The 216255-nt window shown below is 50.1% G+C and overlaps 1 protein-coding gene and 31 non-coding genes across 32 annotated transcripts; 19 read left to right on the top strand and 13 right to left on the bottom strand.

Moving 5' to 3' along the window:
• The first annotated feature begins 106 nt into the window (after positions 1–106).
• On the top strand, positions 107–180 carry TRNAN-GUU. The gene has a single exon. It is a non-coding gene; the product is annotated as a tRNA-Asn (tRNA).
• Positions 181–1000: 820 nt separating this feature from the next.
• Positions 1001–1072, bottom strand: TRNAM-CAU. The gene has a single exon. It is a non-coding gene; the product is annotated as a tRNA-Met (tRNA).
• A 1316-nt stretch (positions 1073–2388) lies between these two features.
• On the top strand, positions 2389–2463 carry TRNAN-GUU. The gene has a single exon. It is a non-coding gene; the product is annotated as a tRNA-Asn (tRNA).
• Positions 2464–15747: 13284 nt separating this feature from the next.
• TRNAK-CUU lies at positions 15748–15820 on the top strand. Its single transcript has one exon. It is a non-coding gene; the product is annotated as a tRNA-Lys (tRNA).
• A 650-nt stretch (positions 15821–16470) lies between these two features.
• On the top strand, positions 16471–16542 carry TRNAE-UUC. The gene has a single exon. It is a non-coding gene; the product is annotated as a tRNA-Glu (tRNA).
• A 5021-nt stretch (positions 16543–21563) lies between these two features.
• LOC123360184 lies at positions 21564–21727 on the bottom strand. The gene has a single exon (XR_006575982.1). It is a non-coding gene; the product is annotated as a U1 spliceosomal RNA (small nuclear RNA).
• Positions 21728–23924: 2197 nt separating this feature from the next.
• On the top strand, positions 23925–24040 carry LOC123360180. The gene has a single exon (XR_006575979.1). It is a non-coding gene; the product is annotated as a U5 spliceosomal RNA (small nuclear RNA).
• Positions 24041–25134: 1094 nt separating this feature from the next.
• LOC123360177 lies at positions 25135–25351 on the top strand. Its single transcript, XR_006575976.1, has one exon. It is a non-coding gene; the product is annotated as a small nucleolar RNA U3 (small nucleolar RNA).
• Positions 25352–28636: 3285 nt separating this feature from the next.
• LOC123360185 lies at positions 28637–28853 on the top strand. Its single transcript, XR_006575983.1, has one exon. It is a non-coding gene; the product is annotated as a small nucleolar RNA U3 (small nucleolar RNA).
• A 1382-nt stretch (positions 28854–30235) lies between these two features.
• Positions 30236–30309, bottom strand: TRNAT-UGU. The gene has a single exon. It is a non-coding gene; the product is annotated as a tRNA-Thr (tRNA).
• Positions 30310–55564: 25255 nt separating this feature from the next.
• TRNAT-AGU lies at positions 55565–55638 on the top strand. Its single transcript has one exon. It is a non-coding gene; the product is annotated as a tRNA-Thr (tRNA).
• A 1882-nt stretch (positions 55639–57520) lies between these two features.
• On the bottom strand, positions 57521–57602 carry TRNAS-GCU. Its single transcript has one exon. It is a non-coding gene; the product is annotated as a tRNA-Ser (tRNA).
• A 3753-nt stretch (positions 57603–61355) lies between these two features.
• On the top strand, positions 61356–61428 carry TRNAF-GAA. The gene has a single exon. It is a non-coding gene; the product is annotated as a tRNA-Phe (tRNA).
• An 8586-nt stretch (positions 61429–70014) lies between these two features.
• TRNAS-GCU lies at positions 70015–70096 on the top strand. Its single transcript has one exon. It is a non-coding gene; the product is annotated as a tRNA-Ser (tRNA).
• A 1768-nt stretch (positions 70097–71864) lies between these two features.
• On the top strand, positions 71865–71938 carry TRNAT-UGU. The gene has a single exon. It is a non-coding gene; the product is annotated as a tRNA-Thr (tRNA).
• Positions 71939–73998: 2060 nt separating this feature from the next.
• On the bottom strand, positions 73999–74071 carry TRNAK-UUU. Its single transcript has one exon. It is a non-coding gene; the product is annotated as a tRNA-Lys (tRNA).
• A 7079-nt stretch (positions 74072–81150) lies between these two features.
• TRNAM-CAU lies at positions 81151–81223 on the bottom strand. Its single transcript has one exon. It is a non-coding gene; the product is annotated as a tRNA-Met (tRNA).
• A 4028-nt stretch (positions 81224–85251) lies between these two features.
• On the bottom strand, positions 85252–85323 carry TRNAE-UUC. The gene has a single exon. It is a non-coding gene; the product is annotated as a tRNA-Glu (tRNA).
• Positions 85324–99142: 13819 nt separating this feature from the next.
• TRNAK-CUU lies at positions 99143–99215 on the bottom strand. Its single transcript has one exon. It is a non-coding gene; the product is annotated as a tRNA-Lys (tRNA).
• Positions 99216–100323: 1108 nt separating this feature from the next.
• Positions 100324–100395, bottom strand: TRNAQ-CUG. Its single transcript has one exon. It is a non-coding gene; the product is annotated as a tRNA-Gln (tRNA).
• A 2324-nt stretch (positions 100396–102719) lies between these two features.
• Positions 102720–102792, bottom strand: TRNAR-CCU. Its single transcript has one exon. It is a non-coding gene; the product is annotated as a tRNA-Arg (tRNA).
• Positions 102793–106428: 3636 nt separating this feature from the next.
• TRNAQ-UUG lies at positions 106429–106500 on the top strand. The gene has a single exon. It is a non-coding gene; the product is annotated as a tRNA-Gln (tRNA).
• Positions 106501–107295: 795 nt separating this feature from the next.
• TRNAI-UAU lies at positions 107296–107389 on the top strand. The gene is made up of 2 exons: positions 107296–107333; positions 107354–107389. It is a non-coding gene; the product is annotated as a tRNA-Ile (tRNA).
• Positions 107390–109163: 1774 nt separating this feature from the next.
• Positions 109164–109245, bottom strand: TRNAS-AGA. Its single transcript has one exon. It is a non-coding gene; the product is annotated as a tRNA-Ser (tRNA).
• Positions 109246–115071: 5826 nt separating this feature from the next.
• TRNAR-CCU lies at positions 115072–115144 on the top strand. Its single transcript has one exon. It is a non-coding gene; the product is annotated as a tRNA-Arg (tRNA).
• Positions 115145–118712: 3568 nt separating this feature from the next.
• Positions 118713–118794, top strand: TRNAS-UGA. The gene has a single exon. It is a non-coding gene; the product is annotated as a tRNA-Ser (tRNA).
• Positions 118795–128701: 9907 nt separating this feature from the next.
• LOC123360182 lies at positions 128702–128865 on the top strand. The gene has a single exon (XR_006575981.1). It is a non-coding gene; the product is annotated as a U1 spliceosomal RNA (small nuclear RNA).
• Positions 128866–138268: 9403 nt separating this feature from the next.
• LOC123360179 lies at positions 138269–138384 on the top strand. Its single transcript, XR_006575978.1, has one exon. It is a non-coding gene; the product is annotated as a U5 spliceosomal RNA (small nuclear RNA).
• Positions 138385–140322: 1938 nt separating this feature from the next.
• On the bottom strand, positions 140323–140486 carry LOC123360181. Its single transcript, XR_006575980.1, has one exon. It is a non-coding gene; the product is annotated as a U1 spliceosomal RNA (small nuclear RNA).
• Positions 140487–144068: 3582 nt separating this feature from the next.
• LOC123360178 lies at positions 144069–144184 on the top strand. Its single transcript, XR_006575977.1, has one exon. It is a non-coding gene; the product is annotated as a U5 spliceosomal RNA (small nuclear RNA).
• Positions 144185–146124: 1940 nt separating this feature from the next.
• Positions 146125–146288, bottom strand: LOC123360176. Its single transcript, XR_006575975.1, has one exon. It is a non-coding gene; the product is annotated as a U1 spliceosomal RNA (small nuclear RNA).
• A 23512-nt stretch (positions 146289–169800) lies between these two features.
• On the top strand, positions 169801–215082 carry LOC123360174 (teneurin-3-like; the record flags this gene model as incomplete). Its single annotated transcript, XM_045001184.1, has 7 exons — positions 169801–169844; positions 171537–171614; positions 184267–184442; positions 198503–198717; positions 210695–210905; positions 212213–212407; positions 214882–215082. Coding segments are annotated over exons 3-7 (931 nt in total), but the record flags the coding sequence as incomplete, so codon positions are not given.
• Between the last annotated feature and the right edge of the window lie 1173 nt (positions 215083–216255).

Raw genomic sequence — 216255 nt, 5'->3', positions numbered from 1 at the left:
CAGTCCAGTTCCTTGCTGTTGCTTGGCTAACCACTGCATGCATGTGCTATACCGTACCCTGAGCTGATTCCCGGCTTTTGTGCTCAATACAGTCTTGCCCCTCCACGTCTCTGTGGCGCAATGGGTCAGCGCGTTCGGCTGTTAACCGAAAGGATGGTGGTTCGAGCCCACCCAGGGACGACGCTAAGCCCGTGCTACTTCCTTGCTTCCCCGAGGCCTGTGGGGGGAGCCTCAAAGATCCCATTTTGCTGCCTCTTGGCCTCAGTGCTTTCAGCTGGTGGTCCAAAGAGCGGGCTGGATGCCATTCAGAAACCCATCTGCCAGCAGCCGTGCCGGAGGCTCAGGCTTAATCCTCAAAGCCGAGCACCCAAAAACTTTCAGCCGGGAACATTTCGCTCCCTTCCCGCCTCCGCCCAAAGCGGCAAGGGAGAAGCGGAGGAGACAGTCCGGCTCAAAGACACCTCCCTCCCACTTCCCTTTACGCTGTGCCAAAGCTCTTGCGCCTGCCTCATGCCTCGTCAGGAAAGCACAGCCATGCGGGCCCAAGTTCTGAGTCACGTCCGCGGCCTGGCCCGCCCCGCCCCGGCTGACGGCGCGCAGAAAGCCACGCGAGTCAATGGCAGGTCGAGTCGGGAGCATCGGCTCTTTCCCCCTGACAGCCACACACACAGCGCTGCCTAGCGCCCCCAGAGGCCTCCCTCGTGTTCTCCCGCAGCATCCGCCTGACGCTGTGGGTGGGAAAAGGGGCCACCTGGAAGCACTGCTGCCTCATTCCAGGATGGAGGCCCTCACCACGCCCAGGCCGTGCCTCTTGCCCTCAGCCCAGGCAAGCCAGATGAGCTCCCTGGCAGGCCGCCCTGCTATCGCCTCAGCCTACATCCAAACCCGACAACCCCCACCCCACCTCTTGCCTCATGGCCTAGGCTCTTGGGGCTCTGCTGGTCACCATCAATGGCTCGCTAGAAGGCCCAGAGGGAAAAAGAGGAACAAGCGCACAGCATAGCAGAGGACGGTTTCGATCCATCAACCTCTGGGTTATGGGCCCAGCACGCTCCCGCTGCGCCACTCTGCTGCTTCTTCACACACTCCCCCTGCTGCCATATTAGCAGACTAAAACGCGGAGCGAACGCACACGCCTTGCAAAGGAAGAGGAGCCGGGATCTCAAACAAAAGTCAGCATTTTATTAAGATGAGGTTCAAAGAAAAAAAAAGTGTACGGTACAGAGTTTTCGGCATAGAAGTTTCTGGTGCTGAGGGAACAACGTACAGCTTACCCAAGGGGTGCAAAGTTCGGTTTAAAATGGGGTGGCATAAGGAATACATAATCTGCAATAGCCCTGACTGGGGGTAAAAGGTTAACGTACAGACACTGAGTTAGGAAGGTATGTTGTCCATATGAGGGCTACGTTCGGGTGTGGAGTATAACGAGCGGTTACGACGATGAGGACGGATTGACCCGCGTTAGGTGAGTTTTAACGTTCGGTGTTTTGGAATCTTTGCCACAATCTAGTTGAAGCAGGGTCAGTATGTAGTCTACCCTGCCATCTGTTGGTGATCTGTCGTCAAGGCCTTTTGGGGCTGATGTCATTTGCATGGTTACACCCACCCCGGATTGCATGATGGGAGTGCTTGTCCAAACGGTCATTTCAGCTGCTGCGGGATCCCCAGTCTCTTTGTTATTGGGGCAGGAGTAACCCAGTGTATTTTCCTGTTGATTTTGGTTCAAGGACAGAGTAACTGTACCTGGCATTTGAGGCCTGAGAGCGTCACCCTCGCCTGAAAAGTACTCACCATTAAGGGGTATGGGTTCCTAACAGCAGCGTGTGGAGGGAGGTAGAAATGGATGTTTGTTGGTCTCTTGCAGATGCTGCTGATGTCCTTTCTGCTGTCCCTGGTGTGGAGAGGCAGAGGCAGAGGCAGAGGCGGTTTTGAATCTCTTCAAATTGTTGTGAGTGCTGCAGTTGCTCACCCTAAGCTTATGCCGTTAGATCTCTTTCACGGTGTGTTTTGGTCCTGAGAGGTAAAAGGTGTGTTGTTAGGGAGTGAGGTAGCAAACATTAGTTGCAGAGGTGGTGCATGTGCCACAGAAGTCGTATGCTCCCCCGCTCCCGTCCAAGAGTCGAGTATTTTGCATAAACCCACCCACTGACCTGAAGACCTAACAATCTCGCTCTGCTAAACTCTTCCAGCAAAACAGGCCAAAGAAAGTGTATTGCGAGTGCTGTACCACAGCCCCCGTGCTCTTTTCGGTTCCTTCCCACAGAAACTTTCCTTCCATAGCAGTCCAGTTCCTTGCTGTTGCTTGGCTAACCACTGCATGCATGTGCTATACCGTACCCCTGAGCTGATTCCCGGCTTTTGTGCTCAATACAGCCTTGCTCCCTCCACGTCTCTGTGGCGCAATGGGTCAGCGTGTTCGGCTGTTAACCGAAAGGATGGTGGTTTGAGCCCACCCAGGGGATGGACGCTAAGCCCGTGCTACTTCCTTGCTTCCCTGAGGCTTGTGGGGGGAGCCTTCAAAGATCCCGTTTTTGCTGCCTCTTGGCCTCAGTGCTTTCAGCTGGTGGTCCAAAGAGCAGGCTGGATGCCATTCAGAAAGCCCATCTGCCAGCAGTCGTGCCGGAGGCTCAGGCTTAATCCTCAAAGCCGAGCACAAAAACTTTCAGCCGGGAACATTTCGCTCCCTTCCCGCCTCCGCCCAAGCGGCAAGGGAGAAGCGGAGGAGGACACGCCGGACTCAAAGACGCCTCCCTCCCACTTCCCTGTACGCTGTGCAAAGCTCTTGGCCTGCCTCATGCCTCGTCAGGAAAGCACGGCCATGCGGCCCCAAGCCTGAGTCACGTCCGTGGCCTGGCCCGCCCCGGCTGACGGCGCGCAGAGCCACGCGAGTCAATGGCAGGTCGAGTCGGGAGCTTCGGCTCTTTCCCTGACAGCCACACACACAGTGCTGCCTAGCGCCCCCAGAGCCTCCCTCGTGTTCTCCCGCAGCAGCCGCCTGCCGGTGTGGGTGGGAAAAGGGGACCAGGAAGCCACTGCAGCCTCAGTCCAGGACAGGAGGCCCTCGCCACGCCCAGGCCTGCCTCTTGCCTTCAGCCCAGGCAGCCAGAGAGCTCCCTGGCAGGCCGCCGCTTCGCCTCAGCCACCTCTTGCCTCATGGCCTAGGCTCTTGGGGCTCTGCTGGTCACCGGCTCGCTTTGAAGGCCCAGAGGGAAAAGGAACAAGCGCAACGCGTAGCAGAGGATGGTTTCGATCCATTGACCTCTGGGTTATGGGCCCAGCACGGCTCCCGCTGCCGCCACTCTGCTGCTTCTTCACACTCTCCCCCTGCCACCTAGCTACCACTATCCGGATTAGTGCCTTACACGCCCTCACTCTGGCAGGCAGGATGCGCAGGCTGCTAGGCAGCTGCCCTGGTCACAGGATTTTACAGCTAGCTTCTACAGGGTAAAAAGGATCTATTTGGGGTTTGGACCCCATTGGGAGCTGGGTAGCTGAGTGCCGGAGACGGGAGCACTTCTTAAACTGTTTTCAGTTACGCTTCTGGGGGACGAGGTTCAGCCTTGGATCCGTGTCTGCAGCAGGCAAGCACCTCTGGCTCAATCGCCCCCCGCCATATTAGCAGACTAAAACACGGAGCGAACGCACACGCCTTGCAAAGGAAGAGGAGCCGGGATCTCGAACAAAAGTCAGCATTTTATTAAGATGAGGTTCAAAGAAAAAAAAAGTGTACGGTACAGAGTTTCGGCATAGAAGTTTCTGGTGCTCAGGGAACAACGTACAGCTTACCCAAGGGGTGCAAAGTTCGGTTTAAAATGGGGTGGCATAAGGAATACATAATCTGCAATAGCCCTGACTGGGGGTAAAAGGTTAACGTACAGACACTGAGTTAGGAAGGTATGTTGTCCATATGAGGGCTACGTTCGGGTGTGGAGTATAACGAGCGGTTACGACGATGAGGACGGATTGACCCGCATTAGGTGAGTTTTAACGTTCGGTGTTTTGGAATCTTTGCCACAATCTAGTTGAAGCAGGGTCAGTATGAAGTCTACCCTGCCATCTGTTGGTGATCTGTCGTCAAGGCCTTTTGGGGCTGATGTCATTTGCATGGTTACACCCACCCCGGATTGCATGATGGGAGTGCTTGTCCAAACGGTCATTTCAGCTGCTGCGGGATCCCCAGTCTCTTTGTTATTGGGGCAGGAGTAACCCAGTGTATTTTCCTGTTGATTTTGGTTCAAGGACAGAGTAACTGTACCTGGCATTTGAGGCCTGAGAGCGTCACCCTCGCCTGAAAAGTACTCACCATTAAGGGGTATGGGTTCCTAACGGCAGCGCATGGGGGCAGGTAGAAATGGATGTTTGTTGGTCTCTCGCAGGTGCTGCTGATGTCCTTTCTGCTGTCCCTGGTGTGGAAAGACAGAGACAGAGGCAGAGGCGGTTTTGAATCTCTTCAAATTGTTGTGAGTGCTGCAGTTGCTCACCCTAAGCTTATGCCATTAGATCTCTTTCACGGTGTATTTTGGTCCTGAGAGGTAAAAGGTGTGTTGTTAGGGAGTGAGGTAGCAAAGGTTAGTTGCAGAGGTGGTGCGTGTGCCACAGAAGTCGTGTGCCCCCCGGTCCAAGAGTCCAGTATTTGCATAAACCCACCCACTGACCTGTGACTAACAATCTCGCTCTGCTAACACTACCAGCAAAACTTTTCTGCTAGGTTCTCTTTCCGAACTATATTCCTACAAATTTAAGCTTTTAAGTAGCATCAGTGTTCTACCTCCTTCAGTATAACTCAATTTTTTACTTATCTGTCTAACATTTTAAGTGTATGCTTTAACAGCATTATTTGTATTGGGATAATAATTAATTCTATTTTTCAACTAAAGAGAGAAGAAAACCATAAAATGTGCATTTAGAGAGTTCAGAAGAATCTCCTGAAGTTAAACACATATATTTATTTTCAATCTCTCTTAAATTGCTATTCTTTGGAACCAATGTCCCTTGTCTAAACGATTTTTATGTAGGTTCGGGTGAGTCCCGAAATCATGAACTGCTAATTACCGTTCTACTGTTTTTGATTCATATGACTAGGATTACTACACTTTATTACTCCTGCTCTATTAAGAAAGAGTTTGGGGAACGCACAGCAGCCAAAATCACCATTTGGACAAGCACCCCCATCATGCAATGCGGGGTGGGTGTGACCATGCACATCAGCAACAAAAGGCCTTTACAACACATCACCAACAGATGGCAGGGTAGAGTTCATTCTGACCCTGCTTACATCCTCCCCCCAGCCAAGAATTGGTGATCCTGATAAATCACACTCCCTATTATACCAGCTCACTGGTATTGAATGCTGATGTTATTGCTAGCAAAAGTAGCCACCCATCTCTGCCCTGTAGCATCCAGCTTAGCCCTTGTTAACACAGAAGTCAGTGGATTGTTCTCTGTCCATACCTGAAACTGAGCACCAGACAAGTAGTCTGGATATTTCTCAGTGATGGCCCATTTCAAGGCCAAGAACTGCAGCTGGTGGATGGGATAGCGAGTTTTGCTATCGGACAGTCCTCAGCTGGCACAGGCCACAGATTTACATTTGCCTTCCACTTCCTGGTAGGAGACTGCTCCCAGACCCTCCAAACTGGCATCAGCATGCAGGATAAACAGTCTGTTGGGTCAGCAAGGACTAGGACTGGCACATGAATCAGGCAAATAATGATTTCCCGTAAAGCCCTGTCACATCTCTCATCCCGCCATGTCCCCAATGGAGAGGAGAGGAGCCCCTCCCCTGTCCCAGAACAGGCACACCCGATTTTTGGGGGGAGGTGTCTATGTCCCAGCCTAGGCGTGCTGGAGCTGCTGGGGAGAGAAGTTCCTTCCTCAGCCCAAGCCCACCAGAGTTGATGTTGCAGTGGGGGAGAGGTATCTCTCACCTGGTTTTTAGATGCTCTGATGAGAGGGAGCAGGAGGAAGATTTTTTCTTCTCCTTGCATTTCAAACCCTTCACCCTGCCCCCAACCATTTTCTGCTCTAGCCTGATCTCTCTCTCATGTCTCCAGGTCCGATCTTAGCCATAGGCAGCCACGTAGGGCACCACTAGGTCTGGGGGCACAGCTCTGCTGGGAGCCCGGACAGATGGGAAGCAGTGGAGCATGTAAGAGCAGGCTGCTGGGTCCTAGAGAGAGCCGAATGTAGCACAGTCTGAGGGAGGGGATTGGCTGCTGGGGTCTCTGGGAAGGGGGGGGGGGCGGGGTTGGGGAGGGAGCTCACCTGTGAGTGTGACTCTTCCCCCCCGGCTGAGGTGAGGTGAGGCAGGCTCTGCGGCTCTGGAACCAGTATCCTTTGTTGTCCCCCATAACATCCATTCTTCTCCCCCCCTGCCCCATGGAGCACCCCTCCTTTCTCCCTCCTTCCCAGGAGCATCCCTCTCTCTCTCTCTCCTCCCTCCCCTCTGTCAGGGCTGGGTTGGGTGAGGTGCTGGGGGGTAGGTGGGGGGAGGCTGGCTACCTGCTGAGGAATGAAAGTGAAAGTAACTCACTTCCTCCGCCAGGATTGGAATGTCACACAGGGCTGGGCTGGGGTTAGCCAGATGTGTGAAAAATCAGGACAGGGGGTTGGGGTAGGGTGAGCAGATATCCCTATTTTATAGGGCCAGGCCCAATTTTGGGGTCTTTTTCTTATATAGGCTCCTTTTACCCCCCACCCCCACCCCCTGTCTTGATTTTTCACACTTGCTGTCTGGTCACTCTAGGTGGGGGTAATTGGTGCCTATCTAAGACAAAGCCCCAAATATCGGGACTGGCCCTATAAAATCAGGACATCTGGATCTGGTCAACCTAGCTGGGGAGCGCCTCTCCCCCGGGCTGGCAGCTGCCAGCGATCCATCTCATCCGGGGGGAGCTGCACAGGGCAGGATGAGCTGCTGTGGCTCCATGGGTGACCTGTCCCTGAGATCAGATGTTGTGCTAACTTCACCATGGTCCGTAAGGCTGGTGGTGGTGCCCATTGGCGTGTGATTGGACCTGAGGGTTTGCTGCTGCTGTTGCCACTCTGCACCCCAAGAGGTGGATTTTGGGGTCTACTGCAGCTGTTGGACCAGCAGGCTTGGGGGTGAGCCAAGCATGAAAGCAGTACTGTGTTGCCATTTAGATTGTCATTTAACAACTTTGTTTGCCAAAAATTCTTGCTAACAATCCTGAATCCAATTTCAATATTTAAAGAAAAAAAATCAATATCTTAGCCAAAAACAGAAAATTAAGTTGTTGGCAATTATTAGTGACAGGTTTGGTTTGAGGCAGGGAGTGGGCCAGTTTTCATCAGCGAAACAAAAAATGTTGACTGACTTTCCTATAGCCTGTTACTCCTGATAAGAGCCCTCCAACAACTGTAATATGCTCATCTCCTTACTAGAGTATAAAGCAGGGGTCGGCAACCTACGGCACACGCGCCAAAGGTGGCAGGTGAGATGATTTTTGATGGTTCGCAGCGGCAGGCTGAGTGGCTCAGCCCATCACTGCTCTGGGGTCCTGGCTGCTGCCCTATTGCCAGCTGGGATACCGGCCGCCGACCCCACTCAGCACCTGCTGCTGGCCTGGGGACCCCCAAGGAACCCCAGGCTGGCAGCGGGGCTGAGCAGGCCGGCTGAACCACTCAACCTGCTGTCAGCCTGGGGTTCCATTCACTCAGCCGGCAGCGGGCTGAGTGGGCTGGTGGCGGGCTGAGCAGGGCCGGTGGGGGGTTGAGTGGCTCAGTCTGCTGCCAGTCTGGGGTGCCAGCTGCACTCAGCCTACTGCTACTCCGGGGTTCCAGCTGCCGGCCCCTTGCCAGTCAGGAGCCCAGCCGCCGGCCCCACTCTGCCTCCTGCCAGCCTGGGTGAGCAGAATCCCAGGCTGGTAGCGGGCTGAGGGGGGTTGGCGGCCGGGATCCTGGCTGGCAGGAGTCGGTGGTCAGAACCCCAGACCAGCAGCGGGCTGAGCGGGTCTGGGGTTTCATTTACTCAGCTGGCAGTGGCCTGAGCAGGACTGGTGGCCGGGACCTCAGATAATAACAATAGTTTATTTATATAATATAGAGATAGAGAGAGACCTTCTACAAACGTTAAAATGTATTACCGCACGAGAAACCTTAAATTACAGTGAACTTGGCACACCACTTCTGAAAGGTTGCCGACTCCTGGTATAGACTGACCATATGTTGTAGTAAGATTCTCCTGCATTTTTTTTTCCTGTGAGTCAGTATAGCTTTTGCCAGCCCAGAAGTTGGGCAGCCAATGTTTTACGTTTTCACAATGTTTTCTCCAACTTTCATAAAGTAAATACATAGTTAATATGAGTTAAAAAGGCCAGGGACACTTCCTTGTGAAGAATCTGTACAGCAGATCATGCTAGAGCTGTGAAAATGTCAGTTTTTGATGGAACTTTAAAGGCAGTGATTTATCATGTATTTTATCATGTGAATGTGCTGCTATTGCTAATGTCTTTCCAAACAAAATAAGGCACAATAGGACTTCTGTAACATTTCTATGCTACCTTAATCTAGATGAGATGATTCTGTGCTGACTTCATTTTGGTCACTTTGTGCTTTACCTAGCAGTAAAACTAGGGTTATATTTTCCCACTGTTTGGAAACCCAGCTTATTAAACTGATTTTGCAGCCAAAAAAGCCAGAAAGATTGCTTTTAATTAAAAACAAATCTTTGTTTCAATACCTCTTCATATAAATTTCCAATAAAATTTTGACAAATTAAAAAAATTATATTATTTGCATCATTCTGTCAAATCAGAATTTTTTCTATAGTGCTACTTCTTTAGTGCTAGTGCATCAGCATTACAGTGTGCTTAATTAAGTTAAACTGGTTTTAATAACATGAATGTGGCAAGTTTTCCAATACTGTATGCTTATATTTGTGTTGCTAAGAGCAGATCAGGCACAGGGGCACCAGTTTCATAATCTCGCCTAGGGCACCATAAATCCTAAGGATGGCCCTGCATGCCTCAATTCTCTTTTTCCTGGCCTTGTTCCAGAGCCCTCACAGCCCAATTCTCTGCCCTAACGTTGAGCCCTCTACTGCACCCTGAACCTCTCATTCCAACCCCACCGCAAAGCCTGCACCCCCTAGCCAGTGCTCTCATCCCCCTGCACTCCAACTCTTTGTCCCATGCAGTCTGATTTAGGGTGTACTAATAATGTTAATTTGGAAAATATGATGAAAATTTAATTTATTAGCTTAGATTTTATTTAATTTAATTGAGTTATAAAGTTACAGTTGCATTACTGCTATTCAAAAGATACATATGGCATTATATGCAACAAAGTTTTGGTTAATGTACTCACACCCTTCCTTGATAACCTGGTGGTAAGAGACACAAGACCAGCTTTGCAGTTCAGGTTTCTCAATTCTTGAGTGAAAGATGCAGTGTTTTGAAAAAGCTAGTCTTACTTAGGGTTCATTTGACTATGTTAAACTTAAAATCAAAACCTAATAAACAAAGAATAAAAACTTAGGGAAACCAAGCTTAGCCTAGTTCCCTTGAAACTTAAAGTTTAAGAACAAGTATAGCCTACTGATAGTAGATAGAGAGAGAGTGGAGGAAGTAATTCAGAATGATAGAGCGACGTGCTCGAGCGAGGTGGGTTACCTCTTTTATAGGGCACAAGCGCCGGAAATCTTTCCTCCTATGCCCAAATTTCATTCCTTACCAACAAAACATTAGGGTATGCTTACTTCATAGGCTAGTATGTTTGTGCGTGTTGATGACATGTACATATGCACATAAGTTCCCTTGTGGTGTACCTGTTAATTCTGTGGGTACAACACTGAAAAACCCCTTATGCCATTCTCCATTGTCGATTGGTCTAAGTAAAGGTCTTAAACAGGCGTGGGTACTTCTCTATTTGAGTAACAAGATAAAGGTCAATTTTCCTTTCTGAGTAAAAGGTCACAATATAGATATGCTAACTTTGCCTTAGCTTAACATACAGGATATGGCCTGTAGGTCCTCTTAAGTCATGTGCCCCAGCCCCCTAATCATTTTTATTGCCCTCTGCTGCACTTTCTCCAGTTTGTCCACATCCCTTCTTCATGTGGGTCCCAACCCCAAAAGTACTCACATTTCACCCCAATGGCTCCAAAATGTACATAGGGTGCTGCCATGGTCAAGTCACTCTTGAGCCTGCTGGCAGAGAACAAGGTGAAAATTAGCCAGGACGTCGATCAGGCAATTCCCCTCTACTCCCAGCAGGTGGTTTCGGAAAGCTCCAAGATGGCTCACTTCCCTTTCTTTCATCAGCTTCAGGCCCCAGGGTTACAAATGCACAAACCAGTTGGGAGTCTCCCCTGGGCTCAGGGTGGGGCTGCTCTGAGGGGATAGACTTGCACACTTGAGATATTAGTACAAAGATACAATTTCAGTTTCTCATAGAGAAATCTGAGGGCAATTATATTTGGTTAAAAATCTTTTTAGTGAAAGGAAAGCAGCAGTGACAGCCTGGTTACTGGGGTGCAAAACACTTTCCTCCTGGGAGAAACAAGAAGTTAGAATTAGAAATTTACATCATTTGTTCCAATGTTGGCACAGGTTTAATTTTGCTTCTGTGTAGGTTTGTTTCAGGCTGTGACTGTTTTGGTTTATTGGGTTGTTTTGTTTTTTAAGTTGGAATGGAGATTTAATTGACATTTGCTGGATTAGAATGGCTGACCTACAACACCAGTTTTGACATTGTTCTGCATATTTTATACAGATTTGGCCAGTATTCAAGGATTCGATTCCTTTATAGGAGGTTTTAGTGGTCAGACTTATTTATTTTATGTTATTTTTATCATCCTGCTGTAGCACACCTTTTTGATCAAATGTTGAAATTATTAATTTATGGTATTTGTTAGTTTTTATTTTTAAAAACAAAGTTTTTGTTAGTGTTTGGGTTTTAAATTAAAACATTGTTTTTGGTTTCAATTTTTTATTTTGGCTTTGGTTTATTGATGGGATCTTTAAGAACTTTGGATTTAATACTAAAATTTGGACAGCAAACCCTATTTACTATTTTATTTTAATAAAGGTTGTATTGCGGTAACCCCTGGCCGGGGGGAGAGGAGATGAGCCTGGCCTTTAAGTGAGAAGAAGCAGAGGCATGGGAGGCATGGCCCCCATGAAGGGTGGGGCCAGGTGATGGGGGCACAGCCCCTCCAATTTTTTTTGTCTAGCCCACCTCAGTCCCCCACCAAACGAGAAGAGTCTGATGCCACACCTGGTGGTCACCGTGTGTCACTGGTGCTCCATGGGAAATATGCTCTTTGCATTACCCAGATTGGTGGGAAACACACTCTGTGCCTTACCGTGACTGGTCCGTGGGAGTCACTGCTCCTAGAAGGCAGACACATGCTGTGCATTACGCCACCTGGCCACTGGGTGTCACTGCTGCTCCATGGGAAATATGCTCTATGCATTACCCAGATTGGTGGGAAACACACTCTGTGCCTTACCGTGACTGGCCCGTGGGAGTCACTGCTCCTAGAAGGCAGACACACGCTGTGCATTATGCCACCTGGCCACTGGGTGTCACTGCTGTACCAAGGGAAACACCTTCTGTGCATTACCCTGAATGACCACGAGGTGTCACTGCTGCTCCAAGGAAACATGCTCTGTGTGTTACCCTGATTGGCCACTGGGTGTCACTGCTGCGCCAAGGAAAATACCTTCTGTGCATTACTCTGACTGCCCACTGGGTGTCACTGCTGCGCCAAGGGAGACATAAGAACGGCCAGTCTGGCTCAGACGCAAAGTCCATCTAGCCCAGTATCCTCCTGTCTTCTGACAGCGGCCAGTGCCAGGTGCCCCAGAGGGAATGAACAAAGCAGGGAATCATCAAGTGATCCATCCCCTGCCGCCCATTCCCAGCTTCTGGCAAACAGAGGCTACAGGCACCATCCCTGCCATAGGCGGCAGGTTTGTATAATTTTTGGTGGGGCCCAAAATGGTGGTGCCCCCGCTCCTGCCCTGTAAGCCGATATAAAATGAAGCTACAACGCGTCAGTGCCACAAGATTACAAGGGTCAATTAAAAGTGGAAAGTCAGAAGCAGCACTTGCCTACTTCAATATACAGTATTATATTTTGTTGCACATGTTGTGATGAAGTGGGAATGTTCTTAATATTTTCTCTGAATACTGTGTGGGTGCCTCAGTTTCCCCTGCAAGATGCCAACTGAAGGTGTTGGGGACAAAGAGATCAGGTGGCCTCCTTGTCCGGAAGAGACACAGAGGCCAGAGGAGGGAGTGTCATTTTGGAGCTGGCTGGGGAAATGGGGAGAGACCCAGAACTTGGTTCTGGGCTCCCCACCCCCGAAGATGGACCTGACAGAGGGGTTCTGTTTTCTGTACCAACAAGCTCTGTTTAAACTGTGTTTCCCATCATCTAATAAACCTTCTGTTTTACTGTCTGGCTGAGAGTCACATCTGACTGCAGAGTTGGGGTGCAGGGACCTCTGGCTGCCCCAGGACCTGCCTGGGCAGACTCACTGCGGAAAGCGCACGGTGTGGAAGGGCTGAATGCTCCGAGGTCAGACCCAGGAAGGTGTAAACTTCTTGCCCTGGAGACAGTACGCTCCGAGAGAGGAGGCTCCCCCAGAGTCCTGACTGGCTTTGTATGGAGTTGTTCCAAAGCATCCCAGCATCCCCTTCTACCCCATGCACTTCCCAGAAGTCCACACAGGCACTGACACTCCCTCCTCTGGCCTTTGTCTCTTTTCCAGGCATTAGGAGGCCACCTGATCTCTTTGTTCTCCAACACCTTCAGTTGGCACCTTGCAGGAGAGTGGCCCAGGCCATCAATTACCAGGAGACAGGGTTGCAGCCATTCTCCGTGCAGACAGCTCACACTGTCCCTCTAGGGCTCTGCAACAATCACACCCCCTTATCCCACCATCTAAAGAACATTCCCACTTTGTAACACCTGTATACGACTAGTTATATACTTTAAAAGGGTGTAAAATAGTCAAGTATCATGCTAAACAAAATGATACTCCAAACTGACCACCAAATTTAAGTTGCACGTTTTTCCCCTCAGGTGAGGGCTCTGGGGTTGGGCTGTGGATGAGGGGTTCACAGTGCAGGAGGGTGCTCAGGGCTGGGGTGCTGGGGGTGCAGGGACTGGGGTGGGGCAGGGCTGGGGATAAGGAACTTGGGATGCAGACAGGCTGCCCCAGGGCTATGGCCAGAGAGGACTCCTGCCCCACCCCCGTTACCGGCAGCCACAAGCTCCAGGGGAGGGACCCCTCCTCCCCCCGCTCCCCGCAGCACACTCACTCTGCACCACAGTCACTGCACATGCTCCTAGGGTCTCTCTCAGGTCCAGAAAGCCCACTCGCCTCCCCTGTGGTGGGTACCGGGTGTCACGGAGTCCCTGGGCGCTGCTCTGGAACTGCTCCCCACCAAGCCAGGCAGGACTTTGGGGAGCCTCCTCTCCCTCGGAGCAGACTGTCTGCAGGGCAAACACTCAGAGAAGCCCCAGCAGCTGCTAAGGTGAGTGATGTCCGTCTCCTGGCCGGAAGTCCCCTTTGTGTCTCCTCCAGGTAGCGGGAGGGGAGGGCTGCCAAAAACGGCAGGGTCCCCTCCCCTCCTGAGGTGCTACAGCAGCTAGCACTGCTCTTCTGCTGTAGCCCTTAGGCGGCGGCAGCAGCAGCAGCAAGGGAGAGAGACGCGCGCTGCGCACTCTTTATGTTCAGGCAGGGAAGCTCCGGGGTGGAGGGGGGGAAGCTCCATCCCTGGCGGCGGCGGCGGGGGGGTGGTGAGAGGCGGGGGCGGGGAGCTCCAAGCAGGGGAGAAACCTAGCTCCAAATATTGGTGGAGCAGAGCCCCTGACTGTGAATATTCCTGGGGCTAAAGCCCCAGGAGCCCATATAAGTTGGCGCCCATGTGGAGGTCCTCACCTAACCATCTCTCTCTCTCTCTCCCCCACTCCTAGTTGGTGGAGGACAGGGCCCAACAGCTCGGCTTCCTCCATGCTGTCCCACGTCTGCGCTTCTTGGCACAGCAGCAGGGGCTGGACACTCTGGAGCCCCAGGTCTCCAAAGCAGCCCTCGTGGAGAGCATTGCGGTGAGTAGGACCCCGTGTCTGGCCCCTGGGTCGAGGAACCCAGAAATGGGAGGAAAAGTTGGTGGGGCCAGAGGGGGAAGCAGGGGACAGTGGTTCCTGGGGCTGAGGGCTGGGGAGCAGGAAAGGGAGAGCTTCTGACACCGATCGGGAGCTGGCAGTGGGGGAGTTGTAAGGCCGTGTCTGCATCAGTCTATGAGCATTGGTATTTTCTTGCAATTTGTCAGACCAACCTAACTAACACCTAACCCACATTTGAACCTCTTTTCACACTCTTGCTCATTCTCAAGGTCTGTTTGCCTCCAGACAGATCCGTTGTCTTTCAGAACAACCTTGCTCTTTCTGTCTGTTTCACTCACTGAGGTGTCGGAGTAAACACTCACCTTCACTCTATTCTCAGACAAACACTAATATTAACTGTTTGCTACTGATTTGTGGAGTGGAAGATGCCATTTCTGGGGGATTGTTCCCAAGCTGCAATACTTTGTGTTCAAACATCTCCCAGCTTCCTTGGTGAAAAATAACACCAGGTTTCTTTGCAATATACAAGAAAGAAGGAGTTCTTCTTCGAGTGATTGCTCGTACGCATTCCAGTTAGGTGTGCGCACGCCGTGTGCACATTCGTTGGAAGATTTTTACCCTAGCAACACTCGGTGCGTCGGCTGGGCGCCCCCTGGAGTGGTGCCGCTATAGCGCCAGATATATACCCCGGCTGACCCACCCACCCCTCAGTTCCTTCTTACTGCCCGTGTCGGTCGTTGGAACAGTGGAGCGCGGCTTAGCTGACCTCCACTTCCCTAGCTACTCGTAGTTTCTCTCGTTAATTCTTGTATATATAGTTCAGGTTTATATAGTTGTAGTTAACTTTATTCGTTTGTAGTATAGTTAGTGAATATAGTTCATACTATATATATGAATGGGTCACAACCTTAGCCCAACCGAAGGCACTGAAACAAACTCAAATGATGCTTCAGCTTCCTCCCTCAGCATCACAAGACCAACACAAAGAAAACTCCCGAGGAACGGGGCTCTGAGCATTGCCAGGTTGTGAGTTCCGTGCCCTTGGGAAGCAGCCAAAATGCTCGAACCCCCACCCGCTTCTCTTGGACCGCTGGCAACATGGTGTTTGCACAGGAGCCGCAAGCCCGTCTTTCCTGTCTTTGTCTATCCCGGCCCCTTCCCCCCAAATGCTTTCATCGGACGCTGGAGGGACCTAAGGACCTGCAGGTTCCCGCACCCACCTCCTAATGCAAACAGTCCTTCCCTTCTCTGACATTCCTGGAGCCGCACATCCTTGGAGGAGTTTTACCCCAGGGGGTTCTGATTCCCTGCGAAAAGATGTGTCTGGCGGCCGGCGGGGAACTGTCTTCTCTGCCCCCTCTTTGGGTGCTGAGAAGCTTTTTCTGAGAAACAGCACCTCCTCCTGGTGGGAGAATCCTAAATTCCACCCTCCCACCCAGGTTTCTCTGAGCAGCTGCTAGATGAACCCCACTTCTCTGGTCTAGACACCAGCATCTAACTAGCCTTGGAACGGGCCCTGTTTGCTAGCTGGAGAGCGAAGGAACCAGGAAAGAAGGCAAATGTCAGGAAACGAATCTCAGCACGCAAAGAAACTTCCTTCACTCTTCTTTTGCACTGTCTGTGCCTTTGCGACCCCTTGAGGCCTAGCCTGACTAGCTCAGTCAGTAAAGCATGAGACTCTTAATCTCAGGGTCGTGGGTTCAAGCCCCACGTTGGGCGTTCAATCTTGCACTCTTCGACGTCACTCTCTCCCTTAGAGTCTCAGAGCATAACAGAATCCACTCTTTGTCCTCTCAACCAGCTGAGGCGGTCTTGGACCTTTAGTACATCATGAAGACAAGACACATTGACAAATCCATGGTCCTAAGAGAGTTGAGTCTCTTCTAGCCCAGGCAAGAGAGGGAAAAAATAATCTTTCAGAAGCTGATTGCCCCCCACCCCCTGAGCAGCCATCTAGAGCTTCTCTACTTATTTCTATATCTTCGCCAGCGCTCAGTAGTTGAGATAACTGCTTCTTTCTCAAATCCTCCACCAGCCCTCTTCATTGGGATGGAGATTGCTTAAGGCTGACGATTCCAACCACATCTTATTCATCCCTCGTACATTTCTGTAAGCCCATGGAGAGTAAAACAAGATAGCAATAAAACTGTTTAAAAAAAAAAAAGACGTGGCCTCAATGTATAACAATACTGGAAATTGTTTTAATATGTTTTCTGTTTCTTTTTCATATCAGTGCTAAAAATAGGAAGGGAACCGTAAGGAAACGAAGTGCTCAGAGCTTGTGTTAACCTCCTTTGAAGACGAACAAATGGCCTCAGTTGGACAGAAAGTAGGCCTAGAAAGTCAAGCCCAACCCCCCAAATGCAATTTCCCTGGTGGTCTAGTGGTTAGGATTTGGTGCTTTCACCGCCATGGCCCGGGTTCGATTCCCGGTCAGGGAGTTACTCTTTTCAACAAAAGTCTACCTTGCTTGGAGTTCAACTGGCAGAATGCAACTTCCTGGCCTCCTTCAGAATGCTTGGAAACTCTTTGGAGGCCATGGGGAAAGCAAAGCTTCCAACTACTACAATATGGCTATCTGCCCCTTAAAGCCCAGCCTCTGCACCCTTTTACACAAATACACTTGTGCAAACAATTTAGTTTTTCCTTCTTACCTAGCCTAACCTAAATTAGAACAACATTGCACTTTGACCCAAGATCTTTTTTTTTTGCTTTTCACTTTTCTTGGTGAAACCAAACCAAACAATCATTTTGGGTCCACCAAAATATTTCACTAAATATAATATTCATCCAAAAACCTTTCACCCAGCGCTATATACAAGTCTTTGGAAGTAACCACCCCGGAGAAAGATCATTAAGCTTTTCCATTCCTAAGATCTAGCCGCTGAAGACTTCTGAGCATGGGCTATGGGCCTTTCACCTCTAGGCCAGTGGTTACCCTCTTGCTCAGGTGGCTACTGATGAAAGGCAACGTGGTTTAGTGGCAGATCCATTTCAGCCTCCCTCTTCCAATGTCTACAGGAGGGTGTTTGTTTCGCATTGCATCTAAGAATCAAATCAATTCTCTTGAAACCTCAACCTGGAATCAAGGTGATTGTAGGTCAAGGAAGGAAGGTTTTGTTCATCCTGTTCTCGTAAATGCTCAAAGTTGCGATGCTTCTTGGAGCTTCCAGACACATTGGCCAGAATTTTCAGAAGGTCTCACACCCACCGCTAGGGCCAGATTTTCAGAAGAACTAGGCTCCCAGTTAGGCGCTAAAATCTTTAGCCAGATTGTCAAAAAGGCTCAACCTATTTTTCCAAAAGATGAGTTATTTTGGAAAAAAGCTTGTAAAGATTGTGGGTGCTGGTTACTTGTCTATGTGGCCCACACTGCTGGAGTTGGAGGTTCACCATTGTTTTCTCAGAATGCGGTGTCAGTAGTCTGCCTCAGTTCTGGTGTCCATCTTTTATTCTCCTAATAAATCAGCAGGGAGACTAAAACAACATCGGACTCACAGGGCTCCCGGAAACCTGCCAATTTGGCTCACGGTGAAGGTGTATACAAATCATCTGTGCTGTAGAAGGGCTCTGGGAGTTGAAAGAGTTGTGAATTTAACCCTCTAGGTTTCGGGCCTAATCTGAAACTGTTTCAAAACCAATTTCTTAAATAGACCATAGTTTGAAGCATCAGCAATAGGCATCTTAACTGAATATATCCAGAGCTTTCCCAGCCAATTTGGCAACCAAAGTTGTCATCTTCCCTTTCCCGAATAAGCACTTTGTCTGTCCTCCGGGCAACACGCTTAAAAATCACTACCAGTGTCTCAAAGCAATCAGCTGTGCACATATCCTGCTCGACTACGCCACTGTGATGGGTTCGGTCACAGAGATCCCCTTGGGACTGAAATTACTTCCGAGCCCATTTTCCCTGCCAGTGCAACATCACCGGGTGCCCTACCTACCCTGCTTTCGCTGCTTCCTGATGGCACAGTATTGACAACAAAAGAGCCAGGCTAGGAGGCTTCTAAAACCGAAAGAGCTGTTCTATCGCGTCCACATCCTCTCAGGAGGTGTCAAACCCCCTCTTTCCATTTCCATCCCCCAAATCCTATCAGCTCAATGAGTTTTGTCCCTGGAAGAGCCTCGAGGGAGGCAGAAGAAGCGGAGAGGATTGCGTTGGGGGTAAATAAAACAGAGACGAGTTGTTCCTCTTGGGATTTTGGTGTGTTTCCCTGGTGATCCTGAGGGAGAAACGGGACGCATAATTCCATTTTTTTCAATGCCTCAGATTGGGTTCAGCTGGTGAACTCTCTGCTCTTGTTCTCACAGGGGAATGGAGACTGGACCGGTTTCCCAATTTGGACAGAAAGTGGCTTGCCAAAGCCGAGGAGAGCCTGCTTCCTGCCTGCACCGAGTTGACAAACTGGGGAAGCCAAAGCTGAGAGACCCCGTAGACGAAGTCAGAATGCTATCCGCTCACATGGAGGGGGAGCACAAGCCCTCCCTGGGTTTCTCTGCCCAAATTATAATCAGTTGAGTGATTTTCCTGGACGAGCCTTTAGGTAGGCAGAAGAAGAAGTGAAGAGGGTTGCGATGGGGTAAATGAAAGCCGAGGACTCTTCCTCTTGAGATGTCTTTGTCTTGCTCTTGTGATTCTGATGGATGAACCTAAAGCGTCATTTAAGCGTGTTTCAGTGCTTTTCCTCGGGCTCAGGTTGTGATGCTGAGCACAGGGGTTCCTTCACTCGCTCTGCTTGGACCCTCTGTAATGGGGAACGGACCAGCTTTCGAAACAGCCTAGTGGAGCTGAACGAAAACAGCAATAAACATCCAGGTTCACCCTAGATTAATCTTTTTCCCCCAATTTTCTTGGGGAAACAAAACAAAAACATGGTTTTCTTAAGAACTCAACACCCATTCAGGCTCCAAACTCTTTTGCAAGATTTCCAGAAGGGCTCAACACCCTGAGTGCTGAGCTAGTTTGGGAAAAAAACCCAAACAAGGCCGGTACCGATTGTGAGTGCTGGCTGCTTGACTCTGTGGCCCACCGTGCGGGAGTTTGAGGTTCTCGTTAAGCTAAGTGTCTCTATTCTGCCTCTGTCCTAGTGTCCATCTAATAAGTGAGGGGGGAGATTAGAACACCTCAGAAGGCACAGGGTTGTAGGAAACCTGAAACTTTAGATGAGGGTGATGGTGTCTAAAAACCAGATGTGATGTAGGTGTTGAAAGAGAGATGGCCCTCTTCTGCTTCCCAAAGGCTTTGGCCGCAGCAACAGCCGTGGGAAAAGCCCTGGCCCTCCTCACCTGCCCTTGCCCAGCACGACGCCTTTTCGGGCCTACACAGCTCCTCACACAACACCCGCCTGAGACCTTGCCCTCACCTACCAGCTCAGCAGCACCTTTTTTCCTCTCAAAACCTCCTCTTGCCACCCTCCCCCTTCCACACTTCACACTCACCTCATCACAAACTCACCCATGGCCCCTTTGGCTTCTCAAGCGCCTCTGGAGGGACGCAGCTTCCCAGGCACGCAGATCCTTCCCTTCAACGCGCACTGGACGGACATTCCAAACACAGCCCTTTCCAGGGGGGAATGCGCCGCTTTTGGACCCTGGCGCCCAGCAAGAAGTCCTGGGACTCTTTTTCTGACGGATGGACCCCACTGACTTGCCTTTACCAAGCAGAAACTAAGGACCGGCTGATGGCTCTCTTTGCAAACGGACGCCATCAGACTGAGCACGAGGCGTGCTGCAGGATAGCCCCTCCCCACCAAAAAGCAATGCCGTGACCCGGATTCGAGCCGAGGCTGCTGTGGCCACAGCGCAGAGTACTAACCACTATACGATCACGGCCAGGCGCTGGGGATACAGAAAACAGCCCACTGGAAAATGCTCAGCTCTGTGCTCTTGGGGTGGCCACCTACCTCGCCGGCGTCACAGGTATTTCTCAAGTCTCCCCATTACAGTCACAGGTAAAATGCTGAGCAAAGGAAAAAAGACAGGAAGCCAATCCCATGCCTGTCCCTTTTTCTGTCTTCCTCCACCCCTGGACCAAGTCCCTCCCCGTTTGTCTGGGCCATTGTCCTCATACCCCTGGCCAGCCTATTTCCCTTTGCATTTTTCCGTGGAGAGGAATGTTTATGAGTTTGTACCCAATTTTTTAAGGCTTTGCTTTGGCAAGGCTGTTGCCTGCTGTGAGAAAAACAGAAGGGGGCTACCTGAACTGGTGTCACTGGCTGAAGCTTTTCTATAGTATATGAAAAAAGCTCAGAGCTCTGAAAATGGTTTTTTTTCTTTAAGATTCTCATGTTAGTGAGATGGTTTCCTAGCTAGCAGGGGACTGTTTTGTGATGTGCATTCTGCTGGCTCAATATCTATCCATGGTACGCCCACATCTTGAATACTGCGTGCTGATGCGGTCGCCCCAATCTCAAAAAAGATATATGGGAATGGAAAAGATTCAGAAACGGACAACAAAGATGATGAGGGGATATGGACCAGCTTCCATCTAAGAAGAGATTCATAAGATTGGGATTTTTCATCTTGGAAAAGAGATGACTAAAGGGGGATATGCGGGAGATCTATAAAACCATGACCGCGTGGAGAAAGTAAATAAGGAAGAGTTATTTACTCCTTCTCATAACACACGAACTAGGGGTCACCAAATGAAATTAATAGTCAGCAGCTTTAAAACAAACAAAAGGAAGTCTTTCTTCATGCACCACACAGTCAACCTGTGGAACTCTTTTCCAGAGGATGTTGCGAAGGCCAAGACTATAACAGGGTTCAAAAAAGCACTAGATAAATTCATGGAGGATAGCTCCATCTATGGCGCTTCGCCAGCGGTATCCCTAGCTAGGTATCCCTGTTTGCCAGAAGCGGGGCATGGGCCTAAAGCGACCGAAAGCCCTCCTCCATCACGGGGTTGTGACAGCCTAGTCTCCGTAGCACAGACAGGGTGGCCACCAAGAGACAGGAACAGACAGCGAAAGCCAAAGCGGCCCCAGGGCAGGGGGCGAGGCTGCCTGTTGGACGAGGGGACCAGGTGGGACTGGCGTTTTGGACAGGCCGTCCTCCCGTCAAAGGAGGAAGAGCCCGAGAAGGAGGGCCGGGCAAGAAGCTACAAGCAGGGAAAGAAGCAGAGCAGGCAGGCAGCTCCCCTTAGAGCCAAAGGCAGCACCGGTCCAAGCCCCCCCAAAAGCAGACTAGAGAGCAGATCAGCTGCAAAAGACCAGGAAAAGCCAAGAACACAGAGAGCCTTATAAGACACGAGTAAAGTTTTAGAGCTGAGCTTTGCTTTTTCTCTGTTTGCCCCATCACGAGGAAAAGAAAGAACAACAACTAAGGTGCTCAAGAGTACAGGGCTTGCAGAAAAGAGCACTTCCAAAGGCACAGAAAAAAAATTGCATCCCTTAGAGTCTGCTTTGCAGCGCACTAAGCGTAAGCAACCCACTTTTGGTTTTCTGTTGTTCCAACCAATCGCCAGGGGAGAATACAAATGCAGTCCCCCACTATCACAAATTATGCAGTCAAGTTTCCCGCATTTGGGGAAATTGCAGGGGTCAGCACACCCACAGTGCAATGGATAAACCTCATTCTGGGAAAACCACCTTCGTGATCATGATATCTTCTCTGCCAGGTAAGTATGAATTCCTGCTGCCTGGCCGCCGCCCGCCCTCGCTCACCCCGCACTTACAACACACGGGGCGGACCGCCGCCCCCCCGACCGCCGGCCTCACCCACACCGGCCCCCACTGCCGACAGCTGCCCTGACGCGTCCCCGAGAGCCCCTCCCTTCTCCACGCCGAGCTCCCGGTGCCAAAGTCGGGCCCTGCCTGGCAGCCTGCGTCCGCTCCCACAATGCTCTGCTCGCACACAGATCTGCATACCCGCTCCCGCGGCTCCGCCCCTCCGCTCGGGCCCCTCCCCCTGCCCGCCCGGGCCGCCGCTCTTGCCTGCCCTGTAGTGGTAGCCGAGTCCCGTCCCGGGCAGCCAGGCCAGCAGAGAGCGACGTGGCCCACCTGCTGCTGGGGAAAGAGCGCAGCTTGCGTTTCGCTTCTCTCTCTCTCCCTCTCCCCCCACCGGAAGTTGGTCCCATACAAGAATGACCTCCCCTGCCTTGTCGTACGTCAGTTTCTCCTCAGGGCAGAAGGTCGGGTGTTGTCAGCCACTCTCCAGAAACTGGACGGACACTCGATCCCTTTTGTTACCTGCCAAGTGAGGCTGAGTGCACTGGCAGGCAGCGCCGTTTGAAGAAGTGGAAGATTGGACAAATGACCAAGGAGGAGTATAAAAATATTGCTCAGGCACGCAGGAGTGAAATCGGGAACGGCAACTCACGTTTGGAGTTGCAGCTAGCAAGAGATGTTAAGAGTAACAACAAGAAGGGTTTCTTCAGGGATGTTAGCAACAGGAAGAAAGTCAAGGAAAGTGTGGGCCCCTTACTGAATGAAGGAGGCGACCTAGTGACAGAGGATGTGGAAAAAGCTAATGTAGTCCTGCACGTAGGACGGAAGAATCCCATTCACTGTTACAGACTAGGGACCGAATGGCTAGGCAGCAGTTCTGCAGAAAAGGACCTAGGGGTTACAGTGGACGAGAAGCTGGATATGAGTCGACAGCGTGCCCTTGTTGCCAAGAAGGCGAACGACATTTTGGACTGTATACGTAGGGGCATTGCCAGCAGATCGAGGGACGTGGTCGTTCCCTTCTCTTCGACGTTGGTGAGGCCCCATCTGGAGTACCGTGTCCAGTTTTGGGCCCCACACTGCAAGAAGGATGTGGAAAAACTGAAAAGAGTCCAGCACAGGGCAACAAAAATGATTAGGGGGCTGGAAGATATGACTTATGAGGAGAGGCTGAGGGAACTGGGATTGTTTAGTCTGCAGAAGAGAAGAATGAGGGGGGAGTTGATCGCTGCTTTCAACTACCTGAAAGGGGGTTCCAAAGAGGATGGATCTAGACTGTTCTCAGTGGCACCAGATGACAGAACAAGGAGCAATGGTCCCAAGTTGCGGTGGGGAAGGTTTAGGCTGGATCTTAGGAAAATCCTTTTTCACTAGGAGGGTGGTGAAGCACTGGAATTAGAGCATCTAATTCCAGTGCTCGGGAGGTGGTGGAATCTCCTTCCTGAGAGGTTTTTAAGGTCAGCCTTGACAAAGCCCTGGCTGGGATGATTTAGTTGGGGATTGGGTTGGACTAGATGACCTCCTGAGGTCCCTTCCAACCCTGATATTCCATGATCTGAAGCTGTTCCCGTGTATCAAGGTGAGCTGCAGCTCAGCGAACCCCAAGGATCTGAGCGAGGCGAGCTACTTTGCAGCAGAGGCAGACCAAGCGGCAGGTACAACGCGGGGTGGCACCCCGGCGGGCAGATAGAATCTCATGTCCGAGATCCCGGCACCCATAACTTTGCAAAGTGTGTGCGTTTGCTCCGGGTTTTAGCTGTGGGCCAAGTGCCCTCTGGCTTCTTGTCCGGGCTCCGTCCTCCATGCTCCTGGGCATCAGCGGGACTGTCTCAGGAGAGCAGCTGCCGCATCCCAATCTCCGCCCAGCCGGGGAAGGAGCAGAGGCAGCCCAGAGAAAAGACTCCTTTGAGCGCCGGAGACGGCCGGAGCATCTTATTTGCATAGCCACAGTGCATTGCGGGCAGCGAAGCCAGTCCCTGGTCAAGGGGCTAATTTTGCTCCCTGTGTCCCCGGTTCCGATGATCCAACTCGGGCTGTCAATCGGTTCAATTCCATTTCCTCTGAAAGCTAGCGGTGTAGCGGGCTGTGAGAGTAGTCACCCTGACTTTTGGGAGCATAGGCGGTTGCCCCGGCAGCGCCTCTGCCACGTGTTCTACATACTCTGCTTTTTCTTCAGTTTGTATAAATCTTTCGTCTTTTACTAAAGATTTCCATGGAGAGGAATGTTTATGAGTTTGTACCCAATTTTTTAAGGCTTTGGTTTGGTAAAGCTATTGCCTGCTGTGAGAAAAAACAGAAAGGAACTAGCTAAAGTGGTGTCACTGGCTGAAGCTTTTTTATAGTATGAAAAAAGCTCAGAGCTCTGACAATGATTTTTCCACCTTTTTTTTTCCTTTAAGTTTCTCGTGTTAGTGAGATGGTTTCCTAGCTAGCAGGGGACTGTTTTGTGATGTGTATTCCGCTGGCTCTTGGGTTTTGTATGTTTTTGGCAGAAACGGTGGAGGAGAGTATCACTGTTGAAAAGCAGCAAAGAAATGCGTTGTTGTTTGTGTTAACGTTTGGTTTGTCCTAAGAGTGTCTGGTTTGGAGTCATTTGTAACTCTTCGGTTAGTTATTGGTAGCGGCTTCTTATTGGGCCCCTGAGTTGAAAAGCTGCTCTTGCAGATTTTAGTTTGTCATTGTTGGAAGGTCAGTTCAAGAGCTGCTTTCTTAGTCTAGTCCGTGAGGGTTCTTCCGCCGCCCTCCTTAATATACCTTCCAGAAGGTGATTGCATGGTTTCCCTCATCTTCCCACAGAAGAGAAATTGTCCATCCCTTTCCTGTTGGGAAAACACCAGTGTTTTAACTTAGGAAACGGTCAACGTTTTGCCCAGATGAGGGCTGGTTCATAGGAGCAGAAGAAGAGGAAGGTTGTGGCCCTTTGAGTCAGATTCCTGGCATTTCAGGCCAGAAGGAACCAGCCAATCACCTCAGAGGGACTAAGGGGCACCAATGCCCCAAATGGCGAGGAATTGCTTTGATGCAATTGACTGTCTGTTTGAGCTAGTTCTGTGGGAAGGAGCAGAAAAGAGCCTTGGGGCTGCGGAATAGCGCTTGCGTAGGCTTTCTTTGCCCTGTTTTGCTGTAAGAGCTAACCGTGAGAGATTGGTAGTCCAGGTCAGTGGGTGGGTTTATGGGAATTAGGAGTATTAGAGGGGAAACCAGGGAGAGGAAGGCATCTGCAAGACTTGTCTGTCTTTGAATAGAATTGTGTGTTAAGGGTTCTTGCTTTGAAGTCTTCCACTGGAGTCATTTCACCCACGAAAGCTCATGCTGCAAAACATCTCTTAGTCTGTAAGGTGCCACAGGACTCTTTGCTGCTTTTACAGATCCAGACTAACACGGCTACCCCTCTGATACTTGTAATTTGGGAAGTGTGGCTTCAAGTGTCTGATCTCGCTAACCAACAGCAGGAATTGCAGGGTTTCTTCTGAGCGTGAAACAAGTGGGCAGTGTTGCTTTAATGCAGCTGTTGTTTGCTGTTGATGATCGTTCCTGCTTTCCTTTTGGAGAGTAGCGAGGGGGAGAACACGGACTGAGTGGTTAGACCTTACAAAGCAACTTTAGAAATGTGTTTTGGGGTTTTTCTGTTTCATGAATCTGTTTATAGTTTTTGTTGATAGTCTGTTTAATTGCAAAACTTAATTTGTTTTGATAGGATTTGGAAGAGAAGTAAATCTTGTGTGAAAAGGGTGTTTTAAAGTTTTCTAATTCAGTACTTACTAAAAAAATTTTAATATTCCTTTATGCTGCTATATCTTTTTCTCTTGTAATCTATGTCAGAATTTAGGTGGGGTCCTGTGTCTGCACTTTCTCTTCTTTTTCTACTTTCTGCTCTGCTTTACTTTTCTTCCCTTTCCATTTTTCTGGAAGCCCCTAGTTTTACTCCTACTGCTCTGGCAGGGGGTGTGCAGTTTTCTCTTGGCCCCAAGCCCATCAGACAATCCACACAGGATCTGAGAGTTGCTATTGCCTGGCCCTATAGTGAGTAGAGGGTGGAATGGGGAGAAAAGCGGCTCACACAGAGCCCCTGCCATTGGGGAGAATGGAGGACCTTGCTATGGGTGGAATCAAACACACAGAACCCCTGCCATGGAGAAAGACTTGGGAACACTGCAATGGGTGGAGGGGTTTACATGAGGGATTTGCATATGTCAACATCTCCCATGCCCCACTGGGTGTTTTCCTTCCCATCTTGTTTCTTCTCTTTTCTGTTACTCTTTTTTTCTGTCTGAGGTAAATGAAAAATCCACACCCCTGAGCTGACCTAAACCCTCCTACAGTAACTCCTCACTTAAAGTCATCCTGGTTAACCTTTTGTTATGTTGCTGATCAATTAGGGAAAATGCTTATTTAAAGTTGTGTAATGCTCCCTTCTAATGTTGTTTGGCAGCCGCCTGCTTTGTCTCCTGCTTGCAGGAAGAGCAGCCCGTTGCAGCTAGCTGGTGGGGGCTTGGAACCAGGATGGATCGGGCAACCCCCTATCAGCTCCCCACTCCCCTAAGTTCCTTGTGCAGCAGCTGCCTGCAGTTCAGCTGTGTCCCCCTGCCATGTGCTGCTCCTGCCCTCTGCCTTGGAGCTGCTCCCCGAGACTCCTGCTTGCTGTGCCGGGGGGAGTGAAGGAAGGGGGGACTAATCTCAGGGTGTCCCCCTACCCCCTGCTCCTGCTAATCTCAGGGTGTCCCCCTACCCCCATCTTCCATAGAGCAGGGCTCAGGAGGGAGAGAGCTTGCAGCAGCTGGGATCACAGCAAGCTGATCTAATTAACAAGGCAGTGTACTTAAGGGAAATGTGCATATCTCCCTCCATTCCTGCTGCCTTGCAGAGTGGGAGAGTTAACCCTTGAGGGCTCAGCCAATTGCTAGTTCATCATTTAGCAGTAAGGGAAATATCCCACCCTCTGACTCCTCTACCTCAACCAAGCTTCACAATCATCATCACTGTGTACCAGTATTAAATTGTTTGTTTAAAACTTATACTGTGTGTGTATATATATATATATATATATACACACACACAGTCTTTTGTCTGGTGAAAAAAATTTCCCTGGAACCTAACCCCCTCATTTACATTAATTCTTATGGGGAAATTGGATTAGTTTAACATCGTTTTGCTTAAAGTGGCATTTTTCAGGAACATGACTACAAGGTTAAGTGAGGAGTTACTGTATAGACTGCTAGTTGTAAAAGTGAGAGGGGAGAGCACAGACTGAGTGGTTAGGCTTTGTATACTGAATAAAAGGAGTTTTTTCAGTGAACCAGAAATCTAGTTATGAGGAAGGTTAGATATAATAGCTTTATTTAGAAACTTGTATAGCGCTTAGGTGCAGATAGTCTGGTTTTCTTTTTGCTGGGCTGGGTTTTGAGTAAATCATGAGTCTGCTTGGATTCTTTCATAATCTGAAGTGGATTGAGCTTCTAAATCCTTCTACTCCTCCCCCTTCCTCCCCAAATGTGAAGGGGAACAACCTCAACCTTTTGTCTTATTCTGCTTTGTAGGAGAAAGATGCTCTATGTAAATAGTCATGATCCATTTAGGTTAATTCTTATGCTGAATGGCGGGTAGGAGCGGGTATAAATCATTTGAGACTCTTGTGCCACTCCCTGTGTGGCCTGTGTTTTTCTTTGTTTTAAAATGAGACTGTCTAGTTTTTATGTAAATATATTTGGGGGGTTTCACTCATATTTATATTGCTATGAATTTCATGTGCTCTTGTCTCACAGCAGACAGGGGGGAAAAAGCCTGTGGCAATGGACTTTGTAAAATTATAGACTAGTGATTCTCAACCTGTGGCCCAATCAGCAGCTGCGGCCGATGTGGCATCCTCAGGGCCATACAGGTAGTATATAGTGTGTGGATTCTGCTCAAATAACACAGAGAAAGTTGCCTATGCAGCTCATAATGGTAAATAGAGTCAGACCAGAAGATATCTTCTTTCCAAGTGGGAATTGTGCAGGGACGAACAACAGACCTAGTGCAGCTGTGTTGCCACTGTCTACTAGCACTGAAATGGTTCAGAATGCCTTGGTTCAAGTGGCACCAGTTCTAAAAGCAAGGGTGATTTAGTGCTGTGGTTCTCAAACAGAGGTATCCAATGGTCTTCCAGGGGGTACATCAACTCATCTAGATATTTGCCTAGTTTTACAACAGGCTACATAGAAAGCACTAGCAAATTCGTAACAAATTAAAATTCATACATTGATTTGTTTATACTGTTCTCTATACTATATACTGAAATGTAACTACAATACTTATATTCAAGTGATTTATTTTTATAAATATTGCATCTGATTATGTAAGCCAGTAGTTTTTAAGTGAGGTAAAACTTGGGGGTATGCAAAAGAAATCAGACTCCTGAAAGGGGTACAGGTGTCTCTAAAGGTTGAGAGCCACTGATTTAGTGCAGGTACGACCGGTAACATAGAACCCTGCAAAAACTTCTAGTGCAGATGAATTTGAGAGCAAGCCAGAGAGAAACAGCTGCGGAGCATGCTAGAAAGGGCTGACCTGTCTGCATTGTCTGTGCCTGACAGGCTGTCATGTGGTATGGAGGAGCCTGTGAGAGGTATGGCAAAGCAAGAGGGTTTGATTGGTCGGTAGGAGCTCCACATGCTAATCAGGAGGTGTGTTTCTGTAAATAGCGACATAAACGTCTTCTAATGGACAGTGTTCTAAAGCTGTCTCAATTGTGCTTTAATGAAATGGGAACCTGGTTTTAGATTTTTGGTCTTTAATTCGCTGGGGGTGAAACCTGTTGTATGAAAACATTCACCGTGGGAAGAAAGCTTGTGCACATTAGCCTGGGTGTGTAGCCAAGCACAGCTTTGTTAAGACTATACTTTCAGAGATCATTTCTATATTTTGTCACTAGAGATGTGTGGTTGAAAGTGTCTGATCTTGCTAACCATGATGAGGAGTTAAAGTGTTTTTTTCTGAGTATGAAGTGAGTAGACAGTGGTGCTTTAATGCATCTGCTGTTTGCTATTGATGAGTGTTCTTGCTTTCCTTTTGGGAAGCTGAAAGGAAGAGAACACAGACTGAGTGGTTAGTCCTTATAAAACAAGTTTAAAAGTAAATGTTTTGGTTTTCTTTTCTATTATCTGAATTTGTTTAAAGCAAAGCTTTTATGCAGTTCTGTTTAGTAGCAAGTCTTATTTTGATTTGGTAGAATTTGGAAGAAAAATAAAGGTAGTGTGAAAATGTTGTTTTAAATGTTTCTATTCAGTACTTACTGAAAGATTTTTTAAATTTCTTTATGCTGCTCTCTCTTTTTTTTCTTGTAATCTATTTAAGAATTTAGGTAGGGTCCTGTGTCTGCACGTTCTCTTCCTTTTCCACTTGCTTCTCCATTTCTCTCTTCTTCCCTTCCCATTTTTCAGGAAGCCCCTATTTTTTACTTCTCCTGCTCTGGCAGGGCATACGCAGTTTGCTCTTGGCCCCAAGCCCATCAGACAATCCACACAGGATCTGAGAGTTGCTGTCTCTTGGCCGTATAGTGGGTAGAGGGTTCTAAAGCTGTCTCAGGGTATGTCTACACTATGGGATTATTCCCATTTTACAGAAACCGGTATTTGGAAACAGATTATATAAAGTCAAGTGAACGCGGCCACACTAAGCACATTAATTTGGCGGTGTGCGCCCATGTACCGAGGCTAGTATCGATTTCCAGAGCGTTGCACTGTGGGTAGCTATCCCATAGCTATCCCATATTTCCTGCAGTCTCCCCACCCATTGGAATTCTGGGTTGAGATACCAGTGCATGATGGGGCAAAAACAGTGCCGTGGGTGTTTCTGAGTAAATGTCATCAGTCAATCCTCCCTCCGTGAAAGCAACGGCAGACAATCATTTTGCACCCTTTTCCCTGGATTGCCCGGGCAGACGCCATAGCACGGCAATCATGGAGCCCGTTCAGCCTTTTTTTCACTGTCACTGTATGTCTACTGGATGGTGCTGACAGACATGTTACTGCAGTGCTACACAGTAGCATCCCCTTGCCTTGTGCAAATTAGCAAAGATAGTTGCCAGCTGCACTGTACTGTCTGCTGCTTTGCAAATTGACAATGACAGTTACAAGTTATACTGTACTATCAGCTGCTGTCATGGGTGCTCTTAGCCAGCCTCGGTGAGGTCAGCTGGACTCAACCCTCCGTGCAAACTAAATGAGCTGCCCACAGATTCTGGCAGCCACAATGAGCATTTGGTGTGAGAGCTCAGACCTGTCCCTGTCCCAGAGGGAGGGGGGTCATCTGTGAGGGGACTGGACCACTGACCTATCAGCTCTTAACTCCCAAACTTTCAGTAATTCTGTTATCAATAACTGTGAGTATAATTTAAACAGCCATACTAGGCTGGGCCAAAGGCCCATCTAGCTCTGTGTTTTATCCTCTGACAGAAGCCAATACCAGGTGCCCCAAAAGTTAATCAACAAGGCACCACTGGGAGTTGAACCCAGGATCTCCTGTTTACAAGACAGGTGCTTTAGCCAACTAAGCCATGGTGCCTGCCTGTAACCAAAACACAGTGTCTGCCCACACCTGACTCCCTGCCATCCCCACTGGAGCCTGAAAAACTTTGCTTGTGTTTGAATTCTGCAAAGCAGAGGAGCAGGTGAGGTTTTCCTTGCAAGCTCTGTGTGTGTGTGTGTGTGTGAGAGAGAGAGAGAGCGAGAGAGAATCTTTGGCCAGGTCTGCACTACAAAGTTATTTCAGCATCATTATATTGCTCAGGTGTGTGAAGAACACACAAACACACAACACTCCCTCGGTTGTCAGCTTGTGGCTGGTGCACACACTGCAATGCCAAAATTGCCCTGTTTTGGTGACAAAATAAAACCTCCTCGACGAGAGGCCTAGAGCTTTGTGCAGCAAACTTAAAGTGACAAATTGTCAGTGTAGATGCTGCTGGTCATTATATCACCATAACTGGTCTCCACCAGTATCCCACCCTGTCTGCCGTGAACTCACCTGCCCTGCATTCCTGCTACTGATGCTGGGCCCCTCCCCTTTCATAGCACCGGGAAGTTCTGATGAGCCCCTATCTGCACCAGGATTAGGTTGATATAACTGCATTGTCAGCCTAAGTAATGTAATTACACCAACCTAATTTTGTAGTGTAGAGGTGTCCAAAGAATCACACACACACCTTGGGAGCAAAACTTTCACCTGCTCCTCTGCTTTACAGAATCCAAACACGAGCAACACTTGTCAAGGCCCAGTGGGGATTGGCAGAAAGTCAGGTGTGCACAAACACAAAGCTTTTAATAACAGCCGGTGTCATGGCTGAGCTTGTTAAAGCGCCAGTTTTGTAAACAGAAGATCCTGGGTTCAACTCCCAGTGGTACTTTGAGAGATGGCTTTTGGGGCACCTGGTATTGGCTACTGTCAGAAGACAAGATTCAGAGCTAGATGGACCTATGGTTTAAATTACACTCGCAGGCACTGATAATAGAGTTACTGAAAGTTTGGGTGTTAAGAGCTGATAGGTCAATGGTCCACTCCCCTCAATGAGGTTTTACCATTTCCAGTTGCTAAACTCCCTCCCAACCTTTATAAAATTACAGTGCAGACATATGGGCTTGAGCCCAACCTCTGAGGCCCCATGAGGGGTGATGGTTTCTGAACCCAGGCTTCAGCGTGAACACAAATATCTGCACCACAGTTTTTAGCCTCTCAGCTTTACGTCCATGAGCCCAAGTCAGATGACCCAGGCCAGCCCTGCTGCCATCTTTGTCCCAGGAGAGATGGACTCTAAGGGTACGTCTCCATTGCAATGTCAGCCCAGGTGTGGCACGCTGTGCTCAAAGCAGCATCCTGCAAGCCCCATATTCACCACTCTCATATAACGATGAGATGGTTTATACAAAGTCTGCCTGGTGAGGTATCATTTCAAAAGTCTTGATCTGTTGAACATTAATATCTTGTTGGATTGTGTGTGCTCACATTGGCTGGGAAGTTATGACGTTTTGCTCCGTGTGTGTTACTGAGATATGTTATGAGGTTGGAAAATGCCCCCCACCAGCCTTTCAGGTGTAATAGTGGAGCAGCCAGACTCACTGCTGGCCCATTGAAGGTATCCACACTCCCAAGGACTATCCCAGGAACCGTGTACAATGCAGGCTTCTCCGATATAGCACAGCGACAACGGACACTGCTTGACTCACATCGTAACAAAGGAGCTTCCTAGCAAGTTGGAAGAAACTATGAAAGAGGGAAAGAGACATCATGAGTTGGCCTCTCTCCCCCACAACTCAGCAGCTGGAAACACACCTGGAGGACAAAGACTGAACTGAACTGACTCAGAAATCAGAAGAGAATAATAACAATAGTACTTGCAAACCAAAGTCCCCAAACAGACTAATATTGGGTTCTTGGTAGAAAATTTTCAGTTTGGGGAATTTTGTTTTCTCAGTCAGACCTTGCCAAGGGAAGCAGGGAGAAAATGTTTGAGTTGCCTCCTTCAGAACAGCTTGGCGTAGACACTAGCTCTGGTTCACTGCTCTGGCCTTGCTTGGGTTGAGGGTATTTTAATAATTTGGGCAGGTCCCAGGGTGTTTGGGGGAGATGATGAGGATATTCCCTTTTGAGATAAAAACTAAGAAATACAGCACTAGAGATTTTTTTTTTTTAGAAATCTGGGATTTAGACATTTTATTCAAAGCAAGGGAGTTTTGTGTTTCTGAGAAGGTTTTTGTTTGCAAGAAGCAACATTGTTTGAACTGTCATTTGTACCAAAGGGGGACATGGCTGTCTACAAAGGAGCGGTGAAGACTAAATGCATCTGATAAGTATGGGATCTGAATCCATGCAGACAGAGCACAATGGATTAGCAGTCCACCACCTTAACCACTCGGCCACCTCATCTGAGCTGTCAGGAAAAAGACAGGAGGCAAAATCTAAGGCCAGCAGAGATAGGGACAATAAGGAGTTTTAAAATACTAAGCGGAAGCAGGGGCTGAATGAGCTCCCCCCTCACATCTAGTGAGGAGCTGGGGGAAAGACTTCAGGAACAGACCGTGTTTGCACAGACACGCCTACTCTGCCTAGCTATGCAGCATGATGGGGCCACTTCCCCAAAATGACCAGTTTTGGCTGGTGGTGGGTTACAAATCACTTTAGGATTGAGTGGAATGAAATGTTATTATCCTTCCTGCATGAGTGAAGGGCAGCAGAACATACCTAGTCTGTCCTGATGGAGGGGTGGGTGGGTGGGTGAGGAATTGCTTTTATTGGACTTTGTAGAAGTGATTGAGAATGTCACCCTAAACCAGTGATTCCCCAAACATTTCACTCTGTGCCCTCTTAGCCATGGCTGTGGCCCCTCGGAAGCTGCAGTCAAGAACCGGGGCTGGGAGTGGGGCTGTTGCTTGCTGGGGAGAGGGGTGCAGACAGGGGTAAGGGGGTCGAGGCTGAGCTGGGAGCCAGGGCCCCAGGCTGAGGGTGGGGTTGGGGAAGAGCTGGGGCAGAGTGGGGCTGAGTGCTGCTCCCTCCATGGGGGCTGGCTCAGGCGCTGAGGTGCCCCCATGAATGTTCCTCCTCCCCCTAGGAGTCATGCCCCACATTTTGGGGACCACTGAACCCTACTCACTAAGCAGGGGCTAGTGATGCCAAATCCCAGGGAAAGGGAGAACAAGTGCGGGGCCCCCAGCACTGGAGCCATGTGAAGGGGCTGCAGGAGAGGGGCAATGGCTGGTGGCACTGGGAGTTAAGGCCAAAGGGGGCACAGGAGGGGGCAGGAGTTAGGGGTGAAGGAGGTGCAAGGGTTGGGAGTGCAGGAACTAGCGGTAAAGGGGGAGTGGGGATCGTCCAGGGGCAATGGGGAAGTGACAAAGTACAAGCTTTGCCCAGGGCACCATTTTCCCTAATGCTGGTCTGAGCAAACCATTGGAAATGACCCTTCAGTGAGACCAGAACCATAGTGTAGAAAAGCCCCTTTGTTAAGTGGTGGTGGCTGAGGGCTGAGGGAGATGGGTTAAAAAGCAGCAGGCATTTGTCTGTGGAGGTTGGATTCTTGCCTGCTAGGCAAGGCTGGTGTGTGGTGTCTCCATGGCTGCACGATCAGTGTCTGATCATCCACCGTGCCACAAGGAGCCAAGTCTAGACATATTCAGAGGCTCTATGCCAGGGTTTCTCAAACTTCCTTTCACTGCAAACCCCTTGTGCCAAAAAAAACCTTACTACATGGTCCTGGAAAGATGCACCAAGCCCCTCCACACTGAGCACAAGCAGAGGAGACAGAGCCTGAGGCCTGCCCTGGTTAGGGGAGGGCAAAACCACCAGAGCTTGTGGGATTCAGCCCTGAGTGGTGGGGCTCAGACTTTCGGCTTCAGCCCCAGGCACCAAGAAGTCTAATGCCAGCCCTGGCAATCCCATTAAAACAGGGTCACATCTTTGCGGGTCCTGACACACAGCTTGAGAACCACTGCTCTATGCTGAGGGGAGAGAGTTTTCCTGTGGGTGTAATTAATCCACTTCCCCAAGAGGTGGCAGCGATGTCAGTGGGAGAAGCTATATCGGTGGGTGTGCAAGCTGTGGTGTTTACCACATTTAAGAAGTTTAATCAAACCCCATTTTTAAAACCACCTGTAGTCTGGGAATGGCAAAGTACCTTGATAAAGCAGGGTCTGTCCTTCAAAGTCCTGGAGATCATGAGTCCATTCTCCTGTGGTCATGGAGGCATAGCTTAGTGGTAGAGTGCTTGATGGTAGATCAAGTGGTCTTTGATTCAAGCCCCCGTGTTCTCTTAAAACCATCCCTTTCTTTTTTTAAAAAAAGGAAAACATTTTCATTTCCATTCTCCATTATGTTCAGGAGCTCCACTGTATGGGGGTGCTTGATATGAATGTAAACACTCAACATTTCACTGTCCAAATGCATAAAAACCTAGCAAAGCTGTCCATCAACTGAAATCAGTTGCAATCCTCTAAGTGTCAATTTATGTTTTCATCAATTAAACAAAGGGATCATACGAATGTACATTTGCAGATCCCTCTTCTCCAGGAGCTGTGCTGTGCAGAAGAACAAGAACCACATCCAGCTGCAGTTCAGGAATCTGATGACCAAAGAGCCAATAAATGTTCTGAAGGCTGAAGAAAAATGCCTTCTAGTGAGCTATTGAATGAGCTCAACCTGTTTAGCTTATCAAAAGAAGATTGAAAGGTGACTTCATTGAAGTGTTGAAAGGCCTTAATGGAGAGAAAAGATTGGGTATTAAAGGGCTCTTTAATCCAGCAGAGAAAGGCATAACAAAACCCAGTGGCTGGAAGGTGAAAAAAGACAAATTCATATTACAAATAAGATGCAAATATTCAACAGCGAGGATGATTCACCACAGGAACAATCTACCAAGGAAAGTGGTGGATTCACCATCTCTTGATGTCATTTAATGAAGACTAGATGGCTTTCTGGAATGTGTTTGCCCCAAAAGTAGCTCTTGTGTCATACAGGAGGCCTGTGATATGCAGGAGGTCAGATTAGATGCTCTAATGGTCTCTTCTGGCCATCAAGTCGAATAATTTCTGAAAAACTGAGTGTAGCATTGGGAGCAGCGTCTGATGTTTTCCTGTCTAGCCGGCTTGCTTCCTAGAACGAATGCTCCTTGAGTGGGGTGATCCACAGGGAGTAGCTCAAACCTCCAAAGTGCCTGGCCAGGGGCAGGACATTAGCACAGCAAGGGAGGGTTGTGGCAGTGACATCACAAAGGCCTTTAACAGGACCTCAGACTATTGGTCAAAGGTGGTGGGGAGGTGGTGACCTCACAGAGGGATGCTGACATCAGGCAGGCAGGACAGGGGCGAGGGGCCAGGGAAACCTCAGAGACCCCTGTGGCTTTGCTTCAGCAAGTCTCCTTCTCGAGGTCTCTCTTTGAGGACTGAGAGAGTATTCGGGTTCACGTACGTGAGCGCCAGGAGGAACCTCTTTTGAGTTTTCTCCTTCCCTTTAGTGATTTTACTAGAAAACAGAAGTCCCTGTTTAGAAGGTAAGAGCCTCCTCGAGGGAAGGGGTGTCATGGGCGTGTCACAGTTCGGATGCCAGTGGCCCCCCTACAGGAAGTTCACACCACCCTGCTCTGTGTTCGCAGTGCGGGAGAGAGCAGCATCCATAGCAGTGATTTTCTCCTGGCTGCCGGAGCAGAGCAGCAGGCTCAGCTGTCAGAACTTCCCAGAGCTATGAAAGGGGAGGGGCCCATGGCTCTGTAGCAGGAATGCAGGGCAGGCGAGTTCACGGCGGGCATTGTGGGATACTGGGGAAGGCCAGTTATGGTGATATAATGAACAGCAGCATTTACTCTGTTACTTTAAGTTTGCTGCAAAAAGCTCTAGCCCTCTCATTGAAGTCGTTTTATTTTGTCAGCAAAACAGGGCACTTTTGTCGCCAGACAGGGCATTGCAGTGTGTACACCAGCCACAAGCTACCGACCTAGAGAAAGTTGTGTGTTTTTCACATACCTGAGCAATATAATTCTGCTGAAACAACTTTGTAGTGCAGACCTGGCCAAAGATTCACTCACACACAGCTTGCAAGGAAAACTTCACCTGCTCCTCTGCTTTGCAGAATCCAAACACAAGCAAAGCTTGTCAGGCCCTGTTGGCGATGGCAGAGAGTCAGGTGTGGGCAGACAGTGTGTTATAGCTACCTACAGGCACCATGGCTTAGCTGGTTAAAACCTCTGTTTTGTAAACAGGAGATCCCAGGTTCAACTCCCAGTGGTGCCTTGTTGACTGATTGTTGGGGCAGCTGGTATTGGCTACTGTCAGAAGACAAGATGCAGAGCTAGATGGCCTTTTGGTCTAGCCCAGTGTGGTTTTTCTTATGGTTTAAATAACACTCACAGGCACTGATAACAGAGTTACTGAACGTTTGGAAGTTAGGAGCGGGTAGGTCAGTGGGCCAGTCCCCACACGGATGACCTCCTCCCTCTGGGACGGGCAGGTCTGAGCTCTCACCCAAATGCTCATTGTGGCTGCCAGAATCTGTGAGCAGCTTGTTTAGTTTACAGCAAAGGTTGAGTCCTGCTTTGTGCACCGTGTGTGAGAATGAAAATCCTAAACCACCCTTTGAAATAACGAATGCAGCAGGACGTGTTACTGTCCCTGCCCCAAAGCAGACAGACCAATGGAGAAATGCCGTCGAGTCCAAGGTAATACTCCCCTGCCATTTTACCTTTTTTGCTGGCTAAACTCCTTCTTATCTGCCCGGCCCAGGCTGTCCTCTGCCTCAGCTGCTGCTCCCGGCCTGCTCTAGAGTCAAACACGCAGGGCCCCCAGGGGAACAGAGGCTGGGACAGGGCAGCAGCCTGGGTTGGGCTGGGAAGATGCTGGGAGTTCTCATTCCCTGAGAACTGGCCCGGCTCCCTTCTCAACAGCAAACAAGCCAATTCCACATCCTCTCCCCAGAAAAACCAGCCTGGAGCCAAGGGCAGCAGGGGACGATTCCCTGCAATTCCCACCGAGGCAGGAGAGAAGCTAGGGCATTTCTAGCAGAGCTTATGGAACTGACGTGGTGAAACCAGCCTTTACTAACAGGCAGTTCCAGTTTAAGCTAATTGTTTTTAACAATTTTTACAACATTAAATAACCCTTCAATCGTAGTGTCACCATCCATAAAATTCCTTCAGCCTTATAGGTTCCCAAGTGCACAACTAAACATCTCTTCAAATCCAAGGGAGTGGAGATCAGTCAGTGTTCAGAGTCATCCCACATAGAAGAACCATGTTGTGGTACATACTGGCCCCATCATGTGTCCATCGCCTTTCCCTCCTCTCTGTTAAAAGTTTTAGTATTTTGCACAGAAACTTTCTTCCCTCAGGAGAGACCTGGGCACCAGGGCTGCCAGCCAGACAAACACCCTTAAGAGGAGGTGTAACCTGTCAAAAAGTGATCTCCCTCCTTCAGTTCAGTGACACCCTGAAATGTTACTTATCCCAGCAGAGCCAGAGGATTGAAAGCAGCTATATCAAACCCCTGTGTAGCTAACAGGAATGAAGACAAATACTCCCTTGTATCTGAAGTGATGTTTAGTTTTACCCTTTGTTAACTGCAAGACTAAAGGAAAAGGCAGTGGTGGTGCCAGATATTAAGAGTGAAACACGAAACAATCATCATAGTTATGCCCATAGTGACTGCAAAATCTTTCTATATACTTCTTATTATCATCAGTGTATTATTTTGGCCTCAGAGCAGGGAATGTGTCCCTCATGCTGCTTTTAGGCCACTAGGTGCTCTGGAAACAGGAGGGCTCTGAGTGTAACCTATAGCACACATGGCCCATCTGGGGACGTAGCTCAGTGGTAGAGCACATGCTTTGCATGTATGAGGCCCTGGGTTGTATCTCCAGCTTCACTTTTTCACCCTGCTGCTTTGCTCATGCCCAGAGGGGATGTGGCCCAGCAGTCTCCCTGCAGGAGTTTTAATCCTGCTCAGTGAGGGGCAAGTGCTAATTGCATGGAAGGTCTGGGGGGTTTTCTGCTCCTAAGTCTTCTCTGTACATTTAAGATTCCCACCCGCTGTGCTGCTTGGGACAAGGGTAGATGAGAAGGGCGAATCCTCCAGCACTGGAGGGAAAGGTCCCATCTGCAAAGACTGAGAGGCAAAGACTAGACTTATTTCTAGTCTGGGCCCAATCTTTTCACCTGGTATAGCCCTTGTTCCAGCTCAGGTGGTAGCTAGGGGATGTCTCATGACTGCAGCCATGTTTGTTCAGTTCCACCCCCTTATACAGCTTTGGTACAAGGCAGGAATTTTTTGTCTCTCCTGAGGAAGAGCCCCAGGTTTAAGGTGGATTCCTGTACCAGGTGACATGGTCACATGTCCTGTGAGACCCCCAAGCCTTCATTCTTCCTGGCCTGACTCACAGATGGTGTAGGACAGAGCCATCTACAGTCTATTGTCCTGGTTAATGGGAGCCATCAAGAGTCCAAACCACTGTTAATGGCCCACACTTTGCATCATTACAACAGGACCTCAGAGTTATAGTTCATATTTCTAATTTCAGATCCAAGAATGATCGGTTCATACAAATAGGATGAATACACACAATAGATTATAAGCTTTGTAATGATACCTTACAAGAGACCTTTTGCATGAAGCATAGTCCAGTCACTTTATATTCACACTCATTAGCATATTTTCATAAAATCCTATGGAGTACAACGTCACAGCAGGGAAAGGGTTTTACTGCAGCACCTGGGAGCAGTTGAGTTTCATGTTCAGGTTGTGGTATGAGTTCCTCCAGGTTTCTCGTAAGCACACAAGGACCTTAGCGGGTGCTCTTGATACAGGAATTGCCCAGACATGATAAAGTGATGGGGATTGCATTTTCCTTTTTTATTTCTGTATTTCCAATGACATTTCTGTTTGTGATTTCATTTTGCTTTGTATAACTGTGTTTTCTCCTGGATTTGATATTTAACGAAAAAAAGAATACAGCCTCAGGGCTCCAGGTGGAGGAGCAGGCTGGGGCTAGGACTGCTAAGAGAGCGAGAGTAGCAGGTTTTCTGTATTGTTTCCTGCCCTCATTTTTCTTGACTAGTTTCTCTTCTGCATGAAATTTGCCTCTTTAAAATGTGAGCTTGGCTAGCTCAGTTGGCAGAGCATCAGACTTTTAATCTGAGGGTCCAGGGTTCAAGTCCCTAGTCAGGTAAAGAAACACTATCCCCCAGGACTTTCCTTTACTTTAGTTTTTCCTTTTCAGGACATGGCCTTTCCTAGGAAGGGCCCTTTACTGACTGGGACTGAAGGTGTTACTGCCTCACCTGTCCACTGGCCTCATAGTCTGGAGGAAGAAAGGCCTCTGGGCCTGCAGCAAAGTGCTGGGTGCTGACTTTTTGAGCAAATGCAGGGCTGGTCACAGAGGCATGTTCCCACTGAGTCCTCCCTGCCTGAAAAAATTGTCCCCACAGACAGGGGCGGCTCCAGGCCCCAGCACGCACGTGCTTGGGACAGCAAGCTGCAGCGGGTGCTCTGCCGGTCGCCCCGAGGGCGGCAGGCAGGCTGCCTTCGGCGGCATGCCTGCGAAGGGTCTGCTGGTCCTGCAACTTCGGCGGACCTCCCGCAGGCAAGCCGCCGAAGGCAACCTGCCTGCCGTGCTTGGGGCGGCAAAATGCCTAGAGCCGCCCCTGCCCACAGAGTCCTCCCTGCTGGAAGTCTACAGTAATCAACAGGTGCTCTGCTGGTCCCATGGTGTAAGGACTTTGAATCCTGCAATTTGAGTTGAAGTCTCAGTGGAATCTGAGAACAATTCCTGTGCCACAAACCCTGCGGGGCCTTCCAAGGCTCTGTCTTGCTTTCTCAAAGGCCATGAAAGCCACTACAAAATTTCCAGAGTGTTGCATTGTGGGTAGCTATCCCATAGCTATCCCATAGCTATCCCATAGTTCCCGCAGTCTCCCCCGCCCATTGGAATTCCGGGTTGAGATCCCAATGCCTGATGGGCCAAAAACAGTGTCATGGTTGATTCTGGGTAAATGTCGTCACTCAATCCTCCCTCCGTGAAAGAAACAGCAGACAATCATTTCGCGCCCTTTTCCCTGGATTGCCCGGGCAGACGCCATAGCACGGCAACCATGGAGCCCGTTCAGCCTTTTTTCACTGTCACCGTATGTCTACTGGATGGTGCTGACAGACGCGGTACTGCAGCGCTACACAGCAGCATCCCCTTGCCTTTTGCAAGTGAGCAAAGATAGTTACTAGCCATACCGTCCCGTCTGCTGCTTTGCAAGTTGACAATGACAGTGACCAGTCATAATGTACTGTGTGCTGCTGTCATTGGTGCTCCTGGCCGGCCTCGGTGAGGTCGGCCGGGGACGCATGGACAAAAATGGGAATGACTCCCCCGGTCATTCCCTTTTTTACGTTTTGTCTAAAGGTAGAGTCAGTCCTGTCTAGACTATCAGGCAAGCCTACTAAAGAACCAAAGAGGCAAACAGCCGCTCCGGGTCAGAGCCCCAGACATCCCGCAGAAATGATGAGCTGCATGCCATTCTAGGGGGTGCCCCTGCAACAACCCCACCCATTGCTTCCCTCCTCCCCCACCCCTCCTGGGCTACCGTGGCAGTTATCCCCCCATTTGTGTGATGAAGTAATAAAGAATGCAGGAATTTGAAACAACACTGACTTTATTGCCTCTGCAAGTAGAGCTCAAAGGGGGAGGGGGGGCAGCCTCCAGCTGCTATGATATTGCAGGCAGGACTGAATCTCCATTAGACAAAGCTTAAAGAAGAGAATGACCTGGGAGTCATTCCCATTTTTGCCCAGGTGCCCCTGGGCGACCTCACCAAGGCCAGCCAGGAGCACTCATGGGACGACGATGACGCATACCAGTCCTACTGTACCGTCTGCCATCTGGAAGGGAAGGGAAGGGAAGGGGATGCTGCTGTGTAGCGCTGCAGCACAACATGTGCCAGCAGTATCCAGTAGACATACGGTGACATTGAAAAAAGGCGAGAAATGATTTTTTTCCCTTTGCTTTCACGGGGGAGGGGGGGCAACGACATATACCCTGAACCACCCGTGACAATGTTTTTGACCCTTCAGGCTTTGGAAACTCAGCCAAGAATTCAAATGGTTTTTGGAGAGTGCGGGAACTGTGGGATAGCTACAGTCATCAGCCGCCCCTCCCTCCGTGAGTGTCCATTTCATTCTTTGGCTTTCTGGTATGCTTATCTCAGCTCCTTAAGTTTCAGCACTGTGTTGAGTCCCTGTTGTGGCCTCTGTCCATCATAGCCTGGGAGATTTTTTTCAAATGTTTTGGCATTTCATCTTTTGGAACGGAGTTCTGATAGAACAGATTCATCTCCCCATACAGAGATCAGCTTCAGTATCTCCCCTACAGTCAGTGCTGGAGCTCTTTTTTGATTCTGGGACTGCATGGTCACCTGTGTTGATCGGCGCTCCACACTGGGCAAACAGGAAATGAAATTCAAAAGTTCATGGGGCTTTTTCTGTTTACCTGGCCAGTGCATCCGAGTTCAGATTGCTGTCCAGAGCGGTCACAATGGTGCACTGTGGGATAGCACCCGGAGGCCAATACCATCGAATTGTGGCCACATTAACCCTAATCCAACATGGCAATGCCGATTTCAGCGCTACTCCCCTCGTCGGGGAGGAGTACAGATACCGGTATTAAGAGACCTTTATATCGATATAAAGGGCTTCGTTGTGTGGATGGGTGCAGGGTTAATGCGATTTAATGCTGCTAAATTCGATATAAACTCGTAGTGTTGACCAGGCCAGAGAGAGCAGCAGGTTTCCCATATTGTTTCCCGCTCTTGTTTTCTTGACTAGTTTCTCCTCTGCACCAACTTGATGTTTTTCTTTGTGAGCCTGGCTAGCTCAGCTGGCAGAGCATCAGACTTTTAATCTGAGGGTCCAGGGTTCAAGTCCTTGGTCAGGTGATAAACTACTCCCCAAGATCTTATGCTGTCTTGCTGGAGTCCTCTTTGATGTTACTTTTTCACTTTAGGATTTTCCCTTTCCTCAGAAGGGCCTTTTTGTGTGTGGTTTGAAGGGGCAACTTCCTGACAGCCCCTCTGTCCTTGCAGCCTGGAGGAATAAAGGCCTCTGGGCATAGAGCATGTTCCTCCCCTGCACACACACACACATACAAACAAACAGAATATCCCTAAGGAATTAGAATCACCTGCTGCCTTCCCCAGTTCTTATTTTCCCTCCTTTTCCACCCAGGATGGCAGGTGAACTCTACAGAGGCACCTCTGGGCTTGCACTGACTAAGGACAACAGCTGTGAGTGGGGCAAAGAGAGGGGAGGGCTCATGTTAAAGGACTTTTGGTTGCTGGACTTACGAACCGTAGGGAGAAGGACACTGCCCAGCTTATCTGGGGGGGGGGGGTTTCCCTCGTGGTTTATGTTTATGTGTTGGGGCTGCTGACATGACTTCTGCTAACCCTGGGCTTACATTGCAGTGTAGACATACCCTGAGAGGGCATCTATACTGTGATAAAATCCCGCTGGCCTGGCTGGCCTGGATGATCTGATTTGGGCTCCTGGGGCTCAGACTGGAGCCCAGGCTCGGAGACCCTCACCCCTCGTGGGGTCTCGGAGGCTGGGCTCAAGCCCAAGTGTCTACACTGTAATTTTATAACCCTGCAGCACAAGCCCCACAAGCCTGAATCAACTGACCCAGGGTTTGAGAATAGTGACTTGGGTGTGTTAATGGCAGTGTAGACATAATGCTAGGCTATGTCCGCACTGCAATGAAACACCCACGGTTGTCCCGTGCCAGTGCAGGCTCCCAGGCTAGGGCCGTGGGGTGGTAAATTTGCACTGTAGACATCTCGGCTCAGGCTCAATACCAGGCTCTGGGACCCCACAAGGTTGGGAAGGAGTTTAGCAAGCGAAAAAGGTAAAATGGCAGTGGAGTATTACCCTGGACTCAACGGCATTTCTCCATTGGTCTGTCTGCTAATCCAGGATTCTGTCTGGGGGGCAGAAGTAACCGGACAGCTGGGCGGGGGAAGGGGACACCGAAACATCCGGGATCTTACCTGGGAGGACAGCGGCGCCTGCAGCTCGACATGAGATGGGGGCGGGGGAAGCAGGAGCATTTCCCAGTTCCAGGCTGTCCCCGTCTGGCCAAGGCACAGAGCTCACAAGCAGAGTTTAAAGCTCCAGCTGCCAAATTGCAAAACAAGCCGGGCCCTGTGGCTGGTACCTGTGATCCCAGCTCCTGGGGAGGCTGAGGGTGGCAGATCACTTGAGCTCAGGAGTTCTGGGCTGCAGCGGGCTGTGCCGATCAGGTGTCCGCACTAAGTTCAGCATCAATATGGTGATCCCGGGGAAGCTTGGGGTCTCCAAGTTGCCTAAGGAGGGGTGAACTGGCCCAGGTCAGGAAACGGAGCAGGTCAAAACTCCCATGCTGATCAGTAGTGGGATCGCACCTGTGAATAGCCCCTGCAGTGTAGCCTGGGCAAGACAGTGAGACACAGTCTCTTTTTATACAGACACCCCCTGCAGAGCCTGGATGGGGGGATGGGAGCACCCACATGCTGGGGATTCTGATTTGGGGGGAGGGATGCACCCAAGCAACACGGATCTTGAAAAGGGGAACAGAGACACCCACAGATCCCGGATGGGGGCAGGCAGGGGAAACCACACACGGGAGCTAGTTCATGGGGTGGGGGACAGAGACACCCACCGGGGATCCTGGATGGGAGCACCCACATGATGGGGATCTTGAACTGGGAAGAGGGAAGCACCATGTACCAGAGGTTCTGAATGGGGAACAGGGACACCCACACACCAGGTGTCTTGCAGCAAGAGCTGCGGTCTTCATTTACACAGGGCAGAGATGGGGAATTAACCATGTCCCTTACGGAGCTTGTTCCACTAGATAATTAGCCTCACGGTTAAAAAATGGTAATTTCCAGTTGGCATTTTGTGACATTGACTGCAAACCAATGGGGTCATGTTCAACCTTTATCTGGTGAATTAAAGAACCCTTTAAAATCAGATATTCCCCCCTCTGGGAATTTTTAAAACTGTGTATTTAAAAACAGTGATTAAATCCCCTCTTAACCTCCAGTCAATGAAATCTATTGCGCTTCTTCAATCTCTCGCTGTAGACAGAAGAGAACAATGCACATTTTCCTTGTTTTTAAAGGCAAAAATCCTGATCTTTCCAAGGGGATCTTCTGCTTCAACTGTCAGTTTGGGGAAGGATTTGGCTTCCTGGGTTATAATCTGCCTGCTGGGTTATAATCTGCAGTCTGTCAGCTAAGCCATAGTACCTGCTATTATTTAAAGTATTATGTTTGCCCACACCTGACTCCCTGCCATCCCCACTGGGGCCTGAACACGCTTTGCTTGTGTTTGGATTCTGCAAAGCAGAGGAGCAGGTGACATTTTCCTTGCAAGCTGTGTTTGTGTGTGTGTGTGTGTGAATATTTGGCCAGGTCTGCACTACAAAGTTATTTCAGCATCAGTATATTGCTCAGGTGTGTGAAGAACACACAACGCTCCCTCGGTCAGCAGCTTTTGGCTGGTGCACACACTGCAATGCCACGTCTGGCGACAAAACTGCCCTGTTTTGGTGACAAAATAAAACCACCTCGACGAGAGGCCTAGAGCTTTTTGCAGCAAACTTAAAGTGACAAATTGTCAGTGTAAATGCTGCTGGTCATTATATCACCATAACTGGTCTCCACCAGTATCCCACAATGCCTGCCGTGAACTCGCCTGCCCTGCATTCCTGCTACAGAGTCTGGGCCCCTCCCCTTTCATAGCTCCAGAAAGTTCTGACTGCTGAGCTGTTATCTACACTGGGATTACGTTTATATAACGGCATTGCCAGCCTAGATAATGTAATTACTCCAACCTAATTTTGTAGTGTAGACCTGTCCAAAGAATCACACACACACCTTGGGAGCAAAACGTCATCTGCTCCTCTGCTTTACAGAATCCAAACATGAGCAACACTTGTCAGGGCCCAGTGGGGATTGGCAGAAAGTCAGGTGTGGGCAAACATGATACTTTAAATAATAGCAGGTACTATAGCTTAGCTGGTTAAAACCTTTGTTTTGTAAGCAGGAGATCCTCGGTTGAACTCCCAGTAGTACCTTGAGGAGTGGCTTTTGTGGCACCTGGTATTGGCTACTGTCAGAAGACAAGATTCAGAGCTAGATGGATCTATGGTTTAAATTACACTCACAGGCATTGATAATAGAGTTACTGAAAGTTTGGATGTTAAGAGCTGATAGGTCAGTGATCCAGTCCCCTCAATGTGGTTTTACCGTTTCCACTTGCTAAACTCCCTCCCAACCTCTATAAAATTACAGTGCAGACATATGGGCTTGAGCCCAACCTCTGAGGCCCCATGAGGGGTGAGGGTTTCTGAACCCAGGCTTCAGCGTGAACACAAATATCTGCACCACAGTTTTTAGCCCCTCAGCTTTACGTCCATGAGCCCAAGTCAGATGACCCAGGCCAGCCCTGCTGCCATCTTTATCCCAGGAGAGATGGACTCTAAGGGTACGTCTCCATTGCAATGTAAGCCCAGGTGTGGCACGCTCTGCTCAAAGCAGCACCTGGAAGCCCCATATTCACCACTCTCATATAATGATAATATGGTTGGTACAAAGTGTGCCTGGTGAGGTATCATTTCAAAAGTCTTGATCTGTTGAACATTAATATCTTGTTGGATTGTGTGTGCTCACATTGGTTGAGAAGTTATGAAGTTTTGCTCTGTGTGCGTTACTGAGATATGTTATGAGGTTGGGAAATGCCCCACACCAGCCTTTCAGGTGCGACAATGGAGGAGCCAGACTCGCTGCTGGCCCATTGAGGGGATCCACAGTCCCAAGGACTATCCCAGGAACCGTGTACAATGCAGGCTTCTCTGAGATAGCACAGCAAAAATGGACATTGCTTGACTCACATGGTAGCAAAGGAGATTCCTAGCAAGTTGGAAGAAACTATGAAAGAGGGGAAGAGACATCATGACTTGGCCTCTCTCCCCCACAACTCAGCAGCTGGAAACACACCTGGAGGACAAAGACTGAACTGATTCAGAAATCAGAAGAGAATAATAACAATAATACTTGCAAACCAAAGTCCCCAAACAGACTAGTATTGGTTTTTCAGCAGAAAATTTTCAGTTTGGGGAATTTTGTTTTCTCAGTCAGACCTTGCCAAGGGAAGCAGGGAGAAAATGTTTGAGTTGACTCCTTCAGAACAGCTCAGCCTAGACACTAGCTCTGGTTCACTGCTCTGGCCTTGCTCGGGTTGAGGGTATTTTAATAATTTGGGGCCGTCCCAGGGTGTTTGGGGGATGATGAGGATGTTCCCTTTTGAGATAAAAACTAAGAAATACAGGACTAGAGAATTTTTTTTTTAATCTGGGATTTAGACATTTTATTTAAAGCAAGGGAGTTCTGAGTTTCTGAGAAGGTTTTTGTTTGCAAGAAGTAACATTGTTTGATCTGTCATTGTACCAAAGGGGGAGATGGTTGTCTACAAAGGAGGGGTGAAAACTAAAAGCATTCCAGGAAGATGGGATTCAAACCCATGTGTGCAGAACACAATGAATTAGCAGCCCATCATCTTAACCACTTGGCCACCTCATCTGAGCTGTCAAGAAAAAGATAGAAGGAGAAATCTAAGGTCAGCAGAGCTAGGGATAATAAGGAGTTTTTAAATATTAAGCGGAAGCAGGGGCTGAATGAGCTCCCCCCTCACATCTAGTGAGGAGCTGGGGGAAAGACTTCAGGAACAGACCGTGTTTGCACAGACACACCTACTCTGCCTAGGTATGCAGCATGATGGGGCCGCTTTCCCAAAATGACCAGTTTTGGCTGGTGGTGGGTTACAAATCACTTTAGGATTGAGTGGCATTAAATGTTATTATCCTTCCTGCATGAGTGAAGGGCAGCAGAACATACTTAGTCAGTCCTGATGGAGGGGTGAGTGAGGAATAGCTTTTATTTGACTGCATAGAAGTGATGGAGAACATCATCCTAAACCAGTGGTCCCCAAACATTTCACACTGTGCCCTCGTATCCATGGCTGTGGCACCCTTGAAAACCATGGTTGAGAACCGGGGCTGGGAGTGGAGCTGTTGCTTGCTGGGGAGAGAGGGGTGCGGACAGGGTTGAGGGGGTCGAGGCTGGGCTGGGAGTCAGGGGCCCAGGCTGAGGGTGGGGTTGGGGAAGAGCTGGGGCAGAGTGGGGCTGAATGGTGCTCCCTCCATGGGGGCTGAGTGCTGCTGCCCCCATGAATTTGCCTCTGTGTCCCCCTAGGAGTCATGCCCCACATTTTGGGGACCACTGAACCCTACTCGCTAAGCAGGGGCTAGTGATGCTAAAGCCCAGGGAAGGGAGAACAAGTGCGGGAGCCCCAGAACTGGAACCATAACCCCCCACTTCTGTCTGTGGCTCCGCCCCCTTCTACCCACGGCCCCATCCACTGTCATCTCTGTTTCACCACTGGCCCCACCCTGTCACTCCTTTACCCCTGCCCCGCTGCGGCCCCGAGACCAGAGACGCTCTGTGCCCCTGCTGCAGCCCCCGGGCCGTAGCAGGGAGTGGGAGCTCCTCCAGCCCTGGGGCCGACATGGGGGAGACTTTTCCAGGGGGGCCCAATTTGGCCAGGGCACCTAGTTATTGGCCTCACTGTCTCCTTGGCGATGCAAGGTTTGGGGAGGCTGAGCAACCCCTCCCCCCCGAGCCTCCATTATGAGCCGCCCAGGCTACCACTGCTCAGTGTGGGGCCAGTCTCCCTGTGTCTCTGCTGTTCATGCTGGGGAGCCTGGCCGGCCTTAGTGGTGGGGCCCCGGCAGCCGCCCAGGGCTCCAGGGGGTCAAAGGGCACCGTGTGCCGGTGCAAAGATGCTCACTGCTCTCCCTGCCCCAATGCTCCTCCGTGGCCCCATAGAGGGCTGGGGGGAGTGAGGAGCAACACTATGTGCCCCATGCGTCCTGGTCACTGTCCCCACCTGGGCTGTGCTGGGAGGGGAGCATCAGAAGCTGCTGCTCTCTGCCCTCCCCTGATACAGCCCAGCTGAGGAAAGTGACCTGGATGCAGGGAGCGCAGACGATGTCACTTCTCGCCCTGCCCCTGCAGCCCCTTGGGGTGCCCGGAGGAGCAGCATCCCAGGGAGGAGCAGGCAGCAATGCCAGCTGCTCCATGCACACAGGTCAGTGTCCCCACGTGGGTGCAGGAGGGAGTGCAGGGGTTAGGGGTGAAGGGGGTGCAGGAGCAGGGCAGTGGCTGGTGGCACAGGAGGGGAGTGCAGGAGTTAAGGGCAAAGGGGACACAGTGTAGCGGTTAGGGCACAGGAGGGAGCAGGAGTTAGGGGTGAAGGAGGCACAAGGGTTGGGAGTGCAGGAGCTAGCACTAAAGGGGGAGGGGGATTGCCCAGGGGTGATGGGGAAGTGCTAAAGTACAAGTTTTGCCCCGGGCACCAGTTCCCCTAACGCTGGTCCTTGGTAACATTTCTTGCTGGGAGAGGGAGGGGAGAGAGAAGAGGCGTTTTCTCTCTGTTTCTTTCCTCTCCATTTTCTGCTCCTTCCTTCAATTCCAGAAACCTCCCTTGTGTTTCAGACTGTGCAGTGACGCCCTCCACATGCCAGGACTCTGGTGCCTTTGGAGCAGAAAGATCCCAGGAGCTGAGGGTGAATCCAGGGGTGAGTAGCTGGCAGGAAGGAGCCCTAGCAGCTCTTCTGGGAGCGCAGGGGAGGAATGACTCCCCCTTCTCTAGATTCTCCCCGTGGGGCTCTGGGGAGCAGGGAGGGTTGTGTGATAAATTCCATCCAACTCCCCCTTTGATCCAAGCCGAGGGACGTCTCAGCTCTGCACGATCCCCTTGGCAGCACCAAACAAGGGATGTTTTTCACTGGCGAGGAGACCCCAGCCAGGGACTAAAGGCAGCCCCAGACTTTCCCTCTCTTCCTTCTGGGAAATCAAGTTCAAGTTTTACAAGCAGCTAAAGAAGCCTCAACCCCGCATCTGAATTAATGTCACATTTCTCACTACCTGACAGAAACAAATGTCATTTCAATCCCACGTGAGTCCACTTCAGTCATTCCTCAGCTCTAGTCCTTCCCCCTCCTGCCTTAGCTTAGGGCATTGTGCCACCCGGTGGGCATTTCATTTCCCTCCTCAGTTTCACACAGAGACACAATTTCCTTTGCACAGATCCATGAACAGCAAAACCTCCCTGTATCTCTTGTCTGAGCCAGGGCATTCGATTCCATTGAAACCTTCTCTCCTGCAATGGCGATGGTCAGACAGAGAGGACGTGACCACCTTCAGCCCTGACAGTGAGATATTCACTCTTCTCTTTCTTCAAGCTGCTGCTATTATTCCATAAAACATGAACCACAGAATAAAAAGCTGAGTTTACTCCAGGGTGAGGAAAGAAAGGAGCCACCAACTCTCTGAAAAATCTCAGTGCCCCAGAGAAAACCTGCCCGTTATTGGAATTACTGATGTGCTGGAGATATGTTGGGAAAAGGGACTGTCTGAATTGCAGGAAATGAACAATCTACAGCAACATCATTAACCACAGACACACTCTAGCCATGCTCCAGCCACTGGGGAAATGGGCAGGAATTCTTGCTGCTCAGCCATGGCCACACGTACAGAGCTGCACAGCAGTGAGTGCGCTGGGGAAGCTGGTCTGAGCAAACCATTGGAAATGACCCTTCAGTGAGAACAGAACCAGAGTGTAGAAAGGCCCCTGTGTTAAGTGATTGTGGCTGAGGGCTTAGGGAGCTGGGCTAGGAAACCAGAGGTGCCTTTCTGTGGAGGCTTGATTCTTGCCAGCTAGGCTGTGTGGTGTCTCCATGGCTGTACTTTCAGTGTCTGATCACCCAGGGTGCCACAGGGAGCCAAGTCTAGATGTGTTCAGAGGCTAAAGACACGTCAACATTTCAAACTCCCCCGCAACATTGCTGCTGCAGCTCAGTAATGGAGATGCTCTATGCCAGGTTTTCTCAAACTTCTTTTCACTGCAACCACCTTCTGCCAAAAAAACTTACTGCATGGCCCTGGAAAGAGGGACCAAGCCCCTCCCACACAGGGCAGGGGGGAGCCAAAGCCTGAGCTCCGCCCAAGTGGGGGAAGGGCAAAACCAGAGCTTGAGGGATTCAGCCCTGGGTGGTGGGGCTCAGACTTTTGACTTCAGCCTCAGGCCCCAACAAGTCTAATGCCAGCAGGTTTCCCTACCCCATTGCCCAATGGGCATCCTACTAGATTGCCAGCTGCCTTTCAACTGCAGTGTGGAGACTGTGTGTGTGTGGGGGGAGAGATAACGTGTATGTTGGGGAAGAGTGAGTGTGTTGAGGTAGGTAGGAGTGGATCATTATTATCCCAATTTGAAAGAGGGAGCAGCTAAGGCTGAGAAAGGAGAATTTACTTGTTTTAGGTCACACAGGCAGGCAGTGGCAGAGTTGGGAATAGGACCCAAGAGCCCTGATTTTCAAACTAACCATCGGATCTTGAATTTCCTACATTGAATGACCTGAGTAAAGTGCTCTCAGATGAGCTCCACACCAACAACAGTGCACAGTAATTATTCAGCAAGTATTTGAGGAGAACTGCAATGTTAGAGAGAATCATGAACTGCTCAGAGACCATTAATGCAGTGAAGCAGCAAAATTCATCAAACATAGAACTGGTTCTGACTTATTTCCTTGGTCTTCAAAGAGAACAACAAGGACCTGAGTCTCCTCCCTGTCAATAACCCCCTGCTCAGAGGGTAGAGACTGAGGACGAGAAGCTGAGGGTTCTCACCAGAGAGCCCAAAGGATGGCCCAGGTCACCGGTGAGGATCACTGCCCGAGCACTATTTCAGACCCACATTTTTGGGTGGATCTCCCACAGTGGGAGCTGCAGAGCACTCCCCCGCAACACACACACACACACACACACACACACACAGCTCCTGGTGTTGGGAGGGGAACAGGTGAAAGGACAAAAGAAGCAAGAGACAAAGAGAAAGGAGGGAGGGAGGAAAAGGTGAAACAAAAAGGACAAACCCTAATGACCACAGTGATTCTAAGGGACAAAATCCCAGGTGCAGAATAAAATTCTGCCTCCTTAAGCTCGTGTTTTCCATGCCTAGAATTCAACGGTCACCAGATGGATCAGACTGAACAGGTTTCAAACCTCAAGGAGGTTCTTACCTTCTAAACAGGGATGGTTGTTTTCTAGTAAAATCAGGAAAAGGGAAGGAGAAAACTCAAAAGAGGTTCCTCCTGGCGCTCACATATGTGAAACCGAATACTCTCAGTCCTCAAAGAGAGACCTGGAAAAGGAGACTTGCTGAAGCAAAGCCACAGGGGTCTCTGAGGTTTCCCTGGCCCCTCACCCCTGTCCTGCCTGGCTGATGTCAGCATCTCTCTGTGAGGTCACCACCTCCCCACCACTTTTGACCAATAGTCTGAGGTCCTGCAAAAAGCCTTTGTGATGTCACTGCCACACCCCTCCCTTGCTGTGCTAATGTCCTGCCCCTGCCCAGGGACTTTGGAGGTTTGAGCTACTCCCTGTGGATCACCCCACTCAAGGAGTGTTCGTTCTAGGAAGCAAGCCGGCTAGACAGTAAAACATCAGCCGCTGCTCCCAATACTACACTCAGTTTTTCAGAAATTTGTCGACTTTATGGCCAGAAGAGACCATTAGAGCATCTAATCTGACCCCCTGCATATCACAGGCCTCCTGTATGACACAATAGCTACTTTTTGGGTAAACACATTCCAGAAAGGCATCTAGTCTTCATTAAATGACATCAGAAGATTGTGAATCCACCACTTTCCTTGGTAGCTTGTTCCTGTGGTGAATCATCTTTGCTGTTGAATATTTGTGCCTTAGTTGTAATATGAATTTGTCTCTTTTCACCGTCCAGCCATTGGGGCTTGTTATGCTTTTCTCTGCTACATTAAAGAGCCCTTTAATAGCCAATCTTTTCTCTCCAGTAAGGCCCTTCAACACTTCAATGAAATCACCTTTCAATCTTCTTTTGATAAGCTAAACAGGTTGAGCTTGTTCAATAGCTCCCTAGAAGGCATTTTTCTCCAGCCCTCACAACATTTGGTGGCTCTTTGCTGACCCAGCTCCAATTTCACAACATCTTTTTCAAATGAGGACACCAAAACTGGAGGCAGTATTCCAGTATCAGTCTCACTGATGCCGTGTCATCTCCTGTGATGTTATTGACATAATCTGTAACTGTATAGCTCACCGTTGCGACCACTGTTCTATATTTGCAGCCAATATTATAGAAAGGTTGTCGTGTAAGGGGTCTATTGAGAGGTTATGATTGGCTGATTAGAATTATGCTATCTCTGGATGTGTATCATTTTTGTAGTTGACGTTATGAATATTGGCTCTATGCTGCCCGTATTTCAAACTTGTGCTCTGCTTCCGGGGAATACTCCAGCCAGACAAATTGGTGTCAATTCTGCCTAGCCTGCTTGATGGCTCATTAAGGACCATCAGCTATACAACTGGCCCACTGAGAGAAGTCAGATATGCTTTGTGACTCAGCAAGGTATGCAGGGATCTGCCCTATGGACAGAACTTTAAAATTTTTCTATGCCACGTGCTGGATAGAGTGTCCTTGGGACAAAGAAAGCAAAAACCACATGGCAAGAGACTATAAAAGGCTGATGCCTCATCTCCATCTTGTCTTCAATCCTGCTTCATACCTCTGAAGGGACTTTGCTGCAAACTGAAGCTCTGTACAAAGGACTGAATGACCCATCCCAGCTGTGGATGGACTCCAGAGACTTGATTTCAACCTGCAGTTTATTCCATCACTGCTACAAGCCGGAACCAAGGACTTTGCCATTACTGGATGTGAAGGGTTCAAATCCATGTGCAGTTTATATAACAACCTGATCTATGGATTGTGCCAGCTCTTTTCCAGAGCCAAAGTCCAGAGTATGGTCAAGGGACCAGAGGCCTAGCAAATAGTGATCAGCTAAGAGAAAGCTGGGGTAAACAGAAAGCCTTGCTTGCTAAGATAGGCCTGGTCAGCAAATTGCCAGGTGTTGGAGCTAAGAAGTAAATAATTGTGTCTTATTCAGAGTTGCAAATTGAGCAAAGAATCCCTTTTCCTTTTCTGTTAATCTCTTCTGTAGAGAGACGTTCTTCCCACAGATCCAATCTTGAGTTTATGAGAAGTAGGCACATGTCAGTATAAGATATGGCATCTTTCCACTTCCCTCCCAAGAGACCAATGCCTTGCCTTTAGACACACAGAAAACAATGTTTATTGCCATATGCTTTCACTGGTTCTTTGCTTTAACCCCTAGGAATGTACCTGTTGGACAATCAAAAGAGTTGCTCCTTTCCTATGGACCTCAAATCAGAATTCAACATAGATATTTTATACTACTCACATTTTATCAAATTATTCATTAAATGTTAACTTGCTAACTTGAGACCATAGGTGGAGACATTATGTAACCTGTTAACCATTGGCTACTGTGCTATCTTGTCTTGGTGCAGAACCTATCCTGGGGTGTGGAACTGCCTACCCCGTCACTTTACCCTGCCCATGGAAAATCTATATATTCTATTGTAATCAATTGACTGACAGTGTCTATGAGCCTAATACGCAAGGTGACACTCCGCCAGCGCTGTGTGTAATAAACTCCTATTCTTGACCTCTACACTGTGTAGATTATGTCCTTCACAGATACCTGCTGAATAAAGAGGAGATTCAGCATGCAGCACCCAGTGGTGCCTGGCTGAATGCGTCTCCTCTCCCCGCAGCTTGGTGATCTTTTGAGGAAATGGAGAAGATTGCCTCTGCCTAGCTGTACATTGCTTGCAAAAGAAACAGGTCTTTTTGGTGACAAGTGTTGAAAGGAGCCATTAGACGAATGTGGAGACAAGAAAACATCCCCTAACTGAGCTTGCATCTGTGGATGCTGAAGCCACAACACAGAGTGCTAAACGCTATATGACCATGGCTGGTGTCAGAAGAGTCTCTACCAAAGCCTTTTCCCACCAGCAGGGGCCTCTCTGTGCACAGAACTCCTGGTAGTGTGATGGCTGCAGGCAGTGGAGAACTCTATTTTGGCATCTCTTTGTCGATGAACATCTGCAGTGGCTGTTAAAAGGCCTCTGGATAGTGGTCTTTGGGAAGAGCTGGCTGAAGAGCCTTCCTAGTAACCAGGAAATCCTGGCTCGGCCTGACAGTTCTTCCTTGCTGAACCTAATGTCTCTGTTGGCTCCTTTTTTGTATCTCTTTTCATAAAAAGAAAAGACCTGTCAGCAGAATCCTTCTAAGTAGTGGTTCAAGACAGAGAGAGCCTTCCTTGTGGCTAAGTCTTGGTGCCATGGGGCATGCCTCACTGCAGTGCCTCCTGTTGGCTGTCCTGGCAATTAGCTCTGGTCCCCTGGTGCGCCTTCATCTAGTGGCGTCTGGCTGCCATCTGTTCTATCATTAGGACCCATGTCGTTCTCAGGACTTCAATGTCCTCTTATGGACACAGCCCTCTGGCTGTGCCCCACTCAGGTCTCTCCCCTCTTCCAGGGGGCAGCCGTCCTCTACCCAGACACTTGCCTCAGTGGCCAGCTGCAGTCCAGGGTGTAGCCACCTGTGTCAGCAGCGACTGAGGCAAAAGGGGTGCACCTCCAACCCCCACCATCTGTTTCTCTGGACCACTTCCCCACAGACCTAGCACCTTCCTCCGCCGTTGTATCAGGGCCTCAGTCTGGCAGTAGTCGGCCAGGAGGTCACTCATGCTCCCCTTACCCACCCAGCACTACTCTGATAATGGTGCCCTTCCTTCAGGGCAGCCAATCCTCCTTCCTCAAATTCCAAGGAGTGACTGACTCTTGCTGTGCTGAGCAGCCCTTTATATATGGGCTGCTCCAGCAAGCCTTCTCCTGATTGGCTCTCCCAATAAGCCCTTTCCTGATACGCTGGGTTCTGCACAGCCTCTGCAAGGCTGCCTTAATCTTTCTTCTGCTTGTTTGGGGCAGCCACCCCACCACACTTGGAAAGCGGCAAATGAGAAATCTAGAGCTGAAGGAAAGATTACCATGACTCAGAACTGAGCCGAGGTTGCTGCGACTGAAACACAGATCACTAACCACTATATGATCACAGTGGCTGGTGGGAGAAGCACATGTTAGAAGCCCTCTGTCAACTCAGCTGTGGCTTGCTGTGCATGGAGAGCCAGACACCTCAAGGTCTGCAAGTCTTGAGGGAAATGGGGAACGTCTGTACTTTGGAATTTGCAGGTGTTATCCTGAACCATCAAATGGAACAGTTGTAAACCCTTTTGCAAGGCAGGCACCATGGCTTAGCTGGCTAAAGCACCTGTCTAGTAAACAGGAGATCCTGGGTTCAACTCCCAGTGGTGCCTTGTTGCATGGCTTTTGTCTCCTCTGCTCACATTTTCCTGTGTCTTTCTAGGAAACAGAAGAGACCTCCCTTGGTATCCAAGTAATTGCTTGCTAAGGAAAAGGCTTCTTTGGAGAGAAGCATTGGAAAGAATCAAATCACAAGCCTGGAGTTGATGAAAAGGCTGCTGTGACTGGCATTGGCATGGCGGTTGCTTCGACTGCAATTGCTGCAACACGAGAGCCTGTGCCACACGTCCTTGTGATTTGCTGGGGATGTCCACACACAGAGGTCATGTCACCTTCCTTTTGATTGTCAGTGATGAGAAATGGAGCAGCTGGGAGAAAAGTCCCAGAGAGCAGCACTGTGGCTAAGCTGGGCCAGGCACCTGCCAGGTAAAGTGGAGGTTAGGGATGCAGCACCCAGTGGTGCCTTGCCAAATGTGTCTGCTCTTCCCACCTTTTGGTCAATCTTTTGAGGAAGCAGAGAAGATGCCTTTGCCTTGCAGTGCAGATGCTTCCAAAAGAAACCAGTCATTTTTTCTGAAAGTGTCGGAAGGAGGCACCTAAGAAACATGGAGACAAGGAAAAGGTCATCGTAACTCAACTTGCATCCATGGCTCTTGAGGCCACAACACAGAGCACTGAGCACTGTACGACCACAGCTGGTGACAGAAGGGGCTTTTCCAAAGGCATTTTCCACTAGCAGGGTCCTCTCTGTGTGCAGAATTCCTCATCGTTTGATGTCTGCAGGCCCTGGAGATCACCCAGGCTTCAGTGTGAACACAAATATCTGCACCACAGTTTTTAGCCCCTCAGCTTTAGCTCCATGAGCCCAAGTCAGATGACCCAGGCCAGCCTTGCTGCCATATTTATCCCAGGAGAGATGGACTCTAAGGGTATGTCTCCATTGCAATGGAAGCCCAGGTGTGGCACACTCTACTCAAAGCAGCGCCTTGGAAGCCCCATATTCACCACTCTCATATAATGATGACACGGTTTGTACAAAGTCTGCCTTGTGAGGTATCATTTCAAAAATCTTGATCTGTTGTACATTAATATCGTGTTGGATTGTGTGTGCTCGCATTGGTTGGGAAGTTATGAAGTTTTGCTTGGTGTGTGTTACTGAGATATGTTATGAGGCGGGGAAATGCCCCCTACCAGACTTTCAGGTGCGACAAGGGAGGAGCCGGACTTGCTGCTGGCCCATTGAAGGGATTCACACTCCCAAGGACCGTGTACAATGCAGACTTCTCTGAGATAGCACAGCGACAATGGACACTGCTTGACTCACATCGCAGCAAAGGAGCTTCCTAGCAAGTTGGAAGACACTATGAAAGGGGGGTAGAGACATTATGAATTGGCCTCTCTCCCCCACAACTCAATATCTGTAAACACATCCGGAGGACAAACACTGAACTGAGATAAATCAGAAGAGAATAATAATAATAATACATTCATATCAAAGTCCCCAACCAGACTAGTATTGGTGTTTCAGCAGAAAATTTTCAGTTTGGGGAATTTTGTTTTCTTAGTCAGACCTTGCCAAGGGAAGCAGGGAGAAAATGTTTGAGTTGCCTCCTTCAGAACAGCTTGGCCTAGACACTAGCTCTGGTTCACTGTTCTGGCCTTGCTCAGGATGGGGGTATTTTAATTATTTCGGCAGGTCCCAGGGTGTTTGGGGGAGATGATGAGGATGTTACCTTTTGAGATAAAAACTAAGAAATACAGGACTAGAGAATTCTTTTTTTTAAGAAATCTGGGATTTAGACATTTAATTTAAAGCAAGGGAGTTCTGAGTTCCTGAGAAGGTTTTTGTTTGCAAGAAGCAACATTGTTGGGTCTGTTATTGTACCAATGGGGGAGATGGCTGTCTATAAAGGAGGAATGAAGACTAAATGTGTCCGATGAGGATGGGATTCGAACCCATGCATGCAGAGCACAATGGATTAGCAGTCAATCACCTTAACCACTCGGCCACCTCATCAGAACTGCTGAAAGATGAACAGGAGGAGAAATCTAAGGCCAGCAGAGATAGGGACAATAAGGAGTTTTGAAACACTAAGTGGACTCAGGGGCTGAATGAGCTCCCCCCTCACATCTAGTGAGGAGCTGGGGGAAAGACTTCAGGAACAGACCGTGTTTGCATAGACACACCTACTCTGTCTAGCTATGCAGCATGATGGGGCCACTTTCCCAAAATGACCAGTTTTGGCTGGTGGCGGGCTACAAATCACTTTAGGATTGAGTGGAATGAAATGTTATTATCCTTCCTGCATGAGTGAAGGGCAGCAGAACATACCTAGTCCGTCCTGATGGGGGGTGGGTTGGTGACGAATAGCTTTTATTGGACTGCATAGAAGCAATTGAGGACCGACTTTTCACAAACTTTTCACACTGTGCCCTCTTAGCCATGGCCAAGGCCCCCCAGAAGCTGCGGTCGAGAACCAGGGCTGGGAGTGGGGCTGTGGCTTGCAGGGGAGAGGGGTGCAGACACAGGTAAGGGGGTCGCGGCTGGGCCAGGGGCTCAGGCTCAGGCTGAGGGTAGGGTGGGCGAAGAGCTGGGACAGAGTGGGGCTGAGTGGGGCTCCCTCCGTGCCCTCCATGGGGGCTGGCTCAACCCTGAGGTGCCCCCATGAACATTCCTCTGTGCCCCCCTAGGAGGCATGCCCCACATTTTGGGAATCACTCCCCTAAACTGACCCCTAGTCACCAAGCAGGGGCTAGTGGTGCCAAAGCCCAGGGACAGGGAGCTTTGCCAGAGTGGAGCCTGCAGGTCACATGCTGGGGCCTGACCCAGGCTCAGTGCTCTGGAACAGCTCTGAACCAAACCCAGGCAGAGCCCTCATCAGTGTGACACCGCCCAGGGGACGCTGTCACTGCGGGAAACCTCCTTGCCTTCAGCACCTCCTGGGACTGACCTTGGAGCTTTCAGCACCCCTGTTCCATGCCAGGAGCTTCCTGTAGTGAGTCACCTTAGCAGGACACCTGGGAAAGCCTCACACCCCCCCCCCCGCAAAGGAGTCCTGCACCCCCAACTTCCGCAATCACCAGTGACTCTCAGCCAGCGTTGTAAAACAGAAGGTTTATTAGTGGTCTGGAATCCAGACTGGGAAAGTTCTGTGTTCGCACAGGAAGCAGGAAGATTCAGCAACGTCCATCTTGGGGGAGACCCCGAACTCAGAGCCTGGGCTCTCCCGTCGAGTCCCCAACCCAGCAGACTCCTTGCTTCCAACAGCCCAACTCAGCCAGGCCCTTTCCCCTCTTCTGTCCTTTGTTCTGTTTCCCCGGTAACCTGCTCACCTGGCCTCTACCTCGTTCTTTGTTCTCCAACTCATCCCAGCCAGCTGGTGTCTTGCAGCAGGTGCGCCCCGGCCAGCAGTTGCTAGGAGACAGAATTTGTGGCCATTGTCTGGGCCCAGGCAGCTGGACAGCAGCCACACCTGCCCTTTGGGGGTCTCCGCAGAGTAAACACCCTTGTCCCAGCACCGAGATCAGTGGTCCCAAAACTTTTTGAGGGTCAGGCCCCCCCTTACCCTTGTCCGTGCCCCCATGAGCCACACCTGGGAATGGGGCCACAGCTGTGGGGGAAGGGACGCAGACAGGTGTCAGGGGGCTGAGGCAGGGGCCAGAGCTGGGGGTGGGGGCAGAGACCGGTAGCAGAGCCACAGGTGTAGGGCTGGGAGTGGAGCCCTGGGAGCCAGGCCAGCAGCCAGGGCCAGCAGCTGGGGCTACAGCCAGGAGTGGATCTGGATGGTGCTCCCTCCCCACACACTCTGGGGGCTGGCCTGGGCCCCAGGTCCATTCCCCTGAGTGTTACTTCATTCCACCTGGTGGGATGCACCCTGCGTTTTGGACCTCTGATCTAGATAATCATGCAACAACTAGGGGAAACTGAGGCATGCACAATATGCAAAACATTCTGAAAATTCCCACTTCGTCACAGGGGTGTCAGTGGGGTCTGAGCTGGGCAGCAGCACAGGGAGAGTGGGGAGGTTTCCCTTTGGAAAAATTAAACTGCAAAACATCCCCCTGTGTTCCCGCAAAAGTGTCTCATTCATCCCTTAACCCCCTCCCCATGAAAATCTCCACCCCTGCCCTGGCCCTCAGAGACCCCCTCACTCCAATGCAGATGTTTAACTTTTCTTATTTTTCCTTGGCCTTGTGCAAACATTGTTCCCATCAAAATGATCCAGGGCTTTTACAATGAGAAAGAGAAAACAAACTAAATCAAACCCAAAGAAACCGCTATCGACCTCCCCGCCACAGACAGTTTGGGTCTGAATTTTTCTACTGAAACGTTGAGACAATAAGACTCTCACTGCTCTTGTCCAGAAACAAACCTAAACCCCCCATGCAGTACCTGGGACATCTGTGTCTGACCCATCAAGGCTTCAGCTCCTTTGGTGAGATTTCCAGCTGCCCAATCCTGCTGCTATTCCAGGGGAGCAAATCCTGGCTCCTGTCAGCATTTATCTCAGCCCCGTTCTGTGCATCACAGGTTTCTCCGGGAAAGGGCAGTGAATGGTTCTAGGGTCCAGTGATTCTCATCCAAATCACGCTAGAACCTGAGACTCCTTCCCCTTCCCCAGGCTGTGGGCGGGGAGGCATTTCACAGAGCTCTTGGCGCTATAGCACGTGGCTAAGGAGAGAGAAAAAGCCTCATACCCCCTCTGCTCTGGGTGCTGGGTTTAGTCCTGCAGCCTCTGCCCCCCACCTAGTGCCCTATGGCTCATCCCTGCTCCTTGCTGCTGCTCCTTGCTATAGACTGTGAGAGGAGCGGAGGCAGCGCAGGAGCCTTCTGGGGACGCAGATCTGAGGCTTTGGGGAGACACATTGTCTGAAGAAGTGGGTATTTGCATCCGAAGTGGGTATTCAACCACGAAAGCTCATGCTACAAAATGTCTGTTAGTCTATAAGGTGCCACAGGATTCTTTGCTGCTTTTACAGAACCAGACTAACACGGCTACCCCTCTGATACTTGACATTGTCTGAGACATCAGAGTGCTGCAAACCCTGCAGCCACCCCCTCAATCCGGGGTCTGTTCCAGCCCTGAGTCTGGGCTGCCGCGAACCCGTCCCCAGAGCAGGGTGCCCACAGATAACAGCCTGGAAATAGGCGTGTGAGACTAACTCCTGCTCTCCCTGACAGGGCCTCCCCTAGACCAAGTGGCGTCCCAGGCAAGAAGTGTCTTCGGTGCCCCCCACCCCTGCTCCATATGTTAAACCATTGAATACCTTATTTTTTATTGCATTTGTAGCTCATTGCATGATTTTGATGCACAGTTTGGATACATGATTTTCTCTGTCATATAAAATACATTTTCATGCTAGGATGTGTAAACCTGTATTTATTCATGCCATATATAAGCAAATAAAAAATCATTTCCTTTAAGCATATAGAAACTTTTAATTTTAACAGTAACTGAACTGTGCTAACACCTAGCAATGGAACTGTCACCAGCACAGGGTGGGCCGCTATTAAATAGTGTTACAGTCGGAGACAGACAGCGTTAGGATGTTAACCCCAGGCCTTTTGTTCAAAGGTCGCTTCTCTCACCTTTCCCCCATGAACTGAAGCACAGCATTCGGGAGATCCAAAGACTAGTTAATGACATTTCCAAGTGCTAAAATAGCAAGTGATGTCCGTCTTGCATTGGCCATTATTGACTGGAGTGATGGTTTATTGAGAATAAGCTTCAAGGTGAGAAGCAGCAGCCCAAAAAGGCCCCCTGCAGGTGCTGAAGTAGCTCAGTTGGGAGAGCGTTAGACTGAAGATCTAAAGGTCCCTGGTTCAATCCCAGGCTTTAGCAGACTCTTTCATCCCTCTTTCTGCAGCAGTGGGCTGTTTCCTGGAAACACAGCAGTTCCTTTACCGAATGCAAGTCCCTCATTTCAGGCTTAGCTGCAGGAAAAGGCAGTATTGGCTTCTGCACCCAGTTGGCCCACCTGACCGTTCTTTCTTCTCTTGCTCTTTCTCAGCAAGGGGAAGGAAAAGAAGCTCTCCCTTCAAGCTGGAGTCACAAGGGTGATGTAAGGACGACTTCCTGAGTCCCGGCTCCAGTCCTCTGCTCTTCCAGCTGACCCATTGAAGAGCTGCGGCCATGTTCTCCGGGTTCGCCCCTCGGTATGTGCCAGGGTGAGCACCACCAAAGTGCATGGAATTTGAGGGGCGGGGCAGGGCAGCGCACGGTGATGGAGTTTCTGTAGTGTAGTGGTTCTCACGGTAACCTGACATGCAGAAGGGCCTCAGCCCAAAACCAGGCAGCAACATGCTGGCTTCCTTTTCCCAGCTCCCCATGCTGTCCAGCAAGGTGCTCCTCCTTCTGCCACTGGCCTGTCCCTGGGATAACCCCAACCCCCGCACGATGGAGGGTGGTGACATCAGTGGACAAAGTACCTTGGCGTCAGCCTGGGGAAACTCGAGGAATTAGGCCAGTCGCCTTTTGAATGCTTGTGGCTTGGCCTCCTCTGCCCTGGGAGGTTGGCCTACGTGTGGCTAAGTGGGGTTAGTAGTAGCCACCATTTGTTCTGCAAAGCCTGGGGAGATGCGGTTGGTGCTGGGAGGTAGAATCCTGTGCCTGCCTCTTGGCATCCCAGGGGTGGCTACTTGCAGCCCAGGAGAAGAAGTGGGGTTCTGGGTGGAAGGAAAAGAAGCAATGGTGAGTCCTCGTGGGCGGCTTTCTGGCAAGATGGTTTTCCGGTTTAGGCTTGGGAGGTGCCTGCGAGCTGTGGGTGGAGTTGTTCCAGTGAGAACCGCTGCTCTTGTCTCCCAGACCTGGGGGCACCAGTGACAGCTTGAGGGGGCAGGTGCTGGCTTGAGTGACTGGGATATAGGAAACCCCAGCCTGCCCCTCGGGGCCAAGTCCACTGCTTGTCTCCTGCGTTGTGACATCCAGATTTAAATCTTCCCAGCATGTGCTGCGGCTCGTGTATTAAGCCTTCCTGGTTGGCCCGGTCATTTCCAAAGTAGCTCAGCTGGGAGTGCATTAGAGTGAAGATATGAAGGTTTCTGGTTTGATGCCAGGCTTAAGCACCCCCTTCACCCTGGGCGTGTCGTGCTGGGCTTTCTTCTGGGTGTGCAGCTGTGCCTTCAACTCAGCAGTTTTCCTAATTTCAGAGGCAACACTTGCAGAGGGCGTGTGGGGTCATGTGCCCCACCTGGGTTAGCTATCGCCTACTACATCATCTGGTGCTGCCAGGCTTTACATCCCGCTAGGGGCCTCCAGGATCCTGACATCCCAGCACTTTACACACCTTCCTAGAGCCTCCCAACCCCCCTGGGCTGTCGGGACTGCGACCCCAATCCCGCTGATGAGAAACAGGCCTGGGGAGGGGAAGCGACTGGCTCAGGGTCACACCAAGTGTCAGAAGGATGGATGGGACCCAGCAGTCCTTCTTTCTAGGCCCCTTCACTAACCCCTGCTGCACACTCCCTCCCACAGCTGGCAATTACAAGCCAGGCCCTCATGTCCGCTCCCCCCCCGCCTTTGAGAGGGAGTGTGCTCCGCTGGAGTGACTGGGCCAGGGGATTGGGAGTCAGGACTCCTGAGTTCCATTGCTGGGTCTCCTATTGGTTCCACTGCTGGTTGTTTTCCTTTTCCTGTGGGACTTTGGGCACGTTGCTCCCCCCTCTAGGGCTCTGTCCCCAGCAGTCAAATGGGGATTTCATACTTTCCTGCTAGTGGAAAGTGCTGGGAGAATCCCCCAGCCAAAGCTGCTCTGACAGTGCTAAGCAGCATCTGACCATTCAAGGGTGGAGCGCACTGCCCAGGAGGGGGAGGGTTTGGCTCTGGGGTTTCACTTCAGACCAGTCTAGAGAGAGGAGCCCAGCCATGGAGTTTGGCTCAAGAAGACCAAGTCTCCAGTTTGTTAAGGGCGTTTTGAATTCCAATCCTGTGCAACAAAGTGCTTGGTGTCAGTTGCCAATTTTAGAAGTATGCTCTCCACTCCATTTTCCAAATCATTCATGAAAATATTGAATAGTACCGGACCCCGGACTGATCCCTGCCGGACCCACTAGGTGCACCCTCTCCGTTGGACAGCCAGACATGGAGAAGGGCTCTTGGAGTCTGGGCTTTCAACCAGCTCTGCGTCCACATGACACTGATTGCATCTAGACTGCATTTCCCTCCTTTGCTTGTGAGAATGTCTTACGGGACTGTGTCAAAAGCCTTAGTAACACTGAGATAGATCCCATCTACTGTTTACCCACCTCCACTAGGCCCGGAACCCTGCCAAAGAAGGCAAGAGGATTGGTTTGGAATGATTTGTTCTTGACAAATCCATGCTCAATAGTCCTAAGAACCAAAGTATTCTGAGGTGCTCCTGACAAACTGAGTGTTTAAGAATGTATTCCAGTATCTCCCCAGCTGTGGAAGTGAGGCTAGCTAGTCTGTAAGTCCCAGGGGTCTCTTTGTTCCCCTTTTAAAGATAGGTCCTGTCTTGTTCATGGATGGGAGGATGTTTTTTTACCAGGGATCTCAGACGAGAACTCGGGCACAACACCTGGTTTGTTAAGGCCACAAAAACAGAGGCAGGAACCTCTTCTCTCCTGCTGGCAAAGAACCCCAGCTACCTAAAAGACAGGGACTCACATCCCTGAAGGGGCTTTTAAAAAGGCAGTGGTTAAAAGGTTTGGCCCCGACCATTTCTTGTTTCTGCAGACTAGACATTTTAGCAAACTTTAGAATTCCTTGGTGCTAAACTCTGTGAAACTCCCCTTTCTCCTTCACAAAGGGCTTTAATGCCCCTTATCTCACTCAGGCTCAAAACTGCCCAGAGTTCGAGAATTGTCCCTGTTCCCATTGGGCAGACGAGGAGGAGCCTGAGGTACAGAGAAGGGAAGTGACCTACCCAGCAAGGTGGTGACAGAGCCAGAAAGAGAAGCCACCGGTCCTGACTCCTGTTCTAACAGACAAACACCCCACCACCACCCCGAGGCAGGGATAGAGCCCAGGAATAGAGATGGTGGGGAAATTTCATTGAAACCGTTTCTGTCAGAAAAGCCTATTCAGACTAAACCAGTTTGTTTCTCAAAATCATAACAAGTGGGATGAAAGTTCTTTGCAAAAATATGTTGTTGCAAAACAAAAGCATCTCCTGTTTGTCACAGTGTGTTAAATTGTCTCCTCACACACAAAGAGACACCTAGATCTCAAACATTAGATAATATGCTTCAGTCTGAGCTAAGTAGTTGCTGCTCTTCACAATTTCAAAATAAAAGAATACAAATGAAATAGACTATTTCAGCTATTCTATTATGTGTTAATCTGCTCTGAGTAAATGTGATAGGACACCTCATATTATGCACTACTCCTAGTGACGCTCTCCAATGGATCTGCATCCTCCACCCACCGTGAGGTAGGTAGGAGCAGATCATTATTATCCTTACTTGAAAGAGGGAGAAGCTAAGGCTGAGAAAGGAGAATTGACTTGTCTTAGGTCACACAGCCAGTCAGTGGCAGAGTTGGGAATAGGACCCAAGAGCCCTGATTTTCAAAGTAACCATCAGATCTTGAATTTCAGACACTGAAGGAACTGAATAAAGTGCTCTCAGATGAGCTCCAGACCAACAACAGTGCACAGTAATTATTCAGCAAGTATTTGAGAACTACAATTTTAGAGAGAATCATGAACTGCTCAGAGACCATTAATGCAGAAAGCAGCAAAATTTGTCAAACATATGACAGGTTATGACTTATTTCCTTGGTCTGAAAAGAGAAGAACAAGGACCTGAGTCTCCTCCCTGTCAATAACCCCCTGCTCAGCCAATCAGGGTAGAGACTGAGGACGGGAGGCTGAGGGTTCTCACCAGAGAGCCCAAAGGATGGCCCAGGTCACCGGTGGGGATCACTGCCCCAGCACTATTTCAGCCCCACATTTTTGGGTGGACCACCCACAGTGGGAGCTGCCTGTAGATTGCCACGGACTCGCAGGGGCGAAAGAAAATGCAGGCCTGTTATTTACCAGGCTGTACGTGGCAACAGACTATATTGGTAAGGGATGCAAGGAGAGTATGGGTCACGATGCAAACTGCAGACACACACACACACTAAAATTAATCAATTTAAAGTTTTATTGGGGATAATTACAAGGGGTAAGGGAGGAGCGTATGATTAGCTAATAGAGTTAATGAAACTTAAAACACACAATGACTAAAATATCCACTAACAATATTTATAAACAAAGGTGCAGCATTTAATAATAACTGATACTTACAAATACAAACCAACACATAACGACTGGCAAACGTAGAAGTTCTGTTTGAAACACGTGAGCTGAGAGAGAGGCGTCGAGGTGACCAGGCTCGGTTACGGGTGTACACAGGATTCGTTTTTCTTTCTCCTCTCCCTGCCTGCACATGGCAGGCAGGCCTAAAGTACTAACTATGACATCATAGAAGCAGGGGCGGCTCTAGAAAATACAGCGCCCCAAGCAGGGCGCCGTGCTGCGCCGCCCTTCCCTGGTCCCGCGGCCGGGGCAGAAGTGTCTGCGGCGGGTGTGGTGGTCCCGCGGCTCCGGTGGAGCATCCGCAGGCATGCCTGCGGGATCTCCCTCTGAGCCGCGGGACCAGCGCACCCGCCGCAGTCATGCCTGCGGGAGCTCAAGCGGAGCCGCAGGAAGAGGGGACCCACCGCAGTCATGCCTGCGGCAGGTCCGCTCGTCCCGGGCTCCGGTGGACCTCCCACAGGCATGACTGCGGAAGGTCCGCCGGAGTCAAATGCCGCCCTGCCCCGACAACGCTGCCCCACGCGCCTGCTTGGCGCGCTGGGCTCTGGAGCCGGCCCTGCATAGAAGTGTCATAGGGGACGGTGCCCAAAACCTGTTTGTGTCCGTTTCTGATTGGCACAAGCAAAGTTTACACCAAGTAGGGGAGCAGGTGCCTTAAAGTCTGGCTTCGCCCCCAAAAGGTGAGGAAATGCATATTGTCTTAGAATGCGTTAAACACTGAATGACAAAAGAAGAGGCCAGGGCAATACCGGTATGGGCAAGTTTTACAGGATGCAGACAGGAACTCATCTCAACACTGCCGAGCACTCCCCCGCAAAACACACACACACCGCTCCTGCTGTTGGGAGCGGAACAGGAGAAAGGACAAAAGAAGCAAGAGACAAAGAGAAAGGAGGGAGGGACGGATGAAGGAAAAGATGAAACAAAAAGGACAAACCCTAATATCCCCAGTGATTCTAAGGGACAAAATCCCAGGTGTAGAATAAAATTTGACCCCCTTAAACTCGTGTTTTCCATGCGTAGCATTCAACTGTCACCAGATGGATCACACTGAACAGGTTTCAAACCTCAAGGAGGCTCTTACCTTCTAAACAGGGACAGTTCTTTTCTAGTAAAATCAGGAAAAGGGAAGGGGAAAACTCGAAAAAGTTTCCTCCTGGCACTCACGTACCTGAACCCAAATACTCTCTCAGTCCTCAAAGAGAGACCTGGAGAAGAAGACTTGCTGAAGCAAAGCCACAGGGGTCTCTGAGGTTTCCCTGGCCCCTCGCCCCTGTACTGCCTGGCTGATGTCACCATGTCTCTGTGAGGTCCCCACCTCCCCACCACCTTTGACCAATAGTCTGAGGTCCTGCAAAAAGTCTTTGTGATGTCACTGCCGCACCCCTCCCTTGCTGTGCTAATGTCCTGCCCCTGGCCAGGAACTTTGGAGGTTTGAGCTACTCCCTGTGGATCACCCCACTCAAGGAGCATTCGTTCTAGGAAGCGAGCCGGCTAGACAGGAAAACATCAGACACTGCTCCCAATGCTACACTCAGTTTTTCAGAAATTAGTCAACTTTATGGCCAGAAGAGACCATTAGAGCATCTAATCTGACCCCCTGCATATCACAGGCCTCCTGTATGACACAATAGCTACTTTTGGGGCAAATACATTCCAGAAAGGCATCTAGTCTTCATTAAATGACATCAGGAGATGGCAAATCCATCACTTTCCTTGGTAGCTTGTTCCTGTGGTGAATCATCCTTGCTGTTGAATATTTGTGCCTTAGTTGTAATATGAATTTGTCTTTTTTCACCTTCCAGCCATTGGGTCTTGTTATGCCTTTCTCTGCTAGATTAAAGAGCCCTTTCATATCCAATATTTTCTCTCCATTAAGGCCCTTCAACACTTCAATGAAGTCACCTTTCAATCTTCTTTTGATAAGCGAAACAGGTTGAGCTCGTTCAATAGCTCACGAGAAGGCATTTTTCTCCAGCCCTCAGAACATTTGTTGGTTCTTTGGTCATCAGACTCCTGAACTGCAGCTGGATGTGGTTCTTGTTCTTCTGCACAGCACAGCCCCTGGAGAAGAGGGATCTGCAAATGTACATTCATATGATCCCTTTGTTTAATTAGTGAAAACATACACTAGACACTTAGAGGATTGGACTGATTTCAGCTGATGGACAACTTTGCTAGGGTTTTATGCATTTGGACAGCAAAATGTTGAGTGTTTAAATTCATATTAAGCATCCACATATAGTGGAGCTCCTGAACATAATGGAGAATGGAAATGAAAATGTTTTCCTTTTTTTAAACAAAAGTACTGTGGTTTGAACCAAGTACCACTTGATCAATAGTAAAGTACTCTACCACTGAGCTATACCCCCATCACATCAGTAAAGTGGAATTGTGATCTCCAGGAATTTGAAGGACAGACCCTGCTTCATCGAGCACCTTTGCCATTCCCAGAACACAGGTGGTTTTAAAAATGGGGTTTGATTAAACTTCTTAAATGTGGTAAACACCACAGCTTGCACACCCACCGATACAGCTTCTCCCACTGACATAGCTGCCACCTCTTGGGGAAGTGGATTAACTGCACCCACAGGAAAACTCTCTCCCATCAGCATAGAGCAGTGGTTCTCAAGCTCTAAGTCAGGACCCCAAAGTGGGTCATAACCCTGTTTTAATGGGGTCACCAGGGCTGGCATTAGACTTGTTGGTGCCTGGGGCTGAAGCCAAAAGTCTGAGCCCCACCAGCCAGAGCTGAATCCTTCAAGCTCTGGTTTTGTCCTCCCCTAACTGGGGCAGGGCTCAGGCTTTGTCTCCCCTGCCTCTGCCCAGTGTGGAGGGGCTTGGTCCCTCTTTCCAGGGCCATGTAGTAAGTATTTTTTTGGCAGAAGGGGTTTGCGGTGAAAGGAAGTTTGAGAAACCCTGGCATAGAGCCTCTGAATATGTCTAGACTTGGGTCCCTGTGGCACTGTGGGTGATCAGACACTGAAAATACAGCCGTGGAGACACCACACACCAGCCTTGCCTAGCAGGCAAGAATCAAACCTCCACAGAAAGACACCCAGTTGCTTTTCCTAAGCACTCAGCCACCACCACTTAACCAAAAGGCTTTTCTACACTATGGTTCTGTTCTAACTGAAGGGTCATTTCCAATTGTTTGCTCAGACCAGCATTAGGGAAAATGGTGCCCTTGGCAACTTGTACTTTGGCACTTCCCCATTGCCCCTGGACGATCCCCACTCCCCCTTTACCGCTAGCTCCTGCACTCCCAGCCCTTGCACCTCCTTCACCCCTAACTCCTGCCCCTCCTGTGCCCCCTTTGCCCTTAACTCCCTGGGCCACCAGCCATTGCCCCTCTCCTGCAGCCCCTTCACATGGCTCCAGTGCTGGGGGCCCCGCACTTGTTCTCCTTTTCCCTGGGCTTTGGCATCACTAGCTGCTGATTAGTGAGTAGGGTTCAGTGGTCCCCAAAAAGTGGGGCATGACTCCTAGGGGGACACAGAGGAACATTCATGGGGGCACCTCAGGGCCTGAGCCAGCCCCCATGGAGGGAGCAGCACTCAGCCCCACTCTGCCCCAGCTCTTCCCCAACCCCACCCTCAGCCTGGGCCTCTGGCTCCCAGCTCAGCCTCGACCCCCTTACCCCTGTCTGCACCCCTCTCCCCAGCAAGCAACAGCCCCACTCCCAGCCTCGGTTCTTGACTGTGGCTTCCGAGGGGCCACAGCCATGGATATGAGGGCACAGTGTGAAATGTTTGGGGAATCACTGGTTTAGGGTGATGTTCTCAATCATTTCTATGCAGTCCAATAAAAGCTATTCCTCACCCACCTACCCCTCCATCAGGATGGACTAGGTATGTTCTGCTGCCCTTCACTCACGCAGGAAGGATAATAACATTTCATTCCACTCAATCCTAAAGTGATTTGTAACCCACCACCAGCCAAAACTGGTCATTTTGGAGAAGTGGCCCCATCATGCTGCATAGCTAGGCAGAGTAGGTGTGTCTGTGCAAACATGGTCTGTTCCTGAAGTCTTTCCCCCAGCTCCTCACTAGATGTGAAGGGGGAGCTCATTCAGCCCCTGCTTCCGCTTAGTATTTAAAAACTCCTTAGTGTCCCTAGCTCTGCTGGCCTTAGATTTCTCCTCCTGTCTGTTACTTGACAGCTCAGATGAGGTGGCCGAGTGGTTAAGGTGATGGACTGCTAATCCATTGTGCTCTGCACACATGGGTTCAAATCCCATTCTCATCCGATGCGTTTAGTCATCATCCCTCCTTTGTAGACAACCATGTCCCCTTTTGGTACAGTGACAGATCAAACAATGTTGCTTCTTGCAAACAGAAACTCAGAACTCCCTTGCTTTAAATAAAATGTCTAAATCCCAGATTTCTTTAAAAAAAAATTCTCTAGTGCTGTATTTCTTAGTTTTTTTCTCCAAAGGGAACATCCTCATCATCTCCCCCAAACACCCTGGGACCTGCCCAAATTATTAAAATACCCTCAACCCATGCAAGGCCAGAGCAGTGAACCAGAGCTAGTGTCCAGGCCAAGCTGTTCTGAAGGAGGCAACTCAAGCGTTTTCTCCCTGCTTCCCTTGGCAAGGTCTGACTGAGAAAACAAAATTCCCCAAACTGAAAATTTTCTGCTGAAAAACCAATACTAGTCTGGTTGGGGACTTTGGTTTGAAAGTATTATTGTTATTATTCTCTTCTGATTTCTGAATCAGTTCAGTTCAGTCTTTGTCCTCCAGGTGTGTTTCCAGCTGCTGAGTTGTGGGGGAGAGAGGCCAAGTCATGATGTCTCTTCCCCTCTTTCATAGTTTCTTCTAACTTGCTAGGAAGCTCCTTTGCTACCATGTGAGTCAAGCAGTGTCCATTGTCGCTGTGCTATCTCGGAGAAGTCTGCATTGTAAACGGTTCCTGGGCTAGTCCTTGGGAGTGTGGATATCTTCAGTGGGCCAGCAGCGAGTCTGGTGCCTCCATTGTCATATCTGAAAGGCTGGTGTGGGGCATTTCCCAACCTCATAACATATCTCAGTAACACACACAGACCAAACTTCATAACTTCCCAACCAATGCTACACACACAATCCAACACGATATTAATGTTCAACAGATCAAGACTTTTGAAATAACACCTCACCAGGCAGACTTTGTACAAACCATGTCATCATTATATGAGAGTGGTGAATATGGGGCTTCCAGGTGCTGCTTTGAGCACAGCGTGCCACACCTGGGCTTACATTGCAATGGACACGTACCCTTAGAGTCTATCTCTCCTGGGATAAAGATGGCCCACACCTGACTCTCTGCCAATCCCCACTGGGCCCTGACAAGTGTTGTTCGTGTTTGTATTCTATAAAGCAGAGGAGCAGATGAAGTTTTGCTCCCAAGGTGTGTGTGTGAATCTTTGGACAGGTCTACACTATAAAGTTAGGTTGGTGTAATTACATGACTTAGGCTGGCAATGCAGTTCTATCAAGCTAATCCCGGTATAGATAGTGGCTCAGCTGTCAGAACTTTCTGGAGCTATGAAAGGGGAGGGGCCCAGCCTCTGTAGCAAGAATGCAGGGCAGGCGAGTTCACGGCAGATGTGGTGGGATACTGGTGGAGGCCAGTTATGGTGATATAATGACCAGCAGCATTTACACTGACAATTTGTCACTTTAAGTTTGCTGCAAAAAGCACTAGGCCTCTCATCGAGGTGGTTTTATTTTGTCACCAAAACAGGGCAATTTTGTCACCAGACGTGGTATTGCAGTGTGTGCACCAGCCAAAAACTGCTGACCGAGGTAGCATTGTGTGTTTTTCACACATCTGAGCAATATAATGATGCTGAAGTAACCTTGTAGTGCAGACCTGGCCAAAGATTCACACACACAAACACACACACAGCTTGCAAGGAAAACCTCACCTGCTCCTCTGCTTTGCAGAATCCAAACACAAGCAAAGCTTTTCAGGCCCCAGTGGGGATGGCAGGGAGTCAGGTGTGGGCAGACGCTGTGTTGCTTTCACAGGCAGGCACCATGGCTTAGCTGGCTAAAGCACCTGTCTTGTAAACAGGAGATCCTGGGTTCAATTCCCAGTGGTGCCTTGTTGACTAACTCCTGGGCAACCTGGTATTGGCTACTGCAGGAGGGCAAAACACAGTGCTCTTTGGTCCAGCCCAGTATAGTTGTTTAAATTATACTCACAGGCACTGATAACAGACTTACTGAAAGTTTGGGAGTTAAGAGCTGATAGGTCAGTGTTCCAGCCTGTCACAGATGATCCTGCTCCCTCTGGGACAGGGGCAGGTCTGGGCTCTCATGCTGAATGGCTCATTGTGGCTGCCAGAACCTGTGGGCAGCTTGTTTAGTTTACACCGAGGGTTGAGTCCTGCTTTGTGCACCGTGTGTGAGAATGAAAATCCTAAACTGCCCTTTGAAATAACGAAAGCAGCAGGACGTGTTATTGTCCCTGCCCCAAAGCAGACAGACCAAGGGAGAAATGCCATTGAGTCCAGGGTAATACCCCACTGCTGTTCTACCTTGTTTGCTTGCTAAACTCCCTCCCAACCTTGAGGGCTCCCAGAGCCCGGTATTGAGCCTGAGCCGAGATGTCTATGCTGCAAATTTACCACCCCACGGCCCTAGCCTGGGAGCCTGCACTGGCACGGGACAGCCGTGGGTGTTTCATTGCAGTGTGGACATAGCCTAGCATTATGTCTACACTGCCATTAACACACTGAAGTCACTATTCTCAAACCCTGGGTCAGTTGATTCAGGCTTGAGAGGCTTTTGCTGCAGGGTTATAAAATTACAGCATAGACACTTGGGCTTGAGCCCAGCCTCCGAGACCCCACGAGGGGTGAGGGTCTCCGAGCCTGGGCTCCAGTCTGAGCCCAGATGTCTACGCTGTAGTTTTTAGCTCCACAACCTGAGCCCCAGGAGCCCAAATCAGACCATCCAGGCCAGCGGGATTTTGTCACAGTATAGATGCCCTCTCAGGATATGTCTACACTGCAATGTAAGCCCAGGGTTAGCAGAAGTCATGTCAGCAGCCCCAACACATAAACATAAACCACGAGGGAAAGACCCACCCCCCAAATAAGCTGGGCAATGTCCTTCTCCCTACGATTTGTAAGTCCAGCAACCAAAAGTCCTTTAACATGAGCCATCCCCTGTCTGCACCCCACTCACAGCTGTTGTCCTTAGTCAGTGCAAGCCCAGAGGTGCCTCTGTAGAGTTCACCTGCCATCCTGGGTGGAAAAGGGGGAAAATAAGAAGGCCCCGTACTCACTATGGTGTCTAGGGACTCACTCATCTCTCCACAGCCACCCTGTCCTAACGTTGGTCTAACACCGACATTTTAGTGTTGGGACCCAGACCCCAGCCCACTTAGCTTTGGAACCCATGTCCCCTGCCTAGCAAGTGCTATTGAATTGAGGGTGAGTCCCTCAATCAGGGTCTGCCAAGCACAGTTGTGCTGCCCTTGATTCACACAACAAGGATAACAACCCTTTATTTCTCCTGCCCCTGTAACATGGAGACTGGGAATCCAACACCAGCCACAAGTGATCATTTCGGCAAGCAACCCAACCTATTTCCAACATACTGTAAAATCCACATGCAGACTCATACACGAAACCTTGCAAGAAAATCTTCCTGAGGGGTCTGAAGCACCTGCTGCTGGAGGGAAGGAGGGAGCCGTGGGTTGGGATTGAGGGGCACTGGGAATAGGAGGGGGCTGTGGGTTGGGACAGAGGAGAAGTGTGAAGAGGAGCAGGCTCTGGTTGGGAGTGAGGAGCAGTGAGCACAGGAGGGGCTGTGGGTTGGGTCTGAGGGGCACTGGGAAAAGAGGGGACCTGGGTTTAGGCTGAAGAGCATCTTCATTTGGGGATCCAGCAGGACAGGGGAAGGCAGCAGGTGATTCTAATTCCTTAGGGATATTCTGTGTGTGTGTGTGTGTGTGTGTGTGTGCAGGGAAGGAACATGCTCTATGCCCAGAGGCCTTTATTCCTCCAGGCTGCAAGGACAGAGGGGCTGTCAGGAAGTTGCCCCTTCAAACCCAACACAAAAAGACCCTTCTGAGGAAAGGGAAAATCCTACAGAGAAAAAGTAACATCAAAGAGGACTCCAGCAAGACAGTGTAAGATCTTGGCGAGTAGTTTATCACCTGACTCGGGATTTGAACCCTAGACCCTCAGATTAAAAGTCTGATGCTCTGCCAACTGAGCTAGCCAGGCACACAAAGCAGAAGAGCAAGTTGGTGCAGAGGAGAAAGTAGTCAAGAAAACAAGAGCGGGAAACAATAGGGGAAACCTGCTGCTCTCTCTGGCCTGGTCAGGGGGCTGTGCCGATCGGGTTTCCACAGTAAGTTTGACATCAATATGGTGATCCATGGGAAGCTTGGGGTCCCCAGGTTGTCTAAGGAGGGGTGAACCAGCCCAGGTTGGAAACGGAGCAGGTCAAAACTCCCCTGCTGATCAGTAGTGGGGTCGCGCCTGTGAATAGCCCCTGCAGCGTAGCCTGGGAAAGACAGTGAGACACGGTCTCTTTTTATACACCCCCTACCCCCGCAGAGACTGTATGGGGGGATGGGAGCTCCCATTGTGGGGATCCTGAACTGGTGGGAGGGAGGCACCATGTACCAGGGATCCCGAAACGCGGAACAGGGACACCCACACACCAGGTGTCTTGCAGCAAGAGCTGCGGTCTTGATTTACAAACTGCAAGTGATGGGGAATTTACCACCTCCCTTGCGGAGCTTGTTCCAGTAGATAATTAGCCTCACGGTTAAAAAACGGTCATTTCCAGTTGGGATTTTCTGACATCGACTGCAAACCAATGGGGCCTTGTTCAATCTTTGTCTGGTGAATTAAAGAACCCTTTAAATCACATAAAGTATTTAAACCAGTGATTAAATCGCTTCTTAACCTCCAATCAGTGAAATCAATTGAGCTTCTTCAGTCTCTCGCTGTAGACATTTTCCTTGTTTTTAAAGGCAAAAATCCTGATCTTTCCAACGGGAGCTGCTGCTTCAATGTTCAGTTTGGGGAGGGATTTGGCTGCACTCAGAGATCTGCCCGCGGGTTAGAATCTGCGATCCGAAGGGTCAAACGCAAACAGCGTTTTGATGGGACCATTAGTGCCGCCCCCATGTGGCCAAAGCTTAGAACTGACCAGCAGAGTTTACAGCTGGAGCCTGGGACGCTCCTGAACAAACTGGGCACGAAGCCTCTCGCGTGGGATCCTCGCTGTGCAGCAGGAGGCGGAGGGAAGCTGATTGTCAGGGTTCAGGGCAGCTCCCTGCCAGGCTGAGCCGGTGTCTGTGCTAAGCTCGGCATCAATCAGGTGATTCTGGGAAGTTCGGGGTCCCAGGCTCCCAAAGGAGGGTGAAGCAGGTCACCCCTGGAGCAGGGTAAAGCTGCAGGGTGACAGTGGGGTTGCTGCCCCTGTGAACAGCTGCTGTAGCACCGCCTGGGCAGGACAGGGAGAGCCAGTTATACCCCCCCCCCCACAGCCTGTATCGGGGGATGGGAGCACTCAGACCCTGGGGATGCACCCACCAGAGATCTGCTGGGGGGGAGAGTGGCACCCACACTCCCAGGATCTTGTAGAGGGGGACAAGGGCATCCACACTCCGGGATCCTCTGCAGAGGGACGGACACCCACACACCCAGGATTCTGTCTGGGGGGCAGAGGTACCCGGACACCTGGGCAGGGGATGGGGGGCACCAAAACATCCGGGATCTTACCTGGCAGGACAGCGGCGCCTGCAGCTCGACATGAGATGGGGGCTGGGGAAGCAGGAGCATTTCCAAGTTCCAGGCTGTCCCCGTCTGGCCAAGGCACAGAGCTCACAAGCAGAGTTTAAAGCTCCAGCTGCCAGGCTGTAAAATAAGCCGGGCCCCATGGCTGATGCCTGTGATCCCAGCGCCTGGGGAGGCTGAGGCTGGTGGATCGCTTGAGCTCAGGAGTTCTGGACTGCAGGGGGCTGTGCCGATCAGGTGTCCGCACTAAGCTCGGCATCAATATGGTGATTCCCGGGGAAGCTTGGGGTCCCCAGGTTGCCTCAGGAGGGGTGAACCGGCCCAGGTCGGAAATGGAGCAGGTAAAAACTCCCATGCTGATCAATAGTGGGATCGCACCTGTGAATGGCCCCTGCAGTGTAGCCTGGGTGAGACACGGTCTCTTTTTATACAGACACCGCCCGCAGAGCCTGGAGGGGGGGCATGGGAGCACCCACACGCTGGGGATTCTGACTGGGGGGGAGGGACGCCCACCTGCAACACGGATCTTGAAAAGGGGAACAGAGACACCCACAGATCCTGGCTGGGGGCAGGCAGGGGAAACCACACACTGGAGCTAGTTCATGGGGTGGGGGACAGAGACACCCACCCGAGATCCTGGATGGGAGCACCCACACGATGGGGATCTTGAACTGGGAGGAGGGAAGCACCATGTACCAGAGGTTCTGAAGGGGGAACAGGGACACCCACACACCAGGTATCTTGCAGCAAGAGCTGCGGTCTTCATTTACACAGGGCAGTGATGGGGAATTAACCACGTCCCTTACAGAGCTTGTTCCACTAGATGATTAGCCTCATTGTCAGGGCCGGCTTCAGGAAGTGCGGGGCCCAATTCGAACAGTTTCGATGGGGCCCCGGCAGGGACGACTAAAACAAAAAAACCCTTAAAAAAAACCCTTTCATTTCTTCCATGTATTATTTACTTTCCATGACTATATAAATAATAACAAAATTATCTATTACATACATTGCATCATATATTAATTAGCTGATTTGCACTTTCATGTTAGGAAAATAATTTGTTTTGATAGTTGTACAACTGATGTTCTTCACTGTTTATTTTATTACAATTTATAAAATATTTCCTTATTAATATAAAATTGCCCCCATCCTTCCCCCCCCAGCGCCGCCCGGCCCCGTGGAAACAAACCCTCCTTCCCCAGCTCCGCCCCATTGAAACAAGGTTCAGGGGCGGAGGGAGGAAGAAACGGCACACATGGGGTGACCAGATCACAGCAGTAAAATAGGACCTGTCCCCTCCCTGCTCAGTCCCACAATCACACCCCTCTTCACCCCCTAGCCCCCCGCTGGCTTGCTGCATCCCTCCTAGTCAGTTCCCATCCACCACTCGCCTCCTTTCACCTTCTCCCTCCCCTGCCAGAAACCCCCATGCCCGCCCCTAGAGCCCCTGCTGGCTCAGTGCTCGCCTCTTTGCCCACCCGCCACTTACCCTCTCACCCTCCCCGTCCCCCCCAGTATAAAGCCTCATTCAAAGCCCCAGGGTCACTATATCACTGCACACAGAAGTCAATCAATGCAGTTGTAGATAAATCTCTGCATTGTGCATTTTTGTATAACTTGTATATCACTTTGTATTGAACCTTGGTAATATGTTATAGCAGGCCCTAAAGGTAGTGTAATTAAGGTAAAAGAAAAATGTCTTTTTGCTTGGAGTAGAATAAGATCTTCCCACCACTTTGTAATCAATTGCCCTGTTGAATGGATGAGGTGGGACTGAGGAAGGTGTGGAAGGCAGCACCTCCAGACACCTGCAACCCTTGGAGAGGGGCTGGGAGCCAGACCAAGGAGCTTGCCCAGCCTGAGTGGGACGGAGTTTGGGTGCTGGGTGCAGGCTCTGGGCTGGGGCACGGGGTGGGGTGCAGGAAGGGTGGAGGGGTGCAGGCTCTGGGAGGGAGTGCAGAGGGCTGGGTGCAGGCTGTGGGCTGGGGCACGGGGTGGGGTGGGAGGGAGTGTGGAGGGCTGGGTGCAGGCTCTGGGACAGAGTTTGGGGGCCGGAGAGGGGGTGCTGGGTGCTTGGGGGGGAGGGGAGGGGAGGGGACTGCCATCACATGTGGCTTCCTTCCTCCTCTGCTGCCCCTCACCATAGCCTCAGCGGGGGATGGAGCTGCCCCTTGCCCAGTGTTTGCAGGAGTGGTGGCTGGGGGGAAACCCAGTCAAACTCTGGTTTTACTCTTTCGTTGATGGGTCACTTTAACCCATTACACACCCTTTCCCGCCTCTCTCACCCCGCTTTTCTACTGGGCTTGTTTGCTCTTTTCGGTGGAGCCAGATGAAAACCACAAACCTCAGTGAGAGCAACAGGCTGGAAGACTAGACTGAACCCACCACCCAGCCTAGTCCATCCCAGAGCCCAGGACTGAGGGCAAATGTCCCCCCACCCCCAGGCCACCTGTTTCCACTCCTGGCCTCTCCCAGCACTGCCAGCGATTCTGTATGGCTGCATGAGGCGGGATTTCAACCGGACCCCCCTCCGCTAAATTCACCCCTGTTTTGCAACCACTCTGCACCAAGAGCACCTTCCTTCCCTGCCCTAGCTGCTGGATGGCTAGAAAGCTGAGCTGGGCATTTGATTGATCTGGAATATTATCATGCCCCCCCTCAAAAAAACCTTAATATCCCCACAGCTTTGGGGGAGGGGAATAGCCCCCCCCCCTGAAAGCTGGTCTAATTTATTGTTGTAGGGCAAACGAAGGAGCCATAGTTTAATGGAAATATTCAGCCCCTACAGAGATCTTGCAGCAGGGAAAGCAGAGTTGATGGGAAGGGAACTGGTCTGGATAGGAGCCTCCGTCCTCTTTCTTTGCAAAATAATTTGGAGAGGGGAATCAGATCATGTCGTGCCTCAGTTTCCCCTCTTGCCAGGAAGGGTGGGGGGGGAGAGAAGTCTCAGCCTGCCATGTTGCAGACCTTTCCCATTCTCCCCTCTTGATGTATTTGGTTTCCTCCTCCAAACCTCCCTCTCTCTCTCACCTGGAGTTCACAGCACTAAGTACCGGCTCGGGGCTTTTTTCCTGGGTTACATGATCCCGACTTTAGTTTTGAACCAGACACAGGCAGGCACCAACTCACCCTCAAACAGCAACACCACGAAAACCACAACACCAGCCCAACATTACAATCCTCCCGGGAATCACAGGGTCAGACACTCACAGCTGGAAGCCCCAGCAGCTGCTCAGGTGAGTGAGGTGCACGGCAGAGATTCCTGTCTCCTACCGGACCGGAAGCTCCCTCGGCGTCTCCTCCAGGTCAGTGCTGGGGGTGGGGGAGGGGAAGGAAGGCTGCAAAGCACATGTGCCTTCCCCCCCCTCCCCCCTCCTGACCTGCAACACCCAGGCGGCTGCCTCTGCCTCAGCCGGCCAGGGTCTCTCGTTGCCTAGCAACAACAGCTGCTGCTTCCGGGAGACGCTGCCAGCGCGGGGCCCTCTCAGGCGCGGGGCCCAATTCGGGGGAATTGGGCAAATCGGCCTAAAGCCGGCCCTGCTTGCAGCCCTTCTCTTCCGCCCTGACTGATAGGGGGAGTATTGAGCCTCCCTCCCTTAGGCCCGTCAGCATCCCTGGGGAACACCAACGCCGCCCGAGTGACTTTGGGCCAGTAGGTCAACCAATAGGGCTGCCTCCTAGGCCAGGCTGCAGCCCAGCTTCAGGACTCAGAGGAAATGGAGCTCGCATCCCTACCTACAGGACTCCAGGCATGGCCAGGCTTCTGGATCAAACATCCCCCCTTGTGCTCAAGTCACAACAGCTAGCGGGCAAAAGACAGGCTTTCATGGCCTTTGAGAAAGCAAGACAGAGCCTTGGAAGACCCAGCAGGGTTTGTGGCACAGGAATTGCCCTCAGATCCTACCGAGACTTCAGCTCAGATTGCAGGATTCAAAGTCCCGAGTGCTGCCCTTACACCATGGGACCAATAGGGAACCCCCAGACCTCTGCTGAGCTCTGGTGTGTATGACCCTGTGCGGGCAGCTCTGCATTTGCTCACCAAGTTGTCATGCAGCAGTTTGCTGCAGCTCCCAGAGGCCTTTCTTAATCCAGCCTGAGAGGCCAGTGGTCATGTGAGGAAGTTGCCCCTTCAGTCCCAGGCAGTACATGGCCCTTCCTAGGAAAGAACAAGTCCTGGGGAAAAAGGTCAAATAACATCTTGGAGAGATGCCTTCTTTCCTTTTGTGGGGAACTGTTCCCTTTACCTGACCAAGGACTTGAACCCTGGACCCTCAGATTAAAAGTCTGATACTCCACCAACTGAGCTAGCCAGGCTTACACATGAAAAAAGCAAATTTCATGCAGAAGAGAAACTAGTCATGAAAATGAGGGCAGGAAACAATACAGAAAACCTGCTACTCTCGCTCTCTTAGCAGTCCTAGCCCCAGCCTGCTCCTCCATCCGGCGCCCTGAGGCCTTATTCTTTTTTCAGTTAAATATCAAATCCCTGAGAAAACAGTTATACAAAGCAAAACGAAATCACAAACAGAAATGTCATTGGAAATACAGAAATAAAAAAGGAAAATGCAATCCCCATCACTTTATCGTGTCGGGGCCATTCCTGTATCGAGAGCACCCGCTAAGGTCCCTGTGTGCTCACGAGAAACCTGGAGGAACTCATACCACAGCCTGAACATGAAACTCAACTGCTGCCAGGTGCTGCAGTAAAACCCTTTCCCTGCTGTGACGTTGCACTCCATAGGTTTTTATGAAAAGGTGCTAATAAGTGTGAATATAATGTAACTGGAACATTCTTCATGCAAAAGGTCTCTTGTAAGGTATCATTACAAAGCTTATAATCTACTATGTGTGTTCATCCTATTTGTATGAACCGATCATTCCTGTATCTGAAACTAGAAATATGAACTATAACTCTGAGGTCCTGTTGTAATGATGCAAAGTGTGGGCCATTAATAGTGGTTTGGACTCTTGATGGCTCCCATTAACCAGGACAATTGACTGGAGATGGCTCTGTCCTGCACCATTTGTGAGTCAGGCCAGGAAGAATGAAAGCTTGGGGGTCTCACAGGACATGTGACCATGTCACCTGGTACAGGAATCCATCTTAAACCTGGGGCTCTTCCCCAAGAGAGAGACAAAGAATTCCTTCCTTGTACCAAAGCTGTATAAGGGGGTGGAACTGAACAAACATGGCTGCAGTCATGAGACATCCCCTAGCTACCACCTGAGCTGGAACATGGACTATACGAGGTGAAAAGATTGGGCCCAGACAAGAAATAAGTCTAGTCTGCAAACTAAGCTTATTGAAAGATCTCTGAGGGTGAGATTTGATCTGTATTGAGTTTCATACTGTATTAGGCTTGGACTTGCATGTTTTTGTTTTATTCTGCTCTGTGAAAAATACAAGGTCCATAGAGAAGGAAAAGAAAATGCCCTAGAAAAGTCTGTGTGTGTGTGTTTGAGATGGGTGGGAGGGTGTCTAGAAACTACTCTCCTCTAGTTTCTTTTCTCTGATTTCCTGTAGAAAATCTGAAGCAGGGAGCAAAAACCATTGCCTTCTTTGAGGCTTGAACTCAGGACCTTCAGATTATGAGACTGACACGCTACCAACTGCGCTAAGAAGGCTTGGAAAAGTTTTAGGCTCAGTGTATATAGGCCCCTCCTACAGCAGTGACTGGGGCAGGGAAGGAGCCAGGGATGTGCTGGAAGAAGCAGGGAGCTCTGGTGACCAGAGACTTTTCGTGGCAGCTTTCACAGCAGCAAAGAAATCAATTCAGGCTGCCAGTGAACAATCTACTGGAACTAATGGCAGCACAGGGGGGATGTTTCCAAGCTATGCACCTACTTCCACATTTTAGAACTTACTCTCCTTTTCCTAGTAGGGCACTTTCCATGGGAATTAAGCAAAGCAAGTTGGGGAAACTACACAGGTAATAAAAACCAGTGCTCCAAATAACGCTTGAATTCATAATCCCAGCAGTAGCCCCCTCTGCGCTAACCAGTTGCACCAGTGCAGGTGCTTCTCAGGCCTTGGCTACACTTGCAAATTTGCAGCGCTGCAGCAGGGTGTGAAAACACACCCTCTCCAGCGCTGCAAATTGCGGCGCTGCAAAGCGCCAGTGTGGTCAAAGCCCCAGCGCTGGGAGCGCGGCTCCCAGCGTTGTACGTTATTCCCCACAGGGAGGTGGAGTACGGACAGCGCTGGGAGAGCTCTCTCCCAGCGCTGGCGCTTTGACTACACTTAGCGCTTCAAAGCGCTGCCGCGGCAGCGCTTTGAAGTGCAAATGTAGCCAAAGCCTTAGGCAAAGCTGGGAAGCAGGCAGTTATCAGTCTCTGTGATTCACACCTTTGCCTGGTAATTGAAAGGCTGATGCATCAAACCTAACTCAAGATGCGGCTTTTCAGCCATGAGACTCCAGGATATTTTGACAGAAAGAAAATCTCTGTTTTGGTTTAGCCCCATTTGACTCCTTCTGCCCGTCTTCTCCCCCTCCCTCCAGTCTCTTTCCTTCCCCACTGGGGCCGTGCAGAGAGGAGCCCCAGTCAGTCTCTGTCACAGAGTCTGTATCCCATAAAGGGAGGGAGGGGTTGCTCCAAAACATTGATAATGAGGGGGAGGGGTGGGCATGGTTAGGGGGAGAAAGGATGGAGAATTAACAGTGGGGCCCAGAGAAATTCCCCCAGATTGGGGAGATCCCCTGCTGCCCCCCATCAGCCAGCTGTGGGAAGAACAACTTGGGATTGCTTGGGGAAGCCACCTTTAAAAACACAAGTGTAACATGCTAGTTACATTTTAATAAGACCAAAGCCTCCTCAGTCCCAGGGTCACAATAACTGGAATGATTTTGCCTTGATATTTTACCAGCCGCAGACACAAAGCGAGTCAAATTACAGTTTCCATTCGGAGTCAGTGCACACACAAGAATCCGGAGGCTTTTAATTCCTTAGGTTCTGCTGCCATTTCATTTCTGTCCTGTTCCAAGATTTATCATTGTGCAAAGCAATGTTAGGCCCTTGGGAGTGTCCCCCTCAGTGCTGCCTGCCACCCTTGGGCAATTTAAAAGGGCCCGGAGACCCCCGCCACCACCACCAGCAGCACAAGGGGACTAAGTCAGTTTCCTGCCCGCCCTCACTCCATGTGGCACGCCACTCCCGGGAGCAGCTGGCACGTCCCTGGTGTGGGGGAGGTCTCCGTGCGCTGCCCCGCCCTGAGTGCCAACTCTGCCAACTGTGGCAATGGGAGCTGCAAGGGTGAAGTCTGCGGGCAGCCATGCACAGAGACACCCCTGGCCCTCCCGCTTAGGGGCTGCTGCCAGAGGAGGGTGCAGGTTGCTTTTGGGAGATGCCCGAGGTAAATGCTGCACCCCTCACCCTCTCCTGCACCCCCAACCCCAACCCAGACCCCACACCTGCACCCAAACTCCCTCCAAGAGCTTGCCCCCTGCACACCCTCCTGCAGCACAACCCCCTGACTGAGCCCAGACCCTGCACCCAAACTCTCTCCAAGAGCCCAGCCCCTCTCCCTCCCACACCCAAACTCCCTCCCAGAGCCTTAGGCAGGTGTGTGTGTGGGGGGGGCAGGACTTGGTCCCATTCTGGGCACCACCAAAAATTGTACAAACCTGCCGCCCCTGTCCAGCCCAACCTTCTGCTGATGCACCTCAGCCCACACCCGTGCAGGGTTTGAAGCTTCCATTGCTTAAACTCCAGGACACTGAGGGATTTCAGCTCCCCTTTGCCCAGAGGGAACCTTCACCCCACTCCCAGCCAGGTTCTTGTCCATGGGATCACTGTAGGGGGGCTGGGTCCCTCGGTGTCTTTTCTCTCTCTGTGACAGGCCAGGGTGCAATAACTGGGGCATCTGAGCACCCAGGACCTTCTGTGGGGCTGCCATTCCCCTTCCCCTTCTGTGGTCTCATCTGTCATTGACTCCAGCCTTTTCTATCCATCGTCAGCACCATCCCAAGCCAGCTGCACTCACCTCAAAAAGACAGTGTCCCCTGGTGGGTGTGAATCACTGACCTCTCTCCTCTCTGAGCACTGACTGCCCCTGTGTTTCCTTGCCTCTCAGTCTGTGCAGATGGGACCTTTCCCTCCAGTGCTGGAGGATTCGCCCTTCTCATCTACCCTTGTCCCAAGCAGCACAGCGGGTGGGAATCTTAAATGTACCAAGGTGACTTAGGAGCAGAACACCCACCTTCCATGCAATTGGCACTTGCCCCTTACTGAGCAGGACTGAAAGTGGTGCAGGGAGACTGGTGAGCCACATCCCAGCTGGGCATGAGCAAAGCACCAGGGTGAAAAAGTGAACTTGGAGATGCCAGGGATTGAACCCAGGGCTTCATATATGCAAAGCATGTGCTCTACCACTGAGCTACATTCCCACAGGGGTTAGGTGGGCTATGGATTACACTCAGAGCCCTCCTGTTTCCACTGCATCCAGTGACCTATAAGCCGCACGAGAAGCCCATTCCACTCTCTGAGGGCCAGTCCTGCTCTCCTGGAGGTTAATTGTTCATAGGGGTCACTTTGCAGCAGGGCCAGATTCTATGTGTGGGGCAGAGAGAGTTTGTGCCCTGGACTCAAGGTGCAGAGATACACTCAGCCCTCTCCCCTGCATTGGGTGGGGGGTGCTGCCACCCCGTGCTGCAAGATCATGGTGGGGGACGCTGTGAGCAGCTCAACACCTCACCCTGGCGGCAGAAGTGGGGTGGGGAGCTCCAGGTGTTTCCACCTGCCTGTGAAGTCCAGTTTTCCCCAGCACATTCACTGCGGTGCAATTGGGTCACTGTTTCCATGGCTGAACAGCAAAGAATCACTCCCAGTTTCCCTTCTATCAGCAGCAGGATTAGCCTGTGTCACTGATTAATGAGGTGGATATTGTGGTAGATTGTTATTCATTCCCCACCTTGACAATTCACACAGTCCCTTTCCTACTCAAATCCCCAGCACCTCGGTGATCCTGGTAGCAGGGGTTGGGTCCTGAGACTTTCAGGGTCCTTTTTCCCCTCCACCTGGAGTGAACTCAGCTTTTCCCCCATCCCAGCCAATCCATGAAATAACAACAGGGGCATAAAGGAAGGGGGGAGGGAACATCTCATGGCCAGGGCTGGATGTGCCCAGGGCCCCCTGCTTGTCCATTGTTTCCATGGAATTTGGCCCCCTGCTTTGCACAAGGGACAGAGAAAGATCTTGCTGTTCCTGTGTCTGTGCAAGGAAAATTGTGCTTCCCTAGGAAAGAGAGGCAGGAAATGGACCCATGAGGGGACAATATCCTCAGGATTAAGACCTAAGGACTCAGGCTGAGAACTGATAGAACTCCACTCATCTGGGATTTAACAAATTGTCTTCCATGGAGCAGGGCCAGTTCCAGTGTTTTTGCCACTCCAAACAGAAAAAAAATAAAAAAGCTGAAAGCAGCAGCAGCTCTACCTCTGCCGCTTTTGGCTGCAAGTCCTTCCCTCTGACAGGGACTGAGAGGGCCGAATTGCTGCTGAAGCCTCCCCTTTCCATTGGCTGCCCCAGGCACCTGCTTGCTGCACTGGTGCCTGGAGCCAGCCCTGCCATGGAGACACTGGGAAGATGGGGGAATCAGGAAAATAAAATGGATTTATTTACATTGCAACTAAAGATTTCTTGGTTTAAAGTCACTCTTCCCTGACTGGGGATTGAACCCAGGCCTTGGCAGTGAAAGTGCCAAATCCTAACCACTAGACCACCAGGGAGCTGATAAAATTGGCTTTCTTCTCACTTATGATACATGTTCTTAGGCTACTTTCTAGCCACTTTCTGAAACTGCTCCATTGTCCATTCCCTGAGGGGCTAGGAGCAGAGTGCAGGAACCCCTGTGCTCAGGGTCACAACCTCAGCCCAGCCCAAGTCACTGAAACAAACTCAAATCATGCTTCCTCCAGCAGGATCACAGAGACACACAAAAAAAAACCCATGAGGAACAATCCTCCTCTGCCTTCATTTACCCCATCACAACCCTCTCAGCAACCCGCTCTTGCGGGAAGGACTGAGCTGATAGGAGCTCTGGCATAGAGACCAAGGGAGGGGTGTTGCTACCCCTGGGTGTGAGCTGATCACATTCTGACTCCGTGTAACAGGGCTCTGAGCTTTGCCATCTTGTGAGTTCTGACTGCTGAGCCCCCCGGACCCTTCTGCTGGGAGCATGGGGATTGCACAACAGCTGCAAAGCCTTTTCCCGTCTCCTTGTCCTCCTCGGCTTCCCCAGACCTTCCCCACAAATGGTTCTATCAGGCGCTGGAGGGATCTAAGGACCTGCAGGTTTCCCTCACCCACCTCTTAAGGCAAACAGTGATTCCCTTCTCTGACACTCCTGGGCCTGGGCTTCTTTTGAGTTTTTCCTCTGGGGACCTGATTCCCTGTGAAAATGTGTGTGTGGGGAACTGGCTTGTCTGCCCCCTCTCTGGGAGCTGAGAAGCTTTTTCAGACTTTCCCCCACTAGATGAGTCCAACAGCACCTCCCACTGGTGGGAGAATCCTAAATTCCACCCTCCCACCCTGGTTACTCTGACCAGCTGATGGCGACAGCATGTAAATCAATCCCAGCTCTCTGGACTAGAAAGCAGCATCTAACCAGCCTTGTGACAGCTCCGGTTTGCTCGCTGGACACATAACAAACCAGGAAAAAAGGCAAATGTCAGACAGGGAACCTCAGCTCACAAATAAACACCCTCAAGCTCCTTCTACACTGCGACTGGGCACTTGACTGACTTTAAATCTAGCTAGCTCAGTTGGTAGAGCATGATGGTCTTTCAGGGTGTGAAAAACCCCAAGACCAGTATAATTAAGCTGACCTAAGCCGTGGTTAGATAGTGCTAAATGAAAGGAAAGATTGTTCTCTCAATGCAGCTATTACAGGGATGGAAAACCCCTCCAGTCACTGTAGCAGCTGTCTACTCCACAGTGCTAGAGCAGTGTCACAGCAGCATTTTAAGTATAGCCAGCCTCACAGTGAGACCAGATCTGGCTCTGTGGACACTCAGGCACTAGCAACATACTAATGCCTCCATAGTTGGCAGGATTCAAAGCTGTGTGGGGAGACCCCAATGGATTTCTAGTCTATCACGTTAACCACTCAGCCACAAGTACTTAACGTACAGTTACTTCACTACACCATGATTCTGTTCTCACAGAATTGTCACTTCAAATGGCTCAGACCAGCTCCCCCAGCAGACTCATGGCTGCTTTAGTGTAAGTGTGTCCATGGCTGAACAGCAAGAGTTCCTGCCCATTTCCCTTCCAGCTGGAGCAGGATGAGAGTGTGTTTGTGGTTAATGACATTGCTATAGGTTGTTGTTCATTCCCCACACTGACAATTCAGACAGTCCCTTTCCTATTCGAATCTCCACCATATCATTCCAACAGCCGGGGTCAGGATTTCTCTGGGGCACTGAAATGTTTCAGGGGGTTGAACTCAGCCTTGCATTCCATCCCTGATGTTTCATGGACTAACAGCAGCAGCAGAAAGAAATAGCTGAGCCAATATCTCACTGTCAGAGGTGAAGGTGGCCACGTCCCCTCTGTCTGACCATCGCCATTGCAGGAGAGAAGGTTTCAATGGAATCGAATGCCCTGGCTCAGACCAGAGACACAGGGAGGTTTTGCTGTTCATGGATCTGTGCAAAGGAAATTGTGTCTCTGTGTGAAATTGAGGAGGGAAATGAAATGTTCACATGGTGGCCCAATGCCCTAACAAATGTGGGTGAAGGAGTCGGGCTGGAAAATGATTTTACAGGAGTTCGTATCAATTTATTGCCCTGATTAAAATCTATGGCTAAAAGGCAGCCACTGTTGTTAGTACTTGAACCTGTGTAGGGACACCCCAGTGGGTATCAAGTCCATTGCCTTAACCAGGGATAGTCAATTATTTTATTAAGATCTAAATTTCTTGGTCAAGATATAGTCAATGTCTAGACAGCAGAGAAAATAATACACTGATGATAATAAGAAGAATTTAGAAATAATTTGCACTATGGGCATAACTATGATGATTGTCTCGTGTTTCACTCTTCATATTTGGCACGACTGCCTTTCCCTTTAGTTTTGTAGTTTACCAAGAATAAAACTAAACATCTCTTCAGATACCAGGGAGTGTTTGTGTTCATTCCAGTTAGCTACACAGGGGTTTGATGTAGCTGCTTTCAATCTTCTGGCTCTGCCCTGATAAGTAACTTTTCAGGGTGTCACTGAACTGAATGAGGGAGATCATTTTTTGACAGATGACGCCGCCTCTTAAAGGTGTTTGTCTGGCTGGCAGCCCTGGTTCCCAGGTCTCTCCTGAGGGAAGAAAGTTTCTGTGCAAAATACTAAAACTTTTAACAGAGAGGAGGGAAAGGCCATGGCCACATGATGGGGCCAGTATGTATGACAACCTGGTTCTTTTATGTGGGATGACTCTGAACACTGACTGATCTCCACTCCCTTGGATTTGAAGAGATGTTTAGTTTTCATTTAGGAACCTATAAGGCTGAAGCAATGTTATGGATGGTGACACTATGATTGAAGGGTTATTTAATGTTGTAGAAATTGTTAAAAACACTTAGTTTAAACTGGAACTGCCTGTTGGTAAAGGCTGGTTTCCCCACATCAGTTCCATAAGCTCTGCTAGAAACACCCTGTGTTCTCTCCTGCCTCGGTGGGAACTGGAGGGAATCGTCCCCTGCTGCCCTTGGCTCCAGGCTGGTTTTTCTGGGGAGGGGACGTGGAATTGATTTGTTTGCTGTTGAGAAGGGAGCCGGGCCCGGGCCAGTTCTCAGGGAACGAGAACTCCCAGCATCTTCCCAGCCCAGCCCAGGCTGCTGCCCTGTCCCAGCCTCTGTTCCCCTGGGGGCCCCGCGTGTTTGACTCTAGAGCAGGCCGGGAGCAGCAGCTGAGGTAGAGGACAGTCTGGGCCGGGCAGATAAGAAGGAGTTTAGCAAGCAAAAAAGCTAAAATGGCAGTGGAGTATCACCTTGGACTCGACGGCATTTCTCCATTGGTCTGCCTGCTTTGGGGCAGGGACTATAACACGTCCTGCTGCATTCGTTATTTCAAAGGGCGGTTTATGATTTTCATTCTCACACACGGTGCACGAAGCAGGACTCAACCTTTGGCGTAAACTAAACAAGCTGCTCACAGATTCTGGCAGCCACAATGAGCATTTGGGTGAGAGCTCAGTCCTGCCCCTGTCCCAGAGGGAGGGGGTCATCTGTGTGGGGACTGGACCACTGACCTACCCGCTCTTAACTCCCAAACTTTCAGTAACTCTGTTATCAGTGCCTGTGAGTGTTATTTAAACCATAAGAAAAACCACACTGGGCCAGACCAAAGGCCCATCTAGCTCTGAATCTTGTCTTCTGACAGTAGCCAATACCAGGTGCCCCAACAACCAGTCAACAAGGCACCACTGGGAGTTGAACCCAGGATCTCCTGTTTACAAAACAGATGCCTTAGCCAGCTAAGACATGGTGTTTGTGGATAGTTATAAGACACTGTCTGCCCACACCTGACTCCCCGCCATCGCCACCAGGGCCTGAGAAGCTTTGATTGTTTTTGGATTCTGCAAAGCAGAGGAGCAGGTGAGGTTTTCCTTGCAAGCTGTATGTGAGTGAATCTTTGGCCAGGTCTGCACTACAAAGTTGTTTCAGCAGAATTATATTGCTCAGGTGTGTGGAAAACACACAATGCTCTCTCGGTCGGCAGCTTGTGGCTGGTGTACACACTGCAGTGCCATGTCTGGCGACAAAACTGCCCTGTTTTGCTGACAAAATAAAATGACTTCAATGAGAGGGCTAGAGCTTTTTGCAGCAAATTAAAGTAACAGAGTAAACGCTGCTGTTCATTATATCACCATAACTGGCCTTCCCCAGTATCCCAAAATGCCCTCCGTGAACTCACCTGCCCTGCATTCCTGCTACAGAGCCATGGGTCCCTCCCCTTTAATCGCTCTGGGAAGTTCTGACAGCTGAGCCTGCTGCTCTGCTCCGGCAGCCAGGAGCAAACCACTGCCGTGGATGCTGCTCTCTTCCGCACTGCGAACACAGCACAGGGTGGTGGGAACTTCCTTACATGGGTGGGGCACCGGCATCTGAATGTGACACCCCCATGACACCCTTCCCTCGAGGAGGCTCTTACCTTCTAAACAGGGACGGCTGTTTTCTAGTAAAATCACTAAAAGGGAAGGAGAAAACTCAAAAGAGGTTCCTCCTGGCGCTCATGTCCATGAACCCGAATACTCCTTCTGTCTTCAAAGAGAGACCTGGAGAAGGAGACTTGCTGAAGCAAAGCCACAGGGGTCTCTGAGGTTTCCCTGGCCCCTCACCCCTGTCCTGCCTGGCTGATGTCAGCATCTCTCTGTGAGGTCACCACCTCCCCACCACCTTTGACCAATAGTCTGAGGTCCTGAAAAAAGGCCTTTGTGATGTCACTGCCACACCCCTCCCTTGCTGTGCTAATGTCCTGCCCCTGGCCAGGCACTGTGGAGGTTTGAGCTACTCCCTGTGGATCACCCCACTCAAGGAGCATTCGTTCTAGGAAGCAAGCCGAGTAGACAGGAAAACATCAGATGCTGCTCCCAATGCTACACTCAGTTTTTCAGAAATTAGTTGACTTTATGGCCAGAAGAGACCATTAGAGCATCTAATCTGACCCACTGCATATCACAGGCCTCCTGTATGACACAATAGCTACTTTTGGGCAAACACATTCCGGAAAGGCATCTAGTCTTCATTAAATGATATCAAGAGATGGAGAATCCACCACTTTCCCTAGAAGACATTTTTCTCCAGCCCTCAGAACATTTGGTGGCTCTTTGCTATTGAACGAGCTCAACCTGTTTAGCTTATCAAAAGAAGATTGAAAGGTGATTTCACTGAAGTGTTGAAGGGCCTTAATGGAGAGAAAATATTGGGTATGAAAGGGCTCTTTAATCGAGCAGAGAAAGGCATAACAAGACCCAATGGCTGGAAAAGAGACAAATTCATATTACAACTAAGGCACAAATATTCAAGAGCGAGGATGATTCACGACAGGAACAAGCTCCCAAGGAAAGTGGTGGATTCTAATTCTAATTCCTTATGAATATTCTGTGCGTTTGTGTCTGCAGGGGAGGAACATGCTCTATGCCCAGAGGACTTTATTCCTCCAGCCTGCAAGGACAGAGGGGATGTCAAGGAGTTGCTCCTTCAATCCTCCCCAAAGAAAGGCCCTTCTTAGGAAAGGCAAAATCCTGGAGAGAAAGAGTAACACTGAACAAGACTCCAGAAAGACAGATTTTTATAATCACAGTGGGAAGTTTTTCACCTGACCAGGGACTTGAACCCTGGACCCTCAGATTAAAAGTCGGATGCTCTGCCAACTGAGCTAACCAGGCTCACATATGAAAAACACAAGTTGGTGCAGAGGTGAAGCTAGTCAAGAAAAAGCGAGATGGCCACAATAGGGAAAACCTGCTGCTCTCTCTCTCTTCCCAGCCCTGGCCTGGCCTGGTATTAGTGCTGGTTAAAAAGACGGGAAAATATCGGCATCTACCAGCCATTCATAGCTGTACAAGACTCAGGCACAATACAGAGGTGCCCATCTGCAAGTGCCGAATGGTTGGATTGGCTAATGCAGCCTGTAGACGTCCAGGGCACTCTGGGATATAGAGCCAAGTGTCCATCACCATCATCATTTCAAAGGGATAATGATAATGGTAGCAAGGTTCACAACTGACTCAGCAGTTGCATACAAAGGTGCACGTTTGGCAGTTACGTTGGCTCAGGTTGGCCACCCCAGTCTAGATGTAGAAGTTACAACATTTAAACTTGAAAGAGGGGCCAATTTCCCCATCATTTCTCACCTTTACATCCAAACACGATGAAGGTAGCAGATAGAGCCAGAGCAGGTTGTCTATGGGACCAAGTATATGCAGAGTATCCTCGACAGAGGTTTGTTCATTCTGTTCTTAAAAACCTCTGAGGACAGAGACACCACATACGCCTTTGGGAGCCTGTTCCAGAGCTTAACTGCACTCGGAGTCTGACATTGGTGAAGTAGGAGGCTGAGAAAAATAACACTGGCTGTCAGAAAAAAACAGCCCTCCCTGGTGCTTTAAGCAGTAAGTTCTGGTGTTTTAACAGCCATGGCCTGGGTTCAATTCCCCCTAAAAACCAGAAGTTTTTCAATGAAAATCTCCATTCATTTCGCATTTGAAATGGAAAGGAAAAGAGGGCTTTTTGTCCTTATCAACAAGACAAAGAATGGCTTTTTGCTCAGTAAATATTTTTAAAAGGCGCTGACTCGACCTGAAGATCTCATTTCATTTGTATTTACAATGGAATGATTCTCTCTAGGATAGACAGAAATTCTTCAGCTAGACTCGGATTCCCCGGGAATACGAGAAGCGATTGTGTCTAACACCTGCCTTTTTTTGGACAACAGTGATGTCCAAGTTTTCCATGGACATTTCCCTTTCAGCACCTCAGGCCCCATCCAACAATACAAGAAACTGAAATGCACAGAAAGTTTCTCACCATAGGATTCACTGACCAGGCCGGGGGAAAAGTTTTGCCATTTGAAGATGTTTGAATTCCCTCCAACTTCTCTCCTGCAAATGCTAAATAGTTGGTGGTGTAATGTTACAGGAGAGGTTGAAATTAGGCTATTTCGTCAGATAGAAGACAGTGATTGTGTCAGGAGTGGGATGTGAATGTGCACGTACATATGGAGCCTAGAGCAACAAATGACAGTGTTAGGGGGCTTATTCCTTCACCCTCTCACTTCCCTGGTCCTTCTCGCATGAACAGAGAGCAACAATACCCAAAGTCCAAAGGCGCAAACAATTCGATGTTTATTGGGGTGAACGTCCAGCAAGCAATGATTCCAGTTTCCTTCCTTACTGTCCCCTTCCCAGCTCTGACACCACAGAGCCTTGCCTGTGTCCCTGTTTCTGTTCCCATCCCCTGTTCCCATTTCCCGCTGTAGCAAAACATGATCCCAATTCCCCCATCCCCAGTCCCTGATCCCATTTCCCCCCTCCCCCAAACCGTCCTGCCTGACTGCAGACTATATAGTAAAACCTGAGTTTTGCTTAGCTATTCCTTAACCAATCATTTTACTGAAATTTAACTAACCAATCCTAATATACTGTAACGTGATTATCTAACCAATTATATTCCACCACCTTCATTGGTTTACACCCAACAAAATTAATTATACAGCAGACAGAAACAATCACAGAACCAGACAGAGACCATGCAAATAAACATACAAAACAATACAGAAGGGAGGATTTCACAACTACATCTATACAGACATAAGGGTTTTCCAGCTGTGTCTATTGATAAGTGAGTTCTTGCCAGACAGGATGCTACCAAACTAAGTTTCCCTTTCTCTGGAGGTGATAGGAATATCAGGACAGGATTGTATTCCTAACAGCCCAATCGCACCTTATTTCAATGTGACTAGTTGGGAATGTGAGGATGTGACCATACACTTCCCAGCTTATGGCTGCCTTTGCTGCTTAGCTGAAGAACCAGGCCTCAGACTGTCACAGTGTTGGTGCCACTAGGCCTGAGTAAACCAAAGTTGTGACTTTGGGCCTATGTGACCCAAAGTACCTTTATGTAAAGTGCTTTTGTTAGCCTTACTAAACTTTTGTAACCTTTTGTGTTATGTGCTAATTACTGCAGTGGTAAGGTTGCTTGATACTAGATGTAGCCAATATTAAATAAGATAGGCGGAAAGCAGGTGCTGTAATTAAAGTTATATGCATGAGAACGTAGCCCCCACGGTGGGAAAGTACAGATAACTGATCACAGAAAAGTTGCTAACGAGCTAAGGTGTTTTTTTGCCAAGTATGACTTAACTGCTTCATGTGATTGCTATTGCAAAGTGTATTTGCTGCATGGGAATGAAAGGTGGGGGGAGAGGAGGAGTGTGGGGGTAATGGGAATGCGTAGCTGAAGTTCTGTATAAAGAGAGGAAAACCGCTTGTATCGGGGTGCAGGATTTGAGAATGCTTTTCTCCCTGGCACCTATTTGGGCTTAAATAAACCTGGTTTTGCTTCTCCACCCTGGTGTGATAATTAGTGCGACGCACACCGGGCAACGAACCCTGCTGTTGCTCCGCCTCGGGCTCTTTGAGTCAGCAACAGTTTTGGCGTCCCTGGGTGGGCTCGAGGCAAAATTGTGCCTTGCCCGGACTCCTCCAACGGCCGGTGGACGATGGTCAGAGCCAACGCCTAGCGCGCACCGGTGCCTTTACCAGGGGCCTCGGCAGAGACGCGTCAGGCTGACCTTGGAGGACACAACGGTGCAACGCGCTCAGATAGTGGAGAAGCAGCTGCGGGCGACGGTGGGGAACCGGTCTCGTGAATAAGGTAGGAACAGTCCAGTGCTGTTAACCTTTTGTTTGCCTGTTAAGACCTGGGGACGCCCAGTGTCTTCCCATAGGTATGGGACAGGAACAGAGTACAGGCAGGGTATGGTGTACACCCTTAGAATGCATTCTGATGAATTTGAGACTGTTTGAATCAGATCCATTGACTAAGAGTAAACTGAAAAGGTTCTGTACAGTAGACTGGCCTCAGTATCAGCTAGAGAGCCAGGAAAGGTGGCCACCGGAAGGATCACTTAATTACAACACGATCCTTCAATTACTCCTGTTTTGTCAGCGAACAGGTAGCTTCTGAAGCTGTTTGTATGTAGAGCTCTTGTAAAAATCCCTCATCATATGCCCCAGAGCTGCACTGGGAGGAGAACTGTCCGTGGGAATGTCTGTCTCTGCTGGGCTCATGCCATTTGAATTTATTGACTGTGCAGCAAGATAAAATGCATCGTGGTAATAGGAAATAATGGTCTTGGTGTATGTGTGTGTGTGTGTGTATACCAGTGTGAGTGTCTCTCCTGTGTAAGTGCCCTGTAGGGAAAGATCCATAGTTTATGTGCTGCTAGCGGGGACAGGGCACCCTCTGTGTGTGAGTAAGTGGAAAATGGGGGAGGGACAGTCTAAACATTTTTACCTCACCCCCTAAGGGTACCCCAGTATGTTACATGTACGTACATTATGGTCCTGAAACCTGCAGGTATTTAGAGAATTGGAATCTTTACACGCGTGAAAATCTATCTAAACAATGCCCATTAGAAGGTATCTTCAATCTAAATAAGATCATATATCTCAGAGGAGCTTTTAATCACAAAGAAAAGCCTCTGACACAGTGTGAGCAATTTGTCTAGGAACGGGTTAATTTGAAACTCGGCTAACCCCAGAGATAAGGAGAAAGCTGCTCTGTGTACAAGGTCAAAAATCAGTACAGACTATGTTAAGCACAGAGAAAAAAAAAAAAAAAAAGGATCGGGCCCAGGCGGCCAGGCAACAGACAGAGAGCTTGGAGAACAGGTTGGAAACTTTTAGGGTGTAGTGAAAAAAAACAAAAACAAAAACAGAGTAAGTAAGTATACGTATGTGGGTTCAAATACTCAGAAGAATATTTGGAATGGTGATCTGAGTTGGTAAGTGGTTGTTGAAAGGACAAGCAAGTGATTTAAGGCACAGTGAAAAGTTAACTCTATAGTTGCTGGAGGGAACAGCAGTTGAATTTTGTAAATGTACTAAAGTAAAAAGTTCTTGGTGTCTTTGAAATGTTTGTAAATAAATTCAGGCAAAGAAATTATTAGATTGCAATCATTTGGCTATGAACAATTTTGTTAAATTAGCTGAAGAATGTATCCACTGCTATGTAATTAAAATTGTATTAGGCTCTAAGAGCACTGTGAGTGATGATGTTTTCTTTCAGTGTTTACAAGCAGGAGTTACAAGTAAAAGGTGAGCCAGCAAGCATCTGTATTAATGCAAATTATCTAACTAATAAGATAGGAGCCACTAAAACAGGGGCTGCCTATAAAACACATACAAGACAATATGGGGTAATTCCCTTGTTTTGCCTAAAATCAACAAGAGTATTTGTATAAATTTAGTAATGATTGCCTGCCCAGAAGGGGTAGACTTTTGTTTCTGTCTTTCAGATAATCAAAGAGAAAACTAATGCCAGTTGAACAGCATTCAACATATCATGCATTTACTGACAGAGTAACAATTATGTTTTGTGTTCTATGTTCTGTCTTGTGGTGTTTGTCTCAAGTGGCCAGAATTGTTGTGATTAATATTTTTTATGGGATGGTCTAATTTAAAATCAAGTGGCAGTGTTAAATTGAAATGCAGATACTTGTTTTGTTTTATTTAAAATACAAAGTGTTTGAATATATCAGAAAAATGTGATATACTAAAGTCTAATACATTTTCTTAAGTAAAAGAAAGAAACTTTATTAGCCAAATCTTTTAATTTAGAGTGGTTATTAAAATTTGCATACTAACAGTCTTTGAAAGCAAGGACATGGAAAGTTAACCCACTCCCCATATTGGACATGGGATCCTTCTGGCTACCTCAGACTTCTAGCCAGAGGGCTGGGGATGGTGGAAAGCTATTGGACTAGAGGTTGTATTGAGTGAACTCATCAAAGTGGGTGTGCTTGTCCTGGCCTGTTGTTCTAAAGCTCTGTAATAAGGTTATTTTAGTGAAAGGGTATATGTGGCATACATTAAATAAGACTAATGTACTGTGTATGTATTTATTGTTAACAAAAGGTGTATAAGTAAAAGTTTCCTTTGTAGGTTAAAAAAAGAAGCCAAAAAGGAAAAAAAAAATGAGTTAACTGAGAAAGTAAATAGTTAACATACTCAGTTTCAAAATAAGACACTGACTCCGTTCAAGGACACAGCCAAGTTTTAGCTGTGAGCAAACAACCAAGAAAAGGGGGGGCTTGAATATACCGAAGCAGATGTAAAATCTGCAAAGACACTAATGCAATGTGTTAGGTTTTTTTTCTCACAGGTAAAGAAGAAACAACCCAAAGATCCTAGCAGCCCTACCACTCCTAGGAACCAGAAGACTGGGTCTACATAAAGATCCATCAACAAAAGACTGCCTTGGCTCCACGCTGGAAAGGCCCTTTCCAAGTCCTGCTGTCTACCAACACTGCTGTGAAGTGCCAAAGAGTGACTGCTTGGACCCAGGATTCTCACTGCAAAAAGACCCCTCCACATCAGAAGAATTTTCCTATTGATGATTAGCCTATTCTTTCTTCTAGTTCTACTGTACTTCTGGACAGCAGGGAAAAAGCTCCCTTGTCCACTGATAGACCAACTGTGCCTTTAGACTTTTCTAGAAAAAGCACAGCTATTACAGGGTGATATGTGCTGGAAACCTCTCCCCTGTAGGATGCTAAACCACAATTGTTTTGGGAAAGAAGAAGAAACACTCACTCCACTGACATTGCCAAAGTCCAGGAATTCCTGACCAGAAAGGACATTGAGAACTGACCCTGGTGAAGAAACAAAGAATTACACACTGGCAGGAAGAAACTTGTGGGACCCATGTTTGGGAATGTGGTATTAATTGGATTTTGGGGTTTATTCTACAGGCTGCGCCCTGTGTTTTGGATAAATCCTTCAGTATGTATTGCCCTCCCTAATTGGATTTTAAATGACATTGCCTTTATTCAGTTTTCAGATCACTTTTACATACCCAGATTGCTCACAAGGGGCTGCCATTAGATTAGCACAACAAAGAGCCTGGGTTATTTCCTCTGGAAAAAGAGGAAATTGGGCAGATCCCTGTGGGCTGGGGCTAACAGTGTAACAGCCATTTGGAATATTCTTAAAGGCCAAAAACATGATAAGAAATTGGGCCGACCAGAAAGGGCCACTAGCCTTATTTCTGAAGTTCAGCTAACCCAAGTATAGGCTGAAGTTGGTGAGTTACATGTCATTTCCACCCTTAGTTCTATAACCCAGAAGTTACTGACAGAGATGGTATTGAATATCACTGAGGCTGGGAAGGTATTGCAGTGGGATCTAGTATGTTTAGAAATTCAGGATTTCCTGAATGACCAGCTGATGGCCATTCAGAGTGATCTTGAGCACCAGATTTGACCCACTGCCCTTACAGACACATCAGGAGTACCATCTGATCTGTGGTCATGGAGACATACTTGGACACTTTCTGAATGGAAGTGTGGACATTCACAGTGCTCCTTCCAAGCATATGGACCGGTTAGGGTGGGTGTGGCTTCCACATACCGAATCCTGCTGGATCCATGGGGAGGATGCATATGGGACTGAATTATTCACCGAGACATCTGGGAAATTAAACCACTTGGTATACCTACCTGATTTATAGTCAGTGCCCCAATCCCTTAGTTGTTAAATGAACATTCCACTCTTTTGTCCATGCATTCATTCCTGGGTTGGGGGTAACTAAGCTCAAAAGAGCAGTTGTACATATATCTGTAAAGCTTCATTGTTTTTTGTTTTTAAAGTTTGAGAAAACTCGCCAAAAGTTTGTTGAGTATTCTCAAAGGGGGGAATTGTTGGTGCCACTAGGCCTGAGTAAACCAAAGTTGTGACTTTGGGCCTATGTGACCCAAAGTACCTTTATGTAAAGTGCTTTTGTTAGCCTTACTAAACTTTTGTAACCTTTTGTGTTATGTGCTAATTACTGCAGTGGTAAGGTTGCTTGATACTAGATGTAGCCAATATTAAATAAGATAGGCGGAAAGCAGGTGCTGTAATTAAAGTTATATGCATGAGAACGTAGCCCCCACGGTGGGAAAGTACAGATAACTGATCACAGAAAAGTTGCTAACGAGCTAAGGTGTTTTTTTTGCCAAGTATGACTTAACTGCTTCATGTGATTGCTATTGCAAAGTGTATTTGCTGCATGGGAATGAAAGGTGGGGGGAGAGGAGGAGTGTGGGGGTAATGGGAATGCGTAGCTGAAGTTCTGTATAAAGAGAGGAAAACCGCTTGTATCGGGGTGCAGGATTTGAGAATGCTTTTCTCCCTGGCACCTATTTGGGCTTAAATAAACCTGGTTTTGCTTCTCCACCCTGGTGTGATAATTAGTGCGACGCACACCGGGCAACGAACCCTGCTGTTGCTCCGCCTCGGGCTCTTTGAGTCAGCAACAACAGTAAGAGAAGGCCATTACACAGACAGACAGTGATTTTTTATTCTTTCTTTTATATCTTTATAACTAGCTAAGTGATAAAAATACACCTAAATTCTTAAAGTACAGGCCTTTGCAGACAGGCCTGAATATCTGTATCCTAACAGTCCTCGAGGTCAGGCAGCCTCTGGGTAAGGGGGTGGGGACTCAGATCCTTCCCCTGGCCAATTCCACCAGGGTCCTGTATAAACCAGGCAAGTTCCCCACAATAGCCAGACCAGATGCCCCCTGTACACTTGTGCTCTGTCCTCATTGCTTCTCTCTCTCCCTTCCCCCATCTCTGCTGCTCCCCCTCTGGGCTTTCTCAGCACCTGACCCCACAGCACTTCCTGGCAGCCAGAGACTGCACTTTCTACACCTGCTCCTGTGGCCTTTCTCCTGATTGCTAAGGAAAGGAACCTTTCCAGGAAATGGCCACAGCTTCTGGGAATCCCTGTGTGGCTGTGAACAGAGTTTGGCTCCTGGCACACCAGGCAACTTAAAAGCTGAGCACCTAGACAGGGGCTTGAACCCTGGACCCTCAGATTAAGAGCCTGATGCTCTACCAACTGAGCTACCTGGACTTGTTAGGAAACATCTTCACCATTCACCACAAGAGTGAGCAGGCAGGCAAAAGAGAGGCAAAAAAAGTCCCAGGAACCCCTCCTCTTTTTCTGCCTGTCAGAAGGATTCCTCCTCCTCCTCAGGGAGACCAAATCTCTGTGCTTAGACAGCCGGTCCATCTGCTGCACCTCAATCCCCCATGCCCGAGCCTCCCTGCCAAAGCCCTGCACCTGGCCCCATACAATTAAGTCTCACGTGTCGCTGGGAACTTAACTTCTTGTGCCCAGAGCGTCTCGGCCCCCTCAGCAGATGACCTGAGAAACACAGTGTCCGGCTTTTCCAAAGAAGAGCTTAGACCCCCTCATCATGTGGCCTAAAGGATAAGGCATCTCCCTGTGGATCGGATGATTCAGGATTTGAGTCCCCTCGTGGTTGTGCTCACTTTGTGCTGCAAGTCCTGCTTTCTTCACAGCTGGAACCTCTTCTTGGTCACTCAGGCCAGTGCTCTGGCTTCAGCTAGAGCCCCAGGAAGGAGTTGGGGGTTGGGTGTCACAAAGGCTGGGGCATGAGCCCCAGGGGCTTCCAGTCTCACCTTTGCCCTTCCTGACTTGCCAAAGAAAATGGGCGGCTCCACTGCCAAAGTGAGCACCATGAGTGGGAACAGTCAGAGGCCCCACCAGGGGGGCTGGCCCTGCTTTCCTACCCTCTTCTGATGTTGGCCACAGAGCATCAGCAGCTGCCCTGCATGCTGGCCTTCAGTGGGGTTCAGCACAGCAGGGAGCAGGCTGGCCCTGTGGCTGTCTGCTGGCCACACATAGGCATGGTCCTCTCCTCCCCTTGCCCTGACCTCCGCTGCTTTTAAGCCTTCCCTTGGAGCTGTCAGCACCAGCCGCCTCTGCTCTAGGTGCCCAGAGGAGGAGAGGTGCTGAGCTCCCACCTGCCCAGCCCTGCTTCCTTCAAGCACAGTGGCAAGTGCCAGACTTGTGGGCACCAGGTGAAGCCGTGAGAATCCCAACCCTCAGGTGTCAGTTCTAGAGCCCTGACCCATCCAGCAGGAGGGGGAAAAATTGCTCTTGCAGAGCTGGAGACAGGGAAGTAGAGCAGTGTGAGCGCCAGGGCTTTACCACAAGGTCCCACTGAGATTTGAACTCAGATTGCAGGATTCAGAGTCCTGAGTGCTGCCCATTACACCATGGGACCAGCTCATGCTCCCTTCTCTGGCCATCAGTGACCCTCATGGGGCCAGCTCGAGTAAAGGACTGTTGGCCCCTTACTAAAGCTTAGTGGGAGTTTTGGTTGGCTAGTTCCCAGTCCCAATAGAAGGGGGAAGGGCCAATGGGAAATCAGGACCGTGAGACTGACAGTCCCTGGGGCAATGGGGAGAGGCCAAAGCTCCAAGTTAGCCGCACTGACAAGCCAGGCAGTGTAATGAGGGAGTCACCAGGCCAGGGGGTCCCATCCTCCGTGGGAGCTGGAACTGCCTGGGCCAGAGTGGGGCAGAGCTAAGGAGAGAGCAGGAGCCCAAGAAGAGCCGGGGAGCAGAGCTGCACAGCTGTAGTGCCAGAAACTGCTCCCTGTAGGACTTCGCTACCTGTAGCAGTTACTGAGACCTGAGGTTGTTCTTATTTGCTGACTTGTCCTAATTGGTTAAAACTTGACAGTGGTGGGGGATGGAAGCGTAAAGGCTTCGTCCTCCAAACAACCCTGCCTGGTGTCCATCTGTATCTATTACCTCTTAACACCGGATTGTAAAAAATAGAGTGAGGTCATTTAAACATCATTTATTTTGCAGCTTCATTTACTGTGCTAACAATGTAGCATCCTGACACTGATACTTCTGCCCATGTGACCTGTGGGTTGGATTCATTATAGTGGGATGTGGGACATGTGGAGGATAATTTAAACTCTTAATTTCCTTATGGTTTCCCTGCAATATACTTTTCTGCTGGTGCAATTTCTGACCATTGCACGTCTATTATATTTATTACAATAGCACAAGTAAGTCACACAAGTGACATAGTCTAGGGGCTTGGCTACACTTGCAAGTTAGAGCCCATTAAAGCAGCCCCGGGTGCCCTAATTCCTGAGGTGTCCACACTGGCAAGGCACATGGAGCACCTGGGCTCTGCAGGTGGAGCGCTCCTGGTAATCCACCTCCATGAGAAGCATAAAGCTCGCTGAGCCCTGCTGAAATACCCGGGCATCAGTGTGGATGACGTGTTGCATCACTGCACTGTGTTTGGCCTCAGGAAATGTCCCATAATCCCCTGAAGTCAAGTGCCCACTCTGGTCATTGTTTTGAAATCGGCTGCAGGCATACGGATATCCCCTTTCAAAGCTCCGTTTCTGACAGCCGGCTGCTTATCTGCTCTGGGACAAAGCAACCATTAGTGTGGAATGCTGCTGTTGTGAGTGTGTATGGGGGGAGATGGGGGTCTGCTGCTGTCTGAACACACAAGACAGCATGCTGACACACTCTCAGCCCCTCACACACACTGTCACTCCCCCCACGTACACACAACACACTCCCTGTCACACTCCACCCCCGCCCCCCATTTGAAAAGCACGTTGCAGCCACTTGCACACTGGGATAGCTAACACACTGCACTGCTCTCTGTGGCATTGCCAGAGCTGCTAATGTGGCCACTCCCGTGCGCTTGCAGCTGTCAGTGTGAACACACGGCAGCGGTTTCCCTGCTGTGGTTTAACTCCCAGCGCTCTACCTCTGCAATTGTAGCCAAGCCCTAAATTTCCCAAACCGACCGAACTCAGTAACTGCCCTCCACCACCACATGCAGGGAGTAGGGGCACAGTGAAGCACACACCACACTTACTGGCTCAGCCTTGTGCATGCTGGGGTGGCCACCTCCCCATTGATGAGACCTGGCCCCACCATCTCCATGGAGCTCCAGTCTGCCCTGCTGCCATCCCTATCTATGTTGTCTTCTCTAGCAGTTGACTGGAAGGTGAGCACTGGACGCATGCCATGTAGCTGTGTTGTCTCGAAGTGCGAAAGCAGGAGGAATGGTGCCTTCATAGCCCACCCAATATTCCATAACATAGTTAAGGAAAATATTTCTCAATGAATTCTCAGTAAAAGATCAGTAGCAGCCAGTGTCCGCATCAGTCTACGAGCATTGGTATTTTCTTGAAATTTGTCAGACCAACCTATCTAACACCTAACACACATTTGAAGTTCTTCTTTTCACACTGTTGCTCATTCTCAGGGTCTGCTTTGTCTCCAGACAGATCCATTCTCTTTCAGGACGGCCTTGCTCTTTCTGTCTGTTTCACTCACTGAGGTGTCGGAGTAAACACTCCCCTTCCTTCTATTCTCAGACAATCACTAGTATTAAGTGTTTGCTACTGATGGGTCTAGAAAGGATTTGTCAAGTGGAAGATGCTGTTTCTGGGGGATTGCTCCCAAGATCCAGTAGTTTGGGTTCAAACGTTTCCCAGCTTCCTTGGGGAAAATAACACCAAGGCTTTGTTGCAATATACAAGAAGGAAGGAGGGAGTTTTGCCACCCCAGATGGGACTTGAACCCACAATCTCTGGCTTAGGAAGCCAATGCCTTATCCATTAGGCCACTGGGGCCCTGAAGAGCAATAAAAAGAAGGATGGAAATTGCCTCTCATGATTGCACATTCCTCACATTCACTCAGAAGCCAAATACCCATTTAATGGCCTTACAGAAACGTCTGCATCCCCTGACAGCGAGGCACCTGGGCAGGTCCCTGACAGAGCTGAGCACCACCTTTCTGCCAGCCATCTTTAGAGAAGAACCCCACCCTAGAGTCACCCCTCCCTCCTTCAGCACCTCCATGGCTGTGGCTCTGAGTGGCAGTAGGATGATTAGGGGGCGAATCAGGGGCTGGAAGGGGGGTGTTGTCAGAGCGGTACCGGTGTGGTGCTCTGCTTTTTTTAATGTTGATATTACTTAGCTGCGTGCGTGTGTTTCCTCTGTGTGCTGCCCCAGCTCTGCGCAGATAGCTGACCCAGCAGACCCGATGAGAACCCCCAATAACCACAAAGTTTAGTAAGGTACGAAGGCACGTCGGCCAGGTTTATTGTCGAAAAAAGTACAGCCTCCGGCTCCCCGGCAAATGTAGTCCAAGGTGCTGCTGCGATACAGCTAGCCAGTACATATGTACTTCCTGACAATGGACTTAGCTCAGTCAGTGGCGGGATTTCCACTGCCCCCTAGGCTGGACAAAGACACCGCCCCAGGGATGCATTCTTATACACAGATACAAACAAGTTACACATTACACCTGACGTATTGAGGGGCCACCCCTCTACGTAGCAAGGTTTAACCTTTTTATGTATTTAGGTGCCGCCTTTTACCTTGTACATGTTGGTTTGATCAAAACAACTTTATTTATTATTTTACCCTTTTGCCCCTGTCATTGGGATGGGCCAGCCTGTTTTTTGTTATTTGTGTGGAATGTGAAAGTGTGTGAATGTTCTGATCTCTGGTGTCCAGTACCTTTTAGGTACGTATCTTCTTGTAGCATCAGCTCTTTCCTTGCCAGCTCCTGTGAGCAGGGCCTGCCTCTGGCTTACAGCTTTACTTTGCTTTATGTTAGCAAAGTCTTGACCATTACTTTAGTTCAGGCCTCATACTGGGCCTTTATCAGGGCCTGCACTTACTACAGGGGGTAAGGTCGGCCTGTAAGGAGTAACCAGGTGGGGCAGACCCAGGGGGAGGCTGTGGGTTGCTGGTCGGTTGTTGGGATCCGAGCTCTAGATCAAAGCTGCACAGTGACCTGACACCCAGGGTTATCGGGCCGACATAGTGACCCCCTTACTGGCCTCGGTGACCCCCAAACCCTTGTTACTAAGGGCACTGAGGAGTCTCTGTCCCTTAATAACTTCTGGGAGCTCCCCAGCAGGCTGCGGGCGTCAGCCGCCTCCTGCCTCACAGGTTAGACTCTTGGCGCTGTGCCAGCCGCCCCCTCGGTTGGAGGCCCAGTGTAAGAAGCAGGAGGCCCGGTGCTAGCAGAAGAGGGTTTTGATTAATCGAGCTCTGTGTGATGGGCACAGGACGCTTCCACTCAGTAGCACAGCTGGGGGGGAGCAGGGGGAGCAGCTAAGGGTGTCGGGTTCCTCCGGTGGGGGTGTGGAGCAGACGTTCGTTTTCCTGTTCGCACTCCTCTGCGGTGTGAAAATCCGGGAGGGGAGGCAGAAGCCCCACTTCCCTCCCGAAGTGACGCCCAGTGGGGGAAGCCAGGACAACAGGGTGGGGCGGCAAGTGGTGGCCAGACTCTCACCACCAGGGTCTAGCCTAGCTCAGGGTCCAGCTCAACCTCCTCCCCGCGCCACTGGCCCCCAGTCCCCTTCCACCACCAGGTCAACCCGGGCACTAGGGCAGGAACAGGGTGAGGCAGCAAGTCAAGTCAAGCTGAGCAAGGCAGGCAAAAGCGAGTCTTGTCTTCATGGTCTGCTCACAATGACGTCCTTTTTGTGTGCAACTGCTGCAAAAACCTCCCGGCCAGAGAAGCAACAGGCCAAAGTATTGCTATACAGCTGCCAAAGTAGCTCAGTTGGGAGAGCGTTAGACTGAAGTGCTGAAGGTCACTGGTTCAATCCCAGGCTTTGGCAGGCCCTTTCATCCCTCTTTGCACAGTGGTGGCTTGTTTTCTGGGAGCAGAGTGGTCGTCCCTGAGCTTGGGCTCTGCAGTAGGAAAAGCTTTTGTGGGCTTCCGCCCCTAATTGGCTGGCCTGACCTTTAACAATGAGGGACAGGAGCTGTCTCTCCTAAGTGAGTTATTGGTGGACCCAATATGGCAGGAAGAGAGTGCTAGAGGGGGTGCTGGGCAGAGACAGGCAGGTATAGAGGATGAAAACTCTTCTGTGCTGCTGAGGGAGGGCAGTACCAGGGAAGGGGCATGTGTGAAAGTGGCCCTGTGGAAGGGAGTTGGGGGCCCAGGAGGAGGCACTTGATATTCAGTGTCTTGGAGCAGCTGGGCTTGGACATGGTGGGTGTTCAGGAAATGCACATTAACAACTCTAGGGTAGCTTGATGGGCAGAGGGTGATTGGGGGAAGGGCCCATCTCTCTGGTCCTCCAGGCCAGGGAAGAATGATGGGGTTGGAGTCTTGTTCTTCACATTCGCGGTGCGAGTACAGAAGGTGGTGGAGCTCCGACCAGGGAGGGCATTATTGGTGGCTTTGTGCTCCATGGCACTGGTTACTGCTATATTAGTGTGTATGGTCCCCAATTAAGGCATGAAAGGAAAGTTCTATGAAGGAACTGGCTCCCTTCTTCTAGACCACACGGTGTTTGGTGTCGGGGGGGATTTCAATTGTTGCACCAGCCTGAGGTCTGCTGGTCCTGTTTTCCCAACCGTCAGAGGAAACTCTGCTATGATGAGCACTACCTGGTGCAGGTCTATAGCGAGGTCGGCTTAGAGAACGTGTTTCTCCACAGTGAACCAGTGGAGGGTGGGCAGTAACCTCCTATTCCTCTGACCCGAGCTCACACCAGCCACAGTGGGGATACACCTTTCTGCGGGGACAGGCCAGGAGTCGCACTGACTGGATTTACGTGAAGGAGAGCACGTCGACAGCCCAGTGCAGGGTGGTGCCAATGGACAGTTCGGATCACGCAGCTCTCACCGTGTGCTCAATGTGGGCAATTCCCTGACCCAGGGCAGAGGATATTGGAAGCTGAACATCCAGAGCTTGCAAGATAAAGGAGCAGGGGGGCGAGGCCTGGCGGTGTTGGCAGAACGGGAAAGCATCAGAGGGTTCTGTGGCAACCAGGGGGATTGATGTGAGTCGGTGAGGGAGGAGTTGGCGGCTTTGTTCCGGCGGCTGGGGAAACACCACAACATTAAAGAAACCAACAGTGCCAAGTCCTGCAGCGTCGCCTGTGGGATTTCCACAAGAGCATCCAGGCAGGGGAGCCAGTCAGTGTGTGACTGTACGATCGGATCAAGCGACAGCTGCCTGAGTTCCAGGAGATGAGGCTGCAGCTGGCTGATATGAGCAGGAGCACCGAGTGAAGGGAGGAGCAGACTCCCCTGACATTTTTGCAGCCTGCATGGAACGGAAACAAAGCAGGGGGATGCAGGGACTCAGGGCAGGACCCACGGATCCGGTAGTGCAGGACCACAGTCACTGGAGGAGGAGAGAGAGACACGCGAGAGGAAGCTGATGGTGGGAAGCAGTAAGTGCAGAGTGCAAACCAGCCAAGAGTCACAGGGGTCTAGAAAATGAAACAGCAGCAGGTCCCATGGTGTAATGGGCAGCACTCAGGGCTTTGAATCCTGGAATCTGAGTTCAAATCTCAGTGGGACCTTGTGGAGATATGTTGCTTTGCTACAAAGCACTGGAGCTCAATGTGTTTGGCTACCTTCTCTCAGGTAGAGAGTGAGGTTTTTCCCTCCTGCTGGGTGACTGATGCCCACTGGAGATAGGTCTTTGGTCTGGCTGGTTCAATGGGCTGGATGCTATAGGTTGGGGTCCTACAACTTAACAGTCTGGCTAGAGATTCCTGTGGATTGACCATATGGTTGTTTCTTGCTGCTTCACCTGATGTCCACAACTTTGGTCCCTGCAGCTGCCACACTCTTCCTCTTGCTCACATGGCATTTAAAGGAAGGAGGGCCAGGGCCAGGCTTCACAGTCAGGGCTAGGCAGGAGGGAGGCAGAGTCCCAGGCGGGAGCCCAACACACCTCTCCTCCTCTGGGCACCTGGGGTGTTGTTCCCCCCTGTTCAGGCCCCCCTGGGGCCCTGCACTTCACACAGCTCTCCCTGATTTCAGCTGTTAGTGAGGGAGCCTCACTGCTAGTGCAGACTGGGCAGTTTCTTGCATGAGAGACACTGTCCCAAAGCAGGACTAATGCTTAGAGCTGGATATCAGTGATTTCAGGTCTGTTGGTCTGCAGCAAGACCCTCCATTGAGTCTTAACCAGCTCTGTTATTACACAGGGAAGAACAAAAGGGTCAAATGGTGCCTGGAAGCCTTAAGAAGAATCCACCCCACCGAGTACAACACTTGTCGCTACCTGCTCTCAGCCCCACTGAGAATGTTTTGGGGTCACCCATCGCCTGTATCAGCCTAGGGGTCTCAGAGAAGCATAATTAACAGGTGCTCCAGTGGCACAATTGGTTAGCGCACAGTACTTATAGGGCAGTGCTGAGAGGAGCTATGCTGAGGTTGTGAGTTCAAGCCTCACTTGGAGCTCTGGTTTTCATTAGCCAAATGGCTTCACACAGTTATTTGGCCCTGTGGAATGTAGAATTCCAGCCCTGGGGATCCTACAATCCTTTCTCCCCCACCCCCCAGCCCCTGTGCCAGGATCCCTCAAGCAGAGCCTGGAGTCCTGCCCGTGGCGTCTGTACTATTGACAAAGACTAAGTGACAGGGACAAAACACTCAAATCCCGCCTGCTGCGGGGAGCCAGGTTTGCTCTTCAAATTCTGTCATTGGTACATTTCCAGGTCTGGGAATGTCCCCCAACAGCATTGAATGGGAAGCTGCCTGCAGAACAGTTACACTGCACAGAGCTCCTGTGGAGGAGGGGTGGGAACTGGTAACATTTTGAGGATTGTTTGGGAAATGAGCCTTTGCTGACAAGGTTTGTCTCTGTTCATATTTCACCTCCAGGTGTTATGTTGAGGGATCTTTAGTGTATTTTTGTGAGGTTAATAACTATCTCCTCAACTTTATTTACTCAACTTAAAAATTGGTGTCACTTGATTTTTGCATCTCCCTGTGACAATGCAACTGACGTGTGGCTTTCTACAGGGGGTCATGATGTTAAAGTTGGGGAATTCAGTCTCTGGACTGCTGGGGTGGGGGGAGGTGTTGCTTTTTTACAGCTGCCTCACGGCCAGGCACACTGGGCTGTTAGCTGCATCCACTGTCCTTGCCAGGGGCCCCTGCTGAACCCTGGGGGTTGCACTGCCATGCTGGGGTGACTGCAGGTGGAGAAGCTGCTGTGGAGCAATGTAGAGCAGGTGCAGGAAGGAGACGGGGTCACTATTCTCATTCTGAACTGCACCGTTTTCCAAATTTGGGACTAGATTCATAGATTCATAGACTTAAGGTCAGAAGGGACCATTATGATCATCTAGTCTGACCTCCTGCACAATGCAGGCCACAGAATCTCACTCACCCACTCCTGTAACAAACCCCTAACCTATGTCTGAGTTATTGAAGTCCTCAAATTGTGGCTTAAAGACCTCAAGGTGCAGGGAATCCTCCAGCAAGTGACCCGAGCCCCATGCCACAGAGGAAGTCGAATGTCCGAGAACAATTCTAAGGGGAAGGTGAATGCAGAGTAATGACACTGGAGATGCCCAGACCTCCAATAGGGGCAGTGTGGCAATTACTAATGGGAAGATCATTTGTGAAATTAGTCGTCACTGACAAGATTTGTCTCTGTTCCTATTTCACGCTGTGGTGTTAGTTAGAGGAATCAGTACAGATTTTTACTATATTAATTAAACACTTAATTTTATTTAACCAAGCCAAAAACTTAGTATCACTTATTTTTTCTCTGTCCTAGCAAGAATGAATTGAATTTTGTGACTTTCTGGAAAGTGCAGCGAGATTAAATGTGGGGAATTCAGTCTCTGTGTTTGTGAGCTGATGTTTTCCTCTCACAGGTCAGTGCCTGCATTGAAATACCCAGAGGGATGTAAGGGCTGGTGTACACTGGGCACTGAACTGGCAAAGTGACGTCTCTCAGGGTGTGACACCCCCCCAAACCCATATAGTTAAGGTGACCTAATCCCGGGTTAGATAGTGCTAAAGAAAAGGAAGAATTGTTCTGTCCATGTAGCTATTACAGGGATGGGAAAATCCCTCCAGTCACTGTCTACTCCAAAGTGCTATAGCAGTGCCATGGCAGCGCTTTAAGTGTAGACAGAGTGAAACTAGATTTATCTCCAGTTGGCACTGTGGATGCTCAGGCACTAAGACTGCAATAATAACAACAGCAGCACAGCGCTTGCGTAGTTGGCAGGATTCGAACCTGCACAGGGAGACCCCAATGGATTTCTAGTCCATCGCCTTAACCACTCGGCCACAACTACTTAATATGCATCCATTTCACTGCATGATGATTTTGTTCTCACTGAATTGTCACTTCAAATTGTTTGCTCAGACCAGCTTCCCCAGCACACTCACGGCTGCGCATCAATGTAAGTGTGTCCTTGGCTGAACAGCGAGAATTCCTGCCCATTTCCCTTCCGGCTGGAGCAGCATGAGAGTGTGTTTGTGTGAACGACATTGCTGTAGATTGTTGTTCATTCGCCACTCTGACAATTCAGACAGTCCCTTTCCTAGTCAAATCTCCAGCACATCGTTCCAATCGCAGGGGGCAGGATTTCTCTGGGGCACTGAAATTTTTCAGAGGGCTGGTGCATGAACTCAGCCTTGCATTCCACCCTTGATGTTTCATGGACTAACAACAGCAGCAGAAAGAAAGAGCGGAGCCAATATCTCCCTGGCAGGGATGCAGGTGCCACAACCCCTCTGTCTGACCGTCGCCATTGCAGGAGAAAAAGGTTCACTGGCATCGAATGCCCTGGCTCAGACCAGAGACACAGGGAGGTTTTGCTGTTTATGGATCTGTGCAAAGGAAATTGTGTCTCTGTGAAATTGAGGTGGGAAATGAAACGTCCACATGGTGGCCCAATGCTCTAGGGAATGTGGGTGAAGGACTCGGGCTGAGAAATGATTTAACAGGGGTTTGTTTCAATTTATTGCCCTGATTAAAATCTATGGCTAAAAGGCAGCCACTGTTGTTAGTACTTGTACCTGTGTAGGGACACCCCAGTGGGTGTCAAGTCCATTGTCTTCACCAGGGGCAGTCGATTATTTTAGCAAAGTACAAATTTCTTGGTCAAGGCCTAGGCTCCGGAGAAAACAATACACTGCTGATAAGCAGAAGTACATCAAAAGACTTTGCAGCCACCGCGGGCATAACTATGATGTGTCGTGTTTCAGTCTTTATACCTGGCACCACCTCCTTTCCCTTTGGCCTTGTAGTTGACCAAGGACAAAGCTGAACATCTCCTCAGATACCAGGGAGTGTTTCTGTCCATTCCTGCGAGCTACACCGGGGTTTGATGTTGCTGCTTTCAGTCCTCTGGCTCTGCCGGGATAAGGAACAATTCAGGCTGTCACTGAACTGAAGGAGGAAGATCAGTTTTTGACAGGCAGAGGGACGCCTCCTCTTAAAGGTGTTTGTCTGGCTGGCAGTCCTGGTCCCCAGGTCTCGCCCGTGGGGCTCCAGCAGTTTTGGGACTGGCTCACTCCCTTGGCCCCACCTGCTGCCCCCAGGCGCTCCCCCCCACCAGGGGCCCTGTCAGTGCAGCGGAGCTGAGCAGCATCTGCCTGCTCGCTCCAGTGGCTGCCGGCCCCTCCCCATGGCAGGGCAGGGTGGGGCTGGGCCTCCGCGCGCTGCCCCCACCCCGAGCCCCTGCAGCCAATGGGACACTGTGGGGGTGATGCCTGGGGGCAGCAGCACACGGAGGCCCCCCAGCCTGCCCCACCTTGGAGCCCCAGGGAAGCGCCACACTCCTGACCCCCTCCCAGAGCCTGCACTCTCATCCCCTCCCCACATACCTCTTCCCACTCCCAAACTCCCTCCCAGAGCCTGCACCCCCTCCCCCTTCCCACATGTCCCCTCCCGCCTGCCCCCAAGCTCCCGCCCAGAGTCTGCAACCCCACCCCTCCTCCTGTTCCCGCTACCTCCTGCCCCAGCCCAGAGCCTGCACCCTGCACCCAAACTCCATCCCAGAGCCTGCACCCCAGAACCCCTCCCCCACCCAAACTCCCTCCGAGACCAGCCTCTCACCCCTTCTGCACCCAAACTCCCCCCAGAGCCTGCACCCCTCCTGCACCCCAATCCCCAGCCCAGGGCCTGCAGCCTAGATCTCCTCCCCCCACCCAAACTTCCTCCCAGAGCCTTAGGCAGGTGAGGGGCAGAGTTTTGGGGGATGGGTTCTGGGCAGTATGAGTGACATTATTGGCCCATGGGAGGATTAGAGGACTGGCACTGGCCCTGTTCTGGGCTATACAGGACACTCTTTGTTGAGAGTATAGATCAGCGGTTGAATGTTTCCCTGCATGATAATGGGTTCCTAATGCCCTCCCTGGTCAGAGCTCCAGCACCTTCTGTACTCGCACCATGAATGTGAAGAACAAGACTCCAGCCCCATCATTCTTCCCTGGCCGAGGACCAGAGAGATGGGCCCTTCCACCAATCACCCTCTGCCCATCATCCTATCCCAGTCCTGACCTCCAGACTCACAGCTCTGCTGGTGCCCCTCACTCCCGACCTGCAGCCGCCTGGGTTCCCCCCAGCTCTAGTGGTGCCCCTCACTCCCGATCCGCAGCCCCTGCTATCCCAGTCCTGACCTCCAGACTCACAGCTCTGCTGGTGCCCCTCACTCCCGACCTGCAGCCCCCTGGGTTCCCCCCAGCTCTAGCGGTGCCCCTCACTACCGACCCGCAGCCCCTGCTATCCCAGTCCTGACCTCCAGACTCTCAGCTCTGCTGGTGCCCCTCACTCCCGACCTGCAGCCCCCTGGGTTCCCCCCAGCTCTAGCGGTGCCCCTCACTACCGACCCACAGCCCCCTGGGCTCCCTGCTGAGCAACCCAGTCACTGCGCTGCCGGTGCCCCTCACTCCCAACCCGCAGCCCCTGCTATCCCACTCCTGACCTCCAGCCTCACAGCTCTGCTGGTGCCCCTCACTCCCGACCTGCAGCCCCTGCTATACCAGTCCTGACCTCCAGATTCATAGCTCTGCTGGTGCCCCTCACTCCCGACCCGCAGCCCCCTGGGCTTCCCATAGCTCTGCTGGCGCCCCTCACTCCCGACCCGCAGCCCCTGCTATCCCAGTCCTGACCTCCAGACTCACAGCTCTGCTGGCGCCCCTCACTCCCGACCCGCAGCGCCCTGGGCTTCCCCCAGCTCTGATGGTGCCCCTCACTCCCGACCCACAGCCCCCTGGGCTCCCACTGAGCTCTGCAGTCACTGCGCTACTGGTGCCCCTCACTCCCGACCCGCAGCCCCTGCTATCCCAGTCCTGACCTCCAGATTGACAGCTCTGCTGATGCCTCTCACTCCCGACCTGCAGCCCCTGTAAAACTGATGAATGAAATTGTTTTTAATTGTTCAGTTTATCCATGTAACTTCTGTTCACCATTCACTACCCTTGTCTATATTGTAACTTCTGTTCACTGTTTGCCATATTGTAATTCAAACCCCGTTTTAAAACACTCACTTCATTTTGTAATAGCTTCCTCCAACCTTCATTTTTGCAAACCCTGCTGTAATCTTATTGGTTAGTTTAGATGTGTGACTGAGGCATGTGTGGATGATGGAATCAACCTCCAGCCCCAGCCCGTCCTGATGAAACAGAGTTCAAACCCCACCGGCTGGAGATGCAGACAAGAGCCCTAACAAAGTAAGAAGAGGCCACCCTAAAAAGAAAAGGTCCAATAGAAGGAAGATCAATGCCAGGTCCCAGGCTGAAAGTCACGCCTGCAATTGACCGGTGATCAATCACCAAACCCAGAGGCAGTGACACAGCAAGACCTATAGACTCTGGATTCAAACTAAAGCCTACAAAAAGGATGGGTGAGATGGGAGACTTTGGAGGGTAACATTCTGTTGCCAACATGGAAGGACATCGGTGCAGGCCCAACAGAGACCCAGCTTGTCCTCGTGCCCGGCTTTCCTGGCCAGTTACCGCCACAAGCTACGAACCCAAGCTGCAAACTCAAGTCACAAACTCAAGCTGTCTTCAGGACTGGTAACTATGCAGCAGCTGCAGAACATCTGATGGGTGTTTGTGTGTGTGTGTGTAGGTATTAGGTATAATGTGTGTGTGTATAAGGATTAAAATATTAGTTACTGGCCATAAATCACACTGTTCTCATAATAATTGTGGCATCTTTGTCTTGCCCCCTGAAAAGATCCTGTGTTGTTTTGTCTGTCCAACACTTGTGGCTTGTCCGGGCAGGCTCCAAGCAGGGGACACCAGGTGCTGCAGGGCGGCTGCCCCCCAACACCACAGCAGAGCGGCCAAAAGCAGCAGCAGCAGCGGGGTCATAGGGGGCGGGGCGCTGCCATGCGGGGCCCGTGTCCCGCTCTCTGGGGCTCCACTCCCTCTGGGGCTCCCCTGCCCCGGCTCCTCAGCCTCCTGCCGGGACAGTCCCCCAGCTCTGCCCTCCCAGGTCCCAGCTGGTCCTGGAGGCGGGAGCCCTGGCTGGAGGGACCCTGGGCTGAGGCCCGGCCCGGGAGCCCCACTGCTTACCCCGACCCTGCCAGCGCCCGACCAGCTGGAGGTGAGGGGGGAGTGGGCAGAGTCAGCACTGGTAGGTGGGAGCCCAGGGCCGGGGCAGCAGGGGGTGTGAGTGCGGTGGGGTGGGGGGGGAGAGCCCAGCACTGGGGCAGCAGGGGGGGCCAGTGGTGGGGGGGGTGACAGCCCAGGGCTGGGGTGGGGGGCACCCAAAATTTTTTTTTGCTTGGGGCAGCAGAAAGCCTGGAGCCAGCCCTGCAGGTGGGCTGGAAGCCCCCACGCTGTTGTCCTGCTGGGGAGCTCAAAGCCAGGTACTTGCCTCAGGTAAAGGTGCTTCCAGAGGACAAGCTGCCCCCTGCACAGAGAGGGATGAAAGTACCTGACAAAGCCCACGATTGAACCAAGGACCTTTAGTTTTTCAAGCTAATGCTCACCCCACTGAGCTACTTTGGCAGCTGCATAGGGCTGCTGTGGTTTGATGCTTCTCTGCCCAGGAGGTTTTTGCAGCAGTTGCACACAAAAAGGACGTCATTGGGAGCAGCCCATGAAGACAAGACTCGCTTTTGCCTGCCTTGCTCAGCTTGACTTGCTGCCTCACCCCGTTCCTGCCCTAGTGCCTGGGTTGACCTGGTGGTGGAAGGGGACTGGGGGCCAGTGGCGTGGGGAGGAAGTTGACCTGGACCCTGAGCAAGACTAGACCCTGGCGGTGAGAGTCTGGCCACCACTTGCCGCCCCACCCTGTTGTCCTGGCGTCCCCCACTGGGCGTCATTTCGGGAGGGAAGTGGGGCTTCTGCCTCCCCTCCCCGATTTTCACACCGCAGAGGAGTGCGAACAGGAAAACGAACGGCTGCTCCACACCCCCACCGGAGGAACCCGACGCCCTTAGCTGCTCCCCTGCTCCCCACCAGCTGTGCTACTGAGTGGAAGCGTCCTGTGCCCATCACACAGAGGACGATTAATCAAAACCCTCTTCTGCCAGCACCAGGCCTCCTGCTTCTTACACTGGGCCTGCAAGCGAGGGGGCGGCTGGCACAGCACCAAGAGTCTAACCTGTGAGGCAGGAGGCGGCTGACGCCCGCAGCCTGCTGGGGAGCTCCCAGAAGTTATTAATGGACAGAGACTCCTCAATGCCCTTAGTAACAAGGGTTTGGGGGTCACCGAGGCCAGTAGGGGGGTCACTATATCGGCCCTATAACCCTGGGTGTCAGGTCACTGTGCAGCTTTGATCTAGAGCTCGGATCCCAACAACCAACCAGCAGCCCACAGCCTCCCCCTGGGTCTGCCCCACCTGGTTCCTCCTTACAGGCCGACCTTACCCCCCTTCCAGCCCCGGATTCACCCCCTAATCATCCTACTGCCGCTCAGAGCCACAGCCATGGAGGTGCTGAAGGAGGGAGGGGTGACTCTAGGGTGGGTTCTTCTCTAAAGATGGCTGGCAGAAAGGTGGTGCTCAGCTCTGTCAGGGACCTGCCCAGGTGCCTCGCTGCCAGGGGATGCAGACGTTTCTGTAAGGCCATTAAATGGGTATTTGGCTTCTGAGTGAATGTCAGGAATGTGCAATCCTGAGAGGGAATTTCCATCCTTCTTTTTACTGCTTTTCAGGGCCCCAGTGGCCTAATGGATAAGGCATTGGCTTCCTAAGCCAGAGATTGTGGGTTCAAGTCCCATCTGGGGTGAAAAACTCCTTCCTTCTTGTATATTGCAACAAAGCCTTGGTGTTATTTTCCCCAAGGAAGCTGGGAGACGTTTGAACCCAAAGTTCTGGATCTTGGGAGCAATCCCCCAGAAATGGCATCTTCTACTTGACAAATGCTTTCTAGACCCATCAGTAGCAAACACTTAATACTAGTGTTTGTCTGAGAATAGAAGGAAGGGGAGTGTTTACTCCGACACCTCAGTGAATGAAACAGACTGAAAGAGCAAGGCTGTCCTGAAAGAGAATGGATCTGTCTGGAGACAAAGCAGAACCTGAGAACGAGCAACAGTGTGAAAAGAAGAACTTCAAATGTGTGTTTGGTGTTAGATAGGTTGGTCTGACAAATTTCAAGAAAATACCAATGCTCGTAGACTGATGCGGACACTGGCTGCTTCTGATCTTTTACTGAGAGTTCATTGAGAAATATTTTCCTTAACTATGTTATGGAATATTGGGTGGGCTATGAAGGCACCATTCCTCCTGCTTTCGCCCTTCGAGACAACACGGCTACATGGCATGCGGCCAGTGCTCACCTTCCAGTCAACTGCTAGAGAAGACAACACAGACAGGGATGGCAGCAGGGCAGACTGGAGCTCCACGGAGACGGTGGGACCAGGTCTCATCAACGGGGAGGTGGCCACCCCAGAATGCACAAGGCTGAGCCAGCAAGTGTGGTGTGTGCTCCACGGTGCCCCTACTCACTGCACATGGTGGTGGAGGGCAGTTACTGAGTTCGGTTGGTCTGGCAAATTTAGGGCTTGGCTACACTTGCAGAGGTAGAGCGCTGGGAGTTAAACCACAGCAGGGAAACCGCTGCCGTGTGTTCACACTGACAGCTGCAAGCGCACTGGAGTGGCCACATTAGCAGCTCTGGCAATGCCACAGAGAGCAGTGCACTGGGGTAACTATCCCAGTGTGCAAGTGGCTGCAACGTGCTTTTCAAATGGGGGACGGGGGTGGAGTGTGACAGGGAGTGTGTTGTGTGTACGTGGGGGGAGCGACAGTGTGTTTGGGGGGCTGAGAGTGTGTCAGCATGCTGTCTTGTGTGTTCGGACAGCAGCAGACCCCCACCTCCCCTCATACACACTCAAAACAGCAGCAGCATTCCACACTAATGGTTGCTTTGTCCCAGAGCAGATAAGCAGCCGGCTGTCAGAAATGGAGCTTTGAAAGGGGATATCTGCATGCCTGCAGCCGATTTCAAAACAATGACCAGAGTGGGCACTTGACTTCAGGGGATTATGGGACATTTCCTGAGGCCAAACACAGTGCAGTGATGCAACACGTCATCCACACTGATGCCCGGGTATTTCAGCAGGGCTCAGCGAGCTTTATGTTTCTCATGGAGGTGGATTACCCGGAGCGCTCCACCTACAGAGCCCAGGTGCTCCATGTGCCTTGCGAGTGTGGACACTTCAGGAGTTAGGGCACCCGGGGCTGCTTTAATGGGCTCTAACTTGCAAGTGTAGCCAAGCCCTTAGACTATGTCACTTGTGTGACTTACTTGTGCTATTGTAATAAATACAATAGACGTGCAATGGTCAGAAATTGCACCAGCAGAGAAGTATATTAAAGGGAAACCCTAAGGAAATTAAGAGTTTAAATTATCCTCCACATGTCCTGTGTCCCACTAAAATGAATGCAACCCACAGGGCACGTGGGCAGAAGTATCGGTGTCAGGATGCTACATTGTTAGCACAGTAAATGAAGCTGCAAAATAAATGATGCTTAAATGACCTCACTCTATTTTTTACAATCCGGTGTTAAGAGGCAATAGATACAGATGGACACCAGGCAGGGTTGTTTGGAGGATGAAGCCTTTATGCTTCCATCCCCCACCACTGTCAAGTTTTAACCAATTAGGACAAGTCAGCAAATAAGAACAACCTCAGGTCTCAGTAACTGCTGCAGGGAGCAAAGTCCTACAGGGAGCAGTTTCTGGCACTACAGCTGTGCAGCTCTGCTCCCTGGCTCTTCTCGGGCTCCTGCTCTCTCCTTAGCTCTGCCCCACTCTGGCCCAGGCAGCTCCAGCTCCCACGGAGGATGGGACCCCCTGGCCTGGTGACTCCCTCATTACACTGCCTGGCCTGTCAGTCCAGCTAACTTGGAGCTTTGGCCTCTCCCCATTGCCCAGGGGCCTGTCAGTCTCAGGGTCCTGATTTCCCATTGGCCCTTCCCCCTTCTATTGGTGCTGGGAACTAGCCAACCAAAAACCCCACTAAGTTTTAGTAAGGGGCCTACAGTCCCTTACTTGAGCCGGCCCCGTGAGGGTCACTGATGCACAGAAACAGCCATATGAGCTGGTCCCATGGTGTAATGGGCAGCACTCAGGACTCTGAATCTTGCAATCTGAGTTCAAATCTCAGTGGGGCATTGTGCTAAAGTCCTGGAGTTCACAGGGCTCAATTTCCCTGTCTCCAGCTGTGCAAGAGCAAATCTTTCCCCTCCTGCTGGGTGACTCACCCACAAGGGCCAGGTTGTGATGGCCACAATGGGTTGAGGCTCTACAACTTGTTACCCTGGTTGCTGGGGATACCTGCAGTCATGTGGTTTGACCAGATGCTTGGGATTCTCACAGCTTCACCTGATGCCCACAAGTTTGGCCATTTTGCTTGCAGCCACATTACCTCTAGTCCACCTGGCACTTGAAGGAAAGAGTGCCAGCAGGGGCGGCTCTAGGAATCCTGCTGCCCCAAGCAGGACGTGCCTGCGGAGGTTCCGCTGGTTCCGCGGCTCCGGTGGAGCATCCGCAGGCATGACTGCGGAAGGTCCGCCGGAGCCGCCCTGCCGGCAAAAGGCCACCCCAAGCGCGCGCTTGGCGGGCTGGGGTCTGGAGCCGGCCCTGAGTGCCAGGGCCAGTCTTGATAGTCAGGGCTAGGCAGGATGGAGGAAGAGTCACAGGCTGGAGCCCAACACACCTTTCCTGCTCAGCGCACCTAGAGCAGAGGCGGCTGGTGCTGACAGCTACAAGGGAAGGCTTAAAAGCTACAGAGCAACTGAGGGCAGGGCCAGAGCAGGAGAGGACCATGGCCAGCAGGCAGCCACAAAGACACCCGGCCAGCCTGCTCCCTGCCCAGGGGCGGCAAAGGGATAGACAGGTGGGGTGCATGGATAGAAGAGGCAGCGAGCCTAAAATCTAAAAGGGGAGTGTGGGGTCTAGTGGTCAGAGCAGAGGAGGGGGGGTTGGTGGTCAGAATTCCTGGGTTCTATCTCCAGCCCTGGGAGGGGAGTGGGGGCCAGTGGTTAGAGTGTGTGTCGGGGGGAGAGCAAATATCAGGACAGTCCCGATAAAATCAGGACGTCTGGTCACCCTACGTCAGGCTTCAAGTTAAGAATCATTTCCCCTTCCCGCTCTGTGGGAGGGGAGACTTTTAAACGCGCTCTCTGTGCGACTGCACATGGTTAAGCAAAGAGAACAAACCCCCAATCCCCCCCTGTGCTTTGGGAGCCAGGTTTGCGGTGGGAATTCTGTAGTTCAGATGACTTCATGCCTGGGCATTGGGATTCTTTACCAGCTTCTCTAGCATTGGGGTAGCTTTGTGCTCACAGCTGTGATGGCCGAGTGGTTAAGGTGTTGGAGTTGAAATCCAATAGGGTTCCCCTGCGCAGGTTCAAATCCTGCTCACAGCGAGGCCTGTGTTTTAGCCAGTCTCTCCCGGGCAACACCTCTGTACAACCCCCTGAGACACTCTCAATTCTCTCCCCACCCCAAGTAAATCCTGATCTGCTCCTTTCATAGAGATCCCTGGGACACCACCTCACACTGTGTCCCTGAGGGGTCAGGCAAACTCTCAGCACCTGAAGCCTCTGCCACTCACCTGGTGCCCCATAGATCAGCCATAGCCCTGGTTCTGCTCCTCTCTCTAGAGTGCGAAAGGAGCTGAGTCAGTGACTCCATGGGAGCTACGGGGCTGCAGAACCAACAGAGAAAAAATAGGTGCTCAGCACCCACTGGCAGCCAGCTCCCCCCCACACACACTACAGGCCTTGCTGACAAGCTCCTCCTCTTCCCCTTCAGCCCCTCCCACCTGCCAGTGATCAGCTGTTCAGTGGGGTGCAGGAGGGGCTGGGTGGGGGAGGAGGAAGAGAAGGGACAGTAAGAGGTGGGGGAGGGAGAGTGCCCCTGTGGTGCTGGGGGGCTGGCGCTGCTGCTGGCAGGGGGGCTGATGTCTGCACAGACTCTCAGCTGCCAGGCCGGAGGGGGCACTTGGGACCTTACCAGACTGGCTCAGTGAAGACAGGGGGTTGACAGAGCAATACAGACGCTCTCCAGAGCACGGAGCAGCAGCCGCCCATGCAGCCAGGCAATGAGCATTTCCCACAGCCTGGAGCCGAGGGGGAGGCGGCAGCTGCTGCTCCAGCTCCTCGGGGACAGGTCCTGTCAGCCAACAGCCACTTCTTACTCCCCACAGCTAAGGGCGCCGGGTTCCTCCGGTGGGGGTGTGGAGCAGCCGTTCGTTTTCCTGTTCACGCTCCTCTGCGGTGTGAAAATCGGGGAGGGGAGGCAGAAGCCCCACTTCCCTCCAGAAATGACGCCCAGTGGGGGAAGCCAGGACAATGGGGGGGGGGACGGCAAGTGGTGGCCAGACTCTCACCGCCAGGGTCTAGTCTAGCTCAGGGTCCAGCTCAACCTCCTCCCCGCGCCACTGGCCCCCAGTCCCCTTCCACCACCAGGTCAACCCGGGCACTAGGGCAGGAACGGGGTGAGGCAGCAAGTCAAGCTGAGCAAGGCAGGCAAAAGCGAGTCTTGTCTTCATGGGCCGCTCCCAATGACGTCCTTTTTGTGTGCAACTGCTGCAAAAACCTCCTAGGCAGAGAAGCAACAGGCCAAAATACTGCTACACAGCTGCCAAAGTAGCTCAGTTGGGAGCATGTTAGACTGAAGATCTAAAGGTCCCTGGTTCACTCCCAGGCTTTGGCAGGCCCTTTCATCCCTCTTTGTGCAGTGGTGGCTTGTTCTCTGGGAGCACAGTGGTGTCTGCACCGAAGATGAGCAGGGCTGCCCTAGAAGATCCAGGGGGTCTGGAATAAAGCAATTTTGGGGGCCCCTTCTATTAAAAAAAGTTGCAATAATGTATTCTCGTGGGGCCCCTGTGGGGCCTGGGGCAAATTGCCCTGCTTGCCTCCCCTCTGGGTGGCACTGAAAGCGAGTCTCTTATCTTGGTCTCTGCAGTAGGAAAACATAGAATGGGCTTCTGCCCCTAGTTGGCCCACCTAACCTTTACCAAGGAGAGATGGGAGCTGTCTTTCCCAATATGGCAGGAAGAGAGAGAGGCAGGGTGACCCTCAGGAATGGTGCCAGAGGGCTGCTGGGCAGTGACAGGCAGGGATTGGGGATGGAAGCTCCTCTGTGCAGCTGAGCAAGGGCAGTACCAGGGAAGGGGCATCTGTAAAAGTGGCCGTGTGGAAGGTGGAAGGGATTTGGGGGCCCAGGAGGAGGCACTTGATGTTCAGTGCCTTGGAGCAGCTGGACTTGGCCATGGTGAGTGTTCAGGAAATGCACATTAACAACTCTAGGGTAGCTCAATAGGCAGAGGGTGATTGGAGGAAGGGCCTCCTGGCCAGGGAAGAATGATGGGGCTGGAGTCTTGTTTTTCACATTCATGGTGCAAGTACAGAAGGGGCTGGAGCTCTGACCATGGAGGGCATTACTGGTGGCTTTGTGCTCTGTGGCACTGGTTACTGCTATATTAGTGTGTATGGTCCCCAGTTAAGGCATGAGAGGGAAGATCAAAGGCTCCCTTCCTCTGGACTGCATGATGTTTGTTGTTGGGGGGGGGCGGATTTTAATTGTGTCAGCCTGCCTGAGCACCGCTGGTCCCGTTTTCCCAACTGTCAGAGGAAACATTTTTACAATGAGCACTACCTGGCGCAGGTCTGTAGTGAGGTCGGCTTAGAGGAGCTCACTCCAGCCACAGAGGGGGTTCACCTTTCTGCGGGGACAGACCAGGACTCGCACTGACCGGATTTATGCTTAGCTTTTGTGTCTTTAGCGTGTTGCTTCTCAGATTCTTTCTTGGCCTGACTTGTTACACTTTGACACTTAACAGGCCAGAGTTTGTGCACCTTCCTATTATCCTCACTAGGATCTGATTTCCAAATTTTGAGGAATGACTTTTTGCCTCTAACGGCCTCCATTACTCTGCCATGTACCTAGAGTGGCTTTCTGCTGGTCGTCCTATTGTCGTTTCTGATTTAGGGCAAACGTTTCATCTGAGCCTCTAATTGCAGTGTTTTTAAATGGTCTGCATGCTGCTTGCAGACACCTAACACTAGTGACAGCAGCTCCTTTTAATTCCCATCCAACCATCTGTACTTATGCCGATAGGTCGACTTTAGGTCTTTAACTCTGAGTGGTGGCTGAGAAGATGGTAAATCGGGCAGAAACCCGTTCGACAAACCTCTTCATTTCCTTGTTATTTCCTGACTTCTTCATTCATCGCCTTTTCCTTATTTCCTGGCTGAGGTGGGGGCCTGCCAGGGAGCTCCTGGGCACCTCTGGCTGCCTGGGCTGAAGGCAAGAGGCAGGCCTGGGCGTGGCGAGGGCCTCCTGTCCCGGAATGAGGCTGCAGTGCTTCCTGGTCCCCTTTTCCCACCCACACCGGCAGGCGGCTGCTGTGGGAGAACACGAGGGAGGCTCTCGGGATGCTAGGCAGCGCTGTGTGGCTGTCAGGGGAAAGAGCCTTCTTCTCTAAAGATGGCCGTCAGAAAGGTGGTGCTCAGCTCTGTCAGCGACCTCCCCAGTAGCCTCGCTGCCAGGGGGTGCAGATGTTTCTGTAAGGTGCAGAAAGAGGGTATTTCGCTTCCAAGTTAATATGAGAAAAGTGCATTTAGGAGATGGAATTTCCACTCTTTCATCAGGGCCCCAATGGCCTAATAGACAAGGCAATGGCTTTCTAAGCCAAAGATTATGGGTTCAAGTCCCATCTGGGGTGAAAAACTGGCTTCTTCCTGTATATTGCAAGGAAACCTGGGCCTTATTTTCACCAAGGAAGCTGGGAGATGTTTGAACACAAAATACTGGATCTTGGGAAAAATCCCCCAGAAATGGCATCTTGACAAATGCTTTTTAAACCCATCAGTAGCAAACAGTTAATGCTAGTGTTTGTCTGAGAATAGAAGGAAGGGGAGTGTTTACTCTGACACCTCAGTGAGTGAAACAGACGGAAAGAGCAAGGCTGTTCTGAAAGAGAATGAATCTGTCTGGAGACAAAGCAGCCCCTGAGAATGAGCAATGGTGTGAAAAGAAGGGGTTCAAATGGGTGTTAGATGTTAGTTAGTGTTAGAGGGTTTATCCCTTCACCCTCCCATTACCGGGTCCTTCTTGCGTACACACAGAGCAGCAATACCCAAAGTCCAAAGGTGGAAACAATGAGATGTTTATTGGATTGAACTTCCAGCAAGCAATGATTCCAGTTTCCTTCCTCAGTGTCCCCATCCCAGCCCTGACGTTACAGAGCCTTGCCTGTGTCCCTGTTCCCATTCACCCCCTTAGCAAAACATAGGACATATGGTGACACATTTCCTGATAGGGCCAGGCCTCAAGGTGGAAGGTGCTGATATTCCATTTGTCCCAATGCCCTGTGCGTAGTGCAGTGCCCTGCACCTTCTCTCGTACGGGCGTGCCACACCTGTTCCAATTAGTGTTCCAGACTTCCCACTATAGTGGGCCCGGGAAGGTTGGGTCCCGGTTGTCTAGTACAGGGGGGAGGGGCTTACTCCATTACTTCTAGGTTATTTCCGTAGGCAACGTATCACAAGAATACTTAGCAATACACCAGCCGCTGTAACAATCCACAGCAACACCGAGAGACCTGAGCACTGCCGCATGGTCCAACATCCCGGCCACCACCGAAACACCTCCTCTCCTCCTTTGACGGGGTCAAGCTCTTAACATGTCCAGTTGCTGGCAGTTGCAATACGCTGCCACTGCAGGTTTTTGTGCTTTTGTCCATATCATAAGTCCATTGAATGTCCACAGAGAAATGGGTTATTGTCCAAACCAACTTAACCACATGGTGTGGAATCAGGCTGTATGCGCTGGTTCGATTATTCACAGCAGGAAGATTCACAGATCCATCTATGTGCCAAAGCCCAGAGAGCAGCGTGTAGTGTGGAATTTGGTTAGGGGCTGGTGTAATTGTGCCCCCGGTAATATGTACATTTCCAGCAAAACACCTCATACACAGTACACGCAATTGTCCACCCCTTGCCATGGGCCATTGGGTGTGCTCCTCCATGGCCATCAGGGAGGGGCACATTCAAACATCTTCTCTGGATTTACACCATTTTACACACCCCTCCATTGATTCCCAGCGAGCAAATCCCCTTCTCATTATTCCCATAGGGCTTGTGGGGCCCACCTTAGCTGCCAATTCCCTTCCAGATACCACGGTAGCTATTACACAGGTGCTGGCCTCCTAGTCGAGCATTTTGAATTTCCATACACATCTTCCCCCAGGTCAGCCTTTTGAAGCCATCCCCACCCATGTCATGAGGTTTTCTGTTCATTGAAACACAACAATGCTAACAACAAGACAAACACCACAAACAAACACCACAAAACATAGATTCATGGTATTATGGGTTAGTCTTTTGCTGGCACCAGCTTGCTTGTAGAGTGTCTGAAAAACAAAAGAAACAATTTCCACACACACCCCCGGTGGGGACAGATTAGTGCTTAATAATAATAATACCACTTCCTTTTACAAATTTCCTTGCTAATTGCAGGAAAAACAGAAGAATTCCCTCCAGGCTGTCCTTATTTTGTTCTATAGTCAGATAGTGAATTACCCCACTCACGGGTCATTTATGAAATTCATGAAGTGGTGTGTCTCAGTTTCCCCTCTTGTACAACAGACCCAGTTTGCAATAGTTTCTCTGCTGTACCAAGCTTTAAGTTTATCCTCAGGTAATAGCTGAGAGACAGCTTTAGATTTAGCTTTAGCACTGTATATACAAACACACACACTCCTTAGGGTTAACCTGTCCCCCTTATTTTCAGACTTGACTTGTTTTTTCACCTCCCTTTCCTGGAGGGCCACAATCTGAGTCTTCCAGTAGCTTGTTTGCTGACCAGATGTATTTATTATTTGCAGCTTCTTTGTGCTGCCACTGATGGGCAGTTCTCTCCTTCCCCCATCAGCTAGGTCATTTGCATTCACCCCGGCTTTCGGGCTTGGCTTTTGGATCCAAAGCCATCAGCAGCTCAGAGACTGTCTTAAAAGGGACACAATCAACTTCCACCCGAGTTCTGTTTACTTTCCACTTTCATCTTCTGCTTCAAAACACACAGATCTGAAAAAGAAACACAACCTATTGTGGCTCCCTTTGGAGCCCTAATAGGGTTTGAGCTAAGTACCATGTTTTGTTTGCATTTCTTTTACCCCTTCTCCAATATACACTGCACACGTCCTCGGGATATGCACATTCCTTCCATAGTTTAACCTTCATAACATTATATTACAAACCATAAGTCTCAGTTTAGGTTTTTAAAACCTTACACAATTACACACAACATTTTGTTTTGTCTAACAGCCCTTGCACTGCAATATTTTTTTTATTACACAACTGTACCCCGATTACACGTCCATCTTGTACAACCAGAGACAGCCAGTTAAGTGCCAATAGAAACCCCGGACATTCCTTTAGTGATTTTGCTTACATTGCCCAGCAGTCAAATCATTTTGATGAGATTATCTCTCCGCCTGCTGCCTGCAGCCGTCCCCTATAGACCATTTCTGTGGGCAAAGGGCCCATTTCCCCTCAGAAGGGCTGTAAAGGTTTCTCGGGACAAAACAGAGTGGTGGTAGTAGCCACTTTACCTGACCCTCTTGTATAATTTAATTACTAAGCTTCCATCCAACGTGAGTGCACAGAGCTGCACATACAGTTACATTTATATAACTGGGTTTTATTATTAAACCAAAAACTGCCCTTCTTGTAACACCACAACTGTTACCTTTTACTATTTCCACAACTCCCAAATGTTTACTTTCTTCCAAACTCTGTATTATTAATTTTTGCAAAACCCTGGGCGGCTGCACTGCCGTGCTGGGGTGACTCTGCAGGGGGAGAAGCTGCTGTGGAGCAATGTAGAGCAGGAGCAGGAAGTAGCCGGGGTCACTATTCACATTCTGAACTGCACAATTTTCCAAATTTGGGAATGTCCGAGAACAATTCTAAGGGGAAGGTGAATGCAGAGCAGTGACACTGGAGATGCCCAGACCTCCAACAGGGGTGGCGTGGAAATTAATAATGGGAAGATCATTTGCGAAATTAGTGGTCACTGACAAGATTTGTCTCTTCTTATCTCATGTTATGGTGTTATTTAGCGGAATGAGGACATATTTTTACTATGTTAATTAAATACTTAATTTTATTTAACTGAGCCAAAAACTTAGCGTCACTTATTTTTTCTCTGTCCTAACAAGAACTAAATGAATTTTGTGACTTTCTGGAAAGTGCAGCGAGATTAAATGTGGGGAATTCAGTCTCTGTGTTTGTGAGCTGATGTTTTCCTCTCACAGGTCAGTGCCTGCACTGAAATACCAAGAGGGATCTAAGGGCTGGTGTACGCTGGGCACAGGGGTGTTTGCAGAAGGGGCGGGGCCTCAGGTGGAAGGGGCGGGGCAGGGCGTTAGGCTCCCCCAGCTGGTGGTTCATGCCCTGCCCATGGTGTTGCAATGACAGAGGCTGCCCAGGCTGCACTTGTAGCGAGGTTCCCCCACTAGGTGGCCGCGCAGAGGCTGCAGGAGACAGGCAGGTGGCAGCAGGGGAAGTGGCGACACAGGAGCTCTCAGCTTTGTCATTGCTGTTGTCTTAGTGCCTGAGCATCCATGGAACAAGAGCTGGTCTCACTCTGAGGCTGTCTACACTTAAAATACTGCTGTAGCACTGTGGAGTAGACAGTTGCTACAGTGAGGGGAGGGGTTTTCCATCCCTGTAATAGCTACATTGACAGAACAATCTTTCCTTTCATTTAGCACTATCTAACCATGGCTTAGGTCAGCTTAATTATACTGGATCCGGGGGTTTTCACACCCAGAAAGACGTACTTGTTAGAGGGTTTATCCCATCACCCTCCCATTCCCTGGTACCTTCTCATGTGACCAGAGAGCAGCAATGCACAAAGCTCAAAGGTGCAAACAATTCAATGTTTATTGGGGAAAACTTCCAGCAAGCAATGATTCCAATTTCCTTCCTCAGTGTCCCCCTTCCCAGCTCTAACACCACAGAGCCTTGCCTGTGTCCCTGTTCCCCTTCCCTGTTCCTATTCCCCCCCTTAGCAAAACATAATTCCAATTCCCCTACCCCCATTCCCATTCCCATTCCCCCCTTACTTCCTGATTGACTGCAGACTATATAGTAAAACTGGAGTTCTGCTTAGCTATACCCTAACCAGTCATTTTACTGAAATGTAACTAACCAATCCTAACATACTGTAACATGATTATCTAACCAATTATACCCCACCACCTTAATTGGTTTACACCCAACAAATTAATTATACAGCAGATAGAAACAGTCACAGCACCAGACAGAGATTATACAGACAAGCAATAGGAAAGTAGGGACTACAGTGATAGAACAACACAGAAATGAGGATTTCACACCCCAGCTATTGATCAGTGAGTTCCTGCCAGACAGGATGCTATCATGGTAGAGGTTGCGGGTGCTGGTTGCTTAACTGTCTGGCCCCCAGGGCAGGATTTTGAGGTTCACCATTACTGTCTCAGAATGCCAGCACCCATCTTTTGTTCACTTAAAATGCGAGCAGGGAGATTACAACACCACAGAACTCATGGAGCTCCAGGAAATGTGTAACTTTAGGTCCGGGTGAGTGTGTCTAAAATTCAGCTGTGCTGTAGAAGGTCTCCAGGAGTTGAAAGAGATGTGCCGTCTCGACCCCCCTAAAGAGTTCATCAATTATTAATGAAAACTAGGGTTGATAAGTCATGTTTTTTGTAGCAGGAGGATGGTGGACTGGTCTAAAGTGCCAGTTTTAAGACTCTTTTTTCCCTATCTCTTGGGTGTTCTGGTCTCTGCATAGAGATGTGGTTTCAAATCCCACTCCTGACATGACCATTTAATTCTATCTGGAGAAAATGGCCTCACTTGAATCTCCTGTGCAACAATAGAACCCCATTTGCTTAGCTTTGCTATTCCAGTAGTTGTGAGAGAAGCTCCAAACCAGGGGGAAACAGGGCCTGTTCTCTCGACCCATCAATTTTTTGTCTTCCTTCATTCCAAGCCATTTTCTCAGATACATCCGTATTTCCCACACTTTTATGAAACTTTAGGGTCATCATTTAATTGCCACACAACTGTACTTATGAAGTGAAGTGAAACACAACATTTTTTGGATATTCTTGCAGAAGAGTTTTGCTTTCTGACCTGGAACTGAACAGGGGCTACCCAAGGGGGACAATGCTGCTCCCTTTTCTTGGCTCATCCAAAAAAACATAAGTTCGTGGTGCCCTTTGTTTCCCTGTTCTTCAAACACCTGTCAGGGGTGGCCTAGGGAGACTTGGTCCTGACTCTCGGGGTCCCTCCCTGCCCTACCTTTCTATATGATTCTGTGGTGTGGGTTTGTGCTGTGTCGTTGTTCCACGCTGAGCTGTTTTGCACAGTGTCACTTTGCACTCTGACACATTGTTTCGTGTTGTATGGTTTTTGCACTGCCTTGTGTTGCATTGGTTTGAGCTGAGCTCTTTTGCAGTGTGTCATTTTGCCCCTGGGGCGTTCATTTGCATGGCGCTGAATTGTCGGGCTTTGCACTCCTACGTGTTGTCACTTTGTGCTGTGGAATGTCAGTTCATGCTGAATTGTTAGATGTTAGATTGGGGTGTTTTCACTTTTGTTGTTGTTTATATTAAATTGTGATGGCATCAAATTACAGAGCTGTACAGCTGCAAGGGCCCTGGAGAGGTCATGAAATCCAGCCCTCTCTGCTGAGGCAGGGCCAAGCAGAGACGATGCGTTAGGGCCATGTGGGATCAAGTGCCCACAGCAGCCGGCCCAGGCAGGGAGCAGGAGGGAACCAGAGCCAGAGCAGGTTGTCTATGGGACCAAGTATATGGAGAGTATCCTTGACAGAGGTTTGTTCAACCTGTTGTTAAAAACCTCCGAGGACAGAGACTCCACAGACTCCCTTGGGAGCCTATTCCAGAGCTTTACTACACTCAGAGTTAGAAAGCTGTTCCCAACATCTAACGAGAAACTCCCTGGCTGCAGATTAAGCCCATTACTTCTTGTCCTACTGTCAGTGGACATGGAGACCAATTGATCATCATCCTATTTATAAAGACCAAACTTTTCTCTCTGCAGTCATCTGTTAAATGGTTATTAACAGGGCCCGACTTTGGCACCGGGAGCTCGGCGTGGGGAAGGGACGGTCTCCGGGGGCCACGTCGGGGCAGCTGTCGGCAGTGTGGGCCGGTGGGGGCGAGGCCGGCGGTGGCAGCGCGGCGGTCCGCCCCGTGTGTTATAAGTGCGGGGCGAGCGAGGGCGGGCGGCGGCCGGGCAGCAGGAACTCATACTTACCTGGCAGGGGAGATACCATGATCATGAAGGTGGTTTTCCCAGGGTGAGGCTCATCCATTGCACTGCGGGTGTGCTGACCCCTGCGATTTCCCCAAATGCGGGAAACTCAACTGCATAATTTGTGGTAGTGGGGGACTGCATTCGCGCTCTCCCCTGGTGATTGGTTTGAACAACAGACAACTGACAGTAGGCTGTTTAGGCTTAGTGCACTGCAAAGCAGATTCTCAGGAAAGCACTTATTATTCTTGGCCTTTGGGAGTGCTCTTTTCCACAGGTCCTGTACTTCTAGGTATCTTTGTCACACATTCCTCCTTGTAAGCAAAGCTCAGCTCTGAAACTTTACTTGGGTCTCTCTGTGTTCTTGGCTTTCCCTGGTCTTTTGCAGCTGATCTGCTCTCTAGTCTGCTTTTGGGGGGCTTGGACGGGTGCCTTCCTTGGCTCTAAGGGAGGCCTGCCTGCCTGCTCTGCTTCTTTCCCTGCTTGTAGCTTCTTGCCCGGCCCTTCTTCTCGGGCTCTTCCTCCTTTGACGGGAGGACGGCCTGTCCAAAATGCCTGTCCCACCTGGTCTCCTCGTCCAACAGGCAGCCTCGCCCCCTGCCCTGGGGCCGCTTTGGCTTTCGCTGTCTGTTCCTGTCTCTTGGTGGCCACCCTGTCTGTGCTACGGAGACTAGGCTGTCACAACCCCATGCTGGAGGAGGGCTTTCCGTCGCTTGAGGCCCACCCACCGCCTCCCCGAATGCCCTTTAGCTACGCTGCGGGTTAGGGCGGCGTGGCCGTGTCGCCCAGCAGCGGGTTTTCCCTTTTGCACACCTCTGACGGACGGAGCTGTTTTGACTTAACTGTTCAGCACGCACCGACCCTCGGGCCTGGGCTGCACGGGGAACGTAAATCGGCGCGGCTACATCAGTCCGCGCCTTGGTCGGAAGAATTCTTCCGTCGACCTAGCTCCCGCCTTTCGGGGAGGTGGATGGCCGGCACCAACGAGGAAAACCCTCTCCAGGACCCTTCTCCAGGAACAGTGCCCTTCCGTTTGGGGAGATTATGCTGCTTTAAAAAAGAGAAATTGTTTAACTGCCTTTCTCTGAGGCAAGGTTGACTTTGTATTGCTTCCCTCGTGGCTCCTTATAGCAGTTGTGTTCTGAAATCTTTAGGGTTTGACTTCATTTATGATGAAATCTTGCTGTAACTTTATTCTAATTTTCAATGAGTAACTAGACCTGAGCTGTTTGGTGTGTTAGTGGAGGATTGTTTAAAAACCTGGGATTCCACTTTCGGCTGCCTTTCCATTACATTTCCTCTGAAAGCCCACCGAAAGCCTCCACTTCCCACATAACTCTCTCAAACCTGCAGTCATCAGGCATACAGAAGATGCTTACAGTTTCACTCCATACGAGTCCAGTTCCTTGCTGTTTCCTGTCTAACCACTGCACACATATGGTATCCCCTCCCTACCCGGAACTGCTTCCTGGCTTTTGCGCTCAGGACAGGAAAACGAGAATGGAGAGGTAAGCTGTGCAGGGAACTCTTCCTCAGCTCGCACTCCACCCCCCAAGGGCCTTTCGAGGTCTTCTACGGACTTCAGGTTTCATTTGATTTCCAAGGTTTATGGGCTCATTAATTAGCCATCTCTCCTAATGCAGGGATCCCACGGGTCAGACCAAAGATCGATGGCCCAAAAGAGCTAAGAAACAGAAATAAAGGTGAGAGCTAGGCGTTACATTCAGATGAGCATCCAGAATCTGACTGTGCCCTGGCATGTTCAACGCTGCCGAAAAGAAGGAGCTCGTCAGGTCCCTCTGCTAGCACCCAAATCTGGTGGCTAGTCGGTCTGCTGGGAAATAAGGAAAAGGAAAAGAATTAAAGGAGTCAGGCAATAACAAGGAAATGAAGAGGTTTGTCAAACGGGTTCTGTCTGATTTACCGTCTTCCCAGCTACCCGTCCAAGTTAAAGACCTAGCCCAGTATCCTGTCTGCCGACAGCGGCCAATGCCAGGTGCCCCAGAGGGAATGAACAGAACAGGGAATCATCAAGTGCTCCATCCCCTGTCGCCCATGCCCAGCTTCTGGCAAACAGGGATACCTAGCTAGGGACACCGCTGGCAAAGCGCCATAGATGGACCTATCCTCCATGAATTTATCTAGTGCTTTTTTGAACCCTGTTATAGTCTTGGCCTTCACGACATCCTCTGGCAAAGAGTTCCACAGGTTGACTGTGTGGGGCATGAAGACAGACTTCCTTTTGTTTGTTTTAAAGCTGCTGCCTATTAATTTCATTTGGTGACCCCCTAGTTCGTGTGTTATGAGAAGGAGTAAATAACTCTTCCTTATTTACTTTCTCCATGCCAGTCATGGTTTTATAGACCTCCCTCGTATCCCCCTTTAGTCATCTCTTTTCCAAGATGAAAAGTCCCAATCTTATGAATCTCTTCTTAGACGGAAGCTGGTCCATATCCCCTCATCATCTTTGTTGTCCGTTTCTGAATCTTTCCCATTCCCATATATCTTTTTTGAGATTGCGGCGACCGCATCAGCAGGCAGTATTCAAGATGTGGGCGTACCATGGATTGCTATTGGGGCGATATGATAGTTTCTGTCTTATTAGCTGTTCCTTTCTTAATGATTCCCAACACTCCGCTGCACATTGAGTGGATGTTTTCAGGGAACCATCCACAACGACTCCCAGATCTCTTTCTCGAGTGGTAACAGCTAATTTAGACACCATCGTTTTATAGGGATAGTTGGGATTATGTTTTCCAATGTGCATTACTTTGCACTTATGAGCAACGACGTTCATCTGCCATTCAGTTGTCCCATCACCCAGTTTTGTGAGATCTCTTTGTGGCTCTTGGCAGTCTGCCTGGGACTTAACTATCTTGAGCAATTTTGTATCATCTGCAAATTTTGCCACCTCACTGTTTAGCCCTTTCCCCAGATCATTTATGACTAAGTTGAACAGTACTGCTCCCAGTACAGACACCCGGGGATAAGAGAGGGAAGATCCTCTTCTGACACTGGCAGACCAGGTGGCAGCTCATGCCAAGGCCCCTAGGCCTTACTGAAAAGTGACAAACGCATGGCTGGAAACTAGTCTTGCTCACCTGTTTGTTAGTGTTGTTAAAACAGGCATTAGCTTTATAAAAACGTGTTTAGAGTTTATGACAAGCTCGTCAGTTGCTGCATGCATTATTCTCACCTTTAATAGCCGTAGCCCATGTTGTAAGGTGATATATAAGCGTTGGCACTAAAGCTGTAAACCCCCTTGCCGCCGCCCCGTCACCAGTCAGGAGAGAAGCATTACCAAGTGTGAAATGCTAGTTTACCAGAAGAGGCGTCATCTCCTTTCCAACAAGAGAAGGCCCTGACTGGGACATCAGACAAGCCACTGTGGATCATCCATGGACAAAAGACTTGGTTGATTGCTCCCCCTCTACGAGGAGGCAGAGCCCTGCACAAACACTTGCCCCCATCAGCTTGAGCTCTGGGGGAATAGAATAAAAATCCCTGTCAGGAAGAAACTGTTGTTCCCCCCCCCCCACTCCCGATGCTGCTTGGACTTCAGGGAGATGGCACACCTTCTAAGCATCAGCAAGGGATCCCGGCTGTTTGGCTAAGTTTAGCCCTAAAGGACATACAGAGCTTACTTGTTACAGCAGCTTCTACACCTGGGTGGCAAGATAGAGTCAGGGTGCCCAAGGGGTCTGTTTGTTGGTCACTTGCAGGTGCTGCTGATGTCCTTTCTGCAGGGGCGTCTCTAGAAATTACGCCACCCCAAGCAGGGTGGAGCTGCCCTTCCCCTGTCCCACGGCTGGAGCAGAAGTGTCTGCGGCGGGTGTGCTCAGGGCCGGCTTTAGGCCAATTCAACCAATTCCCCCGAATCGGGCCCCGCGCCTAAGAGGGCCCCGCACCCAAGCCCTGCCAGTGCGCTGTACCAGGGTGGCCCAGCTTCCCCAGGGGGCAATTTAAAGGGCCTGGGGCTCCCAGCAGGGACTGGAGCCTCAGGCCCTTTAAATTGCCACCAGAGCCCCACTGCTGGAGCCCTGGGGGCTGTTTAAAAAGTCTGGGGCTCCCCTTGCTTCTACTGCCCCAGCCCTTTAAATAGCCCCTGGAACCCCGCCACTTCCCCAGGGCTCCCGTGGCTATTTAAAGGGCCGGGGTGGTAGAAGCAGGGGAGCCCCAGGCCCTTTAAATAACCCCCAGAGTCCTGGGGTAGCGGGGGGCTCCAGCTGCCTCTGCTGCCCTGGTCCTTTAAATAGCCCCTGGAGCCCTGCCGCTTCCCCAGGGCTCCCATGACTATTTAAAGGGCTGGGGCGGTGGAAGCAGGGGAGCCACAGGCCCTTTAAATATCCCCCGAGCCCCAGGCTGCGGCTGCTGCTGCTACCCTGATGGGGGAGGGAGGAGGAGGAGGCACTTACCGTACAGGGTGGGCTGTACCCCCTGTACCCACACCCCCTGCCTGCACCCAGCCCCTGCCTGCAGCCCCGCACTCCCTGCCCTGCCTGCAGCCAGCCCCTGCCCACACCAGCCCCGCACCTCCTGCCCTGTCTCCAGACAACCCCTGCCACACGCCCCTGCCTGAAGCCAGCGAGTCCCGCACTCCTCTGTCTCCAGGCCTGCCAACACTTGCCGCACCCCCCTGCGGCCCTGCCTGAAGCCAGCCAGCCCACCCCACATCCCCCTGTCTCCAGCCAGCCCCACACCCCTTGCCCTGCTTGCAGCCAGACCCTAACTCCAGTCAGCCCCTGCCCTGCCTCCAGCCAGCCCCATGTCCACTGGTGCCCTGCAGTTCCCAGGGCAGTAACCCTGCACACCTGCTTCAATGAGAGGGGCAGGGAACAGCTAGGACCCACACATGTGCACACGCTAGGGTGACCAGACAGCAAGTGTGAAAAATTGGAACAGGGGTGGGGGGTAGTAGGATCCTATATAAGAAAAAGACCCCCAAATCGGGACTGTCCCTATAAAATCTGGACATCTGGTCACTCTAGCACACCCCCAGGGCGTGGTGGGGACCCACACATGTGAAACAGAGCTCATTTCTAGTTCAGGCCCATCTTTTTAAAAAAGAACTTTAGGTAGGGTTAACGTACATCCGTATTTTCCCGGACATGTCCAGCTTTTTGGTTCTTAAATCGCCATCCGGGAGGAATTTTTAAAAATACAGACATATGGTAACCCTATTGGTATAAAAAATACATACTGTGGCACATCCCTTAAAGCAGAACTTTTTACAAGGAACCGGTTGCTAAGAAATGAAAGGCTTTTTTTTACATGTTTTTTTTTTTTAGTCATCCCTGCCGGGGCCCCGCCGAAAATGTTCGAATTGGGCCCCGCACTTCCTAAAGCCGGCCCTGGGTGTGCTGGTCCCGCGGCTCCAGTGGAGCATCCGTAGGAATGCCTGCAGGAGCTCCGTCCAAGCCGCGGGACCAGGGCACCCGCCGCAGTCATGCCTGCGGGAGCTCAAGCGGAGCCGCGGGAAGAGGGGACCGGGGCTCCGGTGGACCTCCTGCAGGCATGACTACTGAAGGTCCACAGGAACCAAATGCCGTCCTGACACGAAATGCCGCCCCACACGCCTGCTTAGCGCGCTGGGGTCTAGAGCCGGCCCTGCCTTTCTGCTGTCCCTGGTGTGGAATGACAGAGGCGGTTTTGAATCTCTTAAAATTGTTGTTAGTGCTGCAGTTGCTTCCCCCTAAGCTTATGCCGTTAGATCTCTTTCACGGTGTATTTTGGTCCTGAGGTGTGAAAGGTGTGTTGGTATGGAGTGAGATAGCAAACGTTAGTTGCAGAGGGGGTGCATGTGCTGCAATAGTCATGTGCCCCCTGTGGTCCCAGAGTCCAGAATTTGCATAAACCCGCCCACTGACCTGTGACTAGCAATCCCGCTCTGCTAACTCTTCCAGCAAAAAAGGCCGAAGAAAGTGTATGCAAGCGCTGTACCACAGCCCCGGTTCTCTTTTCGGTTCCTTCCCACAGAACTTCCGCTCCATACCAGCCCAGTTCCTTGCTGTTGCTTGTCTAACCACTGCATGCATGTGCTATACTGTACCCTGAGCTGGTTCCCGGCAGCCTGCGTCCGCTCCCACGATGCTCTGCTCGCACACAGATCTGCATACCTGCTCACGCGGCTCCGCCCCTCCGCTCGGGCCCCTCCCCCTGCCCGCCCGGGCCGCCGCTCTTGCGTGCTCAGCTCTTTGAGCTCAGATGGGGTGTAGTGCTCAGATCGAGTGCGACAGACCTTAACTTTGCCATGTGAGGGTCATTCTATCCCCATTACCTGGCTTGCTTATTTATACCTATGACTGTCTTTAACTGTTGTATGCGTGATGTACCCTCACTGCTTGCTGAAGGTATCTTGAACTCACCCACAGTATACCCCACATTGGGGACATTGCACACTGTATAAAAGTTATGTGCTGTCCAATACCCTAAAGTACTAGCATCCCCCTATACTCTGTATGTCACCCCTGATGACCAGTAACTGATGTTACAAACTCTCTGTATTATCTATTCTTAAACATTTTCTAATAAACATTTAAAACTAAAATTGCCCTATACTCTGTATGTCACCCCCGATGACCAATATCTGACGTTTCAACTCTCTGTATCGTTCATTTTCAAATATTTTCTAATAAACTTTTAAATCTTGGCCTATCCAAGGCCGTGATCAAGTGTCTTGATGTTTTTGGTCTTTTGGCCTCGAGATGAAAACCTTGTCTGTGTCTTGGGAACCTTGAGGTAAAAAATTATCTAAGTTGAAGCGGGTCCCGTCCCGGGAAGCCAGGCCATCGGAGAGACGACGTGGCCCACCTGCTGCTAGGGAAAGAGTGCAGCTTGCATTTCGCTTCTCTCTCGCTCTCTCCCCACCGGAAGTTGGTCCAATACAAGAATGACCTCCCCTGCCTTGTCTCACGTCAGTTTCTCCTCAGGGCAGAAGGTCGGGTGTTGTCAGCCACTCTCCAGAAACTGGACGGCCACTCGATCCCTTTTGTTACCTGCCAAGTGAGGCTGAGTGCACTGGCAGGCAGCGCCGTTTGAAGAAGTGGAAGATTGGACAAATGACCAGGGAGGAGTATAAAAATATTGCTCAGGCACGCAGGAGTGAAATCAGGAAGGGCAACTCACGCTTGGAGTTGCAGCTAGCAAGAGATGTTAAGAGTAACAACAAGAAGGGTTTCTTCAGGGATGTTAGCAACAAGAAGAAAGTCAAGGAAAGTGTGGGCCCCTTACAGAATGAGGGAGGCGACCTTGTGACAGAGGATGTGGAAAAAGCTAATGTACTCAATGCTTCCCCACCCTCCCCCTTCGTGATTTTGTCTTCACGAACAAAATCAGCTCCCAGACTGCTGCTCTGGGCAGCACAGCATGGAGAGGAGGTGACCAGCCCTCTGTGGAGAAAGAAGTGCTTCGGGACTATTTAGAAAAGCTGGATGAGCACAAATCCATGGGGCCGGATGCGCTGCATCCGAGGGTGCTAAAGGAGTTGGCGGGTGTGATTGCAGAGCCACAGGTCATTATCTTTGAAAATTCATGGCCATTGGGGGAGGTCCCAAATGACTGGGAAAAGGCTAATGTAGTGCCCATCTTTAAAAGAGGGAAGAAAGAAGGAGGATCCGGGGAACTACAGGCCAGTCAGCCTCACCTCAGTCCCTGGAAAAATCATGGAGCAGGTCCTCAAGGAATCAATTCTGAAGCACTTAGAGGAGAGGCAAGTGATCAGGAGCGGTCAGCATGGATTCAGCAAGGGCAAGTCACGCCTGACTAACCTAATTGCCTTCTGTGAGGAGAGAACTGGGTCTGTGGATGAGGGAAAAGCAATGGATGTGTTCTTCCTTGACTTTAGCAAAGTTTTTGATACGGTCTCCCACAGTATTCTTGTCGGCAAGTTCAAGAAGTTTGGGCTGGATGAATGGACTATAAGGTGGACTATAAGCTGGCTAGGTCCTCGGGCTCAACGGGTAGTGATCAATGGCTCCACGTCTAATTGGCAGCCGGTCTCAAGCGGCGTGCCCCCAAGGCTCGGTCCTGGGGCCGGTTGTGTACAATATCTTCGTTAAGGATCTGGAGGATGGTGTGGACTGCACTCTCAGCAAGTTTGCAGATGACGCTAAACTGGGAGGAGCGGTCGATACGCTGGAGGGTACGGATAGGCTACAGAGGGACCTAGACAAATTGGAGGATTGGGCCGAAAGAAACCTGATGAGGTTCAACAAGGACAAGTGCCCGGTCCTGCACTTAGGACGGAAGAATCCCGTGCACTGCTCCAGACTAGGGACCGAATGGCTAGGCAGCAGTTCTGCAGAAAAGGACCTAGGGGTTACAGTGGACGAGAAGCTGGATATGAGTCGACAGTGTGCCCTTGTTGCCAAGAAGGCTAACGGCATTTTGGACTGTATACGTAGGGGCATTGCCAGCAGATCGAGGGATGTGGTCGTTCCCTTCTCTTCGACGTTGGTGAGGCCTCATCTGGAGTACCGTGTCCGGTTTTGGGCCCCACACTGCAAGAAGGATGTGGAAAAACTGAAAAGAGTCCAGCATAGGGCAACAAAAGTGATTAGGGGGCTGGAAGACATGATTTATGAGGAGAGGCTGAGGGAACTGGGATTGTTTAGTCTGCAGAAGAGAAGAATGAGGGGGGAGTTGATCGCTGCTTTCAACTACCTGAAAGGGGGTTCCAAAGAGGATGGATCTAGACTGTTCTCAGGGGCACCAGATGACAGAACGAGGAGCAATGGTCCCAAGTTGCGGTGGGGAAGGTTTAGGTTGGATCTTAGGAAAACCCTTTTTCACTAGGAGGGTGGTGAAGCACTGGAATGGGTTCCCTAGGGAGGTGGTGGAATCTCCTTCCTGAGAGGTTTTTAAGGTCAGCCTTGACAAAGCCCTGGCTGGGATGATTTAGTTGGGGATTGGGTTGGACTAGATGACCTCCTGAGGTCCCTTCCAACCCTGATATTCCATGATTTGAAGCTGTTCCCGTGTATCAAGGTGAGCTGCAGCTCAGCGAACCCCAAGGATCTGAGCGAGGCGAGCTACTTTGCAGCAGAGGCAGACCAAGCAGCAGGTACAACGCGGGGTCGCACCCCGGCCGGCAGATAGAATCTCATGTGCGAGATCCCGGCTCCTGTTACTTTGCAAAGTGTGTGCGTTTGCTCCGGGTTTGAGCTGTGGGCCAAGTGCCCTCTGGCTTCTCGTCCGGGCTCCGTCCTCCATGCGCCTGGGCATCAGCGGGACTGTCTCAGGAGAGCAGCTGCCCCATCCCAATCTCCGCCCAGCCGGGGAAGGAGCAGAGGCAGCCCGGAGAAAAGACTCCTTTGAGCGCCGGAGACGGCCGGAGCATCTTATTTGCATAGCCACAGTGCATTGCGTGCAGCGAAGCGAGTCCCTGGTCGAGGGGCTGGTTTTGCTCCCTGTGTCCCCGGTTTCGATGATCCAACTCGGGCTGCCAATCGGTTCAATTCCATTTCCTCTGAAAGCTAGCGGTGTAGCGGGCTGGGAGAGTAGTCACCCTGACTTTTGGGAGCGTAGGCGGTTGCCCCGGCAGCGCCTCTGCCACGAGTTCTACATACTCTGCTTTCTCTTCAGTTCGTATAAATCTTTCGCCTTTTACTAAAGATTGCCGTGGAGAGGAATGTTGATGAGTTTGTAGCCAATTTTTTAAGGCTTTGCTTTGGCAAGGCTGTTGCCTGCTGTGAGAAAAACAGAAGAGTGCTCCCTGAGCTGGTGTCACTGGCTGAAGCTTTTCTATAGTATGAAAAAAGTATAGTAAGGGGCACCTGGCATTGGCTGCTGTCAGCAGACAGGATACTGGGCTAGGTCTTTAACTTGGACGGGTAGCTGGGAAGACAGTCAATCAGACAGAACCCGTTCAACAAACCTTTTCATTTCCTTGTTATTGCCTGACTCCTTTAATTCTTTTCCTTTTCCTTATTTCCCAGCAGACCGACTAGCCACCAGATTTGGGTGCTAGCAGAGGGACCTGACGAGCTCCTTCTTTTCGGCAGCGTTGAACATGCCAGGGCACAGTCAGATTCTGGATTCTCATCTGAATGTAACGCCTAGCTCTCACCTTTATTTCTGTTTCTTAGCTCTTTTGGGCCATCGATCTTTGGTCTGACCCGTAGGATCCCTGCATTAGGAGAGATGGCTAATTAATGAGCCCATAAACCTTGGAAATCAAATGAAACCTGAAGTCCGTAGAAGACCTCGAAAGGCCCTTGGGGGTGGAGTGCGAGCTGAGGAAGAGTTCCCTGCACAGCTTACCTCTCCATTCTCGTTTTCCTGCCCTGAGCGGAAAAGCCAGGAAGCAGCTCCGGGTAGGGAGGGGATACCATATGTGTGCAGTGGTTAGACAGGAAACAGCAAGGAACTGGACTCGTATGGAGTGAAACTGTAAGCATCTTCTGTATGCCTGATGACTGCAGGTTTGAGAGAGTTATGTGGGAAGTGGAGGCTTTCGGTGGGCTTTCAGAGGAAATGTAATGGAAAGGCAGCCGAAAGTGGAATCCCAGGTTTTTAAACAATCCTCCACTAACACGCCAAACAGCTCAGGTCTAGTTACTCATTGAAAATTAGAATAAAGTTACAGCAAGATTTCATCATAAATGAAGTCAAACCCTAAAGATTTCAGAACACAACTGCTATAAGGAGCCACGAGGGAAGCAATACAAAGTCAACCTTGCCTCAGAGAAAGGCAGTTAAACAATTTCTCTTTTTTAAAGCAGCATAATCTCCCCAAACGGAAGGGCACTGTTCCCGGAGAAGGGTCCTGGAGAGGGTTTTCCTCGTTGGTGCCGGCCATCCACCTCCCCGAAAGGCGGGAGCTAGGTCGACGGAAGAATTCTTCCGACCAAGGCGCGGACTGATGTAGCCGCGCCGATTTACGTTCCCCGTGCAGCCCAGGCCCGAGGGTCGGTGCGTGCTGAACAGTTAAGTCAAAACAGCTCCGTCCGTCAGAGGTGTGCAAAAGGGAAAACCCGCTCCTGGGCGACACGGCCACGCCGCCCTAACCCGCAGCGTAGCTAAAGGGCATTCGGGCAGGCGGTGGGTGGGCCTCAAGCGACGGAAAGCCCTCCTCCAGCATGGGGTTGTGACAGCCTAGTCTCCGTAGCACAGACAGGGTGGCCACCAAGAGACAAGAACAGACAGCGAAAGCCAAAGCGGCCCCAGGGCAGGGGGCGAGGCTGCCTGTTGGACGAGGAGACCTGGTGGGACAGGCGTTTTGGACAGGCCGTCCTCCCGTCAAAGGAGGAAGAGCCCGAGAAGAAGGGCCGGGTAAGAAGCTACAAGCAGGGAAAGGAGCAGAGCAGGCAGGCAGGCAGGCAGGTCCCCTTAGAGCCAAGGAAGGCACCGGTCCAAGCCCCCCAAAAGCAGACTAGAGAGCAGATCAGCTGCAAAAGACCAGGGAAAGCCAAGAACACAGAGAGACCCAAGTAAAGTTTCAGAGCTGAGCTTTGCTTACAAGGAGGAACGTGTGACAAAGATACCTAGAAGTACAGGGCCTGTGGAAAAGAGCACTCCCAAAGGCCCAGAATAACAACTGCTTTCCTGAGAGTCTGCTTTGCAGTGCACTAAGCCTAAACAGCCCACTGTCAGTTGTCTGTTGTTCAAACCAATCAGCAGGGGAGAGCGCGAACGCAGTCCCCCACTACCACAAATTATGCAGTCGAGTTTCCCGCATTTGGGGAAATCGCAGGGGTCAGCACACCCGCAGTGCAATGGATGAGCCTCACCCTGGGAAAACCACCTTCGTGATCATGGTATCTCCCCTGCCAGGTAAGTATGAGTTCCTGCTGCCCGGCCGCCGCCCGCCCTCGCTCGCCCCGCACTTATAACACACGGGGCGGACCACCGCGCCCCCACCGCCGGCCTCGCCCACACCGGCCCCCACTGCCGACAGCTGCCCCGACGCGGCCCCCGGAGACCGTCCCTTCCCCACCCCGAGCTCCCGGTGCCAAAGTCGGGCCCTGCCTGGCAGCCTGCGTCCGCTCCCACGATGCTCTGCTCGCACACAGATCTGCATACCTGCTCACGCGGCTCCGCCCCTCCGCTCGGGCCCCTCCCCCTGCCCGCCCGGGCCGCCGCTCTTGCGTGCTCAGCTCTTTGAGCTCAGATGGGGTGTAGTGCTCAGATCGAGTGCGACAGACCTTAACTTTGCCATGTGAGGGTCATTCTATCCCCATTACCTGGCTTGCTTATTTATACCTATGACTGTCTTTAACTGTTGTATGCGTGATGTACCCTCACTGCTTGCTGAAGGTATCTTGAACTCACCCACAGTATACCCCACATTGGGGACATTGCACACTGTATAAAAGTTATGTGCTGTCCAATACCCTAAAGTACTAGCATCCCCCTATACTCTGTATGTCACCCCCCGATGACCAATATCTGACGTTTCAACTCTCTGTATCGTTCATTTTCAAATATTTTCTAATAAACTTTTAAATCTTGGCCTATCCAAGGCCGTGATCAAGTGTCTTGATGTTTTTGGTCTTTTGGCCTCGAGATGAAAACCTTGTCTGTGTCTTGGGAACCTTGAGGTAAAAAATTATCTAAGTTGAAGCGGGTCCCGTCCCGGGAAGCCAGGCCATCGGAGAGACGACGTGGCCCACCTGCTGCTAGGGAAAGAGTGCAGCTTGCATTTCGCTTCTCTCTCGCTCTCTCCCCACCGGAAGTTGGTCCAATACAAGAATGACCTCCCCTGCCTTGTCTCACGTCAGTTTCTCCTCAGGGCAGAAGGTCGGGTGTTGTCAGCCACTCTCCAGAAACTGGACGGCCACTCGATCCCTTTTGTTACCTGCCAAGTGAGGCTGAGTGCACTGGCAGGCAGCGCCGTTTGAAGAAGTGGAAGATTGGACAAATGACCAGGGAGGAGTATAAAAATATTGCTCAGGCACGCAGGAGTGAAATCAGGAAGGGCAACTCACGCTTGGAGTTGCAGCTAGCAAGAGATGTTAAGAGTAACAACAAGAAGGGTTTCTTCAGGGATGTTAGCAACAAGAAGAAAGTCAAGGAAAGTGTGGGCCCCTTACAGAATGAGGGAGGCGACCTTGTGACAGAGGATGTGGAAAAAGCTAATGTACTCAATGCTTCCCCACCCTCCCCCTTCGTGATTTTGTCTTCACGAACAAAATCAGCTCCCAGACTGCTGCTCTGGGCAGCACAGCATGGAGAGGAGGTGACCAGCCCTCTGTGGAGAAAGAAGTGCTTCGGGACTATTTAGAAAAGCTGGATGAGCACAAATCCATGGGGCCGGATGCGCTGCATCCGAGGGTGCTAAAGGAGTTGGCGGGTGTGATTGCAGAGCCACAGGTCATTATCTTTGAAAATTCATGGCCATTGGGGGAGGTCCCAAATGACTGGGAAAAGGCTAATGTAGTGCCCATCTTTAAAAGAGGGAAGAAAGAAGGAGGATCCGGGGAACTACAGGCCAGTCAGCCTCACCTCAGTCCCTGGAAAAATCATGGAGCAGGTCCTCAAGGAATCAATTCTGAAGCACTTAGAGGAGAGGCAAGTGATCAGGAGCGGTCAGCATGGATTCAGCAAGGGCAAGTCACGCCTGACTAACCTAATTGCCTTCTGTGAGGAGAGAACTGGGTCTGTGGATGAGGGAAAAGCAATGGATGTGTTCTTCCTTGACTTTAGCAAAGTTTTTGATACGGTCTCCCACAGTATTCTTGTCGGCAAGTTCAAGAAGTTTGGGCTGGATGAATGGACTATAAGGTGGACTATAAGCTGGCTAGGTCCTCGGGCTCAACGGGTAGTGATCAATGGCTCCACGTCTAATTGGCAGCCGGTCTCAAGCGGCGTGCCCCAAGGCTCGGTCCTGGGGCCGGTTGTGTACAATATCTTCGTTAAGGATCTGGAGGATGGTGTGGACTGCACTCTCAGCAAGTTTGCAGATGACGCTAAACTGGGAGGAGCGGTCGATACGCTGGAGGGTACGGATAGGCTACAGAGGGACCTAGACAAATTGGAGGATTGGGCCGAAAGAAACCTGATGAGGTTCAACAAGGACAAGTGCCCGGTCCTGCACTTAGGACGGAAGAATCCCGTGCACTGCTCCAGACTAGGGACCGAATGGCTAGGCAGCAGTTCTGCAGAAAAGGACCTAGGGGTTACAGTGGACGAGAAGCTGGATATGAGTCGACAGTGTGCCCTTGTTGCCAAGAAGGCTAACGGCATTTTGGACTGTATACGTAGGGGCATTGCCAGCAGATCGAGGGATGTGGTCGTTCCCTTCTCTTCGACGTTGGTGAGGCCTCATCTGGAGTACCGTGTCCGGTTTTGGGCCCCACACTGCAAGAAGGATGTGGAAAAACTGAAAAGAGTCCAGCATAGGGCAACAAAAGTGATTAGGGGGCTGGAAGACATGATTTATGAGGAGAGGCTGAGGGAACTGGGATTGTTTAGTCTGCAGAAGAGAAGAATGAGGGGGGAGTTGATCGCTGCTTTCAACTACCTGAAAGGGGGTTCCAAAGAGGATGGATCTAGACTGTTCTCAGGGGCACCAGATGACAGAACGAGGAGCAATGGTCCCAAGTTGCGGTGGGGAAGGTTTAGGTTGGATCTTAGGAAAACCCTTTTTCACTAGGAGGGTGGTGAAGCACTGGAATGGGTTCCCTAGGGAGGTGGTGGAATCTCCTTCCTGAGAGGTTTTTAAGGTCAGCCTTGACAAAGCCCTGGCTGGGATGATTTAGTTGGGGATTGGGTTGGACTAGATGACCTCCTGAGGTCCCTTCCAACCCTGATATTCCATGATTTGAAGCTGTTCCCGTGTATCAAGGTGAGCTGCAGCTCAGCGAACCCCAAGGATCTGAGCGAGGCGAGCTACTTTGCAGCAGAGGCAGACCAAGCAGCAGGTACAACGCGGGGTCGCACCCCGGCCGGCAGATAGAATCTCATGTGCGAGATCCCGGCTCCTGTTACTTTGCAAAGTGTGTGCGTTTGCTCCGGGTTTGAGCTGTGGGCCAAGTGCCCTCTGGCTTCTCGTCCGGGCTCCGTCCTCCATGCGCCTGGGCATCAGCGGGACTGTCTCAGGAGAGCAGCTGCCCCATCCCAATCTCCGCCCAGCCGGGGAAGGAGCAGAGGCAGCCCGGAGAAAAGACTCCTTTGAGCGCCGGAGACGGCCGGAGCATCTTATTTGCATAGCCACAGTGCATTGCGTGCAGCGAAGCGAGTCCCTGGTCGAGGGGCTGGTTTTGCTCCCTGTGTCCCCGGTTTCGATGATCCAACTCGGGCTGCCAATCGGTTCAATTCCATTTCCTCTGAAAGCTAGCGGTGTAGCGGGCTGGGAGAGTAGTCACCCTGACTTTTGGGAGCGTAGGCGGTTGCCCCGGCAGCGCCTCTGCCACGAGTTCTACATACTCTGCTTTCTCTTCAGTTCGTATAAATCTTTTGCCTTTTACTAAAGATTTCCATGGAGAGGAATGTTGATGAGTTTGTAGCCAATTTTTTAAGGCTTTGCTTTGGCAAGGCTGTTGCCTGCTGTGAGAAAAACAGAAGAGTGCTCCCTGAGCTGGTGTCACTGGCTGAAGCTTTTCTATAGTATGAAAAAAGTATAGTAGGGGGCACCTGGCATTGGCTGCTGTCAGCAGACAGGATACTGGGCTAGGTCTTTAACTTGGACGGGTAGCTGGGAAGACAGTCAATCAGACAGAACCCGTTCAACAAACCTTTTCATTTCCTTGTTATTGCCTGACTCCTTTAATTCTTTTCCTTTTCCTTATTTCCCAGCAGACCGACTAGCCACCAGATTTGGGTGCTAGCAGAGGGACCTGACGAGCTCCTTCTTTTCGGCAGCGTTGAACATGCCAGGGCACAGTCAGATTCTGGATTCTCATCTGAATGTAACGCCTAGCTCTCACCTTTATTTCTGTTTCTTAGCTCTTTTGGGCCATCGATCTTTGGTCTGACCCGTAGGATCCCTGCATTAGGAGAGATGGCTAATTAATGAGCCCATAAACCTTGGAAATCAAATGAAACCTGAAGTCCGTAGAAGACCTCGAAAGGCCCTTTGGGGGGTGGAGTGCGAGCTGAGGAAGAGTTCCCTGCACAGCTTACCTCTCCATTCTCGTTTTCCTGCCCTGAGCGGAAAAGCCAGGAAGCAGCTCCGGGTAGGGAGGGGATACCATATGTGTGCAGTGGTTAGACAGGAAACAGCAAGGAACTGGACTCGTATGGAGTGAAACTGTAAGCATCTTCTGTATGCCTGATGACTGCAGGTTTGAGAGAGTTATGTGGGAAGTGGAGGCTTTCGGTGGGCTTTCAGAGGAAATGTAATGGAAAGGCAGCCGAAAGTGGAATCCCAGGTTTTTAAACAATCCTCCACTAACACGCCAAACAGCTCAGGTCTAGTTACTCATTGAAAATTAGAATAAAGTTACAGCAAGATTTCATCATAAATGAAGTCAAACCCTAAAGATTTCAGAACACAACTGCTATAAGGAGCCACGAGGGAAGCAATACAAAGTCAACCTTGCCTCAGAGAAAGGCAGTTAAACAATTTCTCTTTTTTAAAGCAGCATAATCTCCCCAAACGGAAGGGCACTGTTCCCGGAGAAGGGTCCTGGAGAGGGTTTTCCTCGTTGGTGCCGGCCATCCACCTCCCCGAAAGGCGGGAGCTAGGTCGACGGAAGAATTCTTCCGACCAAGGCGCGGACTGATGTAGCCGCGCCGATTTACGTTCCCCGTGCAGCCCAGGCCCGAGGGTCGGTGCGTGCTGAACAGTTAAGTCAAAACAGCTCCGTCCGTCAGAGGTGTGCAAAAGGGAAAACCCGCTCCTGGGCGACACGGCCACGCCGCCCTAACCCGCAGCGTAGCTAAAGGGCATTCGGGCAGGCGGTGGGTGGGCCTCAAGCGACGGAAAGCCCTCCTCCAGCATGGGGTTGTGACAGCCTAGTCTCCGTAGCACAGACAGGGTGGCCACCAAGAGACAAGAACAGACAGCGAAAGCCAAAGCGGCCCCAGGGCAGGGGGCGAGGCTGCCTGTTGGACGAGGAGACCTGGTGGGACAGGCGTTTTGGACAGGCCGTCCTCCCGTCAAAGGAGGAAGAGCCCGAGAAGAAGGGCCGGGTAAGAAGCTACAAGCAGGGAAAGGAGCAGAGCAGGCAGGCAGGCAGGCAGGTCCCCTTAGAGCCAAGGAAAGCACCGGTCCAAGCCCCCCAAAAGCAGACTAGAGAGCAGATCAGCTGCAAAAGACCAGGGAAAGCCAAGAACACAGAGAGACCCAAGTAAAGTTTCAGAGCTGAGCTTTGCTTACAAGGAGGAACGTGTGACAAAGATACCTAGAAGTACAGGGCCTGTGGAAAAGAGCACTCCCAAAGGCCCAGAATAACAACTGCTTTCCTGAGAGTCTGCTTTGCAGTGCACTAAGCCTAAACAGCCCACTGTCAGTTGTCTGTTGTTCAAACCAATCAGCAGGGGAGAGCGCGAACGCAGTCCCCCACTACCACAAATTATGCAGTCGAGTTTCCCGCATTTGGGGAAATCGCAGGGGTCAGCACACCCGCAGTGCAATGGATGAGCCTCACCCTGGGAAAACCACCTTCGTGATCATGGTATCTCCCCTGCCAGGTAAGTATGAGTTCCTGCTGCCCGGCCGCCGCCCGCCCTCGCTCGCCCCGCACATGGGGCGGACCGACCGCCGGCCTCGCCCACACCGGCCCCCACTGCCGACAGCTGCCCCGATGCGTCCCCCGGAGACCGTCCCTTCCCCACGCCGAGCTCCCGGTGCCAAAGTCGGGCCCTGCCTGGCAGCCTGCGTCCGCTCCCACGATGCTCTGCTCGCACACAGATCTGCATACCTGCTCACGCGGCTCCGCCCCTCCGCTCGGGCCCCTCCCCCTGCCCGCCCGGGCCGCCGCTCTTGCCTGCCCTGTAGTGGTAGCCGGGTCCCGTCCCGGGCAGCCAGGCCAGCAGAGAGAGGACGTGGCGCACCTGCTGCTGGGGAAAGAGCGCAGCTTGCGTGTCGCTTCTCTCTCGCTCTCTCTCTCCCCACCGGAAGCTGGTCCAATACAAGACTGACCTCCCCTGCCCTCGCAAAAACCCTCCTTTTCAAACAGTCCTTCTTTCCCAGCCCCCTAATTCTGCTTTCACACCCTGGGACGATCTCCTCTCTTTGTCCCTCCCCCCGCCCCCAGGTGAAGCAGAGATGGAGGCAACTTCAGCCACTGGAGACAGCCCCAGCGAGCGCTGCAGCCCGCCCCGGGTGCGAGGGTGTGTTTGCAGACACAGGAAGGGAGCAGCTGGGAGCGGTGGGTGCTGGGAAGAAGGAGGCAGGAGAACAAAGCCCAGAGATGGGACATGGGGCAGCTCCTGGGGGCGGGGCTCTGGCACAGCCCGGGGGCGGGGCAGCTCCTGGGGGCAGGGCTCTGGCACAGCCCGGGGGCGGGGCAGCTCCTGGGGGCGTGGCTCTGGCACAGCCCGGGGGCGGGGCAGCTCCTGGGGGCGGGGCTCTGGCACATTGTGACGCAGGAGGCCGGGCGGTGCAGCTGCTCCCTGGTGGCCACGTGCTGCCAGCAGCGCTGGAGCCGCCCGGGCCAGAGCGGAGCCGCTGTTCTCCGCTGCAGCAAGGATCTGCCCCCAGCCCCGCTGGGCTCCAGGTGGGGCCAGAGCCTGGGGCCCGGGGGTTCCCCGTTGTGTGGCTGGCGGGGGCGGGCGGGGAGAAGCCGGAGCTGCAGGCGGGGGAAGGGCAGTGGGGCAGGTGGGGGTTGAACGGTCTCTGTGCAGCCGGGAAAGTCCAGGGGGAGAGTGTGTGTGAGTCGGGGGGGGGAGATACCTGCATCCTTCTCCTGTCTGTGCCACTTCCCTCCCCAGCACTGGTAACAAGTCTCTCTAGTTCTCCCCCTTTTCTCTCCCCTCACCACACAGGACCGTCAAACCCAAGGAGATTCCCTCGTTTTTCCTAAAATTGTTGACTCTCTAGTCTCTTATTTTTCCTGATTTTTTTTCTATAATTTTCAAATGTCAATTTAAATTCTCCTCATATTTGGGGGGCTTCGCCCCACCCCCCATTTCATCAGCAGCAATTCGTCTTTGTTTGGGTGGGAAATTGTTGCCCTGAGTCATTCCCCAAAAGGGATGGGGGTTCCTGGGTGCTGTTTGGGGGAGCCCTGAGACACAGTTCCCTCTGGGGTGGAGATGGGGTGGCCGTTCTCTGCCAGCCACAGGGCATGGCTGGGGCACCGGTGGGGAAGGAGGAACCAGTGTCCCCTATGGAGCCTGCCCAGCCCCTTTGGTTCTGCTCCTTTCTAGCATTTTGTTCAGAGACTTTATTACTGCAGAGGCTGAAAAACGTCTGTGGATTTACCCCTGGCAGGAGGGGTCAGGTCTACACTGTAATAAAGAGATCAAGCATTTTCCAGCATGGCAGAGTCTAGGATGTCTGTCTGCAGGGAAAGGGCCTGGGGGAATTGTGATGTGAAATGAACTAAAGCCAGTTCTGAAACATCCACAACTGCCCTTCTCATCCTGCCAGGCTGCAGAATGACGCTCATGTCTCGCGCCGGTTCATCCCATCCTCCCATGGGACAGGGAAGGGAAATGGCTGCAGAGAATCCTGTTCAGGTAGGGATTATTGGGGGTTATTAGTGGGTTCCTGCTGGAGGGAGAGTGACAGCAGATACACAGGAGGTGGGAGGCTTGGGCAGTCTGGTTTAGAGGTTGGTGCGGGGCAGGAAATTCACAGGGTGGAGAATGGGAGGAAGCCAGGGTGTAGCAAACCTGTTGGGACTTGTTTAATATGTGGCTTCCATTCTAGGAACAGACTCATGAGGTGGAAATGCTCTGATTTGTGGAAGAGCAAAGAACACACCTAGGTGGGGCTAGGTAAAGGGAGCAGAATCCCAGGGCTGGAGCCTCACCCGACTAACCAGCGGCGGCTGTGAGATGTAGAGGGGCACCCACCAATGAGGCTTAGTCAGGGGTTCTCAACTGTTTTCTTTCTGAGGCCCCTCAACATGTTATAAAACCCCCACTGCCCTGCATACGCCTGGTTTTCTGCACAGAAAAGCCAGGGCTGGTGTTAGGGGGTAGCAAACAGGGGTATTGCCTGGGGCTCCATGTGACAGGGCCCCCCACAGAGCTAATTGCTCCAGCTTTGGCTTCAGCCCCTGGTGGCAGGGCTCATGGCCCCAGGCAGGGAGGTTTGGGCTTTCTGCCCTGGGCCCAAGCGAGTCTAACACTGGCCCTGCTTGGAGGAGCCCCTGAAACCAGCTCGCAGCCCCCCAGAGGTCCAGGGACCCCTGCTTGAGAACCACGGCCTTAGGGGATATGCCCCTCCCCCATACCCAGCTCCAGGGCTGGCCTTAGAGAAAATGGCACCCTGGGTGAACTTGTATTTTGGTGCCCCCCATCACCCCTGGCCCTCACGGGCTCCCCACCATCACGTCCAGGCCCCGGTGCCTCCCTCTATTGCTTAATTTGTATTGAAAGAGGTGCCAGAGCTCAGCCATGGCACAAATTAAGCACTGGCAGGGCAGCCTGATAGCGGCGGGTGCTGGCCGAGCGCCCAGCTCTGAAGGCCATGCCACCGCCAGCAGCAGTGCAGAAGTGAGGGTGGCCTGGTGTGTGGTGTATTGTGCAGCCTTTTATTTAAAGTGCAGTTTGTAATGTGGTATTACACCGCCGCGGTGTCGGCTCTGGTGGCGACAGTTTCAAGCTTAACAGAGTGAAAGTCGCCTCTGCTACTTGCTTCAAATGTACAGTCTCTAGGAACACACACAGACCAAGGGTAGTGACCACACAGACATTCACAGGTACAAGGTCTAGTCGGTTTTACAAGTTTTATTGAAGTTACAGTTAAGGTTATGACGACCCAAACATATAGACATTATATGAAGACCTGTGCAAAAGTTACAACTCTAGTTCTACTCACATCCTGTTCAATAGTATTAGGGTCTGAGGTGTCTCTCATGGATTGATCATCAGTAGAGGGATGGTTCCTGCTGGAATTTCCCATAGGGAGCTCAATTTTCCTGCTCTGGGCACCCCCTTTTTATAATGTGATTCTGATTATACCTCATTAGCATTGACACACAACCTGTATCCTGTGGTTAAGGCACATTTGGAAACAGAGGTGCCTTTACAAAAAAAAATTATTTAAAATTAATCTTCCTGCTAATTGTTCACCCTGTTACCACTTGGTACCTCTTTTCCCATAATCTTAATACAGCCACATATTAAATTTAAAAGTAAATTTAGAACAATCAGGAGACAATACAGCAAGATATTCCCTATCCCAAGCCTTGAGGTATCAGTTCTGGAGCTTTAATGCAGGTATCAGAAACACAAGGTTGATACTTTTTACCCCATCTTTAGTAGAGATAAATAAAAATAAATAAAATCTGCTTACGTTCTCTAAGAGACACGCTCCATGTTACTGCCATTATCTCCTCTATTTTAGTCAATTGTTTTTCATTCCACTGAAAACATATTTACTTAGTTTACATAGGGGATTAAAGTTTTTTTTCTCTGTTTTACGAATGGGAATTTATTTCTCTAGTTATTTCGGCATTTGTGTTAACTGGTCACTATCATGTAGGTGACTCACTAACATTTCACTCCATCATTGCTATTAGTATCATACTTGGAACTGTATTTATTTTCATAGACATTGAAAGTTACTTTACAGACAGATTTAAAAATACAATCTGAAGATAAGTGATCTTCATCTGCACAGTGTCTAAAGTTTTGAGTTTAGCTAATTTTTTTTTAAATGAGCCCTGCTAAGGTAAGTACATGCAAAATGTAGAGTCTGTTATTTGACTGTACCATTTTAAATAATGAATGACAAAGCACAATACGGTAATAACAGTAATAATGATAATTACTCCAGCCAGGACAGGTGAGGCATTTTAGAACTCATTACTCAAAGAATTGAATTTAAGCATAAGACGGAAATAAAATTTTGAAATGCACAGACCAGTTAGAAAGCTAAAATACCAGCACTGTCATCCTGACCAAATGTGAAAGAATAAAATTACAGAGACTATGTGCACTTTGCACATTTTGACAGGAAGTAAAAAGAAGTAATAACAGTAACTGACGTGTCTGTGGTGGGGTGAGTGTGTGGGGGGCGGCAGGGGTGAGACACACCCGCTGTCACTCCCAGCCCAGCGGCACTCACTAGTCCGAAGGCTCGTTCACACAGCAGCAGGGGCCAGCAGCTCCCACTCCTGACCCAGAGGCAGCAGCACAGACTCTTGTCCCCCCACCTCAGCTCAGCAGAGACTGGGCAGAGGCAGGAGGGTGGGGCCACCCTGACATCAGCAACCCCCTCCCCCCCCCGCCGCACGGCACAGGAGGCTCCTGGGAGCAGCTTGGCTGGGGGCAGCTCCCAGTGGGGGAGGGGGCAGGGCTGCAGGAACAGTTGCAGGGGCAGACAGCTGAAGAGAAGTGAGGAGAGGAGAGACAGGACACCCCTCAGCAAGGCCCCCCTGGACCGTCATGTCGTCTGCCCCCCACTAAGTCTGGTCCTGTCCTGCTCTTCACAATGAGAACAGTGTTGGGCTCTCTGCCAGCGAGCTCTCCCTGCGCCCTGCTAGGGGCTCCATCCCCTGTGTCCGTCTGTGGCTAGTTGTGGGGTGATGGATCTGCTGGGAGAGACAAGGGGCTCTCGCTTCGTCCCCTCACCCTGGTGTTTCCTGGCTGCTCTGAGCAGGGTGGAGGTGGGACTCCTGACCGTGAGCCACCCAGAGTTTCCCTTTGATTGGCTCCTCTCCCCCGTGAGTGGTGGGGTTGTGAGTGGTGCAGCAGGTACTGAGTGTTGGACTCTCACTCTTTCAGGGGCCGGTGACCTTCGAGGAGGTGGCTGTGTATTTCACCAGGAGAGAGGGGGCTCTGCTGGACCCCACTCAGAGAGCCCTGTACAGGGATGTCATGCAGGAGAACTATGAGACGGTGACCTCGCTGGGTGAGGAGTCCTGTCCCCTTGGTTATTAGAAGCTGTGGGGGCTCTAAAAAACCCGAGTAGTAATAACTTTATACCTTTATTTGTCATACAAGTTTTGACAAGTTCCCTTGCCCCACTTTTTTTGCCTTATCTCCCACCCACTAGAATAATTTTTTGGACATTTGCCTTTTTGGTGCTGTCAGTCATTTTAAAATTGCATTTAATGTATCCTTATAGGATACCTTAATAACTACATTAATAACTCAAGTATCAGAGGGGTAGCCGTGTTAGTCTGGATCTGCAAAAGCAACAAAGAATCCTGTGGCACCTTATAGACTAACAGACGTTTTGCAGCATGAGCTTTCGTGGGTGAATATCCGAAGAAGTGGGTATTCACCCACGAAAGCTCATGCTGCAAAACGTCTGTTAGTCTATAAGGTGCCACAGGATTCTTTGTTGCTTTTACATTAATAACTGTAGCTTTCATGCCGTTTCCTCATTTTAGGAGGAAAATATGCCTCCTGTAGAATTCTAAATTGAGTTAATAGGTGTATGACTCATGCATGGCTTGTGTGACAGTCAGGTGAGCTCCTCTTTTGATACGAGAGTGTATAAAGTTGCCATTCTGGAGCCCACGGGTGAAGGGAGAACAGAGCTATGGGAGAGGAGGAGAAGGGAGGAGTAGATAATTCTGGGGTGCCAGGACATGGGGACGGCGTGTGCAGGGTTAGAGCTAAGAAGCAGCAGGGAGGGAGGAGGTTGTGAGAGACGAGGAGGGAACACAGGAAGTTCCCAAGGTGGCCGGAGGTGGTGCCGGCTGATTGTTGTGGTAAGATGGGGAGGGGAGTGTGGACGAAGGGCACCCGGGAAGAGGGCTGGGTGGGTCAGTGGGAGGGAGGAGAGGTTTGGGGATCCAGAGCTCTGGGGGATCCCAGACCTTTTACCCCAAATCCCTACCCAAACCTTGTTGCTTTAGAGCCTCCACTCCAGTTTTCTTTCTGTTCAGTTTCACTTCATTATACATTCCCCCCAATATTATTATTATTATAACTCTTGACCTCCCTCTCCCACTCATTACCCCCCTCCCCATATGACCTCCCCATCTCAATGCACAGTGACCCCGGCCTCCGACCCTGAGTCCTTGCTGCATCCTCCCTCCCACACCAGGGCCACTTCCCTGGCACCAATGGGCGCTTGGCTGATGATGTCACAGGGCGGTGGTGTAGCCTGTACAGTTTCTACACTTATAAGATTACAGGTTGGGGTACGACTTGCCCTTGTACAGGGCTACTCAGAGTTAATTGAGAAGATGGAATTTGGTGAAACGCAGAAACATGATTTAATCCAGACAGTTATAACTGAAATCATAGGCAAGGATCAATACACGTAACGATTAAACTAAGATAAGTACAGTAAAGAGGGTTTTGCACTGTGCATACTTACAAGATACCGACACCATTGGAAAGAAAGATCGACGGGCAAAGGAGACCATCAGAAGGGAGCCCTGCTTCAGTTTACACTGTCTCAGGGACCTGACAAAATGAAAACCTGGTAACTAGGAGGTTATTTTATCCACTTCCTTATGGTAATAGGATGGCTATATACCATATCTGCTCCTTTTCTCTGATTACAAGAATGTCAATAGCTGCCCCAACCCATACGTGGCCTTTGGGAAGTCCATAAGCATCAAGCATTAATACTCATGATTTACATCACTTATTAATTAATAATTCCAATCTATGAATGTGGTGCAACCTAATTGCTAAAGCCCACCCCAAACTTCCTTCTTTTCAGAAGAATTAGGGGCTGTTGCTCCTGAATTTTAGTGTTTAATTCCCCAGCCTTCTCCACACACTGGGGAGTTTAATTCTCCCTCCCATTACACCTGAGTCACTAGATTTCCTAATTCCCCAAAATGTGCTTTTGCGATGCCACAGTTCTGGGGTAGCGAAGCCTTTGACCTGCCTCCATGGTCTGCTCAAGCAATGGCCTCTCGGGTATCAGGCCTCTAGCCAGCCCCTCTGTATGGGTGGGGACCCACATGCCTCTCCTGTTTGACCAGGGTGTGAGGATTGCAGCTTGTCCTCCACTGTGTTCACTGGACTAACATCCAGTTCCCGTGCTTTGCTTTCTCTCCAAGGGCTGTGAGCAGTGTGTGTGTGTGATAGAGGCGGGAATTTTGGTGATGCCAATACACACCTCAGTTTCCCTCTGTGGTTGGTATTGCCATGATTATAAAGAGGAGGAGACATGAGGTGTTTTGTCACGGAGCTGTCATGGGGTGATATGAATGGGTCATTAAGGACAGGCTGGGACCAACCTACATCAGTGGAATACCCGACAGAGACAAGGGAATAATTGTCACCTGTCCATGGGAGGATCTCAGCTTGGCTGAGTGAAGCATACATGGACTCATGATGTGCTTGGGAGCAGGAAGAACTGGGTTTGCAGATGCAGGGAGCTCTACTGGAGCAAAGACAAATGGACACGCTCAGTGAAAGGAAACCAAACTGTTCTTTACAGCAGCCTGGCTCAAGGGCATTGGCCAGTATGGACTATATCGTCGTTTTTGCTTCTCTGTGCTAATCTAAAGATGTTCAGTGCTGTATTTCAGTTGACTAATGAACCCTGCTATGTTTTAAAAGTCTGCCCAGTGTCACAGCACAAACTTGCTCTGTGCATTGAATGAGGAACAGTCACTGAACAGGAGTGTAGTTCGGCTGGATCTGCTGGCAGAGCTCACAGGTTGAAATAGGAGTGTTGAAGCCAGAGGCTCAGTCTCAGGTGCTGAAGCTACATGGCTTGTCCTTGTGGAAGAGTGGGAGTCCTTGGGGGTGTAGTGCACTCAAGGGACACCTCCCAAGGACAGTTTAAAAGCCAGGGCATTGCACAGATCCTGTGCATCCATGACAGTGGCATTGTGCCTTATGGGGAAAAGATATAAAGCAAGAAAAGCATCAAAATGTATATTTACCATCAGTCCTCTTGGGAATCCCCGATCATTCCAAAGTGTATTAAAAACCTTCTTTAAAAGCTTACGTCTGGGTTATCAGGTCATGTCAGTTTGTAGCCCAAAAAGGCCCTTCTCAGTCAGCTCAAACTCAACTGTTTCTCTCCAAAAAGTCTGTCATATTCAGTCTCCCGAAAGAAGTAAAATCAGTCACTGCCCCTTTCTGTGCGGGGCAAAGCTTCAGAAGATGGAGTTCTGCATAACCAGCCTTGAGATCCAGCCTTAGTGACACCAGATTGCACAGGAAACCCATCCCCCCATCCCTCAGCCTCCCCGGTATCATCTGGCCCATCTCAGCACCACAGTCTGTGAAGTATTCGTGCTTTCAAGGGCTGGCTCAAAGATACAGATAACAGTCATAAGTAGGGCCAGTGTTTGCTGGCAGCGAAAACAGAGTAATTGACAAGCATGAGCAATATATAATCCTTTACAGCCGGAAAGTGCATTGGGGGGAGGGGACAGGAGCCAGCTGTGTGGGGAAGGTGGGGCCCAGACACTGGGCATTGAGAGCCTGGAGCCGGCTGTGTGCTGGGGAGACGGGACATGAACCAGCTGTGTGCAGGGGAGATGAGCAGGGGAGAGCTGCTGTGGACGCAGCCGAGAGCAGGTGCGAGGGCCATCCGCTCTGCAGCCTGATGAGGGAGCCCGACGTCCCACTGCCAAGTGCCCCATCTCCCAAGGGGAAGCTCCAGTGTTTTTTCTGAGCCCAGACTTGTATGAGGAGGGAAGAAATTGGCAGCAAGTCTCAAAAGCAGCCAGCCCCCAGCCTCTGCCCCGTGCCCTGGGGAGGAGTCAGGGGTCTCCAGGCAGAAATGTGGGGTTTGTGACCCTGCATCCCCAACCACCTTCTGTTCAGCTATTCTGGATACGAAGGGTGATTCCAGAAATGAAGAGTAATTTCAGGGGGAAATGCAGTAATAGCAGCAATTTCCGGAAAACACTGGCCCTAGTCATAACATTAAATACAATAGTCTCAAGTTCTATACCTGTGTTCATCAGATCTATCCCTCTGCCTTCACATAGTTCACTCTGCTGGCGGGTTCCACCTCTTCCCCCATCTGTGTCTGTCTTGTCTAGTTAGACTGTAAATTCTTCAGGGCATGGGCCATCTTCTATTCTGGGTTTGTGCTGTGCCTAGCACAACAGGGGCCCACGGTTCATTGGCTCTTAGGCACTAAGGTCATGAATATGAGTTATAATAATAAATCTTCTGCCACTTTGAGCCAAGGAAGCCGACCTTGGGGTGTTACGTCTTAAAAATGAGCTGGGGTTAAAAAGATGGAATATTCCTTGTGACAAGTATCCCACAAATTCCATGGACCTTCCTTGTTTTCTTTCCCTTCCCAGGGTTTCCAGTTTCCAAACCTGATGTGATCTCGCAGCTGGAATGAGGGGAACAGCCGTGGGTCTCAGACCTCTATGGCTCTGAAAAAAAGTGCTCCCGAGAGCTGTCTGCACAGGTGAGGAATTGGGTGAACCATCTCAAAAACTGTCTGTGAATACAGGAAACATTTGGGATGCCCTACAAAGACTCTCCAAGTTGTAAGTGCTCCAAGTTCAGAACTGTTCCCTGCAGATGTGACCTCCAGACTCACAGCTCTGCTGGTGCTGCTCACTCACGACCCGCAGCCCCCTGCGCTCCCTCCAGCTCTGATGGTGCTCCTCACTCCCAACCCACAGCCCCTGCCATCCCAGTCCTGACCTCCAGACCCACAGCTCTGCTGGTGCCCCTCACTCCTGACCTGCAGCCCCTGCCATCCCAGTCCTGACCTCCAGACTTACAGCTCTGCTGGTGCCCCTCACTCCTGACCTGCAGCCCCCTGCGCTCCCTCCAGCTCTGACGGTGCCCCTCACTCCCGACCCGCAGCCCCCTGCACTCCCTCCAGCTCTGCTGGTGCCCCTCACTCCCGACCCGCAGCCCCCTGGACTCCCTGCTGAGATCCTCAGTCACTGTGCTGCCGGTGCCCCTCATTCCCGACCCACAGCCCCTGCCATCCCAGTCCTGACCTCCAGACTCACAGCTCTGCTGGTGCCCCTCACTCCCGACCCGCAGCCCCCTGCGCTCCCTCCAGTTCTAACAGTGCCCCTTACTCCCGACCCGCAGCCCCTGCCATCCCAGTCCTGACCTCCAGACTCACAGCTCTGCTGGTGCCCCTCACTCCCGACCTGCAGCCCCTGCTATCCCAGCCCTGACCTCCAGACTCACAGTTCCGTTGGTGCCCCTCACTCCTGACCCACAGCCCCCTAGGCTCGCCGCTGAGCTCCCTAGTCACTGCGATGCCGGTGCCCCTCACTCCCGACCCGCAGCCCCCTGCGCTCCCTCCAGTTCTGACAGTGCCCCTCACTCCTGATCCGCAGCCCCCTGGGCTCCTTCCAGCTCTGCTGGTGTTCCTCACTCCCAACCCGCAGCCCCTGCCATCCCAGTCCTGACCTCCAGACTCACAGCTCTGCTGGTGCCCCTCACTCCCGACCTGTAGCCCCCTGGGTTCCCCCCAGCTCTAGTGGTGCCCCTCACTCCCGACCCGCAGCCCCTGCTATCCCAGTCCTGACCTCCATACTCACAGTTCTGCTGGTGCCCCTCACTCCCGACCCACAGCCCCCTGAGCTCCCCCCAGCTCTAGCGGTGCCCCTCACTCCTGACCCACAGCCCTCTGGGCTTCCCCCAGCTCTACCAGTGCCCCTCACTCCCGACCCGCAGCCCCTGCTATCCCATTCCTGACCTCCTGTGACGTTATGAGTGTAATATATTTCATTGAAAGGTGACAGGGCCAGAAAGAGTTAATTAACTCACCTCACCCACTGACCTGACCCATGGGTGAACCTTGAGGGTTGGTTAGGAAGATCTGTAAATGAACAGAGCTTTGAAATGCAAGTCTGCATTGTTAGAGGTAGAAGGGGAGATGTTTGCTCAGGTCTTGTGATGTAAGCAAACAAGTCTTGTCTATTTCTGTAGTTTTAATTCAAAGATCAAAAAAGGAATATTAACATTTATGATGATACTTGAGTGAAATAGTATTATTGTCTCTGTGTCTCTTTGAAGGTTGTGCTAACCTGTATCTGAACTGTTTAATGGGTAAATTACCCTGTGCTAATTGCCAGGATGTTTGGGAGAAGGAGTTAAGCCTATTGTTTTCTCAGGCTGAAAGGCTGCTGGAAATATATAAGAACCCTGGGACATGATCCTGCTTCATCTCAGATCTGCTTTGGGTTTCAAGAGGGGGAAACCTTAAGCCATAAGGATTGAGATCCCGAGTCACTGACTGGAGTCACCCTGAATATGGACATTGGACTATAACCTCTCAACCATTTCTAAAAGGACTTTTGGCAACTACAAGCTCACCTCTGCTATGCATCTGAACCTCAAGAATTGAATTCAAGTCTGTCTGTATATTGATCTTGTAACCAACACTCTCTCTCTTTTCTTTTTTAATAAATTCTAGCTGAGTTAATAACAATTGGCTGTGGCGTGTATTTTGGGTAAGATATAAGTTATAATTGAACCTGGGTATGTGGCTGATCCTTTGGGATTAGAAGAACCTTTTCTTTTATATGATGAGATAAGATTTTCAGGAATCATCATCATATTTGACGTGTGTGTCTGGACGGAGGCCTGAGGCTGGGCACTTTAAGGGAACTGCGTTGTTTGGACTTCTGAGTAACCAGTGAGGTGCTACAGAAGCTGTTTTGTGCAGGTTGGTAAATCTAAATATTGGAATAACCACCAGCATTTGGGGTTTGTCTGCCCCGTTTTGTTTGCCGTTCACCCTGATTGAGTGACCTCAGCTGGCTCCCACGGGCAGCACCGTCACACTGCTCCTTTCTAGTCACACTTTCTACACATCTAACATTAGTGTATAATGTAATACAGATCTATCCCAACACCTGCCGGAGGTCCTCTGGTAACACGGATTCGGCGGCATGCCTGCGGGAGGTCTGCCGTTCCCGTGCCTTCGGCGTAACCACCGCTGAATTGCCGCTGAAGCCGCGGGACTGGCAGCGCTTCCGCAGGCATGCCGCCTAATCCGCATTACCAGGGGACCTCCTGCAGGCAGGTTGCTGAAGACAGCCTGACTGCCACCCTCACAGCGATCGGCAGGCCACTCCCCGCAGCTTGCTGCGCTGGTGCCTGGAGCTGCCCCTGTCCCTGACCCAGGGCAGAGGATATTGAAGCTGAACAGCCAGAGCTTGCAAGATAAAGGAGCAGGGGGTGAGGCCTGGCGGTGTTGGCAGAACAGGAAAGCATCAGAGGGTTCAATGGCAACCAGGGGGATTGGTGGGAGTCGGTGAGGGAGGAGTTGGTGGCTTTGTTCCGGTGGCTGGGGAAACACCTCAACATTAAAGAAACCAACAGCGCCAAGTCCTGCTGCGTCGCCTGTGGGATTTCCACAAGAGCATCCAGGCAGGGGAGCCAGTCAGCGTGTGACTGTACGATCGGATCAAGCGACAGCTGCCCGAGTTCCAGGAGATGAGGCTGCAGCTGGCTGATATGAGTGGGAGCACCGAGTGAAGGGAGGAGCAGCCTCCCCTGACATTTTTGCAGCCTGCAGGGAATGGAGACAAAGCAGGGGGATGCAGGGACTCAGGGCAGGACCCGCGGATCCGGTAGTGCAGGACCACAGTCACTGGAGGAGGAGAGAGAGTCCTGTGAGAGGAAGCCGCTGGTGGGAAGCAATAAGTGCAGAGTGCAAACCAGCCAGCTGAGAGTCACAGGGGTCTAGAAAACAAAACAGCAGCAGGTCCCATGGTGTAATGGGCAGCACTCATGGCTTTGAATCCTGGAATCTGAGTTCAAATCTCAGTGGGACCTCCTGGAGATATGTTGGTTTGCTGCAAAGCCTTGGAGCTCAAGGTGCGTGGTTACCCTCTCCCTGGCTGAGCTAGAGTGATGCTTTTTTTCTCCTCCTCCTGGGTCACTGGTGCCCATTGGAGATGGATCTCTGGTCCAGCTGGGCCGCTAGAGGGTGGGGTCCTAGAACTTAACAGTCTGGCTAGAGATTCCTGTGGGTTGACCTGATGGTTGGGTTTCTTGCTGCTTCACCTGATACCCACAACTTTGATCCCTGTAGCTGCAGCTCTTCCTCTTGCCCACGTGGCATGTAAAGGAAGCAGTGCCAGGGCCAGGCTTCCCAGGCTGGAGCCCAGCACGTCTCCTCCTCTGGGCACCTAGAGCAGGGGTGGCTGGTGCTGACAGCTCCAAGGGAAGGCTTAAAAGCCACAGAACAACCGAGGGCAGGACCAGAGGAGGGGAGAACCATGCCTATGTGTGGCCAGCAGACAGGCACAAAAACACCCAGCCAGGCTGCTCCCTGCCATGCCAAACACCCACTGAAGGCCACCCACAGACCAGCATGCAGGGCGGCTGCTGATGCTCTGTGGCCATTATCGAAGACGGTAGGAAAGCAGGGCCAGCCCCCCCGGTGGGGCTTGTGACCGTTCCCACTCTCTGTGCTCACTTTGGCAGTGGGGCAGGAGATTTTACCCCAAGAGGCTTTTCCCCAGCTGGCGAGAAGCAGAGAAACACCCAGGCTCCCAAGGTGCTATTTAGCAAGTACCGTCCAGCACAGGGACAGGTGCACACTTGGAAGAGGGAAACTGCTCCACACTCTAGCCCGGGCAGCCGCCCATTTTCTTTGGCAAGTCAGGAATGGCAAAGGCAAGACTGGAAGTACCTGGGGCTTATGCCCCAGCCTTTGTGACACCCACCCCCAACTCCTTCCTGGGGCTCTAGCTGAAGCCAGAGCATTGGCCTGAGCGGCCAAGAAGAGGTTCCAGCCCTGAAGGGAGCAGGACTTTCAGCACAAAGGTAAAACTGCACAATCACAACCATGAAGGGACTTGAACCCTCAATTGCCTGATCTGAAGTCCGATGCCTTATCTGTTAGGACACATGAGAAAAGGCCCTCCAGGCACTTCTTTGGAAAAGGCCGACACTGACGCATCCGATGAAGTGGGGATTCACCCACGAAAGCTCATGCTCCAATACGTCTGTTAGTCTATAAGATGCCACATGACTCTTTGCTGCTTTTGCAGACACTGTGTTTCTCAGGTCAGCTACTGAGGGGGGCTGAGACTCTCTGGGCACAAGAAGTGGAGTTCCCAGTGAGATGTGAGACTTAATTCTCTGGAGCCAGGTGCAGGGTTTTGGCAGGGAGGCTCAGGCATGGGGGATTGGGGTGCAGCGGACGGACCGGCTGTCTAGATGCGGAGATTTAGTCTCCCTGAGGAGGAGGAGGGGGAATCCTGCTGACAGGCAGTGGCCAGGGCCGGTGCAACCACTAGGCGAACTAGTCGGCCGCCCAGGGTGCCAAGTGGTTGGGGGCACCAAAAAGCGCACTCAGGGGAAGCCGGGGAATGGAGGTGAGCTGGGGCAGGGGGCTGGGGGAGGTGCGGGGGGAGGGCTGCCCACAGCAAGTAACGGGGGTGGGGGTGTGCAGGGGCACCGCTCCCTGTCCCAGGTCACCTCTGCTCCGTCTTCTCCCCTGAGCACGCCTGCTCTGATTCTCCTCCCCTCCCAGGCTTGCGGTGCCATCAGCTGTTTAGTGCAGCAAGCCTGGGAGCGGCGCCGGCGTGCTCAGGGGAGAAGGCGGAGCGGAGGTGAGCTGGGGTGGGGAGCTGCTGCAGGGGGGGCTACCCGGCTCTTCCCCATGGCCCCCGCCCCTGCACTCACTGCATGGTAAGTGGAGTGACCCAGCCCCAGCCTGGTCCATTCCCCTGGATCCAGGCCACGCCGCCGGTGAGTGCTGTGGGGCGGTTCCCCCCCTCCCCCAAGTTTGGGAGCTAGGGGAGCAGAGCAGGCTGGGGCCCCAGGCCTCCATGGGGGGAAGCAGAGGGGGGCTGGTCCCAGGCCACCGTGGGACCAGGGGGGCTGGCTACTTCCTGCAGGAAGTGGAGTGACCCATTTGTAGGGGAACTCAGAGAGGCTTCAAGGAAACCACGACCCAGCTGAGAATCCCCATGGGAGAGAGAAATTACATGTGTGTTGAGTGTGGGGAAAAGTTCAGTAGGCCCTCACAGCTTCTTAGCCATCAGAGAATCCACACAGGGCAGGCTCTAGCCTGGCAGGGGTGAGCACAAGCCCCTGGCTTTACACACATGGGAGGCACCCCAAGGCTGGAGGGGGGAGCCCCTCTCGCCCAGCTGTGAGTGGGCTACAGCGCCTGGCTGCCCATGGGTGGAGGGAGTGGGCAGGTGCTGCCCTTCACCGACCTCCACAAACTCCCTGTGGCTGCCGTTTTTTCTGGGGTTTGTTTTTTTATTTTTTTTTTGCTTCGGTAGTCTGGCCGCCTTTTTTTTTTTTTGCTTGGGGCGGCAAAAAAGCTAGAGCCGGCCCTGCCTGCAGCCTCCCCACCCTCCACCCATGGGACACGGAATCAGTGAGGAGGCTGCACCCAACCCTGACACAGCACAAGGCCTGCCCCAGAAACACCCTGGGGACCACCAGGTGTGGGGCAGGCAGGCTCAACCAGGAGGAACCAAATGTGGAGGGCTCAGTGTGGGGGGATCCAGGTGTGGGGTGAGAGGATTCTGTGTGGGACAATCTGGATGCAGGCAGCTCAGTGGGGGGTGTAGATGTGGGGGGGGATCTGGATGCACAGAGACTTGTTGGGGGGATTCCAGTAATGGGACTCTGCAAGTGCTTCTAGATGAAAGTGGTTGGAGCTCAGTGGAGGGGACTGGGTGTGGGGGTCTCAGCAGGGAGGTCTGGGTGCTGGGGGAGTGGGGCTTGGTGGGGTTATGGGTGCAGTTAGTTGGGGATCAGTGGGATGGGGGTGTGGATGTGGGGACTCAGTGGTGCAGGAGGGTTGAGTGCAGGGAGCTCAGTGGGGGTGTTCTGGATGCAGGGGTTGGGGTCTGGTGGCAGGGGATCTCCAGATGCAGGGGTTGAGGTTCAGTGGGATGGGGTTTGGGTATGGAGGGCCAGGGGGGTTCTGGGTGTGCAGGGTGAGGCTTGGTGGGGGTGTCTCGGTATGGGAGTTCCAGATGCATGTAAGTTGGGTGTGCAGTGACCCCTCTCCCTGCAGCTGAGGAGTGATGGAGGGAGGACATTAAATCTATCTGGGTCTTGATTCCACTAGGCTGTTCCATGGAGTTAGCTAACTTGTATTAGCTGTCTTGATGGAAAATTATAACTATTTTTAAAATTAAAGAAAATAGCCCCTATATAGCAGGCAGGTTAATTTAGCAGATTTCCTCAAGACCTGACATGACCTCTGTCACTGTTCTGTAGCCCAAACGAATTTGGGGCATCACATTTAAGCTTTTCTTCCCACTGCAAAGCAATTGTTAGTCACCAGGTTCCCCCAGGGACAGAAGGGACAGACACCCACAAAACACATCTCTTCCTGCCTATTGCATTCTCCACACCTGAGAAGACAAAATGACACAACTGTGTAACTTTTATGGAGAGGTCCTGCCCTAGGGAGTTGGGTCAGGAAGACTACTGAAGCATGTGTTTAGAAAAAATTGCTTTGAAATCAAGATAATTTCTTAAGTATGCATTAGTAAGCATTTTATCTTTATTTTTCTTGTAGCCAATTATGATTGTTATGCCTTGTTTATGTTATGCCTGTACGCATATAAAATCTCTCTAACACTTTCTAAGCCAGTGTGTTTAAACTGATGTTTCTGAATAACTATTTGAAATAATCGTACATATTATTCTCCTAAAGGTTTATTGGCCTTCAGAGATTCTGTACTGTCCAGGAGCTGCATGTCTGGGACTGGGGGTGTATTGGGGGGTCACCGTGTAGTAGAACCAGGGCTGGGGAGAGACAGAGTGTAACCCCAGTGTGGCTGGTGGGCTGCAGTTACACTCAGAGACTCAGGGTGTGGCTTGCCTGCTGGAAGGCTCTTTGGGAGTGGCCCAGGTGGAAGTTACTTCAGCAAGGCATCGTAAGGCACCCAGGATTTCAGGGCAGGGGTAATAGAGCTGCTCATTAGTCTGGATTGTACCCTGGTATGTCTCAGCTCTACAGGAGGTTATTCCCCAAGTCATCTCCGAGCTAATCCGGTGGTTTGGGAAATGCTGTCCCTAACTATGGCAACGTGGAGGGAAGAAAAGGGCGGTTTTGGTGATGTCACGGTCACCCCTCAGCAGGAACTGCAAAGGTGTGTGAAATACAATCAGTGTTGAAGCTGAGAGAGCTGCAGGAAAATAAATAACTATTTTTGCTTAGAACCCCCGTCTCAGGTAGCTAACGGAGACTGTGACCTAGGCTTAGGTCTGGTTCCTAACTGGCACCTGTGCCACCAGTTTAAAGGAATAAACTGGCCATGTTTGCAGACGCTATTCCTGCCTAGCGCTGCTGAGATTTTGGGTGGTTTGCTACATGATTCTACTCCAGGGAAGTGTACTTTTAGCACGGTGAAGGATTTGGCAAGAACTCCGATCGAAATAGCAGGCACCCAGCTGTTGGTTTTCACCCCAGAGAAGAAAGCTATGGAGAGCTATGGCCTACATCAAGTTGTTCATAGAACACCGCTCCCTGCTTCAGTAGTATTGCTTTCAGCCCCAAAGGATGCCAGGATTAGATTGGAAACAATTGTCCTTTACCACTTGGCACCGAAGTATCATGAGGAAACGAGGACATTCCTTCCCCATGGAGTCCAGTCTGGCTGCCTGACTGGACAACAAGGACTGTCATGCTGAGTGAGTGACAGTAACTTTGCTTTCCCCCTTTGTAACGTAGGGATAATGCCACTGAGCCCACCTTGTGAAATGCTTTGGGGACTAGGGCTGAGAAGCTCCCATAGAAATGCTGCATATTATCATGGCAATAAAACAGTCTGACCCTCAGGGATTGGGTCAGTGGCTCCTGCCCCTTCTCTCCACCCCTCTCGTTGGACAGGGAAATCTCCCAGGAGAGTTTGGAGTCACCCTCATCCCTTCTCTTCACAGTGGCTCTGGCTCCGGCTAGCTCTTCCAGCAGGAACTTCTCCGGCCCAAATCCTGCCACGAACCCAGGCAGCTCTTCCCACTCCCAGATGATCTCCTGCCTCTTGTCTTTCGTCTGTTTCTGCCATGACAGGAAGAGGGTGGCTTGGAAATGGCAGAGAACCATAAATGTGCCTCCAAAAAGTGGGGACCTCTTTGCCAGAGGACAGGATCTCTTTCTGTTGGTGATAGGAAGTTCATTTAGGCCAGGATGGAGGAGGAATCAGGGCGGGGGAAGCGGGACGTTGCTTACAGGAGGGGCTTTTCTCATCAACTGGGCCTGAGCCAAAATCCTCATCTCTCCAGCCCACATCTTCTCTCCTTTCTCCCCAAGGTGCTAGAAAGGAACTGGGCCATGGATCTATCTACCCAGCCTTTAGGCAGGGTCTTTCTGGGCCAGTAGGCAGACTGACATTCTCCCTCACAGCAGCCTTTTCCACCTTAAGGCCATCGTGTTACCTGCACGTGCCTGACCCTGCACTCTGCGTGGGCTCCACGGCGGCTGGTTTCCACACTGCGGCTGGCAGAACGAGCCGTGGGTTTACCATGTCACTCAGGCACTGTGACCGCAGGCAAACCTGAGAGACAGGGGCTCCAGGCATCTATCACCAACTCCTTGCCTTGCCGTTCCTCCTCAGCCTGGGCGGCTTCGCTCTCCCGTTGCAGCAGTGTCAGGTACTCTCTGCTGCCTCCTAGAAGAAGGCAGGGGAGGGAGGCTACAAACCACGGCAAGTGGCCTCCCAGCTGCTGGATTTCAGGGCCCACCTTGCCCTGCAGACACCCAAGTGGAATTCCTGGGACTCAGATTGTTTTTCCAGGTGTACAAGCTGAGCGAGGAAGATCTGAAAGGGAAAGGTGAAAGGAGGAGCAGGTTTTCAGACAAAAACACAAGACCCTCTGGTGCAATGCCAGGAGTGCAGCCCAAACCCCAGCTCCTACCCGCAGCCTAAAATGTCAATATCAAACCATTCCCTCAACTACTCCACCTCCGACTCCCAGTGCCACAGCTGGACAGACCCCTCCCAACAGTAAGACTGTCCCCAAATACCCAGTTCTTTACCCCACATGCGATACATCCCAAAGACGCAGCTCCACTCCTGCACCCCAAACCCAAACAGACTTCTGATCCCTAACTCCAGCCATTCCTCCAACCTCAGACCCCAGATCTGAACCACCAGATCCAGCCACCCCAAGCTGCGACTGTCCCCTCACACTCAGGGCGTAGCCTGGGCTGCAAGATCTGCACCAGAGCTAGGCCCCAAGCTCCTCTTTCAGCTCCCTGGGCCCAGCCACTCCCTGCCTCAGTTTCACCGACCCTGCAGGAGAGGCTGCTCCTCTTTTCACTGTCTGGGATACTTGTCCACCCTGGCCCACTACAGCCTTGGGCAGCCCCCTCTCAGGTCTGTGGGGGAGCTCAGGGACTCAGGGCAGAGGGCAAACCAGGCAGATAGGCCCCTGCTTCTCCCATCAGGACAGTGTCCATCTTGATCATGCCTCCAGCCCACACTTCCTCTCTATACAGGGGCCACCCACTCCCCATGCTACCCCCGGTCCCACTGCACTGCCCTGCTGCCGGCCATGCTGGAGCAGCCTCCGCACTGGGCTCCCAGCCTCAGACACAGCCCCTTCTGTTACTGAAAGAGAGAGCTCAGCTGGGGAGAGCAATATGCTTTCTTACATGTTGTGTATTTGGTTGTCATGGTTTTTGTTGCTATGGCAACTGAGTTAGATTATTATGGGTTAGCTCAGCCAGCTTCAGCCGGCTGAGTGAGCTCTCTGTGTCTGTAAATAAAATGGTGGTTTTGTTAGCTGTCTGCTGTCTGGCCTCAAGTGATTTCTTCCTAAACCGGCTGCCCCCCAAGGATATAACATTACAGACTTGCAGTGCTTCTTAGCAGTCAAGCACTACGTTTCTTCTACAATAGTTAGTAATGCACTTGCATGAATTCCGCAAAAAGGACTGTCTGCGCAACAACTGCGAAAGGATCGAAAGCAGGCATATGTGTGCTAAAGACCTGGAAAAACCAGACCAGACGCAGAGCTTGTGTTATAGAAGACTTGGTCCCTATTACACTGGGGACGAACTAAGTTAATCTGTGTATTACATGTGGGTTACTTAAAACAAGATACATGTAAAACAAACGAGCAAAAACTTGATTATGTTAACCAACTTCAGCTGTTTAAGGGTGCATCTCACAGACCACATTGATCTAATGTTTGAGAGGGGGATACCAGGCTAGATGGACCCATTGATCCGATGTGGGGAGGGAGATACCAGGCTAGATAGGCCCGTTGATTTGATGGGGAGTGGGGGATACCAGGCTAGATGGGCCCATTGATATTGTTGTGGGGAGAGGGATACCAGGCTACATGGGCCCATTGATATTATTGTGGGGTGGGGGATATCAGATTAGATGGGCCCATTGCTCTGATATGAGGTGGGGATAACAAGGTTAGATGGGCCCATTGAGCTCATGTAGGGTGGGGTATTCCAGGCTAAATGGGCCCATTGATATTCTTGTGGGGAGAGGGATACTAGGCTAGATGGCCCAATTAATCTGATGTTGGGGGGGGGCGATACAGGTTAGATTGGCCCATTGATCTGATCCATTGGTTGCTTTATGGAGCATCCAATCCTCCCAGCCGGCCCTGCCCCTCCTGGCCCCCTTCCCCCATCGGAGCCCAGAGCGCCCCCCTGTGGCTTCCCCTAGCATGCTTGGTGGGGGACACATGCCCCCGCTCCACCCGTGACCCCCAGTCCCCAAACGCTGGGTGGTCAGACAGTGCACGGCCGCCCCAGCTCCCGAGTGCCGGGCAGGCAGCACACAGCCCCCACCCCAGCCCTTCCTTCGCAAGCACTTGGTGGGCATCCCCAGGTGCCCCCCAGCCACCTCAAGTCCCAGCCACAGGCTGGCCATGGCCGCCCTAGTCCCTGCCCCAGCACGCTGCCCTGGGGAGGAGCAGCCAGCTGGCCTGGGCTGGGGCCAAGGGGGAAGGGCGAGCAGGAGGGGGCCTTCTGGGCAGAGCATGGGCAGGGCTACACTGGGCTGTTTGGGGAGACACAGCCTGCCCCAGCCCATAGTACGCGCCACCCATGACTCGTCCCCTCCAACCTGATGGTAAGCGATGCCCAGCTGAGCCCATGGCCAGTACGTCCTGCTCCACCCACAGCCGGGCTGGGAGCCAGGACTCCTGGTTCTTATCCCCAGCTCTGGGAGGGCAGTGGTGTCTAGTGGTTAGCGTGGGGGTTGGGAGCCAGGGTATCCGGGTCCCACCGCTAGCTCTGGGAAGGGAGTGAGGGCCAGTCGTGGTGCACCCCCTGGCTTGAAGTGGTTTCCATCCTGTACGGGCTTTACAGTTTTGTTCACTGGCTCTCAGCACCTCCCACTATAAAGATTGTTCCATCCCTGCTGGGTCTAGCGGTTAGAGCAGGGGAGGCTGGGAGCCAGGCATGGGTGGTGGGTATAAGGGCCCAGGGGATGCTGAGCGGGAGCGAGCCTTGGGGCAGGGCCACAGTCCGGGAGCGCCCAGCCTCCCCAAATGGAGGAGTCCCAAGCTGCCCACGGAGCCAGGACTCCTGGGTTCTATTCCTGGCTCTCCCACAGACTCCCAATCTGACCTGGCGCAGCCCATATCGCCCTCCCTGGTGCCTCAGTTTCCCCATGTGTGAGACGGGTACCAGTGTGAATGGATGCAGAGCCTTGGAGAATCTAGTCCCTTCTCCTGGCGGCTCCTTGGTAGCCCTGGGTAAGCAGCTAACTGCTCCAGAACCTGGATCACGTATGGGCAGACCAGGACTGAGGGCTAGATCTGAGGAATGGAAAGAATAAATCCACCCTTATCCGACCCCACTCTGGGGTACATGGCGAGGAGGCTGGTGTTGCAGGGGGCAGGGAGTCCTGCAGCCCTCGCAGGGGAGAAGGGGGTGATTCCCTGGCTTGACTGCTGATGGCGGTGGCGGGGTGGGGGGCACTGGTGAATTGTGGTCTCCTCCCTGCGGGGCTGGAGATGGAGCACGGCTGCTGGGAGCTGATGTCTCCTCTGTATGTGGGAGGGTGACACTGGCCAAATTGTGGGACCCCCTGTCCCCCCCCCGGGACAAGGGAGGGGCCTCTCAGCCTTGCCTGCTCTTCTCTCTTTCACCAGGACCTGCCCAAGCAGCTGGCCCAGCCCAGGCCCACCTTCCTGAACACCAGCAGCTTCCCGTTCTGCGGAGTGGAGCGGCCGGGGAGTGAGGGCCTCTCAAGCCCCCCACAGGGAACAGGGGCCAGGGCACTAGAGGGGGCCGAGGGCCGTGATGGGGGGAGGTGGGGTTGGAGAGATGTCAGGGGGTGAAGCTGGGACTCAGGGAAGGAATGGGGCAAGCTGCAGGGAGACAGTGTAGCGAGGGGGATGTCACGGGGCGGGAGCTGGGGGGCTGGGAAGCTGCGGGGGAGGGGACACAGCCGGGGGGGGTACTGGGGACACCGCAGGGAGGGCTGCTCAAGAGGCAGTAGGCATGGGGGGGGCAGGGCGGGAGCTCGTACAGGGGTTGGGGTGTCAGGCCGTCGCGGTTCTCCTTGTGAATGGCACCAGGCTGCAGGGCACCCCACGGCCGGCAGCCCCCCCCCTGCCTCCCAGCCTGGATTCCCAGCATGCAGCCGGCGGGGGGGGGGGGGGATGTGACTGCGTCAGGGGCATTTACCCCACTCCCATCCCCCCGCTGGTGGGGAGTGGGAGGGGCTTGGGGCTCCGCAGCAGAGAGCCCATTCGGGGAGGCTCCCCCAGGGAAGGCTGGAAATCAGGGTCCCCGTCCCCAGGAAGGATGGACTGAGGCTGGTGCGAGGGGCCCCCTACAGAACCACTGCCAGCGGCTCCGCGGCCCCAGGCCTCCGGGGCACAACGTGGTTCTAAGGCAGGCGGGGGCGGTAAAGGGAGGCGCCCCCTAGACAAGCTGGGGGGCTGGGAGGGGGGTGGCAGCAGGGGCACCTGGCCCTCAAGGCTGAGACTCGCCAGCTCATCACAGCAGTGGCTGCGCAAAGTGCCCCCGGAGCCGGTGTGGCTGCCCCCCCGCTGTATCCCTGGGGGGGGGTCTGGTCCCTGCGGCACCCGGGGGGGGGCTGGACACTGCAGGCAGCCCCCACCCTCGCACTCTAACACGGGGGGGGGGGATTTTACTTGCGCTCCGATTGGTCAGGGCTCTGTCTCCGCTTCCTATTGGCCGTGTCGGGAGGGGCGGAGCTTCGCGGGCGGCGTCACGTGGCCCTGAGGCGTTCGCGTGGCGGCTCTTGAGCAGCACGTGGCGCAGCCCGGAGCGCGAGCGGGTAAAGGGGGCGGCGGGGGGGGCCCTGAGCTCCCCAAATATCCCCCGAGCTCCCCCTCTTCTACCCCCGCCCCCTCCCCAAATGCCTCCCAATCCCCCCTTCTACACCCCACCCCCAAACACCCCCCGCCCCCCTCTACAAACGCCTCCCTCCCCCCTTCTACACCCCACCCCCAAATACCCCCGCCCCCACCTCAAATGCCTCCCTCCCCCCTCTTCTACTTCCCAAACACCCCCCGCCCCCCCTCTGCAAATGCCTCCTACCCCCCCTTCTACAGCCCACACCCAAACACCCCCGCCCCCCTCTGCAAACGCCTCCCTCCCCCTTCTACCTCTCCCCAAACACCCCCTGCCCCCACCTCAAATGCCTCCCTCCCCCCTTCTACACCCCACCCCCAAATACCCCCGCCCCCTCCCCAAATGCCTCCCTCCCCCCTTCTACACCCACCCCAAACACCCCCCGCCCCCCCTCTGCAAACGCCTCCCTCCCCCTTCTACACCCCACCCCCAAACACCCCCCGCCCCCCTCTGCAAACGCCTCCCTCCCCCTTCTACACCCCACCCCCAAACACCGCCCGCCCCCCTCTGAAAACACCTCCCTCCCCCTTCTACACCCACCCCCAAACACCCCCCGCCCCCCCTCTGCAAACGCCTCCCTCCCCCCTTCTACCTCTCCCCAAATAGCCCCCGCCCCCTCCCCAAATGCCTCCCAACCTCCCTTCTACACCCTCCCCAAATAGCCCCCGCCCCCTCCCCAAATGCCTCCCAACCTCCCTTCTACACCCTCCCCAAATAGCCCCCGCCCCCTCCCCAAATGCCTCCCACCCCCTTTTACCCCCTGCCTCCTCCCCAAATATCTCCCACCAGCTCGTCTAGCCCCCGCCCCCAATACCCCCCTCCACAACACCCCCCAATAGCCCCTGCCCCCTCCCCAAATGCCTCCCACCCCCCTTCTACCCTTGCCCCCAAATACCTCCTCCCTTTTCTACCCTGCCCCCAAATATCTCCCATTTCCCCTCTTTTACCCTACCCCCAAATACCTCCCACCCCTCCTAGCCCCCGTGTCTCCCTTCTAGCCCCTGCCTTCCTCTTCTAGCCTCCCAGCCCCAAATACCTCCCACCCTTCCAGCCCCTCCCCGCAAACACCTTCCACCCTCTTCCTCTTCTACTCCCTGCCCCCCAGATATCTCCCATCTTGGCCCCTCTTCTTGCCCCTTGCCCCCAATAGCTCCCCCTCCTCATCTAGACCCCTCTCCCCGAATACCTCCCATCCTCCTTGTCTTCTAGCTCCTCTCCCCACAATTTCTCCCCCATCTTCTAGCTCCTGCCCCCAAATACCTCCCACCCCCTCCTTCTTAGGCCCTGCCCCCCAAATTCCCCCCTTGTCTAGCCTCACCCTCCAAATACCCTCCACCCCTTCCTCTTCTAGCTCCCCTCCTCCAAATCCCTCCCATCCTCCCCCCTCTTCTAGTCCCCCAAATCCCTCCCACTCCTCTTCTAGCCCCCACCATCCCACAATACCTCCCATGCTCCCCTTGTCTAGCCCCCACCATCCCTCGCTTAGTCCTCAGCCCCCCAATACGTCCTCAGCCCCCAGTCCTGCCTCTGCCCCTACTAACACATGCATTGATCTCTAACATCCTGTCCTGTAACCCAGTGGTTTTCAACCTTTTTCATTCGCGGCCCCCCCAAGCATTTCAAATGGAGGTGCAGACCGCGGTGGATATCTCAGACGTGCTCGGCAGACCCCCAGGGAGCCACGTACCATAGGGTAAAAACCACTGACCTGGATCCCCCCGCCCCCAACATCTACCCCAGCTCCTCTGTCCTGTAGACCCCCTGCCCACCCCCTCGTTCCTCATCTAGCCTTCGGAGATGAAAGGGGTCTCGTGACTCTGGGGCCTCTGCCATCACACCTGGTGGTTTGAGGACAGGCTGGCCCATGGCAGGGAGCTCCCAGTACAGTTTAACCAGCTGAGACTGAGGTGGAAAGAGGGGGGTGGGGAGTGGACCCTGTTAGTAAGCGGGGGAGCCATGGTGGGTGAGTGGGGCAGGTTGTGGGGGGGAAGCTGGACATCATGGCGCAGTGTGGGGTTGGTAGTGTCAGTAGGAAGGGCTGGGGTTGGATGGATGGTGTGGCATAGTGTAGGGTGAGGGTCTGTCTGGCTAGGAATTAATAAGTCAGTTTTAGAATACAGACATCAAGAGCCAAATTCTGAATGGCTGTGTCCTGTACACACCTTCCCAGAAAACGGCTCCATAGGGTGTGTGCCCGGCTCCCTCCCCTGAATGTGAAGGGCCCGTGCAACGGGAAAGCTGAAAGAACAGACTGGTCTCTAAGGAGTGAAGGGAGGTCTGGTTGGATGTGTGTGGCTGTCTATATCCATGAGCTCTCTGTCTACAATCTAATCTCTTTCAGAGTTTAGCTCAGTGGTAGTTCTTATTAACAGGAAGCACCTTAAACTATTTGAATTTTCAAAGCTTTTTGTATACAGGCCACAGAGATCACTAGTACATAGGTGTGCTGCTACGAGTGACCTGTGGCCTTGGCTAAATGCTGCATATTCCAGGGTTCATTTTTCACACTTCTTTGACCCTTTGTTTGACACGCTCTGTGAAATTCTTCCAGCCAATTTCTCCAGTTATTTCTTCTCCATCCCCTCCATCACCCACGCAAGCTCATGCTCCAATACGTCTGTTAGTCTATAAGGTGCCACAGGACTCTCTGCTGCTTTCACAGATCCAGACTAACACGGCTCCCCCTCTGATACTTGATTTTGATTAGAAAACTGACAGTCTCAGTCTCAGATGCCAGTTCTATCAGGGCACTTCCCTTTTCAGTTTAAGATGAATAATTTATGTCAGGTCATTACAGAGAATAATATCACAAAAAAACATTTTTTTTCTTAAGAATCCTGACAAAAATTCCCAATGTGCAGCTCAAACAATCAATAATAAAATGATCGTTCAGGGGGAGATTTTTTTTTAGAGAGAGGGGCCAAATCCTGGGACTTCTCACAAGTGAGCAGGATTTAGCTGTGACCCTTTTTTCCTGTGCGTGACCAGGATCCATTCCTCATCTGGACTGCAGCATTTGGCCCTCAGTTGTACACTCGTGGATAGTGGCTCTGGGACCAAATGCATCGCTGGTGTCATTCCACTGCAGTCGGTGAAGTGACACTAGAGTAAATTGATCCATGAAGCCTAATTTTTACCTCAGAAACATCAGTTCAACTCTGTCTCAAGTCAGTGGGGGATATTTATGGCTTTCTAAGGGTATGGTAAAAAAATGGTGTCACTGAGAGATGCAAATAACGGCTGTGAAACACATAAATCCCTGGAATGCATTTTGATCATAGAGGGTAGGAAAGAAGGTCCTCTCTCCCCCCACCTCCCATCCGCACATACAGACACTGTTGCTTAAGTGTAGAGTCCACAGCTGAGCATTTGCAACATAAACCAGAGAGACTATCACTGGTATTTCTAGAAACCTGATGAGTCACACAGGTACACTTGGGGAGCTATTCTGTAGTGTACATCTATCTCCCTTTAACCTTTGTATTGAGTATCTGATTATGTAAATGGTGTTGACCCATACGTGGGGTTGTGAAGGAATTTCCCCCCTGCTTAGATTGGCAGACCCCCTTGGAGCTTTTCACCTCCCTCTGCAGCATGGGGCATGGGTCCCTTGCTGGTTTGAACTAGTAAATGGTAGTTTTTCGGGTGCTTGCTCATGTCCATTGCACATTGTGTGTGTGCTCTCCACATGCACCGGTGCGGGACGTTTTTCCACCAGCAGTATCCACAGGGGAGCTGCTCCGGCCCCCTCTGGAGTGGCGCCCGCATGGCACAGTATAGGGGGTGCGGCTGGCTCCCCCCACCCTCAGTTCCTTCTTGCAGCCAGTGGCGGTACATGGGATGTTTGCCGCTCTTACTAGCATTGCTTAGGCTATAATACGTGTCGTTGTAAACAGCTGAGCCTTTGAAACATGATGTCACTTTGGCGGGTACGAAGGAATGAACCTTTAGCAAAGCTTTAGACACAGTCTCCCACAGTATCCTGCCGGCAAGTTACAGAAGTCTGGGCTGGATGAGTGGACTCTAAGGTGGACAGAAAGCTGGCGAGATCCTTGGGCTCAGGGAGTTGTGCTCCACGGCTCGATGGCTAGTTGGCAGCCGGTATCGAGTGGAGTGCCCCATAGCGTCGCCAACTTCCTAGTTGCACAAACCCCAAACACCCTAGCCCCGCCCCTTCCCCAAGGCCCCGCCTCCCACTCCCTACATTCCTCCTCCCTTGGTGGCTCGCCCTCCCCCACCCTCGCTCACTTTCACTGGGCCGCAGCAGGGGGTTCGGGTGTCTGTGGGGTGAGGGCTCTAACTGGGGGTGCGGGGTCTGGGCTGGGGCCCGAAATGAGGGGTTATGGCGGCAGGAGGGGGCTTGGAGTTGGGGTGTGGGAGGGGTGAGGGCTCTGGCTGGGGGTGCAGGCTCTGGGCTGGGGCCCGAAATGAGGGGTTATGGCGGCAGGAGGGGGCTTGGAGTTGGGGTGCAGGCTCCAGGGTGGGGCTGGGGATGAAGGATTCAGGGAGTGGGACAGGGCTCAGGGCTGGGGGTGCAGGGTGGGTGAGGGCTCTGGGGTGGTGAGGGAGATGAGGAGTTTGGGGTGCAGGAGGGGTTTTGGTTTTGAGACGGGGCTCTGGGCTGGGGGTACAGGGTGGGTGAGGGCTCTAGGGTGGTGACAGGGATGAGGAGTTTGGGGTGCAGGAGGGGGCTTTGGTTTTGAGGCGGGGCTCTGGGCTGGGGGTGCAGGGTGGGTGAGGGCTCTGGGGTGGTGACGGGGATGAGGAGTTTGGGGTGCAGGAGGGGGCTTTGGTTTTGAGATGGGGCTCTGGGCTGGGGGTGCAGGGTGGGTGAGGGCTCTGGGGTGGTGACGGGGATGAGGAGTTTGGGGTGCAGGAGGGGCTTTGGTTTTGAGGCGGGGCTCTGGGCTGGGGGTGCAGGGTGGGTGAGGGCTCTGGGGTGGTGACGGGGATGAGGAGTTTGGGGTGCAGGAGGGGGCTTTGGTTTTGAGGCGGGGCTCTGGGCTGGGGGTGCAGGGTGGGTGAGGGCTCTGGGATGGTGAGGGGGATGAGGAGTTTGGGGTGCAGGAGGGGTTTTGGTTTTGAGACGGGGCTCTGGGCTGGGGGTGCAGGGTGGGTGAGGGCTCTGGGATGGTGACAGGGATGAGGAGTTTGGGGTTCAGGAGGGGGTTTTGGTTTTGAGGCAGGGCTCTGGGCTGGGGGTGCAGGGTGGGGAGGGCTCTGGGGTGGTGAGGGGGATGAGGAGTTTGGGGTGCAGGAGGGGCTTTGGTTTTGAGGCGGGGCTCTGGGCTGGGGGTGCAGGGTGGGTGAGGGCTCTGGGGTGGTGACGGGGATGAGGAGTTTGGGGTGCAGGAGGGGGCTATGGTGTTGAGGCGGGGCTCTGGGCTGGGGGTGCAGGGTGGGTGAGGGCTCTGGGGTGGTGAGGGGGATGAGGAGTTTGGGGTGCAGGAGGGGCTTTGGTTTTGAGGCGGGGCTCTGGGCTGGGGGTGCAGGGTGGGTGAGGGCTCTGGGGTGGTGACGGGGATGAGGAGTTTGGGGTGCAGGAAGGGGCTTTGGTTTTGAGGCGGGGCTCTGGGCTGGGGGTGCAGGGTGGGTGAGGGCTCTGGGGTGGTGACGGGGATGAGGAGTTTGGGGTGCAGGAGGGGTTTTGGTTTTGAGACGGGGCTCTGGGCTGGGGATCAGGGTGGGTGAGGGCTCTGGGGTGGTGAGGGGGATGAGGAGTTTGGGGTGCAGGAGGGGGTTTTGGTTTTGAGGTGGGGCTCTGGGCTGGGGGTGCAGGGTGGTGAGGGCTCTGGGGTGGTGAGGGGGATGAGGAGTTTGGGGTGCAGGAGGGGGCTTTGGTTTTGAGGCGGGGCTCTGGGCTGGGGGTGCAGGGTGGGTGAGGGCTCTGGGGTGGTGACGGGGATGAGGAGTTTGGGGTGCAGGAGGGGGTTTTGGTTTTGAGGCGGGGCTCTGGGCTGGGGGTGCAGGGTGGGTGAGGGCTCTGGGGTGGTGACGGGGATGAGGAGTTTGGGGTGCAGGAGGGGGTTTTGGTTTTGAGGCGGGGCTCTGGGCTGGGGCATAGGCTTGTGGCTGGGGCAGGAGCTTACCTTGGGCAGCTCCCGGTCAGTGGCACAGCGGGACTAAGCCAGGCTGCCTGCCTGTCCTGGCACCACGCTGCATGCACCCCAGAAGCAGCCAGCAGGTCCAGGTCCTAGCCCGGGGGACCAGGAAGCTCCCCATGCTGCTCTCACTCACAGGCACTGGCTCTCCCAGCTCCCACTGGTCCTCGGGTTGGGGGCAGCATGCAGAGCCCCTTGGCCCCCCCGCCTAGGAGCCAAACCTGCTGGCCGCTTCTGGGGCACAGTGTGATGCCAGGACAGGCAGGGACTAGCCTGCCTTAGTGCCCCAGCACCGCTGACCGGACTTTTAATGGCCAGGTTGGTGGTGCTCACTGGAACCGCCAGGGTCCCTTTTCGAGCTGGTGTTCCAGTCGAAAACCGGACACTTTGTCACCGTAGTGCCCCAGGGGTTGGTCCTGGGGCCAGTTTTGTTCACCATGTTTATTAATGATCTGGATGATGGGATGGATTGCACCCTCAGCAAGTTTGCAGATGACACTAAGCTGGAGGGAGAGGTAGATACGCTGGAGTGTAGATCTAGGGTCCAGAGTAAGCTAGATAAATTGGAGGATTGAGCCAAAAGAAATCTGATGAGGTTCAACAAGGACAAGTGCAGAGTCCTGCACTTAGCACAGAAGAATCCCATGCACTGCTATAAGCTGGGGACTGACTGGCTAAACAGCAGTTCTGCAGAAAAGGACTTGGGGATTACAGTGGACGAGAAGCTGGATATGAGTCAGTAGTGTGCCCTTGCTGCCAAGAAGTCCAATGGCATATTGGGCTGCATTAAGAGGAGCATTGCCAGCAAATCAAGGGAAGTGATTGTTCCCCTCTATTGGGCACTGGTGCGGCCACATCTGGAGTACTGTGTCCAGTTTTGGGCCCTCCACTACAGAAAGGATGTGGACAAACTGGAGAGAGTCTAGTGGAGGGCAACAAAAATGATTAGGGGGCTGGGGCACATGACTTATGAGGAGAGGCTGAGGGAACTGGGATTGTTTAGTCTGCAGAAGAGAAGAGTGAGGGGGGATTTGATAGCAGCCTTCAACTACCTGAAAGGGGGTTCCAAAGAGGATGGAGCTCGGCTGTTCTCAGTGGTAGCAGATGACAGAACAAGGAGCAATGGTCTCAAGTTGCAGTGGGGGAGGTTTAGGTTGGATATTAGGAAACACTATTTCACTAGTAGGGTGGTGAAGAACTGGGATGGGTTACCTGGGGAGGTGGTGGAATCTCCTTCCTTAGAGGTTTTTAGGGCCCAGCTTGACAAAGTCCTGACTGAGATGATATAGTTGGGGTTGGTCCTGCTTTGAGCAGGGGGTTGGACTAGATACCTCCTGAGGTCTCTTCCAACCCTGATATTCTATGATCCTATGACTCTTAAGACAAGCAATTTGTAGGTATAACTAATTTTCAGTAGTTCTAATATTGCAAAACTCTGTGGAACCTACCCACTTGTCATGGGGACAGTGATATTTACCTTTCATACTTACGGGATTTGTAAGAATTTTTTGACTCCTCTTCAATTTTTTCATGATTTTTTTATTCTACGTGATTCTAAAAGACCTTAAGACTGTGGGGCCCTGATTCTCCACTAGGCTTAAGCCATAATTGGTCACAGTGGAGAGTAACAGCTTTAGCAGCCTGATTCAGAGACTAAAAAGTGGAGTGCAACATGGTCTAATCTTTGACATTCTAGTTCTTTTTCATGCCGTACATTTTAATTATCGTCTTTAAGGGGGAAATATCTTCTAATTGTTATACTGTCATGTGGCATTATTTTGATGAGTGTCTACATGTGCGGTCTTGAAGGCTCTATAGAATTACTCCAAGGAATATGTCTGTGCAAATCTAGACCACAGACACTGGCTTGAAGTAGCTAGGCTGTGAGCTGAGCAGATCTGCAGAAATAGCCCCAAGCCCCTACTCCACAGAGGTGCTGTATATCTGCAGTAGTATTGGAAGAATTTTTTTCTTCATAGTACGTACAGCAAGCAGAATTCTGCTGCAGTCAAGCAATTAATTGCGCTGTTAAACAATAATAGAATACCATTTCTTTAAATATTTTGGGATTTTTACACCTTTTTACATCTTTAACATTATCAAGTATATTGATTTCAATTACAGCACAGAATACAAAGTGTACAGTGCTCACTGTATATTTTTATTACAACTATTTGCACTGTAAAAATAAAAATAGTATTTTTCAATTCATGTAATACAAGTACAGTAGAGGAATCTTTTTACCATGAAAGTTGAACTTACAAATGTAGAATTATATACCAAAAAAATAGCTGCATTCAAAAACTTCACAACATCACCTGTCAATGGGTTGCACAGGTTGACTGTGCGTTGTGTGAAGAAATATTTCCTTTAGTTTGTTTTAAACCTGCTGCCTATTCATTTCATTGGGTGACCCCTAGTTCTTAAGTTACGTGAAGGAGTAAATAACACTTCCTTATTTCCTTTCTCCACACCAGTGATGGTTTTATAGACCTCAATCGTATCTCCCTTTAGCTGTCTCTTTTCCAAGGTGAACAGTCCCAGTCTTTTTAATCTCTCCGCATACGGAAGCCGTTCCATACCCCTAATCGTTTTTGTTGCCCTTCTGTATAACTTTCCCAATTCTAAGTAAGATGGGGTGACCAGATCTGCACACAATATTAAAGATGTGGGTATAGCTAGATTTATGTAGAGGCATTATGATTTTCTGTCTTACTATCTATCGCTTTCCTAATGATTCCTAACATTAGGCTTTTTCACTGCCATTGCACATGGAGCGGATGTTTTCAGAGAACGATCCACATTTACATCAAGGTCTCTTTCCTGAGTGGTCATTTTGTATGTACTGCTGGGATTATGTTTCCAACGTGCATTACTTGGCAGATGAAATTCAATGTTGACAAATGAATTTTGTTGCCAGTCACTCAGTTTTGTGAGATCCCTTTGTAACTCTTTACAGTCTGCTTGGGACTTAACTATCTTCAATAGTTTTGTATCTTTTATACATTTTGCCACCTCACTGTTTATCCCTTTTTCCAGATCATTTATGAATATGTTGAACAGCGCTGGTCCCAGTACAGACCCTTGGGGGACCTCAGTATTTACCTCTCTCCGTTCTGAAAACTGGCAATTTATTCCTACCCTTTGTTTCCTATCTTTTAACTAGTTACGGATTGATGACTATTTAGTTTGTTTAAGAGCTTTTGGTCAGGGACCTTGTCAAAGACTTTCTGAAAGTCCAGGTACATCGTATCCACTGGATCACCCTTGTCCACATTTGTTGACCCCTTCAAAGAATTTTAATAGATTGATGTGGCATGATGTCCTTTTACGAAAAAAAAGTGTTGATTCTTCGCCAACAAATTGTGTTCATCTCTGTGTCTGATAATTCTGTTCTTTACTAGAGTTTCAACCAGTTTGCTTCACACGGAAGTTAGGCTTACCAGGCTGTCATTGCCAGGGTCGACTCTAGAGCCTTTTTAAAAAATTGGTATCACATTAGCTATCCTCCAGTCATCTGATACAGAAGCTGATTTAAATGACGGGTTACATACCACAGTTAGTAGTTCTGCAGTTTCGTATTTGAATTCCTTCAGAACTCTTGGGTGACACCATCTAGTCCTGGTGACTCTCTTACGGTTTAATTTATCAGTTTGTTCCAAAACCTCCTGTAACGGCACCTCAGTCTGAGACAGTTCCTCAGACTTGTCACCTAAAAAGAATGGCTCAAGTGTGAAAGATGCAAAGAATTCGTTTAGTTTCTCCGCAATGGGTTTATCTTTCTTGAGTGCTCCTTTATTCTACCAATGGCTCCACTGAATGTTTAGTGTAGAAGCTTCCTGCTTCTGATGTACTAAAAAAAATTACTGTTAGTTTTTGAGTCTTTGGCTAGTTGCTCTTCAAATTCTTTTGTCCTGCTTAATTATACTTGACTTGCCAGAATTTATGCTCCTTTCTATTTTCCTCAGTAGGTTTTAACTTCCAGTTTTTACATGATGCCTTATTGGCCTCTAACCGCTTCTTTTACTTTGTTGTTTAATCGTGGTAGCACTTTTTTGGCCCTCTTACTATGTTTTTTTTTCATTTGGAATATACAGTTAATTTGAGGCTTTATTATAGAATTTTTTTTTAAAAACTCCATGCAGCTTGCAGGCATTTCACTTTTGGGATTGTACCTTTTAATTTCTGTTTAGCTAGCTTCCTCAGTTTTGTGTAGTTCCCCTTTCTGAATTTAAATGCTCTGAGGTGGGCTTCTTTGCTGTTCCCAGTTCTCCGCCATTACCAATAGCCTTAATATTGTTTACAAGTGAAGTTCCTTATGCTGTGTATTACCAGGAATCTTCTCAGGCCGGGCTGGCTCCAGGCACCAGCAGAGGAAGCACATGCCTGGAGCAGCACATGCTAAGGGGTGGCATTCCGTCCATTCTTGGGGCGGCAGAGTCTGGGTGGCTTTTTTATTTTATTTCTGCTTTGGCAGTTCGGCTGGCGGCAGTCCGAGCATTTGGTTTTGGGTTTTTTTGGGCGCTTCGGCAGTTCAGGTGGTGGCAGTCTGAGTGTGGGGTTTTTTTCCCTGTTTTGGCAGTTTGGGCGGTGGCAGTCCGAACATTTGTTTTGGGGTTTTTGTGTGGGCACTTAGGCAGTTCGGGCAGCAGCAGTCCAAGCGATTTTGTTTGCTTGGGGTGGCAAAAATGGTAGAGCCGACCCTGTTCTTGAGGGGAATATTTCAAAGAAGGGCAGCTGATGCCAAGGTCCACAGTGCAAATCCTTCTCAAAGCACAAATTTTCCTGGTTATCAAATGTCCTTATTTCTCCCAGGGAGTAAAAGAGCAGATTCATTCCTGATATAACTCCAGTGTATCTTACTGAATAATAATTATATTATAACATAATTATTATAAATCATTTTATGATTTGGCCACCCTCTGTTTCCTCCTCTGAAATGCACACACCTATATAGTTCTGTATTGCTGTTGGTGTTTCTGGCAACAACAAAATTCTGCACAGTGCTCCTTCTTAACCCAGTTGGTGAGGATTTACGAGCTTCTTGAAGCCTCGTTTGAACATGTTGCCTCAGAGCTCATGTAGAGTGGCATTCGCCCCAGAAATTTCAGTTAAAAAATGTAGTCAGCATTAGCATGGTGATTGACTCATTGAGAGAGTCCCAAACATCGCTTTATTTTTTCCCCTCTAATTCTGCCTACAACCTTTTTGGGCAGGCGTGCAAAACAATTTTTTACCTACCCAATCCCCCAAATTAAACCAGCTCCTGTGTCTGTGATCACACCTTAGTAGGGTGATGGCCACAAACATAAACTGAGGATTAGGAAATGATTCATTAGGATACATCAAAAACGAAACTGCCTACATTTGCCAAAAGTTGCCATGCGGTTATATTTGAGATGCTGCTGTTTTCCCTGTATCACAGTTTCAGGGTCATTGCACCATTATCCTCCTTGTCCCTGGTCTGCTCCTGGAGTGCCCAGTCAGGTCTTAGATCTCCAGCTGTTACTGGTCTCTGGGCAAAGATCCTTGACTCACTCCCGTCTGACTAGGGTTTTTGGAAGGGCACAGCCCCCTGCCTTACGCTATGCTAAAGACCAGTGTCTGTGCATTGTTTTTTCTCCAAGGGCAATGACCAGCATATTGCCGGCAATTCCAAGTTACTACACAACTCAGGGTAAAAACATTATAGAGAAAACATATTAAATATACCAGGGGTCACTCATCAGTCTTATGGGGCCCTCTTAAGCCAAAGCATTCCCACCCTTTTGAAAGGATTTGGGAGCCCTGTTGGACAGAAGGTACTGTTCATTCGTGGGTCAGAAAGAAGGCCCTGGGTCTGTTCAAGGTTATCCTTTTATACTGAAAGCCCTTTCTTTGTCTCCCACTCTCTGGAAATCCCAACTTGAGCCAATATATTTCATGAGCCCAGGTGGTGCTTCGCTGGAGTTACTCACAATCCCCAAGATAATCACCCCCCACTATTTTTAGTTCCTGGAGGAACTCTGGTAATCATAGAATCATAGAATCATAGAATTCAAGATCAGAAGGGACCATTATGATCATCTAGTCTGACCTCCTGCAAGATGCAGGCCACATTAGCCGATCTACCCACTCTTTTAGCAAGCGACCCCTGCCCCATGCTTCGGAGGAAGGCGAAAAACCTCCAGGGACACTGCCAATCTGCCCTGGAGGAAAATTCCTTCCCGACCCCAAATATGGCGGTCAGCTGAACCCCGAGCATGCGGGCAAGACTCTCCAGCCATACCCTCTGAAAGAGGTTAAGAATATCATATCATTGACCCAATTTGACCCAATTAAGTACCAGTTTGGCACTTAATTGACCTATTGACTAAGCCCGTTATCCTATTATACCATCTCCTCCATAAACTTATCTAGCTTAATCTTAAAGTCATGGAGGTCCTTCGCCCCTACTGTTTCCCTCGGTAGGCTGTTCCAGTATTGCACTCCCCTGATGGTTAGAAACCTTCGTCTAATTTCAAGCCTAAATTTCCTGACTGACAATTTATATCCGTTTGTCCTCGTGTCTACATTAGCACTGAGCTGAAATAATTCCTCTCCTTCCCTGGTATTTATCCCTCTGATATATTTAAAGAGTGCAATCATATCTCCCCTTATCCTTCTTTTGGTTAAGGAAAACAAACCGAGCTCCTCAAGTCTCCTGTCATACGACAGGCCTTCCATTCCTCGGATCATTCTAGTGGCCCTTCTTTGTACCCGTTCCAGTTTTAACTCATCCTTCTTAAACATGGGAGACCAAAACTGCACACAGTACTCCAAATGAGGTCTCACCAACGCCTTATATAACGGGACTAGCACTTCCTTATCCCTACTAGAAATACCCCGCCTAATGCAACCCAAGACCGCATTAGCTTTTTTAACGGCCACATCACATTGCCTACTCATAGTCATCCTACGATCAACCAGGACTCCCAGGTCCTTCTCCTCCTCCGTTACTTCCAACTGGTGCGTCCCTAGCTTATAACTAAAATTCTTGTTAGTCATCCCTAAATGCATAACCTTACACTTCTCACTATTGAATTTCATCCTGTTACTAATACTCCAGTTTACAAGGTCATCCAAATCTCCCTGGAGGATATCCCGATCCTTCTCCGAATTGGCAATACCTCCCAACTTGGTGTCGTCCGCAAACTTTATCAGCCCACTCCTACTCTTGGTTCCCAGGTCAGCAATAAATAGATTGAATAAAATAGGACCCAAAACCGAACCTTGAGGAACTCCACTGGTAACCCCCCTCCAACCCGACAGTTCCCCTTTCAGTACTACCCTCTGCAGTCTCCCCTTTAACCAACTCCTTATCCACCTCTGGATTTTCATTTCGATCCCCATCTTTTCCAATTTAACCAATAATTCCTCATGCGGTACCGTATCAAACGCCTTACTGAAATCCAGATATATTAGATCCACCGCATTTCCCTTGTCTAAAAAATCTGTTACTTTCTCAAAGAAGGAGATCAGATTGGTTTGGCACGATCTACCTTTCGTAAATCCATGCTGTAATCTATCCCAGTTGTCATCGGCCTCCTGCTCCTTAACCACTCTCTCTTTCAAAATTTTTTCCATTACTTTGCATACTACAGATGTTAAACTAACAGGCCTGTAGTTACCCGGGTCACTTTTTTTCCCCTTCTTGAATATAGGAACTACATTAGCTAATCTCCAGTCCAATTAGCTAATTCTCACCAATGGAGCAGAACCCAGTCGTACATGAAACCCTACATAATTTTAACATAGAAGTATCCAGAGATACGGCATGGGGTTTCAATATCTGTCACACCCTGTATTTAGACTAAGAAACAATTGTGATAGAGGTGTGGTATCTGGAAAACATTGATCCCTGGAGTATGTGACATAGTTTTATAACACTTGATTCAGACGAAAGAAGGCCTGTCCACACTCGTCCGAGAATTTGGCAAGAGCTCTGCTAGCTACACTGACTACATTATTGTAGTTCGTGTGGTTGTGGTCCCACTGTGGACAGAGTGTGTATCATAAATATTTTCACTTGTACTTTAAAAATATGCTGTTTTTTCTATGCAAGTGTTGTGCAATGTATTGGTTTCAAGAATCTTTGTAGGCTGAAAAAAATGTAAGATATTAAAAAAAAAAAGGCAAACAGCTTTAAGGAGAACCAAAAATGTCTCTGCCTGTTCCATTTGTTTATTTATTATTGTGTTTTAATAGAGTCTTTTTCTCCCACAGGCATTTCTTATTCAGAACAGGAACAGGGACAACACCACTGTTCAGTACTGCAACACAGGGTTACACGATGGAATCTGGCTCTGTTTCTCCCCCTCCTACTCAGCCAGTACCTAGAAATACACTATCAAGAAGTGCTTTTAAATTCAAGAAGTCTTCAGAGTGTTGCAGCTGGAAAGGTACTGCCCTCTGTGCTATAAAAGTCTCCGTGCTACTGGCAATACTGTTATGCTACTGTATAGGTAGGTTCTAGTTTATATGATTATCATCACCATAAATCTGGATGTCTGTTTTGTTGGTTATATATGGACTGTGCCCAACTGTACAATATAAAGCTTTATTTTTATCTGTAGGTTCTGGTAACAGCTTAAACCTTCAGAGAAATTTAATTGAAACTCTTATTCTTTAGATAGGATCTTAAAAAATTAAGTACTTTGCAAGTATTTTTCAGCAGAATAGCAGTTGAAATACCTTAAAAAAGACTATAAATCAGAAATGTCAAATTTTTAAGATACACCTCTACCTCGACATAACACTGTCCTCGGGAGCCAAAAAATCTTACCGCGTTTATAGGTGAAACTGCGTTATATTGAACTTTCTTTGATCCGCTGGAGCGCGCAGCCCTGCACCTCCCGCCTCCCAGAGCACCGCTTTACCATGTTAGATCCGAATTCATGTTCTATCAGGTCGTGTTATATCGGGGTAGAGGAGTATATAAAATATAAGCTGTAAATACCTGTCATTCATATTGTACACAATTTCCAACATATGTATTGTATATTCTCTGTTTTCTTCCCCATCAGGCATAACTTACCTTATTTAGCATTTCAAATTTTTGTTGTTGTTAGTTGTTAGGATCTCATGTATTTGGATTTATATAGCGATCAAAGGATTACTAAACACTTCAAGCAGAAACAAGTATTTGTTATCTGTCTAAGCAGATGACATAAACACAAAAAAGTGGGAAAAAATAATGTTTTTCCACTCAGTCTGTCCTATTTTTAAATAATTTTATATTTTGCTTCATTGTCTGTTAACGTTGTTTCTTCCTCTTCTTTCGTGCCACTTCCCTGTTCGGGGTCGGAGAGCGTTATAGCCTTCTGCCAAGACTCGTGCTCATGTCCACTGATATCTGATCCATGTACCAAGCCTTTGGCCTCTCCTTTGGTCATTTCCCATCCCCGATCATTGCAAGAGCCATCCTACCAATCAGTTGACCCAGGCTCTGAGAATTGCTAAGACACTTTTTTTTCTTTTCAGTGTAGACACAACCTAAGTCTTCAGCAAATCACACATTCCAAGGTGGCTCCCTTCATGTAGTCACAAACTGCCCCGTCCCTGTGGGGCGCCTCTCCTGCACAAACTGCCCCGTCCCTGTGGGGCGCCTCTCCGGCGCACGCTGCCCACCAGTCATTCTTCATGATAGAGCAAATATTTAAATATCAATGGCAACATAAAATGCATTCTGTCATTTATTTTTTGTTCTATTTTTGTAATATAAATGCTATTTTATTAAATTAAAAAGCCCAGTAATGCATGAAACCATTTTTCATTACTACTCTTGTATGAACTCTTAGGTAAATCCATTCTGCACAGAGTAGAAGAGTGAGATTTAGACCTAACAAGTGAAACATGTAATGGGAAAATACATATTGTAGCTTATATTTCACTGGGTTAAATATAGGTGAAATTTAAATGTCTGGCTTGTCAGTATGACTTATATGATGGCAGAAAGGTCACAGGGATGTCAGGGAGAAAAATGCAAATGACACAAGAAGAGCAAAAGTCAAGGAAATACAGTATTTTTTTTAAAAAGTCATGTCTTAGGCATTGTTAGATAGTTTCATATGTTTTCCTCATTTTAGTGTAACTATGTAGAACTGTGCTTGTGCTGTGATTACTGGGTTGATATCTGTTCACTGTTATTGCCAGTCCAGAAATTAACCTATTTTATTATCATTATTACAAAAGATTTATATTGCACGGTAAATGTATGTTTTAACAAACAAACTCTCCTTGCCCTGAAAAGGTTAAAAGCTACAAGACAAAGTCAAAACTCACAGCCCTTTTGGGAGTCTGAGGGTACGTCTACACTACCCGCCGGATAGGCAGGTAGTGATTGATCTATTGGGGATCGATTTATCGCATCTAGAGTAGATGAGATAAAATTGATCCCCGATCGCTCTGCCGTCAACTCCGGAACTCCACCGTGGCGAGAGGCGGAAGCGGAGTCGATGGGGGAGCGGCAGCAGTCGACTCACCGCCGTCCTCATGGCCAGGTAAGTCGACCCAAGATACGCCGACTTCAGCTACGCTATTTGCATAGCTGAAGTTGCGTATCTTAGGCCGAGTCCCCCCGCCAGTGTAGACCTAGCCTGAGAGTGAGGAGATTATTGACTATGAGAATAAGAGATGAGGGATAACCTTAGGAGATGCGTTTTCAAATAGAATTTGAAGGTCAGTGGGTACTTGGCCAACGAAGACAGGTGTAGGTGGAACCATGAAGGAAGAGTGAGAGCCAAGGGCAAGGAAAAATATTAAATCAAATTAACCCTTTGTATAGATATTTTTAAATCAACCTTGGGAAATGAGAAACATCATCAATCCTCTTTGTTCACTAATTGACTTTCTGTCACTATGGTATTGTCCCTGAGTTTCTGCTCTTTATTATTCTACCATCCAGCCAAGCATTTAATATGACAGTTGCTGTTATCACGTTCACCCACAAATCCCAAAGGGCTGGATTCTGTTTCAGTTGGACTTAGTGGCAAGACTCTCACTGATTTCAGTGGGGCAGAAGATGTCAAGAGTAATAGATTTGTTTTTAATCATGAAAATCACACAGTACGTCTCTCTCATGACAGCAGTGACAGAAGCGTAGCTGTAATCGTTGTGAGTTTATTTTATTCTATTAATAAGAAGTACAATATGCTTCCCTGCATTGCTAAGTTAACATTATTCTGCTGCTCCTAAAGCTCACTTACTGGCAGTAGTAAGAAAAACATAACTTAATTCATAATGCCATTTAAATTGAATGTTTATTGCAGTACCTGTTAACAGGCATGAGGGAAAATTATAACTTAATTGCCATTAATCACCTTTGCTTTCATTATGTGATCATAAAGACGTCTTCTTTTATCTGGATTTAATTGAAATACAGCAGTGTCATTCTTATTAAGAGAGAGATTCTACACTTTTATATTTATGATTGCAGTGGGGTGGTTACCCGCTCCTGCCCTTCGGGGCTTACAACAGCCCAGGAGAGGGATGTAGCTGGGGCAAGAAGCCTGGGCTGATTGGGAGAAAGCAGGCCCAGCTGCGGCCAGGTCCCAATCAGGCCCAGCTGGTCCCTATAAGAGGCAGTGAGCCAGGAGCCCAGACACTCTCCCTCTGGCTGTAGAGGGAGAAGGGCCTGGCTGCAGGGAGCTAGACAAGGTACCTAGAGTAGAGCAGGGCTGGGGAAAGGCAGGGGAGCTGGGGAGCTCCTTCCTAGAAAGCCCCAGGCTGCGGCCTACCATAAGGCCAACAGGTACTAGGGGTTGCAGAGGGCAGCCCAGGGGTATGGCCAAGGCAGCAGGTCCAAACCCCTTTGCCGATGATAAGTGGCTGATACTGCAGTCTGCCCCAGTGAACAGGGGCTAGATGGAGACTGGGCAGTAGCCAATACTGAGGCAAAGTGGGGATAGTTGGGTGGGGGAGACCCAGTTAAAAAGGCACTGAGGTCCTGGAAGGGCGCTCCTGGCTGGAAGTGAGCTAATTCCCAAGGACAACCAGCAGGAGTGAGTCTGGTATGTCTACAATGATGTATAGGCCAAATCTGCCCACATGGTTGCATGTGGATCCTGTTGGATCTTTGGACATGAGTAAGAGCCACAAGCTGTTTTCCTTCAGTCTTATTAAAGTCAGTATAATGAGGCTTCCCTTCTGTCAGTCTTTTAAGGTTAGTATACCAGGAACCTAGAGATAGCTCAGTGCTTTGAGCAGTGGCCTATGAAACCCAGGGTTGTGAGTTCAATCCCTGAAGGGGCCCTTTAAGGAAGTGGGGTAAACATCTGCCTGTGGATGGGACCTGCTTTGACCCAGAGGGTTGGGCTAGATGAACTCCTGAGGGCCCTTCTAACCCTGATATTCTAAGCCAGAAATTTGGCTATCACTTTCTCAAGTGTTTAGGCAAGAGTCTAGGCACCTTTAGAGCCTTAGGGTATGTCCACACTACCCACTGGATCAGCAGGTGGGGATCAATTTATTGTGTTTTATCTAGTTGTGATAAATTGATCCCTGAATGCTCTGCCATCAACTCCAGAAGTCCACCAGGGCAAGAGGCAGAAGTGGAGTCAACAGGGGAGCCCTAGCCATCAATCCTGTGCTGTGAGGACGGGAGGTAAGTCGATCTTAGAGACATGAGTTTCAGCTATGCTATTCTATTCTTGTAGCTGAAGTTGTGTCTCTTAGATTGATTCCCCCCCCCCCCCGAACATGTAGACCAGGCTGTAGGAGGTCCCACAAACTGGAAGTGCTGACAAAGCACATAGCTCCCTCTAGAGTTCCTTAGGGCCATGGTTTCCACACTTTTTAGTAAGGCAACTCACCGACTGCATTTCATCTATTTTGGCAAACCACCAAGGGTCTAAATCTGTGAGCGGCCCCCAAATCCTAGGCCAGTATCCTTTTCTTTCACCTTCTCTGCTTAATCCTGCTCCTCACCATGCCAAGGGGATGCACTGACCCCCATAGCAGCACCCTCAGCCTTGGCATCACAATCCTAATCCTGGCCCAGTGCGGAAGCAGAAGAGGGGTTGGAGAGCAAGCCCATCCCACGCTCACCCCACAGCGGTGGCTCCTGCCATAGGGCCAAGCCTGGCTCCCCACTCCATTTGCACTTGGAACCCATGATCACTGCACTGCTCAGGTTTGTTCCAGCCACCCCTCATTCTGACCTGAGTGGCACTGTGACCCCATGCCCAGGTTGCAACGCTCATAGCAAGGAGCTGGGCCCAGTCCTGTGGGACAGGAACTGCCACTGAAGAGTGAATGTGGTATGGGGTTGGCTCTCCAACACTCCTTCCCCTTAGGGATTCCCTCTACACCGGGCCTACCACTCATGTAGAACTTTTCTGCAACCTGGTTGCTTGGGACCCACTGTTTGGGATCCTCGGCCTTAGGAGGCTTGTTGGTGTCTTAGGAAGTCTGAAAGGGGGCTCAATTCCTTCAGGCTGCTGTGTATGTATGTATGTGTCTAATGGGTGCTCTGGAGTAAAGTAAATAAGTCACTGGTGAAGTTTATCAACATCTGAGGATTGTAGAGTCTGGTGTGCCGTCATAAGGTTCCTATTTCAACACTTTTAATTCCCGTTTTAAATTTCATAGAATCATAGAATCTCAGGGTTGGAAGGGACCTCAGGAGGTCATCTAGTCCAACCCCCTGCTTGAAGCAGGACCAAACCCAACTAGATCATCCCAGCCAGGGCTTTGTCAAGCCTGACCTTAAAGACCTCTAAGGAAGGAGATTCCACCACCTCCCTAGGTGTAACGCATTCCAGTTCCTCACCACCCTACTAGTGAAAAAGTTTTTCCTAATGGCCAACCTTAACCTCCCCCTCTGCAACTTGAGACCATTACTCCTTGTTCTGTCATCTTCTACCACTGAGAACAGTCTAGATCCATCCTCCTTGGAACCCCATTTCAGGTAGTTGAAAGCAGCTATCAAATCCCCCCTCATTCTTCTCTTCTGCAGGCTAAACAATCACAGTTCCCTCAGCCTCTCCTCATAAGTCATGTGCTCCAGCCCCCTAATCATTTTTGTTGCCCTCCGCTGGACTCTCTCCAATTTATCCACATCCTTCTTGTAGTGTGGGCCCAAAACTAGACACAGTACTCCAAATGAGGCCTCACCAGTGCTGAGTAGAGGGGAATGATCACATCCCTTGATCTGCTGGAAATGCCCCTACTTATACAACTCAAAATGCCATTAGCCTTCTTGGCAACAAGGGCACACTGCTGACTCATATTCAGCTTTTCGTCCACCGTAACCCCTAGGTCCTTTTCCGCAGAACTGCTGCCCAGCCATTCGGTCCCTAGTCTGTAGCAGTGCATGGGATTCTGCCGTCCGAAGTGCAGGACTCTGCACTTGTCCTTGTTGAACCTCATCATATTTCTTTTGGCCCAATCCTCTAATTTGTCTAGGTCCCTCTGTATCCTATCCCTACCCTCCAGCGTATCAACCACTTCTCCCAGTTTAGTGTCATCTGCAAACTTGCTGAGGGTGCAGTCCACACCATCCTCCAGATCGTTAATGAAGATATTGAACAAAACCAGCCCCAGCACCGACCCTTGGGGCACTCCACTTGATACCGGCTGCCAACTAGACATGGAACCATTGATCACTACCCGTTGAGCCCGACCATCTAGCCAGTTTTCTATCCACCTTACCGTCCATTCATCCAGCCCATACTTCTTTAACTTGCTGGCAAGAATACTGTGGGAGACTGTATCAAAAGCTTTGCTAAAGTCCAGAAATAGCACATCCACTGCTTTCCCCTCATCCACAGAGCCGGTTATCTCATCATAGAAGGCAATTAGGTTAGTCAGTCATGACTTGCCCTTGGTGAATCCATGCTGACTGTTCCTGATCACTTTCCCCTCCTTTAAGTGGTTCAAAATTGATTCCTTGGGGACCTGCTCCATGATTTTTCCAGGGACTGAGGTGAGACTGACTGGCCTGTAGTTCCCTGGATCTTCTTTCTTCCCTTTTTTAAAGATGGGCACTACATTAGCTTTTTTCCAGTCATCCGGGACCTCCCCCGATCACCATGATTTTTCAAAGATAATGGCCAATGGCTCTGCAATCTCATCGGCCAACTCCTTTAGCACCCTCGGATGCTGCGCATCCGGCCCCATGGACTTGTGCTCGTCCAGCTTTTCTAAATAGTCCCGAACTACTTCTTTCTCCACAGAGAGCTGGTCACCTCCTCCCCTTACCGTGATGCAGAGTGCAGCTGTCTGGAAGCTGACCTTGTCTGTGAAGACAGAGGCAAAAAAAGCATTGAGTACACTAGCTTTCTCCACATCCTCTGTCACTAGGTTCCCTCCCTCATTCAGCAAGGGGCCCACACTTTCCTTGACTTTCTTCTTGTTTCTAACATACCTGAAGAAACCCTTCTTGTTACTCCTAACATCTCCGGCTAGCTGCAACTCCAAGTGTGATTTGGCCTTCCTAATTTCACTCCTGCATGCCTGAGCAATACTTTTATACTCCTCCCTGGTTATTTGTCCAATGTTCCACTTCTTATAAGCTGTTTTTTTGTGTTTAAGATGAGCAAGGATTTCACTGTTAAGTCAAGCTGGTCGCCTGCCATATTTACTTTTCTTCCTACACATCGGGATGGTTTGTTCCTGCAACTTCAATAAGGATTCTTTAAAATACAGCCAGCTTTCCTCGACTCCTTTCCCCGTCATGTTATTCTCCCAGGGGACCTTGCCCATCAGTTCCCTGAGGGAGTCGAAGTCTGCTTTTCTGAAGTCCAGAGTCTCTGTTCTACTGCTCTCCTTTCTTCCTTGTGTCAGGATCCTGAACTCGACCATCTCATGGTCACTGCCTCCCAGGTTCCCATCCACTATTGCTTCCTCTATTATTTCTTCCCTGTTTGTGAGCAGCAGGTCAAGAAGAGCTTTTCCCCTAGTTGGTTCCTCCAGCACTTGCACCAGGAAATTGTCCCCTACACTTTCCAGAAACTTCCTGGATTGTCTGTGCACCGCTGTATTGCTCTCCCAGCAGATATCGGGGTGATTAAAGTCACCCATGAGAACCAGGGCCTGTGATCTAGCAACTTCTGTTAGTTGCTGGAAGAAAGCCTCGTCCACCTCATCCCTCTGGTCTGGTGGTCTGTAGCAGACTCCCACCACGACATTACCCTTGTTGTTCATACTTCTAAATTTAATCCAGAGACTCTCAGGTTTTTCTGCAGTTTCATACTGGAGCTCTGAGCAGTCATACTGCTCTCTTACATACAACACAACTCCCCCACCTTTTCTGCCCTGCCTGTCCTTCCTGAACAGTTTATATCCATCCATGACAGTGCTCCAGTCATGTGAGTTATCCCACCAAGTCTCTGTTATTCCAATTACATCATAATTCCTTGACTGTGCCAGGACTTCTAGTTCTCCCTGCTTGTTCCCCAGGCTTCTTGCATTTGTGTATAGGCATGTAAGATAACTCACTGATCGTCCTGGTGTCCCAGTATGGGGCAGGAGCCCTCCCCTCTTGCACTCACCTACTTGTGCTTTCTCCCGATATCCCACTTCCCCACTTACCTCAGGGCTTTGGTCTCCTTCCCCTGGTGAACCTAGTTCAAAGCCCTCCTCACTAGGTTAGCCAGCCTGCTTGCAAAGATGCTCTTCCCTCTCTTCGTGAGGTGGAGCCCGTCTCTGCCTAGCAATCCTTCTTCTTGGAAGACCATCCCATGGTCAAAGAATCCAAACCCTTCTCTCCGACACCATCTGCGTAGCCATTCGTTGATTTCCACGATTTGACGGTCTCTACCATGGCCTTTTCCTGCCAGAGGGAGGATAGACGAGAACACCACTTGCACCTCAAACTCCTTTATCCTTCTTCCCAGAGCCACGTAGTCTGCAGTGATACGCTCAAGGTCATTCTTGGCAGTATCATTGGTGCCCACGTGGAGAAGCAGGAAGGGGTAGCGATCCGAGGGCTTGATGAGTCTCGGCAGTCTCTCCGTCACATCATGAATCCTAGCCCCTGGCAAGCAGTAGACCTCTTGGTTTTCCCGGTCAGGGCGGCTGATAGATGACTCAGTCCCCCTGTGGAGAGAGTCCCCGACCACCACCACCCTCCTCCTCCGCCTCTTGGGAGTGGTGGTCGTGGAACCCCCATCCCTAGGACGGTGCATCTCATGCCTTCCAATCAGTGGAGTCTCCTTCTGCTCTGTTCCCTCAGATGTATCCTCCACTCCGCTCTCTGCACTAGTACCGGCAGAGAGGACATGAAAACGGTTGCTCACCTGCGTCTGTGTTTCTGGTACATGGATGTTTCTGGTACTCTTTCCTCTTGTGGAAGTCACATGCCACCAATTATCCTCGCTGGCCTTCTGTCCCCGCTGCGTAGCCTGCTCTGAATCTTCAGAACATTGTGCCCGCTGAAGCTGATCCTGACGTCTATCCAGGAAATCCTCATTTTCTTTTATGGAACACAGGGTTGATATCCGTTTCTCCAGACCTTGAACCTTCTCTTCCAATATGGAGATCAGCTTGCACTTCGTACAGACAAAGTCGCTTCTATCCTGTGGAAGGAAGACAAACATGGCGCATCCTGTGCAGGTCACAACAGCGGATCGCTCAGCATCCATAGTCTCTTCCGTCTAAGAGCTTCCTTACTTGTGGCAGAAGCTACTCGGAGAAACCTGCGAGAGGGGAGCCTAAGTAGGCTCTCTCCAGGCAAACTCCTTCTGTTTACCTCTCTGCTGTTCGCTGCTCAGCTGATTCACAGCTGACTGCCTTTTTATAACAGTCAGGCCCAGCTGGAACAAAGCACTCCCAAATCAAACTGGTCAAACAAGCAATCAAACAATCAAGCACACAGTCAAACTGCATATTTACCTGTATAGTCAGTAATTTGGTCTTGTGCCAATAACTCAGCTAGATCAATCAACTCAGTTTTAATCATCTCAGGGATCCTATTCTTAAATCGTGAGTTCCCCCCTGGCACGAGGCTATCCACACCACTTAAACCCTTATTGTGAAGCTTAACAGGTGTGGATGATGCTGCATGGACTTTCTACACAGGGTAATTATCAGACAATGGAGAAAATCTTCTGAAGTTGATGCACTATATATTTTTTCAATATACCATAATGGCAGTTTTAATTTATATTTTAAAACAAATGTTTAAATGATCTTCGTTATGATTTGTTCAGTGCGGTGGGACAGGTGCCCATCCCATTCAGGAAGGGATTAAAGTGCTCTGAGCACAATCAGCTCCATCCCGGCACACCTGTGAAGCTTGGTAAGCCTGGAGATGGACAGGTCCTCAAAAGGGAGGATCCCTGCTTACTGGAGGGTGGCACTCTGAAGGAGCAGGACTACAACTCAGAGCTCCCCAATCTCTGGAAAAAAGGGTTGCTGACTAGCTAAATGACTTGAGAGCCTTGGGTGCCTAGACCCTCTCAGAAAAAAGAGGGATGGATGCTTTTCTCTGCCTCCCCCCTTATCCCTCCCCCCGTCTTTGGCTTCCTGAAGTCTTAGGACTCAACTTATTGTGGGCTGTGGAAGTTTACTGACGTTTTGGGTTTGGATTACTTTAACTCCCCTCACAAGGGGGAAACACCGTGAACAGCACAGCTGAAGTGCTATACTCTGGACTCTCAAAGGTCTCGTCTGTGCTCACCTTGTTAACCTATTTGGTTGGTAGATTATTCTCAAGCCTCCCCAGGAAAGGGGGTGATGGGGCTTGGGGGGACAGGGCTCCAAGTGGCCCCTCCCTGAATGTTTGTTTAAATCACTTGGTGGTGGCAGCAATACCGTCCAAGCACAAGGAAAGGAATTTGTGCCTTGGGGAAGTTTTTAGCCTAAGCTGGTGGAATATAAGCTTAGGGGGTCTTTCATGTGGGTCCCCATATCTGTACCTCAGAGTGGGGAGGGAACCCTGACAGGTGCCCCCCCCCTCTCTATATATAGCTATAGATAATATGGAGAACAAATAGCTTTTCCTGGGAGAAGTGTTCTTTCTGGATTTTTATTTATTTTGCGTTTTGTTTTGTTTTGAGGTGGGGAGGGAATGGGAGGAGACTGGAAGAGAAGAATTTCCAGGTATTTTCAGGTATTTACATATTCTGAATTTCTCTCACTCTGAATTGTATAAAAGAACATGACATATATTTGAAATTTTTTGAAATGAGAAACATTAGAGTCTAATTTCCATCTGCGGAAGACAACTTCAACTATTTTAAAATGTTAAAAGGGAAGTGATGGGAACATCAAGAATCTTTCTGTGCCTAGTAAGAAACAATAGGAAATTTAGAGAAGCCCCATTGATGGGAAGGGAAGTGAGTGGAGTCCATAATGGTCGAGAGAGGGATTTGATTAGCGTGGAGTGAGAGGGATGTGGTTCGTGGGTGCAATTGATTCCCATTTTTGGTGGAGTATATGGAATGCGTGGAGTTATCTGCTAGGTGGAATTGGTTTGCTAAAACGTGGAAACTTCAGAAAGGGTGGGCAGGACATCTGATAAAGTGGGTCTGTAAAAAGCTTGCTAGCTCGTCTTCTATTTCAGTCTTCACAGGAGATGGTTGATATTCTATTGTGAAAGTGCTGATCAGTTCTGCAAATAAGTGCTTATTATTTAGTGATTACCAAACATCAGTGTGTGAATTTATAAGACTCAACATGCCAAAAGTTGGAGAAAGTGGTAAGAACCAAGCAGTTAAATATGCTGGAGTAGGGTGTGAGTGTTGTCAAAAATTGCTAAGTAGAAGGATAGAAAGGGTTCATACTTGGCCTTGCTAGTGTAGAAAGTAGGTATATCTGGATTCTTCAAGATCAGATGTTCCACAGTCTCTTCAAGTTGAAAAACTGAACATTAATTGGTTTTATGATCCTGCAGGTTAAACATTTTCAGTGCCATCACCACCACTGAAACATAGCTATGTAAGTCCTTGTTCTATACCTTTTGATAGTGCTTCAACATCTGCTTAATTCAGGAGCAATCTGTATTCATCTTTGACACTCACAAAATTCTTAATACCATGGCCAATCAGTTGCCATTTCTGCTTTTGCATCTGGTGTCAAGGCCTCTTTGCTCTCTGTTGTCTCCCATGCTTCTGTATTCAGAGCTTCAGTGTCTACTGCTGAGATGTTGTGTGCCTCAGTATCATCGTCTTTGAACTTCTGAAGTCCAGTACTGGCTATTTTGACATCAACTGCTTTGGCTGAAAGTGTATGCACTTCAGCATCAGATCTCTCTGTGCTGTGTTTTATCAGTGCCAATCAGGTATATTGGTATTCAGTTTGTGGAGACTAGCAAGTCAGTCTATGACTTCTCACACCACTTGGTTATTTAGCCACAGGTCAAGTTCCTCCAGCATCAGCCCTGTCTCCACCACTCTTTTTCTGTTGGCTTTGTCAACCTCTACCTTCCTGGTTCCAACTGGTGGGAAACTTCCCCCATTTCTCCCTTCATGCCTTACCTATACTATGCCTTCACATGGTTAGTCTTGTGAGCCAGATCTCATCCTTTCCTCAGAAAAATCCACAGAAGGGAAGCCAGGAGAGAGGAAATCTCTGAGCAAGATTCCCCTCGTAGTTTTCCCTGCATAGATCCATGGAAGTGGCAAGAATTCCCTTTCCTCTCTTAGAATAGGCAAGATCCAAGAAGTACTGGAGGCCAGGACCATCTGTGAAGAGACCTCTTTTTATCATTCCACTGACCATTAGACCCACACTGTAGGGTTTCCTCACAGCTTTCAGAATTCTCTCTGCAGAGCATTCCCATGCTGTGGAGTGGCACACTGGAATTTTACGCAACTTTCTTTTCACCCTTCTGGCTCTGTTTTTACACTTGTTCAGAAGACTCTGCAGCATTGAGGGAGGGGGATAACGGTGCCATGATCGTGGTTGACATTTGTCTTTTAAATCCTTCCTTTGTTGAACTAGTACTACGAATAGTGATATGCCGAAGGGCCCTAGGGGTTGGGACTGTATTGTGCTGGGCACTGTACGGACACAGAAGAGAATGTGTTCTTATTTGTGTAATTTGCATTTTTTAAACTATTTAAAATATAAAAGTCATAAAACGTTTGTTTGGTGTGTTTACTAGCGTTTACCTTTCCTCACTTTATTTTTATATTTCATGTACACGATTTTTATGTTTGTGAAAAGTGCTTTATTAAGTGTGCGGTAAGTAGAGAGCCACATTTGTATACGGTTGGTGCTACAAGAACACAATAGATCAGAACATAAGAACAGCCGTACCGGGTCAGACCAAAGGTCCATCTAGCCCAGTATCCTGTCTGCCGACAGTGGCCAATGCCAGGTGCCCCAGAGGGAATGAACAGAACAGGCAATGAGCAAGTGATCTCTCTTCTGCCATCCCTCTCCACCCTCTGACAAACAGAGGCTAGGGACACCATTCCTTACCCGTCCTGGCTAACAGCTATTAATGGACTTAACCTCCATGAATTTATCCAGTTCTCTTTTAAACGCTGTTATAGTCCTATATATAGAGAGAAACAAAAAGCTAGGAGCCAGGAACTACTAAACTCTCATCCTAGTTCTAACAGTAGCATTTTCTGTGACTTTGAGCAAGTCATTCAACCTCTCTGCCTCATGTTAAACATCGCTCTATAATTGTCTACTTCTCAAGGTGCTTTGAAGATTAGTTAGTGGGACAACTCCAGTTAACGTCAGTGGGAGCTGAAGGCACTCAGCATCCTGCATGATTTGGTGCATGTTTTGGAAAGTGCCCTAAAGCAGAAAATAGGGTGGCGGTGGGGTGGGGTGGGACTATTTGAACCACATTTCCAGGTTAAAACACATCCATAGTTTAGTGTAATATGGGTCAAGACATGAAACTGTCTCTGGAAAGGACTGAACAGTATCCCTGTTCTGAACTCTGTGGGGGTTGAATCTGATTTTTTTTGTCTGTTCCATCCATAATTTAAACAGGGAAGGGTCTGTTTGTTTGTATTCGTTCAACTGAATTGACTTTGTAAAATCCTTTAGAGAATGTTAGTGGTGTGTAAATGAACGCTCTGTTTAATTTAGTGACAATTGCACTTCCCAGTTCTGCTGATTGGTTTTGTTGTTCACATGAGTGTCACTTTGAAAAGCTGTATAATCCATTTCCCCTTAATTTACACTTTATAGTGTGACTGTATGCTTATTAGGACTGATAAATGCCATAGTTAATCCTCCTTACGAAATAACAAGACCTTGCAAGATAATTACGCTCATAATAATCAAGACTTGAGGGATGATCCTAAAACAGTTTCTTTAATAGACATACCTCAGGTAAATCGTTGCATTCTGACTTGGAAGGTATTTGTGTGAGATCTTTGTTTTGTTAGATCCACTTGAGTGAATTCCTCAGGATCTTTAATATCCTCAGAAAGATTCTCAAGTAACATTTCATCTGAGAGGAGTCTAAATATTTGACAGCTTATTTAAAAGAAGACTGAGAGCAAAACGTGGGTATTAATGTTTGATCTCGTAATTTTTTTTTACCTTTTAGTAAAATTAGGGGGATTTGCACAAGAAAACAACACTATAGATTCTGGAGAACTCGATATAGGCCAAAGAGCAATACAAGAGGTTCCTCCGGGGATCTTCTGGAGATCACAGCTCTTCATTGATCAGCCACAGTTTCTAAGATTCAATATCTCCCTTCAGAAAGATGCATTGATTGGCGTATATGGCCAAAAGAGCTTACCCCCATCACATACCCAGGTAAGGGCTGCTTTCATTAAAAGCAAGGTATAATATTGAAAACTGCCAGTTTGCGTCTTTTTAAGAGCTGTATTTCTTAGGATTGCAGTCTTTCCTTTTTCCTATTGTTTTATTTTTACTTTCCATTTTATATATTGATCTTACACTATGTGAAAAATATATTGTCATTCTAATATAAGGTCAGTTTTAAAAGATATTCTGGGATTTAAAATCTGCAGTGTGGGGAAAGCTTTTGCTTTATGATCAAATCTGATCATTGTTTTCAGTGATGATGCCTATCATAACTGCATTAAATGTCTCTTTATCTTCCAACACGGTGGTCCGTGGACATACTTTTAACTTTTGAATAAACTAGTGTATCATGCTATAGTCATGCATTTGTTTGCTTTCCTGGGTTTGTCTACCAAAAAGCAAAGCTGGCAAAGTTACAAGCAAGTTGAAAAAAATCCTTTTTGATAACAGTTCAGTGTGTTCTACTAGTGAGTGTCATGCTATGTACGGTTTGCTATTTGATTAAAAAAATATATTGAAATATGTGTATATGGGATACAGTGAACTAAGACTGCAAGAATCAATTATTATTAGATATTTTCCTGTTTTAAGATTTCTCCAGACTATCCCAGAATACAGTTCTGCTTCACTGTATTCAGAGTTCACCCTGATTAAAATCTTATTTAACCCCCCAAATGTGAATTTCTTCTATTTCAACCCAATTTCAGTCCAAGTTCTGCTTTCTCGTACGTAGCTCACAAAGGAGAGGTCCATCAAATGACTATTAGCCAAAATGGTCAGGGATGCAACCCCAAGCTCTCGGTGTCCCTGCGTCTCTGACTACCAGATGCTGGGACTGGACAACAGAGGATGGATCACTTGACAATTGTCCCGTTCTGTTCATTCCCTTTGAAGCATCTGGCATTGGCCACTGTTGGAAGACAGAATACTGGGCTAGATGGACCATTCATCTAGTATGGCCATTCTTATGTCCTTATGCTCTACCAAAGAGGACCTTTTTTCCAGTTTCTTGAAAATTAGCTATTACCGAGTTAAGAGAGCACTGCAACTTCTTGCAATTCTAATGCTGGGTGAGAAATTCGGCATCTGTCATGTCCAGACCTCTGGACAAAGCAGATTAATGGACTTGCATAGAAGATCAGCTATTAGGCTTGTATTTGGTTTCAATAAAAAAATCTAACTTCAAAATTCCATTCATTTTTTTGGTTTTTGTTTTATTTTAAAACAAAGAAATCTGTCAAATCTATAACTCTGATTTTTCAAAGAAAGCTACCCCAATTACATTATTCTGAACTGTTTACCAGGTATGTGGGATAGCTGTAGCCATGTTAGTCCCAGGATATTAAAGCAATAAGGTGGGTGAGATAATATCTTCTTTTGGACCACCAGACCCAAAGAAGAGCTCTGAGTGGCTCAAAAACTTGTCTCTCTCACCAATAGAAGCAGGTCCAAGAAAAGATATTACTTCACGCACCTTGTCTCTCTATTTACCAGGTACTAATTGACATTCCCCTGTTGTTTGGTAATATGTTGAAATACCCTGTTGAAATGAAACGGGAGAGAGTTAAGGTTTCTGGAGGGCATTCATTGTGAATTTCTTTATTTGTGCAATTAAAGTCACCATCTGACATTACAGTAACTTCTTTAATTTCCTTGGTTTTTTAAAAAGGTGAAAAATTAAAGAGAAGGTATTTAATGAAAAATACACCTAAGTTTCACACACAAACTCACTTCTAGATTGAGAGGAAGCACGAGAAATTCCATTATGCCCTCCAAGAGCCCGACTCTCTAGCACAAACATCAAAGAGAGCGAACCACTATTCAGTTCCTTTCCAGGGATATGAGCAGTTTTATACACAATCCTTGCCTAGTTCATTAGTGATTGCAGCAGTTAACAAAATCTCATATCAGAGTCAGCATCAACAAACACCTAAAGACAGAGAGCCCAAGAAATTAGACTTGTTCGGTCAGAAGAATTATTCAACATCAAACCTGCAAGTGAGAATCACCAATTACCAAGCCCTGTTGATGAAATCTGATTGTATTAGTTGGGATCCCACTACCAAATTTATACATGAGCTTTCACAAGATGACAGGGAAAAATTGAAATCCATCATCACTGAGGGTCATCTTGTATCATGTATGTCCCTCCAGGCAGCCGTTGATACTTCAGATACAGCCTGCAGATTGGTGGCAACCTCCGTTGCAAAGAGGAAATCTTCCTAACTCCACTCTTCAGGGATCCCTAAAAAAGTTCACATAACAAGTGAGGGTCACCCATTCAAAGGATTAACTTATTAATGCAAAAACAGAGGGGGTTTTACATTCTCTAAAGGACTTCTGTGAGACTGACATTCCTGGGGGAGGGAGGTGTCTACCCTCTGATATCTAAGCATAAGCACTTTAAGCCATAGTCACAAGAGAGGTAATCCTTTTACCCGCAGCATAGGCAGCCTGAACAATCTAGAAAGAGACAAACATTGCACAGAAGGCAGGCATCTGTTTCCACCTCTATTTCTGCTCATCAACCTCCATCCCCCATAAGGTGGGAGGGATAGCTCAGTGCTTTGAGCATTGGCCTGCTAAACCCAGAGTGGTGAGTTCAGTCCTTGATGGGGCCACTTAGGGACCTGGGGCAAAAATCAGTACTTGGTCCTGCTAGTGAAGGCAGGGGGCTGGACTCAATGACCTTTCAAGGTCCTTTCCAGTTCTAGGAGATAGGTCTCCTGTTGTTGTTTTTTATCAACATCAAAGCAGCAGATTTGACTGCTTGGTCAGGAGCAGAGTGCAAATCCCTTCAGATCTTCCAGTCCTACCCTCTCCATTTGAGAATCACTTATTTCATTTCTGTGGTTCTGGAGCACCATCACAATGGATTGTTGAGTCCTGGAGATATAGAGGTGGGCTATACCATCCAGTTCTGTATCCACCTTCTCTGTCCCTATTCAGGGACACCTCTCACAGAGGTTTCATGAAGAGGTGCCAGCCACTTCTTATCAGAGCAGTGGAAGAAGTTCCTCAATAGTACAGGGAACACAGTGGATTTTATTCTCATTACTTTCTGATTCCCAGAAAGAAAGGCGATTGGTGGCCCATTCTGCACTTTAATTCACAAGCTCAAGTTCAGGGTTGTGACTCTGGCTACTATAATTCCATCCCTACACTGGAGCAATTGGTACATAGCCCTTGACCTTCAGGACATGCATTTTCTTATTGCGATTCACCCACCCCACAGAAGATAGCTGACATTTCAAGTGGGCAGTTGCCACTACAGTACCGCATGTTACCACTCAACCAGTTGACAGCACCCAGGATTTTCACAGGATGCCTAGCAGTAATAGCAGCTTACCTCAAAGAGCTAGGAATCCAAGTTTTCCCATACCTAGATGACTGGCTCATTCATCCAATAGCATGTAACAGCAGACCCTGCATCTGTTTGCCCTTTCAGGCCTGAAAGTAAATGAAGAGAAGTAATACTGACGCCCACAGGAAAAATAGAATCCATTGGAACCATTCTTGACTCCACAACAACAATGGCTTATCTTCCACCAGAGAGATTCCAAGCCATACTAAACCTACGAACCCACCTGCGAACTCAGCCCAGGACGTCAGTGAGAACTTGTCTCTGATATGTGGCCTCCTGCACCTTCTTAACTCGGCAGGCCAGACTCCACTTTCATTGCATGCAGGAATGGCTGAAGTCTGCTTATCAGCCAAACAAACATCAACTGAACATGCTAGTATACATTACACCACAAGTCCTGTCCTCATTCAATTGGCAGCTGGACCCACTGAAAATCTGCAAAGGAGAACCATTTTCTCTTCCGCTACCTACAAAGATGTTGATGACAGATGCCTCCACATTAGGATAGGGAGCCCATTTAGAGAACCTCCAGACACAAAATATATGGATTCCTCAGGAAGTAAGACTCCACATAAATGTCCTGGTGCTAAGAGACATTTGTTCAGCATGCTCAGTTTTTCAGTCCTAAAAGGAATAACATACAAATCATGACAAAATATTACAGCCATGTTTTATCTTTGGGAATTTTGTATCTGTCATGAAATTATTCTAAGGGTGGTTCATTTGCTAGGGATGCACAGACCATGCTAGCACATCACCTCAGCAGACAATTTTCAAGTAACCATGAGTGGTCCATAAATGATGACGTAATTCAAGACATATTACTCAGGGAGAAGGAAGGTGGGGGAGTCGTCCCACCATAATAACATAAGAACAGCCGTACCGGGTCAGACCAAAGGGCCATCTAGTCCAGTATCTGTCTACTGACAGTGGCCAATGCCAGGTGCCCCAGAGGGAGTGAACCGAACAGGCAATGATCAAGTGATCTCTCTCCTGCCATCCATCTCCATCCTCTGACAAACAGAGGCTAGGGACACCATTCCTTACCCATCCTGGCTAATAGCCATTTATGGACTTAACCACCATGAATTTATCCAGTTCTCTTTTAAACCCTGTTATAATCCTAGCCATCACAACCTCCTCAGGCAAGGAGTTCCACAAGTTGACTGTGTGCTGCGTGAAGAAGAACTTCCTTTTATTTGTTTTAAACCTGCTGCCTATTAATTTCATTTGGTGACCCCTATTTCTTGTATTATGGGAATAAGTAAATAACTTTTCCTTATCCACTTTCTCAACATCACTCATGATTTTATATACCTCTATCATATCCCCCCTTAGTCTCCTATTTTCCAAGCTGAAGAGTCCTAGCCTCTTTAATCTCTCCTCATATGGGACCCTCTCCAAACCCCTAATCATTTTAGTTGCCCTTTTCTGAATCTTTTCTAGTGCCAGTATATCTTTTTTGAGGTGAGGAGACCACATCTGTACACAGTATTCGAGATGTGGGTGTACCATGGATTTATATAAGGGCAATAATATATTCTCAGTCTTATTCTCTATCCCCTTTTTAATGATTCCTAACATCCTGTTTGCTTTTTTGACCGCCTCTGCACACTGCATGGACATCTTCAGAGAACTATCCACGATGACTTCAAGATCTTTTTCCTGACTCGTTGTAGCTAAATTAGCCCCCATCATATTGTATGTATAGTTGGGGTTATTTTTTCCAATGTGCATTAGTTTACATTTATCCACATTAAATTTCATTTGCCATTTTGTTGCCCAATCACTTAGTTTTGTGAGATCTTTTTTAAGTTCTTCACAGTCTGCTTCGGTCTTACTAAACTGCTCAAGATAGTTATCATCTGCAAACTTTGCCAACTCACTGTTTACCCCTTTCTCCAGATCATTTAGGAATAAATTGAATAGGATTGGTCCTTGGACTGACCCTTGGGGAACACCACTAGTTACCCTTCTCCATTCTGAGAATTTACCATTAATTCCTACTTTGTTCCCTGTCTTTTAACCAGTTCTCAATCCATGAAAAGGACCTTCTCTTTTATCCTATGACAGCTTAATTTATGTAACAGCCTTTGGTGAGGGACCATCCCTCTTTGCCACCAGAGATTACAGGAAGTGTGAAAACTTTTGTTCCAGAGGGAGTCAGAGTTGGGGATCCCTGTCCAGTGCATTCCTGATTCCATGGTCCTCAAGCTTGCTGTACACATACGTTCCCCGACCACCGGTCCATTAATCCACATGTTCTAAGAAAGTGCTCAGGCAGGGCTCAGCCAGAATGCTCATGGTTGCTCCTATCTGATCAAGGCAGTTCTGGTACTTAGACTTAAATAATCTCTTTGATACGCTTACCTGTCCAACGAGACCTGATATTGCAGAGATGCAGTCCAGTGCTTGATCCCAACTCATGCTCCCAGCACCTCAAAGCATAGATGCTGTCTGACTGACTTCAACAGAAAGAACCTGCTCATCAGAAATACAAAATACCCTGATCCATGGTTGAAAAGCCTAATGGACACACGCTGCTAAATGGAAGAGATTGACTATCTGTTCACAGCAGTACTTCTCACCATCCCAGTTCCAGACATGCTGGCCCATCTCCTGATTTTAAAGAACTTTGGACTATCCGTATGCTCATTGAGGGTTCATCTGTCTCGCAGCCATCTCAGCTCTTTGCTCTCCAATACATTCTGATGCCCCCCAATGGCCAGATTCTTAAAAAGAGGAATGAAACTTTTCCTCTGTGGGGTCTAGATATTGTCCTCACAGGTTAATGTATCCAGCTCTTGAACCTTTAGGTAGCTGTAGCCTCTTTCAGCTTTCCATTAAAACAGCCTTGTTGGTAGCAATAGTATCAACCAGAATAGTTGGGGAGATGCAAGTCGTCTTGGCAGGGCCCCTGTATACAGTTTTTCATAAGGACAGGGTGTCATTGAGAGCGCACGTGTAGTGGGGTGGTTACCCGCTCCTGCCCTTTGGGCCTTAAAACAGCCCAAGAAAGGGCTGTGGCTGGGGCAAGAAGCCTGGGCTGATTGGGGGAAAGTAGGCCAATCAGGCCCAGCTGGCCCCTGTATAAAAAGGCTGTGAGCCAGGAGCCCAAACGGTCTCTCTCTGTTTGTAGAGGGAGATGGGCCTGGCTGCGGGGAGCTAGACACAAGGTACCTGAGTGGAGCAGGCCTGGGGAAAGGCTGGGGAGCTCCAGCCTGGAAAGCCCCAGGCTGTGGCTTAACAGAAGGCAACAGGTACTGGAGGTTGCAAGGCAGCAGGTCCAAACCCAACCTTGCCAGTGCTGAGTGGCTGATACTTCAGTCTGCCCCAGGGCACAGAGGCTAGACAATGACTGGCAATAGCTGTATATTGAGGCGAGGTGGGAATAGTGGGTGGCGGTTCCCAGAGGAGGGGAGACCCTAAGACTGGGAGGGTTACTGCCAGGGGGCAGCACCCCAGACAACAGGGCACCAGGTCTGGGAGGACACAGGGGCCAGAGGACAGGCAGATCACCAGCCTGCAGAGGGCGCTCCGGAGCTGGAACGAGCTAATTCCCAGAAGTCACCAGCAGGAGGCACTGCAGGAGTGAGTCCGCTCCTCTACAGCATCCAAAATGTCTTTTTGTACAGACAGAATTAAGCTATTTAGAGTATCCCCCATCTTATTCATAGCCTGTGGAGACAGTGTTAAAGGACAGGTCATTTCAATGGTGAGACTCTTTTGGCTTGTAAACTTTGTTATGAATAAGCTAATGTAATCCCTCCCTATAAGAATCACATTTCATTCTATGAGGCCATAAGCAACCTCTGTTGCTTCCTTGAGAAATGTTCCCATTGTGTACATTTGTAGGGAATCTATGTGGTCTTCAGTACATACGTTTACCTAGCACTACTCTATCATGCTAATTTTGGCAGGGCTGGGGGAGGGAACGTGGTGATTATGGAATAACTATATGGACAACACAGCTTGAAGAATCACACTGCAGGATACACCAACAGTGGAATAAATATCTGGGCATCACCAGTGCTAGAGTCCTAAAAAAAAACCAAGTGCTGTAATACACTTCTGATACTTTGTACTGTCGCTCAGAAGCAATCATCAGTGACAGTACTGTAAGTATCAGAACAGCATTCAAGAGCATTCAACACTTGGACAATACACCTCGAAGAACCGTAGCTTCTGAGGGAAGCGAACTGTTGCTTATGAGCCATAGTATCTAACAAATACTTCAATATAACATAATTAGGAACGGTGGTGTTTCAGGTAGTATTTCTGTTTTTTTACTTTAGGCACCCACGTTTCAGAATGATGGCCTTCGTGTGTGTCATAGAGCAGCACTAAATGTTCTATTTCTGGGGAATTATAAATAAGTCCACCAGAAATAATTGACAGTAGCTGTCCATTCCGATCCAATCAATGCTACTCTCAAAGTCTTTGTGACACTTTCTAAAAAATTCAGTTTCATTGCAACCGGAAAAAAGACCAGGAGTACTTGTGGCACCTTAGAGACTAACACATTTATTTGAGCACAAGCTTTCGTGGGCTACAGCCCCACTTCATCAGATGCATGTAGTGGAAAATACAGTAGGAAGATAGATATATACACAGAGAACATGAAACAATGGGTGTTACCATACACACGATAGCGAGAGTGATCAGTTAAGGTGAGCTATTATCAGCAGGAGAGAAAAAGAACTGTTTGTAGTGGTAATGAAAATGGCCCATTCCCAGCAATTGACAAGAAGATGTAAGGAACTGGGGGTGGGGAGAGGGATAAGCATGAGGAAATAGTTTTACTTTGTGTAATGACCCATCCACTCCCAGGCTTTATTCAAGCCTCGTTTGATGGTGACCAATTTGCAAATTAATTCCAATTCAGCAGTCTCCTGTTGGAGTCTGTTTTGGAAGTAACCAGAGAATCAGTATGTTTTTATTTAAGGAGACTTTAAGGATAACAAAGGACTTTGATGGCTTAAAGCAAAACTGAATGTAGAGGGGTAGGCAGATCATCCTGTTTATACTCAATAAAGCTAATTAATTTATCCTCATAGGAGGAAAACAAAATGAAAGTATTTTTAGCACATAAAGGTCATTGTCCAGTCTATGCCCTTTCACAACCCCACTCCTAAATTTATGAAGCAGTCTTGATAGGATTTAAGCCACATTACTCCTGTTTGCTGGGGATGGAATGAATAATGACATCCATATGCATGGCTTTAAAAAAATTCAACCTCAGAAATACTATCTATATAATAACATCAATCTTTATTATGTTATAGTTCTAAAATGATTAATTATACTGTGCCTGTCGGCTATCAGCATACTCGTTGTGGTCAATTAAGGAGTACAATCCCTAATTCCCAGATCAAAAATGTGTTCTCAACTGAGATTGTCCTACAACAAGAAGGGTCCTTCTGAAGTAATTTGAAAACCATCTCGTATTGTCCATAAATAACCAGCTAAAACTCAGAATGGAGATCTTTTTCTTTCTTCTTTCAGTGATATTCGGTATTGGGATTAGATAGAAGAGTCTGTGAGAACTTGAGGGGGAGAAAAGGGACAGTTTTTGACTCTTTCATGAATTAAGATAAATATTTAATTCTCTGACAAATGAGAGCATTGAATGGTTTTAAATTAGCAGTGCTTTTCCAAAATAGTTGCATTAGTTTTCATGTGGGATTGGTTGAACATTCAAGGTGACAGCATATCAAGGTACTAGTTTCTGCCCATAATAATAATGTAAGTTCTACTATGGTTGTTGAGACATAGCTGAAAGGAAATTGGCTTCGGTATTGGTAAAGGCATATGATCTATGCATTTCTTTTACATTTTGAATGGTGTTGGGATAATTCAGATTTATTGCAGAGCAACATTCTTAAAATATCATGTGTTTTTAACAACCAAGGAGAGTTTCAGGAGAAAAGGATTCCAGTGCTTAGATCCTGTCCAGAGATGAAGACTGTCCTGTTCTATGCCATTCAAGGAACTGTTTCCGAAGGTCACAAGTCAGTACATAAACCCATTGAATCTCCAGTCTCAATAACTGACTTTATCACAACTTCGGTAAATAAGTGGTTTCATACACTGGCCTTTACCTAAACAGACCTTGAATGAAATACCATTTGAGTGATATCTCAAATATATGGGAAGATAGAAGGTTTATATATAGTAGTTCACCTCACACAGTAGACACATCAGAGTAATAATGAAACTGGACTGAATGTGGAAACCAAGTTACTCTTTATTGTAGGACACAGTGATTCTTAAAGTTAATAGGTGGTAACTCTTTGTTATATAATATAATCTTTACCTGGCAAATTCAGAAAAGAAATCTTTAGCGATTTAGGGCCAGATCCTCAGGTAATAGAAACTTTCAGTCTAGGTCCATGGACTAGATGGAGCTCTACCAATTTACACCAGCTGAAGATCTGACCCAGGGTTTCTCCTCTGAATGTGCAGAGTTGACCAAACAGCTACCATTAGTGCTCACAGGCATTTTGTGGATAATCTTATATGTGAATTTAAGATGATAAACCTCTTTGTCTCCAGTGCTTGTGGCAACTCAGATGTTATATTCCCCCCCGTAGTTGTTGCTATTAATAAAACAAATTATAAAATGTTGTGATAGCTTTTGAAGAGAGTTTTAATCTGAACTACAGTATTTTCTGTCACTGCCTTCTGCAGTTTTAACCTGTTATACTTTGCATTTGGTATTTGGTTTACTTTGTACAAAAGAAATGCAAACTAGCATGTTGGGGGGAGGGGTAGCTCAGTTGTTTGAGCATTGGCTTGCTAAACCCAGGGTTGTGAGTTCAATCCTCCTGAGGTCCCCTCCAATCCTAATAATCTGTGATTCTACAGAATGTAAGGCCATAGGCGCCGACTTATATGGGGCTCTGGGGCTTTAGCCCCATGAATAAATCCCAAGCAGGGGCTCTGCCCCACCAATATTTTTTCTCCCCTGCTTGGAGCGCCCCCCGCCGCTGCCGCCGCCGCCGCCGGGGCTGCCCAGAGCCCTTTAAATCCCAGCCGTGGCTGGGAATCAGAGGGCTCTGGGCTGCCTGCTGCAGCGGGAAGCCCAGAGCCCTCTGATTCCCGGCTGCGGCTGGGATTAAAAAGGCTCTGGGCTCCCCGCGGTTGCAGGCAGCCCAGAGCCCTCTGATTCCCGGCGGCGGCTGGGATTTAAAAGGCTCTGGGCTGCCCGCCGCAGCAGACAGCCCAGAGCCCTCTGATTCCCGGCCGCGGCTGGGATTTAAAGGGCTCTGGGCTCCCCGCCGCAGCAGACAGCCCAGAGCCCTCTGATTCCCGGCTGCGGCTGGGATTTAAAAGGCTCTGGGCTCCCCGCCGCAGCAGACAGCCCAGAGCCCTCTGATTCCCGGAGCCCTTGTAATCTTGTGGCACTGACGCGTTGTAGCTTCATTTTATATCGGCTTACAGGGCGGGAGCGGGGGGGCACCACCATTTTGGGCCCCACCAAAAATTATACAAACCTGCCGCCTATGTGTAAGGCTATATTTTCTGCAGTAGTATCTCTATTGAAGTCAGTGGAATTACACCAACAGAGAACATACCTTGGATTGTGAAACAAAAGAAGCAGCAAAGGGTAATGGATTGGGGCAGGATATTCTTATTAGTTAATTTATATGGCACAGTCAATATGGAATGAGTCTTTCACCTGCAGGTGGCCAGCTCAAATCTGCAGATTGTGACTGCAAGCTAACCTCATCTGACATTTTTGTTCTGCAAATTAATGTTAAATGAATTGGTGGTCAGGTGTCAATATCACATGATAATTGGCATTACTTGGCATTCTCCTTAGAAATCTCATCAAGAGGAGTGAAAGAACGGACAAACACTGGGAGCTTGTCTACATGGCTCTGCAGTTTGGACTATGGCGTGGGGGCGGGGGGCGTGAGACCTGTAGCACACACTAGCATGTTGTGCTGTACCTCCCCCATGTGGATGCTGCAATTGTAAACTGAAAGGTATTTCATTCACATTAACATAGTCCTTTAATTCAGGGGCTCTCAAACTGGGGGTCAGGATCCCTCAGGGGGTCACAAGGCTATTACATGGTGGGTCCTGAGCTGTCAGCCTCCACCCCAAACCCCGCTTTGCCTCCAGCATTTATAATAGTGTTAAATATAAAAACCAAGTTTTTAATTTATTGGGGGGGGGGCCACACTCAGAGGTTTGCTATGTGAAAGGGGTCACGGGTACAAAAGTTTGAGAACCCCTGCTTTCGTTTATGCCAGCAAGCGTCCACACGGGGGCGTTACAACACCACATGCTAATGCAGGCTTCAGTTCACACCCCCATAGTCGAATTGTGGGGCCATGTAGACATAGCCTGAGATTTTATCTTCTCTGTTCTAGAAGGGATCTCTCCAGGTCAAGCTGAATGCATATTATATGAGATTGTGGAGAAGTTTGCACTGCCACTCTCTGTACTATTTGTTCTGTGAAGGAATATGCAACTGCAGTTTCTGGGGCTGGCACATTTCATAACTGCTAAATTATAGAAAAAAATATGCAAACGGTAACTAAAAAGAGCAATAAGTGGATAATAAACCCTTTGCACATTCCTCCCTTGTAGTATGACTTTGTGGAACTCCTTGATGGTAGCAGGTTGATCGCAAGACAACAGCGCAACCTGCTTGAGTCAGAGAGAGCAGGCCAACAGACAAGGTCTATCAGTCTCCATGAGGCAGGTTTTATCCAGTATTTGGATTCTGGAATCTGGCATCTGGCTTTTTATAATGATGGGAAAAATGCAGAGCAGGTGTCTTTTAATACCATTGCTATAGGTAAGCACAATCTCCGAAGTTTTCACCAAACGCTGCAATCTGAGCATTCTGTTAAAACCAGAGATGAGTTTTCTGAGTTAAATACTCTGGGTTGTTTTCACTAATGTTGAATTTATTATGTTTTTTTCATCACTCAACAAAAGATATAGAAAATGTATTTTAATAGTTTAGTAATTGAAGTATGAAAGCCTCCCATGATGTGTGGTTCACAAAGGACGATGCTTTTTTGAAATGTTCATTAAGTAGCATTAGGCAGTATTATGAGCATAAAGTAACTATCATTTTACTGTTTAAATCTTGAGCTTCTTGTTCTAACAAAGTGTAATAGGATACCACAAGCATTAATTACAGGAAATTAGCCACTATTTACTTACAATCACTAAACAAACAACATACATGGTTCTGTAAGTACCTTACCTTAATTTGCTGTCAGTAACTAGTGGTTTAGAAGTTTAGAATGAGATGATAGACACCTTCTGTTGTACTTTAGTATTATGGTAGAAGTCTGGATGAATTTTTGTTCTTACTCTTTCTTTCAGAGTCTGTAGTGGAATCAGGGCTGGCTTTAGGCCAATTCCATCAATTCTCCTGAATCGGGCCCTGTGACAGGGCTGCCTGGGGAGGAAGTGGCTAAGAATCCCTTCCCTGGCCAGAGGCACTTTTTTTACTTACCCAGTGGCGCTCCAGGTCCTTCAGTGCAGCCGAAGACCCAGAGCGAGTGAATCATAGAATATCAGGGTTGGAAGGGACCTCAGAAGGTTCTAGTTCAACCCCCTGCTCAAAGCAAGACCAACCCCCAGACAGATTTTTGCCCCAGATCCCTAAATGGCCCCCTCAAGGATTGAACTCATAGCCCTTGGTTTAGCAGGCCAATGCTTAAACCCAAGGACCCACTGCTGAAGTGCCACCGAAGACTTGGAGGGCCACCCATGGAGTACAAGCCCCAAGTGTGTGTTGTTGTTTTTTTGGTCATCCTTGCTGGGGCCCTGTCGAAACTGTTCAAATCGGGCCCCGTACTTCCTAAAGCCGGCCCTGAGTGGAAAGCCACTGAAATTGCCATGGAAATGGAGAGTGTGTTTCTGAATCATGCCATTGTTTTCCTGGATTTCTGGGCCCTGATTGTTCAAGAGGTATCTCAACCAAATTCTTTTCTTACATTAAAATAAATAAACTGCAGAAAGACGAGTCATTACTAATCTACCAAGGAAAAGAAACTGGCATGCAACTTGTTTCATACATGTTCCTTTTTTCCCAAAGCTTGACTGAAAAGAGTTTTGTTAATTCTTCTGTCGTGTTTTATTTCACAGCAGCCTGCCCAGTATTGTGTTGTGGCAACGGGCAGTATTCCAAAGGGCGCTGTCTCTGTTTCAGCGGTTGGAAGGGTACAGAGTGTGATGTGCCTGCCACCCAGTGTATTGATCTTCAGTGTGGGGGCCGTGGGATCTGTATCATGGGTTCTTGTGCCTGCAACTCTGGGTACAAAGGAGAAAACTGTGAAGAAGGTAAATGAAATATTTACCCAGGCATCTACAGTAATGTCCAGTGGTGAGCTGGAGCCAGTTTGCACCGGTTCGCGGGAACCGGTTGTTAAATTTAGAAGCCCTTTTAGAACTGGTTGTCCTGTGCAGGCTTCTAAATTTAACAACCAGTAAGTTGAAGTGACCCAGGAGCATAGCTGGGGGGGAGCAGGGGGAGCGGCCGCTCCTCCTGAGTACATTAGCCGACCCCCGTGGGTGCTCCAGCTCCCCGCCCCGCCCCCCGGCCCTAGCTCACCTCCACTCCGCCTCCCCCCCGAACGCTCTGCCCCGCTTCCTGCTTCCCCCATGCCAAGCTTGCAGCTCCCCCTCGCTTCCCACGAATCAGCCGTTCGTGCGGGAAGCCTGGGAGGGTGGAGAAGTGGGGCGGCAGCTTCGCGCTCAGGCCCAGCGAGGCAAAGATGGAGCTGAGGTGAGCTGGGGCAGGGGGGCTGCCCACGCGGCAGCAGGTAACCTGGGGGGGGGCATGCAGGGGAACCGCTTCCCACTCCAGCTCACCTCTGCTCCACCCTGGCCTCCTCCCCTGAACGCTCCATCCCGCTTCCCCCATGCCGAGTTTGCAGCCCCCCCCCGCTTCCAACTAATCAGCTGTTCGCACGGAAGCCTGGGAGGGCGGAGATACGGGGCGGCGGCTTCGCGCTCAGGCCCAGTGAAGTGGAGACGGAGCTGAGGTGGGGAGACCACTCGTGTCACAGCAGGTAACCCGGGGGGGGGCGCAGGGGAACCGCTTCCTGCTCCAGCTCACCTCTGCTCTGCCTCTGCCTCCCTAGGCCTGAGTGCAAAGCCGCCACTTGCTTCTGTGCCCTCCCAGGCTTCCCGTGTGAACAGTTGATCTGCGGGAAGCAGGGGGGCTGCGAGCTTGGCCTGACCCGGTGCTCCAGGCACTCTGTGGCGGCAGCGTGGCCCGGCTCCAGCCGGGCAGCATGGCTGTAGCACCACTAGCCACCTCCAGGCAGTGCGGTAAGGGGGCAGGGAGTGTGTGTGTGGGGAGGAGGGGTTGGATAGAGGGTGGGGAGTTCGGGGGGGTGGATAGGGGTTGGGGCGGTCAGAGGGTAGGGAACAGGGGGGTTGAATGGGGGCAAGAGTCCCGGGGGAGCAGTCAGGAAGGAGGGGGGGTTGGATGGGGTAGTGGGAGGCAGTCAGGGGCAGGGGATTCAGGGGCAGTCGGGGCAGGGAGAAGGGATGGTTGGATGGGGCAGGGGCCATCAGTAATGAGAGGAAGGGTTGGATGGGGCGGCGGGGGGCAGTCAGGGGACAGGGAAGGGGGTGGCGGGGGCAGGGGTCCCGGCAGGGCCGTCAAGGCTGTGAGCTTGGCCTGACCCGGTGCCAAGGGGAGTGGATGGGACAGGAGTCCCGGGGAGTGGGAACGGGTCACGACCCCCTTGTGGGGAGGGAGCCAGTTGTTAAGATTTTGGCAGCTCATCACTGGTAATGTTTCTAAAATTTCAGATTACAACATAGTGGGTCAGATTTTTCAGCTGGTGTAAATCAGCATAACACTATTGATTTCACTGGAGCCATGTCAATTTGCACCAGCTGAAAATCTGGCCCAGTGAAGCCATGTGCTGGCAAATTGTTCACCTTATATTAAGCATCCTAAAATATTCTGGTTGCTAGATATTTTGCTTTCAGCAGGTTTTGTCTAATAATTTCAGCATATTAAAACTAGATTTATTTTATCTGTCTGACATCAGCTAAGAGGGAAGCACTAGAAAAGCTGACTGTTAGAACAGACATCGTGATTTTTCACATTGTAGAAGAAATTGTTACTCTATTGCATATGGTCTTTCCCACCAACATTTTTATAAAGACTTAACAGTTGAAAATGCTGATTGAAATGCATCGCATTGAAAAATTATGCTTTTTTTTTATTTTAGAGATGTATACGTATTCATTCTGGTGTGCTGTAAAGTGGAGGTCATTTTCTATTTATTTTTTTAGGAGGAAAAAGCACCATTTCCCCTCCTCAATCAAATTGATTTTATGGGGCTGGGAGGGATAGTTCAGTGGTTTGAGCATTAGCCTGCTAAACCCATGGTTGTGAGTTCAGTCCTTGAGGGGGGCCATTTAGGGGTCTGGGGCAAAAATTGGTCCTGCTAGCAAAGGCAGGGGGCTGGACTCAATGACCTTTCAAGGTCCCTTCCAGTTCTAGGAGAGTGGTATATCTCCAATTATTATAATTATAAAGCAGGTGGGCTAGAGGCCACCTCAGGACTCATGAGTTCTACTCTCTGTTCTTCCACTGACTCATTACATAACATTGTGATTTGCCTCATCGCCTCATATCTCCATTTACTGTTTGTTGTTAAATGAGTGTAGTACTGTTTACCTCACACGAGTTTTTTAATTAATTCAGAAAGTGCTTAAAATCCTTGGATGATAATTGCTGCTATTGTAATTGTTAATAATAACATATTAAAGAGTATTTTTTTTCTCTCCAGCTGATTGCTTAGACCCAGCCTGTTCCAGTCATGGTGTGTGTATCCATGGAGAGTGCCGCTGTAATCCAGGATGGTGTGGTAGTAACTGTGAAATACTGAAGACAATGTGTCCAGACCAGTGCTCTGGTCATGGGACATACCTTCAAGAAAGTGGTACCTGCACTTGTGACCCTAACTGGACAGGTGTAGATTGCTCAAATGGTAAGGATTAAAAACATTCCCTATGTGTAAAACTCGAATATCTTTTAAATTAATACATAATCTTGCATTATTGTGTGTCGGAGAAAAACTTAGTTCTTACTTTTTGGTTGGGTGCAGCAAAGTCAGATACTTTATTATTTCAAGCAATTGCATAGAGGGAGGGAGTGCGCTAGGATACAGGGTTTCCCCCTCCTAGGCAGGTCTCTCTCCAGGTAAACAATTCCAGCAGCATTTATACTTTTTGTTACAGACAATAATAAGCAACAGCTGCATTTTGTTTATACGTAGGCCATCTTGATATCTTATTTTTCTCACTTCTATTTAGACGCCAGTCTGCATTCCTCATTATCGACACAAGGTCGCAACAACTTCTCACATAGTTCTTTCCCACTCGCCTCACACAATCCTCGCTTCCCCAAATCTCACGTTATTAGGGTTACAGCTAGTCTGACTCTTGCTCTACTTCCACATGTGTAAGAACCTAATCCAGCTGCCATTGAAGCTAAGTCTTTCTATTGACTGTTGTGGGAGCAAGATTAGGCCATATATCATGAGTGAAACATTCAGAACAAATGACCTTTTATAAATATTTGAAAATCACACAGTTTCTTCACTCAGATATTAATTGAAGGCATTTTTTTGCTGGTGGTTCAAAGAAAAGAACAAAATGTTATATGTACCTTCTGCATTTAAGATCTGTACTGAGATATTCATCTACATATTTAGAACTGTGTTAATGATGCATCCAGAAAGACACCTCTACTCCGTTATAACGCCACCCGATATAACACGAATTCGGATATAACACGGTAAAGCAGCACTCCGGGGTGGGCAGGGCTGTGCGCTCCGGCGGGTCAAATCAAGTTCAATATAACGCAGTTTCACCTATAACACGGTAAGATTTTTTGGCTCCCGAGGACAGCGTTATATTGAGGTAGAGGTGTATTTCCATTTGAAAAATCTGTTTTAGGTGCTTGGAGGGGCCAGTCCTGTAGATCTTGTTCAGGCAAAACTCCAACTTAAGTTAATGAAACTTTTGCCTGAGTAAGGACTGCATGATTGGGCCAACAGTTCTAACAGGTAAGGCTTTCTTCACGGCCAAAACTTGGCACATTTAAGGGCAGTCGCTTATCTTAGATACATTGGTATAAATTGAGATTAATATATGGAATT

This window comes from Mauremys mutica, unplaced genomic scaffold (genome assembly GCF_020497125.1).
Source record: "Mauremys mutica isolate MM-2020 ecotype Southern unplaced genomic scaffold, ASM2049712v1 Super-Scaffold_100221, whole genome shotgun sequence".
NCBI lineage: Eukaryota > Metazoa > Chordata > Testudines > Geoemydidae > Mauremys > Mauremys mutica.
This window is presented reverse-complemented; position numbering and strand designations above follow the sequence as displayed.